The sequence below is a fragment of the Protopterus annectens genome, chromosome 2.part0 (assembly GCF_019279795.1).
Source record: "Protopterus annectens isolate FY-2018-M chromosome 2.part0, PAN1.0, whole genome shotgun sequence".
Classification (NCBI taxonomy): Eukaryota; Metazoa; Chordata; order Ceratodontiformes; family Protopteridae; genus Protopterus; species Protopterus annectens.
Window position 1 is genome coordinate 1,740,127,916 of NC_056728.1, and position 288,358 is coordinate 1,740,416,273.

Here is a 288,358-nt window from a genome sequence, read left to right on the forward strand (position 1 = left end):
TCCTGACTTCCTCATACAATACCACAAATCCTCTCTAGGCACTCTGTCATATGCTTTCTCTAAGTCCACAAAGACACAACGCAACTCCTTCCAACCTTCTCTGTACCTCTCCATCAACATTCTCAGAGCAAACATCGCATCTGTAGTGCTCTTTCCTGGAATGAAACCATACTGCTGATCACTAATCCTCACCTCCCTTCTTAACCTAGCTTTCACTACTCTTTCCCATAACTTCATACTGTGACTGATCAGTGTTATCCTGCTGTAGTTACTATAGCTCTGCACATCACCCTTATTCTTATAATCGATACTCAAATATTATTTCTCCTCTCCTCACGCATCCTCTCATGTTCCAAGATTTCATTAAACAATCTGGTTAAAAACATCACGACCATTTCTCCTAAACACCACCATGCTTCCACAGTATGTCACCTGGACCAACAGCATTTCCATTCTTAACCCTCTTCACAGCTATCCTTACTTCCTCCTTGCTAATCCGTTGCACTTCCTGATTAAACCCACACCATCCAACCTTCTCTGTCTCTCATTCTCTTCATTCAACAGCCCCTCAAAGTACTACTTCCATCTGCTCAACACACTCTCCTTGCTTGTGAGTATGTTTCCCTCATTATCCTTTATCACCCTTATCTGCTGAACATCCTTCCTAGCTCGGTCCCTCTGTCTAGCCAATCGGTACATGTCCTTTTCTCCATCCTTAGTGTCTAACCTTCCATACAACCCTTAATACGCCTTATTCCTAGCCTTTAACACCTCTCTCTTTGCCATGTATTAGTTCTGGTTTAAGTACTTGGGCTTCAAGCCAGTCATTTTACATTAAGAAGGTTTGTAGTCTGCACTCTTGTGGAAGGAGAGGCTGGACTCTGCCCTTCTGAGCTGGGAATTTCTGGTTAGAGGCTTATAGTGCCTGCATATTTGAACTGTTTCTTACTGAAATTGGTGTGCCTTGTTTGCTGTGGCATAAACTAGATTTAGGCCTGATGAATCTAGCTTTGTTTGTATAACTTGAGCACTAATCCAGGCCTTCTTTTTTGGAGAAGGTTCCCCTGCACCCCAGTGGCAGGTGTGTACAGTTAGCACTTGTCTGATTGAAGACTACAGGAACAGGGCTCAGTTTTGAGATATTTTTACTGGTTAATTGGGTAATTTGTTTAAAAGCCTTTTCTGATTGCTTGTAGTCATCTAAAGCTGTTTTAAGTGTATTTTTTACTGTTTGTAGTCGTTTAAAGCTGTTTTAAGTATATTTTTTTACTGTTTTTACCTTATCTTTTCAAAAAAATGTTTTCCTTGTTTCCCACCTTTCTATGCTAGTATAGTCCAGTTTTCAGGCTAGTGCTGAATTCAGGGCTGTGTTACAAGTTTCTGAGTTGCCCATACCTTACTTAAACAGAAGGAGGTTTCTCTGTTAGAAAGGAATTGGAACATTATCTTGGGCAACAAGGATTTGTCGAACATTGTGGGTAGATCTCCTAGATTCACGTACAAAATGGTTACAAACATTAAATTAATTCTAGAGAGATCAAATAACTTAAAACAGGCAAAAGGAGTGGTAGTCAACAAAAAGGGAACTTATGGATGCAGTAATTGCAAACAATGCAGGTTCATCAGTAACACTTCTTTCATCAAAATCAAACATCTTGGTAGAACATTATGGGCTTCCAAGTATTATAACTGCAACAGCCAATTTGTGGTTTACCTGGCGAGTTGTTCTACATGCCAATGTTATTATATTGGAAAGACCAAGAGAATGTTGAGACGTAGAATATACGAGCATGTGTTGGCTATCAGAAAAAAAGACAGAAACAATGCTTTAGCAAGACATTCCATAGAATGTGAAAATTTCAAAAAGTTTGAATTTTCCATTCTAGAACAGATTGAACAGGGTGTGTTTATGGGTGATTTAAATAATAAATTAGAACAAAGAGAAGCACTGTGGCAACTTTTGCTATGGGCAGACCATCCACCTGGTTTAAACGAGATGGTTAATTTAAAATGCTTTTTGGTGGACAGATAGATCAAATTAGTATAGCATTAGTTAAAACTAGTTTTTCATGTATTAGCAATCATTATTTTGTATTTTTTAAAGTACTTATAACATTTTGTTTGTTTTACAAAATTTTGTAAGGGAATTTCGAATTACATTGATGTAGGTGCAACATACAATGTATAGTATATACTAAACAAATATATAAAGATACAACAACTAACATTAAAATGCACACAATGATTCAACAGTGTGTTGAACACACAATACACACAAAAGATATATACTAAGTATACTGATTTATTGTCATATACTGATTTTTTATAATAATATTATTCATTTCATTTTTTGAATATTGTTTAAAGTAAATACAATGTGATTTAGACATATCTATATTTTATATGAAAATGTTTTTATGAGAAGTTAATTTTTTAAGACAGTTAACATTTTTATACATAAAAAAGATGGTCTCAATGATCATGATGTTCAATTTATGACATCACTTCCTTTAATGTAATATAAAAGAAGAGTTTGGGAAGTCTCTTCTTTTTCTGAAGAAGTTCATTAAAGTGAAAGAAAGCGCTTAAAAAACACTGTCTCTTGGTGGTCACTGAAAGTCTTATTCTTCGTTTGTTTCTAAATTTTTTTACTGTTTTTACCTTATCTTTTCAAAAAAATGTTTTCCTTGTTTCCCACCTTTCTATGCTAGTATAGTCCAGTTTTCAGGCTAGTGCTGAATTCAGGGCTGTGTTACAAGTTTCTGAGTTGCCCATACCTTACTTAAACAGAAGGAGGTTTCTCTGTTCACCTGTGAGAGAGGGAGCTTTAAGCAGCCATCTGTCCCTGGAGGAGTGGTTCCAGCCTAGACATTAGTAGTTTATAGGCCATTTTGGGATAATTTCTATCTCTTTCATTTCCCTGTTGTAAAAAACATGTTTGCATGGTTTTGCACATCCAGGCAGTGCCAGTTAGCTAGGGCAAAATTATTCCCAGCTCCACCAAGTCTCCTCTTCAGTTTTTCCCTTGAAAGTAGTCTAACTCTCAACCTAAGCACTTAAAAAACATCCTACAATCCAGCACTTGCTCAGACCTAATAGCAAGCACTAATATACCCTAACACTATATTGCCAGCAGGGCAAGGCTCACTATTCACCCCTCACCAACGAAGCGACTAAGCAGCTCACCCTACTATTCAGACATGACCAAAGGGCAATTTCAGGTATACTCTCTAGTCCAGCTGGTGAACCTGGGTATGTTACAACTGCCTCATGTACACAGACAACCCTCTCCTCCTACCACAAAATATTAACATATGTGAGAGGTGCAATTATATAACTAAATTGGAGGCTATGCTGTCACCACCCAAGACTGGAACACGCAGTCATGAGGAGAAGGTTAACACTTACACCACACCTCCAGCCTCATACAGACATGCTAAACTAGCACTGGCAAAAAATACACATAAATACACAAACTCATACTCGGAGGCTCTAAACAAAAAGCATCAGAGACCTCCAAAGCAGACACCCAAAAAACCTGCACCTCCGGTCACAAACCAGACAACACATAAAACACAAAATCAGTGTGCCGCACAATCGCAGCCCTTAAGGTGAAATAACATACCTAACACACTAGTAATAGGCAATGCTATAGTCAGGCACACTGATGTCCCATTCACTAGGCTGGACAAGGAGAAGGTTACTGTTAGCTGCCTGTCAGGAGCCAGAATCTGCCACATAACACAAACACTCAGGTCACTCCAGAACAAGTACAAATATGACTCTGTCATTGTTCATGTTGGTGTGAATGACCTGAGATGTACCTCCCTGGACTACATGAAAAGAGACATGGAAGAGCTCTCTGATCATGTAACCTAGGCAGGTATGACCCTGAGTAGCATCCTGCCCTCACCAACCATGATACCACAGCATAAAGAAAAAATTATCAATTTCAACAATTGGCTAAGCTTCTGGTGTCATTCAAAAGGGATCCAGTGTCTGTCAGCCTGGGAAAACATGCTCGACAAGCCTCGTTGCTTCACAAGAGATGGCTTGCACCTGTCACCCCTAGGCTTTCGAATACTGGCCAAGGCTCTTGCTGCCCCCATAGTGCCTTTTTTAGGCAAGGCTCAAAAGTCAAACCCACCCCCATAAACAGCACAAATAAAAAAAATGAGGGTTATGCTACTCAATGCCAGGAGTTTAAATCTCAAAATGCACATGCTCAAAGCACTCCTCAGTATGGAGAACATCAACATCTGTGCAGTAACTGAAACCTGGTTCAAGGCTCCACCGAGCACCCCAGCACTACTGGGATACAACTCATACCACACATTTCAGCCACAGAACATAGACCAAAACACAAAAGGAGGGGGTGTATCCATATTCATCAAGGATATATACACCTCAAGGTAAGTGGTGCAGCATGATACCTCTGAGATCATTCATGTGCAACTAACATCGGGCAAATCTGCAATGCAAATTGTGGGCTGCTACAGATCACCCTCCATGACCCAGGACCACCACCCTGCCTTTCTGGAGACACTGGAAAACATGAAGGTCCTACAGAACACCCTGATATTGGGTGATTTCAATTACCCTACCGTTAACTGGGAAAACTACTCAAGTACAAACTTCCAGGTCCAGCGCTTCCTGGAATTTGTCAACTTAAATGCCCTGGATCAGTTGGTAAACTCCCCTACCAGAGGTGAAAACATATTAGACCTGGTCATCACCAGCATAGGCAACAGGTGTTCCACACCAGAGGTCAACCCGTCACTGGTTAGATCAGACCATAAATTAATCACTCTGGATATCCACACCACACCACCACCCCCAACGAAGGAAACCACAGTGAAAAACTTTTCTATAGCAAACTTTACCTTACTTAAGACAGAAGTGGTAAGTTTCACAGCCTCCACGCTAAAGGATAACAGTGTCCAAGATGCAGGAACCTTTACAAATGCACTCTATGAGCACCTTCATGGATGCATGGATTGTGCCATCCCTAGCAAAACCAAGACTCACTCCCCTAAGAGAAGGAAACCAGTCTGGTAGACGCCTGCCATAAACAAGCTGTACAATAGAAGGAAGAAACTAGTTCAGAAAAAAAGCAAATCCCAAGAAGGAAAGACATCCCTGATCAGTATCAGAAAGAAACTAAGGTCCCTCATAAAATCATCCAAGGCTAACTTTGAAAGAAAAATAGCCAAGGATTCGAAAGATAACCACAAAGCCTTCTTTAGCTATGCCAAGAATTTAAGTGGCAACCCACAGATATGCTCTGAGCTAGTGCAAAATAGCACAAAATATACTGAACCTACTGATATTGCCAACATCCTAGCAGATAGATTCAGTGCAAACTTCACCCCCCTCTCACCCCCAAAAGGGCCCACAACAATACCGGAAAAGTGTAGTGTCCTGGAAATCACAGACAGACACACAGGTGAAAACAGCCCTTTCAAAAGCCAAAAGCACAGCATCCATGGGGCCAGATGGTATCCCAGGCTGCATCTTGCACGGACTACAGAATGAACTAACCCCCCACCTAAGCACACTGTTCAACCTCAGCCTCTCCACAGGCTACGTGCCCATAGAATGGCACACAGCAATGGTTATTCTGCTCCACAAAGGAGGGGCCACAACTGAACCTGGTAACTATCACCGCATAAGACTGACTAGCCTGGCCTGCAAGGCTATGGAGCGCATCATCATGGAACTCATTAACAAAGACATTGGGAACCTCCAAACACTTGACCCGACCCAGTTCAGCTTTGTTAAGGGCAGATCATGCCTACTAAACCTGGTTGACTTCATCGAGACAGTCACCAAGCCATAGATGAGGGGAAGGTGGTTCACACAGCCTACCTTGACTTTACCAAGGCTTTTGACACCATTCCCCACTCAGGAACTATAGAAAAACTCATCAGCCTGAACATAAACCCCTACGTCATTAGATGGGTTGCCAACTGGCTTACAGACAGAACTCACACAGTAAGAATAGCGGGCTCCAGGTCCGACTCTAAACCAGTCAAAAGTGGTGTCCCACAAGGCTCAGTCCTGGACCCCTACTGTTTGGCATATACTTCTCAGAAGTACAGGCAAACACAGGAGGACTATGGCTAACCAAGTTCGCTGATGACTGCAAACTGGGATCCATAATTGACTCTCTGGTTGACACGGACATTCTCCAAAAGGGCCTTACTGAGACGGACACCTAGTGTCAAAGTCATGGTCTCAAGCTAAATGCCAAAAAATGCATAGTCAGCCCATTTGGGAAAAACAAAATACCCATGGATTACCACATAGGTGGCAGCCCCCTTAATACAGAAGAGGTAATAAGAGATCTGGGGACCCAGGTAGATAGTAATCTCTCCTTTGACAATCATATTGCCAAAATAGTTAGGAAATCCTTCTATGTAGCCCATCTAATTACTAAAGGGTTCTAATCTAGAAATAAAGAGGTTATAGTGCCCCTCTACTTGTCAGTCATCAGACCCATCATAGAGTACAATGCCCTGTTTGGGATGTACCTCACAAGACACTTCCAACAGCTGGAAAGACCACAAAAGTATCTCACCAAGAGGATTACTGGCCTCAAACATATGTCCTATGCAGTTCGACTGGAAAAACTCCGGCTGTACTCAGTGGCATATTGCTTACTCAGAGGTGATCTCTGCCTGACTTACAAAGCCATGTCCAACTCAGAATTGATGGACATGATCCACCTAAAGAAATCCAAGTCACTACCAGCCACTTGCTCTAGTGAGCTACACCTCGCCACAACAATAAATAGAACATGCTGGAGAGATAGATTTCTGTCACAGAGGCTCCCCATGCTTTGGAACAAAATTCCTAACTGCATTAGGCAGAGCACCTCACTAACACTTTTCAAGAGAAACCTTGACAAGTGGATAAGTAACATAAAATACACCCCTGGGATCACTTCATTGGCTCTTCTTGACAGAGGCTCAGTTAATTAATCAATGGGGTGGCGAAAGCTGACACACTCTGGCTAGGCTTATAAATGCCCTCGGGCAGATAGCCTAGTACCTACCTATGAACCTATGCACCTCATTTCCTTATACTCCTGTCTACTTTCTTCATCTATCTGACAAACCCACTTCTTCTTTGCCAACTTCTTTTTCAGTACACTCCCTTGTACTTCCTCATTCCACCACCAGGTCTCCTTGTTCTCCTTCCTCTGTCCAGATGTCACACCAAGCACCTTTCTAGTAATCTCCCTTACTAGCTCTGCTGTAGTTACCCAGATATTCAAAACCAACCAAACTTTATTCACCAATAACTCAGCAAGTGCTATTGTCTCTTGCAATAGCGAGACTTCTTCAGACTGAATTAACATTTCTAAAATCACTCATAAATAATCTATGTGTTCATTAATTAGTATCCCATGACTTGAAGGGCTCAATATTGTAACCCATTCTTCTTCAAATTTGCCACAAAATCTTCCTGGCTGTTTAGCCCTGGTGGGTAGCATGCATTCAATTTGACTTGCCACAAATATTCAAGCCAACTTAACTCATTTTCTGCATTAAACATAGTTTCATGCCCTTTAACTTCATCCAATACTAAAAATTTTAAATCCACAGCACCATAATTAACTTTATAATGCTTCCCCAAAGCATTATTTTCATCCCCCCTTCTACAGTTCACTTACGTTCATACATTCTTTTGTTTAGCTCTCTAATTGTACGTCCAATATAGAATGAGCTACATGAGCTACATATTACGAAATAAACTGCATATTTGGATTTGCACATATAACATCCTCTTATACATATTTTAAAGTTATTAATATACATTTCTGTGATTCCTTCATATACATACTCACATAAATTACATGCCAAATGTTTAAACATCCCTCCTTTAATACTTAAAGGCTCATGAACATTTAACTTATTTTGGAAATAATTTTTGAAACTTTTTCCACTTTTCTGATCAAACACCGATGTTCTCCAACTACTCTATAAACATCTGGACAACTTTTGAAAATTTTCCAATTATTATTACTTATTTCTTTAATTGCCCTAGTGTCCACACTATTAGAAATCTGCTTTGACACTTTGTAATCAACTTTGTTTGACCAAGGTACATTATAACTATTATTTATTCTTATATTACACATTTCAGTAAATGTATCATCTACTAGGGTCTTCGGATAACCTCTACTAATGAATTTGTTACATAAGTTATATCTTTCATATACAAAGTCTTCTTGCTTTGTAGTCAATCTATTGACTCTTATTTACTGACCCTTAACTATATTCTCTTTTGTTTTCCTGGGATGCATACTGTTGAAATGTATTAAGCATTATTTTGCACATTCTTTTTGCTTATCTTAGTGTATAATTTCTCATTTTCTTTGAAGATAGTCACATCCAAATAGATAATACTATGCAAATCGCAAACTGACGTAAACTCTAAATATGAACTAATATTCTTAATATGAGTCAAAAACTACTTAAAGGACTCGACTCCCCCTTTCCATACCAAAAAAATGTCATCAATAAAAATTTTCTATACTATAATATTTTCAATAAATCTGCCAGTTAGTGAATTCGCTTTCTCCCAACCAGTCATGAAGATGTTTGCATAGCTGGGCATCATTGTGGCACTCATCGCTACTCCATTAATTTGGTGATAAATATCACTTTTACATTTAAAAAAAGTTGTAACTCAAAATCACATCCAACATTTCCATCAAAAACCCAACTGTGTTCTCGGAGAAAAGCTTTGAATTCAATAACTCAGTCCTCACTGTTTCCATTCCCTCTACATTTGGTATTACAGTGTATAAAGATTTAATATTGAGGGTAATGAACAGATCAGATACCATTATTTTAACATTTGCAATTTTTTGCACAAAATCAAATGTAGCTTAACTTAACTGCACTACTTTCTGAAAATGCTTGTCCACAAAAATGAACATGGCCTCCATTTTCCCTCCTTCAGTGGCCACAATCGGCCTTAGTGGCGAGTTATCCAAATTCTTATGGATTTTTGGCAGGCCGAAGATCCTACTAAATCTTGGAGTGTTGTTTCTTATATATCTTCTTATTTTTTCAGTTATTCTCCCTCTATAAAACCACTCTTCTATGAGTGAATCTATAAATTAATAAGATTTTTTAACATTCTCAAAAGTTGTCAGTTTGTAATAGATATCATCTGCCAACATTTCCAACATTCTACATTCATACAACCTTTCATGTGACCTATAACTTATACAATTCAATTGTAAAACAAACATCTGTTAGGGGAGCAATTATGACACAAAAAACTTGCAAGAAGCTAGATGCATACGTGTGCACAAGCTGAAGCTAATACTGTGTTGAAGCAGCTTTCAATATTATTACAGCATTACGCCTTCTTGGGTACACACCTGCCATCAATTATAGAGACTCTTTGATTAACAGCAAATAACAGTTAGCTGTCCTACCAGGATTATCCTAAATTTACTCAGTTGCCTGCTGCAGCAACAGCCATAGTTTCCATACAGCTTATGAAGCAGCAAATAGATCTCATTTGTGAAAGGTATCAGCCCAGAGAAGGGTACACACACATTTCCAAAGCATTGCATATATTATGGAACACAGTGAAGACGATCATCAAATGGTGGTGGAAATATGGGGCAGCAGTGACATTGCAAAGAACTGTACATTCCTCCAAATGTGTGGAAAAGACAAGACCCAAATTGGTCAGAGAGGCTGCTAGGAGACCTACAGCAACACTCCAGGAGTTGTAGGAATCAGAGCTCTGGCAAGTACTGGTTGTGTACTACATGTGACAACAATCTCCCGTATTATACACATGTCTGTCCTATGGGGTAGAGTTGGAAGATGGAAGCCTTTTCACACATAGAACAACATCCAGGTCTGACAAATTTCTCAAGAAAAATTCATCAGGTCTCCCAAACGAATGTGGGGAAATGTGTTATGGTGTAATGAGACCAAGGTTGCACTTTTTGGTCACAATACCAAAAGGTTTGTTTGGCACAATAACACTGTGCATCACCAAAAGAACACCATCCCCATGGTGAAGCATGGTGATGGCAGTGTCCTGCTTTGGGGTTGCTGTTCATAAGCTGGAAATGGGCCTTTAGCCAAGGTGGAGGGGATTAGGAACAGTTCAAAAGTCCAGTCCCTTTTGACCCAAAATCTTCATGTGTCTGCTAAAAATTTGTGGATGAAGAGGACTTACACCTTTCTACACAACAATGACCCATGCCATACATCAAAATCCAAAAAAGACTGTCTTCACCAGAAGACAATCAATGTTTTGGAATTGCCCAGCCACAGTCCACACATACATCCAATAGAAAATCCGTGGGGAGCCCTGAAGAGGCCTGTGCAGAAGAGATGCCCTTGCAATCTGACAGAGTTGGAGGGCTTCTGCAAGGATGAGTGTACAAATATTGCTAAGCTGAGATGTGCCATGCTGATACACACCTTCCCAAGAGGACTGACTGCTGTTATGAAATCAAAAGGTGTTTTAACAGAATATTAGTTCAAGGGTGTGCACAGTCATGCAACCAGCCTATTGTACATATTTCAACTTCTACATGTTACCCCTAAGTGATGTGTTTGTTCTTCAATTGGATTGCACAGGTTATAGGTCACACTAAAGGTGGGAAATGTTATCACATGATTTCTCTGTTCTCACGTTATATATCAGACAAGCATGGCATGTTAACAGGGGTGTGTACACTTATAATATCCACTGCAAGCTTAGAAGGTTGTTACTGTAACCGGTTCTGTTGTAACATACATGTACGGCAATTATTGAAGCGTGAAACTCAAAATATGTCATTAATTAGTGTCACCAATTACAAGGACATCAATTACTTTGTCTAACAAGATATGTCATCTGATTGGTTTAAATGTCTACAACTGATATATAAAAGCAATGACGATTGATGTGTTGATTATCTGATGAAGTTGATGACGAAAACGGTTTTGGACAGTGTGAACGTTAATATTTTTTGTGCCGCAATGGATTTCCTGTGTAATATTTGTGTCACTATTCGTATTGTGGTGGACTTGTCATTAAAGCCTGTTTTGCCACCTGTTTGGGTCCACGGTGCTTGATTTCTGTTTACTAGTTTTTCTACTTGCACCATCCTTTTTATTTCATGGTTTTGGTTACATTTTTTCAGATGGATTCACAGGCGGCTATGGCAATGGACAACACAAGTAAGGGATTTGAACTAGGAGAATTAAGAAAGCTCATAGGGCAGTTGACACAGTTGGTGGGTCTTCTTACACCTGTTAGCCAATCCATGGCTATGCTGCTATCGTCACTACCACTACCAGGAAATCAAGAGGCAGGTAGGCGAGCTGTTTTCAATGCACAAACGGCTGCACACAACGAGCGGAATGGTCGAGACATTTTGGAAACAAATCTTGTTTCCAACAGAAGTATTAATGGTTTTCCATGCCTCAATTTTAGTAATAACAATTCAAGGACTTCTACTAACGACGGGAGAGCATGTAGAGACAGTACTGGTTCGCAAGGAAGAACGGGGACTAAAACACATTTACCAGGTACCAAAAGGCAACTTTTGGGCATTCTCAATGTCAAATTTGATTTCAAAAACAAGCTCCCAGCTGCAGCTAGCAATGGGACTTTTAGTAATTGTTTAAATGACTTGGACTTTTTTCTTTATAAATACAAAATGTTGGAATTAGACAACGCATATCTTAAACACTGTCTATCATTAAAAATTGTACCTAAAGGATTAAGGGTCACTAAATACCCTAATAATGTCTTTGAAGATACTGAATTTTATCAGGATTTGATTATTGTTTTTGACAAATGTGGGTTTGATATAATGAAAGCTATAATTAAAAATAATGATCTGAAATGGAGAAACTTTATGATAACACTGAACGTTTAAATAAGAGTATTACTAGTGACTTGTTATTTACAGTGGAAGAGGAGAAACTAAATATTTTAAGTTACTTAAAAGTGTCAAAGCCAAATGTTTTGAAGTGCAATATAGGAAAGCAAATAAATAGAAAGGGATTTAAAAGAATATAAAACAAAGACACATTATCCCAAACCTAAAAACAGGGCAAGGAAAAACATTGATTTCCAAGACAGTGAGAATTTTAATAACATGGCAAATGATGACATATTTTATGATGAAAATAACTTGGACAGTTCTGAGTTTCCCCCACGAAGATCTGAAAGGTTAATGTCCAAACAACCTGTAGATTACTACTCAAAAAACTACAGAGGGAACCAGTGGCACCCTCAGGTGAGGCGACATCTGGGTTGGAAACAATAGAGAACATTTTTAACGAAGGTTCTATTTGGAGTTATAAAGACTTTAACATTTTTAATTATTCTAGTACCCCTGTCACTATCAATACTTTTGAGTTATTTTCAAAAGGTTTTGGTTTTATACCTGTACAGAAAATCAACATTTTCAAGTTATTAGTGGATTTTAAACTATTTTTGAGAAAGAAGAACTTAGAATTATTTTTTAACGGAAAAAAGACTAATGTGAATGAAAATTGTTTAGTGCGTAAAAGCACTTTTAACCCACCTTTACATCCACAGTTAAAACATTTTGAGACAACAGTGGAGAATATATTAAGAAATTCCTTGAAAAAACACTATGTAAAACCTAATTTATCCTTACCTGAACAAAAATTACTTATGGACATCAGTAATGATAGAAATTTAAGGGTCATGAAACCAGACAAAGGTGGAGAGGTTGTATTTATGGACTACATAATGTACGAAGGGGAAATTATGGAAATCCTGAATAACTCAGATAAATATATAAGAATATCTATCAATGAGATCAATATAGCATACAACAAGATATGGATGCTTTTAAAGGACTTGTTATTAGATGGACTAATAGACTTGGATACTTTTAGATATTTACATGTTGAAAAACCTAAAGTACCTTCTATTTTCGGCATTCCAAAAGTCCACAAGGATGCCAATGACCCCCCTTTAAGAGCGATTGTATCAGCTGAAGGTTCAGTTACAGCACTCCTTGCAAAATACATTGACTCCAAAATAAAAGGGCTTGTCCAAGAAAATGACAACATACTGAAAGATTCTTGGGACCTTTTAAGGAAACTAAACCACACTTTGTTTTCTGGTGAGGTAGCATTTGGAACTTTAGATGTAATAGACTTATTCACTAGTATCCCGCATGATGTTGGCTTGGAATGGTTTGAGGAAATGTTAGTAGGACATCAAACTATATCACACAATGATTTTAGAACTCTGTTAGTATTGACAGAAATTGTCCTTAAAAATAATTTTATTTTTTTTGAAGGTGAATATTTTAAACAGGTCAAAGGAGTAGCGATGGGGGCACATTGTGCTCCAACGTACGCCAACATTATTATGGCTTACTGGGAGAACAAATTTGTTCTAAATTCTATATACAAAAGTTCCTGGGTATTTTATGGTAGATACTTAGATGATTTATGTTTCCTATGGAAGGGACAAAGATCTACTTTTGATTCTTTTGTGGAATACATTAATGGTACAACTAGTTTCCTACGTTTCACACATAACTATGACAACCAAGAACTCAAGTACTTGGATGTGAACATCAAAAAAGAAATACATGGTTTCACATCCAAGATTTATAGAAAGGAGACGTTTTCAAATTCCTCCCTACACTATAGGAGTTCACACCCACATTGCCAGAAGAGAGGGATAGTGAAGGGACAATTAGTACGTGTAAGTAGGATGACATCAGACAACGCAGTTTTTAACAGAGAGTGTGAAACATTGAGGAGACTTTTTTTAAATAGAGATTACCCAGAAGAACTGTTTGATCAGACCTTAAAGGAAGTTGTTGAAGGAAGAGCTGGTAAATTTGCCCCTATTCTAGGTATATCATTAAACTTTCAGGAAAATATTCCAGATGAAAATGTACATGAAAATTACACGGCTGGTCTAATAACAACATACGATGGACAATCTGGTCTGGTAAGGAATATAATAGACAAGGAATGGAAACATTTTGCGAGACTTTCAGATTTAAAACACATTTTTGACAACGACTTGAAATACATTTACCGTAAAGGAAGTTCCATTAAAAATTTACTAGAAAGAGGTACAAATAGATCTGGTTTCCAAAATACCAATAACAAGAAAAGAGGTCTACATAAATGTGGAAGTTGCAGTTATTGCTCCTGTCTAGTGACAGGTGTATCTTTTTATTTGAAAGTGAGGAATAGGAAATTAATTTTAAATACATATGCCAATTGTAACAGTAAGGGCATTATATATTTATCTGTGTGTAAAGATTGTGGATCTTTTTATGTTGGCAAAAGTGAAAGAAAATTAAAACAAAGGATCTACGAACATTTATATGACATTAGGACAGGATGTGAAACTAACGCATTATATAAGCATACCACGACATGTAATAATGCAAAATTTGAGTTTTTTGTTTTGGAAGTAGTTGAACCTGATCCAAGGGGTGGTATGTGGGAAACCCTAGTAGAATACAGGGAATTATATTGGCAACTGGTCTTAGAAGCAAACAAGAAGCCTGGTCTTAATGATATGATTTCACTAGTACCAGTCCTAAAATTAAGATCAGCCAAGCTTTAGAAATTGATCCTAACTCTACAATTTATATACAATAAATATATTTATTTGTATTGTATTTTACATATATATATATATATATATATATATATATATATATATATATATATATTTTTTTTTTTTTTAATATAAGCTTCAATACCGACACTAGAGGGAGCTACAAGACTGACAATTACAGAAACACACACTTTTTACAGATTTTTTATAGCCTTTTATATAATTTTATTACAATTTTTATATATGTATTTACAAATTTTACTGTATTTATTATCATATCTACTCAGTGACAGGGACACTTCATAATTTACTAAGTTTCTTTTATGTTTTGTAGAAATATCTATTTTTATTAATGCACAGCACTTTAATGTCACCCATTACAGGGACATCAATTACTTTGTCTAACAAGATATGCCATCTGATTGGTTTAAATGTCTACAACTGATATATAAAAGCAATGACGATTGATGTGTTGATTATCTGATGAAGTTGATGATGAAAACGGTTTTGGACAGTGTGAACGTTAATATTTTTTGTGCAGCAGTGGATTTCCTGTGTAATACTTGTGTCACTATTCGTATTGTGGTGGACTTGTCATTAAAGCCTGTTTTGCCACCTGTTTGGGTCCACGGTGCTTGATTTCTGTTTACCATTAATTAGTGTCACCAGTCCTCATGTTATCCCAGTAATGTGTCATACAAACACAGGATTTATGATGAACATACCAGAAATATGAGCCACACATGTAGACATTCAGTGACACTCTGCACAGTTGAGGGGTGTGTTTTGTAGGAGTTGCCACTGTGCTATAAAGGTGAACAGCAATTATGTGTACATGGGTGCAGTGTGAGCTACTTCAAGGCCCATCACCTACTAACACTACTCACATATCACAGAGGTGTTTATAAGTAGTAACATCAAGTGGAAAGGCTGCACTGCATAATGTTGAGGGCCTGTCCAGGATGTGTATGTAGTGGTCTGACTGTTGTAAATGTCACCAGTTGGCTATTGTGAGGTCTGTGTAATGCCTGTATATGTGTGTGTGTGTGTGTGTGTGTGTGTGTGTGTGTGTGTGTGTGTGTGTGTGTGTGTGTGTGTGTAAAATGCCCCCAGTTAGGTATATCTGGTGGTTAGTTTTACTCAGGCCCAAACAAGAGCCTGAATTCTCTACCCATACCACCACTTGTGATTCAGGGAGTTGAGTCCATAGCTCTCCACTATCCAGATTTTCACAGAATATTTGGCTCATACTTTTGCTCTGTTCCTCTTAAAATTTGTGCTTTTCTGGCAAACCAGTAAGAACTGAATTCACTAAATAATGATAGCTCTTTAAGTTTCAGTCTTCCTATCTTTCAGGAAACACATGGTAACACAAAACACTTTATTTTAGCAACTTTCTAAGATTATACAAGTAATATTTAAAATGTGTCTCTGGTTTTGGGCCTTTGCCTCCCCCCCCCCAAATAAATGTTGGCTTTTTCCAGATTTCTCGGACTGCGAAGTTAAGAGATTTAGTTAACAGTCAAGTGGATTTTACAAGGAGCTGAGAGTTTCAGGGGAAGAGAAGTGTAATGCTACTTATGGTAAGTTGTTTGCATTGATAGTAGCACAACATGTAGTATACTTGCTTTTGATGCAGAAGGTTGTGGTTTCTACTCCCACAGTATGCAGATGAATTACTGCACTGTGTTGTTCTTTAATGGGAGTGAATGCTGCAGTCCTATGAATGTCCTCCTTTGGAGGAGTTACTTAGTAACTATGAACCCATTATCAGTTTGCCATCCATTTCCCATTGCAAAATTACTAGCTTATCATTTTTTAATGTAGCATAGGCAACTTATTCTTCAAGGGCAACAGGCACTTTATTTGTAGATGAAACAATAAAATATAAAGTTGTTTGCTAGCAAAAACTTCTTCATTAGTTACAGATCCCTATAATGTGGAATTATTTAGATGACTTACTTCTGAAAAGATTTTGCATATTTACTGATATTGGTGGAGTGTAATGACAGAAGTTTGAGTGGCCTTTTATGCTAGTTTTGTCATTATTGGTTCGTACACTTTGTGTCATTGCTCACTAGAAGACTGTTCCAAACTACAAATTTAAAACACATTCTAACATGTGGTGCTGTATTATACAAGAAATATAATTTAATACAATCAGGTTAATGCAATCAGGGAGGTGAATCAAATAACATATACATGTATGCTTGCTCACAGGATGCAGGAGATCAAAATAGGGGAAGAGACCAGTCATCAATGGTGCCCTCCAGGTTCAGTGCTGAGAGTTTTTCTGTTTGGCATATGCATCTCAAAAGTAAAAGGAAATAGCAAAGGTCTTTGGCCAACTAAGTTTGAGATGACTGCAAGCTAGGAGTAGTTATTGAATCCCCAAATGACTTAACCATCATGCAGGAAGGTTTGTCCCAAACAATAACTGGTGCCAGAATCATGAATTGAAACTAAACTCCAAGAAATACATTATCGTATCCTTTGGGAAGTCATCTACTCCAGGGAACTGCCAAATTGACAGTGCCCCCTGAGAACTGACCCAGTTGTTTGGCATTTGGGAACTTGTGTGCACAGTGACCTAACTTTTGAACAACATCTGCCCAGAGTCATAAGAATGTCTTTCTATATTGCACATCTTATAAATAAATTGATTGTGACTAGATCTAGAGATGTTATTGTCCCCCTTTACAAAGCCCTCATTAGGTCAATCATTTTGTATAATGCCCACTCTGGCATGTATCTGTCCAGACCAATGCAACAATTGGAATACCCACAGAGATATCTTACTAAAAGGATACAAGTCCTAAACAGTAGGTTGTGCATGGACCATATCAAAGATTTATCACTATACTCAGTATCCTACAGAGTGCTTAGCAGTGATGTGTCTGGCATAAAAGGCTTCATGGACCTACTAAACATCAGCAAGTCAAATGACATCAGAAATACTCACTCCAGGTATCTAAATTGAATGTTGTGGAGAGATGGATATATATTCAGAACAGACTATCCATTGAAGTAAAATAAAGCTCATCCCTGTCCATATTCAAATGCAACTTGGATCTAAGGATGGGTAATAGAAAATTTACTCCAGGATTACTCCTCGTGCCACTAATGGATAGAGGCAGTTCTTAAATGCTGCATCCCTTACATGAGTCCCCTCAAATTATTTACAGTTTGATCACATTTATTCTCACTAGGGCTAATATACAATTATCAGCCATGGGATAGGTAAGACCAATCAGGAAATGTTAATTCAAGCACCAAAATGGAAATTAGCTAAGCTTAAAATGTCCTCCAAGTGAACCTATGTTATGGTAGTAAATAGTTTTAAAAAATTCCCCTTTTTAGATCACTAAGTGCCCCTGTCACACTCTGCCCCCCCCCCCCCCCGATCTTCAACAGCTTCTGACACCTCTGGTCAGGGGCTTAATCTGTGTCATCAGGTGGCATCCCACAATTATCCACAATGTCCCTGCACACAGTCACAATGCCCCACATGCCCTGTCTCCAGCAGCCACAGATGATGGACAGTTGGCAGGTGGTGGCATGGAACAGGGTACTGTTGTGAATATGACAGGTGTGAGTGTAGACACTGGACATAGCCAGAGTGCAGGCGAGGTCCCACACAGGCAGATGGGCAGGGGTGCCTGGAGGAGGACTGCTTCTTCTCAAGCCGCTGTCGCAAGTGCCACAGCAGGTGCCACCAGATGCATGTTTTGGGCTGTCATGGATGCACAGGCACATAATGAATGCAACACCAGACAAATATTCAGGGTGTTGGATGCAGCTCTTCCTGATTTACATGGTGACATACATGACCTTGTTGAGGCCACATGCCATAACACTGAGGTCATGAATAGATGGTGGGGTGAGACCTTGGCAATCCTTGATGGAGGCATGTCTGTGCTCGAGCATGTCGTGGGAGATGGGTGTTTGCCACATGGACTTAGGTCAGCACCAACATCAGCTGATAGTCTATGGGGCCATACACCTTCACACTCCTATAGTGGCAGAGACACCAGCACTACCAAAGTGGGGTTGCTGTCCACATCACAACAAAGCAGGCCATGGGCACATGGTCCAGGCCAGTCCCATCAGAGATACAGATCCAACAGACAGCAGTCACCATCAGGAAGCAGTACTGCATCTGGTCTTGGGCCTGGTGGGGCCAGTGAGACCTCTGGCAGGACCAGTTCACATGTCCGTGGCCGGTGACAGTGAACTGGACACCCTGCCATGTATGGTCCACAGCTGTACAACATATCCCTGTGTAGGACAGCCACATGGCATGACTGTATGCATACATACACACACATATCTGTTTCACAGGCAGGTCACCTCTAGACACACACAGCTCCTCTGCACAGTCCATCTATAGGACACCCCCTCCAAACACACACACATGGATGTCAACCATATGGCCAAGTCTAGGCCTCTGGTAAACCCACACCACACCCTGTGCATATGATGATACATGTGCCACATCCCTGTCATCCATAAAATCGATGCAGGGACAGGCTAATATGGGTCTGATGCACAAGGTGAATATAGTACAGTGTATGTATGTAATACTGTGTAAGGTGCTGTCTGCTTGCATTTGTTATGGGTTCATATAAAGGTGCATGTACCTTATTAGCCATGATGCATTATTGCTGTTAGTACTACTGACTGAATGTAGTCTGACATGCTGTATTCTGTTTGTGTTCCAGGTGTCTATGTGTCTGCAGGCTGTGGTCCTGCAGACATTACCAACATGAAGTATGGCAGAGTGGACATACACCGACCATTTCATAGCCAAAGCACAGCTTTATATGTACATTTGCCAGGTGTATATGCATGCAACAGTGTGTGAGAGACACTGTTGTCAGACAGTGTGCCCTTGCATACATAGCCCTTGTCATAGATAGGTAGCCTTCAGACATGTCAGATCAGTGTTGTGTAGTACCACAGGCTCATACATATAGAACAGATTTCTGGAGTACTGGCAGTAGCTCCCTCACAAGCTTAGCCATTAGACTGATCAAAACAGATTCACATGTTAGCACCTGTTGCCTATGCATTTCTTTCTCATACACTCAACCCTGATGCAGTTGGTGAGGGCATGCATGGTGTATGACAGCTTTGTGGTATGTATTCCTGAGTTTACAGGGTGGAGCAGGGAGACAAAATGGTATATCATTTGCATAAACACAGTAAAGACTGACACAGATGATGTGCATACAGTAACACAAACACAGTTGGCAATAGACAGATTCATAAACCTAGATATCCACTTTAATGTACTATATTGCTACATACACATGACATGCCCCACATAGATTATATGCATGGGACATAACCCACTACCTTTTGCAACACATAATGTTGTGAATGCTTTCATGGATGGTGAGATAACCCACCAGAAATAGCAACTGGAGTCATCTATTGCTCCTACAAGCCTGGACAAGTGATAGTGTAACAGATGTTGTATCAGCACGATGTTTCAGTCAGGTATAATATCTAATGCTGGGCTGGCATGTGTGTCAGTACACTAATTGTGACCTATTTGGCAAGAATATCACATACATGGCCATTGTTAGGGGACACAGGCCACATATAGGTTGCAAACATCCAGATATTCCATAGACATCTGTACAGATGACTGGTATGGCCTGTACAATGGTTTAACATGCTGCATGTGAGGCAGATGCCATTAACATGCTATTTAAAGTAATGCCACCAGGAGGTGGTAAACAGGCATGGCTGGTACACACAACAAAATGGTAAAACCCACACAGGATATGATTGTCACCCAAACACAAACACGGTTGCCAGTATTGAGATTAGAACCCCTACCTATCTAGTTATTTCTACTGTACACACAAACACACTTACTTGCCAGTATTGAGGTTAGAACCTCTGCATATCTTGTTATTTCTACTATAGTGTTACACAGTTATTGCACACACTATGGAGCTTACTGGGCTGACAATTGGCCAAAGGTGTTGATAAGGAGAATTACATTGGCTGGACTGATAAAGTAGGGCACTGGGTGGGAAACGTATCAAAATACTTCTTCCTACAAACATACATAGGTTCATAGGTTCATAGGTAGATACTAGGCTATCTGCCTTAGAGCATTTATAAGCCTAGCCAGAGTGTATTTGGCTTCAGTCTCCCTATTAGATTAGCCTACTGTGCCTCTGTAAAGTAGGTCACAGAAGGTACCCTTTTAAGATTAGTTTACTGTGCCTCTGTCTAGCAGGGACACAGAAGAGATCCCAGGGGTGAATTTGCGATTTCCCATCCACGCGTCCATATTTCGCTTGAAGAGGGTCAGTGAGGGGCTATGTCTAACATAAATTGGGATTCTATTCCAGAGTGAGGGGAGCCTCTGGGAAATTAATCTGTCCCTCCAGCATGTCCTATTTATTTTTGTGCTGAGGTTTAGGTCACTGGAGCGTGTAGCTCTAAGGGACTTGGATTTTTTGAGGTGGAGCATGTCCATTAATTCTGGATTTGACATGGCTTTGTACGTCAGGCATAGATCACCTCTGAGTAGGCGGTAAGCCTAATGACATGCCTCACATAGATTATATGCATGGGACATAACCCACATAACCCATACACACTTACACACTCACTTGTACACCCACACCCACATTTGCTGGATCTGAGAGTAGAACCCCTGCCTATCTAGTGATTTGCATTATAGTGTCACACAGTTATTGCACGCGCTACAGAGCTTACTGGGCTGACAACTAGCCAAAGGTGCTGATAAGGCAAATAACATTGGCAGGATTGATAAGGTAGGCCACTGGGTGGAAAACTTATCAATATACTTCTTCTTACAAACATACACACTTATACACTCACCTTTGCCGGATCTGAAAGCAGAACCCCTGCCTATCTAGTGATTTGTACTATAATATTACACAGTTATTGCACATGCTATGGAGCTTACCGGGCTGACAATTGGCCAATGGTGCTGATAAGTGGAATGACATCAGCATGCCTGATAAATTGGGGCACTGGGAAGTGTTGTGGGTGGGAATGGCCTAAAACTATTTCACCTACAAATAAACACTCCCTTACACACACGCACAGTTGCCAGTATTGAGATTACAACCCCTACCTATCTAGTTATTTGTACTATGGTGTTACAAAGTTATTGCATGTGCTACAGAGGTTATAGGAGTGATAGGTGTCCAATGGTACTTCTAAGGTGAATGACAGCAGCAGATCTTGTGGAGTAGGGCAATGTGAAGTTTACTGAGTGGGAACAGTCTCCTAATACTTAGACCCATGGACAGACACACACACACACACACACACACACACACACACACACACACACACACACACACACACACATACACACAGGCAGGTGATATGATATTATAAACCCAAGCTCAGTACTATTACACAATGGGCCTCACGTTTTATGCTGGCACATGCAACTGTTTACAAATGGTATGCCACTGTCCACAGCAGGGCATCACTGTATGTCATTTAGGGTTTCCATGTGTGTGACTCACTCTCTGTCCCCTTGTGTCTATTTCTCTCTCTATCACTGTCTGTCTCTCACTTCCCCACATCTATGTGTGTGTATCCCTGACATATGTTATCTGTTTCCCATATATATGTCTATGTATGTCACACAACAGATGCAGATATATCACATATGGGCCACCTACAGCTAGCTGAGGGTAATCCTGTCTGATGTGTGTGTGCGGGGACAGTTAAGGTTGTACATAGCTGATTGTATGCACAGACATATATATACACAATACATTCATATAGTCCAATGTGAGTTTCAACATGTCCTGTGATTCTCTACATATAGAAGCATGCCCAGTGTGACCTTCTATAGTTAGAGTGGGACTCCATTCCAGAGATAAGTGTACTCCAGTCCATGGTTTTGTGTGCTACAGCCATATCTCAAAGGAGTAAACAGGACTTTCCTCAGGGTACTGGGTTTGTTTAGCAGACATTTTCTGACATATCTGTAGTCTGACACTGCAATGTATTGTGCCATTACCTAGTACCAGACATCCTCAGATCATCACAGTGCTTTACCAGAGGAATACTAGTTGTATGATGCATAGACCAATATTATGAGGGCAGCTATGTACATTCTTGCCCAACAAGGCCATTTGTGAGATGTGGCTACAGCCAGTTGAGTGATGATGTGCTGTGTAAACAGTCCAGCAACTTGGTAATATACTGGCTGGGGATCTTCTGCTTGTGTGGTATCTTTCTCACATGAGATGTCATATCCTTGTGTGGTCATGCCTCTCACCTGTACATTAATTGGCAGGCTGTCCGGATGTTTTGCTAGAGGTTTCATCCTGTCTACATAAACATGTGTTTTTATGGCAAGTTAGTTACATATAATTGAAGAGTGATGTTACAAAATAATGACAGATATTACTGTTTGAGACTACATAACCTTCAGACAATTTCCGCTACTCCAAAACCCTCACCCTACCAACTTTCTCAGTATGTAAGGGCGATATTTACAACACATGCCTATCATTGTGCCTTTGTTCCACTTTTATTTCTGCCCTTGTCCAGACGTCTTGCTGTCAGAAGTTGAGAGTTATGGTTGTGAGTACAGAGTGCAAACATAAAAAAAGAATTATTGAAAATAATCACTGGCAACAGTACCAAAAAGCACTATATTCACAAAAGCCTTGGCACCTCAGCTACACAGCCTTCAAGACGTCCCATTATATGTGTAGCATATTCCACATAGCACTGTGACTTCCAGGTATGTTAGTGACAGAGTGGCAGAGCAGTAGGTGTCACTAGCATGCATAATAGTTGGCACTGTGGTTATCTGTACATGACTCTGTCAAAGACCGCACTGTACCTAGGTCACTAAAAGATGACTGCCAGGAGAATGTGCTGGCCAGATCCTGACAGTATTAAACACACATAACATATAGCTCATTGACCCCTGCATATTGTGGACATGCAACATGTTTTCCTGTGTAATGGGACAGCTGTGCCAATGTGTCCTATGCTGCTATTTCCCCTGCAAACCTACATGTTGCTGCATTGCTGTGGTTATATGGGGGGCATACCTGTCAACTGTACACTTTTGCACAGACTGTGCTGATATTTGCTTTACATTTTGGTTCCATTTACCATGCTATTGTGCCCTGTCTTGGAGACTAGAGGCATATCATTAAAGACCACAGGTCAGATTGTAATGGCATACATTAGAGTTTCAGACTTTTTACCCTTTATAGCCTTACTGCAACTGCAAGGCCTGCTGTGTTATCACTGTGTGAGTCTGTAGGGAGTAATTCAACATTGACATAATTTATGGGCCTTTGCCAGACATTTCTCTCTGGCTGACTTCTGTGTGGGTCTGAGGGGTGGGTATGGGACCCCCACACTAACATCCATGCCTGTGACTTAAGACCCCCCTCATTAGTTGTCCCCCACACATATACTGCAGTGGGACTTGCCACCTTGGGTATTACTGCATAGTGTGGGGAGGCTTGTAGTGGGCAGACATTTCCTGGTTTCCCACATAGCTGTCAGTTGTCTGCTGCTATCTCAGTAGACCACCCCATCCTCTTGCATGCATGCAACATTACCATAGATTATGCTACCAAAACATACTAATCCATTCATTTATTAAGAAGAATGACTTACCTTGCGCCTGCGAAAGTTGTGAGGACAGTGCTTGAGGGCTGCCTATGTTGGATGCACACAGTACACTGCCTATACATGGTAAGTTACAGGTAATGTGATGTGTGTGTCATTAATTTTACTGTGTGTGTGAGTCAGAGAGAGGTGTCAGTCCCTGGGGTCCCTACAGTATCACTGTATGTGCTATGCTTTGCCTCTTTGCCAAGGCCTGAGCATACTGGGCATGCCTCCATCTGCCTACAGGAACAGTATCAGGGGCCTCCTCTTCTGAGTCCCTCTGTGCCTGTGGGGACCTTGGCAATGGGGTTGGGCTGTGTGGCCCTTCCCTGTGCTGTTCCTGCTGCAGCTGTTTCTGCAGGATCATATTGTGTAGCATGGCACATACTATGAACATGTGGGCACATGTGACTGGAGAGTACTGCAAGGCTCCACTAGATATGTCAAGGCAGTGGAACCGTGACTTGAGCATCCCAAACACATGCTCTATAATGATCCTGGTTTGTGTGTGTGCCTCATTATGGCGTTCTTCTGTGGGTGCGTGTGCATTTCTGATGGGTGTCATCATCCATGGCTCCAGTGCATAGTCAGTATCCCCCACCAGATGGCCATACGGGATGCCCCCAATGGCAAATGCCTGGTACAGCTGTGACAAATGCCAGATGTGGGAGTTGTGATAGCTTCCAGGGCTGCCAGCACACAGCATTTATGATAATGCCCTGGGCATTGCACATGACCTGGCAGTTGATGGAGGGATATCCCTTGTGGTTTATGTAGACCCTACCCTGTTCACCAGGTCATGCTTTGATGTAGATGTGTGTGCTTTTCCTCATGGGTGTTGGGGAAGTAAATGTGCTCACTGGCATGTAGTAGCATGGTATCCAGGAACTGGTGGAGTACCCTGGATGCAGATGCCTGTGAGACCCCCATGATGTCCCCCAGTAGGTCTTTGGAAAGTACATGTAGCTAGTATTCTTAAGGCTATACATACCTTGGTATCCACTGGGATGGGTTCCCCTCTGTTGGCTCTGGGTCTGAGTTAAGACTGGCAAAGCTCAATGATTTGCTGAAGTATGTCTCTGTCCACCCTGTAGCACTTTACTATCTCTAGATCATGTAGCCCCTGGTAAGTTACCCTGGATCTGAAGACTCTTCTCCTCTTCTGTCTGTGGCATTTGTCAGCATTATCCTCCTCACCGCCCTTAGCCTCTAGCACATACTGATGGATCAAAGCAATGGCAGACCCTAACATTTTTCTAGTTAAAATTTCCCCGCATGGGTACACCAATGGTGCAGAGTTTGTGGGAAAAATAGACTGTAAGGTGTTTCCATAGTTTATACTGTTGTGCTGCAGATGCTGCCTGTATGTTTGGCTGACTATCATGCATTCCATGTAATTTGTTCTTGATTGCTTTTATTCCGCTATTTTCCTTTTTTTACCTTCCCATTTCCACCCCTTTTAAGCTCCGAGTTGCAACGCACAAATCTGTTGCCCAAATGTAAACAGTCCTGGTATTTCCAGGTTTTTTTTTTTTGTGTGTTAGCTTGTTTTAGGCCCGGTGAGTGCCACACAAACCCGTTTAGCTAATGTAAACACTAAGAAATGGCCTTCCCTGGATGCGAACATGCTCTTCATTTCATGGAATAAGACAATACATCCTCAGACACACACCCTTACTTAGCTTTGCTTAGCTAAGCTTATCTGGGTGCCATAGAGCTCCAATATCCTTACACCATGCATGACACACCCCCTTTTCATGTCTGTTGCTCCTCCTGCTTACAAGATCATGTTATAACACCTACACAGTCAGGTGCAGTTTGGCACTTAGAATATTTTTGTGATTCTGTATATTTCCTCTCATGGTCCACTGCCTTAGTCTGTAGTTACTGCACTACCCCAGAGCCTTTCCCTTAACAACCATTGTTCCCTGGTATTGCTTTGATTCTGCATGGCATAGACTATAATGGCAAAATGTGGATTTCCCTTAAAATTGAGTTTTCACTTTTTTTTTATTTTCTGCACAATCCCGTTTGCGAGCCGCTGTCCTATGCTTAAACGGCCGAGATCATGCAAAAAAAAAAAACTTTTATTTTTATAAAAATGAAACACTTTTCCATGCCAATGGCTATATATTTAGCCATTGGCATGCCTAAAGATTATAATACATGCTTTTATTTGAGCTGTCATGCCTCCATTTTAATTTTTGCAGAAATGTATTTGGCTAGTACCCAAATATATTTCTGCAACTAACACTATTTTTGCACGGATGCCTGCCTGCTTGCTGAATCGCTAATTCACCTCATTTCAATTGTTTTCATCAGCAAATGAGGTAATTAACATTATTCAGTAGGGTCCATGCAGGAATAGAGTAAGCAGGCTTGTGCACGTCACAACTATAGTTTACTGGATCGCTCGGCGGACATATTCCGTGCAGAAGTGGCTACACTGTTCCTGCACTAAAGAGCTTATTGAATCCCAGGGATAATCTTTTCCTTCATTGTGATCCAACAGTAAAGAACAACATGAACCAGCAATAGAGAAAAGTGTTAACTGATTTGAATGTACCATTCTGAATTGTTCACAGTATTATTTTCCATGTGTTAATTATTACAAAATTATAATAATATTCATATCCAGATTTTTCTGTCAGCTACTTGAAATGTTCATATTACAATAATTGTGTTAAGATTTTACTAGCTGTTCTAATAACAAGGTTAGCAGTCACTACTCTTCCACTCCAAAATAGCTATGGAGTTTCAGTGAGAACACAGTTTTGAAGTAAAGATGATACAAAAATAAGTATTGTATGCCAATTAGTGAGCTTTGGTGGTATAAACACATTTCATTCCTTTTAATTTGAGAAACAATTAAATAAAAAAAAGAATGTAGCAAGTTGGGATTCAGAAAAAACTCTGAATATCCCAAACAGACAAAGCATAAATAACATAATAATCATCATCATCTTTCGGCTTTTCCCGTTAGGGGTCGCCACAGCGGATCATCTCTTTCCATTTCTTCCTATCCCCTGTATCTTGCTCTGTCACACAAACCACCTACATGTCCTCTCTCACCACATCCATAAACCTTATCTTAGGCCTTCCTCTTTTCCTCTTACCTGGCAGCTCCATCCTTAGCATCTTTTTCCCAATATACCCATCATCCCTCCTCAGCACGTGTCCAAACCAACGCAATCTCGTCTCTCTTGCTTTGTCTCCAAACTGTCCAACATGAGCTGACCCTCTAATATACTGATTCCTAATCCTATCCATCCTAGTCACAAGAGTGCAAATCTTAACATCTTTAACTCTGCCACATCCAGCTCTGACTCCTGCCTTTTTGTCAATGCCACTGTCTCCAACCCATATAACATAGCTGGTCTCACTACTGTCTTGTAGACCTTCCCTTTCACTCTTACTGGTACCCGTCTGTCACAAATCACTCCTGACACTCTTCTCCACCCATTCCACCCTGCCTGTACTCTCTTCTTCACCTCTCTTCCACATTCACCATTACTCTGAACTGTTGATCCCCAGTACTTAAACTCGTCCACCTTTACCAACTCTACTCCCTGCACCTCACCATTCCTCTACCCTCCCTCTCATTTACACACATATATTCTGTCTTAGCCCTGCTGACCTTCATTCTTCTGCTCTCTAGAGCATATCTCCACCTCTCCAAAGTCTCCTCAACCTGATTCCTACTCTCACTACAGATCACAATATCATCTGCAAACATCATAGTCCACGGGGCCTCCTGCCTGATCTCATCTGTCAACCTGTCCATCACCACTGCAAATAAGAAAGGACTCAAAGCTGATCCTTGATGTAATCCCACCTCCACCTTAAACGGATCTGTCACTCCCACTGCGGTCCTCACCACTGTCACACTACCCTCGTACATATCCTGTACCACTCTTACATACTTCTCTGCCACTCCCGACTTCCTCATAAAATACCACAACTCTTCTCTAGGCACCCTGTCATATGCTTTCTCCAAGTCTACAAAGACACAATGCAACTCCTTCTGACCTTCTCTGTATTTCTCCAATAACACTCTCAGAGCAAACATTGTATCTGTAGTGCTCTTTCCTGGCATGAAACCATACTGCTGATCACTAATCATCACCTCCCTTCTTAACCTAGCTTCTACTACTCTCTCCCATAACTTCAAGCTGTGACTGATCAATTTTATCCCTCTGTAGTTACTGCTGCTCTGCACATCACCCTTATTCTTAAAGATAGGTACCAAAACACTTTTTCTCCACTCCTCAGGTATCCTCTGACTTTCCAAAATTTCATTAAAAAATCTAGTTAAAAGTTCCACTGCTATTTCTCCTAAGCACCTCCATGCTTCCATTGGGATGTCATCTGGGCCAACAGCCTTTCCATTCTTCATCCTCTTCATAGCTGTCCTTACTTCCTCCTTGCTAATCTGTTTCACTTCCTGATTCACTATTCCCACATCATCCAACCTCCTCTCTCTCTCATTCTCTTCATTCATCAGCCTCTCAAAATACTCTTTCCATCTACTCAACACACTCTCCTCTCATGTGAGTACCTTTCCCTCACTATCCTTTATCACCTTTACTTGCTGCACATCTTTCCCAGCTCTGTCCCTCTGTCTAGCCAATTGGTAAAGGTCCTTTTCCCCCACTTTAGTGTCCAATCTCTCATACAACTCTCCATACGCCTTATCCTTAGCTTTCGCCCCCTATCTCTTTGCCATGCGCCTCATCTCCTTATACTCATGTCTACTTTCTTCATCTCTTTGACAATCCCACTTCTTCTTCACCAGCCTCTTCCTCTGTATACTCTCCTGTACTTCCTCATTCCACCACCAGGTCTCCTTGTCCTCCTTCCTCTGTCCAGATGTCACACCAAGCACCTTTCTAGCAGTCTCCCTTTCTAGTTCTGCTGTAGTTACCCAGCTATTCGGTAACTCTCCACTGCCTCCCAGTGCCTGTCTTAACTCTTCCCTAAACTCCACTTCACAATCACCCTTTTTTAACTTCCACCATTTAATCCTTGGCACTGCTTTCACACTCCTCCTCCTCTTCTTAATCACCAATGTCATCCTACAGACCACCATTCTATGCTGCTTAACTACACTTTCCCCTGCCACCACTTTACAGTCACCAATCTCCTTCAGACTGGCCCTCCTACATAGGATATAATCCACCTGTGTGCATCTTCCTCCACTCTTGTACGTCACCCTATGCTCCTCCCTCTTCTTAAAATACGTATTCACCACAGCCATGTCCATCCTTTTCGCAAAATCCACAATCATCTGACCTTCTGCATTCCTCTTCTTAACACCATACCTACCCATCACTTCCTCATCCCCTCTGTTCACTTCACCAACATGCCCATTAAAGTCTGCTCCAATCACTAGTCTCTCACCCTTGGGTACACTCACCACAACTTCATCCAACTCACTCCAAAATTTCTCTTTCTCATCCATCGCACACCCAACTTGTGGAGCATATGCACTAACAACATTCATCATTACACCATCAGTTTCGAGCTTCATAAACATCACTCTGTCAGACACTCTCTTCACGTCTAAAACACTCTTGGCATATTGTTCCTTTAGTATAACCCCTACCCCATTTCTCCTGCCATCCACACTATGATAGAACAATTTGAACCCATTTCCTAAACACCTGGCCTTACTTCCCTTCCATCTGGTCTCTTGCACACACAATATATCAACCTTCCTTCTCTCCATCATATTAGCTAGCTCTCTTCCTATACCAGTCATACTGCCAACATTCAAAGTTCCTACCCTCACTGCTACACTCCTAACCTTCCTCCTCTCTTCCTGCCTTCGGGCATGCCTTCACCATCCTCTTCTACTTCGGCCAACAGTAGCCCAATTTCCGCCAGCACCCTGTTGGCTAACAGTACTGGTGGCGGTCGTTGTTAACCCGGGCCTCGATTTTCGCGCCATAAGTTATGTGGCAGAATTTTTACACTGGATACCCTTCCTGACACAACCCTCCCCATTTATCCGGGCTTGGGACCGGCACAAAGAAATGCACTGGCTTGTGTATCCCCAATGGCTGGGTTATAAGTAACATAATAATAATAATAATAATAATAATAATAAGCATAACAGGTGCAGCAATGCACTGAGCCAATTGTGAATGATGTTACCTATACTGAGGCTGAAGATATAGCGAGTCTACTGGCTGTCAAATTTATATCTAGCTTTACCCTTGTCTCCCCTTCTGTCTATCCTTTGATATATACCTGAAACTGGTTCACCTCAAGCTATCACACAAGTCCAGGTTCTAAAAATGCTATCAAAAGCTAAAAATAGTGCATCAATGGGTTCTGACAATGTCTCTGAATGCATCCTAAATGGCATAAAGTATGATTTAGCCACCTCCCTTAATAACGCTGTTCAATTTCAGCCTCCATACAGGTTTTGTACCAAGAAAATGAAGAACAGATGCATTCATTCTCCTACATAGGGCAGGACCTTCCACAGACCTGGGCAGTTCCAGACCCTTAAGTGTGACCAGCCTCTTTAAAGCCATGGAAAGACTTATCATGGAACTAATCAATCAGGACATAGGGAACCTCTAAACACTGGACCCATCTAAGTTTGGATTTGTCAAGGGCAGGTCATGCTTACTCATTCTGGTGGTTTTACCAAGTCATGGATGAAGATAAAATGGTACACATCACATACCACAACCTAGCCAAAGCTTTTGACACAATTCTGCACACTGGCAAAGTATAAAAGATTAATATACTCCTACGTCACCCACTGGATTGCAAACTAGCTCACAGATAGGACACAGGAAATCAAAATAGGGGAAATTACCTCCACAAGGATACCAGTCACCACTGGAGTTCCCCAGGTTTTTGTGCTGGGACCTCTCCTGTTTGTCATCTACTTTTCTGAAGTAAAAGCCAATGCAAAAGGACTCTGGCTGAATCCCCAAATGTCTTAGCCATCCTGCATGAAGGTTTGTCCCAAATAAATAACTGGTGCTAAAATCATAGACTGAAACTAAATGCCAAAACATGCATTATTATATCCTTTGGGAAGTCATCTATCCCAGGGAACTACCACATTAACACACCCCAAATGTCAACCTACTTCTCTGGGATTTGGGGACTTATGAGGATAGTGACCTGACTTTTGACCAACATGTGTCTATTGTGGTAAGAAAGTCCTTCTGCATTGCACAGATTATAAACAAAGAGATTGTGTCTAGATCCAGGGATGTCATTGCCCCCCTTTACTAAGCCCTCATTAGGCTAATCATTGAATATAATGCCCATTTCACCTATATTTGTGCAAACACATGCAACAATTGGAATGCCCACAGAGATACCTTTCTAAAAGGATACAAGGCCTAAACAACATGTCCAGCATGAACTGACTCAAAGCCCTGTCACTATACTCAGTATCCTACAGTCTACTAAGAGGTGACTTGTGTCTGGCATACAAGGCATCCTCTGACCCGATATTGATGTATTTATTGCACATCAGCAAGTCTAATGGCATCAGAAATACTTTGCTAAGGGATCAAAACCTCTTCTACAACATCTCCAGAGTAGTTTGGAGGGACAGGTATGTCTTGCAGAGGATACTGCTGCACTGGAACAGACTCCCCATCCACATAAAACAAAGTTCATCCCTGTCCATATTCAAAAGCAATTGGGATTCATGGATGGGAAATAGAAAATGTACCCCATGACTGCCCCCTGTACTACTAATGGACAGAGTCAGCTCCTAAATGCCCCTCAAATTGTCTATGGTATGATCCTAGTTATTCTCATTAAGCGTAATATATAACTATCGACCAAGGGATGGGTAAGACCAATCTCTAACCAAATGAGATAGGTTAGTTAAAGTACAAAAAGGGAACCTGGCTAGACCTAAAATGGCCCACAAGGGCAGCTAATCTAGTACTTACCTATGAACCTATGAATCTGTAAGGGACTCAAGAACATCAGTCCCAGAATGAATCAAACAGTGAACCTGCACATCAAGGCAATGCAGTGGACATGCCTGACTGAGATTAATACACAGAGTGAAAACAACGTCTGTTTTACTAATTCACATACTTTCTATCTATGGTTAGATATGTAGTACAGAAGACAAACGCAGAAAGACACAATATATAATGTCATACCTGATGGCAGCCATTACCATACAAGACAAAGCCAAGTACTGTGCAGCACTATGGTACTACAGTGCTAGTAAAAGGCTGATAAATGTACAAGGACTGCAGACAGCAAACTGCACAGGTGGTGGAATAATGCAGGTAGCTGGCTTTCATTCATAGACAGACATGATTTGCCAAATGCTTGCATACGTTAAAGCCCAAATTACTGTGACAGATATGACACACAATTCTGCGCACTTATAAATGACAATAAATAAACAAATGGCACACAACATGCTGCTGCTGTCAGACACCATGACTTACATATTCACCCACCTAGATATCACTGACAGTACCACATTCATGACAAAGGCCAGTGTTGTCCTGTGAGTAATCTTGTCAGTACAGTCCATGTTACACATACCAAACCATTAGATAGTTATACATACCATGCCATTAGATGGGTGTACTCAGTGTCTGGTGACTACACAGATACTTAAGTAATAGAAACACCTCTGACTCTCACATGCCATCAACAGAAGGAGCCACAGATTACAGTACTGCAGATGCTGGCGAGCTGTATGATACTATTGACAGACAGTGCAGCACCCTTCAAACCCACATGGAATGTACATGTGAAATAACAGAGTTTTCATGTCACCTGCAACTGTCTTGTTCCTTGTTGCCGAGGTTGAATGATAGATATATCTATGAGGGCTACCTTTCAATATCTTTCTGTTAGGCTATTTTTCACCTCTCTGAATAAAACAGCCTCACAGTGAGCAAAACTAATCATTTAGAATTAGCAAAGATGATATCCTCATATTATCATGGCCAACATACAAACAATGCATAGCTGAAAATTCATTTTCTAGAATGGACCCTGCTCTCTGAAATCCTCTCAAAAATGATTTTAAAATTAATAATACCCCAGAAATGATAAAAGAAATCACGAAAGAATACCTCTACAAAAATACTAAATGTTCTTGCTTCCAAGATGCTGGCTATTGGTACCTTCTTTTTTGAAGACTTTGACAGCTCTTCAATGAAATATGTAAACATTACAAATATGCACAATTATTAGAATTGCATATACCAAATTCATATCTATCTATATCTATCTATATATATATATATATATATATATAGGGTCTATATAATATGAACGAAAGTTCATATAAGCGAATGCGCAATGAGCGAAAATCCTGGACATCAAAAACACTATTGTGGGGGGCTGCGCCCCCCCCACCCCACATTCCTCGCTAAATATACATTCCAACTCCGAGATCAAACTACAGTGAGAAAAGGGCAAAAACTTCAATCTTCACTGTACTGCAATCACATAACAAGCACCTCCATGCCTGGGAGATTCGCTCATTAGAGTGTTCGATTATAATGAACTTTCGTTCATATAATATAGACCTATATATATATATATATATATATATATATATATATATATATATATATATATATATATATATATATATATATATGCGTGTGTGTGTGTGTGTGTGTGTGTGTGTGTGTGTGTGTGTGCGCGCGTGCATATAGTGTACACATTAAGTTTGCCTTATTAAATACTGGTACTAAATATCACCCAATTGTATATCTGTATGCTTCTGTCTTACACTGTATAGCATGCATTTTTCTTCTTCGTTTAATACCCAGGTTGTGAATGAAAAGGGTCAGCTGACTGGTTCACTTATTTGGTATATAAATTGTAAAATAAAATAACATTAAATATAATATTAAAGCATAATCTTTCTGCAGACTGAGCTGGAAGTTAATATTACTTTAAGGCACTGTTCCACCAAAGTTGCTCTTGTATTTTTATTTTGATATGTATAGTAATCAAAATTGCGTTATTATGAAGTATAAGCTTTGACTCTGTGTTGCAGTTTAATTAAGCTAACCTGTATTTCACAAAGTCTTTTACACTTACATTTAGGTACATTCCTAAAATGTTTTCTCTCTAATGTTTCTCTTTCTACCTCTCTTTCTCTCTCTTGACTTACCAGACAATATACTATTGTGGTTCATTTAATAACATCTTGGTTACTCTTTCAACTAAAAACGGTGTGTTATTGTTCTACCCTTACCCTCATGCACCTGTTGGTTAATGCAGATTTACTTTGGGTAACTCTAATTGCCATTAGTATATTTCAGCCTCAGCTTACTGTGTTGCTATGGACTTGCTATATTTTCATTTGTGGTATCAAACTGCAGCTTTTCATTGTTTTCAAGTGTTTTTCTCCTAGAATACAGGATGAGAATGAAAGTCAGCACCAATAAGCATGTTCTGTATTTACAGCATTAAACAATGTCAAAAATTGAATGTGGTCTTTATTTTTGCCTAACATTTCATTATTACAGTGTTTTACTGTATGATTTGCAGGAATACTGTAGTGAAATTACACTCTTATCTAGATAACTGGATATCTTACTGGTTCATTCAACATTGCTTCAGATCACTCTATCTGGTATGAGTCAATTACAACCTCAGCCTGCTTTGTTGCTTTGGACTCCAGATAGTTTACTTATTATACATTTTCAGAACATACCTGGTTGTGCTATTGTGTGTTCTTTTCATTCCCCACCTCCACACCCTTGAAGATTCATGCAGTTTTGTTGTAGGTTGCTCTAAGTATTTTTAGTAAATTTCACTGACAGTTCACTCTGCATCTTTGGACTCTAGTCATTACATTTTTAATATAAAACTGCATCTCTCCATCCATATTTTCTCACTGAATGGGCCGTGATGAATGTTCATTTATAGAAACAAATTATAACTTATCTGAAGTGATAAGTTTCAAACATGATTGAAGTCCACATTTTATTATTTAATTTTCATAAGATCATAGGATCATAGGACGTTACTAGGCTATTGGCCCCGAGGCCCTTATAAGCCTAGCCAAGGGTTTAACCCATGAATAGACAAATCAACACCCAATGCCCCTGTCCAGCAGGGACACGGGTGGAATCCCATGGATGTATTTTCTATTTCCTATTTAATTATCCAGATTGCGCTTAAAAAGGGGTAAAGAGGTACTCTGCTTGACGTGGAGAGGGAGTTTATTCCATAGATGGGAGAGTTTCTGGGACACAAATCTGTCTCGCCAGCAAGTCCTATTGATGTCACAGACCAGGTTGAGGCCACGTGTGGGGGTTACTCGAGTGGAGCTTGACTTGTGGATATCCCGCAGACCCATCAAGGGAGGGTCCGAGATTGTCTTGTATGCTCACCTCTAAGGAGTCTGTATGAAACAGAGTAGAGGCATAGGGCTTTTAGTATGGTACATTTCCGAGGCCCTGGATTCTCCTGGTGATGAACCTCTGTGGTCTCTCCAGCTGCTGCATGTGCTTTGTGAGGTACATGCCAAATGGGGCATTGTACTCAATAATGGGCCTTATAAGGATAGAATGCAGGGATGTTCTGACCTCCTTGTCCCTGGATGCGATACCCTTACTTATGAGGTGGGCCATGCAGAAAGCTTTCCATACAATGGAAGCAACATGGTGGTCAAAGGTCAGGCTGCTATCCTGGGTGCCCAAATCCCTCATGACTGACTGTGTGCTTAGAACTTTGTTATTAATGTGATAATTTGTGGGGTCATCTCTCTCGCCAAAGGGGATGATGATGATGATGCATTTTTTTCTATTCAACTTGAGGACATGTTTCTGACACCAGTCATTTGTTTAGGTGAGAGCATCTTGGAGGATGTACATGTCACTAGGGGAATTGATGGCAGCTCCCAACTTGCAGTCATCTGCAAACATGGTCAGCCATAGCCCACTGGTTTTGACCTGTACCTCAGAAAAGTATATCCCAAATAACAGAGGCCCCAAAACCAAACCCTGGGGTACGCCACTCAATATGGGTCTACTGCTTGAGGTGGCTTCCCCTATTTTGACTAGGTGGGTTCTATCAGTGAGCCAGTTGGCTACCCATCTGGTAACATATAGATTGATGCCTAGTTGCGAGAGTTTATCTATTATGCCCAAGTGAAGAATAGTGTTGAAGGCTTTGGCCAGGTCAAGGTAAGCAGTGTGCACTGTCTTCCCCTCATCCATGACTTTGGTGATTGTCTCAAAAAAGTTGACCAAATTTAACAGACATGACCTCCCCTTAATGAAGCCAAACTGTGTAGGATCGAGTGTTTGGAGATTGCAAATGTCCTTGTTTATGAGGTCCATGATAATCCATTCCACTCAGCTGGGACAAAACCAATATTCAGGCTTTGGTTGAATAAGGTGCCTAATGGTGCTGCAAGTTTCTGCCAGAGTTTATGTAGGATGCAGCCTGGGATGTTATCAGGTCCCATGGAGGCTGTATTTTTTGCCATTGAGAGACCAGTGATGACCTGATCCCTAGATATAAGGGGAAGGGGGCAGGTACTGGGAATGTCCTGATTTACTGATGGGGGGACAGAGGGGTGAAATCTTTGCTGAATCTGTCAGCCAGCAGGTTTGCTATATCTATGGCATTTGTATAGGTGGTGTCCTTGACTATCAGTTCTGAACAGATCTGGGTGCTACCTTTGAGATCACGGACATATGTGAAGAAGGTCTTATGATTGTCTCTAGTAGATGTGACCAATTTGGACTTGAAGTTTGTTTTGGAAGATTTCACTAGTGATCTTATTTGCTTGTTTAGGCTAAGGAAAGATTGCTTCCAATTGGGTACCTGCTCATTCTTGGTCCTGGTCAGCAGTTTTTTTCTTCTTTTATAGAGTTTATTTATTGCAGATGTCCACCAGACAAGTTTACTCTTCCTCACGGAGTACAATTTAGTCCTGTCAGGTATTCCTGATTCTATGCATCTATATACATGTTTGTATAGTAATTTGGTATAGTTTTGGACACTGGTGCTAGTTCCTAGAGAGGGGTATGGGGCTGTGAAGCTGTTTATACCATCCCTCAGGAGGCTGTAATTAGCTTTGGAAAAGTTTTTTTGATTGACCCTAGCTAGAGGGGAGTCAGGGGAGATGGTGACTTCAAATGTGACCACTTTATGGTCAGATCCTACAAGGGAGGCTGATACTGCAGGGATGCTGCAGTGGCTACTCTTGTTGGTTAATACCAAGTCCAAGATATTATCACCTCTTGTGGGGGTATCGACTAGCTGTTCCAAAGCATTTGCATTTACAAAATCGAGGAATCTCTGGGTATTTGTGTTCTGGCAAGAGTAGTTCTTCCAGTCTATGTTTGGGTAGTTAAAGTCACCCAGGATCTTGGTAAAGGGTTGAGTCTTGATACATTCGAAGAGGTCTAGATAGGCAGTTTGGGCATCTTGGGTCAGATATGGGACTGGTAGCTAGCTATTATTTGTACAGGGGTCTTGTCAATAGTTAACTGCACCTGGAGTGTCTCCTGTGCATCATACTGTTTGACCAGCCTGGAGGTGTGTATGTCTTTAATATATATTGAAACTCCACCTCCTTTGGCTTTACTACCCACAGTTTGGGGTCTGAATGTAGTATAGGATGAGTAACCAGGTAAGGCTGGGGTGCTCTCCACAGCTTTGAACCAGGTTTCTGTGACTACACAGATGTCAGCATTTTCCAGCGTTAGGAATGCTTGCAATGAGTGCAGTTTCATGTTTAGACTCCTAGCATTTACCAGAATTACCTTTAATTTGTATTTTGTTGAAATTTTTATGTTGGTAGTTTTAACCTCATCACTTTTCCAAAAAAAAGCACTATGGGGATGCAAAAGGCTTTACCAGAATCCTGAAGCCCAGGTGAGACAGATGCAGGCCATCTCTGGCAAAGCATTATGGTCCATCAATCATATCTTCCCAGGCTGTCAGGTATTATATCCCCCTGAAATGACACAAGAAACTAAGCCAATTGTTAAAGTCAATCATTTTCTGTTGGTATTCAGGCATCATTCTGGGTGACAGTAGAATGCTGCTTAAGACTAGGGACATACCTGCCTAGGACACATATTCAGTGAGTTCAGTCATGTCTCTCTCCATCACCATGTTGCTGAATACTTGGCAGGCAACCCCTGAGTTAAAAGGTACAGCTTTGACTAGATAGCTTGTTATCATATTTTATTTCATACTGTGCATGTCAACATTTATTCCTAAATAACTGGTTTGCTACATGGTATCCTCTGTTTGTATTGGTTATATTTCAATCCCTCTACCTACCAAGTATGTCTGCTTACTTTCCCCTACCATTTTAACATCCCATTTTATTATACCTCATTATATGATATTAAAGGAGAAATGCATCATACCCATCTCTTTATGCAGGCTGTCTATAGTAATTTTCTCTTAGCTAGATCTTTCCCCTGATGATCCTATCCACATGTCTCACATTAGTATGACTATCTTTGTTATACTTTCAGTGTACTGTGTGTTTCAATGGGTGTATATTACGTTAACAAAAAGTCATTATATTGAACGTATCATCGACCTGTAAAAGTCAAATTGTCATAATAGCTATCACCCGAATGAGTGAATTCTTTCCCTGAGAAAGAAACCGCTTGGCCATCCTTGTGAGTTTGCCCTTTTCCCCACTGTAGTGGGATCTCGGAGTTGGTATATTTAGTAAGGGGGGGTATTTGTTATGTTTAAAGTAATGTGTAGTTCGTGGTAGGGCTGATAATTTCTTTCCCAGGGAAAGAATTTGCTCATCCGGGTTTTCGCTATCATGAGAGTTCGACTTTTACGGGTCAATGAAAAGCGTTCAATATAACGGCTTTTTGATAACGTAATATGAACCCATTTCAATTATGTTGTTTATTAGACTGTGATAGGAATCTTGTTTTATATTGATGCCATCTGTGGACAACCATTAGAATGGGGATAATTTAAAAAAAATTGTGTATATAGAATAGTTAGGTTATTGGTATTACACGTTTATATGCTGTTATGGATACATTACTTTTGCTTCAAAATGCATTTGGACATTTGTGATGAGTGTTAGTCATGGGGTGGGTCCAGAGTAGGTTCAATATTGCTCATGTTGTAGTGGGTCTGAGATTATTCATAGTTTGTCCATTATTCTACACTGTTCTATTCATACAAGCATTTTCCTTGCATAGGCATTATAAGCATACCTATCAACCTATTAAAGCAAAAAATCTGGAAACAGTCATTAATAAAAGTGAGACAGAGGTCCAATAATAGGGACAATTTTTAAATATTGCTCTTACAAACTTGATAGAATAACAGGTGTTGCATTAGCATGAATTTTCTGAAGTGTATGAAGTCTGAAAATCAAATGTCTGTCATTTTCTAACATCAGTCTTTAATGATTTGGCACTAATTTTCCAGAAAACTACAATTTTAAGAAAAACGCACCAAAAATATGAGGCAAAAATCTGGACATTCTGCGAAAATCTGTACAGTTGAGAGGTGTGAATATAAATTCTACCTTCCTATTGCAACACAGTTTATCCACATTTATTATAGTACTGATTTCTTAAATCATGCTGCAATTCCCACCTTGGAATGTTAGAGGTATTTAAGTCATTTGTATGAGGAGATTCTCTTTAAACTTATTCTATAATTCTGTTAAATATTCTTCTGCAGGAATTAATCAGAAAAATGGCCAACCTCATTTGTAGCAACAGGCAACTTTATGAATAAGATAGACAGCCATTCTGATCAGGAATACAGCAGACTTAATTATTGTATCTTCGGATACTCAACAGGAAAGTGATATTTTGGTATATTACATTTAGATTCCTCTTATTTCTATGAAATAATCCCCACTCAGTATATATGTACCTTGTGAACCAGCTTGACTTTTTAGGATCCATCAGATTACTGTGTCATAGGTTTATGAATCACTACCTTCCTAAAGCACGTGACTAGAACACAATTATAAATAAGCAAAATGATATAAAAGTGGGTGCAAAAATCTTGAACTCAAACATTTCCAGAATTACTCTAGACATACTGGAATCCAGTTGTTTAACTGATCCTTTTTTTTTCAAAAAGCTCACATTTATCTCAATAATGTATTAATGTAATACAAATCATTATTTAGAAGAGAGCTCTTCTCATTGTTGGATTGCCTTAGTCTCATTATAAGCAAGTAAAAATGCCCAACAAAGTCTGTGCTATTGTGTAAATATCTCACACCCAGGGGTGTACAGAGGCCCAGTGCCACAGGAAGATTATTACTTGTACAATAACAAAAACTCTGCAGGGCATTGTTGTGATTAGAGAGTGGACTATCTGTTAAACTGTGTTTTTTTTTACACTACCGTTATTTTTTATAATTTTGATATAAAATAGTTTCTCTGCTTAAGGTTTCAGACATGCTGTAGTGTATGTAATTGCTGTTGGAGGAAGTATTTATATCCATAATATAAGTTATGTAATTATTTAATGCCTACACACACACACACACACACACACACACACATTCACAAGCATACTCAAATAAACTCATACACACATGGAAAAATTCACATTCAAAAATACATACAGACATAAAAACAAAAGCACTCATACACATATACAGAAACAAACACACTCAAACTCACACACACATACACACACATGTACACACACATGTACACACACACACACACACACACACACACACACACACACACACACACACACACACACACACACACTAATCGCTAACATTTTTGTCCTCAGATCCATCCATGATATATCACATAAAAAGAATGTATGAAGCTTTCTCTCCATGCACCCCCCCCTCCTTAATGTCACTGATTGTGAACATAGTGCTGCTGGCTAACAATTTACTAAGTAAATCTGTAAGGATTGAAGTCAGTCAAAAAAGCCAGAGATTGAAGGTTGGGCATCAGGCTAGCAACTTGGCAGCGTAAAAATTTACTGCCAATCATTAGTGGACTGGAGTCTGTGGCGACCCCTAACCGGGAAAAGCTGAAAGACATTACTATTAAAAGTTTCATATGTCCTTGATGATGGACTGCCTATTGCAGTCAGTGCTCTCTGTCTCTCACTTTTGCATTCATGCATGCAAGCACACACACACACACACACACACACACACACACACACACACACACACACACACACACACACACACACACACACACACACAAACACACACACACACACTCTCTTACACATAGACAGAATCATACACACATAGTCATTCAAACATACACACCATTTTCTTTGTATTCATTTATATTTTGTTTTAACTTTATGCTCATTAAACATCAAAGTGCTCCTTAGTGAGCATAAAAAGTGGTGGCATTTTTCATTTTGTTTACTGTCCAAGCCTCAGGGCAGCTTAACATGTTACTGTGAAGAGGCAGAGTTGTTTCTGAGTGGACATTACCTATACATTAATTCCCTGCTGGAGAGCATTCGTTCTCCATTCAGAGTGGTGATGTACAGGCCACCCCTTCTCTAACTGACTATAATATCAAACTTGTATAATTTTAAAATCGCAATGAGATACATCTCTGCTTAGGCCTTGGTACACTTTTAAATTCTGTTAGAAAGGACTCAAATTGGACTTTGAACCTAATATTTATATAAACTCTCAAAGCTGTTTAAATCTTGTCAAACTTACTATGCAAAAAGATAATATATTATATTTTTTAATTAAGATATCTATTCCCCTTGATATCCAGTAGGAACCATTAAAAGCTAAGCTATGTGGTCTCTTTATAGTGTAAGCATCATTGCAGAAAGACTGACCTTTTAAATAAAGTAAGATTATTTGAATCTGAGCCACCTTATAAAACCTTTTGATCTAGACTGGAATAAACAAAAGTAGAACATTCAAAATGAAATACTGAATTACTTTCAAGCATTCAGTAGGCTGAAAGCAGGTTAATCCAATTTTCAAAATGGGCACAAATGCTGTTTGCATGCTTGCCATCAATAATTCAGTTATAGAAAAATACTTACCAACATCAAAGGTTTAAGCATTGCTGGCAAAGCAATAAATGATAAAAATAAAAAGTTGCAATCCTCTTTATGATTTTTGTCAAAAATATATAGATGTGCTAAAACTTCTCTCCTGAAACCTAACATTGTTTCTCATTTAGATTATTTAAATAGGTTCATAGGTTCATAGGTTCATACTAGGCTATCTGCCCGAGGGCATTTATAAGCCTAGCCCCCTTTAGTATGGGGAACTATACCCATTATTTTGCTGTGCCTCTGTCGAGCAGTGACACTGAGGTAATCCCTGGGGTATATCTGCGATCTCCCATCCATTGGTCAAGATTTCTCTTGAACAAGGCCAGCGAGGTGCTCTGCCTCACATGTACCGGGATTTTGTTCCACAGCATAGGGAGTCTTTGGGTGATGAATCTATCCTCCAGCACGTCCTATTAATAGCCGTGTCGAGGTTTAAGTCTCCGCCCTTGTGGCTCTGATGGATCTAGATTTTTGAGGTGAAGCATATTCATCAAATCTGGGTTTGACATGGCCTTGTATGTTAGGCAAAGGTCACCTCTGAGCAAGGTGTAAGCGACTGAATAGAGCTGGAGTTCTTTCAGTCGGGCAGCATAGGACAGATTTTTGAGACCCTTTATCCTTTTGGTGAGGAACTTTGTGGCCTCTCCAGCTGCTGCAAGTGTCGGGTCAGATACATTCCGAATGGGGCATTGTACTCAATCATTGGTCTGATGAGTGATGAGTAAAGGGAGACTATGACCTCCCTTGATCTAGATGAGAATCCCTTCATGATAAGGTGGGCAATGTAGAAGGTCTTCCTGACTACTTTAGCTACATGGGTGTCGAATGACAGACTACTATCAACCTGGGTCCCCAGGTCCCTGATAACTTCTTCTGTGCTCAGTGGATTGCCACCTATTTGGTAGCTAGGGGTAACCTTGTTTTTCCCGAAGGGTATGACTATGCATTTTTGGCATTTAACTTTAGGCCGTGGCTCTGGCACCAGTTATCCGTTCTGTGAGACCCTTCTGAAGGATATCTGTGTCAGATGTGTTTTCTACTATGGCGCCCAGTTTGCAGTCATCTGCAAACTTTGTCAGCCATAACCTCCTGTGTTTGCTTGTACTTCGGAAAAGTAGATGCCAAACAAGAGTGGGCCCAGGACTGAGCCCTGTGGGACACCACTTGTGACAGGCTTTGAGTCTGACATGGCGCCAGCAACTCTGACCCTGTGGGTTCTGTCACTCAGCCAGTTTGCAACCCATCTTGTGATGTATGGGTTAACATTTAAGCTGATGAGTTTTTCAATGATACCCGAGTGGGGTATTGTATCGAAGGCCTTAGCCAGATCGAGGTAGGCTGTATGGACTGCCTTTCCCTCATCAATGGCTTTGGTGACTGTTTCGAAAAAGTCAAATCTTATATCTTTATCAGCTGAATCTCTTGTCTCTAAAGGCTCATTTGGAAGTATAGAAAGCTGTAATGCCTTAGACATGATGGTTTAATTTCTGGGTTTTAGAAAACTATTATCTTTAAGATATCAGAAATTTTCTTTAATGCATTTACTTTTATCCAGAAAGAGGCATTTTATTTCTGTGTCTCAACCAATTTTATAGCATTTTCTATGTAAACTGAGCATGCATTCCTCAAAGAAAACCTTGCATTGATTAATGCAGATGTGAAAATGTGTGCATTCATATTAGCAAACAAAATAAAATGTTTTACTGTCTCAAGCATTGTATCTCTTTGTACATCTATTTTTAAGTTTCAGACAAACCTGAAATCAGATAATCTCCTAGATTCTGTATTTATAATGAATGGAATTAACCAGGGATCTGTTTGTATGTTATCTGTATATTCTGCTAAGTTCTTTAAATTTCCAAAATTTAAATATTCAATATACAACAAAAACTATTTTTCCTGAATCATATGTCAATTTACTAAGTATTATTTATTCTAATCATTCTAATTATATTTATTTTAAATGGTATATTTTCACAATTAAATTCAGTACAAATGCTACTATGAAACTCTTGTCTTCTTTGCCTACTTGATTAACTGATATATTGAACTCTCACTTTATCTTTTATCAAACACTTTTTATTAATTTTAACAAATTCACTTTATCTTTTTAAACTCTTCTTTTCATTATTCTAAATGTAATTGAATACATTTTCGATTTATTGTTTTTGCTGATAATGATAACATTTACTTCTAATCCTCTTAGAATGATACTCCCAAATGTATGTATTAACACTTTTTTCCACTTGCTAAAATATTTCTTTAACATTAATGAGATAATTCCCTTTTCTTTATTTAATAACGTTTGCCATATCAACCCATTTGAATGATTTGGGAGAAAACTATCTACCTTGCTGAAATGGTTAGGAGCTACATTTACTCAAAATAAATTTAGCACTAACTATATTTGTAGAACTTGGTTATTAATCCAGCAAGATTTATTGAAACTGTTATAATTTCTTCATCTTTTGAAGGTTGTGATAATCAAAATGAATGTTTCCCAGAACTTTATTTTTGTAAACTCTTCCTGTCACACATAAAAATTCATCTGTATATAAAGATATTTCAAACTCCATCTGGTTCCTAAATTTATTACAATATCCTATAGCAAATTAGCTGCTCCAAGATCTTGTTATTGTCTAAAACTTCAGCATTTAGATTGATATTACTTGACTACAAGATCCTTGGAACATTTTCAGTCTCTTTATCCTAACACTTTTAGTGCAAATGATGGAGAAAACCCATACTAGTAATGCAATGCAGTTATCTGGCTATACCTTTCATGACTAATGATTTATTGAAGAAATAGCAGTCATATACTATTTTAGCAGAGTTAACAGAAACTTTTCAAAGTTTGCTTCATGGAACTAATCCTTTCTAAGTTTCTGTTTTTTGCCCAATCAATGTCAAACAATCCTAATGCTTTAATATGGGGTTCTATAGATCAACATCTGAATTCCTGCTTAAGTTCATTTTTGGTAGCTATTTACTTTTTGAGGAACTTAATGTCAACATCTGAAATTTGTGAGTTCTAGCCCCTTCAAAAAGGTTATGCTGCTAATGTTAATGTTAATTAGAGAGCTGTAGTAGTTTTTTTTTCAGTTACGTGCAATTTGACAGTGGAAAGTCTCTTATTTCCCTTTCTTTAAAAGAGAAATTAGTAACTTCATAAAGTGAATTATATGTATAAGTTGATGCTGGATATAAAATTAAAACAATCTGGCTTTTTACACACAATACTGGCCTGAACAGGATTCTTCAATAAAGAAAAGTAAAGTATGTATAAATCTTTGAAAAAAAGATCGTTTTTTAACTCCTTTAAATACGCTTTTTATACACAAGTTATGGTTTACTTTAATGCTTATTTAACCCTTACCATAGAGCTTCTTTTATGTTGGATTCCTTCATACCTATTCAGTATATAGTAATTAAAATTTACTTTTTTGCATATATGCTTCCATTGACCTCCAATGAAAAGAAATGATATTTTTGCATTAAAAAGAAACTCTGTCTGTCCAGCATTACAGCATACTATTTGTTTTGGTAGCAGTGCATCATAAACTTGGAGATGAACTCCACAAATAACATAATGCACTAACTCTTGCAATACTATCCTTTATAATGAGTTGTCAGTATAACAACCCAGTGGACTAATCTGCAAGTGATGGCCTCAACAATGTTTTCTTCCTATAGAAATAAGCATTTATAATCACACAAACTGGCTCATAGGTACAACAGCCCTTTTAAGACTAGCCATGTATCCCAATTCTCTGATAAATTCAGATGCTCTTAATATGTCTAAGCAGGGGCTTGGGAGAGGAGACATTTACAAGCAGGGGCCTGGGAGATGAAACATTTACAGGCTGGCTATTTTCATTAGGAATATAGGTGCCAAACCATGGATTAATGTCCTATTTCTCATCCAGTTGTCCACATTGCACTTGAACTGGGTTAGAGAGAGTGAAACTCTGCTTCACATGGATGGGGACCCTGTTCCAGAGAAGGGGTAGTCTCCGGGATATATACCTGTCTCTCTAGCAGGTCCTATTTATATCACAGGCAAGGTTTAATTCTTTAAAATGGGTCATTCTGGTGATGTTAGTTTTGCAGATATGCAGGATGTCCATCAGGGTAGGGTTCAACAATGCCTTGTCTATCAGGCATAAATCTCCCCTCAACAGCCTTTAGGAGACAGAATGCAATTATAGGGCTTTGCTGTGGTTTGCATAGGATTTCTTACATATGTCTTATATTCTTTCAATGGGGAATCTCTGTGGACATTCCAATTGCTAGATGTGTCTGGTTAGGTTCATACCAAAGGGTGCATTGTACTCAACGATAGTTCTGATGAATGCTAAATATAGTAGAACAATGACCTCCTTGGACATAGTCACCATAACCATAACTTTGTTTATAATCTGCACAGCACAGAATGATTTCCTCATTACTGCAGACATGTGATGGTCCAAGGCTAAATTACTGTCTACACTTGTGCCCAAGTCTCTGATTACTGATTCGATTCTTAGGGGTGTGTTGTCAATATGATAGTTATCATTGGTGGATGACTATCTGAAAAATACTATTATTCATTTCTTGGCATTTAGTTTTAATCCATGGCACTAACACAAGTCATTTGTTTGTATCATCCCTTCCTGGAAAACATTAGTGTCAGTGGGAGTTTCTATGACTGATACTAATTTGCAATCATCTGAAAATTTGGTAAGCAGGAGGCCCTTGACAGTGGCTTTGACTTCTTGGAAGTAAATGCCAAAAAGAAGCAGTCCCAGGACCATTCCCTATTTCTGACTTCTTGAGTCTTGTCTGTGAGTAAGCTGGCTATCAAACAGGTGACATAAGGGTTTGTACCTAATGTCCTGAGTTTGTCAACAATGCTTGAGTAGGATATTGTGTCAAACACTTTGGCCAGGTCAAGGTAGACAGTATGATTTATTTTGCCCACATTCATTTCTCTGGTGCCACATTCATTTCTCTGGTGACCTTCTCAAAAAAGTCTGTTTGGTTGAGTAGGCATGACCTGCCCTTGATGAAACCAAATTTGGTTGGGTCCAATGTCTGGAGGTTTTCTATATCATTATTGATAATTTCCATGATAGTTTTTTCCATGGCTTTGCATATGAGACTTGTGAGACTTAGGGGTCTGTAGTTTCCAGGATCTGTAGATGGCCCACCTTTGTGCAGAAGGATGACTGTTGCTATTGTCCATTTTTAAGACACAAATCCTGTTTGGAGGCTATGGTTAAACAGTGATTCCAGAAGCCTGATAGGCCATGTTTCATGCTATTTAGAAGGCATCCTGGAATAGTATCTGGGCCCATGGATGAATGTTTCTTGGCCTTAGAGAGAGAGAGAGAGAGAACACTGAGAACCTGTTCCCTAGTGATAGTAGGGGAAGTTATATTTGATGTTTTTTTTTTCCTGAGGGGAAGTTGAAAGAGAAAGAGTTGTCAATTTAGAGCTGTATTTGTCTGCCAGTAAGTTTGCTATATCATCTGTCTCAGTATAGCTGGCCCCATATACAATGAGCACTGCACACAATTATGTATTGCTTTTGAGAGTGCAGACATAGCTAAATAATGCCTAGTGGTTGTTTTTGGCCTAGGAGGCAATTTACCTCAAATCTGGCTTTGGTAAACTTTATTTGTCCTCTGAGTTGTTTGTTTAGTTTGATTAGTGTGATATTGAGATTCCATCGAGGTGGCTTGCTTTTTGAGTTAATTCTGTAGTTATTCCTGTGATCAGTTTTGCATAGGCAGCACTGTTCTCAGTGTTCAAATTTTCTATGTTATTAATTAATAGTAGTAAGTAAGCCTTAGAGTAGTTCCTGAACATTTCAGGGTAAGCAAGTTTCAAATATTATTCTTCCTTCACAGAAGACCATTTTATGTTCTGACCTTCCCAGGGAGGACATTACACTAGGCGGTGTGCAGCACTATCCCATATTAATGAAAACCAGATCCAGTATGTTTGTGTCCTTGGTCGGCATATTGATAATCTGGTACAGGGAGGTTATATTTACAAAATCCAGGAATCTATGTGCCTGCATGTTTGGCATTTTATAAGATTCCCAGTTAATAGTGGGGCAATTAATGTCACCCATGAGTATGGTATTGGGTTAGATAGAGAGTGTTTCCAGTAAGTTTAAATATGTGTTATGTGTTATGTGTTTACTGGGTCACAGTGAGGGACTACAGTTAGTAAGGAAGTGGTATTGGATTTTGCCTGTGACGATCTGAATGTGCATCATCATGGTTGGCCAGCTTTGAGGTATAGTTATTTTTTATGTAAATCGAGATACCTCCATCTTTAGTCCCTGTCTGTGTAGTAGCTGGGCTAAATTTTACTGCACTCTGCATGGCTGTAAACCATGTCTCAGTGACTGCACAGATGACAGCATGTTGTAGGCTGAGGATAGCTTGTAGGGATTAGAGTTTCTTGTTTAGACTTCTAGCATTGGGCAGTAACATCTATAGGTGTTCCTGGTTTTGATTTGCTATGTCAGAAGTACTTTCAGTTTGGCAAACCTAAAAAGTCACTATGGGAGAGGACACTATTTTAGCTAATATTCAAAAGCCTAGATGGGGAAGATAAAGACCATTCCTTTCAAAGCATCATTGTCTGTTGACCATCTACTTCCATACTTACAAATATGCACCCCCTTAGAATGAAAGCAGAAATTAAGTCAATTATTAATTTTAGTCATCTTCTGCTCATATTGTGGCATCATTCTTGGAAAAGGTAAAATGCTGCTCAATGCTGAGCTCATACCAGCCTGGGACACATATTCTGAGAGCTCCATGGTGTCTCTCTTCATATAGTCTAATGAGGTACATCTCTGTTCATTTACACCCACATGGACTATGACTGAGTCACCTTGGTACTTGTAGACCAATGACCTGAGAGCATGCAGAACTTGGCAGATCCTGGACCTGATAAGCATCTGACCGTGGCTTTCTCCTTACTCAGCATTGTGAGAGGGACATCAGTATCTCTTACAATGGAGACTAGAATGTTGGATTTTCTAGTGACATGCCTTATGGGCAAAGACTCCATGAGATGTGGATGAATGTGTTGATGCAGGTATTTTGAAAGAGTGCATTTGGGGCTGCTGAGGGCATTTATGTGCACTTTGTCTATGAGGTCTATGGGCTTTAGGAATATTATATTTAAGTGCCTCAGCATATGTGGGTGTATGAGTTTGCTTTGTACTATGTGTGAAGGTGCTGTGTGTGTACTATTGCCAACCTGATTAACATTATGAGTGCTTTAATGTGAGAGCTTTGTCTCTAGTGATATTGTGTAAATAATCTTTCACATACCATATCAGTTTGTTTGAGAATTAGCTAGTTGTCAGTAAACATGATGTAATTTCTATATTGCCTCAGGATGCCCAAATCCATGAAACTGATAACAGAGTTGCTGGGAAAGTTCATATCCATGGCAACAGGGCCTTTTGTATTGATTAGACAGTTGCATTGAGAATATAAAGTAATGTCATGAGTATTTGGATTGCAACTCTGGGGGCAGTGCTTGTCACTTCAAATGAGCTGCCCTGTGTGCAACTAGGTATTGGTGAAATTTCAAGGGTGCTTTTGCAGGAAAAATGTCAGTTCAAGGTGCCTGTGCCTATATAGGGCACTGCCAAACACCCTGATGATTTATGGATAAAGTATTTAGGGAAATATTCTGAAGTTAGGTTAGACAGCAGCTAATCAAGTGGTACTTACTGAAAAGGGAGTATTATCTTTGTCAAGAATGATAAATAGAGGGGATTCACCTAATCGGTTACTACCTGGCTACTACTACTGATAGTCGCACCACAGTTTCATGCTGCTGGGATACAATACTCCTTTGCTTATTCTTTCACTAGAAGCAAAACAATAGCACCAATCCCAAGATGAGAAGCAGACCACAGGCACACTGATGTTCAACAGTCTTGATCCAGATGATGCAGGGGTCTCTATGCTTATTGTAGCCTTTTCCTGGTAGATGAATTGAATAGCAAATAGACTAACCAGGAAGGTCCCATACAGACATGCAATGCCAAATCAGAGACAGTTAGGAATCAATGTCATGCACATGACATAACATCCACATAAAACAAGGAAAAACTATTGTGTAGTCCCCTGACAACAGGGCTGGGTATGCAGGCATGCCAGTATATCATTGTGCATAGGATGTATGTATGAGTGATACAAATAACACAAATGGATAGGTAGCCTACACAAAACTTAGGCCAAACAAACCAACATGCCAGCAATATTGTATAATGACATCAGTTACAGGCTCCCAACTGTCATGGTATAATTAATTGAATATGATGTATTTATGTGAGTGCAATCAATCATAAAATGTGTGTCCTTCCTGCTGCCAGTGCCACGTAATACACTTTGAAATACTAAAGCCTATCAAAGTACACATGTGAGTACAGTATAGCATCATGTTGTACATCACAAATATGAAACATTAACATGTATTAGTAAGGGAGGTGTTGACAAATTATATTTCACATATACCAGCAGTATGCTGGCCTGTGACAAATTTTGTTATTAGCTGCTTGTAGATCAGTAACTCCATTGTGTGGACATTGGCAAAGCCAATGTTCCAGAGGTTGATTCTATAACTTTTTGACAAAGAAGAAGAAATGACAACAACTGTATTATAATACTGATTTTTTTGGTAAATGGAGTACATCCACTCCATCATTATAGTGGACATGCTCATAAGAAAGTACAGCAAAGACTACAATAGCATCAACTACCCACCACGCAGTCACAAGAAAGTGTCATAACACAGGTCCACATGCACTTTATGACAATTTTGCAGCATGACACTCATCAGGAACTGGTGAACAACACATTATTTTCTTTAAAACCCTATATTGTGAACAAAATAATAAAAGGTATATGTAAATATTTGCATTAAGTCATGCAATACAAGTCATTATTTTGGTAAACTAAATAATGGCTGTGAGCATTTGCTGACATACTCAGCATTTGCATGCTGCCATACTTGAACACATACCTGAGGTCAGACCTCAGACAAAGGTGCATTAATTATTGTTGCCACAGAGAGAAACATAGCTGCTGTGTCATGAAGAAAACAATAGAAGTTATTACATCATTATCCCATTAACATGGTTATGGATACCTTATCATGAAGTCTGAGACCTACAAAAGTGGTCTCTTACTGTGACATATCCCCAGTCTTTGGCTAAGCCAGTCCTGTCTGTCACTGTCTGACAGACAGACCTTACCATATTCAAACCTCTATCATGGTCCATACTCTACAGAGCTGTATATAACTGCAGTTGCCACAGGAGATAGTAATGGACAAGTATCACAAAGAACACGCATCCAGGTGTGAACTAAGAAAGGCTTCTGGTGGTCATGTATCCAATACAAATTATTCTGAGATTCAAAAAGATTTGGCAAAGGTACTCTTCACACAAGTGTTACTTAGCCATATCACTGTTTGTTACATTGGCCACTCTTGTCCTTCCATCTTGTTTTGCACATATACATACCAGATTTGGATCAATGACTATCTGGGTACACATACTATAGAAATCAGTATTAACTGCACATGCACCAGGAAAACTCTCACCATAGGTATCATTGAAAACCTATTTGACTGCATGAAATCCTCAATGTGTTGAAAGTGTTTGTTAGAATTATAAGGAATATAAATAAATTGATACAATGTTGTATGAGCTACTTTGTCATGCCACTAAACTCACACTATGTTGCCTTTTGTTGGAGTTGAACAGCTGCCTATGAAAGTCCACAATCAACAGAAATGTGCATTAACTGCACACATCACAGACAAAGTCTTATCACAACTGTGAGGCAGAACATATTTGAAGATATGACATTATCACTGTAGTGCAAATCAGCTGTTTGGGCTAAAAGCAATGGAGAAGCGTTCTCCGATTGTAATTGTACATATTAAAAATGTGGTTGATGTCATTCATCCCTAGCACTTGAGTCACACACACACTCATACTACTCAGTCACTGTGGGATTTGTACACCTACCTATCCATGTAGATAAGCTCCAGGGAATTGTATCACCTGCACATGCCATAGGAGAAATCTTACTCCAAATAACTTGTAAAATCGAGAGTAGTAGCCAAACTCAAAATACCAACAATAAAAAAATAAAAAAAATATCAAATTCCAGTAGTATAAATCAATAAAAAAGTTTAAATAAATAAGCCAATGTTTCATAAGCACTTTCATCCCACACAGAGACTTCATCTGATCAACTTTTTTATTGATTTATACTACTGGAGTTCGGTCCTTTTTATTTTTTTGTTAGAAATCTTACTACAACAGTGAGACAGTGAATATTTGAAGGCATGACATCATTATAGTGCTGCAAGGCATATGTGTGGACTTACATTGATTGTAAGAGTAGCATTACTGTCTCTTTGACTCAAATCTGCATGACTGTAGGTGTACACAGGAACATGTGTTGCATCATCCAGTAATCCCTGTGATTATAAAAGCTTACAGATGCACAAAACTTTGAGAATGCCACATTCAAACTCATGCCTTACTAAGCCAACAAGCAAGATATTTTTTTTATTTATTTCCTGATACCACACTAGAAGGCTTACAACAAGGGTGAGATAAATCACATTTCAACAAATGGTTTCATTTGTGTTTAACAAAGCAGTTGTCTGAGCTAAAATGAATGGAGAGTAGTGAAAGAAACTTGTCTTGCTATACATGCACTGACATGATGGATTAATATGTGGATTTGAACTGACTACATAACTACTATTACAGGCTAGAGGGCATTGCATGTATCACAAGCACTGCATGAGAAGTTTGATTACAACTTGGGAGATAGTGCACATTTGAAAGGCTGACATCACCACTGGTCTGCTAGGGTGATGTGTGTGCTAAAAGAGACTAACATTTGAGGGAGAACCCACTCCCACCATAAAACTACACATCAGATCTATGGATGATGCCACTCCTACATGCCAGAAAGGTACAGATTTTAGGAGGAACACACCAAAAATATGAGGCAAAAATCTGGACATTCTGAAAAAATCTGTAGATTTGAGAGGTATGGACTCCTACCTAGTATTTGTGAGACACATTCAGCATAGTCAGCCACTGCTGTATTAGAACAACTTACCGATCTAGTTACACAATATAAAGAACACAGTGCCAACTTCAAACACCACAGGAGATGTTTTAATGCAAGTGTAAGACAGCACATTTGAAAGGATGACCTCATCAGTGTGATCAGTGTAAATGATTTTGTTAAAAGGGGAATAAATTAATGAGACAGCAATCAAAACTATAACACTCAAAAAGCTGTAGAATGGTTGCCTAAAGGCAAATAGTGTGTATTTACCTTTAGGCAACTGTTCTACAGCTTCTTGAGTGGTATAAATTAATGGGACAGCCCTCTTCCAGATGCAACTGTTTTACCTGAGTGGAAGTGTCAATATCAGATATGCTGTTGAAGTCATATCAACCTGTCAGTAGTGAAGTATGCATATACATACTAGTTGAACACTGTTGGACTCAAACCATATCAGATGTGTAGGTGAAGGCCATCCTGCCTAGTACTGCAGGCGCATATACACATACACACACACACACACACACACACACACACACACACACACACACACACACACTCTCACACACACACACACACACACACACACACACACACACACACACACACACACACACACACACTCATACTAGTTTCATAATGGTTGATTTTAAACCTTAGACATTTTAAAGTACACAGTATGAACTACAAGCACCACAGCAGAAGTCTGAATTTAAGGTTCAGATACAGGCACATTTGTAAATTTCACATCAGTGTGTATCACAGGTTTGGGTGAAAATTAATGCATCCTGACAAGCAGAAAAATACACCACTGTACTTATCACAAGTAATTACATACTGCTCAGATAAGTTATATTTCCTTTCATCCATGGACACTGTGGTACGGAAAGTGAGAAATATCTGTTTAATATTATGGTGCACTGACTGCATCAATGATGGATGACAATCACAGTTGTGAAACATTGGATTGATAACCAAGCATTTCTAACTGTTCAGCTCAGGATGATTGTATGCATATCATCATTTGCTGTGTCATTGTCAATATACCCTCATGCTTGGACAATGTGCAATGTTAAGTAAAAAACATACAGGTTAAACATATGAGTGTACACTAGTTAGTACTACTCAGCAAATATGTGAGCAAAGTTCTTGCACCATTGTATATTAGTAAGTATAATGTGGTGGAGTGCAAACATAACTTACACTATGTAGTGCTTAGGCAGCATCACAATGAAATCATCATATATTGAGTACAATAGTCCATTACAATATATACAAGTAATATAAGCCACTGATATTGCTTCCATTTCATCAAAACCTCTTCCTGAAGTGCTCAGTTTTCAAGCTTATTTGTGCAACTAATAGCAAAGTATTAGCACATGCATAAATATTTATTGGGGTTTTGAACTTAAAGTGGGAATTAGCAGTGGTCTATGATACTCTATGCTACCCTTCACACAAAAAAGGAGGACATATATATGAACAGTGCTGATAATACAGGTTCATACTTACATTGTCCTCGTGCCTTGTGACTGTCCATGGATGTAATATCGTTACCTCATAATTCCTTGATTTGACAAAATGAATTGCACTTATTGCTGGGGAGGTATGAGCAGGTTTGGGATTATCTGAACCACATAAGGGACCAAGCAGGGTAATGCAGGTTGGATACATATGTATCCATAATTTAACAGGGCAAAATTTAATGAGAAATTATACTGCTCATAATGTTACACCTGATGCTGGATTCAAACACCTACCATTTTGCATTGACAGTCTATAGATATCATCATTTGCTGATCATATCACAAAATAAATAACATTTCAGGTATTAAAACACACACATTTGAAAGGACTATGGAAAACATGTGAACAAGGGAGTATATGTGCAGTATACTACATAACAGTAATGACAATTTAAATAAGTCAGATGGTGTACATCAAACCCTACAGCCTGTTCAACATATCATAGTTGTCTCCTCATAGTGCTATCAGTCTGTCCTTCCATAGCACAGTGAGGCTAAATACAGTAGCATGAGGGGCAGCAGACTAATGGAGCACAATGCACAGCCTCACTAGTTTTTGCCATAAGATGTGAACTGTCATTTGCATGAGTTAAATTTGCTACTCAGTGCCAGGCATCACTCAAATACTGAGAAAAACAGTGATGAGACAGGAGGGGGAAATGGAGAGAGATCAGGGGAGACAAACATAAAATCATTTTCATTTATGGGCCATTTCTGGCCATCTTTAAAATTTGTTACTCCTATGTCGGTCATCATAATGATTCTGTCATGCCCTGTACAATAAAGTGTTTCCAGTATGAAGCAAGCACAGGTAGGATAGGTGAAACATATATAAGACATAAGCAGGATGCTACTGGATTAATCACACATGTAGCCAATACTTCCACATGATATTAATATGAAAAAACCCTGAAATAATGTTTGACATACTTCTGTATTCTAACCCTTGACATTATGCAAAATGTAGTCTACAGACCTGAGAATTATCTGAGCACACCATACAGGAATGTATACATCACAAGGTAAAAATCACACATTTGAAGGAATAAAAGACTGAAACAAGGGAGACTGTAGGCATCAGGCTTCATGACAATAAATCATTAAATTGGGTGCTTTGTTTTTACCTGGTTTGAATGACCATTTATAATATTATGTGTTTTATTTTTATTTTTTATTTTACTCTTCATTTGTTACATTATATATTAATAATGTGGTTTTATTGCATAACTTTTCATTCTCTTTTCATTCTCTACACAGGAAACAATTTGAATGTTGGGAAGATCACTTTGGGAAGAATCCTGTTGGATGGTTCATGTTATATATATATGTGTGTCACTTCACAGTTGTAACTACTTTCATTCTCACTGAGGAAAGCATGTTGGCTGAAACCGCTCTGGGATGTTTATTATACTTTAATAAAATACTTATGTATTTAATTTATTAGTCTCAATTTGTGCTTTTCACTGTATTTGGTGCTGACATGTTTTGTCTTCATGACAATAATGACAATTGTAACATCCAATTAAGTGTACATTTCATCTTGCAGACTTAAAAATATGTAAGAATAACTGTCTCACAACAGTGCTATAAGTCTGTATTTCTCTGGCACAGTATGGTTATGCATATCTCACTACAATAAACAACCAGTTGAGGTCAAAAGTAAAATCTTCAGTTTTTGCCAAAGGCTATGAAACACCATTTATCAGCATTTACAACTGGTGTGTGATGCCTAGCAGAAATTTGAAAGGCCATCTCTGGCCATGTTTATTGTGTGTGATTCTATTTTTTGAACAGATTAAAAATATTAAAAATATTTAAAAAGTGGTTAATAGGACAGTGGTGAAAAAGGTGAGAAAGCCAAGACACAGGTAGATGAACAAAAATGTGCAGGAAGGAATTTGAGAGCACCATAGGTATCCACTTCTTCACAAGATGAATGTATATATGTAACAAGAATTTGATGAATTTGGATAGTCACCATATCAGGGCTGGGTGACAAGAACTAAAAATGCTGTATGACCAATTTGAACAAATCCATTGTCAGCTGAAGTGGAAAGTTATGTATGGGGCTTAATTTCCTTTTTTGTGGACAGGTGCCCTTTTTTATTTTTTACTTTTTCTAGAGAAAAGGCAGATGGGAAAGGTGGCTAGGAATAAGAGGGTTAGGTAACTAAAATAGGTTATATAGCAGGCACAGAAATGTAGGACATACAAGACAGACAGAGATAGTGATGGACACAGACGATTGGGGAAACAATGATTGTGGTTTAGTAGGGAACATCAGTGGAGCATCCATGTCCAGCATAACCACAGTGAGAATCTAGTCCTCACTCTCAAAACTTTTAGCACCATCTCCTGTCTCAGACCCTGGACAGTGCTGGATGGGGCATCACCTTTGCAATTTGATGCAGGGCTTTCTCTGCCAATTCAAGCACTGAGGCTCCTCTCAATAATGTCCTCCACCATCCTATCAGCTTCCGACTGGTAATGAACCTAGCTGTACACTGCACTGCATCAGCAGACAAAATCTGATGATGCAGTTGGAGCAGGTAATAGAGTTATGAGGACAACACACTGAAGGTTGAGACCCAGGTTTGATGGGTATCTGTGTGAAACCACCACCTCCATTAGTACTACTCCTAGAGGGTACCACTGCATCAGCAGCAGGACAGAGCTATCTGATGCAGTTGGAGCAGGTAATAGAGGAGTTATGGAGGCAACACTGAAAGGTTGAGACCCAGGTTTGATAGGTATTTGTGCTGTCTGTAGTGGAGCCATCATAGCCTCCTTTGTAGGTATGGCAGTAATGAAACCACCACCTCCATTAGTACTACTCCTAGAGGGTACCACTGCATCAGCAGCAGGACAGAGCTATCTGATGCAGTTGGAGCAGGTAATAGAGGAGTTATGGAGGCAACACTGAAAGGTTGAGACCCAGGTTTGATGGGTATCTGTGCTGCCTGTAGTGAAGCCATCATAGCCTCCTTTGTAGGTATGGAAGTCCAGTCCTCAATGGTCCATCTAACTCCCCATATTGATGATCATTTGTGTGGCAGCAACAATGTTTACACACAGAAAGAAAGAGATATAAAGTTGGGGGAAGAGAAAGCCTAAATAATAACATCAATTGTGTGTCATTTTCAAGATATAAACAATTTGAGACATGCATATGGTAAATTTTGCAACATCCAGATTGATATGGAATCATAAATGTGTCCTAAATTGCATCATCATCATTATTATCATTATTATTATTATTATTATTATTATTATTATTATATTACTGCTATTATGCACATTTGGTAAACAGTTACGTGACTATGGCATATTTGATACATGCATTTGAAGTAAAGACAGCTGTTTGCAAAAATGGAAAGTTTAAGTTTACTTAGTATTACAGAAAATAAATTTTAGCTACTATTCAGAACTAAATGCTAATTGTTCCTGTTTTGAAATGTATCCCTCATAGCTATATTGCTTTAAAAATTACCTAATACAATAATCAAGAGCTACTGGAGAAACCATGTACGCTTAATACATATGTATGGCATACCTTCCCAGCTGTGTGTGTCTCAAGCTCATATGGACTGATGCCCTCAAGTTTGGTCAATTTTGTTAAATTTCAAGATGTATTATGATTTTACTTGCATTCATAACAGAATATTCCTGATGTGCCTCCCTGTTTCAAACTATGTTTTCAGCAGCTATACAAAATGCAAAACATTAAAAGAAGCATAATGAATAAGTGTATTTTCTGACCAATACATAACAGTGTATTGGCTGGCGATGGTTCACTACACTTACTTGATTCAGGGGGTGTTTGCATTTCAAAATTCTGCACCCCATCAGCTGAGGAGTTCCTGCTTGTGTCTGTTCATGTCACTGTAATGATGATGACAGTATCTCCCAATCTGTGGAATGCTAGGAGAACTGCTGACAGCCTTGGCCAAGCTATTCAGGCCTCAGCCTTGTAAAGCTACCTGGTATAGTGCTCCTGCAGTAGCCTACACCTGAAGTTCCTTACAAAAAAAAGATCATAGACTCTTCTTGACACCACCTTTGTCCACTAAATGAAGCACAACCCTCACCTTCACCTGCCATGTCTTCTGAAAGATAAATAGAAATATGGGAGTGAATTAGCATCCAATTCAGATCTTGCAAGTAACAGCCTATTTGCAGTGACAGAAAACCTTGCCAAATGCATTCACACAATTGAAATTGCAGAAATGTGATGGCAGAGAAACTCGTTATGATTCCTTCAAATTCACTGCAGTTATGAAATATGGTGGTGAGACTTGGCCATATGTGAGCTGAGTAAAACATGCTGAGGCAGGTGTCATACAGACTTTGCATTACATACTGTCCTACATACCTAATAATGATTTTTGTCTTGAGCCACCTTTTTCGCCAAAACTATTGTGAGGATTATACATATGCTGGTGTTTAACTCTGATCATTGTTATGCTTAATATACTTGACACAGATTAGAGTTGACATATTTATTAATCATTACACAGACTTGTACTGTATATTTCATTTTGTTTTTAATTTTCAGTTGCACTTGACGTTAAATTCCTAAGAAAAAGTCTGTGGCAATGCTTATTTTGACTGCCTCAGTAAAATTATCTTTTAACTGGATTCAACAGTGGCGGCTGGTGACTTCAAATCAAAGGGGGGCTGCAGGAGACAGCTGAATGCGTGGGGGGCAATGGAAAGGGAGTGTGGCCAACTAGAAAGGGGCAGAGCTGCCAAACCATCATTACGAGAGTCCAATCAAGACAAAATGAAGTGTAGAAGAAAAAAATGCATTGGCTACATGACAACTTGCTTAATATCTAGATGGAAACAAAAAGGATGTGAGGCATGAAAAAATAAATTACTTTTTAAATACATTAATGAAATGCCAGTCAAAATCAAGTATATAAAAAAAAACAAACAGCACTTAACTCAAATCACATCTCCTTGCACTGCAGTTCTAATTATAATTTATATTCAGCTTTATAAAAGTACCAAGTAACATGCTGAAAGTAGCAATCGCTGTGATACCCCCACTTGTAAAAATGTTTCTTATCCACAAAAGACCTGCTACCTGACAACAACTATCTACTTGTTTCATGGAGAACACATGATCAAAGTAAAAAAATGAACAGCAAACAAGAAACAAGCTCAAGATAAATTGTTTAAAGGATTACTGCACAGGTTATGGACCACACGTGATAAACTGGCATTCTGTTTATTTTACGGGTAAAGCCTGCAAAAATGACTGCAAGTCTCCAACAAATGTAATGAGCTTCTGAAAATACTGTAATCCTGTCCTTTATTAAAAACACTGTCATATGCATTTCAATACCTAAGACTTATACGTTATCTAGTTATGTAAATATTCTCTGCATGGCAACAACAAAAAGGCTTTTTCAATGTTGGTAATTCTTTAACAATATGCTTATTAAAACTTGCTTGCATCTTACAAACTCAGATAAGCTTACCTGATGGTCATTAAAGCATTGCTACTTAAACACAGAGCAACAGGGCACTGAGACAGCATGAATTTTCTGAATAATAAGAAGCATAAATCAGCAGTATAAAAATATAACAGAAAACCAGAACATTTTGCAAAATCAAGGACAGATAAAAAGCCACTGTTGTACTTGTGTCTACCTTGGATGGGGGAATAGTCTGCACACTTACACTGCATAACTGCTCCTTGTCTTGCTTGGACACATCCAGAGTCATTACATGGGGGAGTGGGGTGCAACAAGTATGTCACAATTTGAAATGGCTCTGGCTGACGGTCATGGCTCTGACACATTTGTCATACCTCTCAACCTCAGAGCAAGATATCTAGACAAAGCTATACATAAAAGTGGGACAAAGGCCCAAATATAAGGACAATTTTTAAATATTGCTCTTATAAACTTAGAAAGATAATAGAATAGTAGTAGGTCTTACATTAGTATGAATTTTCTTTTTTTTTTTAATAAATAATTTTTTTTTTTTTTTTTTCAAACAACTAATACAGTACTACCAACTACTTACAATGTATATACAATGATGCTTCAACAGTTTACAGAATCATTATATATATACCTATACAAAAAAAAAAAAAAATGAAGAAAAAGAACTAGTAACCATAAAGCTAATACAATGTTATTTTCCCATTTTTATTTTTTTATGTATTTTTTTTTTTCACTAATTAGAAATTTATGTGCTAGAATATGTTTGGTGGCTACTATCTTGAAATTTTGCCATGAAGTTGGGTGGTGGAATATGCAAAGTATGAATTTTCTGAAGGGTATGAAATCTGAAACTCAAATGTTTGTCATTATTTTCTAACTTCAATCTTTAATGATTTACCACTAATTTGCCAGAAAACCACAATTTTATGAAACACGGATCAAAAATGTGATGCAAAAATATAAAATTGCCACACAATACAGCTGGCAACCTGTCAAAGGGACACTTTTTTAATATTAGTACTGTTAACTTGAACAGCTGACAAAATAAGAGAACCTGCATGCATTTCTGAAATAAAAGTAATCTATAATTCTGATCACTGCAGTTATTTATAATTGTAAAGCCTCCACGTTTTCTTACAAAATTGCTATTTTTGGATTATTTATTGGTTATGAAGTCTGAAACTCAATGTCTGTCATTATTTAGTGACTTCATTCCTAAATGATTTCACAGAAAACCACACATTTTATGAGGAACAAACCAAAAATAAGAAGCAAAAATCTATTAATTCTGCAAAAAAATCTGGACAGTTGAGAGGTATAGTTCAGCTGGGGCTGTCTTTGAGTTTGCTGCCCTTCCCCCCCCCTCAGAAAATTATGGTCGAAAGGAGCCTCCCCCCTGCAGCCATTCCAATGCCCCAATTGCTTGGCTATTTTACCCTATTTACCATAAACACTGTAATGCGCATACTGCTTTACTTCTGTGATAATTTGGATTTAATTTGAAAGTTTTATTTTGCATAATACAGCACAAACACTAATAAGCCTGCTAAACACAGCAATGCAATTTCACAATGAAAATAGACTTAGCTTTAAAACTTATCTGCCCTTGAAACTCATATTCATTGAAACAGCATTGAAAGCCACATTCAAAGAAAATACATTTTGCCAGTGGCAGATAAAAATTAACTTTGGACTGTTTTCAAATCATCGGCCTCTTGCACATGAAACATACATGTGTTCTTTGATACACCTTCCTGATTGTTTTAAATAATATTCCTTGTATAATACAGTACAGTTGTTAGAGGGTGTTTTAAATGTATTGTTTTGAACATTTTTCAAGTAAACAATGAAATAAAATGCATGCACCAATAATGAAAACAACTGCCCAATTTAGAACATTTCCATTATAAAAGTCTACTCAAACTTCAACAATCCACCAGTATCAGTAGATATTCTCTGAAGAAGTAAATGTCATACATAATTCCACATTAAATATATCTGAAATTAATGAAGAGGCTGCTGCTAGCAAACAACTTTATATTTTGTTGTTTCATCTATGAGTAAAGTGGCTGTTGTCTTTGAGAAATAAATTGCCTGTTACATTAAAAATGATAAGCTAGTAATATTGCAATAGGGAATGGATGGCAAACTGATAACATATTCATAGTTAATAGGTATCTTCACCAAAAAGAACTGCAGCATTCACCCCCTTTACAACACAGTATCAGCAATGCATCTACATATTGTGGGTGTAGAACGCACAGCCTTCTGCATCAAAAGCAAGTATACTACCTGTTGTGCTATTAACATTGCAAGCTGGCTCAGCATAAGCAGCACTAAACTTCTCTTCCCCTGCAGCTCTCAGCTCCTTGTAAAATCTACTAGACACTCAGCTGTATCACTTAACTTTGCAGCACAAGAAATCTGGAAAAAGCCAAAATTTATTGGGGGGGACAAAAGCCCAAAAAACAGGGACATATTTTAAACATTGCTTGTATAATCTTGGAAAGTTGCTAGAATAAAATGCTGTGCTACTACCATACATTTCACTGCCAAGTCTTGAAACCAGGACCCTGTGCAAAAAAGTCAGAGTAAAATACCACTATGCCAAATCAGCTGTTTTGGGAAAGAGCAGAAGACTGAAACTTAAATGGCTATCATTTAGTGAATTCGGTTCTCACCGTAGCTGATAACCTCTTAGCAGAAAACACCTGGAAAAAGCCAATAATGGAGGAATACAGCCCCCAAACATATTCAGTGAATTCAGTTTTCACCATAGCTGTCAACCTCTTAGCAGAAAACACCTGGACAAAGCCAGTAATGGGGGAATACAGCTCCTAAACATATTCAGTGAATTCAGTTCTCATCATAGCTCTCAACCTTAGCAGAAAAAACCTGGACAAAGGCAATAATGGGGGAATACAGTCCCAAAAATAGAGACACATTTCAAATATTCATTTTATAAACTTAGAAAATTGCTAGAATAAAAGGTTTTGTGTTACCAAGTACTTTCTGAAGAATATGAAGTCTAAAATGTAAATACCTGTCATTTTTATTTATTTAACATTTTTTAACCAGGAAAGTCTGACTTGGAACAAAAGCCAATTTTTAGCAGAGGCCCCGGGAGAAATACACCAGACACGTGCCTTTGTAACATGGGAGGATACCAGAGCAAACCCACACAAACACAGGGAGGACATGCAGACTCCATGCAGAAGGCACCCCAGCAAATAATCAAACCAGAGAACCTCTAGCTGTGAGGCAACAATGCTACCACTTCACCATCAAGTATGTACTGAATTAAAAATCCATAGATTTTGAGGAACAGAACAAAATACAAATATGAGGCAAAAATCTGCAAAGTTTTCACAGATGGTGGTGGGTAGGGAATTCAGGCTCTTGCTATGTGCACCCAAGGTACAGGGTTCAAGCCTAAGCCACCACCATCTGAGTTCTCTCTAGCCACCAGTATATATCAAATGGGGCACACACACACACACACACACACACACACACACACACACACACACACACACACACACACACACACACACACACACACCTTCAATAGTGCCTGGTGTCCCTCGCCCACAGTAGCAGCAGCTTCAAATCCAGTAAACAGCTGCAGCAGCTTCAATAACATGTCCTGACCCCAGTAGCTTCAAGGTCTGTTAAGCACATCCTTCTCCCAAGTCTCGTGTAAGCACATCCTCCATCCCTGCATGAGCAGCCTCTAGCCTGCGGATGTTGCAGTCCAGATCTCTTCCATTCTATGCAGTCATCGCCACATAGAATTCTGGGCATCAGAGTACTGAGATGCCTTCTTCCTACTGCAGACTGCTGTTGCAGTAGTCTGGATCTCCTCTGAGTTCCGCGATTGGCAAGTGCACATGCTCAGAAGTTCAGAAACGTTCCAAGACTCACCGATTTTTGTTTAGTTTTTTTTTTTGTTTCTCTTCCTTAACCACAGCTGGGGGGCTGTAGTCCTGCAGTCCTATAGCACGAGCCACCCCTGGGATTCAAGGATTCAAACCTTGCATTCTCTCTGTTGTTCTTGCAAACTTAATGCATTAATACCTTGAGCTACAGAGAAAGTTAATGGATGGGTGTACTTTCTTCACTCAGGACTGACCAGAGTGTTGACAGAAATACACTGGCACCAGAGTCACTTGATTTTCTAAATGCAGCCCAGATTACATTTTTGAGATTTTGCCTTCTGAGTTGAACTGTTGTTGACTGCCAGAGTGCACCCACAGTTAATAATGTGTAATGCCAAGCTTCATGAAAAGGCAGAAGCCATATGTGCCATATATATGTGTCTGTGTGTGTGTGTATATATATATATATATATATATATATATATATATGTGTGTGTGTGTGTGTGTGTGTGTGTGTGTGTGCGTGTGTGTGTGTGTGTGTGTGTGTGTATGGACATGAATCCAAAGACAGTGGCATTACCCTGACATATTCGGTCTTTTAACAGTGTTTGCCACATGATCACTTGCACTTCTGCAACATATCATCATACCTTCATGTAATTACATTTCTTGATGAAGGGACCACACAGGAAATTACATAAGCTTATTTTGTGCACAGCATATAAAAGTGAGTGGTGCCTGTTTCTAATAGTTCAGGTTCCAACAGTAAAACATTTGCGCATATGTGAGCTGTGCATTCAAATCATCAAAAACCTGCATTACTGCTGCTGTTAATCATCTGTTAGTACATTAACATGTTGAGCCACAAATACAGTTACATACTAGACATTTTTTGAGAATCAGTACTAAGTATTTTTCAAATTATACATAAGCAAGTATACTTTAAATTAAGTATGATCATTGTTATGCTAAACACATGTATAGTATAGTGATGTCATTTACAATTCATTATACAGAGCTGTGTTGCAAATTCCATGATAGAACTTGACAGCTGTACTTCATGTTCAATTCCTGATAAAAAGTCTGTGACAATTGTTATTCATAATCCCCTCAGTAAAATTATCTGCAAAATGGATTTGACCCTTGCAACACCTATACTGTTACTCAGCACTTGATGCATCAACACTCTAAGCCACAGAGAAAGTTACATCACAGGTATATCTTTCTCACTAAGTACTGTCTAGGGTGCTGATGGAAGCATACTTACAACAGTCTCATTTACACTACTGATGGCAGCTACAATTCAGTTTTTGATTTTTTGCCTTGGGAAGTGAATTGTAGTTCATTATTAGTGACTGCTCACACTCGCAGAAGTGCAATGCCAAGCTTTGTGCAATGGCAGAAGCCAAAAAAAAAAAAAAGAAGAAAGAAAATCTGTCTGTGTGCTGATTTTTCGACTCTGTGTTCTTCTGCCATGAAAATGTGGACATTAATGATCTTTAATGCCACAGAAACATCACCCTACATAGATTTGAACCTCAAAACTGTGGCATTACCATGACACATTGAGAAGCTTTACATTATGTGGCATATACTGAGAATTAGTTATGAAGGGAAGAAAGTATACTACATGTGCAGAGATTTGTCATTATAATATTTTACATTAATGATGCAATATACTCATTTTCTCAAAGCTGCCCTTTGTCAATTCATAGTAGATGTGTGTATTCACGTCAGTTAACTGAAAAAGTCATGTCACAGTAAAAATAAATCTATGCAATGCAAGAATGTGTTATTCCATTTCTTTTGTGAGCAGTATTGTCTTTGGATACATTTGTAGAATGATTGCATTATTATTTGAATTTATTTAGAAATGTATCGTTTGTATGCTTCATTTATATGTACTTCATATAACTTCCATACACTTTGTACTCAGAGGCACATTTACCTCTTAAACATATATTCCTAAATGTGGTATAACATTTACCTCCTAAGTAAGTCATTGTAATCTCAAACATCTTTTGTGTGTTCTCCCTGACACTCCTTCTATAAGTGTACATCAAAGTGGTAGGAGTGTTAAAAGATATTTGTGCACTACTGCTAATGAGTCACACTTGCAAGCCCTAAGTAAGACCCACTTCTCAATACTTGCTGTTGTACTGCTAGGGCTGAACATAGCATCGTGTAGGCCCTCACACCAAGTTTACCTGCTCAGCAATTACACAAGACTGAGTGATTCATGAATGATAATGAGCTGACACCTGATTTATATATTCCTGTGTACAGAGGGGATGATCCTCGTGATGTAAGTATAACCTGAGGTTTAGGAACTTGTATCACAGTAGGGAAGAGTGTTTGGATTCACCAACCTCTGATATTGCTGCTTGACCTCTAGAGTTCTATTTCTTTTGGCAAATATTACTACAAATTCTGTCAAGGTATGTGATGTTTCTTTATAAGTAATACATAAACAGTTGAGATGCTATTATTTTTTCAAAAAAAAATTGAGTGATGTCTGAACTTTCTGCATTTGTGCTGGTATAGAAGGTATAGAAGGTATAGCAGTTTTTCTTGGAAAAGTCCTCATCTAATGTTACATGCCTCTATAGATTAGAAGGTCATGCCCTTGGCATAAGTATTTGCGGATGTAGTTTGCAGAGAATACTTTTTTCTTAGGTGTATTTTATTATACATGCTTAAATGAGTGATGTCCAATGTATAGTTTGAAACTTCTTTTTCATAAGAGGGTTTTAATGTTTGCTACTAGAAGAGGATCATTGACTTGTATTGCATTTCTTTTCTATACACGTGTCCTTAGCAATATTAACAGGCTTAGAAATATAGAAAGAAAAAATAATTTGGAAATATTTTAATTTCACACGCTTGATTCATTGTTAATGCTTGTATATATTCCTGACATGTATTTCTTCATCGTTAGTCAGGTTTGTCGTTACATTGGTTGGGGCGAGGGGTGATTTACACTAATGCACTAGATGTGTGCATTTGTATAGGTTATTTCTGTATATTATTTTAAAGAGGCCATAGTAAATGCATACACTCATATATTTTTTGTTTATGTTTTTACTCCTGTAAAGGGATATGTACCCCAAACATCTGGTTCTTGTAAACCTGCACTCTCAGATGCTCAGAATAAGGTTATAGTACAGGCCCTCTGCCAACATGGATCATGTCTCCTACAGAAAGTCATAGCTAACAATCTCCTCCAGGACCATATCTGGCAGCAGGTGATCAATGCTGTGGTAGCCATGGCCTTGAGTGCAGCCAGATTAGACATTGTACCAGTGTCATGATCACCAAGGTCAAAGAAATGGCAGAGCTATAGCATGGGAACAGAGTGCTACTGCTGGTGGCTCTGCTGCTAAAAGACCACCTACTGAGATGGAGGAGTTCCTGTTCACAGTAATAGAACCAGGCAGCTTATTGGAGGGTTCCCAGTGTTACACTAGATACTGGTGCAAAGGTGGAAAATGGCCAAAGGGTGTCTACTGCTGATGATCTATGCACACCATTAATATATATATATATATATATATATATATATATATATATATATATATATATATATATATACATGTAGTTATATAGAGAGAATGAAAAGAGAGAGGTAAGAGAGTGAGAGGGGAGAGAGAGAATATAGATATAATTGTATAAGATCCTTTTTAGTTTCATAACTAGTTGAAGTTTGTCTTTCATGTATCATCTTCAGTTTGTTGCTTATCATTCCACTACTCATTTCCATTTTGTCTGTCTAGGCACATCTGGTAATGAGAAAACAAAACAACCATGCTCAAGGAATGTCAAGGACTGCAAAATAAAAAGATAAAACAGCCACTGCACGGCTGCACCAAACAATCTGTTTAATGGAGTTAAAACAAACACTAAGCACTTTCACCCTCTAAATTTTAAGGGCTTCATCAGAGTAAAGCCTTCCATTATTCCAACACCTTAAGTAATCACAAAAAGTCACATGAATAATGATGTCATCAGTTAAATATTTAAAAACACAATACAAAGATAAAAAAATAATATTACTTAAAAACCATCATCAATACAAACAGCAATATTAAAACCAGCATAATGGTTTTTGAGTATCCCCAGAAACAAGTTTAAAATTAACAATTTATTTGCTGGTTTTGTTTATCTATAACTTGGATGACATTAATCTCAGTATGCCACTGAGTGAACAACTTCCATTAATGCCTGGCAGAACTGTGGCATCCAATCTAAGCTGTCATTCAGTCTCTAACTTCTCTAACTTCATGTGATAACCAAAATGAAGCACAGTGAACAACAAACAGGATAAAAGCTGCTCACAGCTACTTGTCAAAGTAACAGAGCAAAGAAAATCTTTGTTTTACTTAAAATTTATTTGAAGTGCTTTTCATTTGTACAATGTGCAAACATCCTCAGAAAACAGTATTAACATTCAAACCACATATAAATGTGCTCAGGTGTAGCCGATTAACCAATCGGAATAAATCAAACCTGCTTTATCACTTTCTTAAAGGCATACTTAATACTGCAAAAGTACTTGACACATGAGCACCAAATATGTAAAGATTCATGGTCGTTCCTTAAGAAAATTGATGCTTTAGAATTTAATACAAATTTCAGTTTCCTCACAGTAGATGTGAAGGATTTGTATATGTGTATTCCACATGATGTAGGGATTGAATGGGTGAGCTTGGTGCTTAAGAAAAATGGTGCCACAAAAAGTGAGATTGCATTAGTTATAGAACTACTTGAGCTTATACTTTATAATAATTTTTTCATGCTGGGAGACAACTTTTACTTACAAAAAGTTGGTGTTGCTATGGGTTCCCCATGTGGGGCAAGCATAGCAAATCTAGTAATGGCTCACTGGGAACTGGAATATGTCTTTAAAAACACTAGTCTCAATGACCAAATAGTTTTTTATACACGCCATTTGGATATTTTCATCTTTCTAAATGGTGATGTTGAGACTAGCAGATATGTTTTGAAACAATTTAATCAGTCGACTCAGTTCTTGCATGTCACTTCTACATACGATATGGAAGCGATAGCATACCTTGACATTTGGTTAGCAAAGAATAGAGAATTGGTTAGCTTTGTGGCCAAAATTCATAGGAAAAGCACATATTCCAATTCATTTTTACATTTCTCAAGTTGCCACCCATATCACCAGAAGCATTCAGTCATCAAGGATCAGCTGGTGAGAGCTGCATGCATAGTGAGTCAGGATATAGACTTTGTGGATGAGTGTCACTTATTGAAATGCATATTTTTACATCAGGGTTACCCTGAGACTTTGATAGATAACTTGATTGATGAGGTTAAATATAAGAGATTTAACAGCATGTATAAACCCATATTGGGTATTAAACATATGCTGATTGAGCAGATAGTAAATTCTGATGCAATGATTCTTAACAACACAGATCATACTCCTGTTTTATTTAGTAACCCCAGTTCAAGTTTTATTACTACATATAATATACACAGTCACTACTGCATAGACATTATTTGGAAATTTTGGGGCTTGTTTAAAACTAACCCCAATATTTGCATTAAAATTGGTGACAAGCCTAGTGTTATTTTTGGGAGGAGAAAAAATCTGAAAACATTACTTGAACAACAATGATGTACATACCCCAAAATAACAGGTATGCACAAATGTCAAAGTTGCAATTTTTGCAAACATGTAGAAGTGGCAAATTCATTTATAGTGGGAGGTACTCAATTTAGACTAAAATTGAGGTACAATTGCAACTCAAAAATGGTAGTTTACTTGGCTGTGCCAATGTTGTCCTGCATTTTATGTTGGTAAAACAGAGCAGAGGCGTCGTGAAAGAATTTATGAGCATTAATATGCTATTAGTAAGAAAAAGCAGGACAACGCCTTAGCCAAGCACATTCAGGGACATATTGAACATAGTTTTACATTTTTGGTCATCGATCAGGTCCATCACGACATTAGGGGAGGCCCTTCACCCTTACAGCTTGAGGAACTAGAATTAGCCGGGCAGATTAGATTAAATGCATATAATTTCCCAGGCTTGAACGAAACATGTTTCCTAAGTAGTATTTTAAAATTAAAGAGTTTAAGGAGATGATTTGAAGCCATTGTTGGTTTAACATGGCTGTAACATTTAATATATGTTTATTATGTATGTATTTAAAATTAAAGATATTTATATTTCAGTTTTATATTTATTTTTATTTTTATATTTGGTATTAATGACTATGAGCTGGTTTTAGTAAGAAAGTTTATAGGATTATGTTTACTTTTTTACTTAGATATTTAGTGTGCTTTAAGAAAGTGGCAAAGCAAGTTTGATTTATTCCGATTGGTTAATCGGCTACACCTGAGCACATTTATATGTGGTTTGAATGTTAATACTGTTTTCTGAAGAAGTTTGCACATTGTGCAAACGAAAAGCACTTCAAATAAATTTTAAGTAAAACAAAGATTTTCTTTGCTCTGTTACTTTGACGAGTAGAGGTAGTTCATGTGGTCAGGGGTGGAAACCTATATGCAGTACAGCTTATATTGGCCATACCACCTCACTCACACACACATACATATAAACATTAATATTGCATGATTAAGATATGTTGCTACTAGCCATGACAATTGATATTTGCTGTTAAACTGATTTCTCAAACACACACACACACACATACACGCACACACACACACACACACACACACACACACACACACACACACACACACACACACACACACACACACACACACACACACACACACACACACTTTCTTGCCCTCTGGTAATATCCCCACCCTGCGAATGTGATGATTACTGTGCCCTGCCCTTTGCACATTTCTTACCCAGATGCTTGCTGATGTTTTTTTCCTGCTCAAGTTCAAATGGATATTATGTGTTTTATGATCCTCATTGTATTTGTAGTGGTTTTCTTACGAATGCAGTCCTACTATTTAGGAGTTAGTGTTTGCTTGGAATCTTGTGTAAATGGTGGTAAGATTGCCCTGTTCACTGTTAGGGTGTCTATGCAGGGCAACTTTAGTGCTTGATGCACAGTACTGGTCAGATACCTATTTATGTTGCATATATTATTCATGGGTTACTGCTGCCATTCCTGTCCTTGTTAGCTTTGTTTTATCTCCCTGACATACAGTACGTGCATATTAGGTAATAGTAATTTTTATTGTTTCTTTACAGGTTCATCTGGTTAATGCTACTGCCACAAGTTGTCTCTTCTGGGGTTGACTCTTCCTGATGCTCATAGAACACAATCCATTGCATGTGTAATTAAAAGTCAATAATTTTGCATGCATCACTGTTACTGTTTGATGTGCTTAGTTTCTTAAGTTTTCAGTTAGGTACTCAGTCCATGTGCTATCCTCTGCCTCTTAGCCAGAGCCATAGCATATTGTGCATGCATACATCTGCCAGAATCATCCACAGCAGCTTGTTTTTCCTCAGATGTCTCATCTGTATTTGCTGGTCCTGCCTGTGGTACTAGGAACTGTTGTCCTTTGTCCTTGTTTAGTCTGTTTCCTGGCAATTATATTGTGCAACATGGCACAGACTGTGCATTTTTTTGCCAAGGTGGCTGGGTCATACTGCAGGGCATCTACAGATGTAACTAGACATCAGAACCATTACTTGAGCAAGTAAAATACACTCCTTATAATATTCCAAGTTTTAGAGTGTGCATTATTGTAACCTTGTTCAACGGGGTTGTGGGTTGCTCATGAGTGTCATGAGCCCAGGTTCTAGTGCATAACCTACATCCACTATTAGATGCTGTTGTAAAATATTACCCCTAGAAAACCTTACATGCAAGTCACAGGTGTGCCATATGTGTAAGTCATGAAAACTGCCAGGGCTACCTGCACAAACACAATAGATGATTCCTTGAGCATTACAGACCACCTGACAGTTGAGGGAGGGGTATCCTTTTCTGTTGATCTACTTCCTTCCCTTTTCAGCAGCTGGGGCTTTTATTTCAGTATGTGTGCAGTCTATGGTTGCAAAACCCCAGGGAAATGTGCTATGGCATAGAAATGTTGCATAGTGGTAGCTCTCACCTCTGGGGTACACAGAAGCTAGATATGTCCCTTACATTTTACAAAATTCCATTAAGAAATTGATATAATCTTCTTGAGGCTGAGGCCTTTCTCACCTCTAATATACCCCATGCTTGTCTCTGAAAAGAGCCTGTAGCTGGTATAAGTTTGTTTGTGTCTTTCGGCTTTTCCCGGTTAGGGTTCGCCACAGCGGAACTCCTGTCCGCTATTGATTGGCAGTAGATTTTTACTTGCCGAGTTGCCAGCCCTGACACACAACCTTCAATGAAAGTACGCCCATTCACGCATGTCTCCACACAGAAGACGCTCTAGCTGGGAATCAAACAGGACAACGTCTTACTGTGAGGCGACAACGCTACAGCAGCACCACCACCGCAGTCCCTGTAGCTGGTATAAGTATTGCTACACATATCTTCATTTCCACATAGCTGGTATAAGTATTGCTACACATATCTTCATTTCCACATGATTAGCTCAGGTGAGGGCAGCAGAGGTTGACTATTTGCTCTAAGGTATTCCTGTCTATCCTGTAGTGTTCTCATATTTCAGTATCATGAAGTCCATTGTAGATTAAATGTAGTCTGAACACTCTTCTCCTTCTTGACAAAGGTCTGGCAGCACCACCACCTCATATTAAAGACTGTTGCACATACATGTTAATTATAGTAACAGCAACCACTAGATTTTTTTCTAAGTGTCTTTATGGTTGCATTCCAAAGAGTATTGGAAATGAGGCCAAAAGGGAGTGTAGCATGTATGAGCAGGTTTTATATGTTCCTGAATCACTCCATCATTTTGATTTTCTTCATTAGCATGTATTTCACTTACTTTTCCTTCATTAGTACCTTTTTCTCCTTGCCCTTGTTTTGATGGCAGGCTTGACGTGCAGACCAGCTTATTGAACACATATTAGCTTGCACACAGCTCTTCGTTGAACACATTGTGTTAAAGCAAAGTGTAGGCATTCATGAATCTGGGCTATGGGCTCCATGTTGAAGTGAAATGATACAGTACATAGCCATACTTAACCCTCTAAACTCAGTGAACTGCATGCAGAAGGAAATTAACTCTACAAGGTGTGGAGCGGACACTGGGAAGGATATCCAGAGCATACTTATGCAGCATTTTCTGAATGATTATGGGCATTTAACAAATGTCACTGTCTGAGGAAACTGACCAAAATATCACTTTCATCTCAACATTAATTTTGTGACAGCTATCATTCAATTTTGGTTCTTCTCCAAAGTACTTCCAGAAACAAATGCCATTTGACCTAATTGAAATCCCAGGAGCCATTTATCATATAGACTATATCCTCAGCAAAAGGAAAACACAGTCAGAATATGAGGTTGCACTATACTCCATGTTGAAACAAGATCCAAAAACTTCTATCATATGGAAAAGTAAAAGTTGGGCAAAAATAAAGTAAAGTTTTGGGTTACCTTTTATTTACCAGTGGGGAGATATCTTACCTAGAAAACACTAGAACAGTCCAATAGATGGGGGAACTGTTGAATGATAACAATATTTTGAGTTTCCTTGAGATGGTTAACCAGTTGGTTAAATTTATTCTATGTTTAACAGATGAAGACTTATCCCTGTGACACCTACTCTTCCAAAAGAATCACTGGTGCTCGGCAGCATGTGGAAGAAATCATTCAATTAAGTAAAACATGAGCTTTCATCCACTTACTTACCAATACTTGATGGCATTTGGTCCAAACAAAGAATGTTCTTTTTTCTTTCAGTTGGAGAGCAGCATTGGCCAGTGTGTTATACATTTTGGCATTATTCAGAGCAGATAAATGATATGCAAAGCTACAAAACCAGGCCTTGTGCCTTGTCTGGGGATGTAAAAGGTTCAGACATTTCTTGAAAGGCCAAGATGTTCAAGTAGACAAAAACTACAAACAACCGGTGAGTTATTGGGGTAACCAAGCTAAGTACCCTTGTCCTGAAGTTACGATTAGTACATGCAAATGGATACCATTTTATGCATAAAATACAGTGTTTAGCTCCCAGTTTTAACTTCTTAGCAAAATGTGTGTGATCTGAAAGCAATGACAAAGAATACCTGCCAAGTCATATATTGGGCTAAAGGCTTGAGCATCCTTATCTTATCCTTAAAACAGCCAGTTGGCTCATTGATAAGGACCATGCAGATATTTTACTCTACGTGTTGCTCATGAAAGTTCAGTTTCTTGACCACTGTCCATGCCTTCTTGGGAGGGAATATTAGCAGTCACAGAGGACCACCAATATGTTATATCCATTGCTGCCTACACTACAGCCTTAGCAGAACTTGAATGATCCTTCACTGCAGAGATGCAGCTTTCTTTCTAAATGACATATCAAAACTGTGAACTACTCCCACAGTCTACAAGATATTTAGACACCCTGTAGTTATTTAAATATTCTGCACTTATTGACAACCACAATGTTACAGATTCTAACACTCAGGACCACATAAGTGACACAGTCCAAAGTATCATCTTTCAATGACCATGTGCTCTTTCCTTTCCCATGTCAAATCTTTCTGGTACTAGCAGATGGGATTCATGGGTCTTATTATTTTTCCTCTCTGTTCAGCAAGACATGTTCAAAAGTAATCTTGTCAGCACTGGCCTGCATTTTTTCTTGAAGCAATTTATCATGTCAGCATAAACTGTTCTATACATTACACTGAGTTACATTTCAAGGATCCCACCTAACTGCAGTCAACTTTTAAAATACTTTCATATTCTAAAACTAGAGCAAATTTAAAAGGAATACAATTAAAGGAAAACCGCACCCACAGATTAAAAATAAAACGTGTAGTTCATTGTGGCTTGGTGTTTCCTACATTTTACCACTCTAGGACTATTTACATGTTTTTAAACATGTTTATACTGCATTTCTAAGTTTGACCACATAGGGTCTGGCATCTTGATGTCATTCTGATTGTTTAGTCTGCCTCTAGGTATCTCACAATGCAGTGCTTATCTGTAAAAATTACATCATGCAGGCTTCTTTCTTCCCAAAGCTCCTGTCACTGCCCTGATTTTACATGCATACACTGCTGGCTTTCAGTTTTAAGTAACATTTCATGCCATTCAATGACTACTTAAAACACAAACAGTGCAAATGCCACTGAACAGACTTTTAAAGTGATTTCACTGCTGATTCTTTTTAGACTGGCTAAATTGCAGTCTTCTGCAAAGCCTGTACTACTTTGACTCATCTCCCATCCCCCTTCACACCTAACTTCCCTAGTTGCCAAAGTGCTGAGGGTAATTTGAGCTGTTACCTACTGTGATTGACAGTTCACAGCAGGAGACTTAATTGATGTACTTTTTCCTTTTCTAGCCTTTACTTTCTGTATAGGTAGGGGAAGGACCAGGGAGCTGTGACATCATAGCATGGATAGGTTTTTACGATAGTCATAGTAGTCATAGTGATGTCAGTTTAGGGAGGGAACTGGCCAGAAATTACCTGTATTCATTCACCTTGATGACATCAATGAATTGGAAATTACAGCAAACTTTTCCAGGGCAGGATGAAAGTATTTTGAAAGTGAAACTACAGTAAGGTACTGTTCTAGTGGAGAGAAACAGTTGATTTAAAATATTTTAAATTTTGTATTGTTGTTTAGTCATAGCAGGGACACAAAATAGAGAGAAAAGGGACACAGAAGTTGAGCATTTAATAATAGAATCTCATTGTTGTCCTTTAAAGATAAGGATAATGACAGATTAATTCCCCTAAATTTAATAAAGGGATTTCTCCATGCCAGAATAGTGCAGCAGCTTCTGCATGGAATATGGCAACCTAACGATTCAGTAAACAAGGCTGGGGGCATGCATGAGCCTGCTAGCAGTATTCTGGCATGGACACCACTGAATAACGCAAATTACCTCATTTCCTAGTGAAAACCATGCAAATGAGGTGAATTAGCGATTCATTAAGCAGACAGGCATCTGTGCCAGAACAGTGTCCATTGCAGAAAGTTATTCAGTTACTGACCATGTGCATTTCTGCAAAAATCAAAATGAGGGCATGACAGCTCAAAGTAAAGCATGCATTGTAATCATTAGGCATGCCAATGGCCAAACATATGGTCATTGGCATGGAAAAGAGTTGCAAAATTATAAAAATCAAAGGTTTGTTTTTTTGGCCAATTCTGGCCATTTAAGAGTAATGCAGTGGTGCACAAATGAGATCATGCTAAAAATAAAAAAAAATGTGAAAAGACAATTTTAAGTGAAATCTGCATTTTGCCATTATAGCGTACAGCATGCAAAATCAAAACAATAACAGGTAACATTGGCTGCTAAGGAGAAAGGCTCCGTTGTAGTGGTGTAACAAGGGACTAAGGCAGTGGGGTTTGCAAATGAGCAAATTTCACTGAATAACAAAATGGGAGACCATTGCCTGCATGGTCCTAACCATTTAGAAGCTATAAGTGGTGTAAGCAGGAGAAACAGCTGACATGAAAAGGGGGGTGTCGTGCTTGGTGTAAGCACATTGGAGCTCCACGGCTTCTATTTCAGCTTAGCTAAACACAGCTAAGAAAGGGTGTGTGTCTGAGGCTGTATTGACTTATTCCATGAAATGAAGAGTGTGTTCGCTTCCAGGGGAGGGCCATTTCTGCCTAAACATGTTTACTTTAGCTAAACGGGTTTGCGTGGTACAACCAAGTCTTAAAACTAAAAAGAAAAAAAACTGAAATAGCAGAACTGTTTACATTTGGGCAGCGGGTTTGTGTGGCGTGCCGCGGGGTTTATTAGAGGCGGAAATGGGAAGGAAAAAAAAGAAAAAAACAGGAAATAGCAGAATAAAAACAATCAAGTACAAATAATATAGTTGGCAGGTGGAATGCATCATAGTCATCCACACAGGTAGTATCTGCAGCACAACAGTATAAACTATGCAACCACCTGCCAATCTAGTTTTTCCCACAAACTCTGCACCATTCATTGGTGTATACACTCTGGGGAATTTTAACTGACAAAATGTTAGGGGCTAGTGCTAGAAGCTGAGGGTGGTGAGGAGAATAATGCTGACAACTGCCCCAGACTGAGGAGGAGGAGAAGAGTGTTCAGACCCATGTTAACCTGCCAGGGGCTACGTGAGCTGAAGATAGTAGAGTGATACAGGATGGACAGAGACATACTTCAGCAAATCATCGAGCTGTACTGGCCTCACCTCAGACCCAGAGCCAGTAAGGGAACCCATCCCAGAGGATACCAAGGTATGTGTAGCTGTAAAAATACTAGCTACAGGTACTTTCCAATGACCTACTGGGGACATCATGGGGGGGGGTCTCACAAGCATCTACATCCAGGGTACTCCATAAGTTCCTGGATGCCATGCTACCACATGCCAGTGAGCACATTTACTTCCCCAGCACCTGTGAGGAGAGGACCAGCAATATGGGCCTCTTCCACAATGTAGGAGACTATCCGGGGGTACTGGGTGCCATGGACTGCATGCACATCCACATCAAAGCATCACCTGGTGAGCAGGGTAGGGTCCACCTAAACTGCAAGGGCTTTGACTCCAACTGCCAGGTCATGTGCAATGCCCAGGGCATTATCAATAATGTGTGTGCTGGCAGCCCAGGAAGCTATCATGACTCCCACATCTGGTATTCCCCACAGCTGTATCAAGGATTTGCCAGAAGGGGACATCCCATATGGCCATCTGGTGGGGGATGCTAGCTATACACTGGAGCTGTGGATGATAACACCCATCAGAAATGCACACACACACACACACTCAAGAATGCCATGATGAGGCAAATGCACAAACCAGGATCATTAAAGAGCATGTGCTCAAGTCACGGTTCCGCTGCTTTGACATATCTGGTGGAGCCTTGCAGTACTCTCCAGCCACATGTGCACACATGTTCATAGTATATGCCATGCTACACAATATGATCCTGCAGAAACAGCTGCAGCAGGAAAAGCACGGGAAGGGCCTCACAGTCCCAAACCATTGCCAAGGTCCCCACAGGCACAGAGGAACTCAGACGAGGAACTCCCTGAGCCAGTTCCTGTAGGCAGACGGAGGAGTGCCCAGTATGCCCTGGCCTTGGCAAAGAGGCAATGCATAGCACACACACTGGCACTGTAGGGGCCCAGGGACAGACACCTCTATCTGACTTTCACACACAGTAAAATGTATGCCACACACATCACACTACTTGTACCTTACCATGTATTGGCAGTGTACTGTGTGCATCCCACATAGGCAGCCCTCAAGCACTATCCTCACAACTGCTGCTGGCACAAGGTAAGTCAGTCTTCTTAACAATAAATTAATGGAGTAGTATATTCTGGTAGCATATCTATGGTATTGCTGCATGCATGCAAGGAAATTAGGTGGCCTACTGCAATAGCAGCAGACAACTGACAGCTATGTGGGACACCAGGAAATGTTTACCCAATACAGGCTTCCCCACACTATGCAGTAGTACCCAAGGTGACAAATCCCACTGCAGAATATGTGAGGGGCCAACTAACTGGGGGGGAGGTCATAGGTCACATGCATGGATGTCAATGTGGTGTTCCCATACTCACTCCTCAGCCTCATCCAGCAAGTCAGCCACAAAAACCATAAAGAAATGTCTGGCAAAGGCTCACAAATGTGGAGAATGAGGAAATATGCCCATACAGACCTACACAGTGATATCACAGCAGGTCTTGCAGTTGCAGTAAGGCTCTGAAGGGTGAGAGGTCTGAAACCCAAATGTCTGCTATTACAATCTAACTTGTGGTCTTTAGTGATATGCCTGTAGTTTCCAAGACAGGCAGAATACTATGCTAAATGGAACCAAAATGTAAAGGGAACATCTGCAAATGTGGACAGCTGACAGGTGTGCCCCCCCCCCACACACACACACATGTTCCCATAGAACTGCAGTAACAGTAATGTTTGTAGGGTATAAGCAGCAGAGCACACATTCCCAGAGCTGTCCCAATCAACTTGATAACTTGTTGCATGTCCACAATATGCAGGGGTCAATGAACTATGTATATGTGTGGTCAATACTGTCAGTATGTGGCCTGTACTTGCTCCTAACTATTGTATGTTAGTGGTCTAGGTACAGTACTGTGGTGGACAAGGTCCATGTTCCAAAACAAAACAGTGCCAACTATTCTGCACATCAAATACAGCTACAGTAGGAGTGGTACACACTGTCCAGATGTAATATCTGTTACTGAGGGAAAGCTGGACAGGTCAGGGACAGAGGGACACACATGTGGACAGTACACAGCTCAGAGTAACCCACACAGTGTCTAGCATGCCCCTCAACAGGACAGGCATTTTGCAGAATGTCCAGAGGTTTGCATCATATGCATGGTCTCTTTATCAGGAAATGTGGTTTCCTGGCAAATCACAAAAGACTAAAGTCAAAAATAATGTCAGACTGTGGTTTCAGACTTCATACCCTTTAGGAAACTGAATGCTAGTGCAAAACCTGTTATTGTATCACCTTTCTAGGTTTGTAAGGCCAATAGTTAACAATTGTCCCTATTTGTAGGCCTTAGTCCCCAAATTAGTTATGGCTTTGTCCAGATGTCTGTCTCCAAAAAGTCAGGAGGTATGGTGCCTAGTAGGATAGCAGGTACCTGAAGGTCAGTGTACTGCCAGGTTATGAAAGCCAGCCACCTTTCTGTGTCAGCACTGACAACATGTCAGTGGCCAACAGCCATACCCCTGGAATGACAGAGAATGTCACAGAAGGAGCACAAGTATGCTTTGTATATCTGTCCTGCTTGTTCCTAGCATTGCATTCACCTGCCAACTATGTGCAAAACAAGAAAAGGTCATGTCAAAACAACAATGGCAGACAGTGGGGAAGCAGACATCATACCCATAAGAGAAAGCCAGCAATTACCAAACCGGTCACCCAACTGTCTATGTTTGGCAGAACATTATGAACACCCTGTCCCCATGTGTTGGCCTTTCTCTGACTGTCATATATGGGTCTATCCAGATGTCAGTCTGTGACAGTATGACAGCTAGGCCCACATGTAGCCTCCTAATACCATATAGCAGCACAAACTGTCTAAGGACCACAGCAAATGTAGTGGTGCAATGATGGACAACCTGCTAAATAGGTACACTCAGAGGTGTGAAGTCCACAACCCTGTGTATGATGTTACAGCATTTACACCACTCACATCAGAATTACAAATACATAACAGCAGCCACTGTGGCCAAAGCCTGTGACTGGACTACAGAATGACAAAGAGACACACATAAGGGGAAGGGGAACCACTGGCCAGACAAATGGAGAATGTGCACACCAGAACAAGTTTTGCAGTAGCATAGGTGCCCTGCATTGTATGGAGTCAGTAAACATCACCATCAAATATACAACACACTGTCATATAAGTGGAGGTCCACAACAACTCAAAACCCCAAGCAAAGGACACCTCAGAGGCAAAGACACATGAGAACTCCACAAACCTACACACCAAAGACCACGCATAGTCCACACATCATGGTCTTGCAAACACTAAGGCCTTACCATACACCCACCATATTACTCATGGAAGACTCCACTGTGAGACACACAGATGTGCCACACACCAGGCAGGATAAGGAGAATGTCACGGTTACTTATTTGTCAGGTGCCATAATCTGCCATATCACACATGCACTCAAGTCACCCCACAACAGATACAGGTATCACTCTGGCTTGGTCCATGGTGGTGTGAATGATGTCAGATGTACCTCCCAGACTATAGGAAGACAGACATGATTCAGCCTGCTGAATATGTGTCCCATGCAGGTATGACCCTAGCCTTAAGCAACATCCTGCTGTCACCCAGAGTGATGGCTCAATGCAAACAGAAAGCATTGTCAGTAACACTTGGCTCACTTACTGGTGTCATCCCAGGGGGATCCACTGCCTGGCAGCCTGGGGACATATAATCAACAGAACACGCTGCCTTGCTACAGATGACCTGCATCTGTCTTACCTTGCCTACAGGCCTCTGGCAAAGGCCCATACCTCACCCATAGTGCCTTTGTAGGGAATGTCATGGGGTCCACACTACCAACATAACATAGTCCACAAAACACAAATGAAAGGCCATGTTGCTAAATGCTTGGAGCATACCTCTCAACCTCGTAGATCAAAAATCTGGACAAAGCCGTAAATAATGGGGGGATAAAGCCCAAATATAGGGATAGTTTTTAAATATTGCACTTATAATGTTAGAATGTGGATAGAATAACATGATTTGTATTAGCATGGATCTTCTGAAGGGTATGAAGTCTGAAACTCAGATATCTCTGTCATTATGTTCTGATGTCAACCCTGAGTGATTTGCAATAAACCTGCTTGAAAACCACAATGTTATGAGAAAGTGATCAGATATATGAGGCATGCATCTGGACATTCTGTGAAAATCTGTACAGTTGAGAGGTAAGGCTAGGAGTCTAAACAGGGAAATGCACACATTGCAGGCAGTCATAACCCTGAAAGATGGTGACATGTCTGCACTCACAGAAACCTGGCCCACAGCCATGGATAGAAACACATCCTTACCTGATCACTCATCGCATCACACAGCCAGACCCCAAAATGTGGGCAGCAAAGCCAAAGGAAGTGGATTATAAATATATGTTAGACAGCACACACCTCTAGACTGGTTAAGCAGTCTGACACACATAAGACACTCCAAGTGCAGTCAACCATTGACAAGACCCTTATGCAAATTATCAGTAGCTACAGGCCAACATATCTAACTCAGGACACCCACCCCACATATCTGGCCCTCTACAAATCTATCAGGATTCCACCTGTCACCCTGATCCTGTCTGACTTATATTACCCAACCATGGATTGGAAATCCAATCATGCCAGAACAGAAATGCATAGAGATTCCTCCATCTTAGCAATGCTACATCCTTAGGACAGCCACTTGATATCCCCACAAGATGTGATACCTATGTCAGACTTGGCAGTAACCAACATGATCAACCACTGCAGCACCCCTATGGTATCATCCTCCCTGGCAAGATCTGACAGAAAAGTGGTCACGTGTCATAGCACCATAACCCCTGACCCCGCTCTAGCCCTGTTAAAAGGGAGATGTCCCACAAGCTGATCACAACCACCAGTGGGATGGTATAAACAGCCGAACAGCCCCCTACCCCACCAGAAGAACAGGCAGCAACTTACAAATGTACACAAAATGACTATTCCAGTATAGATATATATATATATATATATATATATATATACACAGATGCAAAGAATCAGGAACACCAGGCAGGACAACATTACCGTCCACAAGGGATTCTAAATCTGTCCACAAATATTTGCAATAAAGAAACTAAATAACACAAGGATAATATTGCTGAACAGGACCAAAAAGGAGCAGGTGCATACTTGGAAGTAATCACCCCTTAGCTTGAACAAAGAAGACCACCAGTGAAATCCACTAAAGGCAACAATGAGTCCATATTGCCCACATCTAAGACAGACAATAGTAAGGCTTTCCTCACATATGTCAGCATTCCCAAAGGAAGCTCCCAGATCTGTGCGGAACTGGTGGTTGAGGACTCCACATACACAAATGCCATATATATAGCCAATCCACTGGTTGGCAGATTCAGGTGAAATGTCTTACCTCTTCCCCCCATCATGGAAGCTGGACATCCCCGGTACCTGAAGACACAACCCTCATCACTAGGGAACAAGTTGTCACTGCTCTCTCAAAGTCAATAAGATAACCTCCATGGGACCTGAAGGCATCCCAGGCTGCAACCTATAGGAACCCAGGCATGAAATTGCAGCATCATTATGCACCCTACACACCCAACCCCTGAGTATTGTCTTTGTCACAGCTGAGTGGCTGACAGCCACTGTCATCCCTTCACACCAAGGTGGACTGTTCGCCGATGGAGGAAATGAAAGACCCAGCAGACTAACTAGCCTGATCAAGGCCAAGACCAAGCAATGGATTATCATGGATCACATTAACAGGGACATTGGCAAAACCTAAATACATTACTCTACACAGCCTGCCATTCTCAGGGGGTATGTCAGTGAACTCTGGATGACTTCCCTGAGGCAGCCAACAATGGCATGGATAAGAGAAAGATGGTGCACTCCAGCCACCTTGACCTAGCCAAAGCCTTACACACTGTTCCCCACTTGGCCATAGTACATGAACTCTGTCAACTAGGCAGCAATCCATATGTTACCAGATGGGTAGCAAACTGGTGCATTTTTAGAACCCACATAATCATAACAGGGGTAGCCAACTGAAACAGTACAGACGTACTGAGTGGTATACCCCAGAGATTGTGCTGGGGGACCCTGGTATATGAGATATATGTCCCTGAGGTGCAGGCCAAACACACTGGCCTATGGCTGACTAAGTAGGCAGATGACTGCAAGCTGGGAGCAGACATCAATACCCAAAGTGATGTGGATGTTCTACAACAGAGTCTCAGCAAAACAAATGACTGATGTCAGAAAAATTGCCTAAAGCTGAATATCTGCAGATGCATCAGCATCCCCTTTTAAAAGACTGATGGCTCCAAACAGTATCACATTCACAACAATGTCCTACATACACAATCAGTAGTGAAGCATTTGTACACCCAGGTGGATAGCAACCTGAAGTCTGAGCACCATGTTGCCTCCGTTGTACAGAAAGATTCATAGATGTGACAACTCAGACATAAGGGTTGTCTATCCAGGGTCAATGAGATCATAAGTTCCATGTATGCTAACCTTATAAGGCCAGTTATTTTATTCAATGCCCTCTTCAGCATGTACCTCCCAAAGCACATGCAGCAGCTGGAGAGATCACAGAGGTTCCTCACTGGGAGACTGGAGGACCACAAACACCTACCCTACACAGATGGGCTTTAACAGCACTGTCCTTCTACTCAGTTACATACAGACTCCACAGAGGTCATCACTGTCTGGCATACACAGCAGTCCAGACCCAGCCTCGATGGAACTGTTCCACATCTGGAAGTCAGGCCCTACTAGATCTACCTGTAGGCACAGCACCAACCTGGTCTGTGATGTCAATAGGGCTTCTTGGTGTGACAGATACATGTCCCACACACTCCCCATTGTAGAATGCACTCCCTGTACACACCAAGCCAAGTGCCTCCATACCCCTAGTGAAGTGCTCCCTGTATAAGTGCATGGGAAACAGAACATACAGTCTGGTGAGTCCACCTGTGTCTCTGCTGGACAGGGGTTCTGGGTGCTGACATGTCTTAACCTGGCCTACACTCTTGTCTGCGAGGGTTATAAGTGCATTAGGGCCTATAGCCTATTAACCTCATATCAGCCTATCAACCTATACACAGATGTCTGTCAGTGGTTCACCACATTACTCTGTAGTGCTCTGCCACTGACGTACCTGAAAATCACAGTACTATGTGGAACATACCACACATGGAATGGACATCTCTGCAAGTAGAATGCACTCTGTACCCACATCCATACCTCTCAACCTCCTACAGCAAGACATCTGGACAAGGTCATAAATAAAAGTGCGACAAAGACCCAATGATAGGCTTGTGTTTTAAAAATTGTCCTCACAAACTTAGAAAGTTGGTATAATAACAGCTTTTGCATTAGCATATATCGACTGAAGGTTATGAAGTCTGAAACACAAATGTTCCATCATTATTTTCCTAATCCTCACTCTTTAAGTATATGCCACCAACCTGCAGGAAACCACAGGTGGATGACACATGGATAAATAATGGACAAACATTTGGACAATATGAACAAACCTGTACAGTTGAGAGGTATGCCTACACCAGGATATGACCTTCCAGGTAAGAAGAATATCACACAAGCAGGAGATCCTCAGCCAGTATATCACCAAGGTGCTGGACTGTTTACACAGCTTCATCAGTCAATTGGCTGTAGACACACCTCTCAACTGGCCAGATTGTGCAAGAATGTCTAGGGTTTGGCTCATAATATTGGTCTGTGCATCATCCAGCTTGTATTTCTCTGGTTAATCACTGTGATGATGTGAGGATTCCTGTTAGTAGGTAATGACACACTACATAGCAGTGTCAAATGTCACATATGTCAGAAAATGTCTGCTAAAACAAACCCTGTAACTCTAGCAACTCATACATTAATAATAGAAATAGTTACAGAATCTCCCTATGTTTGGGCCATTGTCTCCCCATTTTGGCAGGCTATCTCCAGATATCTTGCACTAACAAGATGAGAGGTATGGCTGTAGCATACAAAGCCTCAAGCTGGAATACAACAATCTCTGGACTGGAGTCCCACACTTACTATAGAAGGTCATACTGGGCATGTTCCTACACCTAAAGAAGTAAAGCCCATGTCAGAAACCACAGCAGACTATATATATATCTGCACTGTGCAGATGTCTTTGCATACACACAGCTATGTACACCTTAACTGTCTCCACACATGCTCATCAGACAGGATTACCCAAAGCCAGCTGTAGGTGGCCCATATGTGGTATATCTGCATCTGTTGCGTGTGATATGCACACATATTTATGGGCAACATATTACAATATGTCAACCTTACATACACATAGACATGGGGAAGAGAGAGACAGACAGTGATAGAGGAAGAGACACAGACAGACATACACAGAGAGTGAGCCATACACAGGGATAACCTGAATGGCATAGAGTGATGTCCTGCTGCAGACAGTTGCATACCAGTTGTAACTGGTTGCACATTCCAGCATGAAGGTGAGATCCATTGTGTGATAGTACTGAAGTGGGGGTTGTAATATCACATCACCTGCCTCTGTCTGTGTGTGTGTCTGTAGGTTTACATATTAGAAGGCCTTTCCGACCCAGTACACTTCCCATTGCCCTACTTGACAAGATCTGCTGATATCATTCACCTTATAAGCACCTTTGGAGTGGCTTCAGCCCTATAAGTTCTGTGGCGCATGCGATAATTGCATAACACTATAGTACAAATAGCTAGATAGGTAGGGGTTCTAACCTCAGTCCTGGCATATGTAAGTGTGGGTCTGTGTGGGGTGGGTATGTAAGAATATGAATTTTAGTCATTTCCCACCCAATACACTTCCCATTGCCCTACTTTACAAGATCTTCTGATGTCATTCACCTTAGAAGTACCTTTGGACTAGCCTCAGTCCTGTAAGCTCTGTAGTGTGTGCTATAATTATGTAACACTATAGTACAAATAACTAGGTAGGTAGGAGTTCTAACTTCAGTACTGGCATAAATAAGTGTGGGTGTGTGTGGTGTGTGGTGTGTGTAGGAATAAGAGTTTTAGTCCTTTCCCACCCAGTACACTTCCCATTGTCCTACTTTACAAGATCTGCTGATGTCAGTCACCTTGGAAGTACCTTTGGATTGGCCTCAGCCCTATAAGCTCTGTAGCATGTGTGATAACTGCGTAACACTATAGTTCAAATAACTGGAGAGGTAGGGGTTCTACTCTCATTACCAGCAAATGTGTGTAAGTGTGTAGGTTCGTAGGATAAAGTGTTTTCCAGACCTTCCCATCCACAACACTTCTCAGTGCCCTACTTTACAAGGGCTGTTGATATCATTCACCTTAAAAGTACTGTTGGACAACTCTCTATAAGCTCTATGGCATGTGCAATAACCATGCGACAGTACAGTACAGATAACTAGAGAGGTAGGAGTTCTAATCTCAGTCCTGGCAAATGTAAGTGTGTGTGTGTGTGTGTGTGTGTTTGTGTGTGTGTGTGTGTGTGTGTGTGTGTGTGTGTGTGTGTGTGTGTGTGTGTGTGTGTGTGTGTGTGTGTGTGTGTGTGTGTGTGTGTGTGTGTGTGTGTGTGTGTGTGTGTGTGTGTGTGTGTGTGTGTGTGTGTGTGTGTGTGATTGTAAGTGTGTATATTTGAAGGATACAGTATTTTGAGGCTTTTCCCTCCCGGTACACTTCCCCATTGCCATACTTTACAAGGGCTGGTGATGTTATACACCTTAGAATTACCTTGGGGCACTTTTCAATCCTATAAGCTCTGTGGTGTGTGCGATAACTGCATAACAGTGTAGTACCAACAATTAGATAGGTATGGGTTCAAAACTCAATACTGACAACTGTGATAATGTGTGTGTGTGTGTGTGTGTGTGTGTGTGTGTGTGTGTGTGTGTGTGTGTGTGTGTGTGTGTGTGTGTGTGTAGCTGAGGCCATATCCTCTGAGGGTGTGGGTTTTACCATTTTGAGGTATGCTCAACCCATTACACTTCCCACTGCCCTCTTTACAAGGGCTGTTGATGTCATCCACCATAGATGTACCTGTATACACTTCTCAGCCCTATGAGCCCTGTGCTGCATGCAATAACTGTGTAATACTACAGCACACTTAATTAGATAGGCAAGGGGGTCTAGCCTCAGTTTTGGCAAATGTGTGTGTGCATACGTGTGTGTGTGTGTGTGTGTGTGTGTGTGTGTGTGTGTGTGTGTGTGTGTGTGTGTGTGTGTGTGTGTGTGTGTGTAAGTGTTTTGTAAGTGTGTATATTTTTAGGGCTGGTGATGTTATACACCTTAGAAGTACCTTGGGACACTTTTCAACCCTATAAGTTCTGTGACGTGCAATAACTGCATAACACTGTAGAAGCAGCAACTAGATAGGTAGGGGTTCAAAATTCAGTACTGGCAACTGTGATACTGTGTGTGTGTTTGAGAACAATATTGTGTGTGTGTGTGTGTGTGTGTGTGTGTGTGTGTGTGTGTGTGTGTGTGTGTGTGTGTGTGTGTGTGTGTTTGGCTGATACCATATCATCTGGGGGTGTGGGTTTTACCATTTTGAGGTGTGTTGCACCCATTACATTTTCCACTGCCCTTTTTACAAGGACTGCTGTCATCCACCCTAGAAGTACCTGTATACACTTCTCAGCCCTATAAGCCCTGTGCCATGTGCAATAACTGTGTAATACTACAGTACAATTAATTAGATAGGCAGGGGGTCTAGCCTCAGTTCTGGTGAATGTGTGTGTGTTTATAAATGTGTTTTAAGTGTTTCTAAGTGTGTATATATTTGTAGGATACAGTATTTTGAGGCCTTTCCCTCCCAGTACACTTCCCCATTGTCATACTTTACAAGGGCTGGTGATGTTATACACCTTAGAAGTACCTTGGGAGACTCTTCAACCCTATAAGCTCCATGGCACATGCAATAACTGCATAACACTGTAGTACCAACAACTAGATAGGTAGGGGTTCAAAACTCAATACTGGCAACTGTGATACTATGTGCGTGTGTCGGAGATGCATATTCCCTGTGACCATTGTATGTGTCAGTATACCATTTTGCCTGTTGACTCCCTTACCATGGTATTACTTTGCAGGGCCAGTTAATGGCACCTGCTGTACATGCAACATGTTAAACTGTACAGCCCATACCAGCCATCTGTACATATGTATATGGAATACCCTGATGTTTGCAACCCTTATGTTGTCTGTGACACCTAACAATAGGCATTTATGAGACACATTGCCAAAATGTCGAAGTCACTGTAGTGACAACATGACATCAGCAGACTTTGTACCTGTCTGAAACATAATACTGATAGACAGGCTGTTATCCTATCACTGTATCACATCACCTTGCAGCAGTCTACAGACAGACATCAGGTGAAAACCATATGTGAAGCTGAGGCAAACAGCAAACATTGGGTGCACCCATCACATATTTCTGTGACACACATAGGAAAGGGATAACAGAACAGGTCATGCAATTGAATGCACCTTCCAAAGGGTATGTGTTGTTACATGACAATAGCTGTCATTAACCTACAATGTCAGTCTTTCATGGTTTTACCAGATGTTGGCTAGAAAACCACATGTACATGACCAATGTGAAGAAATCATATGTCAGAGATCAGGACAATCTGCACACATATGCAGAGGTCAGAGGTATGGCCACCATCTGTACCCACACCTCCCAAGCTGTCGGAGCAAGGAATGTTCACAAAGCCATATATAATGGGGTGACAAAGGACACATAATAGGGACACCTGTCAAATATTGCTCCTACAAACATATAACGGTGATAGCATAACAGGGTTTGCATTAGCATAGATGGTCTGAATAGTATGAAGTGTGCAACTCATAATGTCTGCCATTATGTTATGAGTGCAGCCCGTAATGGTTTGGCAATGATGTGCCAACAGACACAGGTGTATGAGAAAATGCATTACTGATATGTGGCATGCATCAGGACAGTTCTGTCTAAACTGTACACTTGAGAGGTATGTCTGAACCACCCTGCAGATTGCAGTTCATGTTTGGCAGGGTGTAACCTGTGCTGACAACTGAAACAGTTAAAAGAGGTCCCAGAACTGTGGGACAAGAAACATGCATACTGTACTGATTGCATAGAGACATGAATGCACATTAGAAGCACCTTAATGTCATGAGAAATACTGTAAGTGAAGGTAATGTCACACAAAGAAGGTGTTAAACTAGCATACCAGAGGACATCCTGTGTGTTGCACTTGCTGTGGGCATGCTATGTGCTGCCAACTGTCACATTACTACAACTTGTGTCCCACACTCCACAATTGATAATGTCACACACACATTGCGTGTTACTTATGTATACGCAATATGTAGACATGAGAAGGTCCTGTGACTACTGTGTGCCCACAAGATAGGTGAATCTGTTGGAGTTAAGGTCATGGCTAGGCTTGTGAGGGACCTAGTGCCAGTACTTTGGTAACCTCCTCTGTATGTATAAGCCTGTGGTACTACAGAACACTGAGGTGACATGTATGAAGGCTAGCTGTCTGTGACAAGGGGTATGTATGCAAGGTTACCCTGTCTGCCAGCAGTGTCCCTCACACACTGTTGCATGCATACACACCTAGTAAACATGTACATATACAGCTGTACCTTGACTATGAAATGATCAATGTGTTTTACACTCTGCCATACTCCATGTTGGTAATGTCTGCAGGGCCACAGCCTGCAGATACACAGACACCTGGAACACAAACAGAATACAGCATGTCACACTATATTCAATCATCGTACTAACACCAATAATGCATCATGGCTAATAAGGTACACACTTTGATGTGTACCCATAACAAATGCAAGCAGACAGCACTTTACACTGCATTACATAGCTACACTGTACTATATTCACCCTGTGCATCAGACCCATATTAGCATGTCCCTGCATCAATGGTATGGATGACAGGGATGTGGCACAGGTATCATATGCACAGGGTGTGGTGTGGGTTTGCCTGAGGCCTAGGCTGGGCCATATGGTTGACATCATGTGTGTGTATTTCGAGAAGTGTTCTAGAAATGGGCTGTGCAGAGGTGCTGTGCATGTCTGGAGGTGACCGGCATGTGATAGAGATGTGTGTGTGTTTGTATGCACACAGGCATGCCATGTGGCTGCCCTACACATGGGTATGTTGGACAGCTGTGGACCATACATGGCATGGTGTACAGTTTACCATCTCCATCAATGGGCATGGGAACTGGTCCTGCCAGGGGTATCACAGGCACCACCAGGCCCAAGGCCAGATGCAGTACTACTCCACGATGGTGACTGCTGTCTGCAGGATCCATGTCCCTGACAGGACCGGCCAGGACCATGTGCCCATGGCCTCCTCCGATGTGGTGTGGACAGCACTCCCCCTTCGGTACTGCTGGTGGTACTGCCACTATGGGAGTGTGAAGGTGCATGGACCCGTAGACTCTCAGCTGATCTTAGTGCTGATCTACTTCCATGTACCTGACATCCATCCCCCACCACACACTCCAGCACAGACATTCCACTGTTAAGGATTGCCAAAGTCTCACCCCACCATCTATTCGTGATCTCAGTATTGTGATGTGGCCTCCACAAGGTCATGTAGGTCATCACAGATGCCAGGAAGAGTTGTATCCAAGACCCTGAGTATTTGTCTGGTGTTGCATTCAGTATGTGCCTGTGCCTCCATGATGGATGGAAACATGCATCTGCTGACATCTGCTGTGGCACTTGCAACAGGGGCTTGATGGGCAGCAGTTCTCCTTCGAGCACCCCTGACCATCTGCCTGTGTGAGACCTTGCCTGTGCTGTGGCTATGGCTAGTGTCTACACTCACACTTGCCATAGTCACCACATTAGCCTGTTTCATGCCACTACCTGCCAACTGTCTATGATCTGTGGCCACTGGGACAGACTATGTGCAGGCATTGTGACTGTGTGTGGGGACATTGTGGACAACAGTGGGATGCCAACCAATGGCACAGATTCAGCCCCTGACAACCCCATCTGTGCCTCACTATGACTACCATCATTATCAGAATCCACAGAGACACTGACATCAGGATCTGAGCAGGAGGGACCACGACCACCACGTCCACCTGTGAGGGGAAGACAACATATGTAAATTAATACCTGCACTATAAGATGTGCTGGTACAGACACACATGCACACACACACACACACACACACACACACACACACACACACACACACACACATGCACACATGCACACGTACACACACACACACATGGACACACACCCACACACACACACACACACACACACACACACACACACACACACACACACACACACACACACACACACACACACACATACAGGTGAGGTGGCACAAAAGCATTACACAGACCTCACAATATCCAAATGGTGACATGCACAACACACAGTCAGACCACAACATACACACTCTGGAGAGGCCCTCAACATCATTCAGTGCAGTCATTTCCACTTAATTGTACTTCTAATATACACCTCTGGGACACGTGAGTACTGTTAGCAGGTGATGGGCCTTCAGCTAGCACACACTGCTGCACCCATGTACACATTATTACTGTTCACCTGTATAGCACAGTGGCAACTCCTACATAACATATCTCTCAACTGTACAGACTTCCGCAGAATGTCTAGATGTCTTGGCTCATATTTTTGGTCTATTCATCATAAATCCTGTGTTTGTCTGACACATTACTGGCATGATCTGAGGATTGATGTTACCAATTAATGACATACATTTCAGTTTCAGATTTCAAAGCCTGCAGTATGTTAAAACAACTCCAGTTACTCTAACAACTTTCTAAGCTTACAGTGGATATAATAAGTGTACACACCCCCTGTTAACATGCTAGGTTGTGGTGATATATAAACTGAGACCACAATAAATCATTTCAAAACCTTTCCCACCTTTAATGTGACATATAACCTGTGCAATCCAATTGAAAACAAACAAATCTGTTAGGGATAAAATATAGCAAATTAAATACATACAATAGGCTGGTTGCCTAAGTGTGCACACCCTTAAACTAATACTTTGTTGAGGCACCTTTTGATTTAATTACAGCATTCAGTCTTTTAGGAAGTAGGAGTCTATCAGCATGGCACATCTTGACTTGGCAATATTTGCCCACTCTTCCTTGCTAAAGCCCTCCAACTCTGTCAGTTTGCAAGTGCATCTCTTGTGCACAGCATTCTTTAAGTCACCCCACTGATTTTCTATTGTATTTAGGTCTGGGCTCTGGCTGGGCCAATCCAAAACTTTGATTGTCTTCTGGTGAAGCCATTCATTTGTTGATTTGGATGCATGCTTTGGGTCATTGTCGTGTTGACAGGTGAAAGTCCTCTTCATCTTCAGCTTTCTAGCAAATGCCTGAAGGTTTTGGGCCAAAAGTGACTGGTATTTGGAACTGGTCATAATCCCCTCCACCTTGATTAAAGCCCCAGTTCCAGATTATGAACAGCAACCCTAAGCAGGACACTGTCATCACTATGCTTCACTGTGGTGATGGTGTTTTTTTGGTAATGTGAAGTGTTGTTCTTGCCCCAAACGTACCTTTTGGAATTGTGCCCAAACAGTTCAACATTGGTCTCATTAGACTATAACACATTTTCCCACATGCTTTTGGGGGACTTGACATATTGTTTTCAAATCTTGGCTAGGCCTGGATGTTGCTCTGTGTAAGAAAAGGCTTCCATCTTCCAACCCTATTCCATAGGCCTGACATATGGAGAATACAGGAGATTGTTGTCACCTGTAACCAGTACTTGACAGAGATTCCTGCAGCTGCTGGAGTGTTGCTGTAGGTCTTCTGGCAGCCTCCCTGACCAGTTTTTGTCTTGTCTTTTCATCAGATTTGGAGGGATGTCCAGTTCTTTGCAACATCACTGTTGTCCCATATTTTCTCCTCTTTTTGATGACTGTCTTCACTGTGTTCCATGGTATATGCAATGCTGTGGAAATGTTTTTGTACCCTTTTCCTGGCTGATACCTTTCAACAATGAGATCTCTTTGATGCTTTATAAGCTCTCTGCAAACCATGGGATTTGCTGTAGCAGGCAACTGAGTAAATGTCAGGGAAATCCTACTAGGACAGCTGACCATTATTTGGTGTTAATCAGAGTCTCTTTAATTGATGGCAGGGGTGTACCCAAGAAGACTGACTGCTGTAATTAAATCAAAAGGTACTTCAACAATGTATTAGTTTAAGGCTGTACACACTTATGTATCCAGCTTATTGTAAGTTTCTTATTTTTCATACTTGTTCCCCTAACAGATTTGTTTGTTTTTCAATTGAATTGTACAGGTTATAGGTCACTTTAAAGGTGGGAAGTTTTGAAATGATTTATTGTGGTCCCATTTTTGTATATCACAAAAAAACTGCCATTTTAAGAGGGCTGTGTAAACCTTTTCTATCCACCATATGAGTAATATTTAAAATATGTCCCTAGTTTTAGTCCATTGTCCCCCCATTTTGTCAGTCTTTGACCAGATTTCTTGCACTGACAGGTTGTGAGGTATGGAACAGATATGTTACATCTCCTGCAAATAGGCCCCATGTGATGACCACTGTGATGAAATGCAGTTAACCCCACCACAAGTGAACATGCACATATCACAATATGGCTAAGAGTGACAGTTGTGTGCATGGTAAAATACATGCCCTTAACATGCCTGGGGTATTGGTGGGTCACAACAAGACAAGTCCATACTCACCAGCTTCAAGCTGCTGTCCCACATCCAGACCAGTGGGACCTATGTAATTGTGTGAGAGAGGTATTGTCAGCAGACTCACATGGGATTGGTACAAGATGAATGCTGCTTTTCTGCACATGTACAGTACAAGCTCAAATACTACATAATTTGCTGTCCTTCACTGTGCATTACAAAACTCCACCCTCAACTGCATTTTGACTTGACATATGCATCTAGATACTCTGACTCTGCTGCTGTGTGGTGGTTGCCCCAATGTTGGCAAGGAGCTCCTCCATAGGTGTAAGTGGGGCCTTGTAGCAGGACCCCCACCTGTGGCTGTTCGGTCCCTGGCCATGGCAACAGCCCCTCGGCTGGCATGGTGGATGAGGAAAGTCGCACAATGCCTGACCTATTCATAAGTTTATGCGTGCTAACCCATGTCGTTTTCCTGTGAATTAGGTTTTCCCACAGGGTGGTCTGTTACCACAGATGCATTTGGTTATGGCCAAACATCACCCCATTGTGCTTGACTATGGTGTCAACTATTGCTTATGTCTCTGCATCTGAGTATGGTGGCTGTCTGGCACACTGCATGTCACCTGGAAGATATAAACAGGGAAACACATCACAGGACCTCATACATTGTTCAACATTATTTACAGAACCTGCACATCAACATTGACTAGCACTAGCCACTACTTACAACCACATCATACCCTTGTCATCTATCAGCACAGTATGTGATTGCAATGTACTCCTGGTCTTCATGTGTCATGCTCCCCCAATGAGGGCCAGTAAATTGCATACTCCTCCATTCATTATTCACTTTTGTGTAGAGGGATGACAGTGGCTGCCTTCTGTGCAGATAGGATGTTGATGGTACTCAGTCTTTGATTGACTACAGTGTGTAATGGAGCTGGGAGCACATGCCTGAGTTCATGTAGGATGCAGACAGGGATGTTACCAGGTCCCATGGAGAGGTAATTTTGTTGTCATTGAGTAAGCATTATGTAGCTGCTCTCTGATGATGAAGGGAGGGGTGTGGGTGCTGTGCATATCCACCTATACTGATGGGGAGACAGGGGGGGTGATGATTTCACTTAACCTGTCTGCAGCGGGTTGGCTATGGCTATGGCATCTGTGTATGGGGTGTGATTGCCCACCAGTACAGGGTAGGTTGGGTTGTTGCCTCTCAGATTGAAGACATATGTGATGATGGCCTTGTGATTGGCCTTGGTGGATGTGACCAATTTGTACTCATAGTTAGCCTTACATTGATTCACCTGTGACCTTATATGCTTGTTCAGACAAAGGTGAAATTGCTTCCAAGTTGGTGCCTGCTCCTACTTGGCCCTGTACAACCAATACAGTGACCTATCCTGTGGTCTGTGTATTGCTTCTGGTCACCAAAGGGGATTACTTTACCTTAGTGGAGGCTGGCTTTACGAATTAGGTATTGCTGACCCTATACATCTATGTAGGTACTCATATAGCTGTTTGTAGTAGGCATGGACATGAGGTCATAAAACAGTTGGACACTTCTCCAATTTTAACCTGATAATCATGCTTATTCTAGTACACATTTCTGTGTCAGGGCAATGCAACAACCAGTAGCTGTAGACATGTATGTCTGTTGGATGCACTGAAACTATGATTACACACATGTACAACATGTAAAGCTTATTTATCTGACATTTTGCATATCATGTGTATTGTTTTGAGGCTTTCAGCTAAACCTGCTCATACATACATGTGCACAGGTAATACCTGATATACATTTCTGTTCTATGTCAGTATGGCTTCACTCGGGCTCACTCTGGTCCCCTACCCTACCCCCATTCCCACACACCCCCATATTAATTACATTTATAATTAACCATACCCTACCCATATTCACGTAACCAGTCAACACAAGCCCCACTCGAAACCCATCCCATACTCAAGGAACCAGTCAACACAAGCCTCATTCTGTAAACCCATCCCACCTACCTCACTCAGCAAACACTTCTATCAACTGTAGCACAATCAGCCTTTACTAATCATTCCCACTTTCTACAAGTGGAAACCCTTTCCTCTCTCCAAAGCGTATTCTAGTACCTCTGTACTCATCAAACATTCACTAATGCCACAAATAAACTTCACTGTACTACTTCTTCTTCATTCTCTATCTCTCATGCTACTTTTACGCCTTAGACCATTCCATCCCACTCACACACAACCAAAAACTACATCTTGTACAGCTATCCAACTTCCCAAAAATAATGCTTACTCCACAATATCTCCTAGCCTTTAATCCACTAACACATTATTATTCCTCAAACATATAATCCTAGCACATAGGTTCATAGGTTCATAGGTGTGCACTAGCCTAATGGCCCTGGGGCCTTTACAAGCCTAGCCATAGGATTACCCTGGAATAGTGCCTCCTGACCTTAGTTCCCAGTGCCTCTGTTGAGTTGAGCCACTGGTGTTATCCCAGGGTGAATTTTCTGTTTCCCATCCACTCATTAAGATTCCTCTTGAAGAGGGTCAGCGGTGTGCTCTGCTTGACATGTATGGGAAGTCTGTTCCATAGCATGGGCAGTCTCTGGGTTATGAACCTGTCTCTCCAGCATGTTCTGTTAATTGTGGTAATGAAGTTGAGGTCTCTGGAGTGTGTGGTGCGGAGGGATTGGGATTTCTTTAGCTATAGCATTTCTAACAGAAGGCTTTGTAAGTCAAGCAGAGATCGCCTCTAAGTAGGCGATATGAGGCAGAGAATAGTTGGAGTTTTCTGAGTCTGTCCATATAAGACACATGTTAAAGGCCTAGGATTCCCTTTGTGTGGTACTTTTGTGGCCTCTCCAGTTGTTGCAGGTGTCTAGTGAGGTACATGCCAAATGGGGCATTGTACTCGATGATTGGCCTAATGAGGGAAGAGTAGAGGGAGACAATTACCTCCTTCTTCCTTGATGCAAAACTCTTAGTAATGAGATGTGCTACATAGAAGGACTTTCTGACCATAGTGGCAATGTGGTGATCAAAAGAGAGGTTCCTGTCGACCTGTGTTCCCAGATCTCTTATAACGTCTTCTGTGTAAAGTGGAGTACCATCAATGTGGTAATTCATGGGAACCAGGTTTTTCCCAAAGAGGATGATGACACATTTTTTGGCATTGAGCTTAAGGCCATGGTTCTGACACCAGTCGGTCACAGAGAGGCCATTCTGTAGGATGTCAACATCACTTGGGGAGTTAATAGCTCCCAACTTGTAATTGTCTGTGAACTTTGTCAGCCAGAGTCCCTTCATGTTGGCCTGGACTTCAGAGAAGTAGATACCAAACAGCAGAGGACTCAGGACCGAACCCTGTGGGACTCCACTCGTGACTAATTGGTAGTCTGACCTGGAGTCAGCTACTTTCACACTGTGGGTTCTATCTGTGAGCCAGTTTGCAACCCACCTAGTGATATAGGGGTTGATGCCAAGCTTAGTGAGTTTTTCTATAATTCCTGAGTGGGGAATGGTATCAAACACCTTGGCCAGATCAAGGTAGGCTGTATGAACTGCCTTCATGATGGTGACTGACTCAAAGAAGTCGAACAAGTTGAGCAGGCATGATCTACCTTTCACAAAACCAAACTGTGTGGGATTCAGAGTTTGGAGATTCCCTACATCAAACTCTACAAACTACACTCCCCATAACTCAAATTAACTCTAAGCATAAACTGCTACAAAAACACCATTAAAACAGTACCTCCACACTTCCCCAATGTGGAGACCCAGGACCCACTCCATCTGCCTTCCCCCTCCCAAACCTCATAAATCCGTTAAACTCACTACCATAAATATACAAAGTATCAGAAACAAAATTCCAGAATTCCATGCCTGGTTAGCCCATTCCAGACCCAGCATAATTGACATAGTCATGGTTAAAGCCATATATAAAAGACACAGAGTTCCTCCATTCAGGTTTCTCCTGTTTATAGTCAGACAGACCTTGCAAGAAAGGGGGAGGAGTTTCTCTTCTCTACCCTAACTCTTTCATCATCATCCCTTACCCAAACTCCATTCACCAGTTCTCTGCAGTTGAACTCATCATAGCACAGCTAAAAATGAATGATTTCAAAAGTCTGTGCTTGATAGCCATTTACATCCCACCTGGCAACAATGTTCCTATATTAGAAGAAATACTAGCCTGGACCTCAAACAATATCTACAGTGAAACCATAATTCTAGTGGATGTCAACATAAACTGGTTAGATCATACAAATCCTTCTCCAAATGTTGCCATCAACCTCTATAACTTCACTCAGCTTATTACTACTATAACCAGACCTAGCAACAATAATAACAATGGCACCTTACTTAGGTTCATACTTTCATACTAGGCTATCTGCCCTAGGGCATTTATAAGCCTAGCCAGAGTGTGTGTGGCTTTCACCACCCCTTAGGATGAGAATACTATACCCATTAGTTTGCTGTGCCTCTGTCCAGCAGTGATACAGAGATGATTCCTGGGGTAAACCTACGATCTCCCATCCACTCGTCAAGATCTCTCTTGAACAGAGTCAGTGAGGGGCTCTGCCTCACATGGACTGGGATTCTGTTCCATAGTGTAGGGAGTCTCTGGGTGATGAATCTGTCCCTCCAGCATGTCCTATTTATATCCGTGTTGAGGTTTAAGTCTCTTGCTCTCGTGGCTCTGGTGGATTTGGATTTTTTGAGGTGAAGCATGTCCATTAATTCCAGGTTAGACATGGCCTTGTATGTCAGGCACAGATCACCTCTGAGCAGACGGTATGTGACTGAATAGAGCTGGAGTTTCTTCAGTCGGGCATCTATGACATATGTTTGAGCCTTTATCCTTTTGGTGAGGAACTTTTGGGGTCTTTCCAACTGCTGCAGGTGTCGGGTAAGGTACATTCCGAATGGGGCGTTGTACTCAATCATTGGTCTGATAAGTGAAGAGTACAGGGGTACAATGACCTCTCCTGATCTGGATGTGAATCCCTTCATGATCAGGTGGGTAATGTAGAAGGTCTTCCTAACCACTTTGGCAATGTGAGTGTCAAAGAGAGGTTACTGTCAACTTGGGTCCCCAGGTCCCTGATAACTTCTTCCATGTTTAATGGATTACCACCTATGTGGTAATTAGGGTTACCTTGTTTTTCCCAAAGGGTATGACTATACATTTTTGGCATTTAGCTTAAGGCCATGGCTCTGGCACCAGTTATCCATTTCTATGAGACCTTTCTGGAGGATGTCTGTGTCTGATGGAGTGTCAATTATGGTGCCAAGTTTGCAGTCATCTGCAAATTTTGTCAGCCACAATCCCCTATGTTTGCCTGCACTTCAGAAAAATAAATGTCGAACAAGAGGGGCCCAGGACTGAGCCCTGTGGGACACAGCTCGTGACGGCTTAGAGTCTGACATGGCACCAGCAACTCTAACCCTGTGTGTTCTGTCCTTGAGCCAGTTTGCAACCCATCTTGTGACATATGGGTTTACATCTAAGCTGGTGAGCTTTTCTATGATGCCAGAGTTGGGTATTGTGTCAACGCTTTTGCTAGGTCAAGGTAGGCTGTGTGAACTGCCTTACCCTCATCAATGGCCTTAGTGACTGTTTAAAAAGTCGACCAAGTTCAAGAGGCAGGAGCTGCCCTTGACAAAGCCAAATTGGGTAGGATCCAGTGTCTGTAGGTCCCCAATGTCTTTATTTATGAGTTCCATTATGATCCTCTCCATAGCTTTGCAGACAAGGCTCGTCAAGCTTATGGGGTGGTAATTTCAGGGTCCGTAGAAGCACCGCCTTTGTGGAGTGGGACCACAGTTGCCGTCGCCATTCTTTGGGTGCGATCCTGTAGTAAGGCTAAGATTAAACAGCAGCCTTATGTGTGGGTTTAGTTCCTCATTGAGTTCGTGTAGCACACAGCCAGGGACACCGTCTGGTCCCATTGATGCTGTGTTTTTTGCTTTAGAGAGCAGCTCTCACCTGGGCATCTGAGATGTTTGGGAGGCTAGACTCTGGTGGGATAGATATTTCTCCTTTTGGGGGGGAGGGAGGGGAGAAATTTGCACTGAACCTGTCTGCCAGTATGTTGGCAATGTCTGTGGGTTCAGTGATTTTTTTATCATTTTGGACTAATTCTGAGCATATCTGGGAGTTTCCACCCAGGTTTCTAACATAGCTAAAGAAGGACTGGACTTTACTGGATTTTAGTGTCCGACCCCAACAAAATTTCATAAGCAGGAACTCTACCCTGCAATATCAGTGACCGTCTTCCTCCCTATATAACACGTGCCATGTCCTCAACCTGACACGGTCACCAGTACAGACCCTCCAGAGTGCTAGCTAATTTCAACCCTACATGCTTCAGTGAAACATTAAATAAAATTAATTGGAGCATTCTAAACATATTTGCCTCTAGATGAAGCAGTTGAATTTTTCAACTCAACATTCCTCAGTATACTCAATAGAATGGCCTCCCTCCAGAATAAGAGAATAAAAACAAATCACATAATCTGGCTTTTTCGAGAAACAAAAAAATGTATGAATACCAGAGACCGAGCATGGAAAAAAATGGCATAATAGTAAACCCCCATAGATCTTCAGCTATTCAAACAACTCCGCAATCAACTAAATCATCTAGTTATTAAAGACAAAAAGCATAACTACCTCCATTTCCAAAATGACCACAACTATAACCCAAAACATTTCTGGAATTCAGTCTCTACTCTATTAAACCCTGGCACCAAAAGCAACCCTTGCACAAACCCTGACAAAACCCCTGCTGAATGTTACCCTTTTCATTTCCTACTTTATAGACACTGTATCCAAACTTGCCCCCTCCTTTTCTCAAACTACTCACAACAGCAACCTCATAGCAGCACACCATTCCCCAGAAAACCCTTCTCCCCAGACTTTCTCTTTCTCTCATATTCCCACTTCCACTATTCCTAAACACCTGCTAAAACTCAAACCTGGTAGCACTACCCCAGACAGCTTACCCCCAGAATACCTACAAATGTCAGCCAAATCCATCAGCTACCCCATATGTATTCTCATAAATAGATCTATCCAAGAAGCATATATACCATCCATTTTGAAGAAAGCTTACATCATGCCCTTACGCAAAGGTGGTAATAATTCAGAAGTCTCAAATTTCAGCCCCATAGCCATTCTATCTCCTATTTCTAAAATAAAGGAAAAATGTATTCAAATTCAACTTATGGGTTATCTATCCCAAAACCAACTACTTTCCTCCACTCGGCATGGCTTTTGCCCTGGCCACAGTACCACAACTGTGCTCCTATCATTCCTAGACACTGTTAACCACAACCACAATGATGGTAAACTTGTCTCTGCACTCTTTCTTGATCTCTCTAAGGCTTTTGACACTATCTCCCATCCTTTCCTTCTTTCCAAGCTCTCACACCTAGGCTTGTCCACTCCCATCCTTAACTGGTTTACCAGTTACCTCACAAACAGACAACAATCCACCAAATGGCTACACTCCTTCTCTCTTTTTCTCATAACTTCCACTGCAGTTCCCCAAGGGTCTATTTTAGGGCCCCTTCTGTTCAGTATTTTCATTAATGACTTTCATTCTGCTCTCAGTCATGGATCTGTAGTTTAATACTCAGGCAATTCTACTATTATCTGCTCTGGTAACTCTGAAACTAAAATTCTGACCATCACCCAGAATGCTTTCTCCATTACTGAAACCTGGATGGCAAATAACCACCTCGTTCTCAACCCAAATAAAACCAAACTCTTGCTCTTTATGCCCAAAAAACAACCACTATTAATAAATCTGAATTAATCATTTTCTCCTCCAACAAGACTGTCTTAGAGGTAGTTTCCCATACCAAGTTACTTGGTGTAACCTTAGATGACAACTTCACATTCGACCAGCACATCCACAAGAACATCAAAAAAATGCACCAAAAACTTGGTACCCTCTACCAACATAAACACTTTTTAAACTACTCTAGAAGAGAAACACTCACCCAAACATTTCTCCTTACTTCTCTCCTCTATGATGCCCCCATTCTAACAAACATCCAATTATCATTAAAAGCTAAAATGGATAGCTGCTATAAAAAAAATTGCTAAATTTGTGATTAGGGCAAAATATTCTTCCCATCACTGTCACTCATTACAATCCCTGAACTGGCTAGAACTCCCACAACACCTCACATACATACAACTATTGACAGCATACAAAATCATCTATAATTCCTCCAAATGCCCAGCCCTTGCTTCACTTCTGACTCTTTATCAACCAAACTGACCTCTAAGATCTGAAAATCAATCACTTATCCAAGTTAAGAGACCAAAACTCCCTGCAAGCCAATACCTCTACTCTTTCACTGTAGCTATACTCTGGAATTCCCTTCCACCTTTTCTCTGGACCATAAATAATGCCTCACCATTCAAAAATCACGTTACTAACATCTCTCCTCTCAGTTGCTATGCCCATGCACTATCCCCAATTCCTCGGTAATCTGATTCCTGACTTGAATCATCTCTCACATACCCACACTTTTCTTCAATCTCCCTAATTAAGTATTCACCCTTAATTACAGTACAGTGTGCCTCATTCTGCCTCACATGTTTAAAAAAATGTCTATGTGTAGATTATTATAATCTGTCTGATATACCGCATACCTTGCCATGCATCCAAGTCTTCCATAAATATAACAATATATTGTCTATGTTACTTCTGACTCTTTTGTCATTACTCTTGTATATTGTTATATGCTGTTATTAACTTCCTAAACATATTCTTTATTATATACATTGTTTTTGGAGCTTTTCTCCCTGGGCCTTCACTGAAAATGGGCTCACACCAGCCCAGTGGACTTTCCTGGTTAACAAAAGCAAATAAATAAATAAATAAATATTTGCATACTTGCTGCTCAGTCATACCTCTCAACCTGTTGAAGTAGGACATCTGGACATCGGCACCCATAAATTGGGGCAATGGCCCAAAATTAGTGACACCTTATTAATATTGCTCTAACACACTTAAGTCAGTTGATAGCACAGTAGGCTGTGCATTCACAGAAGTACCATGGAGGATGTCTGACATTCATATGTGTGCTATTATGTTCTGATGTCCATCTTCACAGATTTGAAAATGATTTGCCAGACATAACACAACTCTATGAGGAAATTACTACAAATATGAGGCACACATGTGGTCAGTGTGCAGAACACTGGACAGTTGAATGGTATGAGCTCAGTATATCACATGCAGTTCAACACATACTTTTGCAACAGTAGTTTGTTATGCACATACCCTGTATAGGTCTCAGATTTGTAAGACAAACACGTGTATTATAGTTGTATTCACAAGTAACATATGGCTATTTATGACATCCCAGTAGCTGGCCTAGCAGTGTCACAATCAGTATTGTTCAACAGACACCCCAGTCATAGTCATATGTGAGCTGTCCTTTCCTGGGGTGACTCAGGGGCCTGAGCTGTGATGTATGTCACTGCAGACAGAGCCAGATGCCATGGCTCTGTTCAGCAATATATCAGTACAGCAAGTCTTGTTGAGACATATTTGTTTAACTTCCTATTTTCCATTATTGCATACAACCTGCTGCATTCCATTACATGCTTACTTGTTTGACATACATTTTTTTTTGCAAGTATTCTTGTATATCGTCTCTCTCTCTCTCTCTCTCTGTCTACATATGTAGAGGGATAGACCTGTTTTGCATATACAGCAGCTTGCCCTTTGTAGGTAATGCTCACAGGTGATGGCCTGTGCACCAATTGGTGTCCCCCACTTGCTAATTGCATGCAGAACAGCTGTGTTGAATTCCAGTAGGAAATAGCATGGCAACACACTCCTATAATCGAGTACTTCATGTGAGTGTTTCCCCTTTTCTTTGCCTTTGAGGAGGACATTATGAAGGTGTGTGAACTACAACATCACAGAGGATAGGTGGAAATAACTCTTACAACAAGACATATAGAGACAGCCCAACAAAATGGGGGAGAAGGTTCCAGACTTAGGGACAGAATGTAAGTATTGCTGTTTTACAGTTGGAATAATGATAGATTAACAGGGTTTGCCTGCACATGCATTTTCTGCATGATTTCAAGTTTGACAGTGTTGTGTGGATGACATAAATCTCAACTGTAGGGCTACCCACAGAATGGCCAGAGGTTTAACTCTTATGTTTGGTCTGTTCCTCGGACAGTTTTTGTCCTTGGCAAATCAGTAGGATACTGTGGGGATTGCAGTCAGCAAATGCTAACATCCATTTGTGTTTCTGATTTCATATCCCGCAGATAAGATCTGTTACAACAAACCCTGTTACATCAGCAACTTTCTCTGTTTATTACAGCAATATTTCACATATGTCGCTCTTTTGGCATCTGTCCCCCAATTATGTCAGGCTTTGTCCAGATGTTGTGCACTAAGAGGTTGATGGGTATGGTATATCATTATTTAGTGCCTTCATTCCTGATATCGTCTCAGTGATGTAGCAAAATCCCAGACATGTTATGAGGAAGAGGCCATATATATGAGGCCAAAGCCTGGGCATTCAGTGGGAATCTGTGCAGTTGAGAGGTCTGTGTATGTCTGGCTATTGTTAACAGACTGTCAGGATTGTGTAGCAGTGTAGTGTGCAAACATTAGTTGGGCTGTGTAGGGAGGGGGTAGATGTGAGTGTCACAGGTTCTTTTTTATCTGCCTGTGCATGCTGCTCCAGTATCTGGTGGTCTATCAGCTGTATATGTTTGTAGGGACAGACTGAGACATGTCCTGTAGCAACTCAGGATTCCTACTACACTGTGACTTGGGGCAGTATACATAGGGGTAATGTGTGAGTTTCAAACAGGATATATTTGTTCACACAGTCGTTATACTCTAATGTTCAGTTAGCTTACTGGTATGTCGCGGTGACTGTGGTGCAATTGGTTGTGGGTATGCACTTTCATAGTGGTATCTGTTTTTCACTACTGATACATCCCTGTAGTGCCTGATAGATTTGCAAATGCATATGTAATTCCCCATAGCTGATATGGGGTAGTGTTATGTCAGTCTGACTCTAGTTTGGATGGTGCTTGGTGACATGCTTGGCAGCTCAGTGTAGTTTCCCTAATGTTATGCTATGTCCAGATATGCATAGGATGTCCAGTTGTTTGGCTCATATCTTTGGTCCGGTCCCCATAACTGTTGTGTATTTCTGACAAATTAGTGGGATGATGTGCAGATTGAAGCCACTAACTAATGAGAAGCAATTGAGTCCCGGACTTGTGATATTTCAGGCAATATATGTTAGCACAGATGGTGTTACTGTAGCAACTTTCTCAGCTTATCTACTCAATTATTTCAGATATGTCCCTATTTTCATGCCTTTGTCCCCCAACTTTGTCAAGCTTGGTCCAGATTTGTTGCGCTAAGGGGTTCTGACCATACCTCTCACATGCCTGGACTGTCACAGAATGTCCAGGTTTTTGGCTCATATTTTTGTTCTGTTCCACAATGTATTTGTATTTTTATGATAAATCACTGTGATTGTCTGAGAATCTATGTCAGTAAATAATGACAAGTGTCAGACCTCTTATTCTTCAGAAAATGTATGCTGCAGCAAACCCTGTTACTCTAGCAACACTCTAAATTTATAACAGTGATATTTAAAATATGTCCTTATTTTTGGCCCATTGTCCACCCATTTTTGACAGCCTTTGTCCACATTTATTGCACTAAGAGGTTGAGAGGTATGGTTCTGAGGTATGACTGCACTACATGTCATATATATATATATATATATATATATATATATATATATATATATATATATATATATATATAATATTATATATATATATATATATATATATATATATATATATGTGTGTGTGTGTGTGTGTGTGTGTGTGTGTGTGTGTGTGTGTGTATATATATATATATATATATATATATATATATATATATATATTAATACATACACATATGTATATATGTTTTCATATATACGCATCTCCATATATATACGGACAGATGGCTGTAGGAAAGGACTATAGCTCTACATTTCTTCTGCAGCAATAGCTGTGAATAATGTGTAGAATTTGGAATTTACAGCCTCACACTCCACAGGGAGGGGTGTTGGCAACAGACATTTGTAGAATATTTTTTGGGTAGATTGATTAATTTCACTGTACATGAGGGCAAAATGTAGAGCTATGTATGGGGCAATGATTTTTTGTGGTACAGATGCCCTTTTTTTTTATAGGTGAGAGTGGGATGTTGGGGAAGGGCTGTAGGTATGTTTGGAAAGGTAGGTTGGGTAGAATAGGTAATAAGTGAAGACAGACAAGACACACAAGACAGCAGACAGGGGCAGTATATGACACATGAGGGGTTAAACATCTTGGACAGGGAGGGTGGTTGGGAATCAGAGGCCCATCAGCCCTTAAATGGATACAGTGGGACTGAGGTCTCCACCCATGGGCAGTCATCACTGCACATTCTTGGCCCCGAAGGTGGCTGCGCTGAGGGCTGGACAAGAGGGGTGGCCTGTCCCTTGAGGTGTACCAGGTGGCCCTCCATCTAGTGCAGCTGCCCACCCAACTTGGAGCGAATGATACTGTGCACCATACCACGGAACATTCTGCAGGTGATGAGCTGCTCTCTGCACCCATGCCCGGGGGAGACAGGCCCCATCTCCTGAGGTGGTTCCACCTGAAGGTGGTGCAGGACCAGCAGAGGAGGATGTTCAGGGTTGGGTCCCAGACATGCTGGGGCCCGGTGCCACAGCCAGATGTGGTGGGACAGGTGGATCCACCGGGATCTGCCTTCCAAAATGTGCTATGGTGTTGTGGTTTTCCCAGATATATTGGTTAGTCATGAACAACACATTTCAAAATTGGTTATAACAGCATGCATGGGTGTTCCAATTAACCCAAATCAACATATTTAAAACAGTTGCATAACAAACAGAACACATGCATAAATGGAACAACAGTAAGCATTTTACCAGCATGCAAGTTACATTGAATGAAACAGGCCACCAATAATGGCATTTGAACAAGGTATGTTAATATGCAACCAATGAAATATATGAACAATATTAGAACACATGTCCCAACAATAGGGTTTGAGAACAACATACCCGTAGTATATGAATAATAATTACTGATGCAGGTGACAGGTGGGGAGAGAGAAAAAAGTCCATTAACAACTGTATCAGCTTCTAATTTTCACAACAGTACTGCTCAATACTGTACAAGTCTGCCCTTACTTTACATCTACCTATGGCCAATAGCTTCTGTGGCACATACATGAACTGTGGCTACTTTACTGGAGGGGGCTTGTACATGTCAGGGTTACATACTTGACAAAGAAGGGGTAGCCTGCAATGATGTTGTGTGAGTCTGCTACTAGCATAGTTCACCTGGATTCCTATCTGTGTCCAAGGTGATTGGCAGGAGTGACCACTAGCCATGACAGTGTGACACTTGAGAGACATGTATCAGGAAGAGGGCATGGTGTATGTACCTATCCTGCTGCCATTTTCAGGCATGGGGTTGGACACTGGAACAGTTGTACACGGTGTATTGTTATACCCTTCAAACAGCTACTACAAATATTTCATTACCTGTAAGACCTGAGGAAAAATATCTGTTACCACTATTTGACTCTTTCTACAAATATTCAACATTTCTTGAGTGTATATATGCACATATCTCAGTACCACTCCCTAGATTTGATACATTTATGGGTGTGCAAAAAATAACTACAATGCTGTTTTTCATCACAATGAGCTACTGGGGAACTTCTGTATAGTGCTTGACAGTTTTCTGCCTATTACATCATGGGTTAGGCAGTCTGACCTTATAATCCTGAGATTCGTGCATGACAGATAGTGTACTGTGTAGTAATCCTTTGAAATTATACGATCTGGAAAGCAAAGGTTAACACAAGGCACTGTAGCAGGGAATGCATTATAATACATTTGGAATTAGTATTCAAGGTTCGGATCTTAGTGCATAACATATGTCATATTTCATTTATATCTTGATTTTCAGCTCCACAATCTACTGTTTTGCATATTAGCTAATTCTCAGAATAACCTCTGTTAATTCATGCTGTCAAAGCCATATTTTCTGTGCAGAACCAGTACACATTCTATTTCTGCAACAACATAGAAGAATAAACACAACAATTGGTGGTTTAGGTTTTTATTGTACTTATATGACACAATGCTCTACTACTGCATATGCTGTAGATGACTATTAGTCTGGCAAACTTTTCTTTAATCGTTAGACACAGAGCACAGTAAACCAGTTACTCCTTCTTATTTATTTCACTGTATACTGCAAGGTAGATCTGTACTCACCAGCATGTCAGCACAGCCTTGTCAATCTGTCCTCATGGGCCTCAGCATTGCTAGCCCTATCCGCTACAGCTGTGGGGGAGAAAATAAACATTATACATACCTGTCTATCAAATATTCAGGATAGAAGTTGATACAGCTATATCTGGGATACTTACAAACTGCTGGAGCATGGTTGTCCTGAGTGTCTTGGATCCATTGGGTCAAGAACACCCTCTTCCTCCACTTTAGGTCAGCATAGTGATATCATACCTGCTCACTAGTTCGGTGGATGCCAGTGGCACTGGTGAGATCACATGCCAGATGGTCCCAGGCCTCTGCTTTATACTATGAGCCCTGGTACTGGCCCTGCAGCAGTCTGTCATCATGGTTTGCTACAAGGACACAGCCATGACTCTGGACTCCAAAATGCCCCAGTACTGTGCCCGAAAGTGTGAGCCCTCACCAACATCTGACATAGTTCTTACTCAGAGCAAGCTACAACAGATTCTGACTGTATTCCTGCCTGTGTGGTTTAAATAAGGCCATATTCCCATCCTTTGCTGTCATTGGACCATTTTGAAAATGCTAAGCTCAGCTAAGCAGTGCGCAAATCTGCTAAGCTGAGATGAGCACTGCTTAAAGGGGTAACTGCTGAGCACTGCTTAACATTGCACAAATCCACATTAGCTGAGCTGACTGCTGCTTAGTATTTAAGTATAAGCAATGCTTAAACCAGTAAAGCACAGCTGACCACTGCTAACCATTACTCACTTTTCATTTTAAAAAATATCAGAATAATGACTTAATTAATCATTACTGGCATATTAGTGTGTATGATTTACTTTACATGACGTCCCTTTATGTGCTTTCATTACATTACCATGGGGTGTGACTATACTGTATGTGACACTTGTGTATACATGGGTGATTTCACATGTTATATGCACTCACACTTCCATTTTAGACCAGGTACATTACCCTGGTTGACAAATATCAATTACTACATAATGTAAAATAAAAATAATAATTTTAACACTGCTTTCCCATGTAAAAATAAAGTGCTTGTCTTGGTATTCGAATTGTGAACATCTGCATGCAAAGCTGGGACTGTAACCACTACACTATCTCAGCATTATGATTTTAGCTGTATATTTTTATTTGACTCCTATGAGATGTTTAAGCAATGCTGAGCAGAGGGCCATAACGGTCACACCCACTCAGTTATGCTTAAACATACATTAGAATGGGGAAAAAAATAAACTGATAAACCCACTTTATTTACATGTATCTGTACTCCTTGTCAGTCACAGTAAGGGAAATTGTAAGGGAACGCATAAGGGCAGATTTTAAATATTGCTTTTAAAAATTTAAAAAGTCTGACTGTGGTTTTCTAGCACATCACTTGCAAATCACTTGGGGTTTAAGTCAGAACATAATGACACACATTTGGGTTTCAGACTTCATACCCTTCAGGAAATCTGTGCTAATGCAAAACCTGTTATTCTATCAACTTTCCAAGTTTACAAGAGCAATATTTAAAAAGTGTCCCTATTTTTGCGCCTTTGTCCCCACATTATTTATGGCTTTCTACAGCTTTCTTGCTCTAGGAGGTTGAGAGGTATGTGAGGCAGGCATCTGGGCATTCTGTGGAAACCTGTAAAGTTGATGGGTATGGTTGTACAGCACTTTGACAATACAAGGTGTGTGTAACAGTACCTGTCACACACCCCCTGCATTGCTTTATATGGTAGGTGCTTTCAGTGTCCATGGACACTGAAAGCACTTGCAAAGTGCCATACGGCACTTTGATAATGCAGGCGGTGTGTGACAGTACCTGTCACACAACCACTGCATTGCTTCCTATCCGGACTTCCTGCTTTCAGTGTTCATGGAGACTGAAAGTGATTTGAAAGTGCTGTACAGCACTTTGGCATTGCAGGGCTGTGTGACAGAACCCGTCACATAACCACTGCATTGATTTATTGCTCCCCTATCTATTTCAGTGCCTGTGGACACTGTTTTACTACTTTTATTTGATTTTAGTGTCTACAGACACTGAAATGCTTTTAAAAAGTACCATACAGCACTTTCTGAGGGCAGGGAGCATGTTAGATGTGCATGCACTACTTAAACACACCCCTGCACTCAGTAGTGTCCGTGTACATTTAACCTTAGCAGTAGCATGCCTTCATGAATATGCAAAGCACGCTGCTGTTAAAGCTAATGGTAAACAGATACAGTTCACTCCGTGCAGGAATAGCACTATTCCTGCATGGAGTTTATTGAATCCAGGGGATTATGTCCACCCTTGATCTTTCAAAAAGCAACTTTGAAAGTTTACTTTAAATGAAATGTCATTACCTTTCGTTGTAAGAATTTAGCCTTAGAGTTGTTATAAAATTTATCCAGTGTTAAACTAGTATTGACCACCTATTGTCATACATTAATATGTGCACTGCAATTTCTGCTGTCTCAATGTGTATCTTAGTTTCAGCCTGTCATCTTATACCATCACACAAGGTTTCATAAAAATTTTAAAGTATCTGACTATGCCATTTAAATTCAACAAATTTAAACAATTAATAAGACAATTAATATCGCAAACAATCCAGCAGAATAAAGCCTAGCTAATACTTCAACATTCTAATGAAGAGTATATTAACAGAGCATCTTAGGGAATCCAGCATTAGAGAAAGGGATCAGAAAGCTGATACCTCAAAATCATGGAAAGATTTGTTAACACTACCAAAACAGGGCAAAGAGGATGTCTGAAATGTTAATCATCTAATGCAATGAGAACAAGATAAAATGAATAGTTTTTGAGAGTAAATTACTTTGATTGAAATAAATCTATTTTATATATGACCTTAGGCTAATGCAATTTTTGTCTCTAAGCTAAGACAATATATTGTGAATCACTTATTCCAAAAAGGAATCATCATTTCCTTCAAAAATATCCAACCCCACAACTAACAACTCTAAGCAGAATTTTTGACTACTATAAAAATTGATATGTTTCATATATATCAAACTACTGAAAAAGCACCACAAGACAAACTTCGAAAACTGCTGGTTTTATTTAAACGCTAGAATAAAAACAGGTTTTTCGGCACACCTAAATGTAGGACTTCTTCAGAAATAAAACACTCTGTGACTTCAGAGACGTGTATTTATACATTTTGCGCCAAAATTTAAATACTAATATATCATTAGAATTTTAAAGGGACATAACTAAATAGCAATACTATTTTTAAATACTAAAAGTTATTCACACGTTATTTCATACTCATTCTTTCTCAGCGTACACCAACATACATTTAAAATTGCAGTTTTTCTTAGAAATACAGCTTTTCCTAAAACAACAGCTTTTCTTAAAAAATGTATCTCTTCTTTATATAGGAAATGCAGCTTCTTAAAGATGACATGAACTGACATAAACTAAACATGAACATGAATTATGCCTAATTACATCACTAAAGGCTGTAAAGTCATAAACGTTCATGACAGCCTAGATGTTTAACTGATCCTATAAGTCTTATACAAATCTTACAACTTTAGTTCAATAAATAGGGAAGATTTTTTTGGGAAGTGAAATTAATTAATATGATATGCAATTCATTATATGAAATGTTACTACATCTCCTACAAATAAATAAATATATATCTCATACCTCACTTCATTCTTCCAAAAATTGATGGACCTACTATCAAGTTTTTTCTATACTTTACTTGTATTTGATGTTTATTAAATCTTTTACCTATTCAATATATATTTTTAAAACTGAATAACTAATCTCAATTATATGAATATATAAATATATGAATATATGAATGTGTTTTCATATATATCAGTAATCTACCTTCTACAAGGCTTTGTTCTTCCCAGGCTGTGTAATCCCATTCAAGGCATAATTTTTTTATTACTTGTTTTAGACACTAAAATACCACAAATTATTTGGTTGCAATGAGAATATTCTCAGTTCCCAAAATAATGTATACTTTAATTTATGAAGTAATGAATACAACATAAATGGAAAATAATCTTTAATTTCCTAGAAAACAATAATGACATCTGCCATACATACGCTGAGCAAGATCCTTCTCTTCAATCTTCAAAAAAATTGTTTTCGTTTCTGACTGCAGACTACAAGCTACAACCTAGTACTTGATAAGAAAGGCATATTGATATTTTAGTCAATTCAAAAATATTATTTTCCCAGATATGGTAGATGATATTTTAAGTATTTAAGGCTGCTAATAGTTAAGGTACATACTGTGAATATGTAATATAGCTATTGCCACTTAAGACAATTGCATAACACTGCAATTTTAAGAAGTACTGTATCCCATAATACAAAGAGTTTACTGTGATTGGCCAGTGTATTCATAATGAGTGAACACCAGTTGGTGAGTGCACAACAAACAAAGAGGAAACATGTTGTTTACAACCACAAACTGTAATTAAGTGCTTTCATCATGCTTCAATCAGAACTTCTTCAGAATACCAGCATTTCCTAAAATAAAGGCTTTAAATACCTTTAAAAATAGCACCAAAAACACATACATAAAATTTAAAGGAAACTAACCTTTCAATACATATAAATACATATAAATCAAATATTCCTAACCTTACCAAACCTAGATCACTTAGTAAAAAATTAAGAACATGTAAATAAAGATGTGCAACAGAAACCTTTTAATATTGAATACAAAATATACTACCACAAGGGCAAGATTAAAAATACCATAAAAAGGCATGTATAGCATAGAAATTATCATAGACATGTTTTATAATGTTAAAAAATTGCTATGTATTAAAAAAGCTACCTTAAAAAGTGTGTGTGTGTGTGTGTGTGTGTGTGTGTGTGTATATATATATATATATATATATATATATATATATATATATATATATATAACTACAAAAAAAGTGAAAAGATGCATCAAAAAGAAAAACAAAATATACAAAATATAACTCACCCACATAATTTTGAGATCTACACTTTAATATTGGCTTAATGGAAACATAATCATTCAAGCCAAACAGCGCCAGTTGCATCACCTTTGATTTGTTGGAAGGTTTCCCCTTCAAAATAAATAACATTATTTTCCAAAACAACTCTCATAAGCTCTACAAACAAGTTCAGGTATACAACCCCTATTCAAACATACTTTGGTAAAACCAATACACAGTGATTTCCTTTTCGATATTCTGAGGCAGGTAAATGCGGATCCTATAGGAGGGGATTGGGAAAATTTGTTGCAGTATAGGAAGACCTGGTGGCAGTTTAAGTTGAATGCCTTTACTGTGCCAGGATTGAATCATTATGTTTCCATAAAGCCAATATTAAAGTGTAGAGCTTCAAAATTATGAGGGCGAGTTATACTTTGTATATTTTATTTTTCTTTTAGATGCATCCTTTCACTTTAATTTTTGTAGTTTTAGATATATATATATATATATATATATATATATATATATATATATACTTTTTAGGGGAGCCTTAATGTTTTAACATTATAAGATGTGTCTATCATATTTTCTATGCCATACATGCTTTTTTATGGTATATAGTATTTTTATACTTGACCATGCAGTAGTAGATTTATTTTGTATTCAGTGTCAAAAGGTTTCTGTTGCACATCTTTATTTATATGTTCTTAATTTTTTACTTAGTGATGTAGGTTCAGGCAGGTTATGAATATTTGATTTATATGTATTTATATGTATTGGAAGGTTAGTTTCTTTTACATTTTAATTATGTGTTTTTGACACCATTTTTAAAGTTTTTTTAAAAGTCTTTGTTTTAAGATATGCTTGTATTCTGAATAAGTCCTGACTGAGATGGGATGAAAGCACTTAATTACCCTTGGTGGTTTAATAAATTATTTTTGCTTTGTAAACAATGTGTTTCCTGTGTTTGTTGTGCATTAACCTTAACCACTTTTCTGTTTTGTTTTTGGGGTTTTTTTTGTTGGTTATTGGTGTTTCTTTCCCTTTTTGCTTTTGGATGATGAAGGAATTGTTAAAATTGTTCATACCATACTGCTATTTTGTACTAAAAAAGAAACCATTTTTTTTACAAATGCCAATGTATCCTTCCATTCAACTGTATTGGGTAACCAGAGGTATATATCACACATTTATGTTAGAATGGGGATCTACTGCAAAAAAGATGAATCACAAATGTCCCTCCAGTTAAAAAAACTGTGCCAGTTAGTTGATTAGTATTCACTAAGCTCAGAGAAAACAATTCTGCCGAAAACAAGCAGGTTCACTACATGAAGTATTCATTTTAACCAACTGTATTCCATTCAGCCCTAGAAACCCAATGTTTTATCAAAAATCGTTTAACTACCAGACCCATTTGAATTCTTAGAGCTATTTATCTTGCCAGCATAAAGGCAAAGACTCACATACTTTCGAGTAGCATTCATGGTGGACAAAGAAACAGAAGAAATGCAGTTGAACACTCTGCTGGACTCCAAGGGCAAAAAGAAGAAGAAATGCACAGCTCCTTTTTCTTCTCAGAGGGTTAAGGCATTAAATATGAGTCAGTAATTAGTAAGCACAGTAAACGTGCTGTTCCCAAAACAAATATTATGCATGAAAGGGAATGTAGGGGTGTTTCCATGCAAAATATAAAAGTGATAATGCTTATCAATGGTAGTTGTATCAACTGGATGAAAATTGTGAGTTTAATGAAATAAAAGAAGGAAAACTCAGAGACAGAATTGTAATTGGATCTGGCTGATGTTTATGTATCTCAAAAGTTAAATTTGAAGTGAATTTTAACTTTAGAAATATAAATGCCAATCACCAGAGAGGCATAATTATTAAAGAAACAAAATGCTAACTAAAATATTGCAATGCAAGATCAAATGCAGAAAAAATTGCAAATTAAAAAAAGAGCTATAATACTGGTCAAAGTAAGTGAGTGCATGAAAAATAGAATTAGTGTAAACCAAGCAAATGTGTGAGATATGACCATTGTCATGCTGACTCAGAATAGTGTCTAGTATAAGGCAGACAATATAATAAATGTAACAGGCTGGAACATGTTATGGTCACTTGTAAGACAAGTTTAATTAAAGAAGAAGCTTCTGAGAATAAAACTAAAAAAAAAGTTCAGAAAATGTTTTTTTTGAGGCAGAAACTATTCTACCTGAATAAGACCAGCAAGTAAAAATCCTTAATCATTGAGCACAAGTGAGTTTCATTAATATGGGGGCCATTATTACTATGATATCTGATATTTTGCTGAATTATAGGCTGTTTGTAGGTTTCTGTGTTAACTACATCTGTTTAAGATAGAGGGAAGCTTCTCTGTTCATCAGTGAGAGTGGTAAACTTTGGAACAGCCTATCTGTCACTGGAGGAGTTGTTTCAGCTCAGAATCTGTAGTTTTATTGGCCAATTTGTGCTATTTCTATCCCTTTCATCTTTCCGATTAAAAAACGGTGTTTGCTTGGTTTTAACTATGGTTAAACTATTCCTGGTGCCAGAAAGTCTGCTGTTCAGATTTTCCCTTAGAACTAGACAATTTTTTAGTTTTAGCACTCAAAACTGTTTTTGTTCCCCTAGAACTAGTCAGTTTCTAGGTTTAGCACATGAAACTGTTTCCTTGTGATCAGCACTTGTCCAAATCTCATTGCAAGCACTAAATAATCTACAAATTACTGCAGCACTCAATCTTCCTCACTTATCAAGAGGACATCAGTTCTTAGTACCTAAATTAATAAGCACTAACCACACATGTCCAAGGGACAGCTCTCGGTGTTTTCTGCTGTCCACCTGATGAAGCTGGGCATCTTGGGGCAATGTAGCAATTGCCTCATATACACTGACAACCCTCTGCTTTTACCACCCAACACTACAACCTGTGAAAGTTGCACTTATATAGCCAAACTGAAAGCCAAGTTCTCTCCAGACTAGACAAGTCAAGAGGAGAAGGTTAACACTACACCGCACTCAACACATAGTCCATCAAAACCTGCACCACCCAAACCCACACATAGTAACACGAAACACACACCTACATTCATGGAGGCTCTCAATAAAAATCTGCCCAAAGAACATAGACCTCCAAAGCTGAAACACAAGCAACCACCACCCCCAATACTATCCAAATGACACATAGCCCACAAAATCAGTGTGCCACTCAACCTCAGCCCATAAAGCAAAACAACGTATCCAACACACTAGTCATTGGTGACTCTACAGACAGGCAAACTGACGTCCCTCTCACTAGGCTAAACAAGTAGAAAGTTACTGTCAGCTGCCTGTTGGGTGCCAGGATCTGCCATATAATGCATGCACACAGGTCACTCGACAACAAGTACAAATATGGCACTGTCACTGTCCATGTTGGAGTGAATGACCTGAGATGTACCTCCCTGGACTACATGAAAAGAGACATAGAGGAACTCTCTGACCATGTGGCCCAGGCAGGTATGACACTAGCCCTGAGTAGCATCCTGCCATCACCCAGAATGATACCACAGTACAATGAACAAAATGATTGACTTCAACAATTGGCTAAGCTTCTGGTGTCATTCCAAGGGGAACCAGTATCTGTCTGCCTGGGATGACATGATTGACAGGCCACGATGCTTTGCCAGAGATGGCCTGCACCTGTCACCACTGGGTACTAGCTGAGGCTCTTGCCACCCCTATAGTGCCATTTTTAGGCAAGGACCAAATGTCAAACACACCACCATAGTAAATCCGAACAAGCGAAATCTAAGGGTAATGCTACTCAGTGCTAGAAGTCTAAACCTCCAAATGCACCCACTCGAGGCTCTTTTTAAGATGGAGAACATTGACATCTGTACAGTGACAGAGACCGAGCTTAAGGCTCCAGAGAGCACCCCTGCATTACCAGGCTACAATTCATACCACACCTTTTGGCCACCAAACCTGGACAGAAATACTAAAGGAGGAGGCATGTCCATGTTCATAAAGGACATCCACACCTCTGGATTAGTTGCTCAACATAATGCATCCAAAATTATCCAAGTACAATTAACACTGGGCAAGACTGCAATTCAGGTTGTAGTGTGTTACAGATCCCTCGCCATACCCCAGAACACCCACTCCATGTTTCTCGATATACTGTATAATGTTAAGATACAGCCCAATACCCTAAGTTTGGGAGATTTCAACTACCCCACTATCAACTGGGAAAACTACTCATGTACTAACTCATTTGCCCAATGTTTTCTGGAATTCATCAATTCCAATCCCCTGGATCAGCTTGTCCATACTCCTACCAGGGGTAGCAACATCCTGGACCTGTTCATGACGAATATGGGTAACAGATACTCCATGCCAGAGATCAGCTCCTCGCTAGTCAGGTCCAACCTCAAGCTAATCACCCTAGACATCCATATCCCACCCCCCCCTACCCATTAAGGAAACCACCATAAAAAACTTCTCCAAAGCCAACTTCATACTTCTTAAGTCAGAAGTGGCAAACTTCACTACACCCACACAGATGGAAAATAGAGGCATGATTGCTGAATCATATACAAATGCACTGTATAAGCACATACACAAGTGCATGGACCACACCATCCCATACAGAACCAAGATGCTATTCTCCAAAAAAAGGAAGCCAATCTGGTGGTCCCCAGTCATAAACAAACTCTACAACAGAAGGAAGAAACTATTGCAAAAAAGAGTAAACTCCCATGATTTCAGGAACTCCCTGGTCAGCCTCAGCAAGAAGCTGAAATCCCTCATAAAATCCTCCAAAGCTAGTTACGAAAATAAAATCCTCATGGATTCTAAAGACAACCACAAAGCTTTCTACAGCTATGTCAAGAATCTCAATGGCAACACTCAGATTTGCTCTGAACTACAGCACAATGGCACTACATTTACCAAGCCAACTGATATTGCCAACATCCTAACAGACAGGATCAGTGCTAACTTCACCCCCCCACCCCCAAAAGGGCCCATCCCATACTGGATGATTGCAAAGCTCCTATAATCATGGCCAAACATGGCCAAACAGGTAAAGACCACACTCTCCAAAGCCAAGAACACAGCATCCATGGGACCGAACAACATCCCAGGCTGAGTTCTGCACAAACTACAGAACAAACTGGCACCCCACCTAAGTACCGTGTTCAACCATAACCTCACTTCAGGCTTTGTGCCTATGGAATGGCGCACAACAACAATTATCCCACTCCACAAAGGGGGTGCCACTACTGACCCCAGGAACTACTGCCCCATTAGCCTGACAAGCCTGGTCTTCAAGGCCATGAAACGCATAATCCTGGAGCTTATAAACAAAGACATAGCCACCCTCCAAACCCTGGACCCCTCTCAGTTTGAGTTTGTAAAAGGTAGATCATGCCTCCTAAACCTGATTGACTTCTTCAAAGCAGTCACCAGAGCTGTAGATGAGGGTAAGGTGGTGCACACAGCCTATCTTAACCTTGCCAAGGCTTTCAACACCATCCTCCACTCTGGTATTATAGATAAACTCACTAGACTAGGCATAAATCTCTATGTTACAAGATGGGTGGCCAACTGGCTCACTGACAGAACCCACACAGTGAAAGTAGCCAACTCCAAATCTGACTTCAGACCAGTGACAAGCGGAGTACCACAGGGTTCGGTCCTGAGTCCTCTCCTGTTCGGTATCTACTTCTCTGAATTCCAGGCTAATACAGCTGGTCTCTGGCTAATAAAATTCGCAGACAATTGCAAACTAGGAGCCATAATCAATTAGTCTTAGGATCTGGACTTTCTACAAAGAGGCCTCACTGAGACTGATGCTTGGTGTCAAAGTCATGGCCTAAAGCTCAATGCCAAGAAGTGCATTGTCATCCCCTTTGGGAAAAACACCCTACCCATGAACTACCACATAGGCAGTAGCCTACTAAACACCAACAGTGTGATAAGAGACCTTGGAACACATGTGGACAGTAGCCTCTCCTTTGATAATAACATCGCCACAGTAGTGAGGAAATCCTTCTACATAGCACACATCATCACAAAGAGGTTTTCCTCCAGAAAAAGAGAAGTCATCATTCCTCTCTACTCATCCCTCATCAGACCCATTATAGAGTACAATGCCCTGTTTGGCATATACCTCACAAGACATCTGCAACAACTAGAAAGGCCACAGAAATACCTCACTAAGAGGATTACCAGCCTCAAACAGATGCCATACACAGACCGTCTCAAAAAACTCCAGCTCTACTCCATCGCATATCACCTACTTCGAGGCAATCTCTGTCTAACATACAAAGCCATGTCTAACCCAGATCTGAAAGACATGCTACACTTAAAAAATCCCAGTCTCTCTGAGCCACATGCTCCAGGGACCTAAACCTTGTCACCACAATAAACAGAACATGTTGGAGGGATAGATTCCTGTCCCAGAGACTTCCCATGCTCTGGAACAGGCTACCCATTCATGTCAAACAAAGCTCCTCATTAGCCCTTTAACAGAAATCTCAACAATTGGATGGGAAACAGGAAATTCCCCCTGGCGATCACTGCTGTGGATCTGCTCGACAGGGGCACAGGAAAATAATTTTCTTGGGTGGAGAAAGCCAGGAAACCTCATTTGGCTAGGCTTATATAGTCCCTAGGGCCAATAGCCTAGTACATAGCTATGAACCTATGTCCTCCCAAAACAAAGATCTCAAAGCGTCTGCAGTTGCATGAAGCAGAGACAAAGACATGTAGCCCTGCAGGCAAACGCAAGTCCATTTGTAGATTTGTAACCATGTCTGAGGTGAAGGGACACAAGTTTAAGTTCTCAGTTTATATGCTGAATGATCCATATGTAAATAATCTGCTCAGATGAGCTGTGGCATATGAGATGGAGTTAATAGCCAAAATGAATGAAGTTGGTGTGAATGCATTAGGTAAAGCTGGTCAACTTAACTGTCAGGTAGTAAAGATTAAATTAAAGACAAATGCTCTTATGTGTGCTTTGAGCACATCCAGAAGAGTGGCATCCTCTATACTGTCTTTAATAATGGCAAAGCTTAAAAGAACACAAAAATTTGGTGTAATAGAAAGTACAACTAAGCTGACTGACTGGTATGCTTTAGTGGTCCCAGTGATAAAGAAAAGTGGCAGTCTGCAAAAAAGTATTGATTTAAAGAAGCTTTATAATGCAGTTATGAGAAAAGGTTCATTCTACCTTAGGCACGACACTAGAAGGCCTTGCACACAAGCTAATCAAAGCTAAAGTGTTTTCTACATTACATGTTTCCAGTAGGCTTTGAAAAATACCACTAGAGGATGACAGTGGAAAACTGACAACTATTCCTGTCAGAATGTTCTGTTTCAAAAAAATAAACAAGCAAACATTTGGAATACCTTCAGCACCTGAAATCTTTAAAAAAAAAATGAGAGACTTGCTAAAGGGGCAAGAACGTGCTGCTATTATTATGGATGATATATTATTTTTTGGCCAGAAAAATAAAAATAAAAAAATAAATAAATAAAAAGATACATGATTGGAAGTTAGAGGCAGTGGGCTTAACCATTAAAGACTCACGGATAAAGTTAAATTGAGACAAATGCTGTTTTAGAAAGAAAAACAAACTTTACTATTTTGATCACAGCAAAAGTGTTACACTGTAATGGAATCAAACAAAATACAAGCAAGGTCAGAGGAATGGCTAAGTTACAGAGCCCACCTTGTATGACTGAGTTAAGACAAGCTCTAAGCATCATTAATATCTTGTGCAAGTTCATGCCCGATCTGTCTATTGTGTTGCATCCACTGACACACCAGCTAGAGAAAGATGGATCCAGGTCATGGAGAGATGCTCAGACTCAAGCTTTCATCAGAGTCAAATAAATTCTAACTATAGCTTCAGTGGTAACATGATATGAAGCCACCAAACTGACAACAGTAAATGCTGATGTTAGTAGCTACAGCCTAGGTGCAGCTTTACTCCAAATGGATGAACAAGTCTTACATCCGTTTGCATATGGCTCCAGAATGTTAACTAATGCTGAATACAAATATTCATAAATCAAAGAATCCCTTGTGGGTGTGGAAGCATGTAACAGATTCTCCAGATTTTAGAGACTTTCCAGCTACAGCAGCTTGCAAGCCATTGGTTGCATTGATTAACTCCTGCAATTTAGGCAACATACCACCTAAATGTTAAAGACTGTTACTGAGTCTAAGTAAACCATGTACTTGAGAAATGGTTAATCATGCCAGACATTATCCAGAAATACTATATATGATCAACTATTGTCAGATATCAGAAAAGATTATGACATCTTTGTGGAGGGACAGCCAGATCACTGACTACCAAGAGAATAGAAATGTTAAAACCAGCTAACAAAAGTGATAATAAGTTACAAGCTGTAATTCTTTATGCCCAAGATGGATGGCCCAATTGCCGGACACAGCTGGACAAAGCCAAGACATCTCATGTATAAGAATTACGCAGTTAGAGCACAGCTGTCAGAATGTGATCGCTTGTTGCTATACCAAGACAGAATAGTAGTATCTGCATCACAGTGAGCTGAAGTGCTGAGAACAATATACAAAGAACACAATGGTCTCTTGAAATGTCACAATCCAAAATGTCAGTATTGTGACCAAATATTAAATCTAGACACTGCACTGCAAAGTTTCTGTAAAACTGTCAGTTTTTCTCTTTTTTGTCCATAAACCATCACAAAGAAGGCAGCCATAAATTCTGGCATTTTTACCACAAGGTCCAATGGCTAACTTGGGTGAATTTGCTGACAAAAACTTCTTGATAGTGGTGAATAACCACTCTCATCGTATCAAAGTATACATGTACTGACGATGACAAATCAACAAATAATAGCAAAGTTCAAGACCTTGTTCACATGATATGGAATATCCACTGAATTGATTACAGACAATTGTAGACAGTTCATGCAAACGTAATTCCGACAGGTTGTTGACAGCTATGGCTTTGACTCATACTACATCCTCACTGCTCTCAATACACTGGAGCTGCAGACAGAGCAGTCGTAACAGCCACAAAGATCCTGAGATAACCTGATCCTCACAGAGCCCTCATGTCATGTCAATATACTCTCTATGGTACCACAGGAGTAAGCCCACCTCAGATAATGCTTGGTAAGGAAATAAGGGCTAGCATGCTATTTAGAAATTAAATGAGCCATATGACTCAGTAAAATAAAATGACCAAAGAGATAAAGCTTCATACAAAAGTTATACAGCAGACACTATTTTGAACAACTGTGCTAACTATCCTTCAACTAGGTTAAATTGTGTGCCTAAGGTTAGAGGGGGAGAGAAAGTGGGACAGAAAAGATGATGCAATGCAAAAATTAATAAACCATAGTCATGCATGTTGCAATGTGAAGATGATGCCTTAGTTAATAAGCAAATACTAGGTTAACAGACTGTAGACATTAGAAGGCTAGCCAGTAACCAGAAGTGAGAATCATGCTCTGTACCTTGAATTTCTGAAATAGACTTTAACCATTATGCCAACCCCTCTACCTTGTTGATAGATGCAAGTGGAGGAGTAGTCAAATATTTCCTGATAAGCTTCAAACTGAATGCTATGTTCTTCAGAGAGTATTTGAAGTGTTTGTGCCAAGAATACTAGGTCCACATCTGGTAAAACTGCTCCGTTTCCTCAAAGTATTACCACAGCCAGCTATCTGAGGCAAAGTTAGATGTTTAAAATCCACAATATATAATTTCAACAGACAGCCAAATGCCATATGCTATTAATGGTATTCAGAGTGCTAACCACATTAGAAAAGCAGTTTGATAAATTAGATGTATCTTTGTCAAAACAAAACTTAATTTCCTTTTGCAGTACTGACATTATGAAACATAAAGACAGGTGCAGTGTGTGTGTGTGTGTGTGTGTGTGTGTGTGTGTGTGTGTGTGTGTGTGTGTGTGTGTGTGTGTGTGTGTGTGTGTGTGTGTGTGTGTGTGTGTGTGTGTGTGTGTGTGTGTGTGTGTGTGTGTGTGATAAGAGTTAGGGGAGGTGTAAAGCCCCCTCCACCTTACTTATGCATGGTAACCCTCACTCTGCACCAACCCTATATTTTCACCTCTCTTAAAAAATAAATTATATTTTTGATCATGCAAAAATGGATCTTCTTATAATATCTTCCAACTGTCTTTAATTATAAAAGAAATCATAAAGAAAAACAATTTAAATTTGTTAACAAAATATATATATTTTTATTATAATTGCTAATCTCATTGGCCTTTTTCCTCAGTATAACTATACTTAAGATCATTTTAAGCAAATTCTCCCTTTGTCATTGACAGTGTTTTCAATAGTCAATGGCTTCTGTGCCTTTTTATAACCCCCTAGATGCAAATATAAATATTAATAATTTTACTTTCTGTATTAATCATTCCACATAGTTTAAGCTCTTCCTGTCTTCATGAATATACTATCAAGTAGGGTTGACAATATATGAGATAGACGAGAAGTTTCCTTTCTATTTAGTCTGAATGCTATCATGAACATGAAAAAATAAATCTAAAAAGGAAACTTTAATTCCACGTATCTCTCAAGAAAAACCTAAACAAAATGTATTTCTTTTAACATCTGAATAGAAATCTTAAAATTCTTGTCTACTAAATATCTTTATACTTAAAAATTAAATCATCTGTATAACAACAGTAAACCATATTGTTTTGGAAAGATGATAAAATAAAAATATCCGGTTACTACATTTGCATATGTTGATGTGAATGTGACACCTATTTCTGTAGCCTGCTTTTGCAAATAGTCACTCCCATCAGATATAAAAATGGTTATTAGTTAAACAAAATTCAATAAATTCAACAATATAATAAACAAAAGAAAAGACTCATAAAAATGCGATACCACTTTCTAATCTATCATTATGCTTAATACTGATGTATACAAAGACAACATCTATGGCCACTCAAAAATAACCAGTCTACCACATCACATCAGACTATTTCATCTAATGATCTACAGAATTTCCTAAATATGGAGGAAAGTAATATGCATAAATAAACTAAATGACTTTAATTAAAGTCTAAACTTTTTCTAACAAAAAAACACACACGCACAGACACACATACACATAGAAATGATATGTCTTCCTCGATGGTTAATTAAGTTTTTGTGCAATTTGGGAAGAGGATAAAAACACAGTACCTTAATATCCTGTCTAACCAAATTTTTTTCATTGTCATTCAAAAGGAATGTTAACCTTACACCTTTCTGAATCAATTCATTTAACTTATTTTGTTCTTGTAAGTATAACTTTTTACTTGTCTTTCCATATACCTCTTTATCACACACGTGTTGCATATAGATATATCTATACGTATGTATGTATATGTATATATGTGTATTTATATATGTGTATGTATGTGTATGTGTAATCAGGAGAGGGTTGGTGCAATGGTTAAGGTCTTTGCGTATAAAAAGTGCAGGGTTTGATTCTGACTTCTGATTATTGTCCAAGCTTGTAAAAGTCTGCAGACTGATAGCCTAGTACTTACCTGTGAACCTGTTTTTCTGTTATGCCTCTTAGCTCAACTGGCTCAACAGGATGATAAAGTTAATGTTGTTTGCCTACGTGTGGGTTCAATTCCCAATGTAGACTATCTTGGAAGCATGGAGTATGGCAATGTTTAAGGTGTTTACCTCATAAACCCAAGGTCCAGGATTTGTAGCATACCTCTGAGGAAAATCAGCTAGGCTTAAAATAGCCAACAAGGACAACCAGCCCAGTACTTACCTATGAGTCTCTCTCTCTCTCTCTATATATATATATATATATATATATATATATATACATATACATATACATATGTGTGTGTAAGTATATGCAGTAGTGACCATCAGCATATAAGAGAATTAAATTTTACCCTTATATTCCAGTTTTATAATGATATGTTTGCTATTCTTGAATTCTTTCAAAGAGTACAATTACAATTTAGCTAAATTGTAATCCACTTTATTCTTGCTATATTGTAATATTTCTGAAAAAAGGAACAAATTGAGTCTTTACTTGGGAAACATGATGTAAACATTTATTTGCCCAAATATACTTACTGTCAAATTCATAACAAGTGCAAGTAAAAAAAAAAAAAAAAAGAGGAAGAATTAGAGTATAGAGATTCAAATGAGCTACAGATATCCTAACACGAACTATTAAATTCAGTTCAGTTATTGAAAAAGTCAAATAAATGCAATTTCTGTGCCAGTTGAAATAGTTCCTTTTCTATATTACTCCAAGTTGGTAAATTAGTAGAAAATATTTCAAACCCAGTGCCAAAACATAGATGATACCATCAGAGTTACAAAACCACATAGAGTAACTACAGTATTTTTATTTTACAATATAACATCATTACTTAAAAATCTAAAAACAGTCACAGTAGTCAGTTTGTTCACAAAAACATAGCTTGTATGTCATCTCTTACTACCATCATTCTGTGTTGGGCAGAAAGAGAACTTGATATGTGGCAAGATTCTTTGTTCTTCCACTTCTATTATCTGATGCCAAACTGCTCTCACCACCAGTGATATTCTCTGAACTTCCATCTTCAGTGGATATGTTACTCCATTCTATGGATATATGGAAATGTACTTCTTGAAACTAAAAATTCCTACCGCTTCTTTTGCTGTTTTCACAACATTTCCACAGGAGTGTTTTATGTTTGTTGTAATCATTTACTTCCTATTCTGGCTTTTCCTTTTTGTGTTTTGGTTGTTCTGATTCAAAAACCAATACATTTATCATTTATATTTTTAATTACATTCTCAATCTGTCCTTCTGAAAACAGAAATTTTATTTGGGATAAGTCTCTTTATCTCTTAATCTGCTTTATCTTTTTTAATTTTGAGCATATTCAATACAAATCTGCAGACACCACATTGCTCACCTACATGCTACAGCCAGTGATCTCTTTTTAAATGCCAGTACCACATTATTTCCCTCATTAAGCAGAAAACACCTGGGCTTTTTGAATGCCCTCAAGTCATACGGTGAAATGTCTAACTCTTTATATTTATTTAAAATTAATTCTTTAAATAAACATTTGTTTCTGTAATAACAGAGTGTTGATACCTTTCTACTAATGTTTGTACTTGCTGTGTTAAGGGAGAAGTATTTCTAATCCAAGAATAGTCTGCCCACTATTACACTCCTTCTTCAGCTAGAACAAGTAGGCAATGCCATTGGCTCCCCTTGCAGTACCATTCCCTGTGGTGATGTAGAAAGAAAGTCTTCCTCTTAGTCTGGTTACTAGAAGCTCTGTTTAGTCTGAATCACCTTCAAAAATCCTCCAAAAAATCAGCATTAAATTTGTTTGCCTTCCAGTCATGTCACTACATAGTAAAAAAAATATATATAGTGCAAAGGTCAGTAGTACTCATACGACTGCTATGGTAATCTAAAAGGTGATTACTATTCAAAAATATGCATACTGTTTGCACAGCCCGGTCAGTGTGCCCATTTTAAATACAACAAATAATAACATAGAAAGATGTCTGGCAGCTGAAGCATTGTAGAGTGGCCAGATTTTCTGTAAGCATATACTGGATGACAGCATTTTGAACCTATTTTAAAAGGGGCAGATTAAACTATGAGCTCAATCAGGGATGTTCTATGAAACTCTGGACCATTAAGAGGACTGGTCACCAGCACTATGATCCAGCACACTACTGCTACGCATACTTCTCAACATTCCATGCTTTTATAAAATATTCCTGTTTTTCCGCCAATTTTTCTACTATCCTTCATAAATTTCTTGATTTTTTTGGTAGATTGCTGAAGATTTGCATCACTCAACAATGGTAGACATTGTTGTTGTGTCTTTTGGTTTTTCCCGGTTAGGGGTCGCCACAGCGGAACTCCGGCCCACTAATGATTGGCAGTAGATTTTTACATGCTGAGTTGCCAGCCCTGACGCACAACTTTCAATGAAGGTACGCCCATTCACGCATGTCTCCACACAGAAGATGCTCTAGCTGAGAATCAAACAGGACAACGTCTTACTGTGAGGTGACAACGCTACCGCAACACCACCAAATGGTAGACATTACAGTTCCAAAACAAAAAAAAAAACACAAAGAGACAAACAGCGAAGAAGGTGTTTTTTCTCCATTGTTTCTCTTGTACTGCACTGATGTACTAGGCCATCATGGAGATGTAAGTCCCATACACATGCATCGTACATCAGCATAAGTCAGCAATTTCTTTTTTAAAGAATATCATTTTATAATAGCCCTCTTGATCAAACCACACCAGCTATGGGTAAAATCCTGTAGTACTCATACTCAGGTATGGTTTATTGCTAAAATAAAATAAACTTAGTAATAAAAATACTACATTCTAATTTTAAGAAAGGCAAACGACCCCTTAATTTCAATAATCCATGGCAGGGTTGTTGGTTATGTACTTAGATTCAAAAATGTAATGTGCTGTACAATCTTGTTTCTATAAGGATATGCTCCTGGTTGCAGTTCTACAGCAATCAAGCTTGACAAAGCCACATACAAAGGTGCAATATGGGGCACAGCAAATGCAAATTAGACATGTGTGCTTCCTCAGCAGTTTTGCCAGGAATTGAATAGTATAGTAGAACAAGCCAAAGAAAAGCCATGCCTTGCTATATGGGGAGTGACACAATACAAATGTATACCATATTTTGACCTTTTGATAATGCACTGGTGTACATACATTGAAGTCTGCAGCAGTAGCTGGGCTGTTAATACTTCGACAAGTAAGGACTATAAAGCAAGGTTCTGAGTGAGTGTGTGCATGTGTGCCTGTGTGTGTGTGCTTGTGTGTGTGTGTGTGTGTGTGTGTGTGTGTGTGTGTGTGTGTGTGTATGTTTGTGGGTGGCTTTGCAACAGCATTATGTAGGTTAACAGGGGGAACACTAGAGCTGTGTTTAACTCAGAGACATGTCAATGAGCCACTAATGATCTTTTGCTCAGTGTAACTCTGTCATGTCTCCGAATCACATTTTATCAGTGTAGCACTATTAGTACTTCCCGGTGAATCCCTAGTAGTGCTACATTCCTGGCTAAAGAATTTGATCACCAGGCATTAGCTTTTATAATTAAGAGCAAGTCCCGCCATCATCCACAACCCACCCATATATTATAAACAATTACTTTGTTTTCTACAGTAGACTAAACTAACGCCATTAATGAGCATTAACAAATGGAACTCTAAAAAAACTAAAATCAACACAATTCAAGAATGGATGCACTGATGACAAATCTTAGGCCATTAGCTCTCAGACCAAGAAATAAAATCCTCTATTTTTCTGCTGTCTAACTTTATGTCAAGGGTGCATATTTTCATCTAATAATTCCCTACTTTATAGTGGTGATTTGTCTCACTAACCCATAATTGCTTGACATGGCTACCCACTAGCCTATCAGTCTTTACAGTGTTTTTTTTTTTTTTTCAGTTGTTTTATTCTATCTGCTGAACCATACTTTTATTTTTTTACATTCAGCACTCTTGTTATTTCTTCTTCCCTCAGCATCAGTGTGCCATAGAATAGTCAATAAAGTTCCCTTAAAAAGAAGCCAAATGTAATAGATACACAAAAAAGAATAGCATATGCGAAGTAGATCCAGTTTTGTAGAAAATAATTAAATCTCTGCTAATAATGACATTTATAAACAATGTTATATGTCTACTGATTTCCGGGGTGTTTCATGGCACAATGGTCACTTTAGCTCTTGAGTAAAGATAATGTAAATTATATGGCAACAGAAATAGCTGTTCATAAGTATAACATTATGTAAAATACAACATAACTGCTCTGCATTATTGTACTGCATAGAAAAGTACAAACTTCTTGTTACAAAACACAGTAATAACAGAAAAAAATCACATATTCAGAATTAGTTCTAAACCTAATAGAAATAATAAAATGGTAGATCCACTTCCAAAACATTAAGCTTGATTCTGATCATAAATATGCTACATAAATAAGATGCTCAAGATGAACAAATATGCATAAAAAGGAAGTTAAAAGCTATTGCAACACACATAAACAGCACAAAAAAAATAGACAGAGGGAAAGACGAAAACAAAGTTACAGCATAATTTTTAAAGTAAATGGAGAGATGCTAGAAGGGTATGAGTTTGCCAAACAACATAGGATGTCATGCAGGACAATCAGACATACCGCACAGCTGTAGTACATGGAATGTTGTGATCACATTATAAATTCAAGAAAAAAAGACAACTTTGTTAAGCACCTGTCAGTGCTATTAGCTTAATTCTTGTCCTACAGCATTAACAGTGAACACCACAAGACAGTATCAGAAACACTTTCACAACTTCAAAAGCTGTAAGTGCTTTTACAGCCATAAAAAAGTTTAGCAATGAGTAAAACACTGAATAGCTTTTAAAGATGTTTATTCATCAGAGGGACACATCTTCTGCCCACTGTCTCTGTGATGCACTAAGCATTTTATAGTTTTCAAAGCTGTAAAATACTTTGTGGTCCTACAATTTTTTTCTATAACTAGCAAATTATCATCTAAAGTTGCATGTGCTATAATTATGATTGGTTCTCTCAGATCATAACCAATTAGTTTAATGTTCTCAACAGGTGTCAAGATTCACCTGTTGAGGTTCGCTTTTCTCTGCACTCAAGATGAAATTCTTAGCACCCATGTCTTAAATACAGAGTGTAGAGGATTACTGTTGTATATCCAATCATAACCACACATTCAGAGAGGAGTGAAGCCAAGTTTTGGAGGTGAATCTTCATCTGTCTAGGACTGGCCATTAGAACCAGACTAGATGTTAACAAAAATGTAGTTTCCCAGCCAGCTCTGATGGCGTAGAGGGTCAGCCAGATCTGATGTCATAGGGGGTAAGCCAGGTCTGATGCCATAGGGGTTCAAAGTCCTGATATGGCCCAGTTGCCTTGGGTTCAGTTAGCAGCTCAAGCACTTAATGGGGATGGCTGGGGTGGATGGGAGTGAGAAGCAGCTCCCAGCTGACCCACCCATCCTGGGGATGGAAATGCATGGCATCTTGATGAAACAATAGGTATTATACCCATAAAGCACAAGCCTGTGAGTATGTGCTATCCCAGTTCATCAGCCCATAGCAGACAGATTGTGCAGAAGTACAGAGATTGTGGCAATGCAGCAGACATGAAGCTCAAAGAGCTGCTGCAAAGAGGGCTGCTCCACAGGGGAGGGTTGATAGCTCTGCATCTCCCGCAAGCTGGCCACTTCATTACCACCTAACTCCCACCATGACAGAATCCACTGGCCACATCGGCTACTCAGTCAGGAAAGAATGGGTCATGGCAAAATAGGATTTCTAGCCCAAGAATGCTGAGTTTTTGATCCCACCAAAACTATGGTCCAATTGAGTAAAGACAGCGGGACCTTTAGGCTGCTCCTATGAAGTTAAAAAAGGAGTGGTTTCCTAAATGGGTGGCAAAAGGATGTTTATATAGTAACTAAAACAATAATAAGGAAGAGAAGGTATCATTGCAAAGATAAATAAATAAATAAATAAATAATAGCTAAATAATAAAAAATCAGGGCAGAACTGGGGAAAAATACAGCAGCAGACAGAAGACGGGTTAAAAATGAGACATATAACTTCTCTCACTATTAACAAGAATTTTATAAGGAAAGAATTTGATAATTTAAAATATCTATATTATTGCTAAGCATGGATTTGCTTGTATACATTTTACTTTGTTGCTATACTGACAACTGATGGATGAAGTATGGTATTATCTTTCTTAGTGTTATTCGGCTTTGGCACAATGTCAAGCTGTAAAAATGTAAGACAATAAAAAGCAAAATGTGCATTCAGTTATTCTCTCACATTAATACTTGCATAATCTTTTACCATGATCAAGTGCTTTCAAAATGCAGCTTTCCTTTATAACTCTAGAAGTATGATTTTGAATAGAATAGAAACATGGCAAACACCAAAATGGGTATAGCAAAGGTTAAGTTGACTAACATGGGATGAAATCTCTCCATTTCTTTTTATCAGTATTTTTCAGTGCTCATCATTTTCAAGCAAAAGCATTTTATGGCTACTGTTATCAAGCATAACAGATGGTATATATTAAAATGTACAAGATATCAGACAGAGTATGCATTATAAACATAGTCATCCAGTCTGACAGCAAGGTTCTGTGAAAGGAGATAAAACAAGGATCCACCTTTAGTCTTGTAAACATCAATAAATAAAGTTTAGTAAGAAAAAATAAATATGAATGAAGATTAACTACTCTAAGCAACGAATCTTAGTATGCTATCAGGGTGTCTGCATAAAACCCACTCCTTTTGATATGAATAGAGGCAGTAGAAGGCACGTGCTGTCAATGCTCATAAAACAGGTACGATAACAGTACGTAAGTAAAATATGACTTTGCCAGTCTCCTGCCATGGTAAAAGAATGAATGCACATGTAATAATAAGGAAATAGCATGTGCTGGTATAGTATAAAATGCCAAAGAGTCCTAATGTTATGTACTCAAGGAAAAGTAAGATATCTGCTTGAAATCTGAAAAGTTAAATGTGAACTTATTGTTTGGCACTGTGAATTAAGACATTGGCAGCATACATTGGTATTAGCTAATTCATATTCAGCTGTACTACCTGAGATCTGCAACAATAAATTAAGTATAACTAATAATCAAGTATAGAACCCTCCAGTGGCATACAGCAGACAGTTTCTGAAGCAAGCAAGAAAAAATTTATTAAAAATTATTGTGATTGTCCATTTCTCTCCACATGATACAAACATGTGTTTTCTCAAGAAAAACATATAGTTATATATTCTTTATTTGGCATATAGCAACCTTGTAATGCTATAATCTTTATGTAGCTAAGACCTTGGAATTGTAATTTTATGTGGCCTTGATCTTATTGAGTTTTGGGACAAATGCTTCAAAATGCAAACATAAGTTTCAAAATTCAATTCAAATGAGAAATATTAATATACAAAATCCTTCAGATGAAATAGAAGAAAAGCAAGTGATATCCTTGACTTAAAAAGAACCACAGTGGATGAATGTAAAATATTCAAAAATACCTTTATAAAAGAAAAATATATTATAAGAAAACAAGATAAAATGAGCATGACAAGATATTCTTTTGACCAGAATAATGATTCAGAAGAGCTTAAGTAAAAATCCAATTATCAAATTGTTGTAACAGTTGCAGAAAGAAATGGCATGCACCAGTAGCTGCAGTATATGTATGAAACCCATAATTAGGATAATAATCTAATATTTCAATATAGAATAGATGTTTCCTTCAAACAGCATCTGTTTTTCTTTATAGCAATTATTTTCATGTAAGAACAGTGAGGTATAAACTAAAACAAGCCTTGTACATTTAACTTGTTATGTTAAACCACTTTGCTCCCTGATAAGCTTGGTAGATGACAGCTGATGAGAATATGTAAATACTCAGTCATAAACATGCACTTGATTAATTTCTTGTTGATGGTTTCCTTTGCAATCAACAACATATGAAAACTTGCACCAAATAAAATGCAGCAATGAATTGACTAATACATTATTCATTAAAACTTTACACTATAATGTGGATCATTCAAAATGTTTAGGAAGTCAGATGAGGATGACTCATTTCCATTGTCTATGCATTTCAGTCTGTCATATTAATTTCATATCAGAACAGCTAACTGGAAAATCTTCATAATACCTTCTTAGCAGATGTCTCAGAATTAGTGATTTTGAGTCTTGGAACTGAGCGAAGTTGGTCTAGATATCTAAAACCAGTATGTTACTGCAGCTCTAGGACTATTGAATGAAAGTTCAGTAGTCCGAATCCACAATCACTGAACACACTTTAACAAAAGCGCTTTCACCGAAAAAGCACTTTCGTTAAAGTGTGTTAAAAAAACACTAAATCTACTTTCATGCAGGGGGGCAAGCCCCCTTGTACCCCCCATGTTGAGGGCTGTGCCCCCCACACAACCCCTACTTTAATATTCTCACTGCGAGATCGCACTACAGTGAGGAAAAGGGAATATTCCCTTATCCGCACTGTAGTACGACCTCCGCAACAGGCATACTTATGCAAAAGTGCTTCTTCGGTGAAAAGCATTTTTGCGTAAGTATGCCCAGCCGATAGTGATTCAGTGATGTTGTCATTTGGGGAATCAGTACAGATCCCATTTATATATATATATATATATATATATATATATATATATATATATATATATATATATGGATGACCGGGCCAGCTGACTGAACTCTGAAAGCTCTCATAGACGACAGTTCATTTCGATCGACATGAATTTGCCCCCCTCCCCAATGTTGTTTAGGGGGGCAGGGGGGGTGGGGGGTGGGGGGGGGGCCAGCCCCCCAAATCTCATCTCATGTCGATCAAATGAAACCCACACATGTGAGCTTCAGTCATATATGAGCTGTCGCCCATGTCAGGTAGAACCATATATATATATATATATATATATATATATATGTATATGTATGTATATAGCATTTAACTGAATAGCTATTTAGTCAATAATCATTTTGTCAACTTCATTTCAACAGATCAAATCAATGAGTACTTAACTTTTTTTTTTTTTTTTTTGCAGACATATTTCATCAAAAATGTGTAACACATGCAACAAAATCACAATAAAACCCAAAAATAAGCTGGTGAGAAGAAAGTGTAGAAAACTTTAAAAATCAAGTGTTGACACTTACAGGGCAGTAAAGATGCAAACATTTGAAACCATCCCAATCATCACATAACTTTGATTCCAATAAGGCATGGAAGCAATATTCCCACAAAACTACACATGCCATCTACAACTGAAAATAAACTGTGCTGAACCCAAAATGAACTCAAAGATAAAGCAATGAGATGCATAAATCCAGAAATGTTGTTAAGATGCTTTGTTGTCTACAACTTTCCGAACTATTTCCTTTTGTCACACATACTACTTCCTTTTTTTAATTTCAACAGGTCTTTTGGGTTTCTAATACCATTCCTGGAATGGACCCCATTCCTAAGCCAAAGTACAATTAAGTTCATGAAATTAATATTGTTTCAAACTTTAATGTCAGCCAAAAGTACTTTCTGCAACACCCACAATGTGTCCAGTAATGATTCCTTCTGTAATTCATACAGTTACATGTATTGGTAGCATATCTAACTATAATTGTAGATTATTTTTTAGAAGACCCATTTCTCCTATTACTGTTGGACTATCTGGGTATCTTTCTTCCACATTGCTCTTGTTTCTACCTGCAATTCCTGATATTTTATGATTTTGTGTCTCTCTGTACTCAAAACACTGTAGTCACTGGGCGTGGCGATTTTAATGATCAATGCTACTTTTGTCTTCTTTTCTTGGACCACTATATACAGTGTTGAAATGCCTATGTGTAAAATGTCTACTGATTTTATCCATAATGGCCACCCTGTTATTTATGCATTTCATGATATGGTTGAGTTAGAACCTAAACAATTATATAATGTTAAAAATAAGAATAAGTGGTATAATTTAACTGTGCAGGAGAATGCAGCCCTTAAACAACTTCAAACTGAGCATAATATAATTATTAAAGAAGCTGATGAAGCTGATAAGAGGGCACTATTGTCATTATGGATAGGGATGGCTATAATACATCCATGGTACAATTTTTGCATGATGGAAATGTTTTTAAAATAATTAATTTTATGGATGTGAAAAAAGTGATAAACATCAACATGTTAATTTATGAGATACAGGTGGATAATGATATAAGCATTGAACTATTTAATTTCTTTACAGTACTCTGTCCTGTTATTCCACAATTGTATGGACTGGCTAAAATTCATAAATCAATAACCCCCCCCCCCAATGAGACCAATTTTATCAAGGAGGGATTGAGCTACCGAACCTCTCTCTATATATTTACAAGATGTATTGAGCGAGTATTTACTCTCCTGTCAGAGCTATATTAAGGATACTGGTGATTTTTTATCAAAACTTTATCAATGGTATAGCACCAGCTCAGACACTGAATGTCTTTTGGTTAGATTAGATATTAATTCATTATTTACTATAATACCAAATGATTCTGGATTTCAAGCTATACGTGATTTTTATGTAATAGTAAAAACATGCAGGCATGTGAGATAGAAAATATATGCCAATCATTGGAAGTAGTGCTTAACAATATCGTTTTTCTTTTTGATAGGGAACCTTATTTACAAACTGCCAGGGTAGCCATGGGTATACCCATGGCTAATACCTATGTTAATCAAGTCTTAAATCAATGAGAATGTGAACACATATATAGTAATAAAAATGAGTTGAACAGCAATGTTTTGATGTACAAATATTTTCTAGAGGACTGTTTTTCTAATCTGGAAAGGAGATGAACAAAGCCTTATTGGATATGTTGATTATTTAAATAATGCTACTTCCTTTCTTAGATTTAAGTTGTCTTACTCAGCAGAAAGTATAATGTTCCTTGATGTTAGGATTGACAAAAACAATGATTTAATAAACACAAGTATATATAGGAAGGATGCACACAAAAATCTTCATGTACATAAGACTACTATGCATGCACTGCATGTCTTTAATGGTATTGTGAGGGGTCAATTTATTAGAGCAAGTAGGCTTAATACAAGTAAATTGAAGTGTAATGAACAAATGCATCTTATGTTTGATGAATTTTGTGAGAGAGGATATAATATTATAGAAATGGAGAATATTATGAGTGATGTATTTAATAAACATAACACCATAGATAAACCATTTTTTCAAGTAAATGATGATCAATGACCATATGTGAATAAACAAAATGATGTTATTAGATACATCACTACATATCATTTGAGAACAGTGGAAGTAAAGAAAATCATAGGTAAATATTGGACTATAATTAAGACACTGCTTGGTTTGAGACAACTTATAAGTGACAAACCAAAATTTTCATATAGGAATCGTAAAAGCCTCAAAAGGAGGCTGTGTTATAATGATTTTACATCTAATACTGTTGAAGGTATAATCTTTAACAAGTATAGCACTTCCCCCTGCTTTAATTGCAGTTGTTGTAATGACATAGCTACTTTTGACAATGATAAATTTGTTCACCCAGTAACTAGATTTATATATAATTTTCCATGTCATGCCACATGTAACACTGCATATATTGTTTATTTGGCAACTTGTGTAAAATATCATAGTTTTTATGTGGGGAAGTGCATTAGGACATTAAAGGAGCGTATTACTGAACACAAGTCTAATATATGCAGGGGTATTGAAACAAATGCCTTGTATAAGCATATACTTGAAACTGATTCTGGGCACATGTTTAAGTTTTGGGTTATTCGGGTTGTACATAGACAGATTAGAGAGGGTGATTTCAATAATGTGCTGGAAAATGCTGAATATAGTTGGATAACTAAATTAGGAGCAGATTTGAAACCAGGCTTGAATAGTGCTGTCACTGTTAAGCCTGTCTTATTACTAAAACAAAGTATTGCTGATAAATATTATATGCCTTTAATGTATTTGTTTTCCTAAATTGTTAAATAGATCTCATTGGCTGGCTGTTATCATCTGCTTTACTCATTTTATTTTAAGATTTTGAAATTTTTAATTGGTTTTAACACTGTGGAAGGATTGTATCCGAAAGCTTTGTTGTTTGTTATATAATAAATTGTTTGGCATTTAGAGTGCTTGTTTTAATATTTTACTTTTCTACATTTGGATTATCATTCTGATGCATATCCTTCTGGTAGCCTAAGCAGGGAAGTCATCTTAGAATTATTTTTCTCATGTTTCAAAACTTTCACTATGTTTGGGTCTTGTGAAGTCAGCAGATATGTGGAGTTCCACGACTGCAGATCTATACATGTAATTAGTTTCAAGGAGGCCCATACATCCTTCTGAGCAGGGAATATATAATCTTGGTATGCACTGATTTTTATAAATCATTTGGTGAGCATAAATCATCCTTCTTGTTTTCCTATTGAAGCTATCCAACACATTTTGGGGCCAGGCTATAACTTCTAAACTATAAGTTATGGCAGGAAGAGCAAATTGGTTTATAGGTTGGATTTTGTTCCTAGATGTCAACGCTGTTTTCAGGATTAATTTAAGTTTTCCAAAATATTCATTACCAAGTTTTATTCACATTTGTTCATGTTTTATTGTTGATCCTTCATCAATTCCCAAATATTTATACACTCCCTCTTGCTCTAGTTCTTGTACATCACATTTTTCGCCCAAACTGATATTTTCTTTGTGCTGTAGTTTTCCTGCTTTAAATGTTGCTTTTGCACATTTATCAAGACCAAATGACATTCTTTTATGATCTGAAAATGTTTTGACAACTTGCAGTTTTGCTTTCAGTTCTTTGTCTGATGGGTCATACAGTTTTAAATCATCGACAAAGAGAAGATGAGAAGTCTTTACACTTTGTTGTTTTCTAGGAGCCAAATTATAGCCATGGCCTAAGCAGTTAAGTAGACATCTTGGTGGGTTAAAGACAAGGCAGAATAGCAGCAGTGACAGGCAGTCACACTGGAATATCCCCCTTTGGATTTTTATCCCTGGAATAATAATTTGTCCTTTATCATGGCTTAATTGCAAAGTGGTCTGCCACTGTTTCATGGTCACTGTAATGTACCTGATCAGTGTAGGATGTATCTTATATATATATATATATTAAGCACTCTTTTATCCATGAATGTGGGATACTATCAAATGCTTTTTTGCAGTCAATCCATGTGATACTTAAATTTGTCCCCTTTTTACAGTTCTCCACTATGATTTTATTTAAGAACAAATGATCCTTTGTTTCATATAACTTTCTTTTATTGCTCTTTTGTTCTATTGACATGATTGAGTTTTTTTCTAAATGACTATAAACTCTGCCAGCATAAATTCCAGTTAATAAATTATACATTGTCGGAAAGCAAGTTATTGGTCTATAAATTTTAGGGTAGCTTCCAGGTTCACTCTTATGTAGGAGTATTGTTTTTCCTGTTGTTAGCCAGGATGGTGTCTGTTAGGGGTGTGCATATAAATAGTTCATACTCATGGCTAAATCTTCATGCAAAGATGTTAATACTTTTAACCAGAAGTTAAGTACTGCATCTGGGCCTGGTCATTTCCATTTACAAGCTTTTCTTAACTTTGTTTCAATCTCTCTGGCTGTTACTTCATCCCATTTCATATCCTGTATCTTTGAACTTCTATTACTTTCTTTTGCTTCTTCTATCCATTTAGCATCTTTGTTATGTTGCACAGGATCTTCATAAATACTTCTCCAAAATGTATCTATTTCTTCTTTTTTGGGTAGTATTTCAATTCCTTTTACTTTGTTTCTCAATTCTCTATAAAACTTTTTGGGGCCATTATTAAATTGCTTATTCTGTACTTTTCCTTTACATTTATATGTGTACCTTCTAAGTTTTCTGCCTGTGCTAATATTTTTACTTTGTTATTTGCGATAGTGCACGATAGATCCTAATCTGTTACAATATTGTGCATTGCTTTTATCACGTCTATCTTCCTGAGTATTTTTGTTGATCTGTCTCTCTTCTATACTCTTCTAACAATGACACTTCTTGCCTTAGTTGTTTTATAATTTTCTCTGTTCAATATTTTCATGATGGTATTTGAGTTCTCCACTTTTTCCCCCACTACCCTGCATTCTTGTGGTAGAACTTTATCAGTTATTAATTTATCTGTGCAGTAATATATTCTATTTATGTCTGTTATATTGCATGGATCTCTACGCACAGTCCTAACTACTGTGTTAATTTCTTTTATCAAACGTCTGACTTTTTAGGTTTTATTGATCTTCTGTAGTCTATTTCTTTCATTGATCTTAATATGTCTATCTATCTGTATTAAGTCAAGCAACTCTTCTCTTAGCTCATTTTCTTTATTTCTTTCTTTCTTATTTATTACAGTTAGATGACCGGGATAGTCAACTGACCCTGGAAGAGCCTGTTTTCAGTGTCCACAGGATATAGCCAATTTTACAATAGTTCTACAAAAGTAAAGTAGTAGAACGGTGAAAAATACAGAGATAATATACAATTTGTTAAAAAAGTCATAACATTTCTAATCCTAGGTAATGATTTACAAAAGTGAGATTCATGTAGTCTAAATATATTAAAAGTACAGGCATTTCAGATGAAAAAACATATAAGTAAAACATGTATGTACAGATTAAAAAAACAAGCTTTTTTGGAAGTAGAGGAGAGAACAGAGAGATGGTGAGGTGGGAAAGGTAAAAAGTGGTATATATATTGGAGAAATAAACTTCTTCTAAACTGAGGGCACATTTTTTTGTATTCCATTTCCTGCAGTCATTCTGTACAAAGTTCTATTGCATCTTCCTGTGGCACATTCTCTTCAGTTTCATCCTGTGCCATCCGTTGCTCTATCATATGGTAACTCACTGGCCTATCACTCCTCAACACTAACTGCGTCAAAGTTTCCTGTTCCTTCCCTTGCTATCCAGCTTCAAGTGAACATTCATACTGGTTTCCTATGGAAGGCTCCAAAATATCTTCATATGGCACCTGACCAATTGCTTCCCTTTCCACTGGTTTACCCTTAATTTGGAGGTCCACTGCTCTTCCTTTTGTTAGGCCTTACAGATATACCTGCAGGAAGTCATGTCTATAGCTCTTCCACTCTGTGTTCACATACAGTAACAACCATCGCTGCTCTAAGATCCATCATGCATTGTCCAACAAAGTAAAATACACACACATCAAAGCCATATTTCCACAGTGGTTTGAGTATGAGGAAGAAATTCAGTTCTGAAATATTTCAAAATGTCATCGGAAATGTGGAAAGTGAAATGTAAAAGTACCTCTAATAGTAAATTTCCTTAGCTTGCCATGGAAGCACACATCTTTAAAATACTTCACAAATGATTCAGCATTGGCAGTAAAATGTGATGGTAGTTCCTTAATTGCATTAACAATTTATTCAGCATTTAAGAACAAGAAAGCAAGTAACTGACACATCTGGAAATGGATACAATGTCCATAAAGTGTCAATAAGCTACAGGCTTAAATCTTATACCATGTGCAAAAGCAACTTGACATTTCAGAATCATTGATACATTTGTTTACTGGAACTTTAGAGGTAATCTCTTCATTAACAAGGGTCGTGATGTTTTTTAAGAGTTGTCATCTATGTTTGTGACACCTCAGAGATATGGAGACTAATAATAATAAAATATGCAAGTTGCTAATGAGAACAAAATATGGATCACCATTCCATATCAAAAGGGGAGATGAAAAGTTGAAATAATGGGTCTATATTAATTCATCAAAGTTAAATTCGTGAACCTTTCTTCATCGAACCCTAATCATCATTAATTTCAGCAAACATTCATAGGCACAAAAAATGTATGTAGGGAAAGGAAGCAGTTGGACCACAGCACAAATTTACATTTTTCCCACTTTAGTGCAATTTTGGAGTTGTTAAATAGAGTTGGGGTGTGGGGGACACTCCCCCACATTGAGGGGGGTGCAACCCCCCCCACTTTAGTGGGTTTTACATACTGTGGTGTCTGTTCCAATGTTGTTTTAGCCAAGTGCTTAGTTTCCCTGTTTAAATTTATTTTTGATGAGAACATTCAGTGAAGTGCATGTTCGATGGTTAGGGTTGGATGAAGAAAGGTTTGCTGAACTGAGCCTTCAATGAGTTAATATAGATCTGAAATAATAAGAATATGAACAAGAGTAAACCAAAAGGAATACTTCAACAAAAAGGATATCTGAAGAATTAAAAAGTGAATATGGAGAAATGAGAATGATATAAACACCAATCAGATTGTAAAATCATTGGTAAATAAACATTGATTAATAAAATAGGTCAAACAGCATCTCAACTAATGGATTTACCTTGGGATATAGTACAGCTCTGCAAATGAATGTAAATGATGTGTGATTGTTACTACATAATTGTATCCAGACAGTAAAAGGTAGTGTCCTTAGTGAGAATTTTTATCGACTTTCTTAAAACCGTACAGATAGGAATTATTAATAATTATTATATATATTTCTTTTAATTTTCAAATAATTTCAAACCAAAGCCAACAGCAAAACCTTTGGGGTAATAAAACAGCTTGCCATCACTGAGATGCAAGTAAAGATACTTGCAAGAAACTTTTAAATTGACAAATGACCCTGGAATGTAGGCCAATAACTATTATTTAAGCATTTTTTATTGTCACCTATTTATTTATCCTTTGTTAATCATGTTAGTCCCACTAGGCTTGTGGCCTTTTTCCAGGGCAGTCCATAGATGGTATCTATACTACTAGAGGACATTTTTGCATGGCATCTGGCAACTTCCCCTACTCTTTTAAAATAGATGTTATAGAATCTTTTGCACCCCCATGAGCTGCTCTCAATTCAAATAGGTGGGACCTCAGTTTAATGACACATCAGAAGGATGGATTATTCATACATTACTCAATACAGATGCAGACAGTACAGAGCCACTAGCAAGATATGATAAAAGATGATAATAGATGGCCATGTAGAAGGCAATGTACCAATAAATGAACATGAGACATTAAAAGGATTCAGCATTCAGACAGAAATATTTTGATTGACCCATAAATCAGGGAATGTAATACTGGCCGCAGGAAACATATGTAAATAGTTCCACAAGGATACCATGGGCAGGATTCACGAAGCCTCCGTGTAAGAGTTATAACTCATACACGGAGGCTGCAGTTAAACAGAGTGATGTCAGCATGCTCTGCATATTCATGAGAGCATGCTGAATCACACCTAAGGCTAACACGGTCCATGTAAGACAGAAGGGGGCGTGTTCGTAGGCCGAGCCCTGTAAGCGGACATGCCCCCAGAAGAGTAAAAGTGCCCAACGTAAACACCCATGCCAGAGTTCATGGAAATGTGAATAAACACAACACAACACATGTCCCCACAGACTATGAACATAAAATGTACAAATGAGCATCACATAATTTTTTTTTAAATTGTAAAGATGTTTAACCGTGAGTGCGCTCGTTTGTGCGGGTGTGCCAGTAGCGCAGCTACAGTTAGCAGTCAGTGGGAAAGCATATAAGAACTAAATATGCAAAGTAAGCCAAGAAGCAATAGCGTAGCGGTAGAGATGTTGGCTGAAGAGCAGGCATTCATGGTTCGAGCCCCCACAACACCATTTTTTATTTGGAGCAAAATAAGCACGAAACAAGTCCCTGACAAATATGTACACATAAAATCACATTTGTAAAATGTAATGAAATAGCCCATTGATATTGAACAAATGTGAGGTAACAAAACAATAAAAAATGCCAGATGTGCCCATAGCTGAGCTACAGTTTAACAGGGTGAGTGCATCTGCCCGTAGGTGAGCAGTGGTTTAACTGGTGCAAAATGAGTGCCCGTAGCTGAGTAGTGGTTTAGCACGCCAAATCTATGTGCCCCTAACTGAGCTGAGTGTAATATGCGTGCTGATAGCCAAATGAGGCTTAAAGCAGCGTACCCCATTTGTGCGGAGCTGTGCACCACGCAAACAAGCTAACCGATGGGCAACATTGAGCAAGCCGTATCAAAACTGCCTTTACACAGACACACCCCTCAGCTTGTCTAGACAGTCATAAAAAATAAAAAGTAGTGGCCAGGTTCGAACCCAGGATAATATACACCATAGTCAAGGTACTGAACCACTAAGCCATGACAGCAGTACCTATAAATGCAATAATAGCTAATATATAGGAATGAATACAAACTGGAGCATGACAATGCAGGTTTACTGAAGTTGATACAATTCCAAAATGGCCAATCACAGATATGTGCAGGAAAAACGGACTATATAAGCCCCATAGGTGGGAATACACAGCATAAATGATTGTAGAACTGAACTGCAGGCAGAATGACAGGAGTAGGAGAGGGTAGTTGCTTTCGAGCACAGAGGTGGGGCATTGAGGAGTCCAGGTACATGGTCTGGCTCCTAGTCCACAATCATGAGGCCCAACTCATGCAGGGCCAGGTCCTGTGGGGAGCATACAGGGCTGAGGCGTGGGACCAGTTGGCTCATGATCTCACCAGTGCCACAGGGATTCCAAGGACTGGTGAGCAGGTCCATCACCACCATGCGGACCTGAAGAGATGCAAGCAGGACCAACTGAACCTTTGGATCCAGGAGGCCTGGCAAATGCCCAATGCCCCACTACTGAGTAAGTTACATTTAATTATGTATGTAAGAAATTAAACTAGCTGATATTATGGAGATGTGTATTCCAATATTACTTCATTTATATTACAGCTGCAGGTGTCCGTTCTGCGAACCGCAGAGCCTATGGCGATAGGCTGGTGGGGTTGCGCCACCAGGCAGGTCAGTAATCCACTCCCAGTAACTGTAAAGAAATATAAAAGTATGACAGTCAGCAAAAGAGTGCAGTGTAGTCAGTAAGGAATAAAATGTGCAAGTAACAGTGTGAAAGTGTTTGCTAGTATTGCTTGATTAAAAAAGTGTGTTGCAGCCTGTAAGCCAAACAGAAAAATGAAAATGTCTGACATAAATTCTGAAATAAAAATGCCCCACCTGTAAGAAAATAGTACACAACCTGCAGCAGGCTGAAAAGTATAGCTGCAGAAGATGATGAAATCACATGTGTGAAATATATCCCTGTTGAAATACTGAAACATGACAGAAGTGAGACTGCTGGAAAGGATTGTAATAACTACAGGTAAAACATGTCAATAAAGCCTAGAAGTAAGTACCATCCTGAATAGTAAAATGAAAGCAAGTGAGAGAGTGTGAGAAAGTGTCATGAATCCAGCAATACAGTAGTAATAACCCCTGAATAAAGTATACTGCAGTCAGTACAGAATGAAATGTATGTGAGAATCCAAACCAAACAGCTAAATCTGTTCAAAGTGTTGCTGCATCTGGAATGTGTATCCCAAAATCTGGATATGTTGCTCTCAGTCTGCAATATGCAGATAGTATGATTGTCCGATATACCAAACATCCACACTTGTCTATAGCTATATAAAGCAAATGTAGCAGGATGATGTAGCTGAACAAAGTTAGATATGAATGTGTATGAAGAACAATAAAATGTATATTGATGTTGCAGTAACAGTCCTATCACCAAGTTGAAGTCGTTATCATATTGGAACTGTAGTTAGAACAGTAGTGTGTATATATGTGCAGCTATTAGAAATGTACAGCATATGTATTGATATTCGAAGGTGTTAATATTATTTGCTTCACCCCACCCTATAACCACATATAACCCAATCCAGCAATACAGTAGTAATAACCCCTGAATAAAGTATACTGCAGTCAAGACAGAATGAAATGCATGTGAGAATCAAAACCAAACAGCGAAATCTGTTCAAAGTGTTGCTGCATCTGGAATGTGTATCCCAAAATCTGGATATGTTGCTCTCAGTCTGCAATATATAGATAGTATGATTGTCTGATATACCAAACATCCACACTTGTCTACAGCTATATAAAGCAAATGTAGCAGGATGATGTAGCTGAACAAAGCTAGATATGAATGTGTATGAAGAACAATAAAATGTATATTGATGTTGCAGTAACAGTCCTATCACCAAGTTGAAATAGTTATCATATAGGAAACTGTAGTTAGAACAGTAGTGTGTATATATGTGCAGCTATTAGAAATGTACAGCATATGTATTGGTATTTGAAGGTGTTAATATTATTTTCTTCACCCCACCCTATAACCACATATAACCCATTCCACGTGAAAATGGTATGTGCAATCACAATTAACACCCCTGGACGTTTGTCCTGTTGGGTCATATATATTTGCATGTCCGTTGATGCATCTGCCCTGTTCATACATCCAAACCTGATGGCCTGTTGCCATCAATCAACCCTGCATGTTATTGGACTGTGTATTGCTGTTCAAATTATGCATGTGTTATGCTTGCTGTTCAATGGTGTGAATATCTGGGTGTTTGGTTAATGGGAATACTAATGCATGTTGTTACAACTAATTGTGAATGGTATTATATGTCACTAACCCAAACTGTCATGACATAATGCAAAACATAGGACAACAGGGAAGGCGGGTTCCAGCGGACCCGCCTCTCCCACCTCAGCTGGCGAGTGCACCTGGCACTAGTGCCCAGTCTGGACCCTCCTCTGGTGGCCCTGTGCCACCTGCAGGTGGAAGCACTGCAGGGGATGGGGCTCACCCCCCCCTCTGCAAGTGTGGCTGGAGGAGAACCACCACTCACCCTCCGTAGCGTCCGGACTGTGGTGCGTAGGGAGATTTGGGACTCTGTTCTCGAGCCCCTACGCCAGCTTGAGGCATGGGTGGCACAACTTACGGGCATGCCTGTTGCCCGCCTACACAGCCCCAGCACAGCCCCATCCTGGGCAGTGAAGGAACAGTGGCAACTGCCTATGGGTGGGGATATCAGTTCCACTGTTGCCATCTGTGGGCTCATGGGCTCTGGATATTCAAACCTCCGTCCCGTCAATTGTGTAACCCCCACATGTGTCATACACCGCCCCTGTATGCGTCTTGTTTGTCTTGTCTGTTTACCTACCCAACCTACCTCCCCAGCTGTACCGACTTCCTTCACCTGACATACCACTCTCACCTGAAAAAAAAAAAAGGGCACTCTGTACCCACAAAAAAATTACACCCCATACATAGCTGCCCATTCCGCACACATGTCTGCTGGACATGGAAACTATCAATTACAATTGGCTGTACAACAAGTATTATTGTTGTCCTGACACCTCTCTCAGGGGTGGAAGGTTTCAAATGTCACACCAAATTACATACATATGCACAGCTGTTGCTGATGAAGAAATGGGCATCTATGGGCCTTACCTACATCCCTCCTGCAAATCCCAAGCTTGTTTCCCTACTGTCTTACCCTCTTTGTGACCCCTTTTCACCACTTTCCTGTCTCCCCATTTTCATTTCTTTCAAAGAAAATAGCGCAGGTGTGCACCAGAGTAAGCACTGTTAAGCGGTTGTAAGCGGGTGTGCACATGTGTGCGCTGAGCTAACCACCAGTGCGCATGCGTGAGCTCCGCGCAAACCAGCGCTAACCCAGTTACAACTGCTTAAAAGTGCCTTAGTCACTTTGATTGACAGGTCCTGTACTCAGTTCAAAAGCAAAATAAAATCCCACTGTCAGTCCCAAACCCAGGACCTTGGAAACAGTAGTCTGTATGACCTACCACTAAGCCATGACTCTTATACAAGAACATTGTGCTAAAATAAATATAACATGTAATAGTAGGGATGAATGTAAAGGGAATATAGGATGTGTAGTACCCAAAGCATGTCATGTAGAAATACTGTCAAAACTACTGGATTCCCATAATAGTAGTGTGCAAACAGAAACAGCCATGCTAGTTGGTAGCTTGTAGGTAATAATGTCAGTTAATGTACATATATAAATGTATGTATATGTACATATATATATAAATATATATCTATATATAGTTGTAGGTGTCATTGTGCATACACACTTACTACAGGGAACAGGAGAGAGGAATGGAGAAATGTGAATCTACAACACAGCCTGAATCATGAGAGAGATACTAACCTTTACACTCACAGAACAGTGTCCACAGCATACCAGAATGGTCCCTGCCCTTACAATCTGAAAGGTCAACGCCTATCTCACATACCCTTTTATAGCACTGACCTGAAATCACAGTGAGAACTGCAATCAGTACACAACTGGCTGTATGCAATTAGCAAATGCTGGCTTACAATTGGTGCAGAGGCCATCACATGGACCTATGCAGATACCTACAAAAGCATCCTGTACTAACACTCCACACATGCAATACATTCATTGCACTGTCTGGAAGCAGACAGAGGGAGAGAGAAAACTGAGAGAGAGAGAAAAAAAACACGCTACACACTGTGACTCTGTGACTCTAAGCTGTCAGCAGTGACAGTAGCAGCAGGAATCAGAAGCAGTGGTAACTCAATCAGCTGCGACAAACACAGGTAATGCAAAGTAGCAGGTTAATAGTGTGCATAGTGTGAACCCTCCAAATGTGTCATAGGTCTGTATCTATAGGTATGTCCATGTGATATGTTGTGTGTACGTAGTTCCACCAAAAGGGGATGACTATACATTACATGTCAATCAGTGTTAGGCCATGATCCTGGCAGCAGTTGTCTGTGCGTTGCCCTCAGCAATGGCTGTAGTGACTGCTTTGAAAGGTCAGCCAGGTTCAAAAGGCAGGATCAGCCCATCACAAAGGCACACTGGCTGGGAACAAGTGTCTGCAGGTACCCGATATCACTGCATATGCATCCCATACTGCATAATTCCATAGCTTAGCAGACCAGGCCGGTTATGCATATGATGTGGTAGTTCCCAGGGTCAGTTGAGGTGCCTCCTTAGTGGTGTGGGACCACTGTTGCTGTATGCCACTGTCCAGGTACATATCCTGTAGTATGGCCAAGATAAATTATCAGTGTTATATACAGTTGTATGTCCTCTTGGAGTACAGGTAGCACACATCCAGGGATACCATGAGGTCACAGTGATGCTATGTGTTCTGCTCTGCTGAGGGCGGCCCTCACCTGGACATTGAGATGATAGGGAGGTTACATACAGCTGTGATAACTATTTCAACTGGTGGGGGAGAAGGAGGGGGATACGTGCACAGAACCTGTCTGCAAGACTGTTGCCAATATCTGTGTGTTTGGTGAATGTTAAGTAGGTGTGTATTAACACAGAGCATATCTGAGGCATTTGGTCCATATGTGTAAAATAACTGAAGAAGGCCTTGTGGTCATCTATAGTGTGTGTGTCCATTTCCCTCCCAGAGTAGGCCGTGGCCATTGTTATGAGGGACCGTAGCGTAGTACCAGTGCTGACCACAGATGCCTTCCCTTAATGTGAATCTGCTCTATCCTGCAGTAGCCTCCTGCTATTGTTATACAATCTGCCTCTGTCTGGGGTCCACCGGACAGGATGCCTAAACTTTGTGCATAGGGTCTGGGTTAGAAATGTGTGTGCAAGTTCCATGCAATCTGTGGCATGTCCGTGGTAAGCATTTGCAAAGGGGTCAGCAGTGTGGCTTGTGGCTTCCACTGGCCCAGTGTGCTGCATGGATACCATCTCAGTCCTAACAAGTGAATAACTGTCTAATCACATACATATCAAAGTAGTCTACTGTGCTGGTGGTGGTGGTGGGATATGTATATCCAGGCTGAGTAACTTGTGTCCACATCACACTAGTGGATGGTGTCCCACATTCAGTACCTTGGGATGAACCGCCAGAGTGAGGTTGTGCATTGGACCTGTCAGTGTGTGCTGACCGATGGGGCATGCTACTATGTTGTGTGGAATGTGGCAGGTATTGTTGCACAGGTGTTGGCTGAGCACTGATATCTGGCCATGTACCTGTGTATCCACCACGACACACACACATGCAACATATGGGAGTAGTAGTATATCACTACACATGAGTATTATGTATAGTATGTGTGCTATATATTGCTGACATAGTCTGCTGATATCCTGTTTGTGTTCTCTTCCAGGGAGATGGCGCGTCAGCGTAATCCCACCTACTCTGCAGCGGAATATGAGGATATCCACCAGAGCCTGGTACGGGAGTATGACATCCTGTTTTCCCACACCGGTCAGAATCAGCAGGAGAGGGCTGCACTGTGGCAAGACCTTGTCCGTAGGGTAAATGATATTGGCACGCATAATAGGACATATGAGCAGGTACAACATCACTGCAGTGATTTAATCCGAAGTGTCCATCAGCGTGCATCAGATATCCACAGGCAACAGGTTGCCACAGGAGGTGGGGTGGCCACACATCCCCCCCTCACCAGACTGGAGGGGCTACTCCTAAGTGTTGTGGCTCCAGCCCCGGAACAGCAACAGCAGTACACCTGCATCATGATGGAGGCTGGATCCACACAGCAGCATGACATGGAGCATGCAGGTAATATGCCATATGTACACTTGACTGTTCTGTACACTGTTAGTTTATGCATGTGTAAGGTGTGTCCGTGGTATGGTATGTATCTGTCATCATAGTATGTAATTGTGCATGTGTGATACTGGCAATATCAGCAGCTGACATGTGAAAGGCAACTGGTGCACTACTGAACTGTATCATATGCAATATCAATGGCACAGTTGTGCCCACTGACATTAACCTCATCATTTCTGCAGGTCCCTCCAGGGTTACAGCAAGGCAGGCCATCCATGCTGGTGAGTGTGTTTAACATAACCTATAATAGCCCTGATAATGCTAGTAATAGTAGTGTAACTCAGTAGTGCTCTGTGTGTATACTGCGGGGTGTGCATGTGTGCAGGTGTGCCTGTGCCCATGTGTGCATGTGTGCAGGTATGCCTGTGTCCACGTGTGCATGTGTGCATGTGTGCCTGTGTCCACGTGTGCATGTGTGCATGTCTGCATGTGTGCATGCATGCATGTGTACACGTGACCCCATGTGCATGTGTGCATGTGTGCATGTGTCCATGTGTGCATGTGACCATGTGTGCATGTGTGCATGTGTCCATGTGTGCATGCGCACGTGTGTATGTGTGCATGTGTCCACGTGTGCATGTGTCCACGTGTGCATGTCTGCATGTGTGCATGTGTGCATGTGTGCCTCTGTGCATGTGTCCACGTGTGCATGTCTGCATGTGTACCTGTGTCCATGTGTGCATGTGTGCATGTGTCCATGTGTGCATGTGTGCATGTGTGCATAAGTGCATCACTGGTAACAATGTCTGGAGACTGTAAACTGTGTTTCCTGTCTTCCTCCCACAGGTTCTGGTGCTGCTCTGGTGACCTGCAGCAGGGAACCTGAATCTTGTGCCACGGGTACTGGTAATGATGATATTTGTGTAATGGTACAGGAAGGTGTGTCAGGGTCCGCCATTGGTCAGCCAATTGACAGTACACAGCTGTCAACCCCATCATTGCACACAGTCATCCTGCCAGTACATCCTTTGTCACCATTGTCCCTAGGTGATGGACAGGATACAGTGGGCATAGACCAGGGTAATGTGGTACCTGTGGCACATGTGTCCCCACACAGCAGCCATGGGCAGGGTCCTCCGATGGTACCACACAGATAGTTGCCCATGGGTTCTCGTGGGAGCATCCATGGGCGTACTGCCTCTGGCCAACGTGCCCAAAGAGGTCTGTCAACCTCAGCTATGTTTCGGACTGTCATGCAGGCACAGTCGTGTATGGAAAGGTACACCAGATAGGGTCTGAGGGAGCTGAGTGCATGTCGCACAGCCATGACAGACAGTATTCGTGACATCGCGGATGCTATCCGTAATTTCACCGATGTCATAGACAGATGTTGTGGGGACATATTACAGCAGTTCCACAACCAAATGTCCATGAGCCAGGGCAATGATGGGCATTTGCGGCTTCGACGTGGCCGTATGCCAGCAACAGCAGCAGCTGGCAGTCGGCGCAGATGACAACAGGCCTGTGCATGCCCCCATAGTGCCAGCAGCAGCCCCAGCAATGCTGGGTCTGTGCTGTCATCGGAATGCCCCAGGAGACCATGTGCACGTGGCTCTGGACAGTCCCAACAGGGACCTGTGTCCAGTCAACACACTCCTGCTTCTGATGACAGTACCCAGTCTGGCTTAGTACTGGATATGGTCCGTAGCACCCCTGCCACGCACAGGTACCGTGTCCGTGCCCACAGACACTGATCTGTATAACCTGCCAGGTGCAGTCTGTGGCTGTCCACAAACCCCTGTATATGGCAGCCATGAGGTGGAACTGTGTGCGTGCATACACACATGCGAAATGTTAACACCTAGGGCGACCACATACACGCACACACTGCACCAACACTACCCCACCCTGTACTGCTGCCCCTCACCAACACACATACACACATGTCAATTGGTGGTATCAGTGGCTGACTCAGGCATACCTAATTCACACCCTGTGCATATGATGACACTGTGCCACCTCCTGCAATCTCCAACATCATTGCAGGAACAGGTAAACACGTTGCTGATGCACAGGGTGACTACATAGAAGTGTATTAGTAGTATCATGTTGGTAACAGTACAGTGTGCTGCTATGACTGTGTGTATATCCCAGCATGCCTGATGCAGTAACTGTATGAATGTCCTAAATTATTATCTGCACTCATAGTACATATCAAAGTGTAACAGCTGCACATAATTGCATGCCGGTCGTAAGGATGTCAACAGATAGCCGCATACATGGGTAGCACAAGGGGGAAGGTAACGCAAGTAGTGATATGCAATGGTGGACATGTACAGTAATGGTGTCAAGTTGCCCACAATGACTATGCAATGTGGATGTTTGCGCATGTAGATATGTGTGCAGTACCAATGTAATCCAAATCACAAATAACTATGACATAATATCAGTTCTACCATGGGCATCTGCGCTGTGTATTCCTGGGTACATGTTGATAGTGCCTACATATTTGCATTGTTACTTACTGTTATTGTTACCCCTTCTTTGTTGTACAATTTACTACTTCCAGCCCTGCTTACTGTAGCTTTGTTTGCATGCATGTTCGCTTCGGGTTCCCTGGAACACTGCTTACAATTGCAATGCAGAGTTACAGTGCTTCTGTAGACTCCTAGTGACATCTGCATAGCGTACAATACGTATGTCAACTTTACACATGACAGAACGTCACTGTCTGTCCTGAACGCATGTACGTTGCCTGTGACACATTGCACATGTCTTACCTGGCATTTACCCACGTGTGCAGTCATATATGCCAGTGCTATGAAACAGTAGCAGTACACCCACACATATACACCTTCAGTATGTTGTTCCCCATTGGCCCTATGTGTTGGTACTCACCATGGCAAATACACTACTAGGGTAGCATGTGCAAAGGTAGCCTGTGAATCATATCTATGGTCCAGTTGTGGTTTACGTGAGTCATGTGGCAATGTCACAGCTGCCACATGTATGCAGTCAGCCATCACCCTTGGCCAGGAACGTACAACATATGTGTGGGATGCCACCACACAGCCAATCTGGGGACTGAGCTCTCTGAACCCAGTAATGCCATACCCTGTCAGGTGGCATATCATATATACTACATCCTGGACAAACTTCAACCCCAATCCCTGCTGCTACTATTGATAAAACCCCTGAAGATGTTTCTGATAGTTTTGATCAATTCTTTACTGAGATATTTCAAGCCCTAGCTAGCCATCTACCTCCTAGCTCCCCTGGTCCTGAAAGTAGCACCCCTAGAAACCCACTTGCGTTCAGCTTCCAACCAGTCACCACTTCACTTATCCATACCTTGATTGAAAAAGTAAAACCCACTACACTTTCTGCTGATCATCTCCCTTCTGAGTACCTACAAAAATCAGCTAATGCTATTGCTTACCCCGTCTCAAAACTAATCAAATGAACCATGTTAGAATCTAAATTTCCCACCATCTGGAAAATATCCTATGTAATCCCACTTCACAAAGGAGGCAGCTCTACTGAATTCTCCAATTATAGGCCAATAGCTATACTCTCTCCACTTGCAAAGATTATGGAAACTTTATTCATAGACATTTCATGCACCACCTAATCCAAAATCGCCTTATGGCAGACACTCAGCATGGCTTCCGTTCTCATCACAGCACTACTTCAGGCCTCCTAGCCTTTACTAACACCATAAACCATACTTGCAACACTAATCCTCAGCCCTCTTTTTGGATCTTTCCAAGGCATACGATATGGTTGATCACCAACTTGTAATCCACACCCTGCAAACATTCTGTCTAGATACTGGAGCCTTCCAATGGTTTCAATCCTACCTGCATGGTCGACAGCAGGCTGGCCTCTGGTAGAACAAACTCTCTAACCTTCTACCTAACACCCTCAGAGTACCACAAGGCTCTATACTAGGGCCCTTGCTGTTCTCCATCTTCATTAACGATCTTTATACTGTCATCCCAAAAGTCAGCTGTATCCAATATGCTGATGACTCTACTCTGATTTGCTCAGCCACATCTCCAGTAGAGTTATGGTCAGCTACCCAGACCACCTTTAATACAATAGAAAACTGGCTTTCTGAACATCATCTGATCCTAAATCCCAAAAAAACTAAACTGCTGTTATTTCACCAACACGTAGGTCTACCGCTTTCACCTTTACCATAACATCAAATGATGGCACAATAATCTCCCCTGACCCATCTACTAAACTATTAGGTGTCATCATAGACAATAATCTCAAATGTGACCTACATGTTAACCAAATTATCAAAACCATCAATAAAAAACTAGGGTCACTTTACAGAATAAAAGCCTTCCTAACCCCTCCAGCTAAAATTGCCATAGCTCGATCACACCTTCTTTCAACCCTTCTGCATGCATCCCCTCTACTCTCGAATATGAACAAGACTGTCCTTAACAAACACTCAATTTGCTACAACCACATTGCCAGGTTTGCCACTGGGCTGCCTTTTAGGACACATCATTGCATCAATCTAAATCAGCTTGGTTGGCTTGAACTACCCAGCTTAATACAGTATAACCAACTGATTATGGCCTATAAAATCCTCTATAATCTGGACAATACTCCTGCACTTCAAATATTATCACCCCCTATAACAATCCTAGACTGCTTCTATCATCTAACAAACTACTAATTCAGACTAGCAAATTTAATAACACAGCCGGTGATTCTCTCTTTGCAAACTCTGTAAGTAGATCCTGGAACTCACTTCCAGCTGATATTACCTTACTTTCCACCTTAGGTCAATTTAACACTAGACTCAAACAACATTTGTCACTTAACTGGCTATGTCAATGGATCAAGCCTGGCTAACTCGAATGTGTAAAATCTGTTAACCAGTTTACTGTGTAATTTAATTTAATCCTGACTTGTGCTCAGGACTAACTTTAACCTGTGGAACATGTTTAACTTGCTTACTTATGTAATCTCTGTAAATAATCTGTTTGTAATATGTAATGCTGGTATTATGTAATGCTGTATCTGCTTACCCTTGGAGCTTTTCTCCCCGGGCCTCTGCTGAAAATGGACATGTATCCAGTCGGACTATCCCGGTCAACAAATGTAAGATAAATAAATAAATAAATAAAAAATATTACAGTGACTACAATACAAGTCAGACATTGACACGCACTGACAGCATGCTGAATACACTGGGGCATACGTGGGGACTCAGAATAGTATCCTGCTTGAGCATCACACACCTCCACAGCTAGCACACAGGCATATGTTCCATCGGAACAGAGCACATGCCACACATGGCACACACATCCCGTGTGCCACACACTCACAGCCTGTAGGGCTACACAACACACCTGCTACAGACGTGTCAGGTACCTGTCTTGGGTGCTGCACTGGGGTCCCGCTCAACAGGCTGTATCTGGTAAAGGTCACAGTGATATGCCTCAGGGGCACTATGGTCCACCACAGAACACATGCATACAGGTCAGTCAGAGGCATGGACACATATGACTCACTCATTGACCATGCCAGTATGGCTGACCTGAGACATACCTCCCTGGACTACATGATAGAGAACATAGAATGGATCTCTCAGCATGTGGCATAGGCCAGTATGAGCCTGATCTTGGTTGCCAACATACCCTCACCAGGTATGCTACCACTACATGTGGGAAGGTTGTTGTATGTCTACATTATGCTCAGTCTCCAATGTCATTCATAGGGTATCCGCTGGCTGTCAACGTGTGCTTACATGCTAGGGAAGCCACAATGATGTGCAAGGGTCATCTTGCACGTGACACCCATGGCCCGATGTATATTGGCAAAGCTCCTTGATGCACACATACTGCCTTATGCTGCAGGACACGGTTTACATAGCCATCTCCGTGGGTATCACACAGGTTAGGACACTAACAGTGCTGCTACACAACAACAGCAGTGTACACCGCAAGATGCATGCACCGGACACTATCCTCAGCACGGTGAACTGCAATGTCTGTGCGGTACCAGAGTCATGATTCATGGCTCACAGGTGTTACCCATCACTGACAGGTTATGCCCCATACCATGCCTGTCGTCCCCTACACATGTAACACACATGGACAGGGGGGTGGTGTCCCAAGGCACCACAGATACACACACCTCCAGGTTGTTGGCACAGCACAAAGCATCAGGGCCTAATAATGTGCAGCTAACAGTGTGTCAGACTGCCATCTGGTTCATAGCCTGGCACACACAACCCTCCCATACACAGGAAGACCACCTATCCTCCATAACAACACTGGCAATATGATAGTCTCAAGAACTGTCTTTATATGGCTGGACTGCATCCAGCCAAACATTGTGCATGAGCATTACTGTAGCTACAACACACTAGTTGAAGGGTTCACAGCATGTGGTCACTGAATTGCAGTGGAATGACATATTACCACTACCACAACAGGTGGGAACATGCAGCACCTGTACATCGACTACATGTACACTATATGGCCCAGACCAGATGTGTATCCCCTGCTGTAGGTATTTTATCATATACACCCACACTGTATAGACCCATACTGCGTGCGGACCCTGCACAGTAAGACACAGTCATATTGGTATACATTGCAAATACCATTTATCCACTCGAGGCATGTGTCAGACATGGTAACTACTGCAGGTCACAGGTATTTATGTGTATGTGTCACACACATACATCATGTGTGCAATGCCATTGCTGGTTTAGGCAATTGCATGCATTGTTATGTACAAAGACCCACACAAGGTCATAATGTGTGACACAACCACATGTGGCAGTTGTGGGTTACCAAAACATACCTATCTGTACTCTGACAATGGTAATAGACACAGTAGCAGAGTGCACTATTGGCATTACTAGCCAACTAGCCCTGTTTGGCTGTGCTGATAGTGTGGTGACATCCCCTGTGTTTACTGGGGGAATATGCAGCATCTGGTGTATTGTAGTATTTGCCAAAAGGATCTGTTCTCTCACACTTGCATTTACACACACCCTACTACCCCCACACGCACACACTTGCCATTTGCAGGATTCATACCCCTGACCTAACTAAGTCACGACATGTGAGAGAGATGCATTAGCAAAGCACATTTTTCGGATTACTAGCTAGTTCTTCTTCTCTGGCTGTACTTATAAGGTGCTGACATCATCAGTATTTTGAAAGGGTAATGTGCATCAGGTAGTGTGATCTCCTGATTGCCAAAACTAACATGTTTTTCTTACGGAAATGCACACACACAAACTCCCCACATCCAAACACAAGCACACTTGCAGGTTTCAAACCCCTACCTAAATATGTTAGGGCACTTGAGAGTGATGCTGTAGCAGGTTGAGCTATTCTGAGTACTGGCAGGTTCCTCTTCTCCAGCTGTATGTATAGGGTGCTGTTATCATCACTGTTTGGAAAGGGTAATGTGCATCATGTAGTGTGATCCCCTGATTTCAAAAAAGCGCATGTTTTTCATACAGAATTGCACACACACAGAGTCCCCACATCCAAACACACACAGATGCCATTTACAGGTTTCAAACTTCTACTTAACTATATTATGACACTCGGGAGAGACGCAATAGCAGAGTGCGCTATTTGAATTACTTGGAGGTTTCCCTTCTCCTGCTGTACTTATAGGGTGCTGACATCATCAGTGTTTAGAAAGTGGAATGTGCATTCTGTTATGTGTTCTCCTAGTTGCCAAAAGGGATATTTTCTTCATACAGACTTGCACACACACTAGCCCCCTTCACACACACTAAGCATTTGCAGGATTCAAACCCCTCTCTAACTACGTTCTGACACTTGAGACGGATGCATTAGCGGAGCGCTCTATTCGCATTACTGGGAGGCTTTCCTTCTCCTGCTGTACTTATAGGGTGCTGACATAATCAGTGTTTAGAAAGGGGAATGTGCATCCTGTCGTGTGTTCTCCTAGTTGCCAAAAGGGATACTTCTTTCATACAGACTTGCACACACACTAGCCCGCTTCACACACACTGAGCATTTGCAGGATTCAAACCCTTACTTAACTATGTTCTGACACTTGAGATGGAAGCATTAGCAGAGTGCGCTATTCACATTATTGGGAGGCTTCGCTTCTCCTGCTGTACTTATAGGGTGCTGACATCATCTGTGTTTAGAAAGGGGAATGTGCATCCTGTAGTGTGTTCTTCCAGTTGCCAAAAGGGACATTTTCCTCACACAAAATTGCACACACACTAACCCCCCTCATCCAAACACACACACTTGCCATTTGCAGGATTCAAACCACTACCTAATTATGCTATGACATTCAAGTTAGACGCATTAGCAGATTGCGCTAATCGCCTTACTAGGAGGCTTCCCTTCTCCTGCTGTACTTATAGGGTGCTGACATCATCAGTGTTTAGAAAGGGGAATGTGCATCCTGTAGTGTGTTCTCCTAGTTGGCAAAAGGGATACTTCTTTCAAACCGTCTTGAATACACACTAACTCCCTCCACACACACTGAGCATGTACAGGTTTCAAACCCCTACCTAACTATGTTATGACACTTGAGACGAACGCATTAGCGAAGCATGCTATTCACATTACTGGGAGGATTCCCTTCTCCTGCTGCACTTATACGGTGCTGACATCATCAGTGTTTAGAAAGGGGAATGTGCATCCTGTAGTGTATTCTCCTAGTTGGCAAAAGGGATACTTTTTTCATACAGTTTTGAACACATACTAACCCCCTCCATACACACTGAGTATGTACAAGATTCAAACCCCTACTTAACTATGTTATGACACTCGAGATGGATGCATTAGAAGTACACGCTATTTGCTTTACTGGGAGGTTTCCCTTCTCCTGCTATACTTATAGGGTGCTGATATCATCAGTGTTTAGAAAGGGGAATGTGCATCCTGTAGTGTGTTTTCCCAGTTGCCAAAAGGGACATTGCCCTCTCAAACACATAAACGCCACTCACACAGAGCATTTGCAAGACTCGAACCCCTACCTAACTATATTATGACACTTGAGAGAGAAGCATTACCAGAGCGCACTATCAGAATTACTGGGCATCTGTTCTGCACCTGCAGTATTTATAGGGTGCTGACATCTTTATTTCTACAGAGGTATGTACATGTAGTACTACCTGTCAGGTGGGGGATAGCATATATATGCATTTGCAGCCACCTACGTCAGGGTCAGATATGCACATCGCACTGGCAGGTTATGTTCTATACTATGCTTTGTGACCACAGGACCTGTAACACACAACACAACCAGTCCAGAACACCACACCCACATCCAGGACACACACTTAGCTTCCCTGGGAACAGTGCCAGGATATGCAGGTGTTCACATACACCATTCCAGTTGTTAACATCAGGTACAGGCATATTGTGTGCGAGAACTACTCAGGCCTCTACCACTTTACCCTACAGCCACTACAATTTGTGGGTCCATGTGCTATGGCAGAACCACACACCACAGCCACATGGGGAATACATATTGCACCTGTCCATCTGCAACGTGGGTACTCACTGTTCCACACCAGAGGTAGACCACCATTGTTGATATCTGACCATGCCCACCTTTCCCTGGACATCCATATCCCATCTCCACCCCCAGGCAAGGTTGTCACTGCACACAAACTGTATTTAGCACAAGCAGACTCTACACTTGTGAAGACTGGGGTGGGCGACTTCAGAGGACCCATGCTGGGGGACTATACTGGCCACTCAGCATAATCCTTGACAATTGCATTCTATGAGCATGTGTATGGTTTGCATTGATCATGCTATCCCACATATACCCATGACTGCTCCACAACAAGACACCTGTCAGCTGTACACCAGCCATATATGCGCTGTACAACAGACAGAGTGACCTAATACATTGCAGAGCTGTAGCCCACAGAGGGAGGACATCTGTGAACAGTTCCGGCACAGCACTTCATTCACACATAATCATTACAACACAGTGTTGACAGTGGAATCGTCCAGAGAATGCAGATAGGGCTCCCCTCAGTCTGTTATTGACGGACACCTACTGTCAGAGATCCTCAGCAACCCTCTCCCAGCACACACCGACAACATGGCTGTGGCTTAGCACATTCATTCCCTGGGACCTCCACGGTGCCCCTGCTTGACAGAGGCACAGCTCACTAGCCTCACTTGTTGCCTTCTGTGACCTACTTTACAGTGGCACAGTAGCCTACTGTCTTGGGGATGCAAATGCCAAGCACACTCTGGCTGAGCTGTCATTCCCTAGGGCAACAAGCCTAGTATTGACCTCTACACCCATATGTTCATTTGTCGGATGCACAATATTTGTTGTGCTGTTCTACTGTTTGCAGGTCTTTATTGCCATAGCATTCCCTGTTCCTATGACCAACTTGTGTATCTGTGGAAGATGTTTGCATATGACGGCGATCCACTATATCACTTATGTCTCTGTAGTCATTTACTGTGTGCACTGGGCAGATTGCTGTGTTGTTGTTGGTTCCAGGACTGACACATACAAATACCAGATATGTGTGGCCAACTGCTAAACGGAGATATGGCCTAAGTGTGTGAGCATGCCCAGTTCAGCCTTTCCATGGCATGTTGTCTGACATATGCCTCATTTATCAAAGTGTGCGAGCATGCCCAGTGTGAGCTTTCCATATGTTGCACTCTGAAGTCCACCACATATTTGGGAGTGTGTGAACTTCAACAATATCTCACATTTATGGTTATGTGTTGGGTGTCATGTTGTGTACTAACTGGCCAACTGTTTCATCTCTGCACACAACAGGGATTATACTGTGCCTGCAGGGATTGCATGGGATACTTTGCAGACAGTTCTCAACATACTTTCATAATGACCTAACACTGTAGTACCGTATAGTGTACTTGTTCAGTACTTTCACTGTGGTGGACAGTATCCTGGGCTTTAGTCCTATGACTGCTTGACATCTTCATAGTGAGCACAACAGACTGTGTAGGGGCCAGTTGTGCACATATGACCATGTTGCATTATGTTCAGATATGGACTACCTACACCAGGCTCGTCCAACATTGCTAGTGTATTCCACAACATGGGTGGACATTGGCAAACACTAGCAATGTTCCCTAGGCCATTTCTGATGCTAGTCACAGGGTGTGTTTGTCCTTCGACACACATTGTAACTGGAGTTTGCCATGACATATGTCATGGTTAGTATACTGTGCCTCCGTCTACCTCTGACATAACAGTGATACCCAGGGTTAGCCTACCATCTCTCATCCAAGCATCAGGATTCCTCTTGAGGGGTGTCGATATGTGACTCTCTGGCTGACCTGTACCAGGAGTATACTGAAGAGTGGGGGTGCCTTCTGTGTTATGGATCATTCTGTACAGCTTGTCCTATGTATGTCACTGCTGGGGTTCAGGTCTCTCATGTGCATAGCTCACTGCCATTCAGATTGTACAAGGTGCAACATGTTCATTCATTCCAGGTTGGACATGGCTTCATACATCAGGCACAGCTTGCCTGTAGCTGGGCAGTATGGCAGTGTGTGGGGCTGCAGTTTGTTTACTCAGGCAACACATGGCATCTGTTCATGCTCTTTGCTACTCCTGGTGAGGGTACTGTTGTGGACTTTACAGTTGATGGAGGTGTCTGCTGCGGTATATCCCACAGGGGCTATTGTAGTCACTTGTGATGCTGATGGAGGATGACTGCAGAGCCACAGTGAGTTCCCCTTATCTACATCTGCCAACCTTCATGTTTGGGTGGGTATATAGTATATGTTTCTGTGAACACTACAGCCACATGTTTGTCCAGTGCAGGATATATATTACCTTTTATACCCAGGTCTCACATTACATGTTAGGTACATCATGGGTTAGCACCTGTGTGGTAATTTGTGGGCACTTACTGTATATCCACGGTGGTTGTCTATACTCAGTTCTTCAATTAGCTTGCTGACATGGCTATGGCTACAGTTGTCTGTTTGTAGGTGGCCCTGTTGTGGGTTGCTTGTGTCAGCTGGGGGTTGGATATGGTGGGCTGTTTGTACTCCTCTGCATACATGTTCAGTCACAGTCCTTCCATGTTGGCCTATACCTATGGGACATATATACAGAACGGGGGGGGCAAGACCAGGCCTTGTGGGATGCCACTCATATCTGCTTTGTAGTCTGACATGGATGCGGCATGTCTGACCATGTCAGTTCTGAACTTGGTCTGGTTTGCAACCCCTCTACTGACATAGGGGTATATATTTAAGCTGGTGAACATATATATACTGAACTCATACGGTATTGTCTAGAAGCATGTGCACGGTCCAGCTACGCTGTGTGGACCACATTGCCCTCATCAATGACCTTAATGACTGCTTCAAATGGGTTTAGGGGCAGGATCTGCAGTTATGACAGCCACACTGTGTAGGGTCCAGTATCAGTAGGTCCACAATAGCCTTCTGTCTGCGGTACATACTGATCCTTTCCATAGCTGTGCAGAACAAGCTTGTCAGGATCATGGGGTGGTAGTTTGGAGTATCCATTCAGGCAACACCTTTGTTGTGATGGACCACTGTTGTTGTACACTGCTCTTTGGGTACATATCCTGTGGTAAGGCTGACATTGGACAGTAGTGTGATTTGGCATTCCATTATTCTTGGAGTCCATGTTGGCCTCAGCACAGGACACCATCACATACCTTTGCTGCTGTGTGTTCTGCTTTGCAGATGATGGCTGTTACCTCAGCATCTGCAATGTCAGGGGACCATCAGTCTGCTGGGATAGGTATTTTGCACTCTGGGGGTTTGCACTGCACCTGACAGGTTGTATGTTAGCAATATGTGTGTGTGTTTGGTATGTTGTTTGTAATATCTGTGTGATTCGGAGCATATCTGTGTATGCCCAACATGGTTCCTACCATCAGTTGGGTAAGCCTTGTGATTATCCTTAGTGTCCTGTACGTTTTGTATCTTCATAGGTTCATGGGTTCATACTAGGCTATACACCCTAGTCCATTAGTAAGCCTAGCCAGAGTGTGTGTGTCTTTCGCCACCCCTTGCTATGTTCTATTATGGCCATTTATGAATTTCTTCACTGTGCCTCTGTCTGGTCGTGACACAGTGAGGACCCCGAGTATGCATGTATGATCATCCATCCATTTGGCAATATTCCTGTTGAGGGGTGTCAGTGAAGGACTCTGCCTACCATGGATTGGGATCCTGTTTCTGGGTGTGGGGAGCCTCTGGGTTATGTATCTGTCCCTCCAGCACATCTTATTTCATTATGTGTTGAGGCTGACATCTGTCACTCTCACAGCTCCAATGGCTTTGATTTCCTGTGGTGGAGCATGTCCATTACTCCTGTGTTGGACATGGCCTTGTACAACAGACATACAATGCCTCTGTGTAGGCAGTCTGTGACTGCATTCAGCTGGGGTGTCTACAACCAGGCAGCATATGACATATATTTCACACCCTTTATCCTGTTGGTGGGGTAAATATGAGGTCTTCCGAACCACTGCAGGTGTCACGTACGGTACATCCCATATGAGTCATTGTACTAGATTATGGGTCTGATAAGGGAACAGTACACTGGCACAGTGACCTCTGTTGATGTAGATGTGAATCCTTTCATGATACGGTGTCCAATATCGACAATCTTCCTAGCCACATTGGCATTGTGAGTGTTACATGACAGATTACTGTCAACCTGTGTCCATAGGTCCCTGATTACTCCTTGCATACATAATGGTTTGCCACCTATGTGGTAATTTGTGTGTATCTTGTCTGGTATTTGGTGGGACATTCATACTGTCCAGTGTCTTCAGGATGTCTGGGTGGAGTTCTTGTGTGTGAGAGTGTGGTCTGTCGCATGCTACAGACTGTACAGCAGTTTTGACTACAGTTAGGTGCACATGGGTGGTCTCTGCTGCTTTGTGCATTGTCAGTTACCTGGCCATATGGGTGACTGTGCTGCATATGGATACTCCCCCTCCTTTGATGTTTTGGTGCAGGTGTTGGGGCCATAACACATGATATGTGGTATAACCTAGTAGTGCTGGTGTGCTATCACTAGGCTTACAGCAGGCTTCTGTCAGTGCACAGACATCGATGTTCTCCATAATGGGAAGTGCCTCAGGGGCATGGATATTGCAGTTTACACATCTGACATTGGTCAGCATTACCCTTATGTTTCCTACCACTTATGTTTTCTAGGGTGGTGGGTAGTCTTTTTGGCCTTGCCTACATACGGCTCTATGGTGGCGGCAAAGGCCTTATCCAGTATCCAAACGCACACGGGTAACATGTGCAAGCCATCCCTGGAACAGCAGCATTGCTTGTCATGCTTGACATCTCAAGCAGACAGACATTAGACCCTCTTGAACTGACAGCTGTAACTGTGCCAGCTGTTAAACATGAGCATTCTGTGTTTGTACTGTGGCATCATTCTTGGTGAGGGTTGGATGCTGCACACAGCCAGTGTCATACCGGCCTGGGGTACATACTCAGAGGGACCATCCATGTCTCTTTTCATGTTGACTAGGGAGGTACATCTGAGGTAATTCACACCAGCATGGACATTGAGTGCATCATATTTCTGCTTGCTTTGGGGTGACCTGCGTACTTGTGTTATGTGGCATTTTGTGGCAGCCTACAGGCAGCTTACTCTACCCTTTCCCTTGTTCAGTCTGGTGAGTGGGACAGCAGTGTGTCTGCCTATACAGACACCTATTATCAGGCATGTTGTTTCTCCTTCTGGCCTGTGACTGTTTGGCACACCAGCTTTGTGTACTATTCGTTGCATGTGCTATGTTTGAAGGTTGTGGTTGCTTGTGATCTGCTTTGGAGGCTTCTGTTGGTGTGGTGTGTTTGTAATTAAGGCCTCCAGGAATATTTGTCTGTGTTTATGTGTTTGGTTTACAGTTGTGGTAGGTCTATGTGGGACTGGGTTTGTAGTGTATGTGGTTACCTTCTCCTCCTGACTAGTTTTGACAGTACTGAGTTGGTGGAGCTCAACCTCTGGTTTGGATACATGGTTGCATCTATCACATATATTTGTATTTATTGGGGGTGTTGTGGTTGTCTGTGTACTTGGGACTGGTGTCACATTGCCTCTGGATTCACAGATTCTACTTGTTGTGGCTGGACTTAGTGGATTGTATGTGTGGACATGTGTTATTGCCATACTACTGGTCAGTGATTACTTCCCTTTTTATGTTTGCTCTATCATGTGGTAGCTTCCTCATTCTCTTGCATGGTTTGGTAATGGCTGGAGTCCAGCATGCCAGATGCCTGCATGTATGGCATTGTGTGTTGCTGTTATTTGTGATTGCATACTCCAAGCATTCCTGGCTGTGTTCATGGAATGCCTGTATAACATGTTCTGTGGTGTGTCCCATATTCTGCACTTGCACAGGGCCTTTCGTGGATTCAACATCAGTTTGGGGGGCTGCAACCTATGCTTTACACATGTTTTTCACTGTGGTATTCTGGCCAGGGACTGGGGTCAGGATGTGTATATCCAGTATGATTACTCTATGGTCTGGTCTTACCGGTGAGGGGTACACTTCTCATCTTGCCATCCAGTACACATGTTGCTGATTATCACATCCAGTATGCTTACCCCTCTTGTGGGAGTGGGAGTAGTAAATTGTTCCAGGGCATTTTGGTTTATGGATTCTGGGAAATTTTCTCCTACTGTGTTGGTGCTAGTATAATGCTCCCGGTGTATGTCTGGGTATTTTCAGTCAAGCAATATAATGTGGTTTGGGGGGCTTGATATATTCATGTATTCCGACATAGGCCAGGTGCAGTTCCTGGTATTAGGACAGTAGTCTGCAGCAGGCTATATACTGGGAGGCAGTTTTAGCCATTGGTATTTGACCATGGCTAATCCATGCTGCTTCTTGTTGTGGTACCAACATGGGGGTGTGGTTATCCTTGACATTTCTTGCTAGTCACCCTCCTTTAGTAGCTTGTTCCATGTTTTGTGGCTGTACAGCACAGTATGAGGTGTGACCTGGTAGTGTTAGGGTGCTGATGTGAGCCTTGACCCAGTTCTCTATTACAGGACTGGTATCTACATTCTCCATACTGTGTGCGTTTACACTGCACACATCTTGCTGTTTAGACATCTGTCATTGAGTAGCATTACATCTAGGTTCCTATCCCTTGTGGAACCTATGAAGGTGGGTTTGTGTTTTGAGACTTACCTATTCAGGGCATGCTGTGGGTACTGACAGCCTTTGCCAGTATCCATGGGGCATGGCATGATAGGTGCATGCCACCCCTAGCAGGTGGTGCATCATGTCATGCTTCGCATGTCTTCCCAGCCTGAAACATATTGGCTCCCCTTTGACTAACTGCATTACTTCAGCCAGTTATTGCACTTGATCATCCCATCATCATTTTGTGGCTTCATGCTTGGTGAGGGTGGATGTTAGTCAGGGTGCTCATGTGTGCATATAGTACATGGTGTTACATTACTTAACACATGGCATTCATGCCTCAGGTGGTGCTGGGCTGCCTCTGTCGGATGCGCATATTACACTTCCCTGTACATGTTTGTGAGCAGGTCATGTCACTTTAGGCATCCATGTTATTATTTGAGTGAGTCAAAGGGGGTATCATTCCCAGGGTTCCTACTGAGCCAGTGTATGTGCTATGCGTTGCCTCTTTGCCAAGGCCAGGGCATACTGGGCTACCTCCTTCTGCCTACTGGGGCAGGCTCAGGTTGTTCCTCCTCCGAGTCACGCTCTGCCTGTGATGGCCTTGGCAATGGTGGGGGGCTGTTTGGCCCAGCCCTATGCTGGTCCTGCTGCAGCTGTTTTTGCAAGATCATATTATGTAGCATAGCACATACCATGACAATTTGGGTACATGTAGTTGGTGTGTACTGCAAGGCTCCACCAGATGTGTCCAGACACTGGAACCGTGACTTGAGCAGCCCAAACACACGCTCTATTACATTACGTGTTTGTGCATGTGCCTCATTATGGCATTCCTGTTCAGGTGTGTGTGCGTTTCTGATGGGTGTCATCAGCCACGGCTCCAGTGCATAACCTGCATCCCCCACTAGGTGTCCGTGTGGGATGTCTCCATTGGCAAATGGCTGATACAGCTGCGTCAAATGCCAGATGTGGGAATCGTGGTAACTTCCAGGGCAGCCAGCACACACATTCATTATTATGCCCTGGGAATCACACATGACCTGGCAGTTGATGGAGGGGAAGCCCTTGCAGTTAATGTAGGCCCTACCCCGCTCACCAGCTGGTGCTTTGATGCGTATGTGCGTGCAGTCTATTGCACCCACTACCTCAGGGTATTCCGCTATTTGCTGGAAGAGACGCATATTGCCGGCCAATACCTCACGGGCATTGGGGAAATATACATGATCACCGACATGTGCTGACATGGCATACAGGAACTGGTGCAGTACCCTGGAGGCTGATGCCTGTGATATCCCCATCATATCACCAGTTGGTCTCTGGAAGGTACCTGTTGCTAGTATTCTTAGGCCAACACATACCTTGTTTTCCACTGGGATGGGTTCCCCTCTGTTGGTTCTGTGTGTGAGGCGTGGCCTGCACAGCTCAACTATTTGCTGCATGAGCTCTCTGTCCACTCTATAACGCTCTACTATCTCCAGCTCATGTAACCCATGGTAGGTGACCCTGGGCCTGTACACTCTTCTCTGTCTCCTCACTGTGGGTTGTCTGGCACCATCTGCATTGTCACCACCCTCAGCAAGTCGCCTATGTCTCATTATGACAGCTAAGGCAGCCCCTAACATTTCTGCTCTGAGTTAAGCTTTTTCAGTTTTCACTTCTATTAGCTTACTCCTGTCTTGCAGTGTCTCTTAAGAGAAACATCCTGCACTACTGTTTGCAGAGTTTTAAGTGCTGGGCTGGGCTACTATTCTGCCTGTGTAATTGCCTACTTCTAATTGTTTTCACCTGCTAGCTTCAGCAGTTATCCCTGCTAGCTTCCTATTAATTCTGTTGCTTCCTTTTTCCTCTCTGTTTCCTCAGGGGGGAGCAACGTGCATACCATCAGAAACACACTCACACTGGCTTACACATGCGCACACATGCTTACATGGTTCAGAATCTACTTATTCGGGTTAAAACGCCAGACACCCGCAAACACTGTTACACGTCTGCCAACAGCCTCCAACATGCTCAGCCTGCCCTACACGCATGCACACCAGCACAAACAGTGTTAAACATCTCCCAACATGCTCCCACATGCTCAGTCTTCCTTACACGCACACACACTGCCCTACTCGCGCTTCATGTCGCAACGCGCATGCATGCCCAGCAAGAAACTTTGGTGTAAGTAACAGTGTACACCTTCCATTTCTTGACTTTCCATGACTTATCTAGTGGCACACCTCTTTCCATGATCTGTGTCTGTCATCTGTCATGTTACACTGACCTCCAATGAACTGCATTTCTTTCTACCATTCCCCCCTGTGATGTCACCTCTCTCCTACTCTATTCCTCCCCCTTATGTATCTCTTACACTACTCAGACTGTGCTCATTTGCTATGTGACTGTGAGATTCAGTATCCTAACCCTCATTTACATGAGATTGTCTACTAATGCTTAGTTACATGTCTTAGACTCAGCTTCCCCCCTTAGCAACCACTACACGGTGGCCATGTTGTTTTTGGTCTGCTGGTCCCTGCATTGTCATTCCATGTATTGCATGAAACCCACATTTGTGGGTTTATAACCTTCTTTTTTATGGTTTTATACAGCGCAGCCCATTTGCGCGGGGCTGCGCTGGGTTTAAACATTGGCGATCGCCGAAAAAAAAAATTATATTTTTAATATTGGCCATTGGCATGCTGCCTGAGTCATACGCACCCTTTTTTTGGAGCTGACATGGCTCCGTTGTGGAATTTGCAGAAACGTACTCAGTTGTCAACTGAGTACATTTCTGCAGCTAAAACGTCTCTTACACAGACTGGTTTCTGCTTCGTGGATCGCTAATATACCTCATTTGCATACCTTTCAGCTGCAAGTGAGGTATTTAGCATGTCCACGCCCAGTCCGTGTAAGAGACGTTTTAGCTGGTCTCTTACACAGAGTTTAGGGCTGTTCCTGGATCGCGAGGCTTGCATGGAGTGTTGCACGTCTCTTACACTCCGTGCAAGCCTTCGTGAATCCTGCCCCATGTTTACCAGAGAATTACTCTCATCTCTAGTTGTCCAATATTTGGCCACATAAAATGTAACACAAGCTAATGTGCACACAAAATAAGACTTTACTGCTGTGTGATATGTAATAGGCATTCTAAATAAAATGTATACCAGTCCCAACCACATTTATTATCATTGAATATATTTTGATATCATTACACAAAGAAAGGCAAAGAGGCAAAATGGAGCTGCATAATCCAAATATGTGGAAAACATCTATAACAGAACTGTCTTCACAAATAGTATAACTTGACAAGATACGTTCACCCATTACTCCTAATTTTTGAGAGTAAGGTAATTGTGAAGGTCCATTAATTTCAGGTTCATAAACTTAGGATAAGGTTATTTTTATGCATTGTGCCAAACTACTTCCAAACCAAAAATGTATTATTTAAGTAATTTAAGCCAGTAATTAGAACAATGAGTAGAAAACTGTAAACAGGATTTAATTCTGAATTATAGACAGATAAGATGTACGGTAGTACTTCTCTTTGGGGTTACTCAACCATGAAGAAAACAATTTTAATTTGATACCGCTGATCCAAAAGCTGGAAGAAAATATCACTGCAAATCGAATTAAAGTTAATTACGGAATGACAGTAGCTCTAATGCTTCATAATTTCACAATTTCACTTACAGATATTAAGAAATTGCCTTCTCTTAGATGAGTAGGCATGAATCTCTGATGAATGGGAACGCACAATATGAACAGGCTGATTAATGATAAAGTAAGGGTTGTCCAAGAGGAGTTGCAACATAAACTCTTTGAATGTCCATACATGTTCAAGAAATAGCGGAATTAAAATACTGTACATATTTGATAAACAATGAATGTTTTGGAAACATTTTTAGGATTTGTCAACAGAAGGAAGAATTTTGATGGACAATCCTGCCCTTTTATTAAGTGATCCAAATGAAAAAAATAAGGCAGGTGTCTTGTTAGATCCTAGAGTAAAACATTTTGCCATTTTTAAAGCTGTATAGAGAAGTGATTAAACAGGTATGTCATAAACCTACCTGAAAAATTACTCAGACTGGCACATGGATTGCTATTATTCCATTTTAACTGTGAGATTATATTGTTTTGTGGCACACAAAACTGAATTATTACAACAATAAAATGACCCAGGAAACATATTCACTTTAATGATGTATACTCTTTCAAGAGGACTAAAGAATTTATTGTAATTTTGACTGAAAGCAATGAGAAAAGCGGAGCAAATTTTATATTTATTTTGAAAGCACAAATATTTACGTTCATTCACTAAACTCCAAATAGTCAAAATTTTGTGTGTGGCACTCAAAGGAAAAGGTTGATTTGTTAATGTTCAACTTATAATTTGTAGCTTTGTAACTTGTAATTTGTAGGTTTAACTAGAACCCTAAGGAGCTCTGACCAAAAACATTCAGGAGCTCTGACCAGAAACACATTCACAGGTTTTTACCTAGGCATGACTGTTCATTGTCTATGGGAAAGGATAAAGGAACATTTATATGCCATTAAAACTAAGGACAATTCAAATGTGTTGTTTAAGCATACTCTGGTATGTGTTACATATAAAATGTTTTTATTTGCTGTTTTAGAACAGGTAAATTATGATAAAAGAGCGGGGACTTTAAGAATGAAGTTGAAAAAAGAGTTTTTTTGACAAATAAAATTAAATGCTGATGTATGGCCAGGTCTGAATGAACACATAAATATCAGATGTTATTGAAGGATAGGAAGTTAAAGGGTTGCTCAGTTGTTAATTAGGCAACAGTTTTAACTGCATCTTGTTGTTTTTTAATTGTTTTAATTAACTAATTTGTATCAATGTTTTTGTATTGGTTGAATGTGCTGATTTTTTATTTGTATAAGGAAGTTGTGTTGGATTTATTTTTGTATGTGTTCTGAAGGTGTTTGAAAGCAGCCATTAAAAGAAACTACACTAATCATAATTTTCCTGGTTCTTTGCACCTTGGAGTATTGTTTTATAAACTTTTTATGCACTTTTGTGGAGCTTTTCTCTCCGGGCCTCCACTGAAAAAGGCCTCTAGTTCATTGAGACATTCACGATTAACAAATGTCAAATAAATAAAAATAAATTAATTAATTAATTAATTAATTAATTAATTAATTAATATAGGCTTTAGCTACTTGTAATAAATGGGGTTCAGTTCTGACAGCACAAAAAGATGTCTTCCACAAATAACTTTTTATGCACTTTTGTGGAGCTTTTCTCTCTGGGCTTCCACTGAAAAATAGCTCTAGCTCATTGAGACATTCATGATTAACAGATGTCAAATAAATAAAAATAAATTAATTAATTAATTCATTCATTCATCTAGGCTTTAGCTACTTGTAATAAATGGGGTTCAGTTCTGACAGCACAAAAATGTCTTCCACAAAGTAGTGCTGATATTTGTGTTATAGCAGTTAACTCCTAACAGCATGGGGTTCTGAAGAATTCAAAAAAGAAGGGTTGAAAAGGCAAAATAAAGAGCTAGCGTGACACAGGGCATCCCTGTCTAGTGCCTGTAGAAATCTTTATATCAGGAAACTATGTCATTTTTATGGATATAGAAGTGAAGGCTGAATAATGTTAAACTTTGATAGCTTGAATGTAAATGCTTGGGAAAACTAAATTCTTTAAGACTTCAAATAGAAAAGAAGCATGAGTGAACATTTCAGGCTGATTATAATATCTTGTATATATTAAAATATTAATACTAATGTAATGTTGCCCTTGGTCTATCTCAGTTCCCTAAAATATGAATGAAACTTTGAAACAATTGCATTGGCAATGACATATAACCTTATAGCCAGTATCAATGAATTAATATTAGCACATAAATTAATTGGTGAAATACATTGATGGCTTTTAATTAAATGAGTTTCTGCATTTGGTTAAATGACATAAATTAAAAAAAATGTTTTTACTGGTTCATATATTTGTCACTCATATATTTCTTTTTTTAATATTGTTACATAATTTTAACAAAATTGAAGTTAACTGGAAAATATTGTATATGGATATGTAACATACAGTCCTACATATACACCTGGAAGCACATAATCACATGCCAGCATCAAGAGGAGAGTGGATAGCAGGACTCTTTTGAGCACTGCTACCAATCCTCCTGTGTAGCACCACCCCCTCATGATGGTAACAGGGAGTAGCAACTGACTATGCAATCGGAGTAACCACACTAGCCTGATCAACTGTATCACTGTCAACCTTTCCTATATCAGAGTTCCCCATGTCAGGGGTATGACAGGCATACTGACTGTGTCTGAATGGCCAGGTGATGTGGAAGCCACATCCTCAGTGTCAGATTGACCCTATGCACCTCCAGACTGAGCCTCTTCACTGACAGTATCATCATCTGAGGCTACTGATGCTCCAACATCATGTGGTAGGAGTTCTAGAGTGCCACTGTCAGGATCACCTATGATAACAAGCAATAAACACAACAAACAGAAAAGGGTGAATAAAATTGATCACATATGTTCCTTGTATGAAAGATAATGTATGTTAAACTTTACTGTCATATAGAACTGAATCTACCTTATATAGCAGTAACAATGATCAAGTGAGTGCTTACCATCTTAGTCTGAAATCCAGAAATTCCTGTATGTGAAGAATGGAAAGGAAAGAAGTCTATAAATATCACAATGGAAATGAAACAAGAAAAAGAGAACAATCCCCATCACAACTGAAGATTAAAAATGTTCTCAAACAAAAATGTCATGAGCAGTTGGATTCCCACCACACTCCACTATTTCTCTATTGCTGTATATATATATACATATATATATATATATATATATATATATATATATATATATATATATACACATATGTATCAATAGATAGATATCGCACACCTGAGATATACATTATAATTATATACCAATGACACTTGCATTTTTCATACCTGGAAGGTCTGCTTGTGACACTCCGGTTCTGTCATCCACATTTGTACCAACATCAAGGATTTTGTGGGAACCCTCTGCCAAGCTATCTGGTTCTCTGAAAGTGGACAGGAACTCCTCTGTTTCAGTTAGTAGTGGTTCAGTAGCAGTACCATGTCCTGTAGAGACCTGTTCCTAGACAATTGCAGCCACCCTATGGTGGGCAGAGGTTAACATATCACTTGCTGGTGTCATATCTGGGAATATGTTCTCCCTTGCCTCTGACAGCATTAATGTCATTGACCACCTGCTTCCATATCATGTCTTAGATTGGTCACCTCTATCTCTCCCTAACAAAAAACTTCCATGGCAATGTAAAGCCTGGACAATCATATCATTTTCTGCAAAACTATATGGTAGCTTGTGGGGTGCAGATTTCTTCTTGGGTGCTACATCCCTGTATGAGATGAAATAGAAAACAGACACACATAATTGCAAATATAATACACATACAGGATGTCTGTGAGCTCAGTTATGTATGAATGCATGTATCCAATAGGCATACAACAATTGCTGCTCCTTATGACTACATAACAATTATTACAGCGACTCCCCAAAAATACATTTTTAAAATCAAATATCAGCAATGATCTGTAACACTTCTTTAATGCAGATAACACATGTTTAACTGGGTAATACATTGCAACATTAACAATAACAATTAAAAAAATGCTATGATAACTACAATCTCAACTACTATGGAGGTCAGTCAGGCAGAAATCCACAAACAGCACACGTTTTTCTTTTTCAGCTAACACAAGTGGAAAGGACAGACCTTCCAACAAAGTTAGAATATACTTATCTGGAATAACTCTGTAAACATCAAATTAATTGCAAACTAAAGAATAGGTTATGCAGCATTTTCCAGCAAAATTTTTGTAATGCAGATATGGCTGTCGCAATGAAAGGGATAAAAGAAAAAAAAAAGAAAAATCACTTTTCAGCAGTCAGCACAAGTCACCTTTTAATGTTAAACTAAAAACATCATGTTAGAATTAGCAACAAACCTTGAGGATACAGCAGTGTAGAAAATAAATAATTCTGCAAAAGTTATGTTTTTTAGCAGTATCAATCTCTCTGGATCAAAACAGTCTCCCCAATATGCTACAAGGGCATTACCTACATGATTACTTTTATATGGTACAAAGTCAGCCCTGTGAGCACTAACAGTATGCAAATCAGGTGTTAAAACATTAGCATTTCTTAATACCACAATCTGCACTAAATGGAGGGAATGCAAACATGGTGTAATAACCTACACATTTGTATGAATGTGCCCTTGTAATGCAAGGACAAGCACTGAGAAGTGTTCCCTGTTAATAACTTGAAGGTGTCTATGATTATCCTGACTGCAGGAACAATCAGCTTTCACAGTATCCCCTCTTTGATGTACATTTACTGAGGATGTGTCAGGCAGAAGAGACTTACCAAAAAGTCTGAAAGTACATTTAGTGATTTAGGAGAGTGACATTCCTATATTCAAATACTGGCTTTAATGATTACTATTATAGCAATGTTGTTCATATTCAAGGGAGTACTTTAAGCATTGATAACAATAACATATAGCAATAAAACAGAAATAGGCTTGTTATTAAGAAAGCATAGATAAGGGAATGCGGCATCATACAGAAAGAGACACACCTGCAGCATTTGCACTTTGCTTAATATGCTGTGAGTACATGGGTATCTTAACTCTGTGCAATAACCCAGTCATCCAGACATTTACTGTCAAATGACAAAGCACAACTTTTGTAAATTGTTTCTGTTGCACTTTCAATGTTACTTGATACAATGTCACATTATCAGTACATCTAAGCTCTTTTTCTCCTTGCTAATATAGGTCTTTGTCTGTGGCAACTATGGGGGTATCTTAAATAATTGTTTTCACTGCCCTTAGATGTGCAAAACCATACAATTTCTTGTTGCAATATAACAAAGTTCCTTAAGTGTGTAAAATGTACATTTAATGTATTTGATCTACATTTTCTTATTTTCTTCTTTGTATTATATATGTGCTACTTGGCATTGTGCTCCATTTAATTGCACCAGTCAATAGCACTAAACTGCATGTCACTGACTAAGGAGAAAACTGACAGATTTTATTCATACTGCATCAATAGCACAATGAAGGCTATCATTGCTGCACTTTCCTCATCAGTCTGGACAGTACTGGGTGAAGAAATTAAAGTTGTCAAACTCCTACCTCTGTGACATAATGTGTAAATGTATTCAGCTTAGAGAAACAGTACAGGTGAGGCAAGGAATATAACCAGTTCCCAGATCATTTTAGTGAAGGAATTCATACTAAATTGTACTACTCATTTTGTTGTATGAATGTGTTGATGTAGGAAAGTCAGGTAAGGCCAGTACTGACTGAAACTGAAAGACAGCTAAATCATTTTAAATGATGTCACTATTAATTGTGTGTGCTGTGTGAAAAATGAAAACATTTCTCCTTCTATCTCTACCCTTTTCCATTCCCATGGCATTAGCTAAAGTCCTGATATTGTAACACATGCATGATAGTTTTGATGTGGCAGATAATGCAGTACTAGATGTACTCATTGCTACATATGCACTGTCATTCACTTCATGTGTCTTCAAGCTGTTATTCTCAAAAAGATGTTTGGATGATTCAGTTAAATATTGCCTTTTGCATTTACATGCCACTTGGTAGTATAAAATTCACTTTCATGGCTTAATGAAAAAAATGAAAATTTAGTTTAGGCTGCCTTATGTAATGCAAACACACCTGACAATGGTGGGCTTCCTTCAGGACTATGGAGACTACTGAGTGAAGGAATTCCACCTGTCACATACCTATCTCTGTGGCACAAGGTGTAAGTGCAGTGACATCTGATGCATAGTTAAAATTCACTTGATAACTTTACAGATGGTGGTCTAACACATAGTTAATCACATCTTATAATACCATTGCATTATTTAAAAAGCAGCTATTCATAACAGTATGTGAGCTTTTGTCCATTTTTACATTATTTGTCATTAACTACAAGTCTGATAATGTGTTCCAAAAGGTACATTCCTGGTGGTGCAAGGAGATGTGAGAAGGATGAATGCGTCATTTGAATGCACTTCTTGCACTTGCTCTCCACTTGGCTGTCTTATGTAGTGCAAACATGCCTGGCAAATGTTCACTTTCTTCAGCACTCTTGACGGTCATGAATGGACACAACCCACCTAGTACTTAATTATGTGTAAACCACAAGGTGAACCTGATGTGAACTAAGAGAAATAAGGCACATTACGCATTGTTTGAATCTTTTTTAGCAATCCCATTGCAATTATTTGCAATTTGTAAGTTTTTTATCATTTTATTTGAATTTGCTCTTCACTCAGAAGTGTACAAACATGGTTCCCTACCTAAGGAAAAAGTAATACATTTAGTTTGGTCTAACCATGCCTGGCAACAGTGCATTTTCCTCAGCACTCTGGACAGTGCTGATGGAAGAATTCCACCTATCACATACCTGTCTCTGTGGCACAAGGTATAAATACAGTGAGTTTAGATAAAGAAGACAGCCACCAAACGCTGAATCCATTGTATCAGAGATAGAGAGACATACATCCACTATATTACCTTGTAATTCTATTTCATATAGTAATAAAAATAATGTATTGAGGGGAGAACAAGCCATGCCTGTACTGAGTAATGGAGCAAGAGCAAAGGACAGTAATACTTCTGCACCTCTGGATAATGTTATTTTGAGCTTCCCAGCCCCTTTCAGGCTACCACAGCAATTGAGCGGAGGGTGGAGCTTCAGTCAAGGGCAGAAGAGACGGAAGTCGTCAATGGAGAGCGAACGGAATTTGGATGGTGCGAGTCGCAAGAAGAATCCTCTTTAGTTTGTAATTCATCATCTAGTGTTTTAACTGTAGCACAAGTGAGTTTACTGGATAAAGGATTGCTCTTTGTGCCTTCTTGGCCAGCACAGATTGAAGATATTATTTTAGACATTAGGCTTTTTGTGAGGAACATTGCTCTCAAGTTAACATTTGGGGAGCAACGAACTGCATCAAATACCATGAAGCATCCAAGTTTATGTATTCCACAGATACCATTCACCCTTGAGACTTTTGTTAAAGTTATAAAAAAAGATTTGTTCACCACAAAGTTTGGTAAGAACACTTATTTTAACTTAACCAAAGATGAAGTTTTGGCTCTGCAACAGTTGCGAGGTAATGACAATTTAACTATACGCCCGGCCGACAAGGGAGGGACGGTTGTAGTTTTGGATTAAATTTTTTATGATAACAGCATGCTAAAGATGCTTTGTGATATTGAAACTTATGAGATAATTACACAGGTTAAGTTACTTGCGATTATTAAGGAGGTACATGATGATTTGTATGAATACTTAATGTATGAATTGATTTCCAAGGAAATGTATGAATTTATGCTTGTGACTGAACCACTGATATTGATTATTCATGGGTTGCCTAAAGTGCACAAATCTATGTCACACCCATCCTTTCACCCTATTATTTCAGGGAGGTGATGGGTTACTGAATGTATTTCAATTTATATTGAAAATAAACTTAAGAAACCTTTAGAAAAATCATTGGCTGTTTTAAAAGACACAGAGCATTTTTTGAGCACATTAGATGATTTTAATAGAGCGTATGGCTTGCTCCCAGAGAATGCATTGTTAGTGATCATGGATATGCAGACTCTGTTCACTATCATACCCTATGATATGGGGATAGCATATTTAAAGAGTTTTTTATCTGATAATACTGATTATTCTAATGAACACATTGACCTTATAGGATCATTAATGGAAATTATTCCACTTAATAATGTGTTTTTGTATAAAGATGTTATATACAGACAGAAAATGGGTATTGTGATGGGGAACCCCTACGCTAACAGGTATGTCAATCTAGTGTTGGCAGACTGGGAAGGCAGGGTGGTCCTATCTAATAATGAATATTTGATGCATCTTTTGTATTATAAAAGATTTGTAGATGATGATTTTATTTTATGGCATGGTGATGTGGATGCTTTGTTAGATTTTGTAAAGTATCTTGAACATACTAGTGTATGTTTTAGGTTTGTACTGAATTATTCACAAACATCAATACTTTTTTTGGATACTAAGTTAACATTAGTTAATGGTGTCATTCATAGTTCATTATTCAGGAAACCTTGTAGAAATAATGCACTTTTCCATCATAGGAGCATGCACCATAAGCACGTTTTTGATAATATCACTAAGGGTCAGTTCTTGAGAATGTCTAGGCTGCACACAGAGGATAATGAGTATAGGGGTGCTGCATCCCTGTTGGAGGGAGATTTGTTGAAGAGGGGATATAAGAAGGATATGGTGGACAAGACTTTATGTGAAGTCAGTTCACTGTGAGCTATGAGAGGTAAACCATATTTCGATATGAGGGATGAGTCTCAGGTTAATAATGATTTAGTACAATATGAGGGATGAGTCTCAGGCTAATAATGATTTGGTACAATATGAGGGATGAGTCTCAGGTTAATAATGATTTAGTAGAAATGAATAAGATCACAATTCTTAGGTTACCTTTGACTTATGGTAACAATATTCATTACGTTTGCAATGCAGTGAACAGATATTGGCCAGTTCTTTTATCAGATGACAGGATTAGAAACATTGTGGGCGATAAGCCTTCTTTTACATTTAAAAATAATCTGTCTCTAAAGAGACAGTTTTTCTATAAATCCACCACTGTTTCTCCAGTAGTCTCTGACCAACTGGGGACTTGTCCATGTAGAAATTGTAAAGCCTATGATTTTATTTCTAGGAATAGTAATTAAAAGCACCCTAGGTTAGATTTATTTTTTAAGACTAGGTTTTATGCTGATTGTAAGTGGAAAGGCTTGGTGTATATGGCTAGATGCAGAAAATGTACTTCTTTTTATATAGGTAAGAACTTAAAAATGCTTAAAGAACGCATCTTGCAACATCAAGGTGACATTAGAAGTAATAATTTGCTTAATGCATTAGCTAAGCACATGTCTCTGCATCCAGGTCATGCTGTTGAATTTATGGTTTTGCAATTAGTACCAACAGACTTGAGAGGTGGTGATTTAAATAATAGATTGGAGTTGGCAGAGACTAAATGGATTGTTAGAATGCAGGCAGACAATTCTCCAGGAATTAATGCTATTATACCTTTAAAACCATTGCTTAAAAACCGTAGGTCACACCAATAATTATTCAGTGTTTTTAATTGGTTGTTTATTCTTGGTTTTATTATATAAATGGTTTTAAATTACTTGTGTTAATGGATCTGATGAAGCACAATACTGTGTGAAAGCACTTATCCTGTTCATTCGTAATAATGTCTGCATATCAGCTGTGGTAGACGCTTGGTTAGTTTTTTTAAGTGATCTGTCAGTGAGCCCGTTAGCAACCCATCTGACAACATAAGGGCTGATATTCAACTGGGAGAGTTTATCAATGAGGCCTGAATGTGGGATTGTGTTAAAGGCCTTGGCTAACTAAGTCAAGGTAGGCTGTATGCACAGATCTGCCTTTGTCTATGGCTCTGGTGATGTTTTCAACGACGTCCACCAGGTTTAACAGGCATGACCTGCCTTTGACAAAATAAAACTGTGTTGGATCAAGGGTTTGGAGATCACTAATATCCTTATTTAAAAAGTCCATGATGATTTGTTCCATGGCCTTACAGATAAGGCTGGTTGAGCTTATGGGTCTGTAGTTTTCAGGGTCTGTTTCTGTATCCCCTTTATGTAGGGGGATGATGGTTGCTGTTTTCCATTCAGCAGGGACCAAACCAGTACTCAGGCTGTAGTTGAAGGGAGTACTTAACAGAGTTGCTAACTCATGTTTTAGACCATTTAAAATGCAACCTGGGATGCTATCCAGTCCCACAGAGGCTGTGTTTTTGGCCTTGGAGAGAGAATTAATGACTTGCTCTTTGGAGATGCAAGGTGGGGGAGATGTAGAGAGAATGCTTTGTGGAATGTTTGGAAGGGACAGGGACTGTGAAATTTTTGCCAAACCTGTCAGCTAATACATTAGCTATTTCCCAGGATCAGTGTGTGTGATGCCTTCCACAGCTAGTTCATTAAACAGCTGGGTCTTACCTTGTAGGTTTCAGATATAGCTGAAGAATGCCTTATGGTAATCCTTAGCTATGGTTGTTAATTTTTTTCGCCGTTGCCCTTAGAGGATTTTACAAGTTGTCTTATTTGTTTGTTCAAGCAGGGGAGGGTGTTCTTCTAGTGCTGGGGCCTCTCTTTTTTTACTCTTAGACAGCAAGTTCTTCCCGTTATTGTATAACTTATTAATATTACACATCCACCAGGGAGGCTTGTTTTTTCTTGAGGATCTTGCTTTGATCTTATCAGGTACAGCTGTGTCAATACATTTGTATAAGTTTTTGTACAGGGCATTTGTATATACCTTAGTATAGTTGTCAATGCCATCTGTGGGAAGAGATTTGAAAATTATTTATGCCATCTCTTAGGAGGGTATAATTAGCTTTGAAATGTTTTGCCTGATTTCACCAAAAAGGGGTTCAGGTGTTGTAGTTACGTTAAATGTGACTGATTTGTGATCCTTCACTTGGGATAGTACAACAGTCACCCATATTGGTAAGGACCAGGTCAAGAATATTTCAGCCCCTCATGGGGTTGCATACTGTTTGTTCCAAGATATTAGTGTTAACAAATACCAGGAACCTTTGTGTGAGCATGTTGGTACTCATAAGTTTCCCAGTCAATGGAGGCATAGTTAAAATTGCCCATGACTAGAATGTTTGGTTGTAATTTGATTGACTCAATTAAGTTCATATAAACAGTGTGGGTATCTTGGTTCATCGAAGGGGGCCTATAGCTAAGATGACTTGAAGAGGGGGGTCTTACTCACAGTTAGTTGAACTGGGAGTAACTCCATGGAGTTTTCCTGTTTAACCAGTCTAGATGTGTATTTATCTGATGAAGATAGATACTCCTCCTTTGGTTTTCACTTGTTCATTTTGCGGTCTGAAAGTGTGGAAGACATTCTAGCCTGCAAGACTGGGGTACTCTCTGTGGCCCTGAACCAAGTTTCTGTGACTGCACAGACATCAGCATCCTCCATGGAGAGGCGTGCTTCCAGAGAGTGCAGTTTCTGCTTTAAACTCATAGTGTTTAGCAGCATAACATTTAATTTATTTGTGAATGATATTTTCACATCAGAAATTTTGTTCTTGAGACCTTGCCTAAAAAAGGCACTATGGGGAGGCAAGTACCTTAGCCAGTAACTGAAAGCCTACAGATGACAGGTGAAGACCATCTCTGGCAAAGCAGCATGGTCTATTAACCATGTCATCCGAGACTAATAGGAACTGGATCCTCTTAGAATGACACCAGAAACCTGAAGTCAATCATTTTTTTGTTTATATTGTGGTATCATCCTAGGTAAGGGTAGAATGCTGCTTAAGGCTAGGTATATACCTGCCTGGGACACATATTCATAGAGCTCAACCATGTCTCTCTTCATCTTGTCCAGTGAGGTATGTCTCAAGTCATTCACACTAATATGAACTATGACGGGGTCATAACGATACTTGTTGAGAGACTTGAATGCATGTGTGATCTGACAGATCCTGGCACCTGATAAACAGCTGACTGTAACCTTCCCCTTGTGCAGTCTGGTGAGTGGGACATCTGTGTGTCTCACAATGGAGTCATCTATGACTAAAAAGTTTGATTTAGATATGCTTTGCCTTAGGGGCTTATTTGATGAGACACTAGTGCTTGTGCTTTTATGTGTACTGAGTACTGTAGGTGCTGTACTAGGTGTACCATGTTTGTGTTTGGAAGGTCTCTGGTGTTTAGGTAGGTTTCTGGTCAGTACCTCCATTTATGATGGTTTATGCGCTGAGTGCATGGTTTGCGAAGAAGGTGTATTATGTGAGCTAACAACCCATTCAGTGTTACTGTTCTGTGCACGAGAGAGCAAGGATTCCAGATTCTTAGTGTAGATGCATCTCTTACAAATTCTACTTGAGTGATTTAGGAGTAGAGGGTTGTCAGTGTACATGAAGCAGTTGCTATACTGTCTCAGGATACCCATGTCAACCTGGCTGTTAGGACAAATAGAGGGAAACTGACCATCCATAATGCTACGTTGAATTCTGTTTTCACACTGGTAAGAGAAAATGGAGGAGTGTGGTATAACTGGGTGCCCTGATGGGGTCTATACCAATGGGGTGTTCTATAAAGGGTATATACTAGGGGAGGTCTCTAAATGGTATGAGACTATTGTAGATTTGGTGGTTTTGGGATTAATTAAGTGGCAAGAGTGCAGCTGAGGTGGTCTCTGAGCAGTTAAGCACAATTTAAGGGCTTCTCGGCCAGATCATGGGCAACAGCTAAGGGAAAATTTATCTACATAAGTTTTAGAGTCTTTAACCACCATTTTAAATCTTGTTTTCCTCGCATTTACCTTAGCACCTAACACATTTCTTTTCTTAATATCTTTTACACTCCCTTCACAAACATCTAGCTTATCACTTTCGATTTCTTCTTCATTTTTAACACTCCCTATACAGTTTTATCTAAGTTGTCTTTTATTACATCATCTCTTTTTCATTAACATCTTTTCTCCTTTTTCTCCTACTTTTTCATTACTTTCAGACAATACAATACTTCCTGCATCATAATGCTCAACATTATATTGCTTTTTCTTTTTACAATCAAACCAAAAACGCCCGTCACTTTTACATATTTTACATTCCTATTTAGACATACTTACCATATCACCTTTTTCTCCACATTGATTACATCTTATTTTTGTACACTCATTTATCACTGCTGGTGTAAACCTTGGCTAGAGATGACTGCCACTGTTGAAGTGACATCTTGCCCCATGTGCAAAAATGGGAAAAGAGTGTAGAAGATGGAAGGATGGATGGATTTATCAGATGATTGAAATCCCCACAAAAAAAAATCAGCTGTCCCATATACCTAATTTTCCTGTATAACCACCTAAATATAAAACACTTGGTAAATGCTTTATTACATATTTTTCATATTTTGAAATAACATCCACTTTCTACTCCCATTCCAAATGCCCCTCTCATCTCTAATGTTCACAGTATCAGAAACTGAATAACACATAAATAAAAAATAATTTGAATTTAATTTCATCAACGCAAACTGCAACAAACACCTTTTTTAAATCAAGACCCTTTCCTGGAAAGTGTAAACTCATTCTATGCCTAACAGTTAAACAAAATATTTCCATTAAGTCTTCAGTCTCAGATGTTAACTCACAAAATGTCTCTTTCCCTAAATGAATTAAGGAGAAAACATCTTTTGCTTCAAAACCCAAAGGTAACACTAAATTATTCCATACAAAATATCTGTTATTTCTTTCTTCTTCTTTCTTCTTTCCTATCCAAACATCAAATCTTTTTTTTCCATAAGTACTTTACAGTACCTTTTGTCCTTCGAACTATGTCAGCATACGACTTTTGAGATTGCAGCCCACCTGTAACCTTATATTTGTTCAACTCATGACTCATTCCTTTCCGCCCAGCTCACTGTCCATTCTGAAATCCTTTTCCATCATATCCAACCACAAAATCTCAGACTCTTCTCTGGGATCACCCTTATTCAATAAACCAACCAAGTTTTTCTTCAGGCAAAACCTCAGAAGCAAGTTCACTTGCAATGACTTTTTCAAAATTTTGAAATTTAAAGTCAGCTACACACTTACTATTTGTTGTATCCACTTGCTTTTCACAGTTTTCTATCTGACTTGCAGAACCACACTGACATCACCAACAGAGTAACTCTCTTCTCCCTCCATTATTGCACAATTTCTTCTAGTTGCTTCCATGCCAGGAATAGAAGCAGGACCTGCAGCAGCAAAAATGATCCCCCTTATAATGAAAATGTGTGGGAAGTTCCCTAATGCTCTAGCTAAGTTTCCCCTAGTAGTGTAAATACCACCACAAGTATCCCCTAAAAAGAGACTACTAGGCTAAGGGGAACTAACCTAGTCAACAAAAGAAAAATAAATAAATAAAATCTTATAGACAATAGTCTTCTTCCCTTTAATTCATAGGAAATCATCAAAAATGAAAGAGTGGCGCAATTCCTGCCATTGTAAAGCTGTGATACATGTAGAGACAGTATATGTGTCACTGTGGCCTAATGCATATCATTTTATATTTAACCAATGTGCTTTAGGCCACACATCCACAGAGGTAAGCACACATCAGAATATACCACACTATCAGTCATTCCCTATAATTGTACTAATTTTTGTCCTCTTCCCACATCTCATGTATGACATAATCAGTGACTGTCTATACGTGCTCATGGCAAAGAATGGCTACATCTATGCCCTGTCACAAACCCAGGTCATTGCTGTCTGCATGTATCTGGGGGTACCCCACAGTACAACCTTTCTTCATGCAGTTAAGATATTTTCAGTCTGTGCTATGTTATATAACATCATTGTATGCAAACAGTTGCAAAGTCATAAAATACCAGGATTTTCAGGCAGAAACAAGGAAAATTTGGAAGAAGGATACCCAGACAGTTCCAGTAGGAGCAACAGGTCTTATAAAAAAGAATCTACAATCGTATTTAGATATATTACCAATACATGTAACTCCATGCGAATTGCAGAAGGAATTATTACTGGGCACATTGTGGTGCTGCCAAGAGCACTTCTGGCTAACATCAAAGACTTAAACGGTACTAATTTCATGAACTTTAATCGTAGTTTGACTTAGGAATGGGGTCCATTCCCATCATGGTATAAGAAACTCAAAGGACTTGGAGAAATTAAAAAAAAATTGCAGCTAGGTAGACACATTCAGGATGAAGAAGTCCCACACCAGGTACAGAAGAAGAAACCTGATAAAAAGCTTTTGGAGGAGTCAGCTACAGGAAGAACTATGCAAATGAAGGCAGATGCAATATGTTTTTTAAATAGCTATGCAGCAGTTGCTGGTTCATAACTATGGACCAGATTAAAATATATAGAAAATACAAGAAGTGATGCAAACAAACCTTCACCTAAGCTGTGCTCTAGCTTGAACATGTTGTGCATCAAACTTTGGCTACTCAAGTAACAGAAAACAGAGGACAGGGCACAGCTATCATCATTTGTGGAGAGCTACAGTCAAGTGTCTTCAATGGGTAATAGTGTTTGCATCAGAATGGGTAAATATAATTTTGTGCTGGGTGTGTCAGTCCTTTTGGGTTGGTGGGACACTAGTATGCACTAAGAAAGGAGGGGACACTGTCTCCATTGCTGTGTGTGTGTTGTGTGTGTGTGTGTGTGTGTGTGTGTGTGTGTGTGTGTGTGTGTGTGTGTGTGTGTGTGTGTGTGTGTGTGTGTGTGTGTGTGTGTGCTGAGAAACAGCCTCAGCAGATGATGCAGCACTGTGGAGAGATCTTGCAGACCGATACAGAAACCTCACACACTCCTGTCCAAGCAAGTCCCCTCTCCTCTGAGGCTCGCAGACAATATCCAGACCATGCAGAGAGGAAGGAATACTAGGTGAATGTGACTGATGGCCTGTACTATGAATCACTGCTGCATAGGCACATGACACACATAGATGTCCACATCATACACTATTTATCTCAGCACTGGAAGGCAGAGTGAAAGTGATGACATTACACATGCCTGACCATGATCGCCCCCTTCCACAGTGGCCTGCACCACCAGAGAAAAGGAAGACAGGAAGACCAGCCATGTGAAGTGCATCTGCTATGATGCCTATGTGCACATGGAGATCTGCTTCATGCAACCTCTATATAAAGCATGTCCAGAATGTTATTCACATGGGGCATACGCACCTTGTAAAACACCTACCATCTCAGCAAGGACTGTGCTATTGTTAGCATGTTACTGTATGTTATTTCTTTGCATTTGCTTAGTCACAGAGACTAAAACAGCTAACTTGTTGGGGTCAGTATCCATAATATGCACAACTATGGGCATGGCATCCACCCCTATCTTCCCATGATCATTGGGCTTATGGAATTTAAATGGGGCTGCCCCATAGGGGGAATAATCCCTTCCCATGTAGACCTGCCTGTGATATTTTGTACGTCTGTGTCCTCCTGTGTGTCTGGGGTTGGCAGTACAGGCACAGGGCCTATGTCCCCTGACTGGAGTTGGAATTTAGGCTCCACGTTACCTTTTTCTGATTCTGATAGCATGCTCCCTGGCCATACCATACTTTGACTATCATCATCATCAAGTTTGAGTCATCTCCAATATCAAGCAGCAGTACATCCATGGTTAAGAAGCATGATAAAACATCACCTTTAAATAAAACAGAGGAAATGAATTACAATGCATAAGACCTGTTATCATTTTCTGAATCCCACAGAATGAATGAATACTTTGTTATAAACTGATAGAAGATAAGGCTAGATAACATACACTGTGCTAGAGGTCTGTGCATCTAAAGCCCTGATGTTCCTATGAAAAGATGCGGTAATGCTTTTAATCTGTATTACACAACACATTAACCTAGTATGAAGATTAATTGTATATTTCTGTTGGTTGAAGCTGCTCAGCTCCTATATTCAGGACTCCAACATGTTGTCTGGATCCATCAAAAGCCCCCATACTGACAAAGAGAGGAATTCCTACATTTCTGATAAAGGTGGTTCATTTGACTAACCACCTCCTGTTTCCTCAGCTCTAGTGTCACGTAGAGGGTGATAGCTTTAGCAACACTGATTATGCCGGTGTTCCAATGGCTCACTTGCTTCTTATTTCTGCTCTGGACACAGGCAACATTGTGTCATTTACAACATCCTGGCAGGCACAGTCATGCAAAGGCCAGTGAGATTTATCATGGCAAATCATCTGCCAACTGTGGAAGCAAAATGCGTGTGAGGAAAATCATATTAGTAGCTGTCAAAATACTCACTCTGGTGTAATTTTTGCAGTGCCTGTAAGTTTGGAGGGGTATGTGGCCTCAATGCACTCCTGTTGTCATTAACTAACACATACACACACACACACACACACACACACACACACACACACACACACACACACACACACACAAAGCACTCACATGTATTGCATACCTGTGAAAACGGTTTGTATCTTTCTTATATTGTGCCACTGCCAAAAAGGGGACCATAAACAGATGTTATCTGAAGCATATACTTGGCATCCACAGGCAATGGTCTCCTACAATACTTCTCTGTTCAGTATGATTTATTTTATATGATTATGATTTTGATTAGCATAGACATTACCCTTTAGAACTTTATTAAGATGGCTAATAACAAAAAAACAAAAAATGCATGCACACACATTGACCCCACTGACCACACAAATGACACACAATGTTTCACTGACACAAGGGTTACCTCTGTTACCTCCTAGCTAGGAGGAGGATTTGCATTTTTGGAGTTTTATGTATGTAGCATTATATATATATGGGTTTCATATCATAGATAGATCAGACACCATTTGACAGCACCCATTTGGTCGAAAGCTGACTTGGTCGACAACCAGTATTCAAGTCACTTAACCGGAATTTTCCCCCCTTCCCAATGTTGTGCGACCCTGGAGTTGTTATATATAGTTAGAGGGGGTGTGGGGGACACAGCACCCCATATTGGGGGGTGTGGGGGGGCAAAGCCCCCCACCTATTTTCATTTAAAATGTGTATTTATTTCTTGTATTTTCATACTTTTAAACGAAAATAGGTGGGGGGCTTGGCCGCAGCACCCCCACACCCCCACTAACTATAAATAACAACTCCAGGGTCACACAACATTGGGGAGGGGGCAAATCCCTGTTAAGTGCCTTGAATACTGGTTGTCAACCAAATGAGCTGTCGACCAAATGAATTTCGATCAAATGGTCTGTCGATCAGATGAAGTAGACCCATATATATATATATATATATATATATATATATATATATATATATATATATATATATATATATATATGGTAGGCCTACCCATATGTTAATGCAGAATGCACTCTGATTGCAATTTATGTAGAAGACAAACATAACCAATCTGTGCTCCAGCAAATATCAGGAAAACATAATCAATCTGTACTCCAACAAATATCAAACATGCATACACATAGATAAAAAACTGCTAACATCTCCCCACCACAATGCTCTCTTGCTGTGCTCCCTCATGCAGGCATATCCAGCAGTAATATGCACATAAAGCAGTCCTTTTCTCACACCCCCACAAAATTCTGCATAGAATGTCATTACAGTATAATTTGGCTATCATGTGTAGGAGTGATAATAGCCTGGTCATGGCTTACCTGGTAAAAAGGGATAGTGACCTTTACACTGTATCCCAAAACAAAATCTGTGTGTAGCTCAGAGCTCAATGATTATGGTATAAAAATGGTTTAAGTTCACAAGGGCACAAACTCTAATGCATGCTATGGACTGTACTGTATTACTGCTCAGGAACTTCTATGGCAAGGTAGCTGCCTTATGATTGGAACCCCACACATTACTATATGTGACTGTATTGATTTTATAAGCAAACATATTTTTTGTGAAGGCAACAGGTAATGCCAAAATCTGATGTGCATATTTACCTTTCAAACAAGTACATTTCAATAAATTAAAGTGTTCCTCAATTTTAACAAGTTTTGGAAATTGCTGACCTATAATCTTTTGTAATACAATGAAGCCTATGGCTGCAAGAGTTTATACTGTGTAAATTCAAAACTTCTAGCATGCCAGTTATGTTAGTAAGGCACTAAGTAATGCATGTTCCTGAATAGCATTTTCTATGGGTCAAGGCTGTGGACCAAGTAGCATTAAGAAGCTCTCTCATTTTGTGCACTCGCATGAGCACCTACATGATGCACTGAGCATGTGTGAGCAGGTCAGTGAGTCTTATAAGCATGTGAGGAGAAGTAGTTTTATTTTGTCTCTGATGGAGGCCCTAAAGATCAGAATTGTTGTGATAGATATACAGCAAGATCCTACTACATATGCTCCATGCCAGTATTCACACCTTAATACCACCCCGGCATATCAACATTTTGTATGCTATATAATGGTCACAGTGTAAGAAACCACACTAACAAGATGCCCTAGGGTGCTCAGCATCTGCAGAAAAAATGAACAGGCATGATCTTGAGAAGCTTGTCATAGTTTCTGGAATGTGACTTGGTGAACGGCCATGATTTCCAAAAGCGCTAAATTATGTAGCAATGGTTGCAGGATTTCTTGTATTTGCAGCAGAGGGACCGGAATGATTGCCTGACTGGGGGATCTTAAAAGGACCTCAGTATAGAATTAGATGCCTGGCACAGTCTTGCCAAGGTGGTATATGATGCAACTGGCATATAATCCACTCTGGTGATCAGTAAACGCACCACTACAGTGACCTGTGGAGAGGCCGTCTCAGCATTAGCCAGTGGGAAGAAGACGTGATAGAATAAGCACCAGAGATGTAGTATAAGTATTATCTGTCTTGGCTGCACAGTCATTAGTTTTCATACTGTATGTGATGATTCTGAGCATGTAAATTAATGCTTGTTTCCAGCCTTTTCTATCACAGATTAATGAAAAGGCTTTCTAGGCAAAGTGATGCATATTGTTTCTTTTAATTCAGTAATTCTAAGTGTGTTCAGTATATATTTAAATTCTATATGTCTGCATTGTACAAGACTTTGGCCATGCAAAGAAACTACTGCCTAATTTAAGGTTTGCATGTTATACATTGAGCATATGCTGGGATTATGAACATTATGTGTCCTCTTTGTAGTGGTATTGTTGTTATGCATACAGACTTACATTTTACTGAGAATATGTATAATATGACAGAGGTATTAATCATCACCCTGGTAACAATGGTCTTTATGGGGACAGCATAACTCATACTGCTTGTACCAAGCTGAACTGAGGTGGACTACCAGCCATACGATGACTAGAGGCTTCTGAGCTTCCAAAAAAACATGTTGCCTTTTTTTGCTTTGCTTACTTATACTATTTACTGCACTTTTTATTGCCTGCCGCCTTAATTATATACTGTGTACTAATCTACAGTGTTGTACTGCAATTGCCTGTCTTACTGTGCCTGTTAGATCATATTTTATTGTTGTTTTCATTGTATACTCGGCTCTTTTTGCTATTTTCACTGTTTAAGTATTTGCTGGTGTTTTTCACTGTTGCAAAGCAATCTGTTCTGTTTCTTCTGGTTTTCACACCAAGAAGTGTTATAATAACTGATATGTTAGCTGTTTAAAACATTCTTTAGAGTCTCCTTGCTAATTTTTTGCTGTTTTACATTTTTTAGTGTCTCACTGCTATTTTTCTACCGTGTTAAACATTCTCTAGTGGTTCCCGACAAAACTAGGGTAGCTAGTGGCTGTAGCATAGTCTATATATAGGTTTGCTGCATCTGGGTCTGTTTGCAGTGCCTGTTTTTTCTGAGCATATTTTCCAGCCCATCTTGGATTGGAAGGGGCCTTTTTGCACTCTAGTGAAAGGATTGTGCAGATTGGATCCTGTCTGGTGAAGGATGTTTGGTTAGGGCTTGGAATAAGCATCCTCATTGGTCCATTAGAACCTTTTTAAAGTCTGTTTCAAGTTCTTAACTTCTGGCACTTAAGCCCTGCATTTGCATAGGATTCTGCTTGTTTGTGCCAACCTGAACTGAGCTGGGCTGCCAGCCATGACTCTGAGCTGAGATACCAGACGACTAGAGGCTTCCGAGCTTCCAAAAATCATAAGTTGCCTGTTTTTTTTGCTTATTTATACTATTTACTGCACTTTTTTATTGCCTGCCACTTACTTTAATGCTGTATTTATATACTGTGTACTAATATACAATGTTGTATTGCAATTGCCTGCCTTATTGTGCCTGTTAAATCAAAATGGTTGCTGTTTTCATTGTATACTACACTCTTTTTGCTATTTTCACTGTTTGTTAAGTATTTGCTGGTGTTTTTCACTGTTGCAAAGCAATCTGTTCTGCTTGTTCTGGTTTTCCTGTGAAGCAGTGCTATAATAACTGATTTGACAGCTCTTTAAAATTTTCTTTAGATCCTCCTTCCTGATTTTCTGATGTTTTAAACATTGTTTAGTGTCTCACTGCTATTCTTCTGCTGTGTTAAACATTTTCTAGTGGTTTCCGTTGAAACTAGAGTAGATAGTAGCTGTAGTATAGTCCACATACAGGTTTGCTGCATCTGGGTCTGTTTGTAGTGGCTGTTCTGAGCAAGTTTTCCAGGCCATCTTGGATTGGAAGGGTCCTTTCTGCACTCTAGTGAGAGCATTGTGCTGATTGGAATCTGTCTGGTGAAGGGTGGTTGGTTTAGGGCTTGGAATAAGCATCCTTATTGGTCTTTTGAACCTTTTTAAAGTTTTTTTCAAGTTTATAACTTCTGGTACTAAAGCCCTGCATTTGAACGGGGTTCTGCTTGTTTATACCAAGCTGAACTGAAGTGGGCTACCAACCACAACTCTGATCTGAGATACCAGATGACCAGAGGTTTCTGAACTTCCAAAAAACATAAGTTGCCTGTTTTTTTTTTTCTGTTGTTGTTTTGTTTTATTGCTTGCTTATTTAGACTATTTACTGCACTTTTTTATTGCCTGCTGCCTACTTTAATATCGTATTTATATACTATGTACTAATCTACTCTATTGTACTGCAATTGTTTGCCTTACTATGTCTGTTAAATCAAATTTTATTGTTGTTTTTATTGTTTACTAAGCTCTTTTTTTCTATTTGCACTGTTTATTAAGTACTTGCTGGTGTTTTTCACTATTGCAAAGCAATCTGTTCTGTTTGTTCTGTTTTTTTCTGACAAGCAGTGTTATAATAACTGATATGTTAGCTGTTTAAAACATTCTTTAGAGTCTGTTTGCTGATTTTCTGCTGTTTTAAATATTTTTTAGTGTCTCACTGTTATTTTTCTGCTGTGTTAAACATTCTGTAGTGGTTCCCACCACAGCTAGGGTAGCTACTAGCTGTAGCTTAGTCCAGGTACAGGTTTGCTGGATCTGGGTCTTATTGTAGTGTTTGTTTGGTCTGAGCATGTTTTCTAGCCCATCTTGGATTGAAAAGGGACTTCCTGCACTCTAGTGAGAGGATTGTGCTGATTGGAACCTGTCTGGTGAAGGGCAGTTGGTCTAGGCTTGGAATAAGCATCCTCATTGGTCTTTTTGAACCATTTTAAATTTTTTTCAAGTTTTTAGCTTCTGGTATTTAAGCTCTGCATTTGAGCAGGTCTTTACTTGTTTGTGCATCGTGCAGCATTGCTCATCACCGCACAGTTTTGAGCCATAGCCTGACAGATTAATTCAACAGTTTTTCCCTTAGTTACAGCTGTAGCAAATTAGTGTAGCCTTCATCCTTATCTGCTTTCCCAGTCAAAGTAATGCTGCTAGTGAGCTGAAACCTATTATATTACCAACAACAAAAAAATAAACGCAGGCAGAAATATCCATCCACTGAGCTCCTTCTTGATCTATCCTGAAAAGCTCCCCTTAGTGACACAGTCTTCACCCTAGCATTATGGACATTTGGATCACTGGTTTCAACAGCCAACCTTGTTGACTTGGGTCCCTTGAGGCAGTGTAGTAATTCCCTCATGTGCACTGACAACCTTCTACTATTAATTTACTGTAGTACAGAGTGTGAGAGATGTATCTACACTAAGAATCTTGAATTCATGCTTTCTCACACTCAAAACAGTAACACAGAAGAGGATGCTAACCCACCCACCACTACACATGCACATAATACCACTACTCATACACATAGTAATCATCCAACACAAAAATTAACATATGTGGAGTTTCTCTCAAAAACAAAAAATGACTGAGACACCACAGACCCCCAAAACACAAGACTGGTACAACTAACACTATTCCCACAGCACCCATGACTCATAGCAACACCAGTGTCTCACCTACCAAGCCTGTAAGGCATTAACACTCAAAAACCAAATCTTCTAGACATTGGACACTCAATAGTAAGACACACGGATGTCCCACTCACCAGGTTAGGCAAGTAGAAAGTCACAGTCAGCTGCTTGTCCAGTGCCAGGATTCATCAGATCACGCATGCACTCATGTTTCTCAGCAACAAGTGCCATTATGACTCTGTCATAGTTTATGCTGGAGTGAATGACCTGAGATATACCTCACTGGGCTTTATGAAGACAGACATGACTGAGCTCTCTGAGTACATGTCCCAAGCAGGTATGCCCCTAGTCTTCAGCAGCATACTACTCTCACCTAGAATGATGCCACAGTATAAACAAAAAAATGATTGATTTCAATAATTGGCTTAGTTTTTGGTGTTATTCAAAGGGGATCCAGTTCCTGTCAGCCTGGGAAGCCATGGTCGACAAGCCTCGCTGGTTTGTCAGAGATGGTTTGCACCTAGCACCTCTAGGCTTTCAGCTGCTGGCAAAGGCTTTTGCCTCCCCCATAGTGCCTTTTCTAGCCAAAGTCTCAAAACCAAACTTACTGATGTGAAATTTGCCAATCATAACAAAGTAAGGGTTATGCTGCTAAACACTAGGAGCTTAAACCAAAATATGCACACCCTGGAAGCACTTCTATCACTGGAAGATGTAGATGCCTATGCAGTCACAGAAACCTGGTTCAAGGCCTCAGAGAATAGTCTGGCCTTGCAAGGCTACAATGCCTTCCACACCTTCAGACCACAGAATGAACATGTGAAGACCAAAGGAGGTGGTGTTTCTATCTATATTAGAGATAAATTCAGCTCCAGTCTAGTTAGACTGGACAACTCCATGGAGTTACTCCAAGTCCAGGTTACGGTGGTTAAGACCTCCATTCAAGTCATAGCCAGATATAGATCCCCCTCCATGGGTCATGATGTATATGAAGCCTACTTGAACAAACTGGAGACAATCCAAATATTACCAAATGCTCTGGTTATGGGGAATTTCAATTATCCCACCATCAAGTGGGAAATCTAAGCTAGCTCTAACCCACTTGTGCAAAAGTTCCTTGACATTGTTACCTCAAATGCCATGGAACAAATTGTTCATACCCCGACAAGAGGAACAAGCATACTAGACCTGGCCCTCACTAACATGTCAAAGGGATGCACTACTACAACTCTTGGACCCTCATTAGTTAAATCTGATCACAAATCAGTGACCTTTGAGATGATACTGACACCAGAACTCAAAAAGGGTGAAATCAGAGTAAAAAACTTCACCAAGGCAAACTATACCCTCCTAGGTGAAGGTATAAATGCATTCCGAGCCCCACTCCCACCTAGAAGTGGTAACTATACCAAAGCTTACACTAAAGCCCTGTACAATCACTTGCGTAAGTGTATAGACTCGGCTGTACCAGAAAGAATCAAAGCCAGAGCCCCAAGTAAAAAATGGTGGACATCCAGCATCAATAAACATTACAGTAAACACAAAAAGTTGCTGTCCATGAAAACAAAGGTGAGACCCAAACAATGGAAAAGCATCCTCCTCAGCCGCAACAGGCAAATAAGACAACATGTCAAATCCTGTAATGGCCTCTTTGAGAAAAAAAAACTTAGCTAACAGCCAAGGATAACCATAAGGCCTTTTACAGCTATATACATAGCCTAAAATGTAGGACCCAAGCATGTGCAGAGCTAGTGGCCAATGGTATCACACACACTGACCCCACCGAGATAGCAAACCTGCTAGAGGATAGGTTTGGTGAAAATGTCCCCCCCCCCACCAGCACCACCAAATCTAAAACAAACCTTGCTCCAAACTCCACCCCCACCCTATATATCTGAAGAATAGGTCATCAAAGCCTTGTCTAAGGCAAAAAAAAACACAGCCTCTCTGCAGAATGGAGAACAGCAACAGTTATTCCCCTCCATAATGGTGGCCTAGCAACAGACCTTGGGAATTACAGACCTATAAGCATGACCAGCCTCATCTGTAAGGCCATGAAACATATCATTATGGACCTCATAAAGACATAGGTGACCTCCAAACCCTGGATCTTACCCAGTTTGCTTTGTCAAGAGCAGATCCTGCCTGTTATATCTTGTGGATTTTTTCAAAAATGTGACCAGGGCCATTGAGGGCTTATCTGTACTCACAGCATACCTCGACTTGGCAAAGGCTTTAGACACAATCCCACACTCAGGCATTACTGATAAACTTAGCAAACTGAATGCAAACACCTTCATTGTAAGATGGGTTACTAACTGCCTCACAAACCAGACACACACTATCAAAGTGGGTAACTCCACATTATTTATTTTATTTGCAGTTTGCTTTCCAGGGTAGTCCAGTGGGCTACAAGGAGCCCATTTTCAATGGAGTCCTGGGGAGAAAATCTCCAGAGAAATACAAATGCATAGTACAGAAAAAGCACACATCCATAATATACATTTAAATTAAATGTTAAATACATATTTTGTATAGTACAACCCATATTGCACAATTCAAATAGATGTCACATAATACAGAAATAAAAAAGATTTTCATTAGGAAAATTACATCAGGTTAATTCAGTAAGTAGTATATTTTTCTTTAGTGAAAAAAGTTGTTTAATCAGCAGACCTGTTACCACAGGGATGCCACATGGATCAGTGCTGGGCCCCCTACTGTTTGGTATATACTTATCAAAAGTTCAGGTCAAAACTAAAGGGTTGTGGCTGACCAAGTTTGCAGATGACTGCAAACTGGGTGCAATTATTGAATCCGCAAATGATGTCAGTATACTCCAGGAGGGTCTCATGCAGACCACTGACTGGTGTATTAGTCACGGTCTCAAACTGAATGCAAAGAAATGCATCATCATTCCCTTCAGCACAAACAATGTCCCTTTACACTATCAAATCAAAAACAATACCATAAATACCCATGAAGTGGTAAGAGACTTGGGTTCCCAAGGTGACCATGGCATTGACTTCGACCACCATGTGTCTACTGTAAGGAAGGCTTTCTATGTAGCACACTTAATTAGTAAAGGCATCACCTTCAGAGCAAAAGAGGTTATAACCCCTCTATACTCAGCACTAATCCAGCCCATAATTGAGTATAGTACCCCGTTTGGCATGTACTGTGCAACAACTGGAGAGACCTCAGAGGTTTCTAACAAGGAAGATCAAGGGACTCCAGCAGATGCTGTACAGACTGACTAAAGTCCCTGTCACTTTACTCTGTATCAAATATACTTCTTAGGGGAGACGTATGCCTGGCTTGAACTTGCTGCATATCCATAAATCAAACGGGACTAGGGCCACCCATTCCAGGGACCTAAATATGACCTGCAACTTAAATAGGACATGCTGGCGGGAAAGATGCTGGCATCTGGAGGGATCAACTGCTGCATCTTTGGAACAGGCTACCTGTTTATGTGAATCAGAGAACCTCTATGACACTGTTCAAAAGGAACCTGGACGAGTGGATGGGGCACCATAAATTCTTATCCCAATAGTGCCCACAAACCTCCTGGACATGAGCAGTCATTACTGGATGCAATCTTGGGTAGTAACTAACATTTCTATTGTATTACATTGCAATAAAATGGCTAGGCTTGAAATGACCTCCGGGTTGATAGCTTAGTAATCTCCTATGATCCTATGATCATGTGTCCCACAGCACATCTGCGCACACACACACACACACACACACACACACACACACACACACACACACACACACACACACACACACATACATACAGACAGACATATGTACCCAGACAGACACATGCACACAGAGACACGTACCTACAAACACATGCAAACACAGACACACGCACACACATACAAATGCACACACAGACATGCAGACAGACACACACACAGACACACACAGACACACACACACACACACAGACACACACAGACACACACAGACACACACACACACACACACACAGACACACACACACACACACACACACACACACACACACACACTCTCAGACCAGGAAATATTATCTGTTTTACTGCTGTTCTGGCATCCCAGTACAGTGCCAGTTTTATAGTATATATAAGACGTTGATGGCAACAAGCCAACATATTAATGTTAGTACTTCAGTGCTATTCACCCATTTGATTTTATATAAATAATATCTGCAATATTTCAGTGTGAGGCCTATGTTTTCTCTTCCCTTTGCCCTTTTTCGCTATCACTTTTTAAATTTTTTATGTTTTGTTTTTTTTTATTTCTGTCCATTTCTGTATGCATTTTCTCCAGCATCTGCCATGACTGCACAAATGGCTTAACCCCAATCTCCTGCACCACCCAGCAGTCACAGCCATCCCTTATGTATACTCCATCTGGATCCAGGCCTTCCTGCTCATCCAGTGTAGTACCGAGAAAGACAACAGGCTATCTATATTGCCACTGGTGATGCCTCACTGGATAGGAACTCCATCATTTGGCACTAATGGGTGTAATCACAATATGATGTGCAGGGAATTGATGGAGGTAATGGGAGAGCTGGTAAATCAGCATCTAGAAGCTCACATTGGGCTTCACCCATTTCATCACTATCCCTTTCCACTTTGAATTATACCTTTCTTCTTGTGGCTATCAGACTGGCATCACTGTCTATCTCTGTTGTCAACACCTCAGGTCGGGTCTAGTGTAGAGAGTGGTCTGATGTTCTCTGACCTCCTCTAGGTATCACAGAGGTAGTTCTGTGCAGAAGGCCATAAAGCATTCTAACCCTCGTTCTGTTATTCCCCTTCTTTATATGCCACTGCCTCCTCTGTTTCTTGTCAAATCCTCCCCCTCACCAGTATCCTCCCATTGCCTGTGTGTCTAAAATTCTACTACATCCGGCCTTTGGTATGTCAATACCTCCCCTGTTGGACTTTATGTTTATGTGTGCCTGTTTGTGAACCTCACTCTCTTGTCATACCTTTTTCTTCACTTATATCTTTACCCAGATTCCTGTCTTCAAAATAAAAGATGGACACCTGTTCCCAAAAAATATATATACCCTTCCTTCCACTCCTTAATCCTATTCATATCTCATCTGTTTATCTTGGGTATGCTCTTCTGTTTGCTGATACTTTTTCCTACTGTCCTATACATCCATTTCACCATTTTTTATAATCAAAAAACAGATTTAAACATTGTCGTAGGCCCTTTAATGTAGTTTGCTTGTTTTCTCATAGTGCCTCAACATAGATCATATACACAAGGTGAGACATTAGTATTCTTTGCTCTCATTGTTTTTTATTCACTATGATATAAAATGGTGGGTTTCCTCTTTCTCCATAGGTCTTGTAATTTTTGCAGAAAGGATTTTTAATGAAATTGGACTGGGCTGTGACTTTTCAGTTAGTTAAATGTTAATTAAGCATGGGCCACATCATGCTATGTGCATTATTTATGGTATGCATACTGCAATTGCAGTAAGCATTTTCCTTAATCCAGTGTACCTTAGTTTTTATTTCTAAGTTCAGGCTTGATACTAACAAGTTTATTTATGCCTAGTGGAATATATGCTTCTAAGTGTAATTGCTGCAACATTTCTTTTCTTTCCAGCATAGTATCTAAACCACTCCATCTATCATCTGATTGCATCTTCTTTAACACAAAAAAATAGAAAAAACATAGATCTTGCCATTTTCAGTATGACTATATAATGCACTGTACTTGTTTTTTTTTTATGGCAAATAAGTAGTTACTCACCTTCAGGGGCAATTGCTTTACTGTCTTTCCTACATAAAATTCCATACAACTATCACATTTAGCTGTATAAACAGCATTTTCAGCATTACAAGTAAAATGTTCACTGCCCATATGTATTATCTGTTTTTTAAGCAATTATATGGACTGTTCATCATATAGCTATAAAAGTGCTTGCTCCACTTTCTGTAAAATATCACACTAAATGCAGTATACTGCTTTGTTTTAATTTTTATTATTAAGTGGACAGAGCTACTGTCATTACAGAGAAGGCTATGTTGGTGTATATGAACCTATATATCCATATAGCAATATCCATTTCTGTATCTATATCTATACCTATCTATCTAGCTGTCTATATCTATACAGACAGATATGTATATGTGTATATATGGGTGCCATGCAGCTATTCAAACATTCACTTGGTCAGACAGTGAGAAAATGATTGAAAAGGATCACAATTGCCTGTCTTCTCATGTGAGAGATCACAGTACACTGGAGACAGGGTATTTGCACTTTACCCACTATACTGCAATGTCAGAGTTAGTACACATAAGTAGCATGGGTGGGGGTGCATGGGGGCTTGTCCTCCTGCATAATAATAGTTTTTATTTTTTTAAACAAGAAACATCTTCATTTGATTAGCACTAATGATACAGGCAGTCTTACATTTATATAAATGAAAACAAACCATATTGACATATTTTCATTTGCAAACATCATGCATCACATCTGCTGTACTGAACATTACATCACTCATTCATTTCCTGTCTTTCCTTAAATCTCATTCCTCCTCCCAAAACATTATTTTGCATGTATTGTTCCCACAATTCATTTTTTTGCTATGTAATTTGTTCCTACCCTTTTCTAAAGATCTCACTTCCAGTTCTTTTATCTCTGTTACTATATTGTTTTACAATTTAATTTCCATTTTCAGCCTTACTATGGCTAAACAATTCTGATTCTGTATCACAACTTAAAAAAACATTTTCTTAGTTATACTAATTTGATCACCTAGTATTTCTGACAGAGTAGTCTGCAGGGAATTTTTAAAATCTGCCAACTCATTACATTCCCAAAAACTATGTTCCCAATTATCTCTTTCTGCCCCATCGCACTCTCAGTATTTGCAATCTACCTGAGGATAAAATAATTGGAGTCTGCTTGTGGTATAAAAATACTTATGCAAATACTTCCAAGCAAAAATAATAAACCTACTAGACTTTGTTGCAAATTTGGGAGCCATGCTTATATCTTTCCATTGTTTCTTTGTGAGGTGCTTGTTCAGTTTCTCTTTGCAATCCTTTCTAACTTCCTCTGATTCCTATAGTTATCATGCAATATTCTATATGGCCTATTAATTATCCCTTTTTTAATCAGTGCTGGTCTTCCACTTCCAATCCCCCAATTCCTTTCTCTTTGCCTATACTCTGATGTCAGTCCTTGATAGGGCAAGCAATCTCTAGCCTGCAGTCCAAATATCTTCTTGGTCTTTTCCCATTCTATTACCTTTTCCCTTTCTAATTATTTGCTCCCAATACCTTGGTTCCTTTGTTGATTTTCTCCAGTGAATTCCAACCTCCTATTGCCTGTTATCTGTACCTTAACTACAGTCATCCCTAACATCAGAATCTCATTTTTCCATTCCTGTGCTGGGTTAGTTCTTAGAATACTTTCTGCTACTTTATGAATATAATATATTTTTTTTAATTTCTCCAAGTCTTTTGGGTTTCTAATACCATGACGAGAATGGACCCCATTCCTAAGTCAAAGTATGATTAAAGTTCATGAAATTAGTATTGTTTCAATTTTTGATGTCAGCCAAAAGTGCTCTTCACAGCACCCGCAATATGCCCCAGTAATGACTCCTTCTGCAATTCGTATGGAGTTACATGGATTGGTAACATCTAAATATGATTGTAGATTCCTTTTTATGACTCATTTCTCCTACTACAATTGAAACTGTCTTGGTGTCTTTCTTCCACATTGCTCTCATTTCTCCCTGCAGATCCTGATATTTTATGACTTTGTGTTTCTCTGTACGCAAGACACTGTAGTCACTGGGTGTGGCGATTTCAATGATCAACGCTACTCTTTTATTCTTTTCTTGGACCACTATATATGGTTTTCTAGCATCTATCTTTTGAACTGTTTGTAATGGGTGATCCCATGTGATATAAACATCATTTCCTGTGATGCTTTGTGGCTCAAGTTTCCAGTGTTTTTCAGCCACTTCAGTACCATAATGTTTGCACAATCCCCAGTGCAACAGTCTTGCCACATTATTGTGTCTTTCAGTATACAGTTCTTCCACCATTAAAATGTCGCAACCAGAACAAGGTGTGCAACTGTTTCCAATTTGGTTTTACAAAACCTACACATCTGTTTCTCCCACATGTTCAACGGACTTTGTAAACCAACATGTATGTAGCCCACTATCTTGGGCTGCTAATATTAACCTTTCATCGCTTGGTTTGAATTTGCCTCTCCTTAACCATTCCTACATTCCTTCCTGATCAACATGAGGTTCTTCCAGAAGTTTTCTATACTTGCAACTATATTAATGCTTTTTTCACATTTCCTGACTTCTCATCTGGTCCTTCACCTTATATTCTTTCTTTTGTTTTTTGGCACATTCAGTTGCTGCCTGATTTTTATCTGCTTCTGATTTGATTTCCATTCCTGCTTGATGTCGATTTGCTTCTGCTAGATTAAGCAGAGAAGTCATCTTAGATTTATTTTCCTCAAGTTTCAACACTTTCACTACATTTGGGTCTTGTGAGGTTAGCAGATATGTGTAGAGTCCCACAGTTGCAGATCTATACAAGTAATCAATTTCAAGGAGGCCCATCCCACCTTAGGAACGGGGAATATATAATCCTGGTATGCACTTATTTTTATAAATCATTTGGTGAGCATGAAGCATCCCTCTTGTTTTCCTATCTAATTTATCCAACACGTTTTATGGCCAGTCAGTCACTCCAAAACTGTAAGTTAGGACAGAAAGAGCAAATTGGTTTAAAGTTTCAGTTTTGTTCCTAGATGTCAGTGCTGTTTTCAGGACTAATTTAAGTCTTCTGAAGTATTCCTTACCAAGTTTTATTCACATTTGTTCGTGTTTTATTGTTGATCCTTCATCAGTTCCCAAATATTTATACACTCCTTCTTGCTCAAGTTCTTTTATATCACATTCTTGCCCCAAACTGATTTTTTCCTGGCATAACAGTTTTCCTGCTTTAAATGTTGCTTTTGCACATTTATCAAGCCCAAATAACATTCTCATATCATCTGAAAAGTAAAAACAAAATGAAAACTCTAGCAAAGCTAGAACCTCCACTGAGTGACCTCCCAAACCTCTTGCATCAGAGGCACATGAGATATATGCAAATGACCCATATAAACATCAGGTGTTTCCACTAATTGGCAATTCTAAATGCCCATGATTTGCTTCATCATTTTTATGGGCACTTTCAGGCCAATAAAGCCAAATCCCACTTGTTATGGATATGCATATTTTGGCCTTGTTATGACATCATCAGCACAGCACAAACAGAGTGTTTTACTAAGCATAAATAACACAGGGCTGTTATACCCAGCTGATGTCCATTATCATTAGGGTCAATGCAAAAATATCCCAAACAACAAACTAAAACAATAAGTGAGGAGGTCACTGAAAAAACAATCAGTAAAAACAAAATGAAAACTCTAGCAAAGCTAGAACCTCCACTGAGTGACCTCCCAAACCTCTTGTATCAGAGGCACATGGGATATATGCAAATTAAACCTGATGTTCATATGGGTCATTACATATATTTTACAGTTATCCACTATGACTTTATTTTAACAACAAGTGATCCTTTGTTCCATATGACTTTCTTTTATTGCCCTTTTGTTCTACTGCCATAATTGAGTTTTCTTCTAAATGACTATAAACTCGGTCAGCATCAATTCCCATGTATAGTTTATATGTCGTCAGAAGGCAAGTTATTGGTCTATAATTTTTAGTGTAGCTTGCAGGTTCACTCTTAAGTAGGAGCATTATTTTTCCTGTTGTTAACCAGGTTGGTGTCTGCTCAGGTGCACAAATAAATAGTTCTTACTCATGGCTAAATCCTTGTGCAAAAACGTTAATACTTTCAGCCAAAATTTAGGTACTGCATCTGGGCCTGGGGCTTTCTAATTAGAGGCTTTTGTTAACTTTGTTTCAATCTCTCTGGCTGTTACTTCATCCCATTTCATATCCTGTACCTTTAACCCTCTTATTCGTTCATTTATTTCTTCTATCCATTTAGCATCTTTGTTATGTTCCACGGTATCTTCATAGATACTTCTCCAAAATATATCTATTTCTTCTTTTTTTGGCAGTCTTTCAATTCCTTTTACCTTATTTCTCAATTCTCTATAAAACTTTTTTTGAGTCATCAGTAAATTGCTTATTTTGTACTTTTCCTTTATATTTATCTTCGTATCTTCTAAGTTTTTCCGCCTGTGCTGAACTTTTTAGTTTATTTGTGATAGTGCATGATAGATCCTGGTCTGTTCTAATACTGTGCATTGCCTTTATCACATCTATCTTTCTTGATATTTTTGTTGATCTGTTACCTCTTCTATAGTCTTCTAACAGAGACACTTCTTGTCTTAGCTGCTTTATAGTTTTCTCTATTCAATACATCCATAATGGTATTCGATTTCTCCCTTTATTTCCCTCGCTACCCTGTGTTCTTGTGGTAAAATTAATTTAGCAGCACAGTAATATATCCTGTTTACTTCTGTTATATCACATAGATCTCTATGGACAGTCCTAATTACTGTGTTCATTTGTTTTATCAGACTTCTGACTTTTTGGGTTTTATTAACCTTCCGCAGTCTATTTCTTTCATTGATCTTGGTATACCTGTCTATGTCTATTAAATCAAGCAACTCTTCTCTTAGCTCACTTTCTTCCAAACTGAGGGCACATCCCTTGTTTTCCATTTCCTGCAGGCATTCTATATAAAGTTCTATAGCATCTTCTTGTGGCATATTCTCTTCAGTTTCATCCTTTGTCATCCGTAACTCTGTCATATGGGAATTCACTGGCCTATCACTCCTCGACATTAACTGCATCAGAGTTTCCAGTTTCCTGTTCCTTCCCTTGCTGTCTAGCTTCAACTGAATGCTTATACTGTTTCCTGTGGAAGGCTCTAAATTATCTTTATATGGCACCTGACCAATTACTTCCTGTTCCACTGGTTTCCCCTTAACTTGGATATCCATTATTCTATCCTGTTGTTGTGCTTTCTGGACTGGATTTTCTACATTGAATTCTTTAGTTTGCAGGTACTCCATAACCTCAGTTTCTATTTCTTTAAATTCTCCATTACCAATCTCCTTTTCTACTTTTCTTCTTTGTCTTTTTAATTTTTGTATTGTAAAGTTTTCCATGTCTAGATTCCTTTGCTTGTATTTCTTTGGTGCTGCTCTTTTTGTATTAGTTAACTTTGCTTTCTCCTTTGCATAAATATTACACCATTTTAAATCACTTTCTCTTTCCTATGTCCATATTTCTTCTTCAGATGTTTCCTGATCTTTCCTATTTGGGGACTCACTCCATCCTGCTGTGATGTAATCTGTGTTAGACCTTCTACACCAAATCTTTCACTTTGCAGGCTCTCCATAACTTCAACTTCAATTTTTTTTTATTTCTGCTTTACTAATCCATCTTTCTGATATTATTTTTTTTATGGTGAAATTTTCCATATCCAGATGCCTTTGCCTGTATTTCTCTTTGAATATTTTTGGGGCTGCCTTCTTTATATTGACTAAGCTGGATTTCTCATTTGCATAAATATTGCACCATATCAAATCTCTCTTCCTTTCCCATGTCCATATTTCTTTTTTATACTTTTCAAATATCTCTTGGTTTTGTTGTTTATCAGTTTTTGTGATTTTTGTGGCCTACTACTTCCTTCTACAACAAGAGGCCCGTCTTCCTCTTTGGCCTGACCTGGCCCCATTGTAGTACTGTTTCCATGTTTTGAGGATTCTACCCTGTCATCTTTTCCAGTCCTGGCACCAGTATGCCTACCAGGATTTTGGCAATGTTTTTTTATCCTGGGTCTTGTGCACCCAGCTATCTTTTTTGTTTTTGAGTTACTTCTGTCCATGATATATGCTATAGAAATGCCGTCTATATATCAGTGTCGCATTGGTGAGATTTTCTGAATAATATTCTGCATGGTTATTGTTATTCTCTTTAAGGATCTGCATTCAAAATCCCAGTCTCTCCTTGCTTCTTGAGCATCCTCCCATTTCATCATCCCTTTCCACTTCGAATTATAGGTTTCTTTTTCTGCTATGTATAGGAACCTAGCTCTAAACCTAGCTCTGAAATACCTCTTCAAATAAGGTAACAACATTGTCCTATTGGAAGGATCATCTTATCCAGATTGACCCTTGCCCTCTTCCCCTCCCTGATATAATCCTTCAAATCTTTATTAATTGCTATCAACATCTTTTCTTTTGATTGATAAAAATATACCTGACCTGTGTTTAAATTTAAAGGAACTAAAAACATTTTCATTGCTTGTATCTTGTTGTTTTTTTTTAAATGTGTTTGAGTACTTGATTTTCTAACACATTTGTTCAAGTACTTTGTACTCAATGTTTTTCGGTTTGAGGAGTCAAGAAAAAAAAAAAAATATATATATATATACATATATATATATATATATATATATATAAATAAAATACCTGGGTGACAGGTGTTCCGCACTGGAGGTCAACCCGTCATAGGTTAGATCAGACCATAAACTAATCACTCTGGATGTCCACACCCCACCACCACCCCCAACCAAGGAAACCACGGTGAAAAACTTTTCTAAAGCCAACTTCACCTTACTTAAGAAAGAAGTGGTAAGTTTCACAGCCCCTACACTAAAGGATAACACTGCCCAAGATGCAGAATCTTTTACCCTCCCCCACTTAAGCACCATGTTCAATAATAGCCTCTCATCAGGCTTTGTGCCCACTGAATGGTGCACAGCAACAGTTATCCCACTCCACAAAGGGGGAGCCACCACTGATCCTGGGAACTATCGACCTATTAGCCTGATGAGCCTGGTCTGCAAGGCCATGGAACATATCATCATGGAACCCATAAACAAAGACATTGGTAACCTCCAAACTCTGGATCCCACCCAGTTCGGGTTTGTGAAAGGCAGATCATGCCTCCTGATTTACTTCTTTGAGGCAGTCACCAAAGCCATAGATGAGGGTAAGGTGGTTCACACAGCCTATCTTGACCTCACCAAGGCTTTTGACCCCATCCCCCATTCTGGAATTATAGCTAATCTCACTAAACTAGGTATAAATCCCTACATCAAAAGATGGGTTGCCAACTGGCTCACTGACCGAACTCACACTGTAAAAGTTGCAGACTCCAAATCTGACTTCAAAGCAGTGACAAGTGGAGTACCACAGGGTTCCATCCTGGGACCTCTCCTGTTTGGTATCGACTTCTCTGAAGTACAGGCTAACACAGAAGACCTCTGGCTAATGAAGTTTGCAGATGACTACAAACTAGGAGCCATAGTCAAGTCCCCAAATGATGTGGACATCCTACAGAAGGGCCTCGCTGAGACAGATGCCTGGTGTCTGAGCCATGGCCTCAAGCTCAATGCCAAAAAGTGCAGTGTCATCCCCTTTGGTAAAAACTCTGTACCCATGAACTACCACATAGGCAGCAATCTACTTAACACCAAATGTGTGATAAGAGACCTTGGGACCCAGGTGGACAGTAGTCTCTCTTTTGATAGTCACATCGCCTCAGTAGTCAGGATGTCCTTCTACGTGGCACACCTCATCATAAAAGGGTTCTCATCCAGGAAAAAGAGGTCATTGTTCCCCTCTACTCGACACTCATTAGACCCATTATAGAGTACAACGTCCCTTTTGGAATGTACCTCACAAGACATCTGCAGCAGCTGGAAAGGCCACAGAAGTACCTCACAAAGAGGATTACTGGCCTCAAACAAATGCCCTACACTGACCGCCTCAAAAAACTACAGCTTAACTCCATTGCATATCGCCTACGCTGAGGTGATCTCTGCCTAACATATAAAGCTATGTCAACCCCAGAGCTGTTGGACATGCTACACCTAAATAAATCCCAATCCCTCCGAGCTACACGCTCTAGGGACCTAAACCTTGTCACCACAATAAACAGGACATGCTGAAGGGATAGATTCCTGTCCCCGAGACTTCCCATACTCTGGAACAGGCTACCCATCTATGTCAAGTAAAGTTCTTCATTACCACTCTTCAAGAAAAATCTTGATGAGTGGATGAGAAATAGTAAATACACCCTGGTGATCACTTCTGTCTCTGCTCGACAGTGGCATAGGAAAATAACTTTCTTGGGTGGCATAAGCCAGGGAACCTTGTTGGCTAGGCTTACGTAGGCCCGTGGGCCGATAGCCTAGTACCTACCTATGAACCTATGAACCTATACATATATATATATATATATATATATATATATATATATATATATATGTATGTGTGTATATGTGTGTATATGTGTGTATATGTGTGTATATGTGTGTATATATATATATATATATATATATATATATATATATATATATATATATATATGTATGTATGTGTGTATATGTGTGTATATGTGTGTGTGTGTGTGTGTGTGTGTGTGTGTGTGGGCAGCTGCGGTGGTGCAGCGCTTAGCATTGCCACCTCACAGCAAGAGGTTCTCTGGTTCAATCCTTGGCTGGGGTGCCTTCTGTGCGGAGTCTGCATGTCCTCTCTGTGGTCGCATGGGTTTCCTTTGAGTGCTCTGGTTTCCTCCCACATCCCAAAGACATGCTGTAGGTGGATTGGACACTTTAAATTGGCCCTAGGTGTGAGTGTGTGTGTGTGTGTGTGTGTGTGTGTGTGTGTGTGTGTGTGTGTGTGTGTGTGTGTGTGTGTGTGTGTGTGTGTGTGTGTGTGTGTGTGCCTTATGTGAAAGGTTGGGCACCGGGCTGGCAACTTGACACCGTAAGACTCCACTGCCGATCATGAGCAGACAGGTGATTCATTGTGGTGACCCCTAACTGGGAAAATCAAGAAGAAGAAGATATATATATATATATATATATATATATATATATATATATATATAGAGAGAGAGAGAGAGAGAGATAAATGGTTGATAGTCATTTGATCCAAAATCAAAACATCTAAATGCTCTTTCTGGCACAAAACATGCAAAACACAGAATACTGAAAACTTGAAATTTTCCCCTTTTTACTTTTGTAAGATCCCAGAGTTGGTATATATACATTGCAGGGCTGTGGGGGATTTCTGTCTGCATAAGGAAGGCTTTCTTTTTCAAAATTTTCAAATTTGATATTTTGAGTGTTAAAAATTTTGACATACATACACACACTCATATACTGAGAGAAAGAGAGAGAGAGAGAGAGAATACACGTGTAGCTTATATATTTATAAAACTGGCTTGGTGGATGTCCTTATACCATTAAAACAGGAAAAATAAAAAAAATATATAGAGTGAGGGACATAAGACTGATCCCAAACACTTTTATTCAAAAATAGATTAGTACTTTAATTCATAAACTACAATACAGGACCGCTTCAGCCATTGATTAAAGCTCATTACCCCTCATTAACATAATGCAATAGAAATCAGATATAAATAAAATCCAGTCAAATACTGAAAATATATAAGATGACTTAATAAAGTTAAAAGTTATTCCAGACTTTTACCTTTCTGCTCAGGCTTGCAGCTAACTCTAAATTTAATTAGGAAGGAATAATGTAGGCTGCAATACTCTCCTCGACGTGTGTGTGTGTGTGTGTGTGTGTGTGTGTGTGTGTGTGTGTGTGTGTGTGTGTAAATTATATATATATATATATATATATATATATATATATATATATATATATATATATATATATATATATATATAGAGAGAGAGAGAGAGACAGAGAGAAAGAGAAAGAAAGAGAAAGGTGTAAAATGTATGCATATTCATGCAGGCTTCCCTGCAACTGATGTGCTTTGACTGGGTTTATAACTGGCCATTTCTGAATGCACACTTGTAATGTTATTGTAATGTAGACACTGGGGCATCATTGTTTACACATGACCACTGTCCCTTCTACTCGAAAATTTCTCCCTTTTCACTATTGTATGACTGTGAAATTTAGAAATCTACATTTATATTGATATGTACATGTATGTTTAGTAGGCTAACAACTACTGTAGCCTTTATAAGCCTACCCATGCATCCCAAATCCCTGACAAGTGTTGATACCCTTGGTAATGTAAGCAGGGACTTCGGAAATTGAATATTTACAAGCAGGGGCCTGAGAGATCTACCATTTGCAGGTTACCTGTGTCCGTTAGAAACATAGGTGCCAGCCATGGGAGAATTCCTGGTTCCCCATACAGTTTTCCAAGTTACACTTGAATTGGGTTAGAGAGGAACTCTGCTTTACATAGACAGGCAGCCTGTTCTAGAGAATGGGCAGTCTCTGGGATACATTCCTGTTTATCCAGCATGTCCTATTTATATCACAGGTAAGGTTTAAGTGTTTGGAACAGTTAATTCTGGTGCTGTTTGTTTTGCAGATATAGGTTCATAAGATTATACTAGGCTACTGGCCCGGAGGCCCTTAAAAGCCTAGCCAAAAATTTCACCCATGTTCCCACAAAGTCAACACCTGTTTTCCCTGCCCAGCAGGGATACAGGTGGGATCCCAGGGGTATATTTTCTGTTTCCCATCCAGTCGTCCATGTTCATCTTAAAGAGGGCTAGTGAGGTACTCTGCTTGACATGTAGAGGAAGTCTGTTTCACAGATGGGGGAGTTGGGACACAAATCTATCCAGTCAACAAGTTCTATTGATGTCACAGACCAGGTTGAGGCCTTGCATGCAGGTTGCATGAGTGGAGTTTGTCTTACAGATATGCAAAAACTCCATCAAGGCTGGGTATGAGATGGCATTGTATGCCAGACACAGGTCACCTCTGAGCAGTCTGCATGAGACTAAGTAGAGGGATGGGGCTTTTAGCCTATCTGTATAGGATAAGTGTTTGAGACCCTGGATTTTCCTGGTCAGGAACCTCTGTGGTCTCTCTAGCCACTGCATGTTCTTGGCAAGGTAAATGCTGAAGGGGGCATTGTACTCAATGATGGGTCTGATAAGGGAGGAGTACAAGGATGTTATTATCTTCTTGTTCTTGGATGAAATACCCTTACTTTTGAGGTGGGGCATATAGAAAGCCTTCCATATAATGGAGGTAACATGGTGGTCAAAAGTCAGGTTGCTATCAACCTGGGTGTAAAGTCCCTCATGACTGATTCCATGCTTAGTGCATTGTTATTAATGTAATAATTATTGGGGACACCATTTTCCCCAAAGGGGATAATAATGCATTTCTTGGTATTCAGTCTGAGGCCATGCTTTTGGCACCAGTCATTAGTTTGGTTAAGGCCTTCTTGGAGGATGTTCACATCATGAGGGGAATTTGTGACACTGCCCAGCTTGCAGTCATCTGCAAACTTGGTCAGCCACAGACCACTGATTTTGGCTTGCACCTCAGAAAAGTATATCCCAAACAGTAGAGGCCTCGAGACCGATCCATGGGGTATACTGCTTGTTGCAGGACTACTACTAGAGGTGTTTTCCCTATTTTGATTGAGTGAATTCCATCAGTGAGGCAGTTAGCTACCCATCTGGTAACATATAAGTTGATGCCTAGCTGGGAGAGTTTATCTATTATTCCTGAGTGGGGAATAGCGTTGAAGGGTTTGTCTATGTCGAGGTAGGTGGTGTGCACTTTCTTGCCCTCATCCATGGCTTTGGTGACTGTTTTGAAGAAGGCAACCAAGTTTAACAAAACCAAACTGTGTGGGATGAAGCATTTGGAGGTTGCAATTTCCTTGTTTATAAGGGCCATGATAATGCATTCCATGGCATTGCAAATCAGGCTAGTTAGGCTGATGGGCCTATAACTGCCTGGGTCGGTGGATGCTCCACCTTTGTGCAGAGGGATGACAGTTGCTGTCCTCCATTCTGCTGAGAAAAAGCAGGTGCACAGGCTTTGGTTGAATAGGGTGTCTAGTGGTGCTGAGATCTCTTGCCTGAGTTCATGTAGGGCATAGCCAGGGATGTTGTTGGGTCCCATGGAGGTTGTATTTTATGTCTTTGATGGGGGGCAGGTGCTGGGAATGTCCTGGTGTACTGATGGGGGGACAGGAGGTGAAGTTTTTACTGAACTTGTTTGCCAGGAGGTCCACCAGAGGTGGGTCCAAAGATGCCTTGTATACCAGGCATAGATCTCTCCTCAAAAGGCTGTATAAAGGGGCTTTGATGGGTTTTGACTAATGCAGCAGCAATGTAGCTAAGTTGTGCTCTTAGGCAGCCGAAACCAGAAGATTATTTGCAGTCTATCACAGTGAAGACATGTATATATGTTAACATACATGCACATATGCAAACATATAGGCTTGTAGATTCATAGGTTAGTTGTCGGCAGGTGGTTTGAACAACTATATATAGCCTAACCATGAACCTTACAAAGTGTCATTGATAGGTTTACCTCCAGTCTTGATAAGGGACATGCAACTAATTCCTGGAAAAAAAAATTGTATGAGTCCATCCACTCATTAAGAATACAGTTGAAGGAAGCTAAGATGTTAGAACATGTTATATGCAGGGGAGGTTTTCCCCACAGGTAAGAGATGCTATAAGTATTGAATGCATTCATCAAAGAAGCCCTATTTATGTTATAAAGCAATCTGAGTATTTTGTATTAAGTATTCTTAGCATTGCTAGAGTTTCTGAGGTGAATATCTCGTAAAAGAGTATTTTCATAGCTCAAAGATGCAAGACAGAGATCTCAAAAAGGGAATCTATGTGATACAGAAAAAGGTGAAAGACTTTTTAAACTATTCTGACAGCTTCACTGGTTTTGTGGCACAGCAGGATGGAGCTTTGACTGTGACCAAGGCAACCAGGGTTTGATTAATAGCCCTGCTACTGGAGGAGCCAGGTAGAGAGAGAGAGAGAGAGAGAGAGAGAGAGAGAGAGAGAGAGAGACATCTCAAGAAAGAGAGAGAAAGGGAGGCAGAGAGAGAGATGGGGAGACAGAGAGAGTTTGAGAGGGATATATAGAGAGAGACAGAGAGAGAGAAAGAGAGGGAGACAGAGGGAGTGAGAGAAAGAAAGTGGATGAGGGGAGAGAGAGAGAGAGGGAAACAGAGAGGAAGACAAAGAAAGAGAGACAGGGAGACAGACAGAGAGAGAGAGAAAGAAAGAGGGACACAGACAGAAAGAGCTGGAGACAGAGAGAGATGGGGAGAGAGAGAGAGAGAGAGAGAGAGAGAGAGGGATATATAGAGAGAGACACACAGAGAGAGGGAGACAGAGGAGAGACAGAGAAGAATGAATATATTTGGCCCACTCACCTCTCAATGGTGGATGGGGGTAGGAGAGGGCATACTGGTCTGATGTGATTTCTCTGATGGAACTATTTCTTGCTGGAGTCCTTTGCAGAAGCAAGAGAATGGCCAGAGCAGCAGCCTACTGCATACACATTTCCCTTGCACAGGGAAGCATGTGCAGAGATGTAGTGCAGCAAACAGAGAAAAACCTTGAACCACCCCTGATGATGGCCAACAGGAAAGCCCCCCTCTCAGACAAATCTCACCCATGGTGAGGGGGAAATTAATGTGTCAGTTGACTGATTTGTGGTGATGATCACGAGGCAGCAGGGGCAAAATATGGAATAAATAAAAACATGTATGCTGATTCACACAGTTTAGTGGTTTGATTCTCTTTGTTAGGAAATATTGTGGTCTTTCAGATTGGAATACGTGATTGGTAATATACCTAGGAATTGAAGCATTATATTCAATGGGTGGCCTAATAAGTGAAGAATATAATGTGGATAATAACTGTTTTGGATTTTTAGGATGTACCTCTTACAGTTAACTGGGCAATGAAAACAATTTCCTTATTGTAACATACACTTAATCAAAGCACAGTTCATTTTCAACAAAAGTTTTAAATAGTGGATAAGATTTGTTTTCCAAATGTCACTACATTACATGGTTTGCATTAAGCTAATATCATGGTCATAACACCAGATGCTGACTATTTAGCTCTTCTTAGAAAATTTAAGAGTCTGTTTGGGAATTAATAATGGCATTCAGTTTGTGGTTTTCTTCAGACTTTGTTAATCACATATCTCAGACATCTGTCTTCATACCATAGAAGTATAGTCCATCAACTCTCATCCTTTGTGTATGTTCAATAAGTCAATTAGCAATCCATAAATCTGTGCAGGAGTTAATATTTAAGGTGGTAAATCTGTCGACAATGCCTGCATGGGAATCAAATCAAATCCTTTAGTGAAGTTGAGATGAGTAACAGAATACACCTATAAATGGCATGAGTTATACCTTTCAAAAATGTCACTAACTTAAGCAAGCAAGACAAATCATTAAAAAAACGCACTTACTAGGATCAAGTGTTTGTAAATGCCCTGTTATCAAGATATCTGAAAAGCTTTTATACAAACAAATGTGTAACCACTTCAGCAGCTATAGCCTGTAATGTGATGCACAACATGGCTTTTAAAATGCCTCTATTACCTTCACCGCCTGGGAATGACCACTGATTATAGCAACCTCAATGAAGGATTCATTATGGCAGGTCTCTTTTTTGACATGACTAGGGCTTTTAACAGCGTCAGTTATAGCCATCTTCTCAATAAACTCAAAAGACCCTACTTTGGAGATAACACTGTTTGCTAATTTTACAACTATTTGAAAGCCCAAATCTTCCAAGTCCATAATAATGTTGCATCCTCTACTACTGGAGAACCTAATACAGATGTGCCCCAAGTTTCCAAGTTAGGTAATCTACTGTTCTCCCTCTTTGTCAATGATCCCCCCCCCCCCGTGAACTATTATATGTTACAGTTAATAATGTATGCAGATGTCTGCAAATCCTGCAATACAATACAAGCCATTCTTACCTGCAAACCAGGTTGTAAGACAAATTCTCTTAATTATTCACATCTAGCAAGGTACTAATTAACCCTAACCAAATCGGATGTCATGGTCTTTGCCTCAGCCAAAAAAAAATATCACTATCCATCCTATTCTCTTAACATTATCTTAATGGGAATACCTAAACCTTATAACTGAAATTACTTTCTCTGCACATACAGATTTTGGAACTAATAAAGTCCTTGCTCAATTAACACTATACTACAAGGTCAGTCACTTTTTATCATCCACTGCTTGCAGGCCATTGCCAAAATTTATGTGTATAATAATGTAGGAAATTAGTGAAAATGTTTACAATGATTTGTATTCTTTTCTATAACTATATTTCATTGTTAACATTGTTTGAATTTAATAAAGGTGTTTTCAGAAACAAATCAGAACAGCCAAATGGGAATTAGGCTCTTTTTTTCTTATCATGCATTCAGCCAGCAATATTCACAGAATACAGACGGCTGAAAATAAAATCTGCAGATTAATTCTACTAGCTGCCCCCCCCCCCCCCCCAATGCACAATTGCAGTTTGCTAAAAAAATTCCAAATGCCTTTCAGTGCTTCATAAAATCCACTTTTCATCTAAATACTCTAATGTACATGGTTCTAAATCAGGGTCACTGCCCCCCCCCCTCAAAAGCAAAACTACCTTTACAAGACAACATTTTATGAACTCAAAAGTACATAGAGCAATTTCTCTCTGGTATGTCCTCCATTATAATTGTTGTCGGTGAGTGCATCTTCTCTAGACTGCCAGCTGTTAATTAATATTACCTTGAATGCAATGAATCTTAGCATTATGTACAGAATTTTCATTCTGCATATGATATTGTTGACTAGTATGTTCTTAATGTATTTTATACTCTTTGAGCTCAGGTTGTGGCTGAAAAAGGTCAGTAGACCAACGCAATAACCCAGTGGACAAATAGTAATAGACAAGCAATTAATTAATTATTAAATTCTCGGTTAATTAAATTGCCTATGATCTGCTCAATGATGTTGCAGATGATATTAGTGAGTCTAATTAGATGATAACTTTCAGAGTTCACCACCCTTATGTAGAGGCAGCACAACCACTTTGCTACAGAGCTCAGGCACATACCTCCAGGAGAGGTGAAATTGCAAAGCTTAACAAGGGGTTTAGCAATAATGTACTTTGTGCTAGCAACAAGGCAGTATGGTCTATTGTTTGGGCATATAACAAGGCAGCATGGTACATTGTTTGGGCACATAAGGCAGATTGGTATATTGTTTGGGGACATAAGAAGGCAGACTGGTATACTGTCTGGGCATATAACAAGGCAGCATGGTATATTGTTTGGGCATATAACAAGGCAGCATGGTATATTGTTTGGGCACATAACAAGGCAGCTTGGTATATTGTTTGGGGACATAAGAAGGCAGCCTGGTATATTGTTTGGGCACATAACAAGACAGCTTGGTATATTGTTTGGACACATAGCAATAAGGCAGTGTGGTATATTGTTTGGTCACATAACAACAAGGTAACCTGGTATATTTTATGGGCACATAACAATAAGGCAGTGTGGTATATTGTTTGGGCACATAACAAGACAGCCTAGTATATTGTTTGGGCACATAACAACAAGATTATCTGGTATGTTGTTTGGGCACATAACAACAAGACTGTCTGGTATGTTGTTTGGGAACATTACAATAAGGCCGCCTGGTATATTGTTTGGGTACATAAAAACAAGGTAGTGTGGTATATTGTTTGGGCACATAACAGCAAGGTAATGCAGTATATTCTTTGGGCACATAACAACAAGACTGTCTAGCATATTGTTTGAGCACATAACAACAAGGCAGCCTAGTATATTGCTTGGGCACATGGTGCTGTTACTTTTAGCTTTGATAATAGCACCCAGGATATACTCCATAGAGATAATGAGTGGAGCAGTGTTAAAAGGTTCCAGGGATATGAAACTTGGGTACAGGGGAAGGATAACATTTGAGCTAAATGAGTTTTTCAGGACATTTGTTATGAATTTCGTATCAGCATAATTAGTTTCATTTGAGTCTGGTGCAGTATAAGTTTAAAAAAGCCTTGTGATCATCCTTTGAAAATGTAGCTATCTTCATTTCATATTCAGCCTTAGTCTTTTTAATTTTCCAAATCTGTTGGGTTTTTAATACCATGATGGGAATAGACCCCATTCCTAAGTCAAAGTATGATTAAAGTTCTTGGAATTAGTATTGTTTCAGTCTTTGATGTCAGACAGAAGTGCTATTTGGAGCACCTGCAATGTGTCCAGTAATGTCTTCTTCTGCTATTTGTATGGAGTTATATGTATCTAAATAATGCTGTGGATTATTTTTATAAGACCCATTGCTCCTACTACCATTGGAACTGTCTGGGTATATTTATTCCACATTGCTCTTATTTCTGCCTATAAATCCTGATATTTTATGACTTTGTGTCTCTCTGTACACAAGACACTGTAGTCTCTGGGTGTAGTGATTTCATTGATCAATGTTACTTTTGTCTTATTTTCATGAACCACTATATCTGGTTTTCTTGCATCTGTCTTTTAAATTGTTGCTAATGGGTGACCCCATGTGACGTATACTTCATCATTTAGTATTATGCGTTGTGGCTCATGTTTCCAGTGTTTTTCAGCTACTTCAGTATTATAATGTTTGCACAATTCCCAAGGCAAGAGTCTTGCCACATTATTATGCTTTTCAGCATACAGTCCTTCTGCCATTAGTATGTCACAACCAGCAACAAGGTGTGCAACTGTTTCCAATTTTGTTTCACAAAACCTACATTTGTCTGTTTCCCTCACATGTTCAATGGACTTTGTAAACCAATGTGTAAGTAGTCCAGTATCTTGGGCCGCCAATATTAACCTTTCATCTTTTGGTTTGAATTCATCTCCCCTTAAATATTTGTGTATTCGATCCTCATCAACATGAGGTTGTCCCAGGAGTTTTCTATACTTGCAACTATATTTATACATTTTCCACATTCCTTGCCTTCTCATCTGATCCTAAACCTTATATTCTTTCTTTTGTTTTTTTTTTTTTTTTTTGGCACGTTCAGTTGCTGCCATATGTTTATCTACTTCTGGTTTGAATTCAATTCCAGCTTGAGGCCAATATGCTTCTGCTAGACTAAGCAGCAAGTCAGCTTAGATTTATTCTCCACATGTTTCAAAGCCTTCACTATGTCTGAGTCTTGTGAGATCAGCAGATATGTATGCATTCCCATGATTGCAGATCAATATATGTAATCAATTTCAAGGAACCCCATACCTCCTTCAGAACAGGGAATATATAATCTTAGTATGCACTGACTTTTATAAATCGTTTGAGCATGAAGCATCCTTCTTATTTTCATGTCTAACCTATCCAACACCTTTGGGCCAGTTAATTACTCCAAAACTGTAAGTTATGACAGGAAGATCAAATTGGTTTATAGCTTGAACTTTGTTCCTAGATATCAATGCTGTTTTTAGGATTAATTTAAATCTTCTAAAATATTCCTTACTGAGTTTTATTTACACTTGTTCATGTTTTATTGTTGATTCTTCATCAGTTCCCAAATATTTATACACTCCCTCTTGTTCAAGAATTTTTATATCACATTCTTGTCCCAAACTGAAGTTTTCTTAGTGCTGCAGCTTTCCAGCTTTTAAGGCTGCTTTTGCACATTTATCAAGACCAAATGACATTCTTATATCATCTGAAAATGTTTTCATTACTTGCAGTTGTGCTTTCAGTTCCTAATGTGATAAGCTATATGGTTTTAAATCATCAACAAAAGAGAAGATGAGCCAAATTATAGCCATGACCTAATCTGTTCTATTTTCTTCTGTTATATCACATGAATCTCTATGGACAGTCCTAATTACTGTGTTCATTTGTTTTATCAAACTTCTAACTTTTGGGTTTTATTGACCTTCTGCAGTTTATTTCTTTCATTGATCTTCCTTGATTTTTTTTATTTTTCAAATACATTTGAATGAATTCCATAGTATTTATACATAACATCTTAAATAACTAAGTACACTATTTATATTAGTCTGACACTATAATAGATCTTAATGTATACAGTTACTTTATAAGTATGTCCAATCCATTATCAGAGTCTCTGATCAGTTATTGTATAGTGTCAATCAACGATAAGACTTTTCCCCAAGGGTTGTTGATAAATGGCTTTGGATAAATTCTTAGTTCTTTAATTTTAATTTCCACTAATACTGTGGTCTTCACTAGGCTGTAGAAGTCTTCCAAAGTTGGTATTGTGTTTGTATTCCATCTTCTTGTTATACACTTCCTTGAAATTGCAAGTATAGTCCATACTAGATACATGTTTGACCTATTCAAATGAGGACCTTCATTCACATTTAATAATACAAAAGCTTTAGTTAAATAAAATGATTAATTAAATAAAGATTGTAGAAAGTTATTAGTACCATTCAAAATGGCTTAATTTTAACACAATCAAAGAAAATGTGGTTCCAATCTGCACAGTGTACTTGCTTACATCTCCAACATATTCCTTTTATGGAAGAAGTAATTTTACTGATTCTGTCTGAGGTTAAGAATGCTGTGCAAGCATTTGCAATTAAAAACTTTCCAGTATTGTGTAAAGCATGTATATTTTATTGATAATAAGATATTTGTTTTAATATCTTCAGTTAACTGTATTGAACGTCCTTTTGTTATATATTTCCAATATGAGGTTTTGGGTGTTGTTTTATAGTTTATCAGTATTTTGTAAAATATTGAAATACTGTTTCCCATGTCAAAGTCATTAATTATGATTTCATATATGCATTTTGTAAATGTAGGTATTTTTTTAAATTAAGAATTGTTAATTATTCTACTTAAATCTTGCAAATATGACAGAATACTCTGTAAAGTTAGCCAGTCCTGTTGTGGAATTTTGTATGTTGTTTTTATTACTTGCATATCTAAAACTTTTAGTTCTTTGATACATTGGAGCCAACAAACAAACCCTTTCTGTTCCCAGGAATTAATAATTTCTCTATATATTTTATGTGGAAAGTTCTTTGCGACTATAAATGGTGTTAAAAGATCAAACCAGATTTTTAAATCTAAATTTGCATTAATAATTTTCCTAAATGTGTCAATATAATAATTAATCTTATGAGTTTTAGTGGGTTTATTTATGTTATATTGCATACTAATACATAATATGTGCCATGGCAAATTGTTTTTATCTGTTATTTGATTTTTTTTTTGTAAATCAAATTATTGATATTACAGTTAGTAATTCTTTCCAATTTGCAGAGTAATTTGGACTTATCCAATCTGAGATTGTTTTAGATATTGATGCTTATATATATGTTTCTATATCAGGAAAGGTTAATCCTCTATTTCCATGGTCTGATATGATGTATTAAAGCTATTCTGTTTCTTTTGGGAAACCATAAAAATTTTATTAGGCATGAATTTATTTATTTAAGTATATTCCTTTCTGGTAACAGTTGTATTGCCAAGGCTATATATAGGATCTTGGGCAGTGAAACCATTTTTATTAATTGTAGTCTATCTTCAAATGTTAATATTATTTTGTGCCATTTTTCCACAGAGATTTAAATTGTATTGATGATATTGTTGTAGTTTTCTGAGACTAACTCATTATTATCCTTGCATAACTCAATTCCTAGATATTTTAAGGTAGATTCTTGTTTCCCAATGATGTGATCCCCCTTAGTCTGCAGTTCTTTTTTTAATAAAAATTTTGATTTTGATTTATTGAAATGAAGTCCTGAAGTCATGTGAAATTTGTCAATTAATATATCTAATTCTTCTAATGTCTCTTTTGTATTAGATAATGTTAGTATGATGTCATCAGTAAATAGCATTACTTTAGAATTATATTGTTCATAAACATCTATTCCTTTGATTTTAATATTGTTACAAATTGAATCTGCCAATATTTCAATAGCCAGAGCAAACAGAATGGGTGACATAGGACATCCTTGTTTAGTGCCTTTTGTTATATGTATAGATTCAGAGGTAAAAGGATCTAACTTGACATACGCTAAATTATTTGTATATATATTTTTAGGAGATGAACAAAGGATGCAGGAAATTCAAATAGCATTAGGATTTTTAATAAATACTCCCAGTTTAGGGAATCAAAGGCTTGTTCTATATCTAATCCAATTATGAATGTTTCATTTTCTTTATTAACATAATCTATAAGAGAATTATTCTTTTAATATTGTCATGTGTGTGTCTATGATATATAAATCCAGTTTGATTACTATTTGTTGTTTTGGATAGTGGTATTTTCATTCTGTTAGTTAATATTGTCATAAATATCTTATAGTCATTATTTAATAATGATATAGGTCTATATGAGGTACAGAGGTTTGGGGATTTGTTTTCCTTTAGGATTGGTGTGATTAAGGAATATCTCCAAGAGGGTGGCATTAAAGCTTGTGACTGAAGCCATCTATACCTGGAGCTTTATTACTTTTACCCTCTTTTTATTGTATCTGTAATTTCTTTGTAGGATATGGGTGCTTGCAGATCTAGTTTTAATTTTTCTGTTTGTTTTTTTTTTTTACATTAGAACACTTTTCATCTATATTTAATTGATCGATATGTATATTTTCTTTTTGGAAATGTTTCATATAGTGATTTCTATAGGCATCAAGAATGTCACCTATATCCAAGACATTTTCCCTTTCTTTTCATGGAAAATACTTTTAATGTTATTAGCTTTTGATTGTATTTTGATTCTTATGAATAAATTATATAGATATTTGGGAGAAGTGGCCAAGGTATTAATTTTTAGTTTTTCTAATGCTAAACTAGTTTTATGTGTTAGAATTTCATTGTATTTATTGTTTAATACTTCTACTTTCTTTTTCATCTCTGAATGATTGTGATTTTTTTCAGCTTTTACTGACAAAAGTTTGGATTGTAGATCTAATAATTCAGAATCCCATTCTCTGATTTTTTATACCAAGTTAGGGTTTTACCATATATGTAAGCTTTTAATGAGTCCCATATCATTATTTTATTTATCTCTGTGGTGTAATTAATATCTAAGAAGACTGTAATTCAGATAATAACCAGGGTTTAAACTCTTTAATTTTAATTATATATGCTGGAATGCTGGAGTTAAAGATTAATGGTTTGTACCCATTTTGAAGTTTTAGTATCGATGAACTGTGGTCTGAAAAGGGGCAGGGAATGAGTGAGAAATTAATGATTTTTGAGTGTAAGTCATGGGCAGCAAATATTTTATCTATTCTAGTTTGGGTACCAAATCTGTGATCTTGATGGGAAAACAACAAAGATTTATCTTCTTTAAATTTGAAAGTATCTACAAGATGAAATGATTCTACCCACTTGTTTAAAGCTTTTGATACAGCAGCTGTATGCAGCAGTCTTTTATTTGTAGTTTCAGAAATATCAAATATGCAGTTAAAATCTCCTCCTAACTTTAAGTTCCCTTTATAATTATTGGAAATGAAATCCAAGTGTTTTTTTAACAGTTCCTTTTCCATTGCCTGGGAATCAGTATAAATTGGCTACGGTCCATATTCTGTTATTATATTTAAATATTACTAATGCCATAAGGCCTTCTTTATCTTCATACTTATAAATGACCATAGCAACCTGGGAGCATCTGTTTCTGTTGTTATGTCTGTGTACTGCATAACCAGAGGCTCACAATGCACCTGAAGCAAAGCTTCACTTCACTGCAACTTCAAGCCTAAATTCCCTCCCTTTCAGTGAGGCAGCAGCCAGGAAAAGAACAGAGAGCAAACAGATAAAAAAAAAAAAAAAAAAACCTCCCAACAAGCTGCCACAACAACAGATAACACATTTGTTCAGCCTTCCCACTTCTCACTCAGCAGACGTATAAACAAACTATTCTCTGCCAAAATATCCCAAATCATAGTTTTATGCGCCCCCTTCCCCTGGATCAAGGCTAAAACACCAAATGTCTCTTCCTAATACACAAGCATCAGTAAACTTTGACCACAAGCCGCAACCAAAAGGAAGAACGAATAGATAGAAAAACGCTCACTTTATTGGTAAAAAACAACAAAGCTTTGGGGAATATCCCTTCTTCAGTGTTCAATCAAGGTCAATTAAAACCATTGTATATATAAGGATAAAAAAGCAAACCACCTGAACCTTTATCCATCTTTATTCAGGAAAATCTAAGTAAATATTTGCCTTTCTGTCCCAGCTGCATAAAAGATACTAATGATTTTTTTAAAAAACTTTATTCATGGTATGACAATAATAAGACTCGAGAATTTATGATGGTGACCTTGGATATAGGTTCCTTATTCACCGTGATACTCAATGAATATGGTGTAAATGCAATGCGTGAATTTTTATGTTATAATGCTAAAATGAAGAGGAGAAAGATTGAAACTTTGTGTAGTATAATAGAAGTTGTCTTAGAAAAAATGTTTTTTTATTTAATAAGCAACCATACCTACAAACATCAGGAGTAGCCATGGGTACGCCCATGGCCAATACATATGCTAACATCATTTTAAGTCAATGGGAAAAGCAATATTTTATGTGTGATAATAATTTATTCAGAGAGAATATTCTTTTTTATCAGCGTTTTGTTGATGATTGTTTTTTATTATGGGAAGGAGATGAACAGCAATTAAGGTGCTTTGTTCAGTATTTAAATAATACCACGGACTTTCTAAAGTTCACTATGAATTTTTCTTATGATAAAACATTCTTCTTAGACGTCAAAATTTATAAAGATCTTAATAATAAATTAGAAACATGTGCGTACAGAATGAGTGTACAGGTGAATAGATGCACGCATGCGAGAAGCATGCATGCTCAACATGTATTTGGTGGTATTATTAAAATCCAATTATTAAGAATTAGTAGACTGAATACAGACCAGAGAAAATGTGAGGAACAAATGGGAGTCCTATGTGAAGAATTCCAAAGTAGAGGTTATGATATGAGATACATTGTGGGAATAAGAGATAATATACTGAAGAATAGAATTTCACAGGCACCCCCATATTTCAGTAACTATTCATCCACAAAACAAGAGGGTGAAAACCCACTTCCTGTGTTAAGGTATGTTACTACCTACAATTGTATGACTAAATTTGTTGAGACAATAATTTAAAAAAAATGGCGGATTATAATGGCTCAGCCTGAATTGTGTACAATACTGGGTAACACACCTCGATTTGCATATATAAATATGAATAACTTAAAGAGAAAACTATGTTATAAAGACTTTGAGGTGAATTTGGTGAATCAAATAGCATACAATGTTGGAACAGTCCCCTGCCATGGTTGCAGTTGTTGCTTTGATATTTGTGAAAAAATAATTTTTGAGCATCCAGTAAGTAAATTAAGATATGAGATCAAGCATCAAGCAACCTGCAAAACTATAATGGTAGTGTATTTAGCTACATGTACACAATGCCAAGGGTTCTATGTTGTAAAATGCTCAAGATGCTTGAAAGATCGCATCATTGAGCACAAATCGGACATAAGAAGGAGTGTTGCATCTAATGCTTTAGCAAAACATAGGATGGATGAGGGAATCTCACATAGCTTCAAATTTAAAGTGTTAGAGGTTGCACATAGAAGTTTGAGGCTTGGAGACATAAATAATAAATTGGAGAATTCTGAGTATAAGTGGATTATAAGACTTGAAGCAGATAGAGCACCTGGGCTAAACAACATGGTAACAATTAAACCTATGTTAGACTTTGAACAGAAGCAATATAAATAATTTATTTTATTTTTGTTAAAACATGCACTTTTATTGATTGTATGTTACTTTTGAGTTTTTACTTTAGATGTAAGTGTATGCATATATATATATATATATATATATATATATATATATATATATATATATATATATTATTTTTTACACAGTAGTGTGGTTTTAAAATCCTAAATTGATTTATTAATGGTGTATGTTTCCACATTGGATGGCTGTGTCATGTGGTTTGCCTTTTTATCCTTATATATACGATGGTTTTAATTGACTTGACTGAACACTGAAGAAAGGATATTCCCAGAAGCTTTGTTGTTTTTTACCAATAAAGTGAGCGTTTTTCTATCTATTCATTCTTCTTTTTGTTAACTGTGAACATAAGGAATAATAGAAGTAAAACCACGGCTGAACTTGTTGTTTTTTGGACACAAGCCGCAACCCACAGCTTCCCAGAGACAAAAATGGCAACATAGCTGCCAGATACAGCTGCATCCACACACACACACACACACACACACACACACACCATGTCAGGCTTAATAAACAGCACTTGAAGCTATGATACCTGCCATAATTGATATTAACTATGTTTAGACAAAATAATAATGACATTTGTACTAGTTGCTAGAATGGCTGCATCCACACACACCATATCAGGATTGATCAAATAGCACTCAAAGCTATGATACCTGCCATAATTGATATTAACTATGTTTAGACAGAATAATAATGACATTTGTACTAGCTGTCAGATGCAGGTGCATCCACACACACCATATCAGGATTGATCAAACAGCACTCATAGCTGTGATACCTGCCATAATTGATATTAACTATATTTAGACATAATAATGATGACATTTGTACTAAGAGCTTGCTATTATTATTTAACCAGGATATACATGCCATTTCTAAATCATACTTTAACTGAAGAAGGCATTAGTCTCTATGGCAGTATTTTTTTTCTCAAAACACTCTACTATTACTGCTATTATATATGATGTTAATTTGTTACATTTGAGTTGGAACTCTGATGAATTGTACTTTGTTGAATTAGATAATTAATTACTTAAATTAATATAAGTAAAATCAATGAAACATGAACAAGATAAGTATTCATTGAGTTCAAGCAGGGGCATAGAAACTTCTATGTTTGTATTATATGTTGCGTTGTTTGGCTTATATATAATGTAAATAGTAACCCATCTTGACCTACTTGGTTTGTGAAGAATTATTCAGCTCTTTGAACATTCTGAATAAATCATTACTGTTTTTCAGTTGTTTAAGAAACCCTCCTTTTTTAAATAAAAACAGATGCCAAGTGATGTACCATATCAGTTGATACTTTGAGAGATGTAGTTGTTAGAGTTATTTATTTGGGGCAGCTATCTTGGAATCAGTTTTTTGTTTCTTCTTTCTGGCATCAGTTCAAGGATTTGTTTTTTTTTTATTCTTTTAAAAGTGGGGGCCATCCATTCCATTTCTTCTGGGATAGACACTATGTTGTTTTCTTTATGAATATAGTAGCTTCTTCTAAAGCATTTAAGGTTCTCATCTCATTGGCAAAAGTATTTTTATCTTGACTGGAAAGGCCAGCTGTGCTTTAATGTTGTTTTGTTTCAACAGTTTTATTATTGGCCAGACTTTTTTCCTTTGTTCTAGTATTCTGGAAGAATAATCATTGTCAAACCTTATCAGGCTTTGATTGTATTTTAAGGGTGATTTTCTCCAAGCAGATTTTAATATTAGTTCTTTGTCCAGAAATGAAATAAATTTTATAACTATGGATCTAGGTGGAGTATTTGTTGAGTTAGAAGCAGGTTTCCTCAGTGTTCTATGCGCCCTTTCAATTCCAAATGAAAGTTCTTCTTTTAAGTCTAAAAATTCAGGAATCCAGGTTGTTAAGAATGAAATAATATGTTCTCCTTCAGTGTTTTCAGGCAGACCAATGATCCGTATCTTGTTTCTCCTTTTCCTGTTTTCTAAGTCATCTATTTTATTAAGCAGCCATGTATCCTGTTTAAGCAGAAATTCTTTTTGGAATTCTTCATCTTTGAGTCTCCCTTCAATGTTATTTAGAAAAGTCTCTATATTTGTTATTTTTATATGATGTTGCTGTAATAGTTCCTTAAGAGTATCAGTCTGTTTTTGAGAATTTAATTTGAGGTTTTCTAAGTCATACTTAAAGCCATCCATCTTCAAAGATTGGTCCTGAAAGGTAGATGTCATCAATTGCAGTTCTTTTTTCAAAGCAATATCTGGATGAGAATGTGTTGAGTTGTTCGTATTCAGTGACTCAATATATCTCCAAGTTACTTGACAGGAAATTTTTTGTATATCTCCACCAAAATTGATATTTATGTAGTTTAGTATTTTATCTATAGATTTATGATGTTTTAAACTTGAAAATAATAAATTTTTCATATATTATACTACTTTATGGCACTCTCAAAATTCACTCCTCTCAGTTGGCCATCTAGGCTCAGCCCTCCACTTTCATTGATCTTAATATGTCTATTCATCTCTATTTAACCAAGCAACTTTTCTCTTAGATCATTTTCTTCCAAACTGAGGGTGCATTCTCTGTTCGCTATTTCCTGCGGGCATTCTATAGAAAGTTACAGAGCTTCTTCCTGTGCCACGTTCTCTTCAGTTCCACCCTGTGTCATCAGTTGCTCTTTCATATGGGAACTCACTGTCCTATATCCCATCACATTGACTATGTCAGAGTTGCCACAGTTTCCTGTATCCTCTCTTGCTGTATAGCTCCAACTGAACTTTTGTACTGGTTTCCTGTGGAAGGCTCCAAAGTATCTTCATATGTCAACTAGTTAGATGCTTCCTGCTCCACTGGTTTCTCCTTAATTTGAGTGTCCATTGCTCTATCCTGTTGTGTTGTTATCTGCATTAAATATTCTACACTAAATCATTCACTTTGCAGGTAATCCATAACTTCAGTTTCTATTTCTTTAACTCCTCCATTACTAATCCTCTTTTCTACTTTTCCTCTTTATTTTTATATTTTTTGTATTGTAAAATCTTCCATATTTGGATGCCTTTGCTTGTATTTTTATTCAAATATCATTGGTGCTACTCTTTTTGGATTGATTCGTTTTGCTTTCTCCTTTGCATACATATTGTACCATATTAAATCTCTTTTTCTTTCCCATGTCCATATTTCTTCTTCAGATGTTTCCTGCTCTTTCTGTTTCTCGTTACCTTGGGGACTATTTGTTCCATCATGCTGTGATGTGACCTGTGTTAGACTTTCTATACTGAATCCTTCACTTCACAAATATTCCATAACTTCAGCTTCTATTTTTTTTTTACTTCTACTTGACTAATCTTTTTTTTTTGTGACATTTTCCATATCTGGATGCCTTTGCCTTTATTTCTCTTTGAATATCTTTGGGCTGCCTTTTTTGTGTTGATTAATATGGCTTTCTTCTTTGCATAAATATTGTATCATATCAAATCTCTCTTTCTTTCCCATGTCCATATTTCTTTTTTTCTACCCTTCAAACATCTCTAAATTTTGTTCTTTAAATTTTCACATTTCCTCAGTTGCTTCTTTTTCCAAAAATCACAAGGTTTCTTGGTCTCTATAGTATTCTTCATAGATCGATCTGTTGTATATGAACTCAAATTTTTATTTGAAGCTTCTGACAGTTTTTCATGTGGAAGTAATTTTCTGTCTTCTAATTTCTCTCTTAATCTTTTTGTATATCTTTTGTCTGGAAGTTCTGGGTTTCTTGCATAATAGTAATAATACATAATATCTTTCTTATCCTCAATAGTCCTCTCTATCATCTATATGGCTCTTTTTTTGGCCTATCAGTTTTTGTGATTTTTGTGGACTGCTACTTCCTTCTACAACAGGGAGGGCATCCTCCCCCGGGCCTGGACTATCCCCATTGTGGGAATATTTCCATGTCTTTAGGATTCTACACTGTCATTTTTTCCAGCCCTGGTACTAATGTGCCTACCAGGATTGGGCAATTTTTATCCTGGGACTTGTGCACCCAGCTATCTTCTTAATTTTTAACCTACTTCTGTCCATGATATATGCTATATAAAAATACAATCTATACATCAGTGTCATCTTGCTGAGATTCTGTGAAGGTACTCACCAAGACTTGTGGATGAATTCAATTCCAGCAATACTTTTCTCCTTTTGCTGATTTTATCATCTCTCCATTCAGACCTCTTTTCTACTCTTCAAAGTGATACATTTACTATCCATCAAGACCTGTTATTGTGACACCCCAACACTGGCCCAGTAATCAAGGAGCCTCAATCCTCACCACTGGCAACACTGGGGAATGTACACACTGGGAGGATGACAAGTGCATACACAGTAAAGTGGAATTTCCCTTAAGAACACACAGAGATCACAGTCAGTCTGGGGCTGGTTTCTACCTCTTTCTCCAGATCCCCAATAAGACTCCCTACTGGCACAGCTATAGAGTTGAGTCCTTAGCCAGGGTTCCATGCCAAGTCCTCCAACACACTCTCTGTCCTGCCCAAGTATCTGACACACACACACACACACACACACACACACACACACACACACACACACACACACACACACACACACACCTGGGAAAGGCTGTCACTGGTTTACTAGCTATGGCCCCTTCTGCCCAGACTATAAGGTTGTTATCACTGCCACTAGAACCCCTTATCAGCTGCTTTGAGGCCCTTAACAAAGGATGTCCAATCCTACTGTGTAATGTTAATATTAATCCAAATGGTAGTCTGACCAAGAACAAGGCTATTAGGAGTGGCTTGCACAGTAGTACCGAATACATATGCAAGTACTCTCAGTGCTTAAATGTCTCAGAAATGTCAGCAACAAAGATAGGTTAAAATATTTTTAATAATAAATAATAAAAGAACAAGAAAATACTCAGTAAATTACCACAGTAACTTCAAAGTTCAAAATCACGGGAAATATTTAAAACAACATTAAAGGGCAGTCTCAAATAAATACAGAAAACATCTAAACTAATCTTTACTATATTCCTTATTGAATCTAAAATAAATTGCTGTACCCTAGTTATCTTACTTATAGCAAGGCAAGACAGATGTGGTGAGTGGATGTTTCCAGCTGATGTTGCCAGGTCAACGCCAAAATACAAAATGCACAGTCACTCTTTCAGAGAGTTCTTAAATTAATATCAAATATTACTGCAGGGATACTTGCAGAATGACATCACTTTTTGTCAGCTGACTTCAGTTCCCAGCAACTATTGCTAGAAACTGCTAGCATTTAGCATCTCCCTGTGAAAATACATAGCCTTCAGATGTTTACAACTGCTGGAAGACATAACACAATAAAACACTTACAAAACAATGCAGAAGGCTTCCTAGTTTTAGACATCCTGTATCCTTTCTGCATTAACACCATCTTTTTTATTATGTGTTTATAAAACTATTTAATTTCAACTATTTTCCTGAAGTTTTGCAAGTTAACCTTCTATGTTCCAGTTTCCACTGTTAAAAATATATACATTTACACAGCTATGATAGTGTATATACATTTTATTTATTTATTTATTGTTATTTATTTATTGATATTTGTTAACCAGGTTGGTCCAGCTGGGTCAGGGGCCCATTTTCAGTGGAGACCCAAGGAGAAAAGCTGCAGTTACAAAACAATTAAGGATTACATAGGTAACAGAAATAGTAGCATAACCAAGTTTCACTCCAAAATATATTAGTACAAATTTGAATCAAACGTATTTAGATTACCCTATGAGAATAATCTCAAAGAAATAAGTATATGAACTATGTTTTTTATATATGTACAAACGAGTTATATACAAGTGATGAAACAAGTTATATACAAGTGATCAGATTTCTTGCCTAGGCTTCCTAGGAAGGTATAGATGCTGTCAGGAGTTAAGAGAGAAGAAGCACCGATCTATAAAGGTGAAAATTAGGTAGGTTCTAAGCAGGGACATGATTTGGTATTGAGAAGATAACGTTTGAGTTCCTTTTTTAAAGTGAACAGGGTGTATGATGGAGCGTATGTGTACAGGAAGTTTATTCCAAGTGTGGGCTATTGAATAATTGTATTGTAGTTTGCCTATGTTCTCCTTTGGATGATCTACATTCAAAAGTTGTTGGTTAGAGGTGCAGAGGGTTCTAGAAGGGGTGTAGGTAGATATAAAAGTAGTGAGAACTGGAGAAGATGAAAGCCTGTATAGAATGGAGTGAATAGCCTGAAATTGAAAAAGTAGCACTAGGGCAGGAGGAAGGACTGTGCTAAGGAGAGTCTAGCATTTGGAGTAAAATCTTTTGTTGTGACAGAGCAAGCCAAGTTTCTGGTGTGTGTTTTTCTATTCCTTGTAGTAAGTGTAAGTTAAATTTAAACATTAAACATTTCTGTTTTCTTCTAGTAGGGTACATTGTGGATGCATCTTTTAAGCTCAATGCCATACAAACCCTGTTCAGCACACACTTCTGTACCAGCAGTTTAATATACACATAACATACAGTTCTAATACACTTGTAAGACAAGCATATGAATCATGTTGATATTCACAAATGACATGATTATTTACAAAATTCCAGCTAGCTGGGCTGGCAATATTTCCTTTTGCGACAGTTATTATTCCTCTTTCTGACTGATGTTGGACAATTTCTTTATATAAATCATATAATTTCTGCTATTATAAATCTAGTTTATGTGAGATTTACCTCACATACAGTTACCTCTGAATTTCCCCAAAATACTTAAACCTAATGTATAAAGAATTATCTGTACAGTAGTTGAGAAGGCTGCAAAATCGTGGGTAAATGTGATCTTAGTCAGTTTGTGGAAGCACTGACAAAAGAGATTAGGTCAGCAGGGACACTTCTGAAGCATTTAAGGCCCTCAGAAGGAGATATAAGGCTGATTTGGCTTTAGAGATCCCTCTGAATGTAGTTGAATTTGTAGCAGCTTTAGTACTAACTATTGTTGAGTAATAAAGTGACAGTCTGGTGGTCAGATTTGATGAAACAGTGGGTAACATTTTTATGCATACAGACAAATGCAGCATTCATAATGACATAGTCAAGTATATTTCTCTATCCCATGCTAACTTCATAGGATCATAGGATCATAGGAAATTCCTAAGCTATTGGCCCTGAAGCCCTTACATGCCTAGTCAGGAATTTAGCCACATGTTCTGACAAGTCAGTACCCGATTCCCCTATCCAGCAGGGACACAGGTGGAATCTCAGCAGTGTATTTTCTGTTCCCAATCCAGTTGTCCAGGTTAAGCTTAAAAAGGGATAATGAGGTACTCTGCTTGACATGGAGAGGGAGTCTATTCCACAGAAGTGGGAGTCTCTGGTACACAAATCTATCCCACCACCAAGTACTATTGATGTCAGAGAACAGGTTGAGGTTGCAAGTGCAGGTTACTCAAGTGGAGCTTGACTTGCAGATATGCAGCAGTCCCATCAAGGTGGGGTCTGAGATTGCTTTGTATGCCAGACAGAGCTCACCTCTGAGAAGTCTGTATGCGACTGAGTAGAGGAACAGAGCTTTTAGCCTATCTGTTTTTAGCCTATACTAACTAGCTTAGAAGTGTATCCACCTCTGTACTACTAAACAGCAGCCTCCTCCTCCACTGACCAGCTGATTCTCGATTCCACTAGAACCTTTCTCTAAACAATGTTTCCCTCTTTCTCTAGCGCTCAACTTCCCCTCTCTGCTCTCTCCAGAATCGTATATGCACACATGCTAAACTTGGAACTTTTCAACTCTATTTTTCTTCCTATTCTACAAAACATATGCTTACTACTAACTGGAAAGTCTCCATCTTTTCAACTACCTACAGAAGTCTTTATAATTTGATAGTACTCTTTATCTTTTCCTGATTATTCTGCCACTTCTGTTTCATCCATGCACTGTAAATAGCTTTCTAATCAATAATGCACAAATGCATTGAACTACATGCAAATAACTCTCTATCTATGTATGTATATTATGAACTGTGCTCAAGTTGTCAAACTATGTACGTATGTTATGAACTGTGCTCAAGCTTTTCTTACTAAAATACTTTTTTTCTGATTATCCTGCCACTTCTGTCTCATCCCTGCACTTTAAATAGCTTTCTAATCTACACTGTGTGGATGCTATGATCTACATGAAAATCGCTCTCTATGTATGTATGTTATGAACTGTCCTTTAGTTATCTAACTTTGTACATATGTTATGAACCATGCTCAAGTTCTTCTTGTTAATCCTCTCTTTCATTCCTTTTCAATTTGCTAGATCTCAATGTATAATTTTACATTTGTTATCTAAAATGTATAACTCCATGTATAATTGTATAGTGTAAAATTCTATGCTAGTTTTAATTGTATGTAACATGGAGCTTTTCTCCCTGGGCCTCCACTGAAAATGGGCCTCTTGGGACCAGTGGACCTCCCCAGTTATCAAACTGCAAATAAATAAATAAATAGTAAATCTGTGTAAGGTAGATGTTTGAAGCTCTGGATTCTCCTGGTGAGTAACCTCTGTGCTCTCTCCAGCTGCTGCATGTGCTTTATGAGGTGCATGCTGAAAGAGGTGTTGTACTCAGTAATGGGTCTTATAAGGGAAGAATACAGGGATGTTATGACCTCCTTGTCCCTAGATGGGATACCCTTCCTAATAAGGTGGGCCATATAGAAAGCCTCCCATACAATGCAGGCAATATGGTGGTTGCTGTCATTCTGGGTGACCAAGTCTTTCATGACTGTTTGACCTAAGAAGTTGTTTGGTATTAATGGAGCCTATGAAATGCTGGTTATATTTTGCTATTTGTGTAAGAGTACCAGTTGATGTACAGATAAGTGAGGTCCCCTATACTTTGGGTATTGGGATTAGTAGATATGGAGTCCATCTTTGCAAATTACCTGCTATGCTCCTCAGGTAACACTGACTGGGATATATAGTTTTCAGTGATATGGTCAGTCTTTGATCAAATGTAACTAAAATGTCAAGGTGATCAAATTTGGAATCTTGACGTATCTTGCTATAGCTAATGTATGAGTTGGTAAAAACAGATACTCTCACTCTGTCCCTTGATGATTTAGATGAGTGTGGTAAGTGCTTTATCCCATTATAGAAGGACTTTTAGATGAACAATGAAAGAAAGTTTAACTGTGAGGGCTTGAGCATCTCATTTAATTTATTCCTATTTAAGTAGGCCTGTCACTCATTGCCTCTCATGTTGGCACATTTTGGATGCCTTGGAATGGCACATGTTAATAAACCAGTTCTTGAAATTTATTTTGGTTTGAAATTATGACAAAATTCTCAGGTAAGTCAAGATATTGCTCCAGACAAGTGGCTCACCTGTCTCAGGCACATGCATGTTGAGTTCATGTATATCTTACTGCATCCCCCTGATGGGAGAGTATTGAAGTTCATTCACACCCTGTGGGTGATAATAAAATCATTCTTTCACTTGCGGTAAAGAACCCTAAGGGCTCTGGTCACATCTTGCATCCTGACACCAGAGGCACTGATTGCCATCCTTTCCCTGCATAGACTGGTTAGTGGTGCATCAGTGTGACTAATTACAGATTTACTTATTTCTAGTGCAGCACAGTCTCTGGCTACAGCCTTCAGAGCACTTATGAGAGTAGATATGAAACTTGTGGAACTCACTTTTGTTATGGGTAAAGGTGAAAGTGAGGCTGTGTTAAAATGAATAGAGATAGGTGGTCAAGGTTTGACCAAATTAGATTCTAGCAGTCTAGGTAATGAGCTCTTAACCTCTTGCTGCATTGGTGCAGTGGTTAGCATTGTTACTTCACAGCTATAAGTTCTCCAGTTCAATTCTCAGCTGGGGCACCTTTTGTACAGAGTCTGCATGCCCTCCCTGTTGTTGAGTGAGCTTTAAAGACATGCAGGTTGGTGTGCGTATGTGTGTGCCTTCTGTAAAGGTTGGGCGCCGGGCTGGCAACTCAACACCATAAAAACACCATTGATAATCGATCTGTGAACCGGTGACCCACTGTGGCAACCCCTAATCTGGAAAAGCCAATAGACAAAGAGGTAAATCTTTCTTAACAAACTCAGCAAAAGTGGTTTAATTGAGAGGTGATTATTCATGCTCTCAAATGTCCAGATTTTTGCCTTATATTTTTGGTCTTTTTCTCATAAAATGTATAGTTTTCTGTCAAATCACTAGGACGATCTGAGGACTGAAATCACTAAATAATGACATTCATTTGAGTTTCACACTTCATATCCTTCAGAAAATGCATGTTAATGGAAATCTTCCTATTCTAATAACTTTTTAAGTTTCTTAGAGCAATATTTAAAATTGGTCCATAATTTTGGGCCTTAGGCTTTGTTCAGATTTCTTGCACTAACAGGTTGAGAGGTATGATTATGATGCAGTGTTAAACTGCTTCCTGACATGTAATATGTCAAAGGTTATACTCCAGATGGAACGAGTTTATTCATGCCTTTCACAACTATGTGACAAATGTAAGCAATTGTCAACAACATAAAGCAGCTGCTTTACTGCCTCTGAATTCCTAAACACACAGGCCAGAAACAGAAGTGGGCAGAACAGACTGTGAAGTCATGTCGACAAAGAACTCTCACAAATATTAAGTAGTAGGATTTCCCACCTGTGTGCACACTACAGTGCTTAGTGGAAATCAGGTCAATATTTAAACAAAACCCAGTTAGCAGAGCATGGATCTGACAAGTTCAGTACATTATATCCCAGCACTATATATTTCTGGCTTGTGCACTCCCTATATATCAGGCAAACACCCGGCTAAAGGAGAGCAGCACCAACCAGCAACAAGGAAACAACAGACAGTGAATGAGTGAAACTCAGGACAAGCAGCAGCCAGTTCAGGCAGGCAGGAGCACAATCATTCTTTGTTTTTTTTTCACCAGGAATCACAACCACAAGCATAGGGCCCAAAATCAGCACAACAGCAGCAGTCAAAACCAAGTTACTCACCCACTGTCTATTCCAAACCCAGATGAAAGAAGGATAGATAACAAAAAAATGCAATTTGCATAGCAGGTCCAAATCCTGGAAAAACAAGGGCAATATGCAAACAAAATCTGATTAGTGTAACAGAACTCCAACAAGCTTGGTGAACCACGGATCAGTACAGTACGCACCAGCTTGGGCAGATAAGCTTCTTATATACCAGATAAATAGCTCACTAGAGAAAAAAGTACCAATCAGCAAAAATTGAGCAACAAATAAACAAACAAATTTAGCAATAAAATCTTATTACAAACAACTACCAACCCAGGCAGGCAGGGGAGGAACCATGCCCCCTTTAACTTAGGAACAACAATCATAATTACCATGAATAAATATCAAGAACAGTCAGCCTCAAGTCATGCACATGCTGGTTGATCCAAACCCAAATGAAACAAGGGCATACAGCAACAAAAACAATTAGTGCAGCAGGTCCAAACTCAGATGAAACAAGGGCAGATAACAACAAAAACAGTTTAGCACTTCCAAACTCAGGTGAAAAATGGGCAATATATAAACAGAATTCAGTTAGTCTAGCAGGAATCCAACAAACTCACACCACTGGTCAGCAATATAAAGTGGTAGCCCACACAGCTAAGCTCACTATATACAAGGCAGATACCTGCCTAAAGTAGAAAAGTGCCAAACAGCAGAGATGGAACTAAAGGTAGCCAATTAGTTAGAAAAATTCAGGAAAAGTACCACCAAAGAGGTACCAGTGGAACAATGTTTCCACTTTCCAGGACCAAAACGCTCAATACCCAGGTCCAAAAAATTAGAAAAAGTCCACCCCAAGGCCCTCATCTGATGTCTGGCCCAAACCCATACGAAACAAGGGCAGATAACTACAAAAAAACAATCAGCACAGCTAGTCCACGTTCAGATGAAATGATGACAAAATACAAACTTAAAATTACATCTCCTCCTCTGGCTATTTTATACCCATACTTTTATTCTGCTTGTGGTCTATAATCTTTCTCAATTACCTATGTGAGGTGTGAAAAATTATATGGCGCTTACTGTGATGGATTTGAAGTCTTCTTAAGACACAGTCTTGCTGGCTGGATTCTGCTAAAATCAAAGTCTGGTTATATTTGCATTCACAGTCTGTTGTATACAGAAACTTGCAGAATATACACTGATGAGAGAATATACTTTGCAGCACCTGTCTTTAAGAGCAGTAACCAATAACTTTTATAATAAACCAAACAGACTAGCGTTGCAGCTTAAAGTACTGTTACTTCTCATATAGTACAGATGATGTGAGAGATATAACATTTACCTCGGGACAAATGTGTCTCTACCAATACCCCTAACATAACTGAATTCATATAGATCTTTATATACAATTTTAGTCATGCACATACATATACATTTCCTCTTGGTATTCTGTTTTGGAGAATTGCTCATCCTGTAGAAACAGTACTACTTGTTGCAGATGCTGACGCAAATGCTGACTTGATAATATTATTTTTAAGCTTCCTTGTTTAACAATGTCTTCTCACATTTTTGCTGAATTTATAAGAAGCCAGCTTTTCTGACAGTGTGAGCATCCTGTATTCTATTTGGATCTTTGTATAAGAACATCTGTTCTTGTGCCAGTGCTGATAACAGTGTCCTGTTGTCCATGCAAAAAAGCATGTTTTTAAGGAAACATATTGTCACAGTGTCATTGTCCATTCTTTAAAAGCAGATTTTGCATTTTTGCTCTTGCATACATCCTGTTTTTAAATATGTAAGGGAAAAATGTCCATTCAGCAGATTCCTTATTTTCCAAGCCATGGTCATTTAGTATGGATGCTGATCACATATTACTAAACTGTGTTTCTGCATTTAAGCAAGCTTTATTTTATGCGTTATTTATGTTACATATTTGTTACTTTCACCCTTAAAACCCTGTTGAGCATAATCTTACAATTCCTTCTTTTTATTTTAATGTACTCAAAACACTTCATACTGATATGTATTTTTGATAAGAAACAAAACCTTTAGTCTTCTTTTGATACAAGTCAAAATGCAATTTTACATAGTTAATACAATGATATTAAGTATTACTACCAAAACTGAATGTATTTAAAACTTTTTCTTTTGCATACCATTCTGTGAAAATATTTTATCAATTATGAGCTGTGTCTGCTTTAGTTTAACTTGATTAATTTTTTTTTTGCAATCACAGAATTTAATTTATGACTTAGAACTGTTAACTCTTTGCAACTGTTGAATTAACTATAAGAGACAAGAACCATGTGCTACTGCAAACATTTATTCACTGCTGAAAATATACAGTTTCAATGTCATTTTAACCATCACATTGTGTTTATGTCTCTGAACTGCCCATTAACACCTTGGTAAAATACTGAACTGGGCTAAGATAATACATATTTGAAAGCAATTATTTTAGTATATTTACACTAAAGAATGTTATGTACATATTAGTCTATTAGCTGTATGAGTACAATATTTTAATATAATTTTCCTCTAACTTGAGTAAAGCCAGTGATATTACAACTGGACAAATTACTTTTGAACTTATTACAATGCATCCTGTACAGTACATATTTACACAGACTGTTTGCTATTCATGCATTTCAATCTAGTAGGTACCCTGGACCCATTGTTTTCTTTAAATATGTTTTTTCGCACATATTCATTACTAGACATTAATTTCATTTGTACTGAATTCTTATGCATTTGTACATACAAAGACTATAAAGTACAGTTAATCTAATCTTACAAATTTAATAACATTAATATTAAGCAAAATCTTGGAAAATGTTTGTCTCTTTAGAAATATCTAGTAGAACTGGCACCAGAGGCATATGTCCTGTTATTTTAAACTACATACTCAACAATTAAAACCTATTCATGCTTTTTTATACCAACATTGTTTTTCCAAAAACATATTAAAAATAGTGGCCAATCTTGTTAAATTTTTTACATATCTTTACTTTCTCTTGTATAGCTGTAATAAAGCAATTTTAAGCCATCTCTTATTTTTTAAACCATCTCTTGTATAGCTTTACAGTTTAACAGGTTATAAATACAATTTAATACTAAACAATACAATAATAACTAGCATAACATATCTTAGACTTTCAGATTTAATCTGTTTACCAGTGTTTCTTATGCACTAATATCTGTTTTTCCTCCCCTCCAAAAGAGTATTGTCAAGAAGGAATTAGATATTTCTTCCTGTAGCTTTATTTTAGACCCTTGTGCAGTACTGCTTGTACAGTCAGTGTAAAACCGAGAAAGTGCCCCTCCCCCTGTAGTATACTACAGTATTGTTTATTTGCTTTAGAATGTACACCGCCCAATACTTTGGCCACACATCTGCTCCACTAGGCTATCAAACTATAAACCCCTGTCTGATTTGATCATTTTTATAAAGCTTTTCTTTTTTTTTACCCCTAGGTAGGCATTTACACCCTTCTGCACAATTGATTTGAACTGTATGTATACTATAGCCAATTTGCTGGCTGTACTTGATGCAACTGAGGGTTTTTTTCTTTTAACATTTACTTGCAAACAGATTATCAGTGACATATATGCACAATTGTGACATTTTATTACAATTACCAAATAGTGTTGCATGTAAACAATTTAACAATTATGTTTAATAACAATGATGCTTTAGAAAAAAATCAAGCTACTTGTCTGGCAATCAGTCTTGTTGTTTATCATATTTTTCCAACATTTCTTGTAACTATTCATTCAGTCTAGGAAGGTCTGAGCTTACATTTTATACTCTATAATTAATTTTTATTTTTCCTTTAATCTGATTGTGATTTGCATAACTATGCATTTATACTACATAAATAGATATTATTTTATACTAAATAAATATTACATATTTTACAATTTTTTTTTTTTTTTACATGGATTTCAGTATTTTTTTTTTTACAAAAACTCTGTTTTAGTTTAACTGTACATCGATTTTTATTTTTTTTAAAATCAGAACTTAACTTTTTTGGGGGTGGTGTTACTATACAATTATATAAAAAAATTGTAAAAACAAAATAGATATTAAGCAACTGCAACATGTTTTATATTTATCAAATGTACTCTAGATGAAAAAGAAACATGCTGCTCTGTCTTATTATATATGTGTAGTTTAGCACAAGTCATGTGAATACCTTGACTACTCATTTATTATTTTTATTAAATTTTAGGCACTATAACTTTTTTGTTACCTTTGCTATACAAGAGAGGAAGTCAGTCAACACTCTACTTTACTAGTGCCAGTATGTTTTTCTTTGCTTTAACTGAATAATAAAATATTTAAAAATGATTTGTTTCTACCATGTATATTTAACCATTTTTCAAAACATAAACATATTATAAAATATATTTCTTTTTGGGTGCTGTGTATGCAGGAGGTTGCCCCCAGTCTCTGTCAGCTAATTAATTGATTTCCTTTATCCTCCTCAGTTTCCTCATAGTCTGCCTGATGTGTCTCGAGGCCTGTTCTGCTGAAAACTCCAAACTTTTGAAAAGATAGATGTGATACATATAACTTGTCTCGCTTCCTGAACAAAGTTTATTACATTCTTTTGTAACAAAATCTACTAGAGGTTCTATCAGTAACTGATTTGACTGTTGTTGCAACTCTGAAATAAACCTTTGACATCTGGTGGCAGAACATAAATGTCCAACATCTGAATATAATAGAAACACTTTACCCTTAGTTAATTCTTTATCATGAACAGATCTGTCTTTACAGTCTATTTTTTTAGCAATATGATGCAATACTTTTTTATGGCATAATACACGAAATGCAGTTTTTGTTGAAGCACACAATAAACATTTGTTATACCCCGCATGGTTTTCTTTGAGATACCAGTCAAATATTGTAATACATTTGCATAATGCCTTACTATCAGCCTGTCCTAATAAGGTTTTACATTTACTAATGTGCTGTGTATACCAACATTGCAATTTACTTAATCTTGGTTTACTCTTGAATGAATTATAAATAATATCCATACTGTCTAATAACATCCAAACTGTCTAATAATATACAAACTGTCTAATAACATCCACACTAAAATGTCACCCAGAAAAAAGTCTTACCAGTTAGCAAGAAAACAGGTGATCAGGCTGTTGTTGCTGATGGCTGGAAATCTTTCAGAGTCACTTGAGAAGCTGGTGAAGTACAACAGGCGGCGGACTGTTGTACAAGTAGATATCCACCTTTTCTTGGAGAATTTATGGCTCTGCGACTTTCTTGAACTAGTCTCACTCTGGATTATAGACATCTAAAAAAACTTTACTACTGCAAGCTGCATAAACTGGAATACTTCTGTTTAGGATTTACACATATGTACAAATGTTAGTTACTGCAATTTGACTGAAGTGACCCTCTGCAGGGTTTACCATCACTCCCCCTGTGTTTGAATGCAGATTTTAGGCTCAAATGCAGGCTAGCTTGCCATTGAAAAATTATATGGAGCTTACTGTGATGGATTTGAAGTCTTCTTAAGACACTCAGTCTTGCTGGCTGGATTCTGCTAAATTCAAAGTCTGGTTATATTTGCATTCACAGTCTGTTGCATACAGAAACTTGCAGAATATACACTGATGAGAGAATATACTTTGCAGCACCTGTCTTTATGAGCAGTAACCAATAACATTTATAATAAACCAAACAGACTAAGGTTACAGCTTAAAGTACTGTTCCACTTTACTTCTCATATAGTACAGATGATGTGAGAGATATAACATTTACCTCGAGACAAATGTGTCTCTACCAATAGCCCTAACATAACTGGATTCATACAGATCTTTATATACAATTTTAGTCATGCACATACATATACATTTCCTCTTGGTATTCTGTTTTGGAGAATTGCTCATCCTGTAGAAACAGTACAACTTGTTGCAGATGCTGACACAAATGGTGACTTGATAATATTATTTTTAAGCTTCCTTGTTTAACAACGTCTTCTCACATTTTTGCTGAATTTATAAGAAGCCAGGTTTTCTGACAGTGTGAGCATCCTATATTTTATTTGGATCTTTGTATAAGAACATCTGTTCTTGTGCCAATGCTGATAACAGTGTCCTGTTGTCCATGCAGAAAAAAACATGTTTTTAAGGAAACACATTGTCACTGTGTCATTGTCCATTCTTTAAAAGCAGATTTTGCATTTTTGCTCTTGCATACATCCTGTTTTTAAGTCTGTAAGGGAAAAATGTCCATTCAGCAGATTCCTTATTTTCCAAGCCATGGTCGTTTAGTATGGATGCTGATCATATATTACTAATCTCTGTTTCTGCATTTAAGCAAGCTTTATTTTATACATTATTTATGTTACATATTTGTAACAAAATTACTTTCAACGTTAAAACCCTGTTGAGCATAATCTTACAAGGTGCACTTATTGTTATTATTAAATTTTGCTGATTATATGCTGCTCATATGTAAACTAATTATTTATTGTTTTGCGTAAATTAATGTGGAACATTGCTCCCCAGGCCTCAACAGAAAAAGGTCCCTCTGCCCAGTTAAAGCATCTCAGTATACAAATGCAAGTAAATAACCAAAACCTGTTAGCGCAGTAGGACTCCAAATATATCAGAACACTACAACTCTTGTTTCTGTGTGCGCGCGCACGCGTGTGTGTGTGTGTGTGTGTGTGTGTGTGTGTGTGTGTGTGTGTGTGTGTGTGTGTGTGTGTGTGTGTGTGTGTGTACATGTGTGCGTGTGTATACAGGTAATATTACACTTAATGCAGTGTTCCAAAAATATACTACAGTATGGAAAATGATTATTATAAGTTGAACACGTCTTGTACATTTATGTAGTATAACAGATCTTTCTAATGCAATTTTTCTTTGCTTCCTTCAAGAGTGTCTTTACTGAAACTGAAGTTTCCTGAAGTTCAGTTTGAAGCAGAACAGAAGTGACTTGCCCACTCATTTGTCTGATATATTCAGCAATGTATGCTAATGAGTCATGCTGGCTGCCTAGCAATCAATGTAGATTAATGAAAAAGTCACGCCTAGAACTGTACTTCTTCAAGGTCTGATTTTGTAATATGAGGCAATCTAAGAATATGAAATTAAACTGACTTTTCTTTATTTGGTACAGGTTCTCAGTTTGCATTTCTCAGGATTTGTTGTCATTTTCTTTGAAAGATGGAACATAATTAAACAGATTTTCTTCCACATTCATTCCCTGACTGGTGACAAAGACACCTCTTTATCTCCACAGGGAGGGCTTCCAACTGGGTTCCAGTTAGTGTCAATAACAGAAGATACTGTATTTCAGAAATTTGACAAACTGAGGTACTGAACGTGGTGTTTCTCAGAAATAGACACCTATAACAAACCATTTCATCTGGCAATTTATCAGGACTGTTTCAGATTATGGTGAGTAAGGGCAACTGACTCTGATATTAGATTTCTTCAGGAATGAATGTTAGACTATTACTTCTTTTTTTTTCCTCAAATGTTTTTTATTTTCAATTAAAATAACATTTACATAATATTTTTAAATACCATTTTAAACAACTATAAACAATATTTACAATAGCCTGACTTTCAGTTATATATACTGTATGTTATTAAATATAGAATTAACTGATCAGTTATCAGAGATACAATATTGATTATTGCAGAATGTCCAACAAATATATAACTTTCTTCCAAGGATTATTTACCAATGGCTTGGGATAGATTCATAGTTCCTTGATTTTTATTTCCATTGATGCAGTGTAGAATTCTTCCAAGGTCGGGGGCGTATTTGAATTCCAACTTCTGGTTACGCATTTCCTAGATATAGCAAGTATTGTCCATAACAAATACATATTTGTCTTATTCAGGTAGGGACCTTCATTTACATTTAGTGTAATCAATACTTTAGTTAAGGTAAAGGATTCATTAAATAAAGCTTGTAAAAAATGATTGATTCCATTCCAATATGATTTAATTTTATTACATTCATAAAAAATATGAATCCAGTCTGCTTTATTTGACTGTTCATACCTCCAGCAAAAACCATTTGTAGTAGTACTGATCTTTCTAATTCTACCTGGTGTTAAAAATGCTCTATGTAACTATTGACAGTTAAATATTTTCCAGTACTGTGTGTTAGAGGTGTAATTAAATGATAGTAAGATGTTAGTTTTAATTTCTTCTGTTAACTGCAATGACTGACCTTTTGTTAAGAATTGCCAGTATGATGGTTTGGGAATTGTTTTATATGTTATTAACACTTTATATAGATTTGAAATGGAATTTTTCTTTTCACAATTATTATATATAAATTCATACATAAAACTTATTAGATTTGGAATATCTTTAAATGAGGAATTATTAATTAATATGCATAAATCCTGAGTGTACATTAGAATGCTTTGTAAGGTTAACCAGTCCTGTGTTGGAATATTGTAAGCAGTTTTTATCATATGTATATCTAAAACATTTAATTTATTTACACATTGAAACCAGCATAAGAATCCATTTTGTTCCCAGGAGGTTATTGTTTCCCTATATATTTTGTGAGGAAAGTTCTTAGTGATGGTAAATGGGGTTAAAAGCTCAAACCAAAGTTTTAGATCTATGTTTGCATTGATAGGTTTCCTAAAGGAATTGATGTAATGATTAATCAGTGTTGTTTTAGGTTTTGTTATATTATATTGTATAATTATGCATAGCATGTACCAGGGTTTGTTTGATTTGTCTACTATAAAACATTTTTAACAGATTAAATTAATTTGTTAATATAGCCGTTGTTAATTCTTTCCAGTTGGCAAAATAATTTGCATAGACTATTACTTCTGATGTCCAAACAGCATGACTTGTTGCACCAGAAAGCTATCTAGGGACATTTAATTCTCTTATAAAGAGAACATCTGTTAAAAATGTGATATGTCTGCAATGTGCAGAGGAGTGTTATGAAACAGAGTTGTATGCCAGTTTTGGGCAGACAGGTTTGGGAGATGTTGGAGGATATCTTATTCTATATGTGACTGCATGGTTTCCATTTGTTTTCTTACTATGCAGATCAATTTAAATAAAAATAGAGACGGGAATTTTTCTACAAAGAAAATTATTTGATAAAAAGCTCTGTCAACTGTAATGTCATTATTATTTAGGTAGAACATAGAGTAAAGGGAATTTTCTGTTACATTTTTATAAAAATAAAATCATATTTTTCACTATTTGTATATGCATCTGAGGTGCCACTCACAAGTGTTAGCAGACACTACATGCCAAGCTTATACCAGGAGGATGATGGCATCCAGCAAAGATAATGTCATGATACAAGAGCGACACTTCAAAAACCTTTCATCTCTATAAACGCAGACTACTTGCTGAACGACTCTTTCAGTATCAGTATTACAGTAAATGGCTTGTGCAAATGCTGCTGCTGAAGTGCACAGCTCCTGCACTATGTATATAGGAGTGTATGTCACTACATCATACAGTCAAATCAACAAACATCAGAAGATTGAGAAAAACTGTCATATTCATTTCATCAGAAATAAAATATATTTATGTGTTTATATATATATATATATATATATATATATATATATATATATATATATATATATATATAAACATAAAAGCAGTGTTTTTTTGCAGACACAAGCCCACCTACATCCCCAGTTTTGGGGCTGTGCTCAACACACCTTCTGCTAATACCAACTCTGAGATCACTACACAGTGGGGAAAGGGTAAACTCCCCGATCTTCATAATTCATAATCTTGCACTGAAATAATGTTTGTAATGTTAGATCAGCTGATTTTTGATCAGCTGTGCATGGTGGTTGCACCATTCAGATGCCTTAATGACACCTGTATTCAGATGTTTGTGACAAGGATCCTCATGGCCTCATATGTCACAGCCTATACATGCCAGCATGTTAACAGTCGACTCTGGTACAAAGGCAGTAGTCACCATGGGTACAGTCCCACTCTCCATAACTCATTCATAACAGTGATACTGGCCAGGGGGTACTTTTATACTGCCTGAATTGCTATACATTTGGTGAACTATATGCAACTGTTGTACCAACCATTAGCTGGTTGATGCAGTCCTTATTCACCTGATGCAAGGTCATATGCTTATCCTGTGTAGCACAGAGTAAGATCTGGAGCTCAGCTGATAGTTGCTCTTATAACTCAGGTTAAGAAGGTAATACCTGACTGCTCTCAATAGTTAAACAGCTGTCTGTGTAACATGCCCCCACACTATGGTATATAGGTATATATAAAAGGGATGGTGTTCTCCATGTTGTAAGTCTTCATTTTGTATAGACATGACTGCTTCCCACTTATTGCTGTAATAATATCATGCACCAATGTTTTCTAGTAGTGTTAATCATAGTGGTACCATAATGCACATCAATGACTCATATAGAGTTACAGATCATGAGGTACGCAAAGCAATGCAAGGGGTAAATGGCAAGTGGTCTCACCCATAATAATACTTGTTTGTTGCTGGGTATAATATTGTTCTCACATGATGTGCTAAGGATAGTAATAAACCAAAAATGATAATAAATTTCTAACATACATATTGTTGCTGCCTGTGTGGTGCCCATTCCTAGGATTGTGCCACCTCCAGTGCATCATATTTAATTACTTTACTCTTTTTAGGATTACGAAGGGTACTGCATTTATGCTATTGATAGCTTTTGACCCATATATTTGTTCATATATGATGAACAGCCACATGTGATTAGATTACTATAAATGCTGCGTCGATACTGTATTATAGCTATATACTTCTGTTTTGTATTGTGATGACATGGACACTTAGCAAGCTGAGTACCTTGTTGCACTTTATATATATATATATATATATATATATATATATATATATATATATATATATATATATATATATATATATATATACATATATATATATATATATATATATATATATATATATATATATATATATATATATATATATATATATATATATATATATTGCAATTTTTGTCCCCATTGCCTGCCAGCCATCATACCCTCCCTTGCTTTATTACTCATTTTCTCACTTCACTGGGTGAGAGCTAACTGAATGGAATCATCACTGAAGCAACCATTATAGGAGGTGCAAAGTTCTTGCATTTTCTTCCATCCTTAACCATGCATGCACCCAATGAGGTAAGGGGGAGGGGATGTTCATTACGCTGTCTCTGGAAGACAACCCTTCTTTTCTGCAATGAGAATTTCCACCAATCAGCCCTTCTCTGTGGTGGCATCTTTGGTCTCCACCCCGAAGATCCCATTGCCTTGTGTGCTGTCAATTGCATGCAAACCCTCCTATCCCCTGTGAGAGGTGAGCTGGCCAAGCCCCTTCAGTCCCTCCCACCCTGCCTGGCTCCTTCGGTGACTATTACACTAGTTGATCCCAAGTCACCTGAATCACTGTCTGGGCTCCATCCCTCTGTGACATGAGTGAGGCTATTTCATATTTTCTTGACATGAATTTAGCTGATTATATTGCTTCTCTGTGCATACTTTCTTGTTTTGCCTCCCGGTTATACTGAAACCTATACACACATAATAATACAGGTCACCCTGAACAATGTATATTTGAGCCTGGCTGATTGGTGACAACCAGTGGTGGTAGTGCAGGCATGGATGGTCAGTTGCAGTATATGGAACACCTACCACCTTACAGCCACAGTCTGAGGTCTATGAGGTTCTTACATATATAGTTAAATGCAGCCAGTGAGATGCAGACATGGGGTCATGTGCATATGGACATATATGGCTACTGGCTACTTTCAGTTACATGACATTAAGTCCATCTTATGCCTGATGCAGTACCATAGCAATTCACATGCAAATTATCTCTGTAATATATGTGTAAGTAGGTGTATTATGCTACTGCCACCACAAAGAAAAATGGTAATATTTGTTTAAAAGTATAAGTTTCTTTTTATTTGTGTGCATCATCTTTGTTTTTTACAACATGGTATGTGGGCCTTGTTCAGCATTGTTTAACATATACAAGCATCTGATATACTATACTACATGTGCTATTGATGTCTATAGTGTCACTTCTTTACATTAATGGGCGTAGTATGATATATGTTGCGTGTGTAAGTTATTGATTTAATCATTTGCAATACTGTCCTGTATGCTATATTCTACACCATATGCATGTTTTATGCTTCTCTGCACATTTGTGTACAATCATATGACTGCTGGTGGTGTTCAGGTGGTGCAGTATTATACAACGTACAATACAAGGACAGATGACATAATACATGCACTACAGTGTGGAATTCTTATCTGCTCTACCACTGACATGAAAACCACTGTGTACTTGTGTACACAAGCAGCAACAGCAGCAACAGTTCCCCCACCAGGATATGTTTACACCGACATGTTTATATTCCCTCATTGAATTTCACTGGTAAAACTGTGTGTCTAGAGTTTTCGTCTAGCAATGTTTACGTTTGTGAATGTCACTTTATACCTATAATTTGTACAAGCTGGTGGTTGGGTAAAACATGAGTCACTGTTATTTAACAGGTATTACAATGTATTGTATTTTTGTAATAACATATGCTAATAATATTCTCCTTGACGTTTATGGCTAAAAAGGGAGGGGGTATGCATTATATGTGTCATATGAAACGATGCATGTGCACTTTGCTAAAATAAATAGTGTGGAGATTCATTTTTGGCTTCACAGTCAGACGCAGATGTGCTAACAGTAATTACATTGGTCAGTTTCTCCAACAATATATGCAGAAAGTGACATTGTTGAATGATGGACATGTGTGTTGTCCATGATTCACATCTGGTGCTGTTGTTAATGCACTCTACCCCAAAGTGCTGACAGTACCATGTAGGTGCCTTGGAACATATTTGATCCACCTGTGCATATTGATTGCTACTGCCGCTGCTACTATGTAGGATTTCATATTGTCAGCAGCTGTAATTCCATGTTCAGCATTCAGCAGTGTGGCAATTGTGTGACACATGGATGTGTTGAAATACTTTGTCTGGACTATAATGTGAACATGTGAACCAGATGTCATATATGTCATATATGCTGACCAAACATGACTGCTGTGGATGTTGCGTCCTGTTTCAGGACACCAAACAGTTGCCAGTGATGTTCATGTACTGATGGAGTGATTGTTGCAGATAAAGCTATAGACTAGCATGGCATTGTTTGTGGACAACTGTATAACATATCTGCATGAGGCTGAACATTCAGACAATGCACTATTATTCTGGCCTATGTTATTCACAGAATGCCATGGACTACTTCATTCAGTTGAGAGAAAATGTCTTCATGTTCTGTGTAATGATTTCCTCACTTTTCCTTGGATAGTTTCCTGACATGGCTGTGGCCACATCACACAGTTTCTAGTGACATACTAAACTGAAGCCATTGCAGACCCAGCTAACCACAGACCTGCTTGTATCTGAATGCACTGTTGTGCAGTGTATTTTCACTGAGTTCCTTCTGTGGATTGCTCATGCATTGCCTTTACTGCCACTTTCCCTTTTTTGACAGACTTACTGCTATAGCAGTTATTAACCTTCTCTGCCCCCTTTGCCATAGCTTTGCCTTTGGGACTAGCTGTTGGCTGAATCACATCAGAAATTAGTACTCCAGCAAGCTTGATGGTATAAAGGGATAAAGTCTGATTAGGAGCTCAGGCGGTCTTGCAGCTGACAGGGGTTGGTGAGGAAATGCTGAAGCATGAGCCTGCTTAACCTTTCCAGATTGGAGAGACTGGGGAGTCATTTGCTTTTCCTAGCACTAGCAGAGACAGGGTCCAGGGAATGGCAAGAGCCACGTTGTGGGCAAGTTGGGGAAGTACTGCCCTTGGGCCCAGGGTAGGGTCCATTCCCACTAAGTGTGCCACATTGTAAGTCCCAACCTCTAGATGATATATATGTACATGCAGAAGGAGTAAGGCCACTTACTGAAAGCATACCAAGCCACATTGATCAACAGTGGCAGTTTTGTAGGGCCACATCATTCCAATCCTGTGTACACTGAATGCCTGTCTAAAGGGAAAAGGGTGGGCTACAACCAGATCTAGTGGGGTATATAAATACCAGAAAAACCCACTTCAATACACATGGATTAAATGGAGGGGAGAATGAAAGGAAAGGAAGAAGGTGGGCTGTCAGAACATGTATCCCATACAACCGTGAAAAAAACATACAGTACTATTCCAGGTGGTATACATTTCCTATTGTGTGTTAAGACACTCCTGTAAATTTTATAATAGGTACCACATGAGCATTTCAATGTGACCGAGTTACTTTTTCATTGCATCAATTACATATCATCAGCCCATTGTGTAATTGCCATGATTTGCATATGATCATTATCTTGCAAGGAACTGATGCTCTGCTGTTTAGAGTTGGTCTATGACAGAATCAAAAATCCTTTTCGTTGACTGACCTAATAATCGAAACGTCTGTTAATAGAAATCAAATTTTATGAGATCGCGGTACAGTGGAGATCGGTAAATTTGCCCTTTCCTCACTGTAGTACGATCTCGGAGTGGTATATATATATATATATATATATATATATATATATATATATATATATATATATATATATATATATATATATATATATATATATATATATATATATATATATATATATATATATATATATATATATATATATATATATATATATATATATATATATATATATATATATATATATATATATATATATTTAGCGGGGGTGTGGGGGGCACAATCCCCCCACAAAACTGAGTTCTTGAGACATTTCAATTATTAGGTCGTTCAATGTAAAGGATTTTCGATGCCATGTCACAGACCCATTTACAGCACTGTTTGACTAGTTTACCTATTATTTTGCTGCCAAGAGATGAGTTGTCACAAATGACATTGAGCTCTGGGGGGGTGATGTCGCATCTTATGAAGTTGTCAGTGTTACTGGCTTATCTGGCTGAACATATCTGGTAGTGAACATTCCATACAAACTGTACACAATATGAAAACAATGTGTAACTTCTATTTTTAAGGTATACCTAATAAGGACAAATATTTTTTTCTCTGGAACCGCATAGCATGGAATCATACCTCTCAACCTCTTAGAGTAAGAAATCTGGGCAAAGCCATAAAAAAGTGGTACAAATCGAGACAATTTTGAAGTAATTCTCTTACAGACTTAGAAAGTTGATGGAATAACAGGTTTTGCAATATCATGAATTTTCTGAAGGGTATGAAGTCTAAAACTGAAATGTCTATCATTATTTTCTAACTTCAATCTTTAATGATTTCCCAGTAATTTGCCAGAAAGCCACAATTTTATGAAAAATGGACCAAAAATACAAGGCAAAAATATGGACATTCTGTGAAAACCTGTACAGTTGAGAGGTATGCATGGAATATGATACTGAATCAGTGCCTAGTACATATAGCTGCATATCTGTTTACACTTTAGTCATGAGCATTACTAAATGGTCTTCCTGCTGTATCATGTCAACCTTTGAGATGTCATATGATGCAGTGTTTATTTTCTGAAAAAAAATGTAATTACAGATTACTGGACTACCTTGACAGAATACATGCAATGTATACTGATACCCCCTTTGATACTAAGTCTGTGTCAAAAGCTGTTCACTTTTTATGTCATATGTGTTCTGCCTTTCATATGCAAATGTAACTGCAGTTCTTTATTGTTTAATTTAGTATCTTCCTATATGCCTGTCTGAAAGTAGTTTCAAGGTGGTGCAGGACTGTGTATCTGTTTCACACCTAAATCTATGGTGTTTTTCACAATGGAATTCAAATGAGAGGTCACTATACTGCAGGTGCTACTTTCTAACTTCATGGGGTACATAAACATGGTTGTCAAATGCCAAGATACTGTAAGGGGTAAGTAGCCCTTATGTGCAACTGGACTGTGTTCAATGATTTATTTGATGTTTGCTGTTGTGGTGTGTTACAACATGTTGTACAGTCTCTGACATACATAATGCTGATACATGGGTTCATGACGGTCACTGACCTACTTTCTAGTAGATAAGTGATTTTTTTTCAGTTTCAGTACTATGTGCAGTGTCACATGATATTAACACTCTTTATGTGCCTTTGCCTGAGATTTTGTGACCTTCAGCTTCCACACACACACACACACACACACACACACACACACACACATGCACGCACACATGCTAGTGTCATTTCAGTGTTAACCATGTGCAGTACAACATGTACTGTTTGTATGGGATATAGTGACACTTGCTGTATATTAAAGTTAGGATTACTAGATATGACTAGCACCCTGTTGTAACATCCTGAATTATTTTTGCACCAATGTGTTTGCAGTGGATGCACAGGATCACCTTTATTACTCTAGATGACTTACATTGTAATGTAATACTACAAACCTACAATATTTTTGTACATCTGATGTTCATTATATGTTATCTCCTTCATAAGTTGTATTAATTTCTGAATCACTTCATTTGTTGTACTTCAACTTATTCAGGTTACTAACCATATGAACAATGGCTTGCTAAGTTCAGTCATAAAAGCATATATAAACTGCATGATATTTCAGCATGTAGTTGAAGCATTGTGCATCAGTGAAACATGTTGATCTTAATGGCCAGCATATTTGTAATGGCCACACATAACATATATGCTATAACATTTGCCTACAGGATCCTGGGTTACACTGCTGACTACTGGTGGACATAGAACTCTTATAATAATACACATTGCTCATGTTTCACCCAGTACTGTTACCTGTGGTGGGATTCCTTGGATGTTTTGTGCATTGGGTGAGAGTATAACATGATGCTGTTGATAGTATATGGTGTGAGGAGTGATGGTTACTTAGCTACTGCAAGCTTAGGTGCCTGTTGCTTGGTGTTTCTTGCTTGTGGAGAGTCTATAACATTTCTGTGCTCTTTATATATTCAGTTCACTGTTTGCATTATGAGGTTACATGGTTTAGTATAGTGTAGAACAGCAATGAAATGTGCTGCTATTTTCAGCTGAGAAACAGTTGGGATGAAGGGCTTATGCCAGTTCAAAAGTCTGAGTGATTGTAAAACTCACATTGGTCCAATTTAGGGTCATAGGTTAGTACTAGACTAACTGACTTATGAACCATTTTAAGCTTGGCTAATTATCTCTTTGAGACTCAATCCCTACACCTTACATTTGTCAGGTAAACACCTTAATCATTATGCTAAAGCCCATATCTTGCATCACATGGGTGTTCCAGTATCTTTGCGTTTTCTGTTTGTAAACCAACATGAAAGTTCTTAATTTAGTGGTTTTTTTTCTGAAAAACGTGTTCTATCATTATTTCCCTTGTATGCTGTTCTTTTCTGTAGAGAGCTATCCTCAACTTTGTTCCTTCTGGGTCCTTTTCAGTGTCCAATTCCATACTCATCTTAGCCACTACAACATATTTTCTAAAATCAGGCACTCCCCTGTCTTCTCCAGCCTCCTTACTACCGTAATCTGTTCCTTATTGATTCTGCACCCCTTTCCTTCAAGATTAAGCTGTAACATACTCTTTGGTTTCACTTATCTGCAAACTTAAGATCCCTGTGGAATGTGCATGACCACATGCAATATTAGGAGCACTATTGCCATCTACACTAAGCTAATCCTAACTACTGATATACCCATCTTTTAATCCAATCCTGCTATAGGCTTTAACTAATCTGTGTAATTATGATTGATTTTTTATTCTCATCAACACTTTAAAAGCCAGATTATCTTTTCTGTCACTATAGTGAAATCTTACCTATGCCTTCTCTCTTTTTTCCAGTTACAGTATTAACTAAACTGCATCCCAGATTTCTCAAATGACCAGTGAAATACTGTAGGCTTCTTCCGGTCCATTACATCTGCCCTTATAGCTACTCACCACCGCTTTTAGTATTGCATTATAAGCTACCCAAGAGTTCACAGCCATTCCTTTTGGCTTCTCCTTGATATGACCTATATCACTTGCCATTTGTAGATTGCCCATATGCAATTTGAAGAGAAGTGATCACTGTTCCTTTCAACTTCATACATTTGCACAGAGATGTTTGGCTTAACGACTACTGTTTTTGTGTTGACTTGCAAACATATGCAAGACACAGACTGCTGCACTTGAGCTCCTATATGGTCAGTTATGATTTTATAACCCTGTTGAGCATTACTGAAATCAAGAGTTGTGCAAATTCAGTTAGCATTATAGAATTTCAGCAACAGCTTCAAGTAGATATTTTAGCACTGACAATATTAATTGATTTGTAATGCATTTGATAGTTGTGCTATGTAGCAGTAACACAATGTATTTCCAATGCATTTCTCATAAATATTAAAGGGAAGGGTTTCCGTGTACTATATAAATGAAAAAGTTGCCTCTATTTTGTTTATTGATTAAAATGTATATCAGAAGCATGGCTAGGGTGGGGCAAAAAGGGCAGTCAACCTGTGCATAAGGAGTTGAGGGCATGATTGGCAGATATCAATCAGTGAGTAATGCAGTACCAGCATTCAGAAATGAATATCAACACTACATTTGTATTTGAGGCTGAAACACATTAACATTCTGTGTGGGGTCCTCAGATCAGAGGGAGAAGACCTTTTTTTTTGGCCCTCAGCTAAAGGTTGAGGGGTGCTAGACTGGGGAGCTGCTTATGGTGCCACAGCATTTAGGTATGGCTCTGGTGTGCATAGATTCGTTTTATTTACATTCAATACTACAATTTTTAAAATATTATTTTTTTATTCAGCAATACAGTGTCAAATATTGTTGTTACAAGATACTTAATCATGCCCTATATTGTTTTTTCCACCATATGTTCATACGTAAATACTAAGCTAGCTGCCCTTGCAGGCCATTTTAATCATAGCCAAATTCCCTTTTTGTGTTTGAAATAACCTATCACATTTGGTTATAGATTGGCCTTACCCATCCCCTGGTTGATAATTATATATTACCCCTAATGAGATTAACTAGGATCATACCATAGATAATGTTTGGGGACCCAAACATAGAATAAAGCATTTATGAACTGCCTCTGTCCATTAGCAGTACAGGTGTCAGTCCTGGGATAATTTTTTAAATTCTCATCCATAGATCTAAGTTGCATTTGAATATGAACAGGGATGAACTTTGGTTTATGTGGATGGGAAGTCTCTTCCACAGCAGCAGTATCCACTGTAAAATATCTCTAACTAGAAGAGGTTTAGATCTCCAAACTGAGTATTTCTGAAGCCATTTGACTTGCTGATGTGCAGTAAGTTCATCAGTAATGGGTCAGAGGATACTTTGTATGCCACACACAGGTCACCTCTTAGCATTCTGTAAGATACTGTGTATACCTAAATCCTCAATATATTTCATTAAACCTAAAAGGTCCAGGTCAGCCCTCACTCAGAAAACAACTGTTGTCCTATAATGAAAGAGTTTAAAGTGTTAAAATAGTGGTTAAAAAAATTAAAGTGAGCCATTGCTTTTTTTTAAACTTTTTCTCTCTGTCTTTTTAAACTCCTAACATAGTTAATAGCAAAAAAAGCTTGGCGATCTTTGGTTTGTAAAAAGCTTTTGCTATTAAAATCGCTCGTATAAATGGGTTTAAGTTTTTTAATTTTAAAATACAATATTTTATATTTTAGTTTAAATTTTAAACCGATTTATCCGTTGCTTTAACCCAAAAAACAATTTAAAAAGCCTTAAAAACAAAGCGAAACAGTAAAAAAAAACAGGTCTCTCGCGTTCTCGTTTGCTTTCAGTATACCTGATGTACCGCGCAATAGCACTACCGCACAGCACACAAGGGCAGTAACATATAAGGGCGGTAGTATAATTATTTTTGCCATTATTTTCTTTTATTAATTTCTTTATTGTATAATAAAATTCAATATAATATAATAATAAGCACTACCCCCACGGCTGGTTTTGTTTTTTTGCCCCGGTTGGTACCGAGGAAAACCAACCACCAACCGTACCGGGTAACTATTACACACCCAGGCGTGGGTTATTGCTATATAATGACAGGGCTTTGAGTTGGTCCATGTGGGCATTCCATTTGTTACATATGTCTAGACAGATACCTGCCAAAGGGGCCATGTATTCAATGACTGACCTAATGAGGGCTGAGAAACGGGACAATGACATCCCTAGATCCAGACACAATCCCTTTATTTATAAGCTGTGCTATATAGAAGGACTTTCTTACAATAATGGACCCATACTGGTCAAAAGTTAGGTCTCTGTCCACATAAGTTCTCAAATCCCAGACAACAGTGGTAGTTATCTGGGGTAGATGATTTCCAGAAGGATACAGTAATGTGTTTTTCGGTATTAAGTCTCATTCCATAGTTTTGGTGCCGGTTATTTATTTGAGACAAAAAAAATCATGATTTTATGCAGAGCAAAATAAGCATGCTCCACTCTCAGATGTTGGTTTTGTGAATTATTTTGAATAATGTTAATTGTTTTGGTCTCCCAGCATATTGTAACATATGCTGCTAAAACTAATGCTACTGTTAATGTCTCTGTATGAAAATGGTAGTATTGTGTAGCAAGATATTCATTACTATGTCTGCTGCTCAGAACTGTGCTTTGGGCAATTAATAGAGTGCTACAGTGTTAGTATAATATTAAGGGATACTGTCACAACATCAGTAGGGTAATGATACTTCCCTCTGCACTCTACAGCCACTACAGTGTATGCTTTGCAAAGAAGAGCTACTATTAGTGTGATATAAAACAGAGTGCCCTTTCTGCATTCATCTTTACTCTGCATACTTGTAAAGCACTGGTACTGTTGAAGGAATGAATATTGGGAAAGTAGTATGTTTGCTACAATATGCTTAGTGTAAACCAGTGCTATTGTCAGTGCAATATTAAAACATATTGTCAGACTTTCAGTAGGAAAACTATTTCCTAATCCAGTCTGCATTCATCTTTACAGGACAAACACTATAATTGTGCAAAGTACTAATGCTGTTAATGTATAGAGGAGTGAAAATCTATCACAAAATAATGGGTTTGTTACAATATCTGCTGTGCAAAGCTGTGCTGTTGTCAAGGTAATATCAACTTATTGCTTCAAACGTGCATGCTTGTCAGGAAGGATAAGCTACCGTGTGAACTAGTGAACATATTTATTCGTTTATTTATTTTGTTGTTTGTTAACTGGGACAGAGGATTAGAGTGCAGACCCTTTTTAAGCACATCAGGGGACATCAATGCAATTGCAAACAGAAATAGATGTAGTCAGAAAATATAAACATAGCTGAGGCAGTAACAAAATATTTACAAAGCTAATAGCTCAGTTTGGCCAAAATTAAGATCAAAAGGGCAAAGCTGCACATAACATAGAAGCAAAAATGTAAACAAAACTAACATGAAATATAATGAGATAAAATAGTTTTAAGATCATATTTTCAAACTGTTGAATGAATAATAGACTGATTATATCACATTGTACCTAAACATTTGCCTGTGGACTAGCAACCACAGGACTGCATGGTGATATTTTTATATAAATTATCCATTATCATATAAGCAGGTGCATTTGGATTGCTCATGGACATCACATTTTTATTTATGGAAATAGAGTACACTATCATATTTTTTTCTTAACTCTTCTGGATGCATGTGCCAGATAAGGGGGGCAATTTTAGAGCAGGAGTTTCCACCCAGGGAGATCTGATATGGAGTTGTATGTAATAGGGCCATTTTGGTCCCTAAGGGAATATTTGCGAGTGAAATAAGAGTTTGTTCTTTACTGGAGGATAATATGAGTTATAAAGGAGTTTAAAGTATAAGGACAAAATGATTGACAGTATAAGTATACAATATACACAGTATAAGGACAAAATGATTGACTTCAACAATTGGCTAAGTTTCTGGTGTCATTCAAAGGGGATACAGTATCTGTCTGCCTGGGATGACATGATTGACAGACCACGATGATTTGCCAGAGATAGTCTGCACCTGTCGCCCTAGGGGTTCAGATTACTGGCTAAGGCTCTTGCCACCCCTATAGTGCCTTTTTTAGGCAAGACTCAAAGAACAAAACCACCACTGTAACAGACATAAGCATGCAAAATCTGAAGGTAATGCTACTCAATGCTAGAAGTCTAAACCTCAAAATGCACTCTCTCGAGGCACTCCTAAAAATGGAGAACATCGATATCTGTGCAGTAACTGAGACCTGGTTCAAGGCTTCAGAGAACACTCCTGCAATACCAGGCTACAACTCTTACTTCACTTTTCAGCCACCAAACCAAGACCGAAACACTAAAGGTGAAGGAGTGTCCATATTCACCAAGGATATTCACACCTCCAGGCTAGCTGCCCAACACAATGTGTCTGAAATTCTATAGGTACAACTAATACTAGGTAAGACTGCAATCCAAATTGTAGTTTGCTACAGATCCCCAACCATGCCCCAAGATTTTCACTATACCTTTCTAAATATACTGGAAAATATTAAGGTACAACCAAAAACCCTAATACTGGGTGATTTCAACTACCCTGCCATTAATTGGGAAAACTATTCGGGCACCAACACCTTAGCCCAGCAGTTGGAATTCATAAATTACATTGCCCTGGATCAACTAAACCATAATCCTATCAGGGGCTCAAATATCCTAGACTTGGTCATTACCAACATGGGAGATCCATGCTCCACACCAGTGGTCACCCCCTCATTGGTCAGGTCTGACCATAAGCTAATCACCCTTGATGTCCACATCCCACCCCCACCCCTCCAGTAGGGAACCCTCCATAAAAACCTTCTCCAAAGTTAACTTCATGCTTCTCAAGTCAGAAGTGGCAAACTTCATGACACCCATGCAGACAGGAACTGAAAGTTTGACTGCTGAATCCTACACTAAGGCACTGTATGAGCACATCCACTCATGCATGAATCGTGCCATTCCAAATAGAACCAAGATGCTCTCCTCCAAAGAAAGGAAGCCAATCTGGTGGTCCCCTGCCATAAACAAACTATACAACAGAAGGAAGAAACTGTTGCAGAAAAGAGGAAAATCCCAGGTTGCAAAATACTCCCTTACCAGCCTCAGTAAGAAGCTGAGATTACTCATAAAATCCTCCAAAACTAGTTACGAAAATAAAATTGCCAAATATTCCAAGGACAACCACAAGGCATTCTATAGTTATGTCAAGAATCTAAATTGCAATGCTCAGATCTGTTCTGAGCTACAACAGAATGGCATTAAATATACTGATTCCAAGGATATTGCCAATATCCTGGCAGATCGATTCAGTGCCAACTTCACCATCCTCTCACCCCCTAAAGGGCCCAGCTCAATACCAAAAGATTGCCAAATTCCGGTAATCATGGCCACACAGGTAAAAAAACACACTCTCCAAAGCTAAGAATACAGTATCTGTGGGACCAGACGACATTCCAGGCTGTGTACTACATGAACTACAAAATGAACTGGCACCTCAACTAAGTGTCATGTTTAATCATAGCCTCACCTCAAGCTTCATGCCCAATGAGTGGCACACAGCTACAGTTATCCCACTCCATAAGGGGGGATCCACCTTGGATCCTGGGAACTATCGTCCATTTAGTCTGACGAGCCTGATCTGCAAAGCCATGAAACACATTATCATGGAACTTATAAACAGAGACATTGGCAACCTTCAAACACTGGATCCCACCCAGTTTGATTTTGGAAAGGGACGATCTTGTCTCCTCAACCTGATTGACTTCTTTGAATCAGTATCCAGAGCCATGGATGAGGGCAAGGCGGTCCACACATCCTATCTGGACCTCGCCAAGGCCTTCAACACCATCCCCCATTCTGGAATCACAGACAAACTTACTAAGCTGGCAAGGAAGCCTACAGGATTTTTTGCAGGGGGGTGCAAACCCAGAGCCCTGCCCATGCAGCCCCACCCCTACACCCACGCAACCCCCCCTGCCCACACAGCTATTCCAGTGTCCCATTACTTGGCTATTTCTCCCTATTTGTCATAGATACTGTTCGAATCTCTCAGTGTGCATACTGTTTTATGCTTTACTTCTACAATGATTACAGATATTTGGATTTCATTTACAACTTTTATTTCAAATTTTATAGCACAGACTGATAAACATTTACTAAACCTAAACAAAGCAATGGTCTTACAATGAAAACAGACTTAGCATTAAACCTTCTTTACCTTTGAGACCCACATTCACTGAAACAGCATTGAAATGCACATTCAAAGAAAATGCATCTGGCCAGTGACAGGGTAAGTTTACCTTTGGGCTGTTTTCAAATCATAGACTCCTTGCACACATTTTTAGAACCATGCAAAAGTTCTTTGATTCACCTGCCTGACTGCATTAATTATACTATATAATATTTGAATTATATCCCTTGTATATTACAGCACGACTTGTTACAGTGTGTTTTAAATTGATAGTTCTGAACATTTTTTTCTTTAAGCAATGAAACACATCATATTAACCAATAATGACAATCTGCCCAATTCAGAACATTTCAACCATAAAGGACCACTCAAACTTCTGTCATACAATCCACCAATATCAATCAATATGCAGAATCTCTGCATAAGTAAAAGTCATCTGAATAATTCCACATTAAAGAGATCTGAAACCAATGAAGAGGCTATTGCTAGAAAACAACTTTATGTTTCAGTGTTTCATTTACAAATTCAGTGCATGTTGCCCTTGAAGAATAAATTGCCTATGTTGCATTAAAAGAAATGGTAAGCTGGTATATTGTAATAGGGAATGGGTGGCAAGTTGAAAAACAGGTTCATAGTTATTAGGTGCCTCATCTAAAGGATGGCATACTAAGGACTGCAGTACCATACCCCCTTAAAATACAAATGTACATGCTGAAGGAATAGAACCTACAGCCCTCTGCATCAAGATGCAAGTATGCTACCTGCTGTGCTAACACTACTTTAAAATTCTATACAACAATAATGAAACCATTTGCTAAACAAAACAGTTGCACATTTTAAACAGACTTAGCATGAGCAGCAGTAACCTTTGCTTCCCTTGAAACTCACAACTCCTTGAAAAAGCACTTGAAAATAAATTCCACCTGCTAGATCTAACTAGGGTAGAGCATTTCTCTCTCTCTCTCTCTCTCTCTCCCTGACTCTGTCTGTCTGTCTCACTTTCTCTCTCTCACACACACACACACACACACACGCACATACACACCTCAACTTCTTAGTGCAAGAAATCTGGACAAAGCCTGAAATAAACAAGGACAGATTATAAATATTGCTTTCATGAACTTATAAAATTGCTAGAATAACAGGATTTGTGTTGGTATGCATTTTTTCTAAAGGATATGATGTCGAAAACTATTTAGCAACTTCAATCCTTTTTAGGAGGAATATGGGGCAAAAATCTGGACATTCTGCAAAAACCTGGACCACTGTGGGGTATGATACCTCCCTTAGAGACTTTGTCAAACTGTCCTCCTTTCCACATATTTTTATTCATTCCAACCTTGACAATGTACATAAATAGATTTTGTCAAAGTTACAACAAATTTAAACTCTGTGTGAACTTGGTGTTTGTTTTTGACAGAAAGGTATAAAGGAACTCATGGCTATGCATATAGTTGAATCTCTCTGTACTGAGGTATTCCCTACCATGATGCTGCTTTAATAAATAGTGTGTTTGCATTCAGAAACTTTTACAGTTTTTATACTGAATTAGAAAATAACCAATTTCCTTTTCAGAGCCTAAGCTAAAAAGTCCACTCCTTACAAGTACTCCTTCCCCTGGAAAACATTTATATATGCATCATCACAGAGACCTATTTCAAGACCGATGATAGCACTCTATTAATGCAGAATTTCAATACCTGCCACAAGTTCAGGCCTACCGCCTTAGATAAAAGGGTGATGGTCTCTACATATTCTTAAAGAACAATTCATCTCCAGACTTGCTAAGTGAGATAATGATGTGGAACTCCGCTACATCCAACTTGGCATTAATAAAACTCCTTACTGTGTTATACCTAACTATAGGTCCCCTCTATGTGCCCCATCAGTCCATATCTCCTACCTAACTACTATGGTGTCCCTATGCATTAAGCCAGCACCATTATTCTGGGAGACTTCAATTAACTACTCCTCCATTAACTGGGAAACTTGTATATCCTTGAGTATGTATTCCCAGACAGTTCTGGATTTCATCAATACAGGATATCTGGATCAGTTAGTCTTTACCCAAACAAGAGTGATAAAATCCTGGACTTGGTCCTTAACAATATGGGACAATTTTGGTGTCCACCAACTGCCACTTCCTCCCTGGTTAAACTGGACCACAAATCAGTCACATTCATTAGAAGACTGAAGCCAAAAGCATCTTCCAATACCTCTGTTTTCAGAGATTATGCTAAGGTTAATCTACTAAAACTAAGCGATGGCCTGAATTATGTGGAATTCTTTACTGTCAAAAACTATGCACATGTAAATAGCTGCATAGACACATCTATCCCCCTCTGAAGTAAATAGAAAGCCACATTTAAGAATAATTCCATTTAGTCAAACCCAAATATAAACAGGCTCTGTAATAAAAGAAAACATATTGCCTGCAAAAATAAATGTAACTCTCAAGATGTTAAAGACACTCTTGCTAAACTTAATAGGGAGCTCGTTACCCTGATCAAATTAATGAAAGCCAGATATGAGGTAAAAAATAACCAACTAGGTAAAGGGTAACCAGAAAGCCTTCTTTAACTATGTCAGAAATCTCAGAAACAATTTGCAGCACTGCACAGAAATAATAGTGAATGATTTTAAGTTCCTGGAGATAGGCAATTTACTAGCAAACAAATTTAGTTCAAACTTCAAACATGTATGTGCGTATATATAGCAGAGTGGCCAGAATTCAATATTTTGTGCTCAGACATCATAAATTTGCCCATACACCACCCAGCTAGCTACCACTTAAAAATATACTCAAAAATCTGCCCTTAAAACTTCAGAAAGGGACACGTTCAACTATTGCCACTTATAACCATGAAAATGTTATTTTTAGTGGTGCATTTCTATCAGGTAGGTATATTTTGTACTCTACACAGTTTAGTCAGGTCTAACCATTCTAAACCTTAGAACTATAAAGTTTCTGAGACAATCAGAAAAAATGTAGGAATTTCACTATAATAAGTATGCCCATCTACACCCATGCCTCGTTATATTTTTATTAGTAAGCAAATAATCCAAAGATAAAGTACGTGTAACAACACCACTAGATTATTCAATATGTTGATGATCAAAATGGAGCTATAAACATGTCAAATGAAAAGCAACAGATAGTCATCATAACCGCAGTGTACATAGCTGCAGGTATACCAAGATTAAAAACTATACATTTCTTCAGACTAAGATACCAAACCATTATAATCAGAATGCAATTGGGTTTCATCTCCCCATATTAGTGCTGGCTTCCTAACTTACAAGTATCTATGAAACAAAAACATGGACAGCGGCCACTTCAAAAGTAAAAAAAGAAAGTAAGCAGTATGTCAGGCTAAAGACACGTAATGTTATAGTAAATATTCTTCGACATCCACTCAGCCTGCATGAGTACCCAAGTAAACACAGATAACACTAACAATCTCTCAGAGAACCTTTATAATGTTATAATGTTGGGGACAAAGGCCCTAAACTATGGACACATTTAAAAAATTGCTAGAATAAAAGACTTTGTATTAGAATGCATTTTCTGAAAGATATGAATTCTGAAACTGAAATGCATGTAATTATTTATTAACTTTAATCCTTAGCTCATCAAAAAAAAATACAGAATTTTTATGAGGAACAGACCAAAAATGTAAATCAAAAATCTGGACATTCTATGAAAATCTGTACAGTTGAGAGTTATGAGTCACACATATAAATCCCACCTCCTTAGAAAGTGGATAGAACAAATCTTTTGGGTTTCTAATACTGTGACAGGAATGTACCCCATTCCTAAGTCAAAGTACAATTAAAGCTCATTAAATCAGTACTGTTTCAATCTTTGATGTCAGCCAAAAGTGCTCTTCTCAGCACCCACAATATGCCAAGTAATGACTCCTCCTGCAATTTGTACAGAGTTACATGTATCTAAATATGACTGTAGATTATTTTTTAGAAGACCTGTCGCTCCTACTACTAATGGAACTATCTCTGTATCTTTCTTCCACATTGCTCTCATTTCTGCCTGCAAATCCTGATATTTTATGACTTTGTCTCTCTCTCTGTACACAACACACTGTAATCACTGTCACTGGGTGTGGCAATTTCACTGATCAATCTCTTCTTCTCTTAAACCACTATATCCAGTTTTCTAGCATCTATCTTTTGAACTGTTGGTAATGGATGATCCCATGTGATGTAGGCTTCATCATTTTCTATGATGCTTTGTGGCTCATGTTTCCAGTGTTTTTCAGCCACTTCACTACCATAATGTTTGCACATTCCCCAGTGCAACAGCCACATTATTATGCTTTTCAGTATACAGTCCTTCTGCCACTAGTATGTCATGACCAGCAATGAGGTGTGCAACTGTTTGCAATTGTTTTATAAAACCTACATTTGTCTGTTTCTCCCATATGTTCAATGGACTTGTAAACCAACGTGTACATAGCCCACTATTTTGGGCCGCCAATATTAACCTTTCATCTCTTGGTTTGAATTCAACTCTCCTTTACCATTTCTGCTTTTGTTCCTGACAAGCATGAGGTTCTTCCAGAAGATTTCTATACTTGCAATTATATTTATGCCTTTTTCACATTTCTTGCCTTCTCAATTAGTCCTTCACCTTATATTCTTTTGTTTTTTGGCACATTCAGTTGCTGTCTGTTTTTTATCTACTTGTGGTTTGATTTCCATTCCTGCTTGATGCTGATATGCTTCTGCTAGCCTAAGCAGGGAAGTCATCTTACAGGTATTCCCCTCATGTTTCAAAACTTTCACTACAATTGGGTCTTGCAAGGTTAGCAGATATGTGGAGTCCCACGATTGCAGATCTGTATATGCAATCAATTTCAAGGAGGCCCATCCCTTCTTCAGAATGGGGAATATACAATCTTGGTATGCACTGATTTTTTTAAAAAATCATTTGTTGAGCATGAAGCATCCTTTTTGCTTTCCTATGTGATCTATCCAACATGTTTTGAGGCCAGTCAAATACTCCAAAAATAAGTTAGGACAGGAAGAGCAAACTGGTTTATAGCATGAATTTTGTTCCTAGATGTCAACACTGTTTTCAGGATTAATTTAAGTCTTCTAAAGTATTCCTTACGAAGTTTTATTTACATTTGCTCATGTTTTATTGTTGATCCTTTATCAATTCCCAAATATTTGTACACTCCCTCTTGCTCAAGTTCTTTTATATCACATTGTTGTACCTAACCGATGTGTTCTTGGTGCTGCAGTTTTCCTGATTTAAAGGTTGCTTTTGCACATTTATCAAGACTAAATGACATTTTTATATCTGAACAATTTTTTACAACTTGAAGTTGTGTTTTCAGTTCCTCCTCTGATGAACTATACAGTTTTAAATCATTGACAAAGAGAAGATGAGAGGTCTTTACACACTGTTGCTTTGTAGGAGCCAAATTATAGGGCAAGACAGAGTAGCAGTGGTAACAGAGAGTCATCCTGAAGTATTCCCCGTTGAATTTGTATCCCTAGAATAATAATTTGTCCTTTATCATGAGTTAATTGCAAAGTGGTCTGCCACTGTTTCATGGTCACTGTCATGTAGTCGATCAGCATAGGGTGTATCTTATACATTTTTAAGTGCTCTTTTATCCATGAATGTGGGATACTATCAAATGTTTTTTGTAGTCAATCCATGCAGTACTTAGATTCTTGCCCGTTTTTATAGTTCTCCACTATGATTTTAACAACAAATGATCCTTTGTTCCAAATGAATGTGGGGTTTCATGCCATTTCAAGGAATGTGAGTTTCAAGGGCAGAGACGTTTACTGCTCATGCTAAGTCTGTTTTCATTGAGAGACTGTATTGTTTGTTTAGCAAATGGCCCGGTGTTTTACAGTCCTCATAAATTTGCCATAAAATCACACATGAGGAAGAGACCAAAATAGGACACAAAATCAGGGACAGTCAAACATATGCTCTGATCTCTCCACCTCTTAGGGCAATAATCTGGAGAAAGTTTGAAAGGCTCAAAATCATGGGCAAATTTAAAAGCAATGTATGAAGGTAAAAAAAGCAAAAGGAAATCCCACAGGGCTTTGGCTGACTCCATTTAAGATGACTAGAAGCTGGGAGCAGTTATTGAATCCCCAAATGACTTAACCATCATGCAGGAAGGTTTATCCCAAACAATAATTAGTGCAAGAATCATGAATTGAAATGAAACTCCAAAAAATAGATTGTATCCTTTAGAAAGTCATCTACTCCAGGGAACTGCCAAATTGACAATGCCCCCTGAGAACTCTTTGGCATTTGAGAACTTGTGTGTACAGTGACCTAACATTTGACCAACATGTCCCCAGAGTCATAAGAAAGCCTTTCTATATTGCACAGCTTATAAACAAATTGATTTGACTAGATCTAGAGATGTTATTGTCCCACTTTACAAAGCCTTCATTAGGCCAATCATTTTGTATAATGCCCACGTTGACATGTATCTGTCCAGCTCCATGCAACAATTGGAATACCCACAGAGATACCTTACTAAAAGGATACAAGTCCTAAACAATAGGTCTTGCATGGACCACCTCAAAGATTTATCACTATATTCAGAATCCTACAGAGTGCTTAGAGGTGACAAGTCTGGCATACAAGGCATCATTCGACCTAATACAGTTGGACCAAGTCAAATGGCATCAGAAATACTCAGTCCAGCTATCTAAACTAAATGTTGTGGAGAGATGGATATATATATATATATATATATATATATATATATATATATATGTATATATCATAAAGGTATGATCAACGTTATTCTCACTAGGGCTAATGGAATATACAATTATCAACCATGTAATTCAGGGAAGTAGTCGACATCTTGCTGTGTGCTGCTACCTAAGAATTCTATTCTTGCCATTACTTTCACCTCACCACGCTACGGTTCTTTGTGGGGCCGCGGCTGGGCCTTAGAACAAATACAATACTGTAAAAACATAATTAAACCATGTAATAATATGTAAATATTTTTATTTTATACTGGCTCATATAGTTCAATCAGACTTCGTGATAGCATAAACACAAATCCCAGCGTCTGTCTTGTTGTAATTAAATTGCTTCTAAGCAGGCTTGCATTAAGTATTAACACCAAATAAAACAAATTGTCTTCTTTTTCAACTACCCGAATAACACTGGAATAACATAACAATAGCATTAAATATGATAATTCATTTATTTAGGTTCTATATAATTCATTCACTCATCTAAATTGATAGGAGCTGTGGGATTATATACCCATTTCAAAACAACTCCCCCAGCGCACCAAACATAAGCTTTCTTCTACATTCATCCGCATGAATGCTTTAGGATGGAAAAAAAAAAAAAAAAGACTAACTCTTCACTGATAATCATTTTAAATTAACTACTACCAGTATCTGTAATTCTTAATCACCACATAAGGGTGGCATTTTCCAAACACTATTTCATAAATGAACATAAGGACAACCATTACCTTAGTTAATAAGGCTATAAATGTGACCAGAGTTAAAAGCATAAGAAAGTCTGATTCATTTGCTAATAAGTGGGACAATATAACCTCAAATACAAGAACAGAGTTACAGGCAAGCTGTTTCTAACTTTAGAGGACTTAAACCATTTCAGGAAAAAGTCATAGCTATTGTAAAATACCTCTACCAGAGATAAATAAGGACTTCTGTAGTTTTTAGCTCATGCAATAGAATCTTCAGAGTTTATTTTCAATCTGTTTGATGTAAAAGTTTATTGAATAAAATGGGAAGGATACTGCAGTGCGAAGAAGGAATAACATAAAAGTACTAAATAAATTCCTTAACACAAACATTAAAGTACTTTGATGTGTATAACCCATTTACATTACATCAAGGTATATCTTTCGTATCACAGTGTAAAAAAAAATCCCAGCATAACCCTTATAGCCTTTAAGCCTTACCTTAACACATATATAACATATTAGATACCCATTTCCTGAAACGTATGTACACTAAGACCTTATTTGGCAAACATTTCATAACAGTTCACTTAAGTCTAAAAGAGGGAGAGACTGCTCTAAATTAAAACATGTACATGGATAAATGGAATATCTGAATTTTCTTTTTTTTTGTGCAGTACATGAAATATCTTGTAATGCAGGATTAGGGAGTGCCACTTAATCCATTAGTGGCTCTGTGCAACACACAATACCCTTGGCATATTATATGCCTGCTTACTAAATTGCAAGTAGGCCATTTTACCAGGCTAGAAACTACAATTCCTGAACTGCAGGTTTATTTGTATAATAATATGGTAATAAACCTTTTCAATACTAGATGATAATTGTTTATGCCAGTCATGTGGTGCAGTAAATAATTCTGCAAGAAAACATCCTATTGCATATTGCTCAAGAGCATATGTTGACTGTTAAGGAAGATATGCTCAGACTGAAGCAGAAATGTCTGTATGAAATTTTCCTTAGTATTTTTTTAGTAAAGAGCGGAAACTACTCAATTTCTCTCAAATTTGCCACTTTAACATTTTGGCGACAAGCTTGAAGTTTAGCTGACATTGATTCATCTTTTCTGTGTAAAAAAAAAAAAAAAAAATTACCAGGAGCTTCTTTTTTGTGATAGACCATACCTTAAGTGCTGCACACATGAGTTTGAATCCAATAAAAATAGGCAAAAGCTCTTTCTGGTCACAAAAATGTACAGATCTCATCCACACTAGCAATCTGGATAACCCTTGTCTCTACACTCTGCTACGCAACTGTCAACGGTCGTAAAGGCAGGAGATGCAGTTTGAGGATGAACTGAGGCTTGCTCGTCATATCCATCATATGATTGCAAGACCTCCAATAGTATATCAGCATCTCCTCAGGCTCCGAACCTCTGCGATGCAGTTTTAACGAAAAAAAAAAAAAAAGTAAACCAAGTCCAAAAAGAAACACCAGTTTCCGCAAAGAGTCGAACGGATATAGGAACTTTAATAAATACATGTAAAATTACTCCAACACTGTAACACCATAAAACAAAAAGAAAATCCAAAGTAAGTTGAAATTGAAAAATTGCTTTGCTAGCACATTTTTCGATTTTAACACACATCATTCATCATCAGATAAATTAAGAAAATCCAGGGGGGTGCAAGTGCACCCCCTTGTACCTGCCTGCAGGTGCCCATGTAAGCTGGGCATTAATCCCTACGTCACTCAATGGGTTGCCAACTGGCTTACTGACAGAACCCACACTGTAAAAGTAGCCAACTCAAAATCCAGCTCCAGATGAGTGACAAGTGGAGTACCTCAGGGTTCAGTCCTGGGAGCACTCTTGCTTGGCATCTACTTCTCTGAAGTACAGTCCAGCACTAAGGGACTCTGGCTAACAAAGTTTGCAGATGACTACAAACTGGGAGCCATTATTGAATCCCCAAATGATGTAGATAGTCTACAAAAGGGCCTTACAGAAACAGATGCTTGGTGCCAGAGCCATGGGCTCAAGCTCAATGCCAGGAAATGTATAGTTATCCCCTCTGGGAAAAACCATGTACCCATGAATTACCACATACGTGACAGTACACTAAACACTGAAAGTGTGATAAGGGACTTAGGGACACAAGTGGACAGTGGTCTCACCTTCGATAACCACATCGCTACAACAATCAGGAAATCCTTCTATGTGGCATACCTCATCATTAAGGGCTTTTCATCCAGAAAAAAGGAGGTCATTGTCCCACTGTACTCATCCCTCATTAGACCCATTATAGAGTACAATGCCTCATTTGGTATGTACCTCACAAGACATCTGCAACAACTGGAAAGGCCACAGAAATACCTCACTAAAAGAATTACAAGCCTAAAGCAGATGCCCTATGCTGACCATCTAAAAAAACTCCAGCTATACTCTGTCACGTATCGCCTGCTCAGAGGCGATCTCTGCTTAAAATGCAAGACCATGTCAAACCCAGAGCTGTTGAACATGCTACACTTAAAGAAATCCAGAGCCACACGCACCAGGGATCTAAACCTGGTCATCACAAAGAACAAAACATGCTGGAGAGATAGGTTCCTGACCCAGAGACTCCCCATATTCTGGAATAGATTGCCCATACATGTCAAGCTGAGTGCCTCTTTGGCCCTCTTCAAAAAGAACTTTGACGATTGGATGGGAGATAGGAAATTCACCCCAGGGATCACTTCAATCACCCTGCTAGACAGGGGACCAGGGAAGTAATAGCCAGGGAATTGTTATGGCTAGGCTTGTATAGGCCCTAGGACCAATAACCTAGTACCAACCTATGAACCTATGAAATGTTAAGGGTTTGAGTAGAAAAGAGACCCTTTGTTTGATGGGAAGTTATTAGATTTATGTATTAGTACAATAATATTGTCTCTTAAATGTGAGAGGTTAATAAACTAGAGATTCTGATTTCAGTCTTTTGGAGTATGGAGGATGTTTTGAGGAGAGCTAAATGTGAGTACTGGGAGTCCACGTTGTAGTCTGGAAATAAGTATATTAAGAGCAATAACTCTTCTTGATAAGGAAATGAGGAGATTGAAAACTTTACTTGAAACTTTAAGTTGCTGAAGAGTTTGTTGACACTGTAGCTCAATATGAGATTGGATGGAGAATCTGATTAGCAGCTATGACTGTTGGGAAACATTGGGGGGTATGCAGTCTTAAGGGTTGTATAGGTTTAATATCTTAAGAGGTGCCTTGGAAAGTTTATTTGAAGGTGTGAGCAGCAGTATTATATTTGTGAACATTAATTTTATATTTGTTATGTGAGAGACAATTGAAGGCTAGAAAGGTCAGATTTGAGGGATGATTGCAGGTAAGAGAGTAGTTTGTGAGATCTAAATAATATTATGTTATCTCTGTAAGTCAGAAACTTAGTGTGTAGGAGGTTGCTGGGTGGATCATTATGCAGAAGGAAAAGAGGAGTGGTCAAAAAACTGAACCTTGGGGTACAACTTTCATGGTAGAGGATGAATATGAGCATGAAGTGATAGTAAAAGTTATTTTATGTAGATATCTTTTAAATCAAGAGCAGGTGTTTTGTGAAAAAATGGAGTACAATAATTTTTGTAACAGTAGTTCATGACTGACATTATCAAAAGCCTTAGATCAAGAAAAATAGCTTTGGTGTACAGACCGTGTTGTTTACTTTCACAGAAGATTTATCAGATAGGCAATTGCAGTAATGGTTTTGTAATTATTCCTGAGATCATGCTACTTGTTAGTAAGGACATCATATTTTGAATATACTAAAGAATTTGTTAGTCTGGTAATTTTTTGAGTATTTTTGCTAGAGGGCATATGTTCGAAAATGGCCTGTAATCTTTAGCTGGGGAAGTGTGTGAGACTCTGGGCAGTGGTAATTTGAATAAGGGAATTCCCTTCATGCCTAAGATTAGTGTGCTTGTTTACAAGTTACATAACTATTTTCAAGTATACTTTTAAAATGATACATTTCCATTTGAACATTAAATATTTACATACATACACACACACACACACACACACACACACACACACACACACACACACACACACATGCATGTATATATATATCTATATCTATATATATATATATATATATATATATATATATATATATCTATATCTATATATATATATATATATATATATATATATATATGGTTTCACTGAAAACCTTTAAACTGTATCGGTCGACTTGCAGTTTTGAAAGTCGGCAGAACGTCGAACCCAAATTAATTGACTGCACTACAGTGAACGGTTAGTGTAATTCGAGCATTTGGGTTCGACATTGTGCAGTGGGATTGCGGTTCATTTAAGAACAGGAAATTAGCCCATTTCCTCACTGAAGTGTGATGTCAAAGTTGGTGTATTTAATGTGCAGGTAGCATAAGACCCCTGTAAAACAGTAGAATTAACATACCAGTGACTGTGCAGTCTAACGGTACATTTACTTTTCGGCATTCCAAATTCCACATTTAGAGTTGACATTTTAAATGTCTATATATATATATATATATATATATATATATATATATATATATATATATATATATATATATATATATGTATATATATAGATATACATCAGGGCTAGCCACTTGGAGGTGTAAATATTGGTGCTCTGTGATTTGGTCTCACTGGTTAACATTGCATTGATGGCATCCTGTTTAGTCCAGCACTTCTGTTTTTCCCCTGATGCTGATTAAATACTGTACATGTTTGCAGCCAACCACACCTCTGTTTTTTACTGTAGTATGTAAATACCACCATGCTGCCAACACAGGGGTGTGACTTTTGTGTTCCAGGTAGGTATGCTGAGTTCTCTACAAAGCCATTGTTTGTGATACATTCTGTTATTATTACCCACAAACAGTAGCATTTATGTAAGTAGGGGACAACATGATTTCTAATATATATGGTGACTTAAATGATTCCAGCAGTGTAACAGGATGTCTGTGTATGGCTTAAATGTGATCAGAAGCCAATGCTGTCCCTTCTGCTACTGCTTACTTCCAAAATGGAATTGCTGAAGCCTCCAGGGATCTTATAAGAAGAATTAAACATAGATGAAAACAGTGTTTTTTGCTTTTTTTTAATTTAAGAGTATAGTTATAACTGTTGGTCTCTGCAGATGTTTTGTTTTTTTGTGTCTTGCTTTATATCAAAGCTCCAATCTATTATTGATACATTACTAACATTTGTGTGTTACTTTTTAATTAAACAGTACAGTTTTAACTACTGCACTCAGCAGACATTTTGCTGCTGTGCACTGTCGCAACTTCACTGCTGTATCACTACATTGCTAACAATGTGTGTTGCGTATGCCTTTATTTCAACAATATAATTTTAAATGTTGGTCTCTGTAAGCATTCTATTGTTGTCACTTGCTTTATTTCACAGCTCCAATTGTTTTATTGCTGACAATGCTTTTAATTCAATTATGTATGTTTGAGTGGTAGGTCTCTGCAGGCATTTCATTGCTGTATCTTGCTTTACATCATGTCTCCACTCCAGCATCAATAAGTTGATAACAATGTCCTGTATGTGCATATACATTTTAATAGATCATTTATTTATTTATGTATTTATTTACTCTTTGTTGAGCAGGTTATTTCCCACTATGTCAGCGTTTTCTTTTCAAAGGAAACCAGAGGTGACATTCATACTGACTAGGTAACATTAATCGAAGTACCTGGTACTGTTTCCATTACAACACCAAGAATACATATGGTGGGAAAAGCACTGAACCATTTGGAACACACTTAACAAGACTTCTAGTTTGTTAACCAAGGATACATATTTTATAATTGTTTATACTGTTCTAGTGCCAGGACGTGAGTATGGACTGCCTATTGTGGCCCTAAATCCACCCAATAATACCTCTGTCAGATGTTATTTCCTTTTCCCTGGACAGAGAACTAGAATTAACTGTCACTCAAAGCTAGACTTACACTGTATTAAGCTCACTGATTTTGAAGCAGATTAATAATTAATCCTGCCCACTGTTGTCTAAGGCATTATGTTTTAAGGATCGTTCATGTTCTTTGACATCACACAGTCTGGGAGCACCATCATTTCACCATCCTCATTCTACTGAACTCCTTTGTGAAATGCCTTTTCCCAGACACTGCTTGTCTTCCACAAGAGCTAAGAATGTTCAGTAGGAATGTGGAGCTCAGACGAAAGCCATGTTCATCTCCTGAGAAAGTTTAAGAATGTAAGAGCTTTGATGATGATTTCTTGGTAATGGCTTTCCTCCTTTTTATTACCATTACCTTGATATACATAATGTAAACAATTATTTATGTGATTCGTTGCTGCCTTATATCATGGCTGAAAAGGATCCTTCGACCAAGCCACCTATCCAGTTAACAATTATCAGTAAATCCATAAATACCTACGTGCATACACACACCTACACTGATCACTAGTTTTAGCATTTGGAATTGTAAAGTCAAAAACACTAAGGAACATTTAATATGTCCCTTTGGCATCTTTGATTTTAGTTGCGATTGCATTGTAGTCTGGGATATAATACTGAAATTACATACATGGTTCAGACTACACAACAACATGTTCATGTAAGAGTAAATCATGCAATAAATCCTGCTGGACCATTGATGTTAGTAACTCTCTATAGAAGAAAAATTGATCCATGAAAAAAACACACATGTACACACACACACACACACACACACACACACACACACACACACACACACACACACACACACACACACACACACACACACACACACACACACACATACTTTTGAGCTGTCAATTAACCTACGATTTTCTTTTGGATGTGATCAGATGCTGGAGTACCTGGAGAAACCCATACAAGTACAGTGAGGTCACAAACCCCACACAGAAGGCACCCCAGCCTAGAACTGAACTGGATAACCTCTTGCTATAAGGTGATTATTTACTGTACCACAGTGCCACTCATGTTCATGTCTGTCTTCATATACATATATATATGTAGATAGATATATATAGATATAGATATACACATATAAGTGTGTGTGTGTGTGTGTGTGTGTGTGTGTGTGTGTGTGTGTGTGTGTGTGTGTGTGTGTGTGTGTGTGTGTGTGTTACCTTGGCTATCAGCATCTATTTGGATGATGTCACCCCTAGAAGAGCAATGCCCTGACAGTGCTGCAGTAATAGTATCCTCGCATTCTTCTGTAAAATCATCATGTAGTGTGTGTGTCATGTAGGGTAGCGTGGGGTTCAACTCCCGGCCCTTCCCTGTGTGTGTGTGTGCGCGTGTATAAAATCTTAATATTACCAAAAGTCTTAAACCATTATACCTAACAATTGGATTCACTTTAGAAGCTTGAAATACTGAAATGTCGAAATTCAGTATTTCGAGCCCATAAAGTGGAATCTTGAAAAGAGCGAAAGCTCAGAAGCGCGAATTTCAAAACTTCAAATACCGGAGGTTTCGAATTTCATGCTTCTGAGGTTCCGCTGTGGTTATGGATTCAGGTAAGTGTGTATGTTTTAAGGGTTTTGGGTAGGGGCTGTGATGTGTGTTAGTGTGTTTTGTTGCTGTGATGTGTGTGTGCGAGCAGAATGTAGCTTGTGTGGTAGTGTTGTGTGTGTGTTTGTGTGTAGTGCAACCTCGGAGTTAGAATATTTAAGTAGGGGGGTGTGGGGGGTGCTGGGGGGCTTGCCCCCCTGCTTTTATGTAGTAGAAAGCTTGTGTTTGTGTGTGGGGAGTATGGTCTGTGTGTGCAGTAGTAGTGCAAAATTCGAAATCTCCAGTGTGCGAGATTTTGAATTTCACACTTCAGAGTTTTCTATGTTTCAAAAATGTGACTTTATAGCTTTGAAATACTGAATTTTGACAATTCATTACTTCGAGGATATAAAGTGAATCCTTAACAATTATATCAAATTTCCTTAAAGATTTATCATAGCACTATTTACTGCTTCTTTATACTAAAACAAGAAACAGACCTGTCCTACAATTAACAACAAACCATGTTTCAAAAGCACGTATTCCTGATCCCATGCTCTCTCATCATGAAAATAAGAAGAAGAAGAAGAAGAAATAAAAGGTAAATTGTATTTCAAAAAAAGAAAAAAGAAAGAAAGTAAAAAGGGAAAAGAAAGTTTACAAAAAGTAATTTATTAGCATATACACAGTGATATTTCAGTGGCAGTGAGAGGGCGTAGGCATAATATCTGTCTTTTTTTTATTAAGTTACAGATGCCGAATAGAAAAAAAAAACTCAGTAAATCACGAGACTACATATTCTGTAGCATGATCACAATAATATGAGGCATGGAGATGTGGATAATGGGGAAATTTATTTCTTCACAGCCTTACCGTTTGACTATTTGAACTCTGGCCTTGAGAACAAACAAGGTCAGTCAAGACTAAATCCTACAATTACCATAGCCATCCATAAATGATTTCTAGTTTAAGCTGTGCTCACAGGTCTTTCATCATCATTTTTTTCCTGCATGATTCTTCTTGGGCCCACAAACCATTATTATCATGAACAAAACACCACCTATCTAGTTAATACTGAAGTGTGAAATTACAAAGAGATATCTCATTACCTAAAAGCAAAATGCATTTATTACCAGCATTAAACTTGTTATAGAGTTCTTTACCAACCAACTAAATGTAATTACCATTATCTCTTTCTTTTAGTAATCTGAGTTGTTTTAATTGTTAAGCAGCCTTCATTTTTGTCACTATAGTCAAATTTGATATTTTAATTATTTGACTTTTGTTAACTGGGTTAGTCCGACTGAGCTGCAGAGTGCTTTTATAGTGGAGACCCAAGGAGAAAAGCTCCACAGATAAACAAATACAAAAACAAAACATCATACAATATTAACATACATATGTATACACATAGTAGAAACACAGTACAACGTATACATGAATATGTTTGAATACAAGAGTAATACTGAGGGTTTAAACAGCCATGGTACATATTAAGTATATAAAATATAATATAAAAAGTTAGATTTTATCTAACAATTACCATCAGAGAGAAATTCAAGGTTGGTAGAATATCATAAAGACCTTAAATGAGTAGTTGTGGTAAAGTGTGAGAGCTGAGAGGGGAAGGGGAAGAGGAGAGGGAGTAGTTTAGGGGGGAGTGGGACAAGGATAGGTCCAGGAATTAGTAAATAACTCCTTTAGAAGTTTTTTGAAGTTAAGGAAGTTGCCGTTTGTTCTTGGAGAAAGGAGAAGTTTGTTCCAGGCATTGGTGATGGAGTGGCTGTATAAAAGTTTGCCAATATTCTTACTGGGTTTGTAGATGTCTAAGAGATGTAGGTCAGTGCTGCATAGGTTGCGTTTAGGACAGTAGGGAGTGATGAGTTCTGTGAGGGGTGGACAGCGGGAGGATTGATTTAAGATAGCGTATGTGAGGTGCAGTTGGGGAAGAAGGAGTTCATTATGGAGCTCAAATCATTGTAGGTTTTTTAAAGCTATGCAGTGGTGAGAGCGATAAGGAAGGTTGGCAGTGAATCTGGTGATTTTGTTGTAGCTGGTTTCAAGTTTAGCCAATATATTGCATTGAATATTGGTGAGAATAGGGGGTCCATAGAGTAAGGTTGGGAGAAGGAAAGTCTGTGCTAGAGAATGTTTGGTGTTAGTAGTGAGATATTTGTTATGTCTGTATGAGACCAAGTTTTTGGTGGATTTTTTTTGATGGCTTGCTGAATATGTATTTCAAACTTTAGTTGGTCATCTATGATTACACCCAGAAGTTTAGTATGTGGTTCAACAGAGATAAGTGTGTTATTAAGAGAAGATACTGTGATTCAGTGAAGGTGAAGATACCCTGAAGGTATTTTTGTATTGCTGTAGTGATTCGGGGAGGAAGAGTAGAAGTTTTTTTTTTAGGATTGATCAATAGTTGATTATTGGTCAGCCATTTTTCGACTGAAAAGAGGGAATCTTGAGTAAAAGCAAGGAGATGGGGAAGGTTATCAGAGCATGGGATGATAGTGGAGTTGTCTGTGTATTTGTATTAGTGAGGAGTTTAGACAGGAAGTGTGTAGGTTATTTGTAAAGATATTAAAAAGGAGAGGTCCAAGGATTGATCCTTGGGGGACACCTGTTTAGATTGGGAGGAAGGAGAAGCAAGCAGAAAGCCATTTGATGCATTGGAATTTGTTGGAAAGGTAACTGGAGAAACACAGTATAATAGAAGAGGATAGGTTAAGGAAAGAAGTTTTGAGAGCAGTAGGATATGGGAAACAGTGTCAAAGGCTTTAGATAGGTCAAGGAAGAGGCATGGCACTATTTTGTTACTGTCCCATGCTTTGGAAATATTGTGTATAAATGAAATGAGAGCTGTAGTGGTGCTGTGGTGAGGACAGAAGCCATGTTAGGTGGGAGTTAACAGGTTGTCTTGTATGATGTGTTTGAGAAGCTGGTTATGAATACATTGTTCTAGAATTTTGTATAAAGGGGGATAGTATGACGAAAGGTCTTTATTTGGTTGGTTCATTTAGACTGCCACCTTTGTGGAGGAGTATGACATAGGATTTTTTCCAGATGTAACGGACTGTGTTCTCTTGAATTGATTTGTTTACTAATATGGAGACTGGATGTACAACAGAGTTAGCTGCAAGTTTAAGGAATAGAGGAGGTAAGTTGTCAGCAGAGGGGGTGCAGGTTTTCAGTTTGGTAAGAAGAGATTTTATGTATGCAGTAGGGACAGGTTTAAGACAAAACTGGGTGGAATTGGTAAAGGGAAGGGGATCAGAAGAGGGGAGGGAGGTGCTGTCAGGTTTAGTTAACTTTTTCTGTAGAGTCAGTGAAGAAGTTATTAAGAAATGAGGCAGTGTCTCTTGGTGAGCAGGTAGGACAGGGGCTGGGGGTATAAGGGTTACCTGGATGTAATAGAACTTTTTCCTTTTGGAGTTGAGGTTATCTAGTGGTTTTTGATAGTATTGTTTTTTGTCCAGAGTGACTTGTTTCTAGGTTAGGTTCCTAAGTTCTCTATAGGTTTGGAGATGGTGATGGAAGTTTGATTTTACCAAGTATTCCAGGTGCTGTCTCATTTAAGCATTAGTTTATGGGTGGATTGGGTTAACCATGGAAAAAGGTTTGATCTTGTTCTTATTTTAATAGTGGGGATAAGGAGTTTAGGATACTCAGGAAGGTGCTCTTAAATTTGGAGACAGCCTCATTGAGAGGGAGGATGTAGAGAAAGTACAAGTTAAAAGAAGAGAGAAGATTATTAAAGGTATCTGGGCAGAAATTACAGAGATTATGGCTGTCTTTGTATTAGTGAGGTCTTAGCAGATGAGGTGAGTGCTGTAACATGTAAGTAAGAAGATGAGTGGTGGCAATATGATACAGATTTGGGTCAGAGGTGAGGATTCAATCAAGGCTAGTATTTTTATTTGTGTGTTTATTGATACAGGTTGGAGAGGTGATGAGTTGAGAGTATCCAAAGAGATCGATGCTAGTATTGAGACAGGAATTAAGGGAGTTCCAGTCAATATTGATATTGCCTAGGATGATAGTCTCATAAGAGATGTTTTTAGATACCCAGGAGAGAAAATATTTGAGGGTAGGGATGTTGTTGCCAGGTAGGATATAAATTGCTACTATGGCTAGGTTTTTGTGATTATTTAATTTACAGTTAGCAATAAGAATTTCAGCTGGATGGAAACTGGGAAGAAATGTAGGTAGAGGATAGAGAAAAATTTTGTCAGAGTATACAATAGCTACACCACCACCTCATTTCTTGTGTTTATTGAGGCAGAGGATGTTGTACCCAGGGGGAAGGATTTCAGAGTCTGTAATATGGGGTTGTGACCATGTTTCTGAGAGGGTGAGAATGTCAGGGTTGTAGAAAGAGATAAGGGCACAGAAAGAAGTAACTTTGTTAGCAATGCTTTGAATATTGAGGGAGAGTATTTTCAAGGTTTTAAGGTGTGAGGTTGAGGAGTTTGGATAGGGAGTATAGGGGAGCAAGGCAGGAGAATGGTCAGTTAATATAGTGAAGGTGTTAGAGGGGTGAGTATGGCTATCTGTTGTTGGGTTGGATGGTGGGCCAGGGTTGGAGTGAATATCGCCAGCCAGAAGAAGGCTGGCAAAAGGAAGGTTTGCATGCTGTGGTAAGGGGACTGTAGAAGAGAAGTTTGAGTTTGGTTTTGTGGGGGGGGGAGAAAGGGAGAAGTTTTTTTAAATTCATGTAAGAGAGTTTGTAAGTTAATAAACAGTGAGGGAGCTATTGAGAAGTTTATAGAGGTAAATGTATTGTAGTGATTGAGAGAGATAGTAGGAGAAGAGTGGGAGTGGTGGTAGTGGGAGTGATAGGAGGTAGAGCAGAAAAGAGTGAGTAGAAGGAGGGAGTTAATTAGGATGAGTAACATATATGTTGAGTGAAATAAATGAGGGTAGTTAAGAGTTAGAGTAATAGCATGGTGGAGGTAGTTTTGAGTGATTGGATAACTAGGACTGGCTGAAAGAAAATTGAGTGGTTGTGGGGATGTGGTTAATTTAAAGTGAGGGTTTAAGTTTGAGGAAAGTTGGGTGGGTGGGAATGGGGATAGGGTGGAGAGCAGAGTGAGCCCAAGTGAAGTGAGGGTGAACAGAGTGGGTTAAACCAGGACTTGGAGAAAGCTGTGAGATGAGAAAAACAATCAACCAGCTAGCCCAGGTCAGTACCTAAAGGCATATTTCTATCTATGTGAACTCAATAGCAGATTTAGTAAAGCATCAGGGAGGTAGAATATAAAATAAATGCAAAGCATTGAAAAACTGTGTATTTTTGTTGCAAAAAAATGGGAGGGAAAGGTGGGAGGCATCCAGTAGTGTGCACAGCAAAAGAACCAATGGGAATATCACAGAGAGAAAAGACTATATTAGACCTACACTGCTCACAGTCTGTTGATAAAAGTAGGACTTGCAGCAGCTTTTTACTGGTTTGTATGGGGTTCCAGTATCCATGTTCTTGTATGCAGGCAGTTGCTTGAGGACTTTTGACTGTGGTTAGCAGACTATAAGGAAGAGAAAGAAAGAGATGTTAATATGAAGCTAGAAAAAAGGGGTAGGTGAAGTAAAAAAAAGAATAAAGTGGGAATAAGAGACTGACAAGAAACTATCACAATTTAAATAGTTTAGCTAAGCAGTACGTAATCAAATAAATTAGTTAAGGAACACGCAGTGATAATTAAGTCAACCTATGCAGTAATATGAAATTCAGTCTATTGCCACCTTAATTATACAGAATGCAGAGTAATTCAATGCCAGTAAACTTTTCCAGCTATTTGTTGCTACTTAGTAATGCATGCCAACAGAACTGAGCAGCATGGTGGCAGGACAAATATTATAGTAAAATCACTTGGTTTCCACAGAATACAGTAACAGAATAGGTACTCAAATAAGCTAAGTAGTAAAATTGAACTAACACAGGTTGAAACAGCATCCTGTTGGACTAAACAACATGGCAATGGAACACTGATTATTATATTTCAAGCTGGCTTACTATGGATGCACTACAGTCAGAAAAAAATACATCATCTACTACTTGTAAATCTCTATGGTCCCAATTCCAAAAGTCTTGCTCTCAGTGTAAATGACCACTTACACTGACAACAGGCCAAGAGTAGATATTTATGGATTCTGGTCCATGCAGTAAGTCTGTTTATAGACAGGCCTTAAGTTACTTACACTGAGAGCACGTCTTTTGGAATCAGGGCAGATGTACAATGAGAGCAAATTTATTGGAATCGGACTTCTATTTATCCAGTTTATTTTTAATCTGAAAAGGGTATGCAAAACACTATATAAAATCCTACAATTTTTGAAATAATGTTTTTCATGATGAAAGCTCAAGAAGGAAAGTAGTATCCATTTTGTTATTTCAGATGGATTGCATTGTGTTATGTTAACCAATAGATTATCAGTTACTTTTCCAAATGTTGCTTTGATGCCACATTTTAAATATTCCCTTGTGTTGTGCACTCCCCTTAGAGACATGCTTACATTGTCTTTCTTGCCGTCATGGATGTTACCTTACCTCTTCTTTACTTGCAAGTCTTAAACTTGTTCTATAGCTAACAACTTCTTGCTTACCCAGACACTTGGGTCTATCATCCCTTGTCTGTAATAATCCACCTTCCTTTAAGTCCTTAATTATTCAGACTATTTAGTCTGCCCATCCCTGTTGCTGAGTTGTTTACTGCACCCTATGGGACTTTGTACAGCCTAACATAAGATTTAGATGTCCACAATACCGAGTTCAGCTTTCGTGTGCTGCTGTTAACTTAACTTCTACCTTGAGAATTGGAACATTTTTCAGACATTGTTTGTGACATTTTTTTTTTACTATTATCACATCTCACATTCATTATCCAAAAGTAACTGTGCTAACAGGTTGACTGAAATCAGCAATTCATTTACCTTTTTCCTGTAGTGTTTTCTTTTCTTTCATTTATTTAATCTGATTGAGACCACTGGCGCACTTTACCAGACAATATAATGTTTCTTCAATTTGCTACAGAAGACCTAGCCTCTTGTCCTCAGGCACCCTCTGTTGGCAAAGAACAGGCTTAACATTTGTTTATTAAAATCAATTGGAACATCTTTTTATATCTGGATAACAGTGCAAAACATACATATTTTGCACAGAATTAAATTACCTGAATGCTGTATCATATTACTATTTCTCATATAATTAATTTTTTGCTTCAATATCTTTACTACTTTTACCCTAACATAAAATACATTACATTAATACTTAACAAAGTCCCTGACAAAACATTTAAACATTCATATTAACTTACAAATTGCTTTATAATGTTTTAACAAAATATTAAATAGTTAAATGCTTCATCATTAAAACATTATTTGTACTGCAATCTTTCTAGTTCCCCTTCTAATCTCATTACCTCCTCCTGTTCATTCTGTATTTCAGCCGCTTAATCATTTTCTTTATGGGCCAGATTCCAAAAGAATTGCTTCAGTGAAAGTTTGCCTGATTGCAAAAGACCTTACTTTCAGTCTAAGCCCAGTCTACAAACAAGTTTGTTATGGCGACCATATTCTAAAACACCTGCTTACAGCCAGCTCTCTGTGTAAATGATCACATACACATGAGAGCAAGGGCTGGATTCAATAAACCCTACACTGCTTCCTGAAACCATGTTTGCATCACAGTGGGACACACACATGGCAACGTGCCTATGTGTATTCAGTAAGCATCTCTACATGATGTGTAGAGCCACACGAACACAGTAAACATTGTGACATGCTAATTGCTGCAAAAGCAGTTAAATTGTATGCTAATCGAAAAATTCAAGATGGCAGAGCTATTCAACAAGCTATAAAGCTATTGTGTACACTTAGTATAGTCTGATGCCTTGTATTCCAAACCCTATTGGAATACAGGCATGGAAACTACACTGGAGATAAAGAATGTTAGGGGTTGTTGCTGCTCTTTTGCATGTGTATGTGCAATAGGCTTATGTCTATGCTGCTGATAGACCTCAGGCAAGGAGGAGAAGGGAATTATCTTTTTATGGTCTGCATGAGGTGGAAATAGTACAGAGCTACAGGGTGGATAGATACATACTCCAGGAACTCTGGAACCTCTGTCGTCCTCACCTTAGACCAAGGGCAAATTAAGGGGATCCAATACCTGTGGTGACCAAGGTATGTATAGCACGTAGAATATTAGCTATATGAACCTTTAAATGGCCCACAGGGGATATACTGGGGATGTCACAGGCATCAGCATCCAAGATCCTGCACCAGTTCCTGAATACTATGCTATAGTATGCCACACCCCATATGTATATCTCCTTGGCATAATAGCAGTTTCCTGCTTTTCTTAAAACCTGTTGTTGACTGTCATGTATTTGCATCACACCTTGAAAGAAATATGATAGAATATTCACTACAGATTGCATGAGGGATAGTAAAGTAGAGATAAAGAAATGATTTTCAGAATACAAGCAGAAAGCAGAGTGGCAGTTTTTCAAACATTCAGAAACAATGTGTGATCTCTCATTCTACTAAATATGTTTTGTACACATGTATGATCAACTGAGAATATCCAACTCTATGAACTGTTTATTGTTCAGTATGAAATGGTTATTGCTTGTATGCACATTATGTGATTTCAATTGCAAAACTCTGTCTGTGGCAAAGAAAAATAAACCCCTCCAACTGTGTTGTTTAAGTTCATTACTCTGATGGTTCAAACCCAGAGCTGTATAGTTGTTTAACCTTTATTTCCCCATTTTTTATCCTTTTTTTTTTTTTCATGTGAATGGCATATGGCATAGTGCAAACACAGTTAGCTGCTTAAAACTGAAAATGTACTTTCAGTCACCTTACAAAGTGCAAACACGCTTACCGGCGTTGTGTGGCAGTCAGCAACATGGATGGTAGTGACTACAGAAATTCCATTGGTTACCCAGTTGTCTCTGTGGAACAAGGTGTAAATACATTGAACTAAAAAAGAGACAATATATATATATATATAAAGTAAGGTTTGAGTCCCACAAGTTATTTTGACTGGGAAAGGGTCATAATGAATATTTATGCAAATAATATAGTTTTGCTATAGCCTATTCCATTTGTGTGTTGCCTATTGATGTGCAAACAGGGTTCACTACTTAAGGAAAACAATTAAAACATTAATTTGGTTTGCCTTCCTTCACACAAACAGGTTAAGTGGCAACTGAGTGTGAAATGTGGTACCAGGTGTAAATGCAGTGAATTCACAGTCAGAAGACAGGTGAGCCAGAGTTCAGCTCTAGCACATTCAACTTTTTAGAAAGGGTGTCTCACTGTAATTTTTCACAAAATTTTAATTATAAAGGTAATACTGCATAGCAATATCTGTGTATAGCAGGTTGATTAACTGAAAGGTATCATTACTGCTTGCACTAAATGTCCCATCCCTCCAGAATCTACTCCAACCCTATCGCACCACCAGACCACTAAGATCCAGCAACAAAAATCACTTGCAGATCACTAAAGCCAATAACTCTGCTGGTGAAGCACTATTCTCTTGTGCCATAGCCAAATTATGGAACTCATTCCCACCCACAATTACCTCCGTACCATCATGCACCCACTTCAAAACTTTACTAAAAGCACACCTAAAAACATGCTGGCTATGCCCTTGCAACTCCCACTCTAATATCATCCACCCCATCCAACCACTACCTTTCTTTCCACTCCACTAACTACCTTGATTATAGCAAGCTCAGATGCTCATAAGCCTAGTACTTATTATACAGCAGGAACTTCTTATTGTAACATTTGTTAATGTCTGTTATGTACTTCACAGATAAAGATTCTAGTTGTCTACTGATGTACAATGTTCTTCATCTGTAAATATGTTGTAAGTAATTGCTATGTTAAATTGTTAATCGCTATGTAATCCAATGTAACTACTGTCTGTTTATTTTACTGTGGAGCTTTTCTCCCCGGGCCTCCACTGAAAATGGACCTACATCCAGTCGGACACTCCTGGTCAACAAATTTAAATAAAATAAATAAATAAATAAAATAAAATATATATAATTTTGTAGGTATCATATGTATTATGTGTGTAACTGGTTTTGCATGACAATGATGATTATGTAATAAAAAATGTAGTTCAGTTGCATATTTCTGATGGACACAATAGTTTACTAACAATCATCTACACCCCTCTCATAACCCAAGTATAAAACAGAATGTATTGTGAAGTATGTGTCATAACTCGAAACTCTATTACTAAAGCCATGCAAGACTATTCATTTCTAGTATATTGTCAGACTTTAGATCTGCATCACACTTGAGCATGCATAAGCTATTTTAATGTCACACACATACAGGCGTAATTGAAATACAGCAAAAGTCATGTAAGCAAGCACAACTCAATCAGTGACTGGATGAATTTAGAACTGCTGACACCCCCCAGTTGTGTAAGTATACAGATCAAATAACGTTAAATTATATGGAATGCTGTAGATAGCCAAGTCTGGTGTGCGTAATGTTTTCATGTGCCTTCATTCATTTTCTGTTTTACAGCTGCAGAGGAAATCTTGGCAAAACAGGGAGGCACATGCTGAGAGGTTGGAGAGCCTTAGAGAGGCAAGGGGTGTGTATGCAGCACAACTGAACCTGTTTGCAATAAATAATATTGTGATTCCACAGATCTGCTTTCTTTCTTCTGTAGCTCTTGCTAATTGTATTAGGCAAGTGTTATAGTACATTCAGATTATATGGGTTCAGTTCTCACAAGTTACCTATAGACTGACATTCAACAAGTATCATTTTTACATTTGAAATGCAACAATATTCTCTTTAATCCCATGTTTTTAAGTTAATCTGTAGTATCTTTTAAAGTATATATGGAGTATGTGCAAATTCCATATATTACTTGTAATAATTCACAGCATTTTTTATTGTGAAAAGGATATTTATTGTATTAAAGCATGAATGTGACATATAACGGTTATGACCATATCTTTTCTTTCCTGTCTCACCCCACCAATAATCTGTCTCTCTCTCTCCCTCTCTCTCTCTCTCTTTTTATTTTTTTGCTTGTGGGTTACCTGGAATCATATCATTCTGATGTCATACCTTTCTGACAACAAACAAAATGCTTTTCAGCACTAGGAGGTGGGCCAACTACTGTAGCTCAGCCTGCCAACCCTCCACTGGCTGCTGCACCAACACCCAGCACCTCTGCAACCTGTCAGTACTGCTTCCACAACCCCTGCATTACCTGGTCCATCTACATAAGGTAGCATTGCCCCAGCTACTGGTACAATGGTGCCTCTGGCAGTATTGGTGGAGGAGGTGATTATGTCGCTTGCCAGGAGCTGCCAGGGATGGTGTGTGATTTAATAGAGTGGCCTTGGTGCCTGCATCAGCTGCCTGGACTGGTTGTTCATTAAAATAGAAAGAAGACTCCCACATCAAGCAGTCTCATAGAGAGCTGTGGAAGGGGAGAGTGATGACAATTCTGAGGGTGAGGACTAGATTCTCACTGTTCCTAAGCTTGACAGGCATGTTCCTCAGATGTCCCCTGTCTATCCCCAAACATGGTGTTCCTCAGCCATTTGTGTCCATCACCATCGCTGTGTCTGTCTTGTTTGTCCTATTTGTGTACACCTGCTTCCTCACTTATCCTACCTACCTGACCCTCACATTCCTATGTCCCTCCCCCAACATTCATCTCTTTTTCAAATATAAAATGAGCACCTCTCCCACAAAAAAAAAAAAAAAGTCTCATACACAGCTCTACACTTTGCATATGCATCTTCTTAACACACTTGATTTGGCTGAATTGGATACAGCATGATTGCATTGTTGTCACCCATCTCTGTTGTGGTAACAGTCCAAATTCATCAAATTTTCTTTAAATGTGCAAATGATTGTGTTGAAGAAGGGGAGATCTATGGTTGTTTACTAATTCCCTCCTGCAAATTCTTTTATTGCTCCCCCCTTTGTACTTCCCCCTGCTTAACCTCCCCCACCAGTTTCCTATTCACCCCACTTTTACACCTTTAATCTGGTCAAAACGTACAGTCATACACCACACACATGGCCAGAAATGGCCCATAATAAAGTCTTCACTGTTTGTCCTATGCATTTGTGCAGAATTTGGCATTGCACACCAGTGCAGAGCAGCAGTAAATGGCTGGTCATGTCCTGTGGCAATACATGGTGACTTTTGGCCATCAGCTACACCTGTCCAGATAACTCCATGCACAATGGTGCTTAAACTGCATGATAAGAATGCAGAGTTAAGGCAGTTGGTTGGACAGTTCTGTACACTACTGGATGTAAGAGTGTAACTTCCTGTGTGGATTGTTGACATAAATTACGTGACTGAAGATTGTTTTTGCCCATATCATCAAGGGTTTGATTCCAGATGCATCTCACATCATTACTTAGTGTGATGTTATATGTCTATGATATGTTTAATCCCCCACACCTTAACATTTTCCACAGTTAGGAGTTCTCATGGAGATATATTGCATACTGGCCAAAAAAAAAATATTTGCATTGACATCCATCTCCACAACTATGACATATTTATCCAACCTTGTTCTGTTGCCATAATCCTGTTGTCCATCACCTAACCCTTCTATACCCCTATGTCAGTTACTTCATGCTGCAGAGCACAGCAGCTTAATAAGTAGAACAGAAGAAAACATGTCCATAAATGGTACATGACACCAAATAGTGTTATGTACATGTCCAGCTTCCCTTGTATGCACACCTTCACTCGCACACCTCTTCATGGGTATGTATCTATTAGGCTGATGGAGGAACAGCTCATCTCATGTTTTTGGCAAACTGGCATGACTCTGCTGATAATAGAAGCAAGTTACCTTGATTCAATATGTGATCAGTGTTACTGTGTTGTGCAAGGTTTCAGTAGCTGCTGTAGGATTCCCTTTGTGCCATGTTCAGCTGATGATGGATGAAATGTTAATTTAATATGATGTGGAAACTCCATTCTGTGAAAGGACCATACTGCGCACACTTTTCAGGATATCTGGCCTTGCAAAAATTGTAAGCATACCTGCTGAGTCATACTAATCATTTCAAAAGATGTACCACCCCTTGTCATTTGTAGAAAAGCTGTACACACAATTAGCTTAAGATTTGCAGTGAGGTCTGCAAAACAGCTACTAGTTGAAATAATGCTTCCCGTTTCTGTATTCATGCTGCTCTGCATGGTTTCCTAGTGGCAGCACTGTTGCTGGCCATGAAACCATGCTTGTACATGTGTAAATTTGATGAGCAGTATGAATATGTGATTAGCACTGCTGCTCACCTGTCTAACATATAAACTTCATGTAGGCTTAAACTCCATGTAGGCTCCACGCGAAGCCTACACAGAGTTTATTGAATTCCTGGGCAAATCTTTTAGAATCATGACCTACGTGTTATATCCTTAAATGTCCATGCTTTCTTTTCCCACTGCCTTCAGAGTCATATTATACAGTTTCCAAATGGTTAATAGCACCCTGCCTCCATGCTGCAGATAATAGCTACACTTACATACAGTTCCTAAAAAATAGACTCAAACTGTCAGTGTCTATTTGATCCTCTGAACCATGTAGTTAGGCAGTTCCCCCTCATCCTCTAATTAATACATTTTGTTTACTACTCTGTTAATTATTTTCAATTTCATCTTTATGCCAGTTGAATTCCAGAAAAAAAAAACTGCTGTTATGGCTAAATTTCTATTTATTGTAATTACTTTCTGATGTCTTTTCTGAAAATATCTCAGACTAGCTCATTAACTTCATAGTTACTAAACAAATGAATAACCTGTACTCATATAGACTATTTAAATATGAAATACATTTATCATTCATGTAACTTCAAGGTATTGCTACTCAGCTTCTAGGTACTGTTACTTATTTATTATTACATGAGAATTAAAATATGTTTGTGTCTGATCCTCACAAAGCTCAGTCATAAGATTCACACATAGGCACAATGCCATTTAGTAGACACAGGCATTACTACAAAGGTGTTATTACCCAGGGTCTCAGTTGAGTTCTGGCTTCACAGAAGGTACTGAAGTAATGGATCATATCCTGCAGTTACTTACCTTGATCATCAGACAGTGTACTCTTTGGCTACTTTACAATTGTTTAGTGTCTGCAGAATGAAATGAAGGGATATATATCATTCCATGTTTTAAAGGCCCAGTCATTTGAGGTGCAAAGCTACCTGTAATAATTCCAGAGCAAACTGTACAGTTTCACATTATACTTCATTATAATTCTGCAGCCTGCTGTTACAAGTGATAGATTTTGACATCACCTGTCTAATAAGTATTCTTACATGTTACTGTAACTACCTGTAAATGTATATGTTTGCATAACACACACATTTATAGACAAAAAGATAAGTGTATCTCATACATAAGGGATCCATTGCTCAGTAGACAGGCCTTTCAGTTTTATTATTCTCCTGATATGTTGCATAATATTCAGGGATTGAAACTTTGTTTCAAGCAGCCCAAAATCCATTGTATAGATGAATAATCTAGATGTTTTATAATGTGTTGACCTGACAACATTAGTACTGGAGAGTGGCATGAAACTTCATCAGTATTATTCTTCCTAGTTCTGCATTATATATTGTATTATGTACTAAGGGTTTAACCTCTTGTTCGATTCTCAGCTAAAGCATCTTCTGTGTGGAGACATGCATGAATGGACGTACCTTCATTGAAGGTTGTGCATCAGAGCTGGCAACTCGGCACGTAAACATCTACTGCCAATCATTAGCGGACCGGAGTTCCACTGTGGCGACCCCTAATCGGGAAAAGCTGAAAGACACAACAACTAAGGGTTTAACCTTTGTTATATATTGGAATTTATATGTACATATGAAAAACTTAAATGTTTATAGCAGAAGACTTGCTCTAGTATGTTGTTGTCCACTAGTTGCAGTTAACCACTTTGCAATTACTTGAGTGTGTAACCCTTCCCCTTTTTAGAATGTGCACTGCTGCTTCCACCCTCTTCCCGAGGCAGCATTTTCTTAAATCAGTCTTGAAGCTT